At 40.7% G+C, this 218072-nt stretch overlaps 13 protein-coding genes and 2 long non-coding RNA genes across 20 annotated transcripts; 8 read left to right on the forward strand and 7 right to left on the reverse strand.

Annotated features, from left to right (window-relative positions):
* Positions 1-9461: 9461 nt before the first annotated feature.
* On the reverse strand, positions 9462-11131 carry LOC145438286 (peptidyl-prolyl cis-trans isomerase NIMA-interacting 4-like). Its single transcript, XM_080315681.1, has 4 exons — positions 11019-11131; positions 10896-10948; positions 10716-10835; positions 9462-10017 (listed from the first exon to the last, which is right to left on the reverse strand). Exons 1-4 carry the CDS (start codon positions 11059-11061, stop codon positions 9859-9861), a joined length of 375 nt encoding a protein of 124 aa, XP_080171807.1. The 5' UTR covers positions 11062-11131; the 3' UTR covers positions 9462-9858.
* Positions 11132-11134: 3 nt separating this feature from the next.
* On the reverse strand, positions 11135-13534 carry LOC145438283 (phosphomevalonate kinase-like). Its single transcript, XM_080315679.1, has one exon. The coding sequence runs from the start codon at positions 12871-12873 to the stop codon at positions 12307-12309; it is 567 nt and encodes a 188-aa protein (XP_080171805.1). The 5' UTR covers positions 12874-13534; the 3' UTR covers positions 11135-12306.
* Positions 13535-14004: 470 nt separating this feature from the next.
* On the forward strand, positions 14005-18516 carry LOC145438282 (COMM domain-containing protein 2-like). Its single transcript, XM_080315678.1, has 5 exons — positions 14005-14168; positions 14743-14820; positions 15530-15612; positions 15958-16131; positions 18234-18516. Exons 1-5 carry the CDS (start codon positions 14102-14104, stop codon positions 18429-18431), a joined length of 600 nt encoding a protein of 199 aa, XP_080171804.1. The 5' UTR covers positions 14005-14101; the 3' UTR covers positions 18432-18516.
* A 5040-nt stretch (positions 18517-23556) lies between these two features.
* LOC145437463 (F-actin-capping protein subunit alpha-1-like) lies at positions 23557-29589 on the forward strand. The gene is made up of 9 exons (XM_080314723.1): positions 23557-23706; positions 23809-23872; positions 24486-24537; positions 25566-25700; positions 25772-25904; positions 27025-27189; positions 27278-27349; positions 28932-28994; positions 29057-29589. The coding sequence occupies exons 1-9, from the start codon at positions 23668-23670 to the stop codon at positions 29192-29194; spliced, it is 861 nt and encodes a 286-aa protein (XP_080170849.1). The 5' UTR covers positions 23557-23667; the 3' UTR covers positions 29195-29589.
* Positions 29590-30439: 850 nt separating this feature from the next.
* On the reverse strand, positions 30440-31436 carry LOC145437465 (protein FAM32A-like). Its single transcript, XM_080314724.1, has one exon. The coding sequence runs from the start codon at positions 31347-31349 to the stop codon at positions 30993-30995; it is 357 nt and encodes a 118-aa protein (XP_080170850.1). The 5' UTR covers positions 31350-31436; the 3' UTR covers positions 30440-30992.
* Positions 31437-33632: 2196 nt separating this feature from the next.
* LOC145437466 (uncharacterized) lies at positions 33633-34655 on the forward strand. Its single transcript, XR_013914671.1, has 2 exons — positions 33633-33786; positions 34448-34655. It is a non-coding gene; the product is annotated as an uncharacterized LOC145437466 (long non-coding RNA).
* A 3895-nt stretch (positions 34656-38550) lies between these two features.
* Positions 38551-38926, reverse strand: LOC145438289 (uncharacterized). Its single transcript, XR_013914907.1, has 2 exons — positions 38895-38926; positions 38551-38777 (listed from the first exon to the last, which is right to left on the reverse strand). It is a non-coding gene; the product is annotated as an uncharacterized LOC145438289 (long non-coding RNA).
* Positions 38927-38947: 21 nt separating this feature from the next.
* Positions 38948-43735, forward strand: LOC145438280 (mediator of RNA polymerase II transcription subunit 4-like). Of its 2 annotated transcripts, none has more exons than XM_080315674.1 (7): positions 38948-39135; positions 39241-39333; positions 39396-39534; positions 40168-40273; positions 41429-41541; positions 42134-42224; positions 43384-43735. In XM_080315674.1, exons 1-7 carry the CDS (start codon positions 39059-39061, stop codon positions 43557-43559), a joined length of 795 nt encoding a protein of 264 aa, XP_080171800.1. In that variant the 5' UTR covers positions 38948-39058; the 3' UTR covers positions 43560-43735. The 2 variants fall into 2 exon arrangements, with proteins under 2 accessions (XP_080171800.1, XP_080171802.1); XM_080315676.1 differs by lacking the exon at positions 43384-43735 and adding an exon at positions 42427-42702 and having other exon boundaries at positions 38994-39135.
* An 11420-nt stretch (positions 43736-55155) lies between these two features.
* On the reverse strand, positions 55156-80699 carry LOC145438270 (apelin receptor B-like). The gene is made up of 11 exons (XM_080315657.1): positions 80485-80699; positions 78366-78494; positions 75321-75410; positions 74238-74365; positions 71982-72157; positions 71411-71481; positions 68836-68961; positions 63489-63568; positions 56930-57076; positions 56614-56696; positions 55156-55557 (listed from the first exon to the last, which is right to left on the reverse strand). The coding sequence occupies exons 1-11, from the start codon at positions 80593-80595 to the stop codon at positions 55337-55339; spliced, it is 1362 nt and encodes a 453-aa protein (XP_080171783.1). The 5' UTR covers positions 80596-80699; the 3' UTR covers positions 55156-55336.
* Positions 80700-85159: 4460 nt separating this feature from the next.
* Positions 85160-90266, reverse strand: LOC145436802 (gap junction alpha-6 protein-like). The gene is made up of 5 exons (XM_080314026.1): positions 90059-90266; positions 89329-89455; positions 88609-88692; positions 86288-86365; positions 85160-85460 (listed from the first exon to the last, which is right to left on the reverse strand). The coding sequence occupies exons 1-3, from the start codon at positions 90230-90232 to the stop codon at positions 88646-88648; spliced, it is 348 nt and encodes a 115-aa protein (XP_080170152.1). The 5' UTR covers positions 90233-90266; the 3' UTR covers positions 85160-85460; positions 86288-86365; positions 88609-88645.
* Positions 90267-91640: 1374 nt separating this feature from the next.
* LOC145438285 (gap junction alpha-4 protein-like) lies at positions 91641-137014 on the reverse strand. The gene is made up of 4 exons (XM_080315680.1): positions 136167-137014; positions 134652-134736; positions 134504-134594; positions 91641-92013 (listed from the first exon to the last, which is right to left on the reverse strand). Exons 1-4 carry the CDS (start codon positions 136322-136324, stop codon positions 91925-91927), a joined length of 423 nt encoding a protein of 140 aa, XP_080171806.1. The 5' UTR covers positions 136325-137014; the 3' UTR covers positions 91641-91924.
* On the forward strand, positions 117516-119238 carry LOC145437467 (uncharacterized). The gene is made up of 2 exons (XM_080314725.1): positions 117516-117951; positions 118359-119238. The coding sequence occupies exons 1-2, from the start codon at positions 117657-117659 to the stop codon at positions 118427-118429; spliced, it is 366 nt and encodes a 121-aa protein (XP_080170851.1). The 5' UTR covers positions 117516-117656; the 3' UTR covers positions 118430-119238.
* LOC145438287 (uncharacterized) lies at positions 123719-154069 on the forward strand. The gene is made up of 2 exons (XM_080315682.1): positions 123719-125634; positions 150866-154069. Exon 2 carries the CDS (start codon positions 150902-150904, stop codon positions 151196-151198), a length of 297 nt encoding a protein of 98 aa, XP_080171808.1. The 5' UTR covers positions 123719-125634; positions 150866-150901; the 3' UTR covers positions 151199-154069.
* Positions 137084-148405, forward strand: LOC145438266 (cAMP and cAMP-inhibited cGMP 3',5'-cyclic phosphodiesterase 10A-like). The gene is made up of 12 exons (XM_080315653.1): positions 137084-137469; positions 137703-137866; positions 138637-138758; positions 138822-138949; positions 139615-139769; positions 140840-140980; positions 141057-141169; positions 142309-142475; positions 143070-143221; positions 144304-144870; positions 145328-145520; positions 148014-148405. The coding sequence occupies exons 1-12, from the start codon at positions 137122-137124 to the stop codon at positions 148272-148274; spliced, it is 2511 nt and encodes an 836-aa protein (XP_080171779.1). The 5' UTR covers positions 137084-137121; the 3' UTR covers positions 148275-148405.
* Positions 153757-213970, forward strand: LOC145438277 (MOB kinase activator 2-like). 5 transcript variants are annotated; one of them, XM_080315670.1, is made up of 6 exons: positions 153757-154167; positions 156599-156728; positions 207377-207525; positions 210405-210501; positions 210566-210690; positions 212275-213970. In XM_080315670.1, the coding sequence occupies exons 2-6, from the start codon at positions 156712-156714 to the stop codon at positions 212700-212702; spliced, it is 816 nt and encodes a 271-aa protein (XP_080171796.1). In that variant the 5' UTR covers positions 153757-154167; positions 156599-156711; the 3' UTR covers positions 212703-213970. The 5 variants fall into 5 exon arrangements, with proteins under 5 accessions (XP_080171796.1, XP_080171792.1, XP_080171794.1 ...); XM_080315666.1 differs by lacking the exons at positions 153757-154167; positions 156599-156728 and adding an exon at positions 166506-166649; XM_080315668.1 differs by lacking the exons at positions 153757-154167; positions 156599-156728 and adding an exon at positions 173427-174132.
* Positions 213971-218072: the final 4102 nt, after the last annotated feature.

Here is a 218072-nt window from a genome sequence, read left to right on the forward strand (position 1 = left end):
AACGCATATCATTAGAGTGATATATCCACAGGTAAATATGGGGCCTGGCCACAATAATTGTACGACGCCGACAAATCGATGCACGCAAGGTGTGGATGATAATAATTTTTTCATGTGTCAAAGAGACAGCACTCTCTCGTAAAGGTTAGCAGATCCCACAAAAACACACCTTGGATTACATTATCAAATCGATTTTAAACTTAAACCGAATCACTGGTATTGAGAGTAGTGATATCCGATTTTTCGAATATTCATATCGACTTAGTGAACGATCGGTAACGACACTTATCATAAACATTATGAATATTAGTAATTCCAGTCGTATCTATCTTGTGTTGTTACAAGTTGCTAAAACCATCGAGTGAATCAGTGAACGGATAGTAATCTGGGTTAAATCTCGATATAATTATTGTGGCCATATTTACCTGTGGATATATCACTCTAATGATATGCGTTGCATACTGTACCGTTCGCTGTATCGAGAGCACCAATGGTAGTTGAGTGAATAACCAAGATGGACAAATATATCCGTTTGTTTGTCTGAATTTTACATTGGATCGCCAAGCCTTCTGTCGTCTATGCCACCGATTGATTTTATTGACCTCACGATGCAATAACGAAGTCCTGGAGGGTATGATGATGTTGTCTATGGGTCATACCGATGTGTGCATAAACACCCAACATTGATACACTGATACATTGTATGTAATGTCATAAACCACATTTACGTGAATACTTGGTAGGGTTGAACCATCGTAAAATATATTCGATATGTATTGTCAATTTTCACGAAAAAAATCAAGGGTTGTGAATCTACATGTTTAATTACATTTGGTCATTGGTTCTGTTTTATCGCTTTGCATTGAATATCCGGATCCGGTTATGAACTGACCTGTATTGGGTTTGTAATTCCATACCGAATGGGGCGATATGTATTGACCAACCCGATTACCGCTACATATCGCTGTACGTATAATCTGTATAGGGTGAGCAAGGAAATTAATCACAAGTAATCCGGAGTCATTAGCACGATGGGTAGTATGCGTTTCTACATTTTCCGAAGATTGTTATCCGTGTATCAACCAGGTAACAAAGGTGGGGGGATTACAACTTTAGACGGATTGGTTCTGGAAAATCTAAAGCACGAACCCGGACATCGCAGTCATATCGAAATAGCGCATTGTTATTGTGTTTGTGTGTCTGTGTGGCTAACCGTCGATTTTGATGGGATGCGCCAGAGCAAGTGAGTATGCGATTACACAAATGTATCGGAGTCGTTGTTGGTGTATATTTTGTCACTGTCCGTTGTAACAATATACAAAAATATCAAATTGGCCGGTGTGGTTGTCAGTTTTCAAAACGAAAATGGTATTGTTACCCAGGGAAAAAATGTATTTCCAAGTGAAAACGGTTTTGGTACTCAGTTAAATGATAGTTTCCAGACGAAAAGGGTTTGTTACCCAGGAGAAAATGATTAGTTACTCTAGGTAAAAGTATTTTTCCAAGTGAAAATGTATTGTTACACTGGGTAAACGCCGGATCTCCAAAGGAAAATGATATTTTTATTCGGGTAAACGACGGACCACCAAGTGAAAATGGTTTGTTGCTCAGGGAAAAAGGTTTGTTACCCAGAGAAAAAATATATTCCCAAGTGAAAAAGGTTTGTTACTCAGAGAAAAAGGTTTGTTACCCAGAGAAAAAATATATTCTCAAGTGAAAAAGATTTGTTACTCAGAGAAAAAATATATTTCCAAGTGAAAAAGGTTTTTACCAAGAGAAAAAATATATTTCCAAGTGAAAAAGGTTTGTTACCCAGAGAAAAAATATATTTCCAAGTGAAAAAGGTTTGTTACCAAGAGAAAAAATATATTTCCAAGTGAAAAAGGTTTATTACCAAGAGAAAAAATAGATTTCCAAGTGAAAAGGGGTTTGTTATTCAGACCAAAAATAGATTTCCAAGTGAAAAAGGGATTGTTACACTGGGTAAACGATAAATCCCCAAAGGACAATGGTATTTTAGTTAGGTAACGGTGGACCTCCAAGTGAAAATGATAATTTTACACAGGTAAACGTCAGTTGTCCAACCAGAATGATATTTTTACTTGGGTAGGTATCTTGTGTTCAACGCTGGTAGTGTGATTGGTCTTGTTAAACGTAGTTATCGAGTTGTACAATTGTGAAGGGGTGGAAAATGAAATTGCTATTATGATCGTCAGAAGATTGTTGTATGTAGATTTGACAGAAACCCTATCATTCGCATATGACAAACACAATCATGGCCATTAACTAACTTGTTCGGTCTAGATCAATGCAAAAGAGATGATTCGTTTTTTGAAACCGTAGCGAAGACCACATGTAAATCTATGCGATAGACTTCTATCTCCTTACAGTCAGTCGTGTCGTGTTCATTTTAATACGGACCCACATGTATGACATGCACACACTAACGCCGTAAACAGAAATCGATGATTTTGATTAATAAAAATATTTCTTGACTACATCGAAATGTCTATCTTGTAGAAAGTAAATACTTTTATGGAGTTGTGTGTTTAATGAAAGCGATTGGTTACAAGTATGTGTTGGGGAAAGAAAATTTATTTTTCTATATGTGACGAAATGAAAATAGATTCGTGGTTTTAATTGAATTGTGACTGTGTTGTTTTAATGTACGTTTCAACAGGTAGACTTGACACTGAACAACAATTCGACTCACAAAAAAATGTTTGTTGTATGATTTGTCACTGGTGCGCAAAGGGTTAGGAATATTTTTGTATGATAATATCTTCTAGCTGTTTTGTTGTGAGGGCAATCATGTGATGACTCAGCACTTTTCGTTAGCAAAGTAGATTGATCTATGTGAAAGATGTAAGGACCGTGACTAGAAAACATATGTACTTTGTTGTTGGGGTACTGCTATGGCATTGACATAACCCTCTGGGAGTGAGTATGCTTTTCTTTCACGAAAGTTTACGTGGCCCCGTTGTAATAAATTTGTGTTAACTAAACTAGGATGGATACCGCAATTGTGCTGGACTTACACATGGTATTCGCATACTGTGCGCATATACAAACTTTTGTGTAAACAACTCTATGATGTTTCTGTTAGTACTAGTTCTGTGTTGAACTATTTGATTATTAAGATACATGAACACCCGCTCAGACAATAAAGGTCTTGTGATATCGAAACAGTTTGTAGAGTCTAACCAACCATTCTTTAGTTTTGTAATGCGAGAATATCGAGTAAAGTTAATTACTTAGTGCGATGTTAATATCCTTCGTACTTTTGTAAGAGTTGTGGGGTAACATACAAAGTAACTAATTGACACAAACAAAATGGTGATATTGTGAAGATGATGCCGCAACAACACAACAAGTAATATTTTGTATCGGGTGTTTGTACTTTAGGAATAGCGGAGTGTGCGATATTTTGGATATGTGTGCACGGTTGTTAACTACGGTTGTTCTTGGGTCTTGCGTTGAGTAAATCATAACTATGTCTAGAATTCAAACACATCCAAGTAAGTTCTTTAGCGACTATGATTACATCTACTTTGACGAGAGGAAATGGAAAAATTCAAATGGATACTACTAACACACAAAAAGTGCAAAATGGTTTTATCAGATTTAGGTGTAGGATATCTTTTCGATTTCTTTACCAGAGTGTGTTTTACAAATATTTCTAGTACACCAAAGTATAGGGTACATTTATCAAACGTCGTACAAATTGTTTATGCGACGACAACGACTTTGGGTTACTTGGTTTCGATCCTTTTGTAAAAGATTGTCGGACAATGGCGTTATAATCTTCTGTAATGATCGAGGTACGTGATCAAGTTTCCAATCAATTAATAATCGGACATACGACTTTGGTTTAACGAATCATAATATTTCTAAAATGCTTGCTGGTATCATAAGACACAAATCGAAATTCATATCAATCAAGACCTTTGTATGCTCTGAGTTTTGTGATGGCGTTTATTTCACCTGATAGAAATGAACTTGTATCAATAGTAGCACGAAACGCATTTATCATTTTCGGTGTTATTGTTCACCCACTTCGACTGGTACTCGATGCCAAAAGTGATATTTTCTAATAACCTTTACCGCAACATCGGGTCTAATTATCGTGAATAATTTAATAATCAAGTCGTGGTCGAGCATTACAAAATCTCATATATCAAATCAATGTGTCAATCCTTATGTTTACAGTATGATACCTTTCAATGTAAAACCGGCGTTTGATTGTAAGAAATGAATTCTCAACTACGTTGGTCAGGCATTCAAATCTGGTATACTCAAATGTAATATGTTAATCTCAAACCACACACCGAGTAGTATTTACTTTGGTTTATAAAATATATCAAGTAGTAATTACTTTGTCTTGCAAAATAGTAGCGACTTTTACAGTTGAAAAACAAAAGACGCGTCGTAGGGATATGAATACAACCGAGCTTGTTACGGATTTTGGATTGTAGTGATTACTGGCGTAGTCTTGTCTACTTTTCATGCGGATACTTTTTGTTTTGGTTGGGTGAGTTAGAAACGGATTGACTTGCCAAGGTTTTTTGTATTTTACTCTTTTGTGTATGGGGAGATGGTAAAATGTTGAGACGTAATACTATTTCCATTCACTCGATTACAACAAAAAATAACCTGATAGTTTGTTCAAGGTTTCGACAAATAGATTGAAATATTCCGATTTACGATTTAACTCATCGCGTCACAAGTCGATCGCGGTATGCACAAGTGGTTGTCAAGTTAGAAATATTTACAACAGGTGCTATTTCATTGATTGATTCTATTGTGTGTAGTAACACATTAAAATATCGCGATAGTATTTACTGAAACTGATAAACGGAAAACTCAGTCGTGAATAGAGTTGTAAGTTTCAAGGATTGTTTCAAAGTATGATCTTGAAATGTGACTGGATCAAAGTTGGTAGTCATGTTTGTCAAAGTCTAAATATTTCATTCTGGATTATCTGGATTTACCTTTAGTACATCCCGCGAATGGATTCCGATGCGGTACTATAACATTTTTGATAATAATGACTCAAGGATTTTCAATCAACAATACTGGAATTTTTTGGTAATGCTAGAGTTGTCAAATGATTAGTTGCGTGTTTTTGTTAAGTGTTTGATTTCGAGTTAATAAAGACAATAACTGTGTAATGCACATACTTGTGATTCTTGATTCTTGTAGAGTTATAGTTGGTATTGATTCTATAAGTGCGAAAACAGTGGCGCGGAATGTGCGAATAATACGATGCGGCTGAAAGTCGGCGTCAGTGATATTCGGGTCACGTCCGATTCAACAAAAACGCGTTAAGGGATTTGTCAAAGGATTAGAGTTGTACCGATTTAAAACATTCAGATACGAATCGACTTGATTTGTGTAGTGAGTTTCATTTCAAGTTGATAAACTAACACATTGATTGAATATTTTCATGGATCTTATCACGCAACTAAAGTCAGCCACTATTCTGGAGGTGTGAAACATATAGCGATCGCGGGCGAGTGACAAATTGTTGGTTTTCGAATCACCGTCTGCGACGGCTCTGCGACAAACTTATTACCGAAATATTACCTTGTGAGCGGGTATGAGGGATTGCTATATGTCTGAAGCATTATCCGGTGAGTGGTCGTTGGATTTTAAAATTAAATAAGCGTTCACTTCACAAAGGATTAGGGTTAGAGCGGAAATAAGTGACAATTTGTCGCTATTCAAGTTACCGCGGTCTGTTATTCGTTACTTGTTAAATCTTACCAGCGAAATCAAGTTCTGTGACAAACTGATTACTAAAATTTCAGCGCGTGAGCGAGCCAACACGAGTTTCCAATACGACATGCGAGAGATACCTATACTTGAAAGTACGACGTGCGAGCGCACGCATAAGAACACATGGCGAATCACCACCACAACCTATACCTGTAACGTTATCATGTCGCCGCGTCCATAAGAATACCGATATATCATTGTCGTCCAAAATATTACTTATAATTCCTACCTTTGTAACACCAAACCACGAGAGATGACTATTCTGATGTGTTATCTTGTGAGTGGTCGTAGGATTTTTACAAATATTTCACACCTTTTTTCGAAGTGATAGTATGTGAACGCGGCTATTGTTGGTATTTGAATCGCCGGCTACGCCGGCTCTGTGTTAAACTAATTACTAAAGTAACACCATGCGACTGATTCCTAGATTTGGTAAACTATTTCGCACTGACTGGAATAGTGTAATATTCGATAGTAGCACGCGGTTGGCCGTGAAACAATTCAGCGCGCAGGTCATTCGAAATATAGGTCGCACTGCTTAATCCTCACAACAAGCCACGTTTCCATCTGTGCGGTTATTGTTGGTGACTCGTACATATCCAACACCGCGCGAGAGATGGCTGAAAGTGCGAATCACGACCGCGCCCATAAGAACACACGGTGAATCACCACAGAACCCGTAAGAATACACGACAGGCGAATCGCCGCCGCCGCCTATAGCAAAAAAGGCGAGTCACCACCCCGGGTTTTCACGGCGAATCACGACCGCGGCCTATAGCAAAAAAGGCGAATCGCCACCCCGCCCATAAGAACACATGGCGAATCACCACAGAACCCGTAAGAATACACGATAGGCGAATCGCCGCCACCGCCTATAGCAAAAAAGGCGAGTCACCACCCCGGGTTTTCACGGCGAATCACGACCGCGGCCTATAGCAAAAAAGGCGAATCGCCACCCCACCCATAAGAACACATGGCAAATCGCGGCCCAGAGGGGGGTCTAAAAAGGCGAATCGCCACCCCCGCCATAAGAGATAAGGGTCACCTCACCACCCCCGGTTTTCAGGCACCTCACGACCCCGCCATAAGAGATAAGGGTCACCTCACCACCCCCGCCATAAGACACAATGGCACCTCACCACCCCCGGTTTTCAGGCACCTCACCACCCCACCCATAAGAGATAAGGGTCACCTCACCACCCCCGCCATAAGACACAATGGCACCTCACCACCCCCGCCATAAGAGATAAGGGTCACCTCACCACCCCCGGTTTTCAGGCACCTCACCACCCCGCCCATAAGAACCAACGCCAATGTGCCAGCGATCGACTATACTACTTACAGAAAGGCGTAATATCACTCACGCACACGTAGAACTGCTAATAAAATACGTAGGCCTACATGTCTGTAATTGACATCTAAAATTGAGGATCGAACACGAAGCGTCGAGAAGTTGAAATAAATTGATATGGTAGGAATGTACAGTGTTCATATCAACTGTATGCAGCGTGTAAAATCCATTCCTTTTGCGGTGTCATAAGCAAATGCTTCTCCTCATCATTTAAACATTGGTTATTTACTTACTGATTCATTTCGGAATAGAACAGGATATAGTTGACATGTGTCAAGCTTGGCTACATGTGTGAGCTGTCTATAATGATTCGTGAGGAGACCACCGCGAGAGCTCAGACATTTTGAATTGGTAGTTCCTGCGACATGATTACTAGCGCAGTGTAGATATATAATTGCAGGGGCGTATAGCCAGGGGGTCTTGGCCAATGTTCTCTCTAATTTTCCCGAGTCTGTGCGCACTCACCAACTCACTGCGCGGTCCCCTGGACAACAGTGCGTAACGACTAAAAAAAGTCTTCACTTCGGATTTTTTGTGCGCAGAGACCGTTTCAACACTGCGCAATTGCGCAGCTTAGAGGGAACATTGGTCTCGAGGGTCGAGTTTGAAAACCACTGTGTTAGATGATGGGCCGGTAACCTCGAACCCTAATTAGTATTTAGCATTTCCAATACGTTGCAGCCTTACTCCTACTTATATCAACAGGCCTGAGGTGGTCAACCTGCAGACGTACGGTCGCATGCTGCTGTTAAACAATATACGGCCCTCCACACATCATCAAAGTAGCGTGTTGGCGGCTGTCAACATGCTATTTGAATTAACGAATTGGTTCCCAAATTCTCGAGAGATTTTGACTATGGCTACAATCCTGACGGGAGGTCAAAAAATAACAACACACAACAAAGTGATCAAGAAAAACTGGAAGATGAATCATCATTAATTTTGTGCCAAAATTTCGATGACACTCACTCCATCATGCTGTAACGGTTAATGTGACCACGTGGGCTAAGGCAAATATTTGAAAGTAATATATGAAACAACCAATATTATCGGCGAAATTAATTTTCCAGGTAAAAAATTTTCCGCGCTGTGCGCGACTAGAATAGGAATCCAGATAGCATTTCCTAGCATTTATACTCGCGATTTTGGGGCATGTAGCAGCCCTGCAGGGGTGTTCTGCTGCTACAGTTAAAAACTTATCGCAAAGTATTTCTCAAGAAGTTTGTGTTGGCACAGCACAGCACAGGGGCTCTCCGCGGTACGAAGTTCACTGTAGTCAATTTAACATGAGCATATGACGTCCAGATGTGCCATGACGACTCTCCGCCGGAATGTGACCGTATGCTGTATATCAGGGGTGGCGAACCTTTTCGGCCACATGGCTACATGAAATTTACGAATTACTGCGCGGGCCACTTGCATGGTGATGCATTTTTTTAGTCATCCGATAGAAGCGAGCCGGATTAAGTGTCGGTGAAAACAAAACTTGCTACAGTACGTTTTTAAATAGGTAAAATTTATGTCATGGAAGCAGTTAATGAATGACCTAGCCGCGCGAAGGGCAAGTTAATAAATGAATTCGGTTAATAATATTGTTACTGGCCGCTGGGCTCAGTTTGCAAGGACAGGACTATTCGGCGTAAGGGCATATCAATATCAAAGGTTACGGCCAATATGCGTCTACCATTTTGTGCCGAGGTGTCATCGCCGACGATCCTCCTGCGAGCGCACACGAAAAATCGTTTGTTGGACAAGTTCTCTGATAGCTGCGAATATAGCTAGATTCAAATCTGCAAATTCGCGTATTTTGATGTTTTTAAAATCCGCCGCGAAATATTCTACTTCATGATATTAGTATACGAAGATCCATGAAAATGTCGCTTGCCAACGCCAATGCATCGGAACTGATATTTCAGTCAACAACATCACAAAATTCGCGATCACGCGAATCAATTCTTGATTTTGCCGTGCAAGTTCACTACCTGAGCAATGGCATAACTAATTTCGAAAAATTACTCGCAGGCCACTCAAAACCTTCTCGGGCCTCGGGTGGACCACCCCTGCTACGTATGTAATCGACATACGGATTTAATTAGGATTTTTGTACGGAATCAGTGTGTCACGTGGTCAGGGGTGTACGAGTTTCGAGTAAACGTTAAAAGGGTGTACCGCGACGAAAAAGGTTGCAGAGCACTGGTCTACAAGACAGGCTGTCGCGTGTTATATCAAAGTATTAAACGTGAGCCAGGTCCGCCAGAAAAAAGATACACGCCACGCAACCTTCAGGGGTCCGATAACACATCAATCACATCACATCAACATTCGTTCCGCGTTATATCTCCAATGCCAAAATATATTCTTTCTTCAAGCACTTGAACAGCAACCGAAAAGCAACCGATGACCATATTAACAAGAATTCATGGAGACAAACAATTTATACGCATAACACACCCCAAAAGCAGTAGGCCTACACAGCTAAAAATCTCTCCCATGAGTCGGGGAAGACATCAACAGCACCATAACAACCACGTAGCTGCAACGTGGCGAAGTCGTAAAATAACGCACGGTGTAAATAGCAGAAAACTCTAAAAGGCTGAGATTTCAGTTACATCACTACTCATGATATTCGGCCTGTAACATGTCACATCAGCGCCACCTCTGTCGTCCAAGAATTGGAAAATTGCAGATGCATGTAATTTATCACTGGAGGCTGTCCGAAAAAATAATGTTCACTTTTTGCCCTCCACCATGATAATGTGGTATCCAAATTTCGTCTTGACCGGCGGGTCCGTATACACCGGGTTTCCCAACGAGCTGACCTGCAGCGCGAACGCCGCTTCTTGGAACGGGCCGACCATAGACCCTCGGGTCATCCAGCCAAGATCGCCCTGAAGAAAATATATTATAGAAGCGTGATATTACTGGTAAAATGTTTATCAACGTTTTTCTCTGTTGTAATATTTTGTTTCACAGCGTCATGATAAATAAAAAATTTGTTTTTTTGAAAAGCTAACGTCGAGACCTATGCTATGCTCTGAATTACAGAGCTTCATAGCAAACTTTTTGAAAACATAACCTGAAATTTGAAATCTCAAAATGAGATTTTTCCAAGACGTTATGCATATATTACTTCGAATTTTAGCATAGCATAAGTCTGTCCTAGTACGTCCTAATGAAGGCATTTGATAGCAAAAGCGGCACCACAATTATGATTATTATTGATGTTCGGCGCATTAATGCAGTTTTCCGCTGTCAAATCCAAATTGTGCGAAGCAGAACTACATTTTCGATTTTTTATATTGGGCATAGCGACACCAAGCAGCATTTTTGGTGGTGAGGGTAGCAGTTCATGATGATGGGGGTAGCCATCGGCAAGATAGAGCTCCAAACCTGCTTTGCCTGAACCTACTTCTCACAACTGCTTTCTCGACAATTTTCAGAGCAATCGTTTTCTACTCCTACTCCCATCAATTTTGCCGTATTTTTAAAATTGCTACTTCTACTCGTAATTGAGTAGATATTTACAACAGTTTTTCTACTGACACTGCACAGAATGCATGGCGTCAAGCACTACAAAATCACGTGCCCCAGATCTTGCTTTATCCTCGCTCATCTGTGCCGCGACTTCATTGAATTTTGTTCCCGATTTCAATTTTTCCATAGCCTCCATGATTTTCGAGTGTTTCTCACACAGGATGTGTCGGACCTGCGACAAAATTTATAATTATGTCGACACGACTTCATACACGCATTTCAATTCAATTACCTTCACTGCATTGCCTCCCTTCTTTTCTTTGGAACCTCCCGACTCGCCGGCATCTGAAACACGTTTTTATATTCGGACAAGTTAACTTCAAGTCAAAAAGAAAACATGCTGCCATCTCTGCACCTTTACTTGCCCCTTTGCTTTTGCCACCCCCTTTCTTGGGCATTTTCTATCTTCAATTCTTACGCACGTTTACAATTCTACTTAGTAAGACGTTATGATACCGTGGCTGTAAGGGCAAGAGTAATTAAACAGTGCTGTGATTCGTCCAACCACAAGTATTAGGTGTCTATAGGAAAATGTATTGACGAAAGCGTACCTCAATGAACGAAAACAAGAAATAACGGAAAATGGAAATAAAACTATCGCACTTTTTTGCTGATTGAGAATTGATTGACAATTGCCAATAATGCCAAAAGAATATAACACTTCTTCGGTGTAACCACCCAACGAGAAATGTTGCCCCGTGGCCGTGAACATGTCAAAATTTATGGAGCTTTAGTGGTAATCAACTGTGTGCCAAAAAAAATTGCGAAGTAAAATAAGTAGGCCTATCCATGGACCATGGTACCCAATTATACAATTTCCATAACAGATCACAACAGAACGGACGAGTAAAAGAGTCCTACAACCCATCAGAGGAGTTGAAACAATAAAAAAAAATCATCTGAGACTGACTTATTTGTCTTTTCAATCTTCAAAATTGAACGCAGGGAAGCAAATACTAACAATGGCTGATCATGATATTGTAATTAAAAGCTGGTTCTTGATGCGTTTGAAACTAATTTGGTATGAAACACTATTGTGACTGGCTGCTCAAATATTCTTCCAATACATATCAAAAGAACGACTTTGCTACCAAAAGACCAACTAGAAGATAATGAAATTTGGTGTCAGGCAACAATGACAAGTGGTCAAAGTAGTTGGCATTTCTCCTCAAGTAGAAGTAGAACCGTGAATTTTTACTCAATTACAAGTAGAACTAGTAATTTCCAAGATCACTATAAATTAGTTGAAGCTAAAGTAGAAAATGAACGGGTCGGAAATGTACAAAGTAGGTGGTTTCAAAAGTAGATTTGGTCAAGGGGTCTTGTACTTTTAGCATGTATATAACCAATGATGATGTAATCGATGGTGGCTACTTTCGGCATTGCACTGCATATCTTTATTAATGATCAGTAGGGCCATTTTTTTGACACTGCAAGAGAAGTCAAAATTTTGTCACAATTGTAGCGTCAGGTCAAAAAATCGTCAAAGTTGTTTACAAAGTCACAATGTTTTTGCAGCATGCATTTCGTTGGTATCAGATGTTTTCACTGTCGGTGAACCTATCATTTGACAGTTTTCACTGTTAAAATTTTGATTTTTTTTTAGAGCAAAATCTTTCGTTTTTAGGTAATAACAAATCGGCCTACTTATGAGAAATTTGTTCCAAACGATCGCAAACCTTGTCCAAATCGTCGGAGGAAATGTCAATAGTATTATCGATGACAATATCCCACATAATCCCAGTATCCAAAGCACATTCCGAAGGTGCATCATCCACTCCCATCTTAAAAACCCAACCTCTTTCGCGTCGAGTTTTATCCGAGGAGTGTATTCTGATAAGTAAGGTCTTTTTAGGAAAGTGAGACCGGAAGTATTCGATATCTGTAGGTCTACGAGCATCTGTTACTATCCACGTGTCTGTTTTACAGGCTTCGGATGCAAGATGACAGAATATTTCTGGATTTTTCTCCCGTTCTGATTCACCCCATTTAATCATGTCGTCTCGATACGCTTCCTTATATGAAGATGAGTCCAGCAACCGCTTGTATTCCAGATTGTGGATTTCCGCGTATTTTTTCTTCAACGGTGCAGAAAGTCGAACCAAGTCGCAGTTTTCGCACCCCAACTTATTGCTGAGAAGATCGGCAAAATAATCTTTGCCACATTTTCTCTTTCCACTTAAAATTACGATTGCTTTTGGGCAAATCATGGCACTATTTTGCAACCATCGTTTAGGATCTAGAAATTTGTGATACAATGGAATTTTGCTTTTTCATTTGACACTGTCCATCAATTCAACCATGTGAAGAAGAGAGAGAGAAACAAACAAGTAGATAATAGCTACAATACTACAGATAGAAAATTAGGCTGTGTATGGAACACTTGGAGTAGTCTTTGAAATCAGACACCTACCTGCGCTTAGGTGATGTTAAGAGGAGGCACGCACACTGAATGAAAAGTAAAAGTTGATAATACAAAAGGACAAGCGACAAAATCAAAATGACTAATGAGCATGTGACGGAAGGCCAGATCGATACGCCATGTCCGGTAAAGTTGAGGGATGAGTAGTATTTATTCAGTAAAAATTGCTTGTATTTCGACTTGAATGTGGACAAGCTCGGCGGCTGTCGGATAGCCGGCGAGTATTGCAAGGTTCGAGTTCCACGGTTTAGTGTTCGCCGCACACGAAGATAATTTAGAACTAAGATGCATAGCGACAAGCCACGGAAGACGCAGTACACGAATTATACATTAAAATACTTTCTAACTGCCGTGCCTAGTCCTTAGAACAGACACAGTCAACACAGAACACTGATAATAATGATGAATAAGCTCAAAAGTTATCGAGTCAAAAAAAAATGCACGAATGCCGCGACACGAATAGTGTTGTGTACAAGTAGTCATGCGGAACAATGCCGCATTTACGGGTGAGAGAGAGTGCATAAGAGTAGAGATCTGTACGCCGAAGCTACTGCGAATGCGAAGCAAAGCAACACGGATCAGTATCAGTATCACTTTTCATCAGTGCAACAATAGTTATGCTGTTTCTGAGGTGCAAATTCGCGAGGACTCACAGCAAATACGGTGAATAGCCTCATCAGCCTCCAAAAGTTCGACTAGCCTACGCCTACATGTCGGAATTTTAGGGAATAATTTATCTAAAGGTTCTTTGCAATCTTTTAAGCATAAGCATAATTAACAGGTTTTCGATGTCGCAGGTTTTCACCAACTGGTCGTGTGTTGTCTGGAAATGTTGGTCTTATTCGTGCAAATTTGGGATATCGATTATAGTAGATTGTTTTTCTGTTATTTGTTTTCATGAAATTATTACTCACCGGAATTATTTCATAGTCACAGTCTGTCCAGGGTCCAGCCCTGTAGCCTACAATAATTGACCAGTCGTTTCAACTTGGAATTGTGTCTACTGAGGGACGATCATGCTATTGAATATATCTGAGGATCATAGGGAACATCTACAGTTCTTGGTTGACAGCGATGCTACAGGTGAACAATGTTATTCAACGAATTGTTGCCTTCCTTCTGAATTGAACGCATGTACCTATTGTATATTTTATCCACTGGTTCTATAGGATCCCATTACAAATTTTGATACGCCACATCAGTGTCCATTGAAATTGGTATCCTTACAGTGTTTTAAAATTTGAGGTACACCATTTTATCATGTTTTATCAGAGACAATTCCAGTTTGAAAATTCAGTGTTTTTGAACATCAGATTTGTGTCAGAAGTATGACTATATTTTACCTTGTCTCATTTCCCTCAAAGTAATAGGAATATAATAGTAGAATCATGTTATAAAATGGTATTGGTGTTGTATGGCTTTATTTCAGTCATTGATCATGGTGACTCTGCTTTTCTCAACCCCCTTTATAGCCATACAAGCTATGCAATTTCTTTAACCAAGTCACCTTAAAGCAATTAGGCTGTTCACTCAACCTGTAAAAAGTATTACCAGGTAGAATCTCATAGAATTTCTGATTTGGTTCAGTCCTAACGTATATCTCATTCGTCACTGAATACCATCTATCCAAGTGACCATGTTTTGCCTTTTTTAACAGTGATTGAAAACTTTGCTTCAATATCATTGGAATTCTTGAAATCCGGCATCAACAAGAAGACATTCCATAGTGCTGCGCGTATGTCAAATTTATCCTTACCAATGTTTTGCAGATACATCATTTTCAAAAGTATTCAGTGGGTTTTCAGACAATACACTTCTGGTTTTTGGAGTAGCCCTACCATATTTCATTGTTTTAAACCTTGTTTCCTTATTCTACTTGAAGTAGGCTTACTGTAGTATTTACTTGTAATTGAGCCAAAAAGATTATGGCTATATGAGTGTAAACCAATGACTACTTCTACCGCCTTAGCAACGACAACCACATTACGGTATCATTATCGTATTGTAAGTTGAATATCAATTCGTGACAAGTGTACTCTATCAAATGAGATCAAATTCAATCGCATTATCCGCATATGAGGTGAAATTGATGCCCAAACTCTAGGTTCAATTGTTAGCCAACCTGTGAAATATTTATGTAATTTGGAGATACAATCAATTCAGTCCCTCTTCCATTATGTATTTTTTCTAACAAGTGATGTGTGCTTTGTATGTAGCCTATGATTAATGTGCATTTTACCGATGTGCCAGTGTTGGTTTTGAACTAATTGCAGCTCGCAAGCTGCTCAATTTGAGCTGTGTCAGTACCGGTATTGTTCATTTTCATAGTTTTTTTTCACTGCCTCCTGCTCCCTTTCATTCTCGTCTACTTTAAACAGCCCGACATATCTTGTTCAAAACTGGTCAGTCTGATTCTTTGGAAAATCGTTTGTAATTTGTTACAGAGAAACTCTCCGTCGACGTGGTTACAATAGAAAATGCCGTGCAAGGGCTTATGCAACTTTTTACAGAGGGAGTGAGATTTGCGGTACGTTTGAATTTGTCTTGATATTCTGCATGCGAAACTAGTGGATGTTACTGAATCTTTTTTAGATTCTTTCGACATGATCCTAGTCACCGAGTAAATTTGCTTTAAAAATCTGTCTCACGGCCAGTTTTGAATCATTAACAATGAATGTCTGTCTGCCCCAGGGTTTTAACCAAGTCATTAGGCCTACTGACCATCCCTGGCTGGAGTTAGTTTTAGGGTGAGGAAGTTACAACTGTCATTTTTCATTGTGTTGTATGCTCGGAGGGCAATCCGTTTTTATTCTCTGATTCGTTCTCAATAACTGTATTTTATTGTTTTGTCAATCTGCTCTTAATATTTCAGTTGAACGAAACCGATTTTCACGACTCTCTACTTCTCATCGGTTTCCCGCCAGAGGTTTGCAAAAGTCTGACGGCGATGTATATGTCGCACTACAAGGAAACAAAGAATACTTTGATAAAAGCAGTGTCTTCGTTACCAGTTTATGGCGACTTGGAATGGAGATTTGATATCAAGGTAGGACGTAGCGACGGTCCGTGGTTGGTTGTTACTGTCTACTGACATTTGTGATTGTTTGTACTGGAGTAGAAGTAGAGTTGACATTGTAAATTTTTATTTCTAATACTATTAGCTATTTCCCAGACATGTGAAAATTACTTCAAGTGGAGGTTGAAAATAAAGATCTGAGAAGCACTCGTGTAGATTTGGTCGATTAGGTCGCCCAAATGTCCTCCTTTTAGGCCATTCGTCCTCCATTATGGCTTTGACAGCCAGGCAATTGTTTGGGCGCAACTAAAAAACGCCATAAATGACGCGAAACCACTGACTACAGTGACAGCAAGGATGTCTAAAAAAAGGTCAACCACAGCTCAAATTACGGTTCTCCGAGAGTCGGGTTGGAGAAATGACCACTATTTTAGTCAACACAACAGTATTTACCGTGAATATATTCGAATTGGCATTTCGTCTGATATTATAAGGTTTTGTGATTTGTAAAAAGTGTCTTCTTTACCGAATTTCGAAATCTGGAAACCCTACTTTTAGTGGATGATTGAAAGTGGCTGCTTTCGAAGTTGCAGGGTACATCTTCACGACTAACGTAAAATGACTAATGTCAATGCGAATTCCTTCAATTTTCGAAAATGTATTCAGTTACGTTACCTTCAAACAGGACCTATTCAGCCCATCCGTTGTTCGAAAACTACCTTGCGTTGTATAAAGTCTCTAGAGCAAGGGTGGGCAAAGTACGGGCCGCCTGCAGCCCGAAACACCGTTTTATGCGTCCCGCGAAAGCCTCAAGAAAATATAATGCGTACTAAAACGTAATTTTTGCAGCGACTTGACAATACCTTTTCTTGAAGTATTTCCTCATGACAGTGATAAGTTATAGTTTTACTACGATGTTAGTAAATTGCTGATGCCTGATTTCAAGGGCATTTTCAGACTTTTCATCTGGTAAACGTCACAGAAATTCAAAACAGAAATAACAATTTGGATCATGAGCAATGTTCTCTCTAATTTTTGACGGGTCTGCGCACACTCACCAACTCACTGCGCAGACCCTTGGACAGCAGTGCCTAACGACTAAAAAAAGGTCACCACTTCGGATTTTTTGTGCGCAACATAGATTTTCTGCACGTGCGCAGCTTAGAGGGATCATTGATCATGAGTGCGATCTAATATTGGCAACTCCAGCAATTTTACTACTTTTGTTACTGTATTTGCGACACCTATTCGTGTGTGTGCTAGGTATAGATATGTATAAGTATTTTATATTTATATTAGCATATTGTAGAAGCGTGTATTTAAGGTAGCATGGTTATGATGCTGTCAGCATTGCATGTCCTGGCGGTAAACCAAAAGTAGAATCAGCAAATCGATGAATAGATTGTTCTTCAATGATTTAAATTTACATCCTCCTCTAGGAATTGACATAGCCGTCTTTCATCCCAAATTTTATCAAATTACTTGTGGCGGAGGGCCAGCTTAAAAATCTTGTCTATTTTTTTGACGCGTGTGCATTGATATTTGATTAGTTTTAAGTATATACATTAGGGCTGTTCAAAAACACTTTTTTTGCTGAATATTACTGGCTATGTGGTTAAATGGTTAGGTTGCCTTAAAAAACGACACACACCAATTTTGAATTCATTCCAACCAATAATCGCGGATTCGTACAGTTTGAAAGTTTTGAATTTACGGAAAAATGCAAACAAAAATTTTTTTTAATTTTTCTGTCAACCCCATCAAATTGTTGCGCTGTCTTCAGGGAACGATGTAAAACAAATTTGGCTCAATTCCAACCCGTAGAAGCGGAGATATCTGAGTTTTTCTTTGATAATTCGGGGATTGTCCTTGATCGGCGGATAATCCAAGATTTATCACCGAAAAAGTCTAAAAACTTCGCTTTTACGAGTCCAAGTCGAGTCAATACACAGATTGGCTCGAGTCGAGTCATTTCCGTTTTTTGAGAAAATGACTCGAGTCAAGTTGGCATATCTGTGAAATCGTGATCAACCCACTTTACCCACAGCGTTTTCACAAAGTGCATGAAATAGGTAAGGTCGGAAAATGCAGCATTCTGACAATCTCCGAAGTAAATTTCATTTTTCTTGCAGCTGGCCAGCCGATCGCTACACAATCAAGTGACGCCAGTGATCTACTTGAAAATCACGACGTTCGACGGGAGAAAGCGGTCGGAGCACGTCTTGCAAACCGACGTCGTGAATCTGGTGCACATGACGCGGGTGCTGGAGGAAGCACTCAACGAGATGAAGTCGAACCATTGCAGGCGGATTTTGAGAAATATCAAGTGAACCGCCGTTCCGTCGGTTAGCCGTGTCGGTTTTTGTGGATGCTTTTCTTACATTGTGCAATATGATTTCTGTATGAGATTGTTAACGTTTGATATGTGATGTCGATGGAAAGAAGAATTTAGAAAGCTATAAGGTTACCATATTTTGGGAATGTGAAAAGAGGACGCTTTTTCAAAATTTTCAGACTTGCAATTCCGGAGAAAAATCCTGAAAAAATGGTAAAGTTTTGGACTTTGTGGTCGGTTGACTAAAAAAATTTCCTGCTCAGCTTCCCAAATACAATTTTTCTTTCACATTATCAGTTGGTTGACTAAAAAAAAGGTCAACCTTCCGACTCAGCTCCCGAAATAGCCGCCGGAACGCTACTTCAGTGCTGTTTTACTGTATCTAAGTCGAATTTTGACCTATATCTAACCAAGATTCTCAAAAAAGAGGACATTTAGGAGTCCTCCGAGGACTCTTTTAAAAAAGTCAAAATAGAGGACGTATGGTAGGTAACCCTAAGTTTTTAGCTGTTGTCGATTGTAGTTGATATTCTTATCAGTAGGGGAGAAATTGCGCCTCCTGTATAAGTGTATCACGCAACTGGGACTTTCGGTTCAAACTTGTGACGAGTCTGCATTGTGATTGCAGAACTCTAAATCTGAACTGCGACAGATTGAAAAGCACGAAAACAGCTAACTTCATCAAATTATCAGTAGTTTATTAGCAATTTTATCAGTTCAATACACCACAAAAAATGTGATACAATGAAAAGAAAGAAAGATGTCGAAGCGACTAGGAGTTGTCTATGGAATCGGACACCCACCTTGGCCTAGGCCAGTGGTTCTCAACCTTTTGGGCTTCGCGGACCCCCTCAAGTTTTAGTTCAATTTTAGCTCTATTATGATGCAACCTTCATCTGTCTCATGCAAATATGAACTGTAGGCTTGTGATAAACGGTGAAATAATGATTTTTATTGAAGATAGCATCATACTATTGATGTGGTGGACTTTTAGTGTTTCCAAGCTAATTCTGCTGCTGTATTTCTTGAAGTACGTGGTCGTGTCTTGAAAATCCGCGTCTTCGTTTTGTTATGATCGAGGAGTGCCGAAAACCATTTCCGCAAAAATAGATGGAGGCTAATGCGATATTAACGCATAACGCTTCCAACGATACTTTTGGTGTCCAGCATCTAGCGCAGGGACGGGAAAAACATACGGACCGCCGGCCGGATTCAGCCCGCGACGGCATTTTGATCGGCCCGCAGAGAGTTTTTCTACCGTCAAAGTGAAATCTACAGACAATATAGACAATATTTATGCTCCAAAGGATGCGATCCGAGTTTTCCAACCAGAGAAAGACTGTCACGAAACGACTTGTTCTGTTCGGGTTTACATAGCCCTATATATTTACGAGCATACATTTTCGACCATGAACAATTGAACATTAACAAGACAAGGCTGCATACCAATAGAACCGGTGATATGAATGTCAGGGTTGGAGCGTAATGCTTTGATAGCAACGAAACACTCCTTGTTCATCAAAAAATTAGCCTTGTCGATAGGGCATCCGCAATAAGAATGCGCAAAATCTGATAGCCGTGCTTTAAGAGCAGGTATATCATTGACTGATTTATGACGAGTGTCAGTCGAAAATATTCGGGTCCATTTCAATATGAATATTCAATTGTATTAAAGTCCTGTACCTCCAAGAAGCTGCTCCCTTCATTGAGACAAATTATGGAAATACTAACTAAACGTCTCTAAACAGCTCTATGTTTGTATCAGCAGGTTATTGGGAAATTGGCAATGAAAATGAGTTTCCACACTACGATAGTCCATGTCTGACGATTATGATGACGATATGAGTCATGAGGTTTTAGCAGTTGTGGTGCGAAACTGCCTCATGCTTTTTCAAATTAAAAAATAAAATGAAAATTAGGTTATCAGCCATTTAAAAAATTTAGAGGTCTCGCGGACCCCCTGAAATTGCTTCGCGGACCCCCGGTTGAGAACCGCTGGCCTAGGCGATGTAAAGAGGAGGCATGCACACTGAATGAAAGTAAACTGCTTTTCACAGAGTTATCTATTGCGAATTTGTCTTCTCTGCTGGGACCAAAAATCGCTCCAAATAAATGCAGCAAGCGCTCTAGAGTACCGAACTACGATCTGACAGAGATCGCGTAGTGATAACGATGAGCGTCGATCAATCTGGCGGATCCGCTTCGATTCTCGTCGAAGGTTTATCTGGGCTCATCTTTCCTCGCCGTTGCCGTTCTTACGGTGATAAAAAAGCCCAGAAAAAGACCCGACGAAAGAAAGCACTCACAAGGAATGGAAAGAACTAGTAGAAAGGGCCGTGGCTTCAACAAGATCAACATCGAAAAGAACTGCAACATCGGGCACGCCAGGCCGAGGTGGATGTTAGATTAAAAGGATCGCAAGTGCATGCGCGTCGTTCGGCATCCTCCTATCTCTGTTCATTACATCGCATTGTGTCTTATGGCATTGTACATGGCGTGTAACTAGTTCAGATGAAAAATAACCCCCCCCCCGATTATTGACTGACACATCGACTTGGCCTACCGTACCGACACATGCCACATCATTTTCGTCGCTTCATGTGCTATCTTACGTTTTTTTTCATTCAATGCACAATTGCACAGCAGTGGTTCCGAACCTGTGGTACGCGAAGGTCTTTCAGGTGGTACGCGTGTAGATTCTGTTTTTTTATCAACCGAAGGGAGTTATTAGAGAGAGAGAGAGAGAGAGAGAGAGAGAGAGAGAGAGAGTCTTTATTTTCATCGAACCAAAATACATAACAAACGGCAGTGATGGTGGTACAGAAAATATGCGTGCACAGTATTCGGTATTAGACAGGAATGATCGATAAGACCGTGAAGGTCATCTAGTCTGATCACACCAGCATCAAACGGGTACACTTGACTCTGAACAGTCTGGCTGTAAAGAAATGTTTAGTTAAAGGAAAATAGAAAAAAAATCAAACAATGGTGGCAAATGATCAATGAAGCAATGTCTGGGCGAGGTAGGGCAACAGTGTTAGTGTAACGACAAGAGGTGATCAAGTAGGGCTTTTTTGAATCTATTATAAGGCAATTCACGGATATGTAGTGGTAATGCATTCCAGATGATAGGTCCCGAGTAGTCGATAGATCTCTTAGTTAGGTTGCTATTGGGTGGGGGTAAGTAGATGTTTCCTTTAGACGAGGATCTCGTGTAATGGGAATGGACATGTTTAGCAGGTATGAAAAAGTCATCAAACACAGGAGGCAGACTATTGGAAAAATATTTCTGAACAACTTTTGACACTTCGAAGCGATATAGTTCATCAACTCGCAAAATTCGATGCTCACGGTAGTAAGGCGATAAATTGGTACGTAAAGGTACAGATGAGTTCAGGTTGGGTTGATTTTGAGATTTTCGAAGCCGTCGTCGTCGTGGGTAGGGGCAATCCCACCAATGACAGCCTACGGGGAAGAGATTAAGTCGTAAAGCATTGGGATTCTTACGTAACCAAATTCCGTTTTAATATATTTGACCCAATGACATATATATATCATTGATTCGACCGCAAGAATTCCAAATGGATCCACTACAGAAATCATAAACTGCACCTTAAAATGTACAGTTTATTTTATGTGTAAACAATTTTGACCGCCGTCGGCGCCCGTAACATATGTTGGTGGTTCGCGAGCACTGCTTAAAATCTCGAAAATCTACATCTACTTTAGTTTTTCCAGGTCGAATTTTTTATCGTATATGGCTCTTCAACGACCACAAAATTATGCGCAAACGTAGGGTGAAAGGTCAGCCCAGCAGGAAATATACTGAATCTTTGACATCGAATATCAAAGATAGGTGGAAACCGCAGTTATTACATCCGTTTCCGGCACACCCTGAACGAGGACAAGTACATCATATACAATTCGAAATGATGCAAAACCTAGGCCATGTCATAAATTATGTTTTAGGTGATATGAATGATTGGAAGGGTAAACAGTGAGGTCCACAGACGACGAGTTGTGGGTGTGGAAAAACGTAAGATTAGCCGTGCCAGACGTGAGACAGTGGTTGTTTTCGCCAATAAGTTGCACGCGACAAAAGGGTTTCTTGCGTAGAATAATGAATTAATCATACAGAAAGTTGTGCGTGACGTTACCACCAATTCCACTCTGCTGCCGCCTGTATGGAATCGGTGTCCTGTGCTCACACTATATTCTATTTTTTAATTATTTTTTATTAAATTACTTTACCTTGGAAAATCATCGGCGCTCACCTGATATATCAGGCAAAAAGGCCAGCGATTCCAATCAGGTCTGCTGGTACGTAACCTAACCTGTAATCCTGTATACCAGTATGGAATAGGTGTCCAAGGCACGCAGGATCACGCCGACTTGGTCGCCAGTTGCACGCGATCACGCCGTCACGGGTCGTTGATTTCATTAAAAAAAAAAAAATTAAAAAAAAAAAATTTGACAAAAAGTCAATGTTCTCAGCCACCCCAAATGCTATATTCCAGTTGGTATGTGGTATATAATGTTTTCACCTAATTCACTAGCCAGGATCTGTTGATTACTGTCTGTTGGTAAAGTACTTGCACCTTGCCAGTTGCTAACCATTAGCATCTGATCTCCTCTCAATGGCTTAACACAGTCATTTGAAGTGAGTAACCTTGCTTGTCACGCCGCTACGTTGACCCTGTCACGCGAAAAAAGCTTCTATCACGCAGGATTTATTTCAAAAAAAGGACGGAGATTCCAATCAGGCCTGTATATGACGTAGACCGACAGACATATAGACATACAATTCATTGCTTGGTTGAAAATAAAATTACACGGCACACATGAATTTGTCATTTCAACCAAACGTGCAGCCATATCAATGTTCTCCAGTACAGTATCAGTATATTCCGTATCATGTGATATATACTAAAGTTTATAGCAAATAATTTATAAGATGTCATGATGCTATCCTATGACGATATGTTTGATCACCAATGACTTGTTTTCCATATTCCAATAGCCTGCCGTAAATTGTATAATATCAATTCACAGCAATAATGTTGTGAAAGTCTATACCTATATACTTTGTTTACTTTTGAGTAGTTAATTTAATGGTTGATAATTGTCTGGTGATGCAATGAATGTTTGAATAACTTGCTTCTTTCCATTTAATCATTTCAGTTGAAATATAATTTGGTGTTCACCTATCAACTATATACAATTATTGGGAGATGGCAGATTATGATGAACCAATAACTGACGATGAAAAGGTATGCTGACGTGATACTTGTGACATTTATATTGTTATACTTGAAATCCAATATAGCTTACGAGTGTATGCTTTTTTTGACTTTGTTCTATTTTTTTTGCAGGTGAGAATCGCCATGAATTTTCTCACTCATGCACCACCCGGGGAATTCAGTGAAGTCTTCAATGGTGAGTTGTTTGTATAGTATCAAACCGTGTGACTATTCATGAAGGCATGAAGGGGTTTTTGTTCTTGAGCTGCCATAAGTTTGTGTTTGCCGTCGCTTGCTCATGGTTGGTCTGAATTACTACATTTTGTTTAATTCAAAGTATTTTTAAATAGATTTACATTTTCCCATTTTGAGTGACATTTTGTTGTGCATTATACACGGTATAGAATCAAGAAAACTGACTGCCAGTATAGTTTCACATATTTACACACCGTCAGCCAAATTAAAGAAGAATCCAAGATGTACAACCTTACACATTTTTTTACCACTGGAGTTAATTACCTTATCAAAAATTTTAAATTTTACTACGTAGTTGGTAGCATTTTGCGGTACGCCCTAGATTACCGATTCATGACATAAAGAGCTACTTTTACAACCTCTGAGGCTGTGAACTTGAATAATTGTGGGAGGAGATGGTTACAAGTCTTTACGTGCACAGGAAATATATTAGAAGCTTTTGTGTCATAGTGGGTACTGTAGTTTGTTTGATTAGATGATGTAACTTAAATGTGTCTGCCTGATACTCCGATGCTGTATGTAACGGTCGCAATGACTTGGAATATGTTTTGCAGATGTCAGACTGCTGTTGAACAATGACCAGTTACTAAGGGAGCGTGCTTCACCGTGAGCGATCATTTCATTTGTGATTTTATTTATATTTTAAACTCTTTTTGTTTTCCCTTAATTAGCTTTATCTTGTACAGGTACTGATAGTTTTGTGATGTAACATTCATATATCAAATGTTGAAAAGTAAATATTCGGTTCTAAATAATTGAAAACAACTCACATTCACAACATTGTTGAAATAATACAAGATTGTATAGGCGTTCATTCTGGCAGCTCTGTGATCCAGAACCTGCTAATGAAAAAGAGAACGGCCACAAACAACTATTGAAAAATAAATGTCACATTCAGGATGGGCTAAACTTTACAGCGTCAGTAAATTTTTTTTTGGCAATATATCATGAATGTTCTGTGTTGTGGTTTCCAGTTATTTATTTCCGAATATGTACTCTTTGATGTTTGTTATGTGTCGTTACTACTGTACGTCACCAGTCTACTATTCATTTGTTTTTGTTAATATTACATCACACAGACAGGATATAACATTAGCAACATGCAGTAACCACGGTATTTTACTGTTTTCGTTTGAGAAATTTCTTTGTACTACAACAAACTATTACAATGCGATTGCTGTGGGTGTGGATGTCTGGATATAAGAATTAGCCTACTTCAGAAGGTTTCAAATTGTTATTTTGGTTGTTTGCATCTTTTTCGTCGTTCATATTTATTTCTTATTTGGGGGTTGCCACATTGGATCAGTGATCTGTATTGTAGGGTTTCTGATGTTAATAAGCCTTTTGTCCTTCTTGCCGCGACCCTACCCATTTTCATAGTCTTAGATCCAACGTTGGAAATAGACTTTCCTGTAAGTGGGTTTCGAGTGACAGCCACCTATGCAATTCGAACTGACCCCTTTGTAACGAAATGCCTGGGTTCTAACTGCTGAGCTATGGCAACTGCCGATGGTGGTGCTGTGGTTTAATATGCCAAACTATACAGCAAAAGAATTTCCACAGCCTGCTAAGGTCATAGCACATATTATTACAATCGTCGTTATTCAACTATTTATCTCGTCATTACATCGCAGCGCGTTCTCAAAGTACAACATGGACCAGTTCCTCCCGACCAATCTGGACGGCGTGCAACAGCCTGCTCTCATAACAGCGCACGGGGAACGGGAGGGCAGCCGGTTTTTCGATCCCAGATCCAAGAAAACGTTCAAGTGAGTTTCTTGTGCAACATGTTGATTTTTTTATTGTCAAGCAACCGGAAAATTGCGTGTTTTTTCTTCAGGTACGATCATCTACGCAACACGGCTTCCGACGTCAACGACGGTGGCGAAAGCGAAGCGGAGGAGTGGAGGTCGGAAGTCGACGATACGTTCAAGAAGTACATTGAAGATCATTACCCCCATGGGGCGTATGCGGTACGTCTCTCCGTCTATGACTGAGATATTTTGATGCTTTCATTTCAGTAAATGATGTATTAAGCTTTATTATTCGACTTGCAGAAATAAAATTGTGGCCTTAAAAATTATTTACCTCATTCTGACTCAGTTGAGCTAAGCTGATTCTGGACAAGAGAATGGGCGGAAAACACTAATTTATAGCCTGGATATGCTGAGTGGTGACTATTCATAAAATATATAGTCGAGTATGTGAAAAAAATTTCGCACATCTGACATCTCATGATCCTGATTGTAGGGTTACCATATTTTGGAATTGGGAAAGGACGACACTTTTACCAAATCAGAAAAGTTAGTTAGTCCAAACTGAAATCAGGCGATTTCGGTAATTTTGCTGAAAAATTTTGTGGGTTGACTGAAAAAAAAGGTCATCACTTCCGCTCGACTCCCGGATTAACACACTTTTTACTTGAAATTATTGGTGTTGACTAAAAAAATGTGGTCGCTTTCGATCGAACCACAAATTTCCTATTTAGCGTCATTTATGCCGATTTTCACTCGGATCTATCCATTATCTTTGATGCAAAAGCTGTAAAGGAGGACGAATTGATAAAAATGAGGACATTCAGTGATTTAGACGTCCTCGGAGGGCATTTTCAGAAACCTCAAAATTGAGGACAAACCCTCCTAAAGGAGGACCCTACCGACAGCCCATACAAAACGATGCCAAATCCGTTATAGCAGTCACAAACACCTCTCACGAGCGTTCTTTAGAATTTATCTAAGTGATTTTAAATTGACCTGATCAAACTGTTTAACTACTTGAGTAGAAAATGAAATTGTGAAAAGTACTCGATCATATTTGGTCAAGGGGTGACATACTTCTTCGAAGATATATTCAGTTGCCGTGATATCAGGGCTATTCCATACAGTTTATTACAACAACTTCACTCATAATAGCTACGCTGCTACAAGCTTAATGAAAAAGTACTCTCTACTTTTCAAAATCCTAATTTTATGAAGATCCAAATTGTATCAAGTAGTTTTACTTCGAGAGATGGTACTTGTAAGTGAAGCGGTCCATAAACATTTTGACCACTTGTTCATGTGGAACCTCATTCCTGACCGTCTCTGCTTTTAGGTGTACAGCAAGAAGAGTGACGGCGCTGTCGTAATCACGTTGTGTATTGAGGACCATCGTTATGAGCCCAACAATTACTGGAACGGGCGCTGGAGATCGGAATGGTGCGCCACCGTGGACACCAATGCGGGCAGCGCGCAGTTGGTAGGAATTTTGAAAAATCAGGTAAAATAATTGAAAAGCACGTGGGCACAGGTGCATTACCTTTGTATATGTATGTATAGATATCAAGGAGCTTGTGTGTCTTATCTAGGTTCACTACTACGAAGATGGCAACGTGCAACTTGTAAGCCAAAAGGAATGCAAGGATAGCTTCTCGGCCAGCGTAAGTACTACCGGCGTTTCCGGAGTACATGGGTGATGTGACTCGGGGTCTAGTGAAATATACTGACTTGAGATTTTACTGACAAGGACATAACAGAAGCTCCTCGGGTGTAAGACTACAGAAAACAAATGATTGATGTCTTTTACTGGACGCAGCACAGCATAACTGATGAGATAGGCGTAACGTAACCCAAGTTTCGAGGCTCATACGGTGAAAATGAAGTATTTACTACTATACTTTTCGTTGTTAAAATAGGACTCTTGGTGTGAGAATGTCTGTTTTCGTTGCCTGAAAATACGACTGTGACTAATCGACTTTGATATTTACTGTTGATTGATTGGGTTTCAAGAAGTCGAGTCATCGTGCCCAGTCCTAGTCCTAATTTCTAGTTCAATTTACAAAACGCTTGAGCGATTCATCGGCTATCTTACTATGTTTTAGCTGACACTTGCTATCGTACTAAAACGTAGGGATGGTGTGAACGTGAGGTTCATGTTCTGTGTGTGAACCTCAGAAATTCAGAGGTTCACGTTCACAAACGAACCTCGGTAGGTTCTGCACTGTGAACCTTTTTCATATATTACAATTTTCACTTCATTATAACATCTTTGGTTGAAATTCATTGCATTTCAACTGCGGGCCACTATATGCATGGCGCTGACAGCAATGTTCCCTCTGAGCTGCGCAGTGCTGACATGGTCTCTGCGCACAGAAAATGTGAGTTGCGCACAAAGAATCCGAAGTGATGATGTTTTTTAGTCGTTACGCACTGTTGTCCAAGGGTCTGCGCAGTGAGTTGGTGAGTGTGCGCACACTCATCAAAAATTAGAGGGAACATTGGCTGGCAGCACAAAAAATCAACACTAAACGAGCATACACCTTGACAAACTCTAAAACTTTACTAGCTTTGTTACAAAAGTTAGCTCGAATATTTCGGGACTCTTGTGCTGTGAGCTTGACCCGCAATCACACAACATCAAGAGCGAAATACGCTACCTTTAGGTAGTCAGCGAGTGATGCTTTGAAATAGATATCGTTGTCTGATGTAAAAAAATCTAGCAGGCGAGCGGAGTCAATCTTGATTTCATATGTTGATTGTATCATAAAAACCAAATCCGTGCGATTGTGGTGCTCGCTACTGCTGTATAACTTGGTAATGGGGTAATATAGACAGCAAGTATAAAAACCTGTTTTACACTCTGCTCAATATCAACGCAGCAAGCAATACTCGAACCCCGAATACATTGTCCGGTCTGGCCTAAATTAATCCCTTGCAAGTCCTCGTCGAAATTGTTAGCAAATCGACGGATTTAAGGGATTATTGCATCACTTGATTGCCAAGTTGATATATTTGGTGACGTTTAAAACGTCAATATGTATTTCAGCATTGTGGCATTATGTGGCCCGAGTTGTCGATAGGTGTCGTGTACATTAATATAGGCTATCACTTACCTGAAACGTAGGGTCGGAATTGGCAATATGACGTCACGTGAGGTCATTAGGTTCACACCATCCCTACTATAACGCAGATCCCACTTTTGAAATAGAGTTGATCATTGAATCGAGACTTGTCCTTTCACAGAGCCCCAGCCAACTAGCCAAAGAGTTCCGGAGGGTCGTGAGCAGAGCGGAAAGTGACTACCAGGTATGCCGTAAAAATATTGACACAATATATTAATTCCACTAACTGTACTTTCGTAATCACAGCAAGCGATCTCGGAAAATTATCACAGTATGTCGGAGACCACGTTCAAAGCACTGCGCCGGCAGCTGCCCGTCACCAGGTCCAAGGTCGATTGGAACAAGATTTTGGGGTACAAGATCGGAAAGGAATTGGCAAAGTGAAGCGCTTAGCTGCCTTAGCGCACTCTGATTATCTGGGACGTATTATCCCACAGGCAGGCGCATTCAGACTGTCCTGTCACATTGTACTCCTTCCTTATTTTTGTCAGATAATGATATTCCCATCGCTATATAACTGTATTACTACGAAAGTCGAGGTTTGAATCGTCGCGGATGCTTTCTTAACGAAGAGAAATTCCTTCACGTTGATTCACTTTACCCGGGATTATTTTTAATGGTCTGTAGCATGCAAATCATATCGAGCCGCTTGCTTGTGACGCTGGCGGTGCGTACGACCGCCGGTTTGGTGATTATTTAACTGGCGGCATACTATTGAACGCACTCTCATATTTTCGTTGCTGGTATTGCAATAAAATATAATCACAGATAAGCTGAAAGCTGGGTTGTGGCACTGTATTGAACTGAGGAGGATGATGGTTATGGCGAGATGTTTGAAGTCACTTCGGTGGTGACTTCAAAGTAGATACACCCTGAAATTATCCTGTAAAGGGAGTGCAACAGGCATCCACCTCCACTAGCACCAGAAACATCCAAGAAAGGTTAGCTGTGATGTTATTTTATCAGTCATCCTTGCCATCATCGAAATTCAGCGTCATTCGTGGCGTAGGCTATTCCAGTTCTGCCTGTAGAATTGCTTGGCTGTAATAGCTATAAAGGAGTACGAACTGCCAAAATATACATTTTCGATTCAGTGAAAAGGGAGGGCGTACGGTAACCCTGTGTCTGTAAAGATGAAGAGGTTTTGAAACCCAATATGGATATTGTTGTTGCAACAAATTTGATACATGTATTCATTCAAACTCTTACGCAGTTTCTTAATATAATAAGCCTTCAAGTCCATTGTGACTAACATCTTCAGCAGTATATACCATGAAATGTAGGGATTGTAATACCGAAGATTCGGGAACTGACGCGCTCCAGCCGTAGCTCGGAATAATATAAACGATCGAAGAGATGGATCTCCACACTTCTTTTTATGATTGACTCTGACCGATCGGAAAAGAGTTGTAATCCATTAGATCGTCGATTTTTCTTTGCAAAGCATCCATCACGTCAGCGGAAACGAAGAGATGCGTGTCGTCTAGGTCCTGCAGGATGAACTTCTTCCCAAGAGAATTGGTCTCGTCCAAGAACAGTAAATACTGTTTCATCGGAGGATCACATTCTACTAGAATGCCTTTCGTCACGTTGACCATAGTTAGAAAGTCGCTACACTAAACAGGTGCGCTGAGAAAATCATATGCGGAAACATAGTAATCAGTCAGCTGACAATGTAGCTTACATCAAAAGAATATGTAGGCCTACTATTTCTGATATTGTAACAAGTGCCAGTACTGCATGGCATAAATACCATCAGCGGGCTTACACTATCAAAAATAACCAAGATTGTGCAGTTAACCGGCTTATGATGTAAAATGTGCAATACACAACCACATACTCATTGGATCGCAGTCTTGTGGTGTTTTGGAAAGATGAAATTATTAATAAACTGACACTAATACACAAATAGTAATGAAAATTCATCTTAATTCGGGAATTTCGAGTGTTTTAGCGGCTATCCCTGACGAATGTTCAGCATGGGTCACCATTGAAAGACACGAAGTCACAAGAACGTATAAATTTATTCAAAGAAGGAAAATACGAGGTTATCCTTTAATCATGACTTTTTATTCATCTCCTTCAAGATATCAACTCCATTTTAGATGGTGGAGTATTAGCATGCATAGAATCATGCATGTCCTGTTTCGATATAGTTTCTTGTTTGTGATGGCAACGGTGTCTATTTTGTCCAACTGACTTTTGGAATGTCATAGTGCTCCGATAACGAGTCAAGGTGACGATTGAAATCCTCCACACGCTCCTTGTGACTTTTTGATGCTTTCTTCAAGATCTTGTCCATCTGCCTCTTTTCTTGAGTAAGCTTGAATTTGTACTGAGCGTCCGTTAGCCTGCTGTAGGTGGGTTCTGTTCGTTTGTCGGATGGAGATTCCTCGATGGCTTTAACCTCGATTTTTTCCAACTTTTTCTTGCGTTCTTTCTTCTTCTTTTTCTTGTGAACTTTGCCCGAATCTCCTTTTAGTTTCAATGGTTTTCTCGACACCGTATCCATATCATATCCACCCCCTTGGCTGGCCATTATTCAGACAGATCAAGCTATTGAATTACCGATGAACGATGATAGAGTAAAAGCTGACATAAAAAAGAACATCAATAGCTAAAGCTAACCGAAACCTTACATCAATAATAACCAAAACCTTACAATCATACATGAAAGAAGAAGATGAACGCCATTAGAGCAATTGAAGCTTTCTATCCTTTCATTTTATCGTTATCGTGCGTTTTTTCATTTGATAAAATCTGAAATCTAGTAAACTGAACTGAACTGTACGACATGACATCCCATTGCTGCTATGCCAGATTGCCAGCTGATGCGCTTTGTGTTTTTGTTTTTCTCGTCAAACGCGGACCCGGATCTTGCGAACCCCCATCCCAAATACTCTTTGGTCCTGCCCAGCATACTTCGGTATGTGGTATATGTGAAGTGTAAAGGACCCAAGCTCGTAATTGTGGTGTATTACGTCAGTGCAATCACGTCTAATGATCATTTCTCATGTCTACTAATTGGTGCCTTTACGTTGCTTATAAGTGCTCGGAGTTTTCTGTTTGGTAGCTTATTTTTGTTATGTGAATAAAGACACAACATTGGCGACGAGGATGAACAACGACACTCCTGCGGCCGGAAGCCGAGGATACGGGAAAGTGCCCGAGTTTAACTTGGGTGAAGACGAGTGGGACGAGTATGTCGAACGCTTGGAGCTTTACTTTGAAGCGAATGGTATTGCCGACGAAGGAAAAATGAAAGCTGTCTTGCTAACGGTATGTGGGGCGAAAGCATATAGCCTCGTCCGAAATCTCTCGACACCAGAAAAACCGAAAGATAAAGAGTTATCGACAAATAGTAAAATTGCTCGGGGATCATCTTACGCCGAAGCCGTTGTTAGTGGCAGAGCGGTATAAATTTAATCTACGGGTCCAAGACGAGGGTGAACCTGTCAATGCCTTCGTCGCGGCACTGAAGAAATTGTCCGAACATTGCGAATTCGGGGCATTCTTAACCCAAGCAATTCGAGATCGGTTCATCTGCGGTCTGCGCTCGAGACCTATCCAAGAGCGCTTACTGTTGGAGAATGATTTGAGCTTAGAAGACGCCGTTAAAAAAGCTGTCGCAATGGAAGCAGCGGGGAGACAACTTTTCGATACTGGTAGTTACAGCACCGCGTTGGTACGAAGGGAACAGCGGGGGGGCTCGAGAATACCACGAATGCAAGCGCTGCGGGAAATCTAACCACGGAGAAGACCACTGTATCTTTCGCACAGCGCTGTGTCATGCGTGCAGACGGGTCGGACACATAAGGAAGATGTGCCCTGGAAAAGGTACAAGGCGAAAGAGTAAGACCGCATGCAAGATTAACTGTTTGAGCGGATCGACGGAAAAGCAATCAACTGATGATGCTGGTAACGATGACGACTGCGGTACCGAGTCCTCGGCAGACGACAGTGTGAGTATCTTGATGAATATCAATTTCGTAGAAGGGAAAGATGAGATTCGCGTAGATATTGGCATCAACGGCATTATCATTTCTATGATATTCGATACAGGTGCTGCAGTATCCGTAATTTCGAAGTATTTACTGTGGGAGAAATTTCCTCTTGCGACGCTGGAGCCATGCAACATTAAATTGAAGGCCTACAGTGGCGAAATTCTGCCGGTATTGGGTAAAACCGTGGTGATGGTGAGCTATCAGGGACATGATTGTAAATTGCCTTTGATTGTTTTGGATATGGAAGCTCCGCCGTTGTTCGGTAGGAACTGGATGCGTTAAATACAAATGAATTTGCCAAAATTAATCGGAATGGTCTCGGATAGCGGTCAGAGTGAGAATTCGAGAGATTGCCTAAGCAGGCTATTGAGGGATACTAGTATTTTTGAAACGCAACTAGGGAAAGTTGTCGGCATTAAAGCACGGCTCAACATGAAGCCCAACGCCGTTCCGAAATTTTACAAAGCGCGTAAGGTGCCATACGCTTTACTTGATAAAGTGGAAACAGAAATCCGTAGGTTAGTGGATACTGGAGTGTTGGAAAAAGTTGAGCACTCCGACTGGGCGAGTCCAATTGTGCCTGTTCTTAAGGCGTCAGGTGAAGTTCGTATTTGTGACGACTTTAAAGTTACGATTAATCCGCAGTTGGATATACCGGAATATCGATTACCGACCCCCGACGACTTGCTGGCGCTTCTTAACGGAAGGAGAAGTTCGTATTTTAGCAAGATCGATTTATCACAAGCGTACACGCAAGTGGAGCTTGATGACGACTCGCGTAAGTACGTGGTGATTAACACCCATCTGGGATTGTTCAGATACACTCGACTTCCGTTCGGAGTGGCATCAGCGTCTGCGATTTTTCAGCAATTGATGGATCAGGTGCTACAAGGACTGAATGTACCGTGTTTGCTGGACGACATCTTAATCACCGGGTCTTCGGAGAAGGAAAATCTTGAGCTGCTATCGACAGTATGTAATCGTTTGGATAAATATGGTATGAAAGCTAAAAAGTCCAAGTGTTGTTTCCTGGAAGAGTCCCTGGAATATTTAGGCTATGTGATTGACAAGAATGGCATACGACCGAGCAACTCAAATTTGCGATCAGTGACTTCTGCTTGCCGTCCAGACAACGTGAGTGTACTGCGGTCTTTTCTCGGGATGGTAAATGTCCATAGAAAATTTATACCGGACCTATCCAGTCTGTTGCAACCGTTAACGAACTTGCTAAGAAAGGACGTGACGATGGTAAATGTCCATAGAAAATTTATACCGAACCTATCCAGTCTGTTGCAACCGTTAACGAACTTGCTAAGAAAGGACGTGAAGTGGAAGTGGGATGATGCTTGTGAAAAGCCCCTAATTACGAAATTCGTTACAAACCGGGTAAGCAGAATGTTACTGCAGATTGGCTTTCGAGAAGTCCCTCGATTGCATCAGCCGAGGTGGATCCATCAACGCAGGAAGCCAACGAGATAAATGCGATACAAGTAGACAATCTACCCATAACAGCGAAAAGGATTGGCCTTGCGACGCGCCGAGACCCGCTTTTATCTCGTGTACATTATTATGTGATTAACGGATGGCCCGCTGGCGGCTTATCTCCAGAATATCAACCGTTTTATTTTCGCAGGAACGAACTGACAGTCGAGCAGGACTGCTTACTTTGGGGTATCCGAGTAGTTGTCCCGGCGCGATATCAACGACATATCCTTGATTTATTGCATGAACACCATCCTGGGATCGTAAGGATGAAGATAAAAGCCAGAATGCATGTGTGGTGGCCCAATCTCGACGGTAACATCGAACAGAAGGTTAGAGATTGTGCTATCTGCAGACAATGTGAAAGCAGAAGGCCGGAAGTTTTGAATTCTTGGGTCTGGCCAACTCGTGCATGGCAGCGAGTACATGTGGATTTTGCCGGACCTCGTATGGGGAAGTAGGCCTACTTCCTGGTACTAGTGGATGCTCGGACGAAATGGCCGGAAGTGCATCAGATGAGTTCAATTACTGCTGAAAATACGATATCCGTACTTGGTAAGATTTTCTCAACGCATGGCCTGCCGGATGAGCTAGTAAAAGTGCCACCTTTCACGTCCAAACAATTCGAAATGTTTTTGACTCGGAATGGTGTTAAGCACATTAGAACTGCTCCCTTTAGTCCCAAAACCAACGGTTCTGCGGAACGATTTGTTCGTGTTTTAAAGGAATTTTTAAAGAAGGAAGCGAACAGAGGAACGGATATCAAGAACAGACTACAGTCGATGTTGCTGCACTACCGAACGACTCCGCATTCAACAACAAAGATATCTCCTGCTAGAGCTATGTTCGGACGGGAGCTGCGGACACGGTTGCATTTAGTGCACCTACAGTTGGAGTCCACGTTGCAGAAGGGTCATCCAGCTTGCAAACCGACCGAACTTCTTAAGTCTCGTCAGCAGGAAGTGGGCGATCCGGTTATGGTCAAGGACTATCGACAGCGTCCCCCAGTCTGGGCAAGAGGAGTTATTATCGAAAAGCTGGGTCCTGCAACGTATCGCGTTCAAGTTGGTGACCTACTCTGGAAGCGACATATCGACCAAATCCGAGATCTGTCGGCGTCACGGTTTTGCGACCAGGAAGATGAAGAGATCGTCGATCCAGTCGTATTAACAAGCATGACACCAACACCAGATCGTCGTCTGACAAGTCCTCGTCTTCGTGTTCCATCCAGTCCAACACCAGTGGAAACAGAAAATATACCTACACCGGTAATCAGTCCAAGCAACGATAATGTAATGGACGTTGACAATGAACTTGAACTATTGGCACCTGAGCGCCAAAACACTGAATATACAGTGCCGCCTGTGCGCCAAAACACTGAAAATGCAGTGCCGCCTTTGTGTCCACCGTCACAAAGAATACGACGACGACCTAGACGTTTGATTGAGGAACTATAATATTAGTTGGGGAGGAGATGTGGTGTATTACGTCAGTGCAATCACGTCTAATGATCATTTCTCATGTCTACTAATTGGTGCCTTTACGTTGCTTATAAGTGCTCGGAGTTTTCTGTTTGGTAGCTTATTTTTGTTATGTGAATAAAGACACAACAGTAATCAGCTGTTCTATTACTGTCATTTTATACGTGTGCATTCTGGTTGGTATTTGAAATGAGTAAATGCACAACAATTTGTTAGTTAGCGGTATTGCCTCATTGAATGACAATGTAATAATAAATATCTCCTGTATCGATTAAATATCTTTTCATCCCATTTTTAATCATTCTCAAGCAAACCACGTCCGGTAATCGTTTTCCCGGCATAAATGTCAGTAAAGGACTCAAGGACTTGAAACATGACAAGCTCCAATCGAGCATGTCAACACTACAGGGTTGGTTCGATTGGTTTGAAATAAGGACAGATTTGTTTGAAATGAGGAGAGTCTCATGTTTGAAATGAGGATAGTCATGTCAGAAATAAGGATAGTCATGTTTGAAATAAGGATAGTCGCTATATTCACTATAAAGTCAGTTGCAGTACCAGGCACGACTTCCCAGTGGTAACCCAGTCCGAATACATCCCAGACATGATGTCCGAACACGCCCCAGACACGATGTCCTAGCGTCAACACAGTCCTAACACACCCCAGACATGATGTCCAAACATGCCCCAAACACGATGTCCCGGTATCAACACAGGCCGAACACGCCCAAGACACCATGTCCGAATGGCAACACAGGCCGAACACACCCCAGACATGATGTCCAAACACGCCCCAGACACGATGTCCGAGTATCAACACAGGCCGAACACGCCCTAGACACCATGTCCGAATGACAATACAGACCGAACACGCCCCAGACACGATATCCGAGTGTCAACTCAGTCCGAACACAACCCAGACACCATGTTTGAATGGCAGAACACGCCCCCGACACGATGTCCGATTGGCAGCACAGGCCGAACACACCCCTGACATGATGTCCAAACACGCGCCGGACACGATGTCCGAGTGTCAATACAGGCCTAACACGCTCAAGACACCATGTGTGAATGGCAACACAGACCGGGCACGCCCCAGACACAATGTCCGAGTGTCAACTCCGACCGAACACAGCCCAGATACCATGTTTGAATGGCCGAACACGGCCCAGACACGAAGTCCGATTGGCAGCACAGGCCGAACACACCCCAGACATGATGTCCAAACACGCCTCAGACACGATGTCCGAGTATCAACACAGGCCGAACACGCCCAAGACACCATGTCCGAATGGCAACACAGACCGAACACGCCCAAGACACCATTTTGAATGGCAATAGCACAGGCCGAACACGCCCCAGACATGATGTCCGAACTCGCTGCAGACACGAAGTCCGAGTGTCAACACAGGCCGACACGCTCCAGACATATAGTCTGAATGGCAGCATATGCCGAACACGTCCCAGACACGATGTGCGATTAGCAACACAGTCCCAATCCCCCCCCCCCAGACACGATGTTAATAAGGTTGGTCATGTTTGAAATACGGTCAGTCTCGTGTTTGAAATAAGGATAGTCATGTTAGAAATGAGGATAGTCATGTTTGATATAAGGATAGTCATGTTTGAAATAAGGTTAGTCTCATGTTTGAAATGAGGATAGTCATGTTAGAAATAAGGATAGTCATGTTTGAAATAAGGTTAGTCGCTATATTCACTATAAAGTCAGTTGCAGTACCAGGCACGACTTCCCAGTAGTAACCAGTCCGAACACATCCCAGACATGATGTCCGAACACGCCCCAGACACGATGTCCGATTGGCAGCACAGGCCGAACACACCCCTGACATGATGTTCAAACACGCGCCAGACACGATGTACGAGTGTCAATACAGGCCTAACACGCCCAAGACACCATGTATGAATGGCAACACAGACCGAACACGCCGCAGACACGATGTCCGAGTGTCAACTCAGATCTGAAAACAACCCAGACACCATGTTTGAATGGCCGAACATGCCCCAGACACGATGTTCGATTGGCAGCACAGGCCGAACACACCCCAGATATGATGTCCAAACACGCCCCAGACACGATGTCCGATTGGCAGCACAGGCCGAACACACCCCAGACATGATGTTCAAACACGCGCCAGACACGATGTCCGGGTATCAACGCAGGCCGAACACGCCCAAGACACCATGTCCGGATGACAGCACGTGCCGAACACACCTCAAACATGATGTTCGAACACGCCCCAGACACGATTCCTAGTGTCAACACAGGCCGTCCACGTCGTCCAACTACAATAGATGCCGGACCTGAAGCGTGGAACAGTATCTCACCGGCTATCGGACAGTCGTCGAGCATGTCAACATTTAAGTCGAAATACAAGCAATTTCTGCTGAACGAATACTAGTCAGCCCTCGCCATTTACCGGACCACGACTTGGATTTAGCCTTCTGTCACTTGCCACTTTATATTATCTTCTTTTACTTTCATTCAGTATGCCTGCGTCCTCTTTACATCGCCTAGGCCCAGGTGGGTGTCTGATCTTAAGACTACTCCTAGCCGTTTCCAGGGTCGTGACCAAGTCAGAAGGTTCCGAGTCGCAGGTCAATCTCTCAATAATTCACTAGCGGCTCAAGTCCGAGTCACTCTATCTGTCACAGTATTGTTGCATATATACTATATTGTGTGATTGAATCACTGAATTTAATTAGTTTAATTAATCAGCCGACATAACTAGCGATCTTGTGAGCAATGCCGAACTTCCAATACGACGCTAATGTATCTTTACAGCATAATGACTATGCGAAATACGAGTAAAATCACTTTCGCACTGTGTTCATTGAATATAAAAATAAGTCTTTTGGTTATCGTCATTCATACTGTAATCCTTGCTGCTTCTCATTTGCTTGAATCTCCATGCCCATCACCGGATCTCTCAGCAGCGACTCACAGAAAGAGGGTACTGGCGAGAATCGAACCCAGGTCGCCTGCGTAGAAAAAAATATCGAGTTCAGGGGCAGCACAGCTTGATATCATGTGAAACACATCACATTGTATCATGTTCAATGGGAACATTGTTTATAGGTACCATGTGGAGCACTCACTCTCTCTGATCGTATAACGAAGAAGCGCCGGTAATTTATCCATAGTTTGATAGTCTTGAGCTTGTGACATGTAATGAGTAAGTCTGTCTCTAGCGAAAATGACTTCACTTCTCAATTTTATAACAAAACAGATTAAAAATCTGCAATAGTTGCTGCGATTCTGAATGATGGGCTCTTCGGGATGTATCAGCACGAAACAGCAGTTGATCGCTCTCGTGGAAGATATAGAACTTATAACAAGGTTTGTTATTTTCTGGCAATATTAGTGAATATCTCATTTCTATCAATCAAGTATCAGCTCAGTACACGCCTACACAGTGAATAATTAGCTACGAAATCTCCACAGGCAATTATTCGAAACTCTGGCCCAACAACAATCAAGGCTACAAGACAGTCAAGCTTTTGGAAACCAAAGAGTCAACACGCCAAGCGCGCCAATGTACGGTAACTCTTGCCAATTTCGATGTTGTGAAACCCCGACACATGTCCGGCTGTTTTCAGTATGGACGTGAACCAACTTACCGACCTCCTACTCTCTAAAAATAAGCAAATGGAGGAAATGATGCGAACGGCTCGACAACAGAAGCAGCTCCACCAACAGATCGAAGCTTATAAAGCCGAGATTGCGCAGAAAGACCAAGTAGGCCGAGAACTGATATACCATATTTTAGTTCGTACATAACATTCGTGATTGTCCCTCGACTACAATGATAATCATAGTCATTGTATTGAAATTATCACAGTATCAAAACACCACAAAGATTGCGATTCGTATCCAAATCATGTTCTGGATTTTCTACTCAAATCCATTAATGGCTGAAATCTGTTCAGAAGTCGCATGAAAGATTAAAATCATTTGAAATTTCATGCTCAAATTCACCTTTTAAATAAGTGTAAATCTATATCTGATCACAATCTGGCCATTCAAATCGAAATCTCTGCCGGGGACTGATGCATCTTTTATGTTTGACTACCAGTTTTTACGCTAACTGGCCTAGAATACTCTTGGTACTACTTACTTGAAAATATCTACTTCTACTTGTAAAATGAGTAGAGACTTACGACGTTACGACTTACGACCTCTTCCAGTGGCACTTCAAATCATGACTTGAAATGAACAACCTGCTTGAATATGCAAGGTTAATGGCTTTACTCCTAGTATGTCGGTAAGACTTGAGACTTTCAAAGATCTAAAGTTAACCTGGCAGGGGCGTCCCTTGTCACCCATGTAAATGTGTATATTTATTTATCAAAAAGAAAACAATTTTTACAGGAAATATTTCTGATGCAGAAGCACTTCAAAGAAGCGGAAAACCTGTTATCAACTGCGCTATATCAGGCGAAAGAAAAAATGAAATCCATAAAGAAGGCCCAGAAAGGTTAGTGCAATGCTGTGATCCACTTCGTTCTCTATGCTTTAGTATGAACTGCTGCATCATAGTCATGGCCGCAGCACATTTCGGGTTTTTCGCGCTCGAGCCCAATAAGGCGAAAATTACTGATTGAGAATTCCAATATGCTTGATATTTTATATATAGTTTTGTCAATGCACAGTCGCAGGTATTGTCATATTCGAAAGAGTACAAAAGCGTGTTTTATTGCTAAATGACTTGTGGCAGTGTGTGATATCTTTGATCGCGATATAATTTTGCTGGCTATTTGATAAAATGGCTAGGTTTTTTAAAAACGCTGCACACCAAACGTGGCTCATTTCCAACCTGCAGAAGCAAAGCCATTGAAATTTTCAATTTATTTAAAAAGCAACTTTTTCTAATTTCACTGGCAACCAACGTTCCCTCTAATTTTTCACGAGTATGCTCGTACTCACCAACTCACTGCGCGGTCCCTTGGACAACGGTGCGTAACGATTAAAAAAAAAGATCATCACTTCACCATTTTTGGGCGCAGCTTAGATTTTGTGTGCGCAGGTTAGAGGGAACATTGCATGAAATTTTTAAGTTGTCTACAAAAACGATGCATAGCAAATTTCACTCATTTTCAACGAGTAGAAGCGATGGTATTGATGTTCAAAATTTTGGATTTGAAATGATAGTATATACAGTGGGTTGGCCGAATTAAAAGAATTTCTCATCGTAAATAGGCTACTATTCTTTTGCAAATCCAAAATTTTGTTCTCCGATAACTTCCCTGCTACTGGTGGGAATTGAGCCAAACTGGCTGACATTTTCGAACTGTAACAGCACGTTGGAAATGAACGAAATTTGGTGTGCAGCGATATTTTAGCCAACCTACCGTAACAATTTTATCGGATAGCTAATAAAACTGGACGTAAAATTTATTTTTGAACAACCCCAATGGCCAGCATGGCAGCTCTACTTAGCCAGCCTTCAATGCGGTGCATTCGGTGACCAATGAATTTACTTACCCACTACAACGAAAAGATATATGTTCGGAGTCCGAAAGTCGTGTGACTTGAGTCGTTTCAGGACCGTTTACGACTATTGTCAGAAAGGCGCTTTGATGGCATATGGCACAAAATCTATCCTGGCATCATACCCTCATTGTATCTCAAGGTGCCGTGCCTTCGGAAGAAATCATCAAGTATGCGCATAAGATCAGCGCCGCTTGCGCTACCGCCGCGCCTTTGAATTGGGTTCCTGGTGACACAAGACGACCTTACCCGCAGGTATGGAAATTTTTGCGATCTTATAGCTGTTTTCGTGAAAAACTACTTGTATTAGAGTAGAAATTTGCTGCGATACTTTTACCTTGACCACCTCTGAATATTACTCTGGTTCAAGTGACTATGACTAATTTCCAGACAGGCTGAAACTACTTCCACTAGATTGTCCCCATACCTCTGTGATGATTTTGTGGACTGGCAGTGATCCCTGAAATGAATTGGGGTCGGTGTGGCTCGTTTCCGCCTGATTAAATTCTGATGCTCGTTTTTATGCCTGCAAATTGACGTTGTCGAAGTATGAAAGTATCACCCTCAACAACCCTAATTTTTGCCCGAATATGGCAAATTTTAAATACATGTATTAATTTTCGACATTGTTTCCGCTTGAGCGATCACAACACTGCAATTTTTGAACGGCCGTATCTTCAGTTCTAATTGACCGTTTACGATAAAACTTATTTTTCTGATGTCAGAAAAAAAAAGTTTTGTAAGCATACCAAATTTTATAAAAATCCGAGTTGTTGGGTTACATTTCGTCGTGTTTCTGGATCACTTGACATGGAATAGCTGGTAATGTTCATTTATTTCTCGGCAGGATATTGAAATGCGGTGCGGCTGGCTCGGACAAATATCAAACATGAGTGATGCGAATTCTGGTGTGAAGCCGACCCCTCAGCTTGGAACCGGTATGATTGTTCAAAGTTACTCTCTCTCTTTTATGCACATTGCATATGCACAACAATCGTTCGCAATGTGTTATATTACTATCTCTCTTCATTGAACTCGTATATGCTTTAATGATGTAATCTGCATCAGAATAGTAGTGGGTGGGTGGGGATGTCACAGGATGGTAAATACTGTTACGAACAATGTTCCTTCTAATTTTAGACGAGTCTGCGCACTCTCAACAACTTACTGCGCAGACCCTTGGACAACAGTGCGTAACGACTAAAAAAAAGGTCATCACTTCGGATTTTCTGTCCGCAAAGACTGTGTCACCACTGTGCATTTGCACACGAGCGCAGCTTAGAGGGAACATTGGTTACGAATAACCACAATTTTGATTATCTTTTCTTTCGTTGTGATCAAATGGCTATGTATACAATTAAATAGTATATTCATATTGAAATGAACCCGAATATTTTCGGCTGACACTCGTCAGGGGTAATCGTCAGCAACTAGTAGAGAATTGGAAAGAACATTGTATATCAACAATCGTATCACAAAATATGACGTCACCAGCATGAAATTTCGAATGAGAGAGCGTTCAATGTACTATTTTTAGGTGATACACGAACTCCTTTTGTTGACAGAGTTTTGGTTGATGTATTTTGATAAAAGTTGATTCCAAGGCACACAAATGGAATTGTGAACGGCCTCGACCTACGATTCGAAATCGGTCGTCTCGATAATTATTCGCACAAATCGGATTATCCAACAGATGTTTGCCGATGGCAGAATTAATGGCTATGTTGCTTGGATGAAAAAAAATATCGAAGAATATTCTTTCTGCTTGAAGGAATTCCTAAGATCGGAACATAGGTCTAGCAAGGATTTTGAAGAGTATAAATTGGTTTCGGGATCAGTTTGCACCATTTTCGTGTGTTATCGTCATGTGAATCCGCTTGAAATAGCCCCATCGCAGTAACCATTGGATGTGTGTTCGAAAATTGCGTCGTTAAGTCATGTTGCGTCTGTATACTTCCACATGAAGTAGTTCTGACATATCTCGGAAATCACTATTTGTGCTACCGAGTGGCAACGTTGACTACGACCACATCTGGCGGCGCACAGCTTAGTTTATTGTTGATAATTGAGAGCCGTATTTGCTGGCTTACTTTTCAGAGGGAATGTCTCTTCCGCGTCTGGTCGGCAGCGAGTCGTCTTCGAACGCGTCTGATCTGCATTGGGGCAGCCAGTCTCTCGGGCCGGACGGCAAAATCAAAAAGGACGACGACATAGACGTGATGTCGTCCGATTCCTCGTCTGCCTCGTCTACCGATTCCAGCTTCGGAGAGTGACAGATGAAGTCTCGAACCGACGCTTCGTTGGCAGTTATTGGATGCTGATACGCGGATACGGCAAGGACGGCTCTCTTCAATCGATGTGGGGCGTGGAAATTTTGGTGGATATCTGTCTGCAATTCGGAATTTTTGATACTATTTCTATCATGTTAATACATCTTATAAGGAAAGTATAGCTGGTTACGTTCTAGATGTGAGAAGTGTTGGTGCAGTGGTTCTCAACAGGGGTTACCATACGTTTTACGTACTCCTTTAGGATGATCTGTCCTCCTTCCTCAAGGAATCGCACATGTCCCCCGAGGAAGCCGAAATGTAGGCTACTCCTTTTTTGGCAATGGGTCCAACTTCATAGCTTTGAGAGCCAGGCGCTTGCACACGACGACAAAAAATACCATAAATTACGCAAAATCTGGATTTCGACGGCACTGACCGCGAAGTTTACTGAAAAAGGTCACTGCTGACCGATTATACGTGGAAGCGTGTCGTTAGGGACTCGAATCGGAAAAATTTTGTTTTTTAGTCGACCCAATATATTTCCTGTAATTTTTTTTAATAACCCGTTTTCTCGCCCGCTATTGCAGGCTACCCCACGGATTCGTTTGAACCAGACTCTAACAGCCTATAATAAATGTTTTCGTAGGTCCGTCTGTACTGAAACCCCGAGAATGTGAGAAATGCATAAATCTATTCCCTTCCACATATCGAACACAAAAAATACCCCATTTATTCGTATTTTGATAGGATTCTCCATTGTAATTTGTGACAATAAGCTTCCTATACCGATCAATGTGCTTGAAGTTAACAACAAATAGCAGTAATTCGGAAATAACAAACCTAGTATGTAGTCCAAATATCATATGATCATCATCATTGGTTTATTAGCAATTTTATCAGTTCAATACACCACAAAAAATGCGATACAATGAAAAGACAGGAAGATATCGAAGCGACAAGGAGTAGTCTATGGAATCTGACACCCACCTTGGCCTAGGCGATGTAAAGAGGAGGCATGCACACTGAATGAAAGTAAAGAAGATAGTATAGAAAAAGAATGCGACAAGAAATAGGGCGGCATGTCATGGGAAGCGAGATCGATAGGTCAGTCGTGGTCCGGTAATCTTGAGGATGGACTGTATTTATTTAGTAGTAATTGCTTGTATTTCGACTTGAATGTGGACAAAACTGGACATGCTCGTTGACTGTCGGATGGCCGGCGGGATACTGTTCCACACATCAGGTCCGGCATATTTGATGGAGCGATGATCTTTTCGGTCGATCATATGATATTTGGACGACGTGGACGCGCGTGTGTTGTACTTGTGCGCTTTTGATTCAGAGGTAAAGAAGTCATTGAAATATTCGGGGCAACGACCGCAGTGAAACTGATACATAAACTTGGCGATTTCTAGTTTCCGCATATCTTCTATGTTTAGGACGCCAAATCTCTTCAGCAGCGACTTATTGGATGGGCAGCCAGGCCACTTTGGGGCCCTAGCTATGATTCGGAGTACTTTATGCTGTAGTTTCTGCAGTGGCTTGAGTGCAGTTTTACTGGCAGCCCCCCAACAGAGGATGCCATAATGTAACTTCGATTGGATTAAGGATTTAAAGAGTATCAGAAGAACCCATGCTGGCATGAAGCGCCCAAGGCTGTGGAACAGGCCGCACTTCGGTGATAACTTAGTTTCTAGGGACTGAATATGACTCTTCCAGGACATGTTCGAGTCCAGTAAAACTCCGAGATATTTTGCATTATTTGTGTTGGAAACGGGCTGACCAGCGATATTAACGGTTAGGTTATTTTTTGAATTTACTGTCAGCAATTGCGATTTCGAGGCGTTTATGCAAAGGTTGTTCTGGGCCGTCCACTCATGGACTTTGGGCATTTGGTCACCAGTCAGGGTATCCAGCTCTGCCGTCGAAGATGCGGAAGAGAGGAGGTGAGTATCATCAGCGAACAGTGTGGTGTTCAATGAGGAGGTTTCAAAAATGTCGTTGACATATAAGGTGAAAAGGACCGGTCCAAGTACTGAGCCCTGGGGCACACCACAGGTCACCGGGTGAGGAGAGGACAAGGTGTCTGAGATCGCAACCATTTGTTGGCGTCCAGTGAGGTAACTTTTCATGAGCCCAAGTTGTGGGCCCCGAAGTCCGTAACGCGCCAATTTCGAGATGAGAATTTTATGATCTACGCAGTCAAACGCTTTTTTTAGGTCGAGAAAAATGCTACATCCCACATTTCGCTTCTCTGAGATATCATAGTACTGTTCGGCCACTGTTAGGAGGGCATTAGCGGTTTATTGGTGTTTGTTTCGGAAGCCAAATTGTTGAGGAGAAATGACAGACATTTTGGCGAGGAATGAGGACAGGTGGGAGAGGAGCAACTTTTCGAATACAATCCCGATGCATGGGAGAACGGATATCGGACGGTAGTTGGTGACATTAGTTCTATCCCCAGCTTTGTGTACAGGGACTACTCTGGCTTTTTTTAGATAGCTTGGGTAGACTCCATTATCTATCATGAAGTTGAAAAAATGGGCCATATATTGACCGATATGCAGGCTTATCATTTTTATAAACCATGATGGAATTTGGTCATAGCCGTCGGCCTTGTGCGATTTCAGTTTGTGGATGGCTACTTCTACTTCGTATTTGGTCGTAGGTTCAAGCACAATTGACTGGGATATCGATCTCACCTCTGACCTGGCCGACACAGGTTTTGTAATAGAAGAAGCAATATTTGGGCCTACGTTACAAAAATATTCATTGAAGTGATTCGCGATGGCCGCCGGGTCTGAAAGTTTGTTTCCGGTATCCGAATTCACAATTTCCGAAACAGACGTATGGCCTTTTTTTCGATGTAGGAGAGAGTTAAGTCCTGACCATGTTTTTCGAGTGTCCTTTATGTGTCTGTTGAAAAATCTTTCATTGTACTTTGCTTTTGCCTTGGAAATGAGATGCACGGTGCGATTCCTGAAACGTCGAATATCGACCGAAAAGATCATCGCTCTATCAAATATGCCGGACCTGATGTGTGGAACAGTATCCCGCCGGCCATCGGACAGTCGACGAGCATGTCCACATTCAAGTCGAAATACAAGCAATTATACTACTAAGTAAATACGGTCCATCCTCAAGATTACCCGACTACGACTGACCTATCAATCTCGCTTTCCAGCGAGATAGTGTAATGGTTATGCGTCCACCTTCTCGATCGGTAGGTCGTGGGTTCGATCCCCGGCGGGGTCATACCAAAGACTTGAAAATTGGTATCCGCAGCTATCCTGCTAGGCGCTCAGCAATCATGGATAGCATGGAGGAGAAAATAACGAGGCCTCAGACTAGATGACCTCGCTGTCGTATCGCAACTCCGTCGTCAAAGCATCTCGATGGTGCAGGCGAAAAAGAATACCATCTCTCTCTCTCTCTCTCTCTCTCTCTCTCTCTCTCTCTCTCTCTCTCTCTCTCTCCATGACATGCCGCCCCATTTCTTGTCGCTTTCTTTTTTCTATACTATCTTATTTACTTTTATTCAGTGGGCATGCCTCCTCTTTACATCGCCTAGGCCAAGGTGAGTGTCTGATTCCATAGACTACTCCAAGTCGCTTCGACATCTTCCTGTCTTTTCATTGTATCGCATTTTGTATTGAACTGATAAAAATTGCTAATAAACCAATGATAATGATGATGAACCTACAAAAAGACGACAATTTGTAAACACTGACGAAATAAACAACCAAGCAATATTTTTGTTTACCAATGACGAGTGTTCAAATCTTCTCGTATAAATAAATCAATATCGAGATGTGCATTAGTGACGTTCTTAGATGCAACTCCTGTTATTAACTCAAAAATTAGCTTGAAGTCATCTACAGGAATGTCCTCTTGTACGATTTTGATGGGGACAGATTCGCAATAGGCAGCTGGCAGTAATCAGTCATAATGTGAGAATCCCAACTATCTTGATATTTCTCTTCCATTTATTTCATAGACAGGAGAATCCTTCCCTCTCGTTCCTCACAGTCATATATCATCACTGGTTTTTGAAGAGGCGGTGATACTGAACTGTTATGCTCATGCTCATGCTTATCCTTGATCCAAGTACATTCGTGACGTCACCTTCACGGTATCCCCATAGTTTTTTTTGTCGTCTCAACACAAGTCAAGACCTTCATTGTTTAGCTGGTCTCGAGTAAAAGGCGTTGGTTCACTCTGTATTCGTAATAATGTTGAGGAGTCGGTGTTATTGAATTTTATACAGCATATAGGCTACTATTGCCTTATACATCTTCCACTACATCCAATATCGTACCATCATTCGAAATCAGACCTGGCAGAGACATAAAGCTGCAACTGGAATTGCAGGGGAGTGGGTAATTGGCTGTAAAGCAGAGACAATGTTGAGCTTGAGGAAGTGCTATGACTTCTTGTTTTTGTTCCAACACTCTTTGGCTCGCGCAAAACTACGGGGATTACAAATTGAATCATTTAGACTTTACCTTGAGTCCATAAGCGCGAAGTTTTATCCTAATTCTGGCGGGCCATTTGCGGTGCCCGACGTTTATCTTGATCTCACACGTCATACCAAAGTACTCCGTGTAAGTGCACTTGGTGACATTTCACATATTGAATTGCTTCATGTTCAACGTGTTCTCGTAACATGTAGCAAAACAAATTTAGGTCGGTACGACACTTTCTCTGTCTAGCTATCACTCAATTTCTACCATACTTATTAAAACACCCATGAATTGAAATTTCTGATAATAATAGCAAGGGACAAAAAAAAGCGCCGGAAAGCGTGGTAGATTTGATCCCGCACTAATTATCGGTGATGAGATAAGAGTCTTGACTCGTTCTGTAGCTTAAAGGAGGGGGGTGATTGACGTAGGCTAATCTGTCGGAAAAATAGTCTCTAAATTACGATTTTCAGTATAAAACTAACTATTGCTTTATCAGTGCACTATAACGCATATGATAGTACTAGGATACATGTGATATGATATAAACTAATCTAAGCCCATATTCACCTCCTCGAGCGCGAGTTAACCAATATTACCTACAAACACACTACTTTTCTGGCATATGTAAGAAGAGGTAATATCTCAAACAATAGAGCCAATTCGGCAAGAGTTATGCCATTTTCGGACTCAGCGCCCCTGATAATCGATCTAACATATCACGATTTTTGAAAAAAATATTTTTGTTGCCCTATTAATGCCTCCTGGGATGCATCATTGTGAATCAAGCTCTACGCCAGTGGTTCTCAACCTTTTTGTGTTCGCGGACCCCTTTTGGACTGTCACGGACCCGCGGACGCCGGAAGTGTTAGTTCAAATTATCGTGCAATCGCCATCTGTCCTATGCAAATAATAGCTATAGGCTACGCTAGTGATGAACAGCAACAAAATAACTTTTCTTGTAAATTACTAAAGCTACTATTAAATTTACGCTACTGTAGCCTATTTACCAGTCTTATACGGGCATTTTATGCGTTCTAAAGCATTAATGGACAGCGTTCGTAAATTTGCAGTTGCTGTTTTGTTTTTGAAAATATATATCTTGCAGCGGTGCAATTCAATCCCTTCATGGAGGGTGCGTTACATTTTTTGGCAAGTCGGTATATGCACCTTCAAACCCTTCCACCAGAGAACCGAACTCTCTGATTTAATGCGTGAGCGCGCAAGTATAAAATTGCGGTCACGTTTTCGTTACGGAGGCCATTATTACTTCAAGCTCTCAGTGATATGAGAAATCTGGCGTTCGGGTTCATTTCTGAGCAAACCAATCCTCTCCTCCTTTCCTTCCGTGGCTGGAGCCCTGCCCTAATATAGTTATTAAAAGTCAGCTTTGTCAAGTGGATATGCTTTTCGCGGGTCCCCTCCCCAGTTTTCGACGTTTAATTTCCCATTCGTTGTTCTTGTTTCTGTTCAAACCATTCGCGGTGACACTCTTAGACAATCTTTAAAAGTGTACTACGCAGCGGGATTCCCTTGAACCAGAGTCCAGCCGAATATCGATTCAAAACGATAACAATCTAAACCCGAGCATATATCAAGAAACCGGAACGCAGCAAAGAATGATTAATCAAACGAAACAGAGACGGTGCGATAAAAGAGCCAAGTAGCTCAATCAATATGTAACATTAATACCGTTCCATTAGTAATTGCGTTCTTAATGAAGGACCGCAAAATAAACGTCTGCGGGCCGCTGGTTGAGAACCCCTGGTGTATAACGTCAAGCCTGGTAACTGGGTCCTTTCTATCTAGCAGCTCATCTTGAAGTTATTGTGGAAAAAAGGTTATGTATATCACAGGATAAAATGGATTTTCGCAAAAAGTTCGAATTCGAAGTCACCGTGATTGACCTTGCTAATTCAACTTTTTATTTTTCCACAATCCCCAACAAAACATCTCTAAACAGAAAAATATTGGTATCAATGAGCTATTGGCAATATTAGCAATCAAAATGAGTCTGTACAACATGATATGCCATCTCAGACGGCCATTCTGTTAATGTGAGTTTTGAAGTGCTACTAGTAGTAGTAATAAAGCGAAACTGCCTCGCGACGCTCCTAATTACAAAAAATATAAATTACGTTATCAACTATGTTGTGAATTTAAAGGCTTCGCGGACCCCCTGAAAATGCTTCGCGGACCCCCGATTGAGAACCACTGCTCTACACCTTTCGCATAGCTCAATTTGTAGCTTTTGAGAGTCTATGCCAACGAAATACTATCGTTTTTACTACTTACTCGAGTAGATTTAAAGTCAGTTTATGCTACTTCAAGTAGTTTTAGGCTGCTTTTAAATGGACTACTTCTGCTCGTACTTGAGTAGATTCTTGCGTCACTTTTTCTACTTGAGTAGCTTTCTTGACTACTTTGACCACCTCCTTATATATGGTTGCATTTAAAACAAGTGGTTGTTTAAAACACCTTGTTTAAACATGTTTTAAACCGTGTTTTAAACAAAGACCTTTTAAAAAAAAAAACAGTTTTTTTTAAATTGTAAAATCATGTCATAATTATCTAAACACTTTCCAAATAACATGTATGAGCCTACGGACAATTACCACCCGATGTAGCCGACGTATACGATATGGGATGGTTGGAAGCCTCAAAATAGTCGGTTCAACAGCTCTAATACGTAGATATTTCGTCAAAGGAACTATTATTTACCCTATATTTTCAATTGTCAATGTCAATCCACCATGACGTCACAATTGAATATTCGTGACGTCATGGCTTGAAAAAAAACATGTTTTAAACAAGGGCCTTGTTTAAACATGTTTGTTTTAAATTGATTTCTGTTTTAAATGCAACCCTATTTCTATAGAATAGTAACATTTTAGACACGACAAGATAGCTTAATGGTCAGATAGCTTCTTGATCAGTAGGTCGTGGGTTTAATTCCCGGTTACCTAAAATACAATTCAGGTTATTAATCATTTGGCGGTTTCGCGTACCCACTGAAAATGCTCCACGGACCCCTGGTTGAGAACCACTGCGTTAGCGAGTAGAACGGGGAATAGGGTTAGGACTAAGTATCATGTTTGGGCTTAATGGTCAGGCCAGGGTAAGCGAGGTGTCAGTTCGGGCTGAGGTTACGATCCGAGGTAACGTTGCATGGGTTAGGTGTTGGACTTAGCTAGCGATCGGCGAGGTTTCCTTCGGTTTTAGGGTTTCTAGTTGGTAGCTGAGGTTACGCGAGTTAGAACTACTACGGGAGGCTATAGTCTACACCTGGGGTCACCAACCTTTTTACAACCAAGGGCTACTTTTGGGTACTGATTGAAGCGACGGGCTACCATTTACTCCCGTCGTTTACCCGTACCAAACTGAATTTCCGCTGTGATATTCATAGCACTGGGCAGGAATCACATTGCGCCAAGACTTCTAAGAGAGTCTTTTAAATCAAAACATCTCATTTCAAGTAGCTGGCCACTAACATTTTTTAAGAAATCATGAATTACTTCGCACCATGTCTGTATAAATTATACAACAACAGTCAACTCAAATTTTAAAATAAATGATGTCACACTTTAGACTGGACTGGACATCATGTTATCTGTTTCAATATTAGTCAGTGGGTGTTTTGACGAGTCATGTTTTTAGTTACTGTCCTTTATTTTCATTCCGTTATTCTCCTAGACAACTCTTAATTGTTTTGTTTGATTTAATGATTGGTTGATTGAATTGTTGCATCGTCCGTTTTCGTTTACCTTTATATTGCTCTGTTGCTGCTATTTCTTGCTCCATTCAACTGTTATCGGACGAGCAAGCAATCTTGCGAATCTTGCCATTTACATGTCTTATTCTGAACAAGCTGTTCCGTATTATTCGTTTGGACTGCTTGAATTTGTGATCAGAAGAGGATTGATACGCAACGGTTTGACTATAGTCCGAGCCAGATTTAGTGTACAGCAGACAGGATCCGACACCTGACAAAGCGCCACTCATTGACTTCAGTGCCGCGTCGGAACAATTCGCAAGAAGCCCATTTAAAGCCGATATCTTCGCTTCGCTCTTCAATTCAGGCGCCGCATTAGTCTACATTCAAGACTCTGCTGCCCAACGAAGTTCGATCGACTCTGCTTGGCACTAAATCTGCTAATATTTATATATTTTCCATACGTTTGAGTGATGTCTCTTGTGAAGTCTCCAACGGATTCCTGCAAGTCTCCAACCCTAGCACCGACTTGGAAGTCATTAGCTAAGATGACGGTCGACGATTTACGATCCGAATTACAAGATCTTGGCGAAACTACAAGTGGGAGCAAGGCGGTATTAACGGAGCGATTAGGGGAAATCCGTGATTTGACCAAGCCTTCACAGAAGACCGAGCAGACGTCCTCCTCCTCTCCAGCTACCACTGAGAGTCCATCTGAACTGGTTATGCTTTTCCAGATGATGAAGCAACAACAAGAATTAGACCGCATTGCTGCTGACCGCAGGCTGCAGTTGCAACTAGAAGAATTTGAAAGACGATTCAGGCTGCAATTGGAAGAAATTCGTCAGAACTCCGACAACCATTCATCGGCACACAATGCTGAGGTTATTACGAAGAAGTTCAGGCGCATGAATGCTGACCTCTTAGAAGCTCTGCAAGCTCTGGAACAGAAACATGTACATTCCACCTCCGTCGAAGAAATTAACGTCTTCATACGGTCGGTAGAAATATCAATGACCGATCTCAAGACATTCGTGGATTCAAAAATCGATCAGCTTGACGATGGTGATGTCAAGACCGATATCATTGATGGCATGAGAAGATCAAAAGAAATTTATTTTGTTCACATTCCTCTTGCCAAATCCAAGTCTTCATCGCTGAAAGCTGCTGAAGAAGCGGAAGAAGCCGCTGGATCCCTCCCGAGTGGAATAGTGCCGCCTACATTCAATGGCGATATTTTGACTTTTCCCGCATTTTGGGAGTCGTTCGAGCCATTGGTTCACAAAAATACAAAGGTCAGTCGGTTTTACAAAATGTCGTATTTAAAGGCAGCTCTGAAAGGATCGTCATCCGGCCTTCTCAATGGTTTTCCCTCAACGGCAGTGAATTATGAGCCTGCAGTGGAAGCCGTCCTTAAAAGGTACGGAAAGAAGCAAGCGATCGTGAGAAATCACATCAAAGACCTACTGCAAGGTGAGAAAGTCGAATTTAAGATCGACAAGGTCCGACGACTTCTCGATGCCGCTACTGCTAAAAGGGCTATTTTATCGCAGTATGACGTCTCTTGGGACCAACTCTTTACACAAGTACTAGAGTCCCAGTTGCCGGGTACGTTGCTTGAGCGTTGGATCAGGAAAACTAGTCCCCTGATCGAAGCCGACGAGGTTCCTGATTCCGATCTTCTGTTTGAGTTTTTAAGAACTGAGTTGGCGACGATGGAATCTCTACATAAGTCGCGTGATGGAAGCCGCTCTGCTTATACTTGTTATAAGTCGCAGCATAAAGATAAACGGGTTAGTTGTGATACCGAGAAGCCTAATCAATCGCTTTCAGTCCAGTCTCTCGTCATTCAGTCTCTTCCATTATCTTGTGCCTATTGCTCCAAACCTCATCTATTGAAAGATTGCTTCAGATTCTTGAAATTGTCTCCAGCCCAGCGATTGGCTGACTTGGTTTTGAAGCCCGGGAAAGTGTGTTTTAGATGCTTAGCACCGAAAGGACACAAAGGCCATCCGAAACACTTTCATCAATGCAAGGAGCGTTGTACCGTTACTGGTTGTGGGAAAACCCACCACAAATTGCTGCACATTTCTGCGGAACCATCGATCGAATCCAAGTGTATGGTAACAACTATTGACGTTTCCTCCTCTGCATTGCAGGATTCACATTCAAACACATTATTGCCTACTGCGTTGGGACGAATCAACCACAATTGTGATGGTAAACCGGTTAGAATCGCGTTTGACTCTTTTTCCCAGAAGAGCTTTGTAACTCGTGATCTATAGCTGATTCATTGCATGCTATCAACTAGTGCGCTGTACTCTGGTATGTAACTTGACACTACAACTCTGAGTAAGTGTTCCAGATGTGCATTAGTGAGTCGTGTTCTGTGTTTGTTTTTGATGTCCGAAAAGGCTGATTCACAACGATAACTTTTTCATGTCAACAAGGCACCAAAAGTTCACTGCAGCCTGGTGGGTTTGGAGGTGGAGGTAATTTTGCAGTGTTGAAATTTCCATCTCCAACTGTTCAGCATCCGGACGTGACAGATTTCATTATACCGGACAGTGGCAATGATTACAGAAAGTTAGAAACACGGTACTAAGCTGCGTTGAGTGTAAAAGAAACAAGCCGTGTCTAGAGATGCAATGCGTAATGGGCACACAGATATTGAAAATCTGCTAGTACTTCACAGCTAACTGTGGCATCGTCCTTGGCGTCGAGCTACCATAACGAAACCCCTCGCCATTTCAAGAAGACCGTGGATGGCATTCAGTCATGTCGCCTGTATAGGCAGTGCGACGTATCCTACGTTTTCGATATCTTGTGATTCGATTACATGCTGGTATATTACTAATTGTAATTGAAAATATTTGATATCATCAATTAAAGTGTTTATATATATTTATTTCTAAGTTACATGTTAGTGTGATTCAAACAATAGCTAAATCAATCAATCTATATAATTAAAAGCTCACTGGTTATAATCCGACGAATATTGGTAAATGTTGCTATTCGATATATTTTTAAAACAAGCTACGCGGGCTACTCATCTACTCCTCGCGGGCTACCTGGGGCCCGCGGGCACCGGGTTGGTGACCCCTGGTCTACACAATTCCCCTGTAAACATATTACTAAGTGGGTGCCCGAAACGTCTTATCCAAGATGTCTGGTATTCTCTGAAACCAAAACACATTGAGAAACATGGTGTGGTAAATCTATCGGTCTGCAGCCACTGTCGTGTCTACCGGTAGACTATAGTAAACGGCAGCATTACTTTTACGAATTCATAATTAATAACAAAGTCTCTGGCTGTTAGTGTTCAGTGCTAATTTATTGGCATATGCCTACTCACTGCCCCATACTGGTGTAGGCCTATTTATAGCTCAGTGAGCTCAGCCGATATCTGATCTCATGACTGCGGTTTTCGACACGAAAATACAATATATATTAAATATTTCTCCTTTTCACGCAGATACGAAGCACAATGGCGCAGTCAATGAAATATCCGCTTCGTCAGATAATGAAATTGATAAATATAATGTTGAACTTGCTATTATCCAACGCGCAGCCTGCATATAATGTTATAGCCCGATATTATCGGATCACGAGTCTTGACCGTTCATGAAGCACTTTGTCTCATCGTCGGCTGGTTCCGCCAAAATATGATCTCGGGGATATTTTTCGGCATGAGAGTCGCAGACATTCTCTGACAGCAGTTTCTTGGTGGTTCCCGGACTTAATATTTCTGTTCTGATGGTACTCGGGGAAGCCAGTCCTTCTGTTCCGTCGACTTCCAGTCTTTGGATTTGTCGAGATGGTAACGCTGAAATGATGTTGCGGATGTAACTTGTGTGATAATTCCAAGTCAATTCGTGAATATAGGTATAGTACGATGGCATGTAGTACTGAAGTCGAATATATATACAATAAGAATACCTCTCGCATCCCACTCCATTATCCAATCAGGAGTGATAGATATCGAAATGGTAAATTATTTTGATCTCTCGGAACGCAATACTGTTTTCGTATCGTCTATGATGGGCGTATTTACAACACGATAAAGGAAAATGATCAACAGTATCAGGCACACAACATAAATCACAAAATGAGAATCCATTGCCCACTTTCAGCCGGCAATAACCGGAACGTATCCGAAACAAAATATCTTCGTGACGTTGCTAGTCGCTGAGGTTTGAAATCTTCTATAATAGCATTCTTTCTTATCGGTCCTGTATATTCCAAATCCCCTCGGGAGTGAATGATTTAGTAGGAACTTATTTGCTCGTAATGCTTTTCACTTGTGTTGTATTATGGACTGTCCGGAATATATAAAAAAAATTACCGCAGATTTCTACGCGAAGAATGTAGGCTAATATAGGTTCAACTTCTAGTTTAGGCCTACCTTGTTTAAAGAGTTCTCTTAACTCTGTCCTATCGTTCTCTGTAGCTGAATTTGTTATTTCTAGTATAGTATGTATCTTTGAAAGTATTTTTTCTGACTTTGTTTGCGCAGCATCCCGTACCGCTCAAGAGTTTGACAGGTGAAAAGTTACACTTTGAAATCGTATAATAACCTGTGCGTTGTCAATAACCTACGTCACGGCGTCGTGTCATGTTTTTGTTTGCCCCTCCAAAATCTGCAACCTGAATGTGCGTTGCTGTGTTCTCAACGTTGGCCAGGCCTACTACCTATATTATGTGTGCCGACCCACCATTTCCTGGCCCGTGCACCAGAGAGGGTGTCGCACGACAGAAGGAGGAGGAATTTATGTAGGTAAAGATATAGTGATAGCCGATAGCAATAATGCCGAAGTCTGTACCAGTACAATGATTATGCAGTGAGAACACAAACACCGCGACCCGCATTGTTTATTTTTACCTTTTTCATCCGAGTACGAATTCATCCGGGATCTGAACGTGACCAGGATAGATGACTTCGTAGATCTACGTCGCTGGGACGATCTGAGAAAGAGAGATGTAATGATACGTACGAAATTATGCCAGGCGCCTTCAAGAAACAACTATCAAGACACACCATCCAAAATCGTCTACCAGAAAAATATATTGAATTCCCCTTCCTGACTAATCATAGTAGATCGAGTTTATGCGTAGCCTACTCTCAAGCTGCTTATACGGGGCGAATACAAGGCTATCTTGTTACACGAGCTTACAAGCTACATTAGCTATTATGTTACCTTTGCACGAAGTTTGCCTGCTTCAGTGAATGGATTTTCGGGCAATAGCTTCTCATGACGTTCGCGAAAGATGCGTAGATCAACGGATTTATGACGGAGTTTGAGAAGCCCAGGCAAACCGTGATAAGATGAATGTGCAAAATAGTCCTGAATAGTTAAAATTTAGCTATAAGCAAAAACGAGAACGATGATAAGCAGGCCAAATGTCTGCAGGGGACTAAACTCGCGAAAGTGTGAAATAAATAGGCAGGTCAAACCAACACGACACACAAGGTTGGAGGCTGTCAACGTTGGTCTATGAAAATCCGTGTCGCCCAAATTTATGGAGAGTTGAACAAAGTTTATCGGATGCATATGTAGGATTGCATTTAAAACAAACGGTGTTTTAAACACTGTTTTAAACAAAGGCCTTTAAAAAAATGTTTTTTTTTTTCAAGTTGCAAAATCATGCCATAATTGTGTAGAAGTTTTCCAAAAAACATTTTGTATCAGCCTACAGACGATTGCTACCCGATATAGCCGACGGGTATCGATATGGGATGGTTAAAACCCTCAAAATAGTCGGTTCAGCATTGATAGTCCAGATATTTCGTCAAAGGAGCTATATTTACCCTATATTTTCAATTGTCAATGTCAATTCACTCTGACGTCACAATTGAATAATCGTGACGTCATCAACTAGAAAAACACAATAAAAAACATGTTTAAGATTAGGGCCTTGTTTTAAATATGTTTGTTTTAAATTCAACCAAGCGTATGCGATAGGCCTATAATAACATTGCACGAATTCAAGGATTAGTAGCCATCATGTTTTCCAACAATACAAAGCGGAATAAATCTGTGTCATTCCGTTGCAAATTCTCATATTATTTCAAGATCGTCATGAATCATCATCACAAACAGTATTCTATGATTTTCATGCGGCCGATTCACAGAATGCGGCCTACTTTACATATGTACAATGCGATTTAAGGAACAGATAGGAGGATGTAGAAACGACAAACAAGTTTAAAAGCCTAGAAGTGGGCCGTGCTACAGAAAAAAATTGGCCTGGTGTAAATGACCATATAGCAGTGCTGGAATGACTCGAGTCACGACTTGACTCGAGTCAGCTTTTTCGTATGACTTGACTTGACTCGCGTCACTTTGCCAAAATGACTTGACTTGACTCTGCGCTTCAGAAATGTGGATTGACTCGTGACTCGGAGCAACATTTTCGAGTCAATTTCAAGTAAACGGTGTCGATTTCATCACTGTATCTTGTGTTTGTTTGGATTGTTCGCGATACGCTGGTGTCACTTCTGAGAGCAACCAGTCATTCAATGATTGTACGTTTCACTGATCCTCCAATGTTACATCACAAGTAAATTGACCGCAAACGAAATGATCACAGCATACATACGTTGTTGTAGTAGTTGTAGAAAAATCTAAAATAACAACGTATCTCTGCTCAGTGCTTACATTGCTCAGTGATCACTGATCATGATCACCTTTACCAACCCTCTTGTATGAGTTAAATCGAACGAATATAGTTTATGCGTTTATATTCTCACACATGTGCAGATGGCTAGTGTATTATGTACCATAACCAGTGGTGGCTTTTGGGGTGGGCGAGGTGGGCGGTCGCCCAGGGCCCCCCTGGTTGATTTACGCGCTTTCGAGGGGCCCCCCCTCCTCGGTTTACGCGCTTTTTCCCAACTATTTCTCCGGTTTACGCGCTTTTTACCAACTATTTGTCCGGTTTATGCGATTTTTTTCAACTATTACCATTTTCTAAATAATCGTGGAAATCCTTGTATCCCTGAAAAATACGGTACAGTACTGTAAAAAGGGGTCAATCATAATTCTGATTTTTTTAGTTATCATTTTTCGAATAACCGTGAAAATCCATGCACCCATGTAGAATATGGTCCCGTAAACAGTTGTCGATCATCAAATTTCTGCGCGCGTTAAAAGAGCTTACTTTGATTTTATGAGGAAAGGCCCTCCTACATTTATGCGATTTTTGGTTATCATTTTGCGAATAACCGTGAAAATACATGCAGGCCTACCCATGTAGAATATGGTACCGTAAACAGTTGTCGATCATCAAATTTCTGTGCGCGGTAAAAGAGCTTACTTTGATTTTATAAGGGGGGGCTTCTACATTTACGCGATTTTTGGTTATCATTTTGCAAATAACTGAAAATACATGCAGGCCAACCCATGTTGAATATGGTACTGTAAACAGTTGTCGATAATCAAATTTCTGCACGCAAGCTTACTTCGATTTATGAGGGGGGCCCCTCCTACATTTACGCAATTTTTGGTTATAATTTTGCGAATAACCGTGAAAATATATATACCCATGTAAAATATGTTACCGTAAACAGTTGTCGATCATCAAATTTCTGCGCGCGGTAAAAGAGCTTACTTTGATTTTATGAGGGAAGGCCCTTCTACATTTATGCGATTTTTGGTTATAATTTTGCGAATAACTGTGAAAATATATGTACCCATGTAAAATATGGTACCGTAAACAGTTGTCGATCATCAAATTTCTGCGTGCAGTAAAAGGGCTTACTTTGATTTTATGAGGGAAGGCCCTCCTACATTTATGCGATTTTTGGTTATCATTTTGCGAATAATTGTGAAAATACATGCAGGCCTACCCATGTAGAATATGGTACCGTAAAAAGTTGTCGATCATCAAATTTCTGTGCGCGGTAAAAGAGCTTACTTTGATTTTATAAGGGGGGGCTTCTACATTTACGCGATTTTTGGTTATCATTTTGCAAATAACTGAAAATACATGCAGGCCAATCCATGTTGATTATGGTACTGTAAACAGTTGTCGATAATTAAATTTCTGCACGCGTTCTGCGTGCAAGCTTACTTCGATTTTATAAGGGGGTCTCCTACATTTACGCGATTTTTGGTTATCATTCTGGAAATGACTGAAAATATATGCAGGCCTCGGCCTACCCATATAGAATATGGTACTGTAAACAGTTGTCGATCATGAAATTTCTGCACGCGTTGTGCATGCGAGCTTACTTCGATTTATGCGGGATGCCCCTCCTGCATTTACGCAATTTTTGGTTATCATTTTGCGAATAACCGTGAAAATATATGTACCCATGTAAAATATGGTACCGTAAACGGTTGTCGATCATCAAATTGGTGATTTGTGTGAGAGACGCGATCGCATCAGCTAACGTAAAAAATTTTCGTGAATGATTATCACTTCCATGATATTTTTGAATAATATTCAACACCTCTTTCTCAGTGCTTTAAAATTACAACAACATTGACAAGAAACTACTACAGTGTATACAGGAAGTATATATTTTCAGTGACTGGTGCATCTCATTCATTTTCAGTAATAGGCTAACTCCATGTCAGTTGTCCTCCTAAAACAAATTGATGGTTTATTACAGTTTTTAGATTTGACAGAAATTTGGATCAAGTGATTTTGAAATATATCCGAGTAGCCTACATCACAATTTCAAGTTTTTAAATTCAATATCCAGCTTTTCAAGCCAGCGCATGATAAAAAACAAGCTTTTCCGGCTCATTCAATCATAAAATTGATAGAATTTTTGATAGGTCTGTACATGAGCTATCTTGTAGAAGTTGATCTATCATTCAAGTTACAATTTACCTTTTTTGTGTACGGCACTCAGGTTTAAAGTCATTGCTAATGAAAATCATTGGAGTATCCATCTCATTTCTGTCAACTTGAAAATTTTCATCACTAGTCATCGTATGGAAGCTAATATAAGAATGCTGAAAAATGAGTTTTTATTGAATATATAATTTTTAAGTTGTGACAGCAATGTATGTTGTAGGCAGAAGTAGTCGATTTGAATGTTTAGTTCCTCTTGAAACTAGCGTTCGAGATTTTCGTGTTGACAGTGTTGCGCCAACAAAATTTGAATTTGACGCTGTGTATGACTTGATTTTGAAAATTATTATGAGCCTAGTTCTGACCCCTAACCTCATTTTATTGTCAGGTTCAAGAGCTTCTTCTATTCTATCTTTAGGCGTTTAGACGAGGTTGTGTGGCTAAGCTGTTTTATGACCGGTACCATTGCAAGCATTCATTGTAAAATTTACCATAAACATGCAGCTGTCTTGGTTAGGTAACTTCTGGGACAAGTGGTGATTTGTAATATACCGGTATTTGTTCTTTTCTGTAGGTACTTTTGCTGTGTTAGCTGTTAGGAATAAATCATTTTTCTTTCACTGTACAAATATAGTCCATGAGTTAATCCTTGTTGAGTGATCTGGTAATAATAACCAAAATTGCTAATATACCAATGATAATTCTTGATGACCATAAACTCCCCTTGGTTGAGTCATCTTGTCAAAGAAGGGAAGTCATTGTTGTTGTTGTTGTTGTTTTGAGTATTCATGAATCATAATGTCTCGACTGCTTCGGTAAGTTTACACCAGGGCTGGCCAACCTTTTCAGCCAAAGGGCCACATTCGATTGACGAACTTTTGCGCGGGCAACTATCCGCGCGAAGCGCGAAAATTTTCCCAAGGTCAATATTATTGTCACTTGATTATATTGCGGGCCTGCTGTATATCGCTGGGCTAAGTTTGCGAGGACTGGGCTATTCGGCGCATGGACATATCAATATCGAAAGCCGCGACCAACATGCGTCAATCATTTCGTGCCTAGGTTTCATAGTCTTACTGCCAGTGCAAACGCAGGGTCGCTCGGTCGCATATGTTGAACGACACTTTGTCACGTAATCGCTAATATAGTTAGACTCAATCTGATACATTGGGTGTTCTTCAATTTTCACAAAAGGGCAACAATATTAAGAACAAGAAATCGAGTGATGACATATTGCGCTAAGCTTGTAGAAAATTTTTACCTTTGATAAATCTATCGCAAATTATTCTGCTTTAATGTAGTGTACGAAGATATACCAATATATGAATGGTTGATGGATCTGTCAATGAGTCGAAACTGATATTTTAGTCATCACATCTCAAGTGTTGCGGCCAGATTAATCACATTTTGGTTGGCCTTGCAAGTTCACAATCTGTGCAATCCATTTTTGATTATATTAGAAATTTCGGAAATTACCTCGCGGGCCACTCAAAACCTTCTCGCGGGCCACGGGTTGGCCGGCCCTGGTTTACACCAAGCCAATATCATTTTGTACCCGTATGATAGTTTCCATTTAGTTGTTCTTTTTTACTTTTGGTGTCATATTTGCTATCGTCATTTTGATTTCTACTTTTTTGAAGAACTAAATGCATCAATTCAATTGTCCGGTCACAGCAGTTTCTTCATTCATTGGAAGTTTCAATTCTATGGATGCGTTCTATAAACTTCATTGTTTGGTCACCTTACTGAACGATAAGCTCTTGGTCCTCATTCAGGGTTGTAACCGAGTCAAATATCAATTCTACTTTTATATTTTGATCTGAGCCAAGTCGAGTCACCAAAATATCATGACTCGAGTCATTGGAATCCTGCCATCGTTTCCTTGAAAAAGTATGAACTTTTTCTTTTTTAGTTTCCATTGCCACTGTATTTGTGATTACTTTCACGCATGAGAATCACGTCTTGAACTTGAATGACACAGCAACATTCCCTCTAGTATCATGGAATCTGTAGACATGCAAATATAATAGTTGTATGGAGAGAGGAGGGGGGTCTGGGGGGCGGAGCCCCCCAGAAGCTGCGTTTACAGATATATGGGGCCCCCCCTGGAAGTTTCGCCCAGGGCCCCCCCAATCCTAGGGCCACCACTGACCATAACAATTTGTTTCAACTTCTCGAGGCTTCGTATTCGATCCTCTTGGCTGATAATAACATACTGTAGCATGAAGGTTGAAGATATACAGTTATACTCACGTATTTTAATAGCAGTTCTACGTGTGAGTGAGCGCTACAACGCCTTTTAACATGCATATTTGACTTTATATTCGTAATTTGATTCAAGATAAAGGGCCAATTAATCTGTCTTTCACACAGCTAGCTAAATGTAATGACTTTGAATCATCTCTGATACTTCGAAAATTCAATTTGACTAGCATTGTGACTTGACTCGTGACTTGAATTGACGTGAATTGACTCGAGTCACCTCCGAAAAATGTGTGACCTGACTTGACTCGAGTCACTTTCGAAAATCGATTGATTTGATTTGACTCGACTCGAGTCAAAATATGCAATGACTCGAGATGACTCGTGACTCGAAGGTAGTGATTTGATCCCAACACTGTCATATAGTATAGTCGACAAACACCGTGATTACCACAGACAACAAACAACAACTTTCAAATACAACCCACGGTCGTTTATTATTACCAAAAGTGGCAGGGGCATGTAGGCATGGCCTACATAGCCGAAGATATCATCACTGATTATGATAATGACGTTTCTTCGATAGAAACCCCGACAATTGAGTGTAGCACCGGCCTCTTCTATACTCGTGGTTACGCCCCATATTTTAGCGCAGAGCTGTTACGGTTTCGAGTTCGCATAAAAATTGATCAAAATCCGAAAATTGTTAGTCATCCAAGATAAGTGACAAGTGTTTTGTTACAAAAATACCTGAAGCAACTGGGTTCTGACTCGTAGGCACCTGTCGTCGTCGTTGAGAAGTCCTCGTACAATTGAGATGTTACAGTGGTCTGAATTAAAGGATTAAGATTGAAAAGATAGACTCGTGGATAGTTTGTCACAGCGCCAAAATATAATTGACATTGAACAATGAACACGAGTACACTCTTTTGAATATTGAATATACTATAGTTGAGAGGAACAGCGAATGTCAGGCCGGTGCAAACATTCGATTCACGCTCGTGTTCGGAATGTGAACCTTGATAATTCAGAGGTTCGCGTTCGCAAACAAACCCCGGTAGGTTCTACACTGCGACTATTTTTGTGAAATATCTGGATTTTACAGTTTACCTCAACGGTTTTGATTAGGCCTCCTTTACTTGTAAATTGCAAGCACTATCTCTGCACCACGGCGGCACCAAGAAAGGAAATTCAGCACAGAACTAAGATAAACCTTATTATCACCAACAATTGAAGTGATTTTTCGAGAATTATACGTGGCATTTCATGCTATTTCGGTAGTAAAAGTTAAATTGGCTCGCTTCTGTCACTTCCCCAGGAAAATAGTCCAACGAGATCATATGAGCCTGTCCTCCGGCGAGGTAGGCCTATATAGCGCAGCGGGCTATGTCACATGCAACCGCAAATGATCTTGGGTCCAACAAATGATTTTCATCGAAGATTTTAACTGTACCCAATTAGATGTGAATTTTTCTATTTCCAATTTGCGCAGTGACTCTCGTATAACTTCGTACGTTACTGAATTTCTATTATCGTGTAACCGCCATTTGTGACCATATGGGTCTAAAACTATCCACATATTCATTGGAATCTCACTAATAAGTTGATATAAGATCATGGTATGAAATTTTACATCGTTGGAATGACACCTTGCCACATCATTTTGTCGTCTGCTTTTTATATCATCTGCTTTACTTTTCATTCGGTGTGCATTAGGGTTATTCAAAACTAACTTTTTCTTTCCGGATTCCAGCCTTTCACTGATTAAATTGTCAGATTACCCTAAAAACGCTGGGCACTAAATTTGGTTCAATTCTATCAAGTATAAGCCGCAGCAGAGTCAATTAAAGTTTCCAATTTATCAAGAAAAATTGAGAAAAAAAAATTCAAATTTTTCTGTCAACCTAATGAAATTGTTGGGTTGTCTTCAAAAACGATGCAAAACAAATTTGACTCAATTCCAAGTAGTAGAAGCGGAGTTATTTGAGTTTATCGTTGATGATTCTCGGATCATCCACCGATCAAGGATAATTTAATTCAATTTAAGAAGCCATTCATGATAGTGTTATTATGGGAACTTGATATAATGAATATCCTTCGCATGCTGAATCATATGCGACCAAGCCTTAACAACGTACAGGCATCTAGTGATACAACATGAGAATAATCTCAATCTTCTTCGTGAAAACGATCAACTATCGCCACGTGACCATGTGAATCGCCAGCGTAGTTCAAGGTTACCACCACAAAAATTTGCAACGCGTCGAACAGAGCACAAGTGTCATAACAGACTTCAAAAAATACACTATGAGACGTTTTGGCTTTCTATAAATTGCTTACTTAACCTGCAGCCTTATCCGGGATTATGCTTACCGCCGTGATTGGATTAGGCAGGTTCACAAACATGTAGGCAACAAGCGGGAGAAACGGTCTAACATTTCTAAGGTATGCAATGTAATATATCTATATTTCGGCGGGCCATTACTTCGTAATATGGATAGTACAGAGGTATACTACACATCTTCCCAACACGTCGATCGGAACGCCTCTGCTTGTTGATTACGTGTTTCCGAAAGATCGTTATTGAAGCAGTAGGTTTATCAACAGAATATGATAACAAAGACAGGCATGGATGAACCCAAGTGACAGGCTATGAAGCTGCATAGATGTCATATAATTATTGTATGACCGGTACTTTCTTTCCGAGTTATGAATTCCAACAGTTCGAATAAATTATTCTTGAAATCGCGGCTCATACTTTTCACCGAGTGGTTGCATGAGCTGATTCGCAGCGGTACGAGTCTCAGAAAAGTATGTATCGTGACGTTTATTCCGGTCCGTGGACATATTAGCATGCGACACAATAGCAAGCGACACTTGAGCATGCGACACTTGAGCATAGCGACTTTTGGTCATGGCGACTCGTGGGCATGTAGACATATCAGCATAGGGACATATTAACATGAGGACATATTAGCATGGGGACACATAAGTATAGGGACACACGAGCATGGATACACGTGAGCATAGGGACACGTCAACATGGTGACAATTTAATAAGTGCCACTTGAGCATGGTGACACATGAGCATGCGATACATGAGCCTTGACGACACATGAGCATGGGTACACAAGAGCATGGGCACACATGCGCATATGGACACATGGGCATGGGGACATAAGAGCAAATGTGCACATGAGCATGGGGTCATGTACGCATGCGACACTTGAGCATGCGACACGTCTACATGCAGACACTTGAGCATGCGACACGTGGATATGCAGACACTTGAGCATGCGACACTTGGGCATGCGACATTTGGGCATGCGACACTTGAGCATGCGACACTTGAGCATGTGACACTTGAGCATGCGACACTTGAGCATGAGACACTTGAGCATGCGACACTTGAGCATGCGACATTTGAGCATGTGGGCATGCTACACTTGAGCATGCGACACTTGAGCATGCGACACTTGGGCATGCGACACTTGAGCATGCGACACTTGAGCATGCGACACTTGAGCATGCGACTTTTGAGCATGCGACACTTGAGCATGTGACCGTATAGATTTGTCTGAAAAGCTCCAAATATCACGGTAAAGCGATAAAGGTTGTCATTGCTCCACATGTATTGGAATCGTTTACACGTATCAGACGAACTAAGAGAATATATCCTTTTGTGAGACGAAAGCGATTGCAAATTCGCATTTCGACACGGGACTTGTTATATTATTTTAGTTTTACGTGCCGTGGGTGGGTAGGGGGGACATTAGGGTTGGAGGTGGGTTAGGGTTATGATTAGGGTTAGGTTAGGGTTAAGATTAGGGTTAAGATTAGGGTTAGCTTAGGGTTAGGATTAGGGTTAGGTTAGGTTAGGGTTATGATTAGGGTCCATATTGGAGTTAAGGTTTCCCAAGATTAGGGTTTGGGGGATGGATATTAGGGTTGGTTAGGGTTAGAGTCAAGGTATCCCAAGATTAGGGTTCGGGGGTGATGAGTATTAGGGTTGGAAGGGGGATATTAGGGTTGGTTAGGGTTAGGGTTAGGGTTAGGGTTAAGGTATCCCAACATTAGGGTTGGGGGTGATGAGTATTGAGTATTAGGGTTGGGAGGGGGGATATTAGGGCTGGTTAGGGTTAGGGTTAAGGTGTTAAGGTATCCCAAGATTAGGGTTAGAGTTAGGGTTAGGATTAGGCTTTGCGTTAGGGTTACGGTATCCCAAGATTAGGGTTGAGGTGATGGGTATCAAAGTTGGGAGGGGGGATATTAGGGTTGGAGGAGGGGATATATATCATTTTCGGACCGGTATAAATCCATGATTTTGACGCTAGTTAACTACACACTAAGAAATGACAAATGATTAAGTGTCGCATGCTCAAGTGTCGCATGCTCAAGTGTCGCATGCTCAAGTGTCGCATGCCCAAGTGTCGCATGCTCAAGTGTCGCATGCTCAAGTGTCTCATGCTCAAGTGTCGCATGCTCAAGTGTCGCATGCCCAAATGTCGCATGCCCAAGTGTCGCATGCTCAAGTGTCGCATGCTCAAGTGCTCAAGAGTCGCATGCTCAAGTGTCGCATGCTCAAGTGTCGCATGCTCAAGTGTCGCATGCTCAAGTGTCGCATGCTCAAGTGTCGCATGCGCAAGTGTCCCCATGCCCATTTGTCACCATGCTAACATGTCACCATGCTCATATATCACCATGCACAAGTGTCAACATGCTGAAGTGTCCCAATGGTTATGTGCCCCCATGCTCACTTGGTACCATGCCCATGTGTAACCATGTTGATTAGTCCCCATGCTAATGTGTAACCATGCTCAAGTGTCGCATGCTAATATGTTTCCATGCCCATGTGTCCCCTTGCTCATGTTTCACCATGCTGATATGTCCCCATGCGCATGTGTCCCCATGCTCATGTGTCCCTATGCTCATGTGTTACCATGCTAATGTGTCCTCATGCTATAGCGTCGCATGCTAAACTGTCGTTTTTCATTGTGTCGCATGCTCATATGTCGGGCAACCGTTTATTCCTATGACCAATCAAGTGGTCAATCGAGTCTAAATAGCCCGTGAAAATAATTCCAGTGGATGGCAACACAAACACAAAGGTCTGTCACTGTGATAGAGTGTTCATTTGTGCATACATTTGTGCGGTGTAGAGCGATTGTATTCATGCATGCATGAAAAATATACAATCTCGCATAATTCGGTCCCCGGAGCATTGGCCAAATTACGGCGCCATCCGTGTAACCGGTGTCTTATGAAAGCCTAGAAGTCGGCAGCTACAGAATAAAAATGAAAATATTGGCCTGCTGGTGTAAATGACGATAGTAGTCGACAAACATCATGAATAGGCTACCACAAACAAATGGCATCGCGTCAATCCACGCGTTGTAAGGGAGTATCAAAAATACTTGCTTATCACACAAATTCATCATCAACATCAATCACTGAACTCCGTGACTGTTGTTGAGCGTAGCTTGTCAAAAGTTGCGAAGTCTATATTTTACAGTCGGCATATGTATGTGTGGAATTGAAATTCTAATAAAGTATCCAATTGATAGAGCAAATTTCTTTAAAACCAGCTCATTAAAATTCCTCTAAAATCTTACTTGGAACAAATTGGAGCTATATGGCGGCCCCGGTAAACCCTTCTAGACTGCCCTTTTTCTTGGGGTTCACTTCATCCGTTTACACGGCGTTTCATGCCAAACTCTTGATTTATAAATATTGTCTTCCAACAATAGAATCACTCAGGTTTGAGCAAAAGAATTTTTCAAGTTAAATAAGTTAATCGAACTCAAATATTGTTGCTGTGCCTTTACGTACAACCACATTAAAAGATCACGACATATACCAACTACAATGCTATCACAAGATCCTAATTGAAACCTTATCCGAAACAACGTCAATCAAGCCGTTAACGTTTACAAGCATTTTTGTTTGTTGATGCGAAGTAGGGATTTTAGATCGGCCTCTGCTTGAAACACTATACACAAGATAAGCTGCGGGATTTGCGATAACGTTGATATCAAAGCATCTGCTGCCGTCATTACGAGAACATTGCGCTCGGTATAATCCAGTTTCTTATGCCCACCGTGTACATTGGGGAGGTCGTATAGTTGGCGATATCATCCACGACATAGTCCGTAATGTTCTGACTCGTCCTCGGACACACTGTGATTAAGTTGGTCATTCTCAACAATTGGATGACATTGGTAATCTGAAATAAGTAAAGCGTTAGTAACATATCATGATGCTGCAATGTATTTGCTTCTAAGTCACAAGTTACTATACTATAATTATAACCAATTATATGCACTGATACGCGTTTATTTTATACCATATAAAATTGAAACTTCTGGCAGCCTACCTAGACAGTATGTAGACAATTTTATAATAAATCAATATGCTGTAATTACATTGGTGGTCAAAGTAGTTGTCATTGCTGCTCAAGTAATAGCAGACGTATATTGACGTAAATTCCTACTTGAGGAATATCGATTCCCAAGACATGTTAAAACTACCTCATAAGACATAAATGAAAGCACAAAATGAAAGTACTGACGAGTACTCAAGTTCGCGGTTTCAAAAAGTAGATTTGTTCAACGGATTGCATGCTTTTAGCAGCTAATAGGACGTGGCTATAAATTGCCAGAGAGATTAAGGCAAAACGCCGAATGACACAATAGGGGCGGAGACCATAAAGTTGGCTGATGCTTATATCTTTGCTATCAACAATTAGAGGGGTTAAGAAAGTTATTTGCAAGGCTACATATTGTCACATACCAAATATGCAGTGTAATTTTTATTCGTCGCAGCGGCGTTTATTGACGCAGTACCGTACTAATTTTCACAGAGATTAATCTCCCACAAGATTACGTTTTTGAGCGATAGAAGGTTCCCAAATCACTGACTAATGATCGTGTAAGAAGGAAGATCGAATCTCGATATCGCAGAGATCAAGGTTCTTCGTTTTGTTACAAATTACTTCGAGCTATATTGGAATCCCTTGGGTAGGAATGCCAATTCATAATTAACATCGTTCACTGACCACGTTCAACCACTGACCACATCGTTCACTCAATATCTTGTGATGAATCTTCGCGCGGATTGGGAATTATAATGCATACATTCCCGCGATTTACCCGTTGGGAAAAAGATAAATTATGATTGAAAACTTGTATCCCATCGACTGGCATCGTGCTAATACAGGCCACAGGGACGCCTTTGTATCCGAAACATATGTTGCATCCCTTTCTCAGTTCATATTTACTATCGTATTGACTAAATTTCGTGTGGAGTATACGCTTTTCTTGGGCCCACGATGAATCGATCAGTAAGCCTGCTAACCACACAGAAATAGACTGGAAAATCGCATCTCGCTGGATTAACTTTTTAAGAATTGGATTAAGTAAACGGTACGAATCTGCGATAGCCGTGAATTTCTATTGATTCAATGTATAGTCGCAGTTTTCAATTGGAATTCCATCCACGCTATATATATTTATCTGTTTCTTGACGATGTCTGATTCCGTGGCCCCATGTAGAATAATTAGGAAGGAATTTCGGTTGTGTAGAAGAATAGAAGTCGACTGTCCCCACGACTGCACTAAGTTCCATATTACACCTGCCAATTGTCAGTCGTGCCAAGTTAATTGGCTTATCGGGTGTGAGCTTCGTTGTTTTTTACATATAGGCACTTAGGCAGTCCTGCGCCTGTAGTCAAGACCCACTTTTAAATTCACTGTGTAAAAATCGCGCATCCAGCAGGCCGGTTATTGTCGAAATCCATGTTTATGTGTTTTATCAGTATCTCGCTGGGAAGAATAGAGGATCGATTTGATGTAGGTATTTCTTGTCTCATTAATATTATTTGATAAAAAAATATTGACCTTATACATCTTATAATTGTCAATTAATCGTTAGAAGTCGTTAAACATTGCGTTTAGCGAGGATGTAATCAGCTCGGCATTGTGCGATTCAAATAATTTGGGTTGTTGATCGTTATAGTTTCATCCAAACCTGGCTTACTTCCCCTTCGGTTCACGTAGTGTATTTAGGAGATTTTGAAAATTAGTTTCCAAGTTCTACCATGGAGCAGTCAAATATGGTGCCACGTGACACCGCCATTACTAGGGTCACCATGTTTTCAGTTCCGAAAAATAGGACATTTTTTCAAGTTCAATAACAGACATAAAAACGGGGAGTGTATTTAGATAATTGTGATTCTAGGTGAGTTGACCACTGTATAGTGCTGCTCAAACGATTGTTGATTGTTGCGGGTAGTTCATAATACACCTTCTTCAGATGTAAGCTTGGTATTGGCTGCTTGCACATGCACATCCTTGAATTATTGCATTTTCCTTTCATACATTGTAATTAGATCAAATGCCATCAGTCATCGCGCCTATCAAGGAGTGAACAAGAAATATGCTGCGTGTCAGAATCTAATACCGTAAACGTCGAAACATTCTTACCGCATATTCAATACGGGATCCGATAAATCAATTACTATTTTCCTTGTGGTCAACTCGCCAAGTTTTTCATCAAAGGCCTACGTTATGTTATCCGCATGAATTACGAAATCGCTGCTATCTTTATCACATCAAAAGTCAATTCGGAGAAGCATACGGTGCGCTGAATCTAATTTTCTGCATACTATATCTCACCTGATTTGGAAGCCATGTAACTACAAATCCTAATATGATAATGGAAACCATCCTTGTCACTCTTGTAATTTCTGTCAAATAGAAATTCACAGTTTGTACATTTTGATTTGACTTCAACGGGAACCATAGCCGTAGTCCGTTAGCCGAGATATGCAGTAGCCTAACTATACGTAGTGAGAACGGGTATAACGGGTATAACGGTAAGTACCATATTGAATTGAAAGCAAGATACGTTTCGGATCGCATGCAGTTAGAAAGTTCATATAACTTTACGAAGCCACGGAAAACAACACTATACCAATTTTTATCATGTCATCAAAATCGAACAGCGATGATAGAAGCAATCTAGGCAATCTTAATTAATTTTCAATTACTAGCCTATTGTTGACTCATGACTGCAATAATTTTATAATTCCCTACCAATATATCGCCTATCAACTTAACAAGACGTGTGAGTTCATAAGTGGACGTAACTATAGACCCACACTAGAATTGCCAGAGTTTATATAGTTATACACTGGTAATGGACAATTGTACAGTATTCTAAATGGTAGGATAGAAGAGAACTTACGCTTGAAATTCTTCCGTCTGGGCCTGTTTCTATTCTTCATAAACGACAGTATGTGGCCATAGCAACTGCAGATGATCGCGAGCGGAATCAAAAACCCGAATAGCGTGCGGGAAATGCTGTATGCTACGTTGACGGTGAGCTCGTATCCCTTTGGAAAGTCCCAGATGCAGATTGACCTAGGAACATATTTTATTTCGAAAGGCAGACCAGCGTTCATAGGAACAAGCAGCACACCGCGATGTAAATAGAAACAGGCAACAGCGCAAAACATCCCGGAACCTGGAAAATACCACTACATCTTATTTTCAATGTTTTATGTAATAGCTACTAATGTTCTCTTAATCAGAATACTACAAAGCTTCTTTGGATGAGGCCAAAAGACCCAGTTGATGCATGTATTTCTAAGGCACCTCACTCACTCACTCTCCCTCTTGCGTTTTTTTCGTTTGTTTGGGGTATTCATGGCGTTTGTCGACTACTATGGTCGTTTACACCAGGCCGATATTCTTCTTATTTTCCGTTACTGCCGACTTATAGCTCGGCCTACCTCTAGGCTTTTTGTAAGACACCGCTGACGCGGATGAGGTGGCGAGGGGGAGCCTAGGTAAACCTCCCACGTATCGGAATTCGGAAGACTCGAACCCGCACCCATTGGTGTTGCAGCCGCGGATTATACCACTGCGCTATCTCGCCACCTCTCTTGTGCTCGTTTCCATTTCTATTTCTTCACCAATAAGTGTCTCGAAAATGGAGTGGCATCGCAACTCCAATTCGTGCACATGCAATTACATGCGCATTCTGATGATCATTATTCATTCTGTCGTGTCTTAAAACCAGGGTAAGGCTCTTCCCTTCTATTCGAAGGCTAGTTTAGGAGGACGTAGCAACAGCTATACTGTGTTTCGGCATTATGCTTAATCTTCAACGCAGATTTTATCGGTTTCATACACAATTTCAAGGCAATACCGCGCTAACCGCATTTCTCTACAATTAAACTCTAATGTGCCTGTTTTGTAAAGATGTAATCGACATCATTACCGAGTCATTGATGCAAACAAGATCGTTAGAGTTTTTTGAACTATAATTCGGCGGAACGCATGAACCGCAAATGATGTTTTAACTTGATTTTCACGGGTTAAATCCGACGCGGTGTGAATCGCAATTTGAAGCATTGACCATCAGCATCGCATTTTACGAAACATTTACTATAGGGCAGAAAGAGCATAAATTATGCATAACCATATATTGAAATGCGACATCATCTTATGAATATGCCTGACAAATAACGGAGGTATCTTGCGACGTTATGTGTTTTTGTTGCTGAGTGCTGGTATTATTATGCATGATGTGTTTGGAAGGTGTATTTTGTCACCAACAACAAGACGCGGAATTGTGACAAAAATCGCCATGCTAGTTGAATGACTGGCTAACGGCTATGCGCTAACCCCCATTTGGTCAGCTATATGTCGAGTATATTTTTATAATTACTCCAGAACGCGTTAGGTGACGGATCTCATTATATTTAATTCGATGCATGTTAACTCTACCACGATATTCCAGTTGAACATTGGGGCATCGGTCCATATCGGCTCGAAGGGAACATTTATTAATTGACTTTTGAGACCACTGAATAATTACTTTTATAAATCATAACAACGCGCTGAGAAAATATGAGCTTGCTCAGCTAAACATCCGAATCAGAAATGGCAATTCAACGTTTTTGTTTCAGCTAAAAATCACCCTTCTATACTTCGCGATAATTGACGCAACCATTTATCGCTTTCACGCCATTTTCAGACGTAGTAAATGTGGTTTTTCATCGGTTTGAATGCCACGTCACTTTTGTTAGTAGTTTCGGGGGCAAGGCATCGACGAGAACCCAGTATTCACTTGATAAGGCAAGCCACTGTTCAGCATATATACCCATTTCGCGTGAAATTACCAATTTGCTGTCATTTGCTTTAGCGAATCCGGCGCGGTTATGCGAGTGTCGTATAGGCCAACCGTTGCAAATTGGTTTACACGGGGTTTTAAGCAAGCCTTGAGACTTTTACTGCAAGCCGCTGTTCCAGAGGAAAATATTGATATCAAATAGGCCAAGGAATAGACTGTTAGACGATTTCGTTCACCTGTACTATTTTCGAATGCAACTGAAATGGAACGCCAATCGCACTGTTTTCATATTCACTCCGTATTACACCAGGATTTAAACTAATCGCGAAGATTATAGGCGTCCGGTCAAGTCAATCGACATACCCGTATTCATCATCCCACACGTTACGAAACGTTAGCGGAAGAACAGCAAATAAAATGCTTATAATCCAGACGATTGAGGCGTTCATCCAAGCTTTTCGTGGTGTACGGTACTCCATGCTTTTCACAGCCTTTAAAATTGTTGCATACTAAACGGTCACACGCAGTCAAAAAAGGTCGGAAAGCTACAACAGCAATACACAGTTCCATTCCTTCTTTTCACGACTGCTTGTGATTGTCCACTCCGTATCTTATATACTACATATTCTTTATATAGAAACAGAGGTAGCTAGTAGCAAAGTATTTGTACCTATCTAATCAAAGCTGTTAAATAGAGGCAAATATAGGCAAAAACTACATGAGTAATCGGAATAAGTAGAAGTACTGCGATGGTGACTGACCCTTCGTATTATATCTTTAATACACATGTCAAGGTGGTTGTTGTTGTTGCTCTCTTCGTCCCGATAATTTGAAATTTCGTGTCGGTGATGTGTGATGTTTTGTGATACAATTGTTAATACGGTATACAATGCTTTTTTCAATTCTCTGCGATTACCCGTGACGAGTGTTAACCGAAAATATTCGGGTTCATTTCAATACAATATACAATTGTATATTGAAGCTCTGTACCTTCAAGAAGCTCTTCAAAAAATTAGGCGCTTGTCACCGGTTGGTCTTTTGCACCACGGCCAAAGATGGCGCGCCAAATTCAATGATGGCGTAAAAAAATAAGATTCCAGGAAATAAGATTTTGTCACGATAAAAAGAACAAGACTCAATAATAAATAATAAATGGCGATTAAAGGATAAAACGAAGACAGGGGTGTGTTGGGTGATATTTTAGTCACTAACGAGGGTCGTAAAAGAAATTCACATCTAATTCGGCATATTTCGCGATTAGGGAACTACGATAAAAGGCGTATTTTGCGCAATGGAGTAAGAAATGTTCCGTGCGCCCGCCAAGCCAAGGTGTAATCAAGTTCTAACTGCGTCATTAGACGCAGTTCCACTCAGCGAAAGTTGACCTTCCGACATGTTGCGTCCGTTAGAGAATTATTATATCCATAAAATATTTCTAATTCTTACCGAAACAACAGCTCTTCGCCTGTCTATCGACATAGTCGTTAGGAAGAAGATTGACCCGTACATGTTGATGTAAGATATCGCGCTGATGATCTGCCGGAAATGCGAGATATGTTTTGTTTACCTTTGTTGCACATCACTTACAATCACAATAAAATCTTTTCGTTTCAATAAACAAACCTACAATCATTTGCGCCATCTAATAATTTAGTGGACAGGTGCGTTGAATCGTGTGTTCATATTCTGATAAGGCACTATTGTAAATTGTAATTATGGGAAAACGACCGAATAACATTCGCGGGATTTGCAAGATTAGATTGGAGTTTAAGCGTGAGTCTTTTGCAGGAGTTTGACGACGCAAATTACAAGATACAAAGTAGTAAAATTGAGTTAGTAATTCGGTATAGTTTTGTTCGAGAAAGAATCGCACTAATAGATGCATTGCATGGTCTTGCTAGAGTTGTAACGATTGTGTCCGTGAATATTTAACACATAGTTGTGATCTAGCACAGTGCATCTCAACCTTTGTGACCACGCGGACCGGCGAACGTTCAAAAATCAAAATGGGCCCTTAATGTATAATTACGACATATGTATCTAACTCAAATGTTTAATCGGAGACTTCATTTAATGCTGCCTTTTGATAGTAAATATTTATGCGTGGATCTATTAAAGTTTTTGCAAGGCGAAGTTCGCCCAGCAGTTTTCTTAAAGACCACTAACTTGATTGTGATTGTTCTGTATCCTTTGAAAGAAATGCGACTTTTCTGTTTGCTAGAGGCTCTATCATACTACTATGACAGGTCGGGATTTAACGAAATTTGTTTAAAATCATCTTTTGCGTTCACATATATCTTATCCGAGACGAGTTGTAGGGGACTTTTAAATGAACTCTCTTTCACGGTACCATACATAAAATAGGTTCTATACTTATAAATGAATTTAAAATTAGATGTTTCATTTTTCTAATTAACGGACAAGCGTCCAAATTCATCCGTTTTACAATTCTAATATATTTGTCGGACCGGGAGGAAACCTGCCACAGACCGACAGTCGATAACCACTGATCTAGGGTACACGACAACGGCAAAGAGTTTTGAATGCACTAGAAATCCGCAATCTGTATTCTTATGTCAGAGTCCTATGTTGGTAATCCCTACTTTGAGGAAATAACGCTGCTGACTGTAGGGCACGTTATCTTCGGGATATCTAAGACTTCAAGTACGAACAGAAGTACACACTGGCTGTTAAAGCAGTGATGTCCAAATCGTATCAGATAACCAATTATTCCTATTTCTGACGATGTATTCTATAGCAGTCCTATACTCGAGACATAAATGAAAATTAAGCCCAGTTCATTTCAGCTGTTACCCCGCATCAATCAAAATAATCAGCAAAAATTGCGTCACAAAAGGCGGGTTCTTGAAAGGACTTTTCAGGGATTTACGACCGAGAAATTATTCGCCTCTGGCTAATCGCATTAAACAATTCTCACATTGCAAATCGCGATCAGATAAGCGAAGTTCCTAGACAATGTCATTGATGTCGCAGACTCACGTTACATATTTGGGTGCGCACCGCGCTACTATAGAATGTTTTGTAATAACTTCACCGCTGTGAGAAATGGCTGCGCATACAGTATTAATATGTTGTTAAAAATACACATCGGATCGTTTTTAGTATCAATGCAGTTTCGACTATTAAGTCGGCTATACATTGCTCATTTTACAACGACGCTATACTTCTGACCTTCGAGAACCGATCAGAACTGAAGCAAGACGCGTTATGTATTAAAGGGGCACTGCACTCTAAAAATGATGTGGTCTCAAATTGAAGGTCAAAACGAAGAAAAAAAAGTTGGCCGCAGCCGTTTTCTTCAGAACGCCACCGTAATGGTGCTGCAATTTATTGAAATTTCCACAAAAACTTCACGCTCCAGCAGTCACCCAGAGATGCAACTTTATATAGTTGTTAGCCGATGTTATAAGGAAATCTGTCGTACACGCCAAGGTGGTTTAGATACCGCGTTCAACGGAAGATGTCCACTGTCCACAGTGTCCAGTGTCCAGTCAAGAGATTTATGTCAAAATCGGGCCTAGTGTATTCTATTTCTTTAGGACAGAAATAGACCATGTCTAACAATGTTTTATATAACATTAAAATATGACATGATCCTGATTTCTGTCCTAAAGAAATAGAATACACTCGGCCCGATTTTGACATAAATAGACAGAAATAGATCATGTCATATTCTTATGTATAAAACATTGTTTATGTATAAAACATTTTTAGACATGGTCTATTTCTGTCCTAAAGAAATAGAATACACTAGGCCCGATTTTTACATAAATCTCCTGACTGGACATCTTCCGTTGAACGCGGTATCTGAACCCCCTTGGCGTGTACGACATATTTCCTTCACAACATCGGCTAACAACTATATAAAGTTGTATCTCTGGGTGACTGGCGGAGCGTGAAGTTTTGGTGGAAATTTCAATAAATTGCAGCTCCATTACGGAAGCGTTCTGAAGAAAACGGCTGCGGCCAAAAATTTCTTTTCGTTTTTCCCTTCAATTTGAGACCACATCATTTTTAGAGTGCAGTGCCCCTTTAATGTTGCATACGAAGCTCGAATCACCCTTATATATATTTCAAGCCATATATGACTAATCTCAACTGTGACTGTTTCATTATGAATATTTGTTTTCTCTGATACATCCGAAACATTATCCTAGTATTGCAAGATATGTAGCGGAATCCGCCATTAGCTGAAATCGTTTAATTTAAATTTCGTGGTCATCAACTGTACCACCAATTATTCCCTAGTTATCAATATCTAGTATGTGGAGGGACCTTGATAAGCCTCCAACACTCGGGACGATAGAGATCGGGTCAATTCTGTCGATAGTGTTGTATAATGCATGATGTCACGCTATAGCATTAGCCGTTACAAATTTCCAATACATTTAGCGGTCAGCGCTGGAGACATGACCGCGCCAGGTATGATTTTGTGAAAAATTATGATGACACGTTTACAGTATTCCTCACCTTACAACCAGATACTCCGAAAATCCAGTTGCCCGTGAAGAGATCGTGGGCCCAGAAGGGCAGCGTCATTACGAACACCAAGTCAGCCAGTGACAGATTCGCCAGGTAGACGTCATTCGCTGTTTTCAACTGAAACGTAAACGACCGTAACATGTTAATCAGCATCCTGCGGGCCGTATACATCGCACCAAAATTTACACGGGTCACATTATGTTTTCATTTTGGAAAAAGCGAAGCACACGCGGGCTTTTAATATCGAGCGAGAAGAGCTCTTACGGAAATGAATTAATGATTCCCACCATGGTGCCAGGCATAGGATGTCTGTTCAAACTGTACACTTGCAATTTAGATTTCAACGCTCTCATCAGTGGATTTGTAGCTGAGCCTAATCTCCGGCAGAGATGCATATTGGGACGTTATACATTGGGCCCAAACTGGAAGGCTTATCGTACCGAACCACTAATATCAGTACAAATTTGATAAAGTATAGATTGTACGAGTGGTCATTCGACCCGTTTTAAGCACGAACAAAAAATGCCCGTCTCGAATCCCACCTCTTATCCACTTCTAAAAAGGTGTGGAATATAGTTTTATAACTTAATTCGCTAAAATGCAGTATATTTTCCCATCCTTTTTTTCGAAAATCCCCTTTCTCATCTATATCATCAGTACAATACCCTGCAGACGGCAAAATCATGAATAGATTAAATAACACCATAAGGACTGGCCCCACGATTGTACATTAGGGCTCTTCAAAAATGACTTTTTTTCTCAAATCGTACTGGCTACTTGATAAAATTGTTAGGTTACCTAATTTAAGCCTACACACAAAATTTAGTTCAATTCCAGCCAGTAACCGCTTTGCTACACGACAAGAAAGTTTCTATTTCTTATATAAAAATAGATAATAAAAAATTTGAAAATTTTCTGTTCATCCCATGAAAGTGTTAGGCTGTCTATAGAAACGATGCTCACCAAATTTGGTTCAATTCCAACCAGTGGAAGCGGAGTTATTGCCGTCGAAAAATTAGGATTTTTATAAAATAGTATTTACGGTGAGCACAACTATAATAAATAAACAAAGAATCGGTCACCGTAAATACTATTTTATTCAAATCAAAATTTTTCGACAGCAATAACTCCGCTTCCACTGGTTGGAATTGAACCAAATTTGGTGAGCGTCGTTTCTATAGACAGCCTGACACTTTCATGGGGTGAACAGAAAATTTTCAAATTTTTTGTTATTCATTTTTATATAATAAATAGAAACTTTATTCTCGTGTAGCAAAGCGGTTACTGGCTGGAATTGAATCCAATTTTGTTTGTAGGCTTAAATTAGGTAACCTAACAATTTTATCAAGTAGCCAGTACGATTTGAGAAAAAAAGTCATTTTTGAAGAGCCCTATTGTACATAGCGAAAACACATTTACAATCACTAACATCACGCATGTTGTAAAAGTAAATGATTTCTTACTGCAAAAATAGGCAATCAAACAGTGTTTTATACACACTTTTACGTAATAACGCGGGCCGCATGTTCCCCACTCACGATGTAAATATACGGCTACACTAGATACCGACATGCGACATATTTAGACAAATGCAATGTTTCGTTATAATTCATAAATGAAGAATTATGAAATCCACAACTTCGAGAATAGTTGTAAAGAAGTCGCGATGATCCCCGGTTGTATATTCGGGTTTTAAATCGGCCACACCACAATATTTGAGGCAGAATGTTCTATTGGCATGCGTTCTGCATCCCATTAAAGCTAATTTGGTATTTTTTTCGACCATGGCTACTTCCTTGCTCTTTGTGACAATGCTGTGAGTTGATCATGTCTACTCAGATATGCCATATAATTGTGTCTCACCGTAAATGAATGTGGCGCTTCAGCGTGCTGTACTCAAGCATGTGGACTATGCTGGGTTTAAGGTGAGCGTTAACTTTGGGTTTAGTTTAGCTGTTAAGTGTCGCATGTGCAAATATCGACCAAAAACACGACATATTAGGAATAAGCCGACAGCATACACAATAGGGTGATGTTAGTTAATCGTTGATTGTAGTAGCATGCAATAAGTGCACTGGTATAACATATTGCTGTAAAAACTACTTACTCCGTCTTTGGCGGTGATGAGGCTAAACAGCACTAAAGAATTTCCGATCGTTCCAATCGGAGTCAATATGCAGTATATAGTCGGAGTTATTGTGGTCTCGATACTGTCCATATTCAGTACCCTATCCTCGAGCTAACTCTTCATCGACTGGTAGCCGTGCCTTCTCCGATGTTCTATGATCCATTCCGCACTGCGACCTGGCATGACTCGCCTCCGATATCGAAATTTCGTGATTACGTTTGCCTTCTTCGAATATATGCAGCACTCTCGAGCGGCCACGTGCGGCGTTACGTTAAACCACCATACAATAAATCAATGTTAAAACCGATTCCTTCTCATTGAAACTAAAGGAGAGAGAGATATGATATTCTTTTTCGCCTGCACCATCGAGATGCTTTGACGACGGAGTTGCGATACGGCCCCATGAGGTCGTCTGCGCCCCCCGTTTTTCTCCTCCATGCTATCCGTGAGTGCTGAGCGCCTAGCAGGATAGCTGCGGATACCAATTTTCGAGTCTTTGGTACCATTACACTATCTCGCAAGGAATCACCTTGCGTCCGTGCTTTATATATATTGTCACGTTATATTGAAATATGCATATTGGTTGACTTAACGACTTTAAGTTAACATTGGAAATGTATTGACTTCATGTTGTAGCGATACTGCTCATTAATAACCTCGCTGATTACTATTAACATAGCCTTTACAAGCTAGCCTTTGTAAAGGCTATGCTATTAACCTCGCTGATTCGTTGGATAACTCTTGCTTCGTTGCACTTCGTTGTGTCAGTCGCTTTTGGTGGACAGTTTCGAATGAAAATCGGCATAAATGACACTAAATAGCAGATCCGGACGTTCGAGCGGGTCATTTGGAAGTCGATTGAAAGTGACGAACTTTTTTTACTTTTTTTTAATCAACACCCCGAATTTTCAGCAAAAGTAGCAAATCGGGTGTTTTCAGTCTTGATCAACTAACTTTTCTGATTTGGTAAAAATGTCCTCCTTACCCTATTCCAAAATATGGTAACCCTATCTAGTATCTAGAAGAACGACGCCGTCGGCCGCAGCATGCTATAATGGAAGGACAGTTTGGTTTCAATTGCTTGTTTGTGATCTGTGTTCGAACGAGGGTACTGCGTGTACTTGCTGTAGCCTACGCAAGCCTACGTCATCTCTGATGTAGGTCAGATTGCATTTAAACAAAAATCAATTTAAAACAAACATGTTCAAAACGAGGCCATTGTTTAAAACATGTGTTTTATCGTTTTTTTAGCCATGACATCACAAGTATTTAATTGTGACGTCGCAATGAATTGGCATTGACAATTCAAAATGTAGGGTAACTATGGCTCCTTAGACGAAAAGGTATTCCGATCACTGTCATAAACAGACCAAAAATATCTTTAACCACGACTACGTCGTTATGCAACATTTTTACGGTCGGCGGTTATCATCATCAGAACACCCATTCCGTACCAATGATCTGTATCTACGTGCAAAAACTGTTGAACCGGCGCGATTTCAATTTCAGCCACCCCACATCGTATACGTCGACTATTTGGGGTGCAAATCGTCCGTAGACTCATACTACATGGTTTTTCGGACGTATCCACACAATTATGGCATAATCATACAGCGTTTGAAAAAAAATGTTTTTTTTTCAAAAAGGCATTTGATTAAAACACTGATTAAAACATGATTTAAACCAGTGGCTCCCAACCTTTTTCGACCCATCGCCCCTTATCGAGCTTGTCACAAATTTTCGCACCCCAATATTTACGGATTTGAAAACGAGGACATAGCCTACATACATACGTGAAATTTATTCAATTAACTCTGATCGCTGGTAAATTGACTAAAAGGGTCATTTATCCGAGTAGGTGCCCGGAAAACTGGTTTTCCCGTCTACTTTCAGCTGAGCTGAATTTTTTTAAATCAACTTTCGCGTCATATGCAGAATAAGCAGTCTTTACGCGCATCCTTGCCCGTGGTAATTAAATGGGGGGGGGGGGAGATGTAGTACCGATGCGACACTGGGAACGAAAATACTTGAAAAATTCTCTATGATAATCCAATGACTACACTCCGTGAATTTGTCTACAATTGCATGCTGACAGAATCTTTCCTCAAATGCAAAAAAACTTCGACCTACATGAGTTATGCGGTCCCTTACAGATGTTTTCTGTTTTGGGGGTGTAAATAATAAATTTCGATCGACGCATTCATTTGTCTTGGCAACATTCAACACGAAAAAGCCTACAATGATTTTTAATGTGAATTGTAGGGCTTGTACGAGTCTATATAACGGCACATATGTTTTAATAAATACCATCCTTGGGTGGACTTTTTTCAATTCATATACATAATTTATACAGGTGAGGTCAATGATACCATATAGCTAAATCAAGCAAAATAGTTGGACTAACTAGTCATGCGACAACAAAAACACGCCTACACACATAGACGCTGTGTTTAATAACACTGGTCAACACATATTTTTAGGCAGACAAAGTAAGAGTGGTTTTGGGGGTTCTGAGGGGCACTGATTCCGAATATGACCTTAGTTTGTTCAAATTGGCTTTTGTTGTGGAGATAACCCATGAGGCTATTTTGACCAAAATCCCCCATTTTCGCGGTAGTGACTAGATATATAATCGGCTCAGTCGTACTATAAAGTTTAGAAAATCAATCTACTTGTTATTTTTACACGCAGAAGACTCAGCAATCAAAATACAGCAACAGCACTGTATTCAGGGGTAATAGATTTATCATAGTTACAGATTTTCACGGATATCATGTACATAAATAAACTCCAGTCATGTACATAAGTATTTACGTAGATACTCAAATAACGTGGCATTAATTCAATCAGTTTTACGTCCACCACCTGCTGTAAATTTGGAATAATCTGTTGGAATATCATATTATTGATATATTTTAAATCAAAATTGTTTTTTTTTTGTACGATTTTCGTCTGTAAGCTATTTAGCGCAGTTTCTTGAAAGGTTGCGGCAATGGTCTGACATATTATTTTCAATTGTTCATCTCATCTGCCCTGATATCTCTCTTTTGTTGTTCTGATGTCTTGGTTGAGCCTTCCCCCTTGCTAATCAACAAGATGATCAGGAAATTTATCAAGATATCTGAACAGCAAGTGAACTTTTATGCTCATGTTTGTGCTCAAGTGTTCGATATGCAGATACGAATTTTCGGACCAACTGTTTGTGGTTCTTTATGATCATCTAAAAAGCTTAGGATAAATTAGAGGCAGTGAACTCCTTCCTAATGTGAAATTGTAATCTTTCATCGGTATTCGAATATACCAGATACCAGATTTAATCTTCTCGTTCGATGGGGTTACTAGGTATACCCACTTTGTTGACTCAGCGGAAAGTTATCCATTTACCAGTCAAAAAAGGAGACGTATATGAGTATTGTAGTTAGGCCTTCCAAGGACAAATTTTATAGTTTTATACTCCTCTTTAATCTAGGTAGAATGACCAATTGATACAAGAGAATATGTCTTTCCGTTATGCAAAAGTACAATTTTCATTCTTGACAAACTGCTTTTTTGACAAACAAATATTTCGCATCATGTTATGTTAATATTGATAGAATGACTGAGAATGACATGAGGGTTCTTCATAGTCAATTAGTTATTTATGTGCAGTATAAAAGTAGAAAAAACTACGATTTTCTTCCTACCAAGTGAAATATTTAAGGGTAAATACAGTAATTTGGGGCTTTTTTAGGGGTATAAATATCTTCTGACAAAGAGCCAATCTGACAAAACTAATGTGATGTTCGTAATCAGCAACCTCAAAAACCCCAAAACGGCTCTCAGATCTTCTGCCTAATTTTTTTTTCATTTTGTTGACCAGTGTAAGTAGCTGTGATGTTTTGTTGCTATAATGAGCTATTTGGAAGTCAAAATCTCGATTTACGGGTAATGTGTATGTACCCTCAAATTTGTGAGTTTGTGCTTAAATCAAAAAGTGATTTCATGGCAACATTAGAGGTATTATTTATTTTATTTTCCCGGCGGTTGCGAACAAACATTATTTTTCTTGCTTGTTGTGGCTTAGATTATTTTACACAGCAAGAAAAGTTGGAACATTTAAGTTTTTGAGCTTATGTCACATAGGTTCCCATCAGGTCGTGTTCCTTCCGACCCACCGCATGGGTACCGATAATTCGTTCGAGCAACTAATTTTGAACGTTCATAAATATTTTTCCAATTGATATTCATGTATAATTGTATATATATCCGGTATGTAGAGCTTGTACCAAAGTTCTGTGCCAGCAAAAGATCTACTCTTATCGGCTGAAGATTTAGGGGCCCAGAGATCATTTTGCAATTCTTAATCCATCGATACCACATCACCCCTATACCTCGCAGGACGTTCTAACATGTTCGCCCGCCAGTCGCCCCCTTTGGTGTTTTCGCCCCCTTGTTTCTCAAAATTGTCCACGTTGGGAATCACTGATTTAAACAGAGTGTTTTAAAGCACCGTTTGTTTTAAATGCAACCATAAATGTTGGTGTAGGCCTACACGATCAATTCATAGGTATGTGTTGTTGGCTACATTCTGAAATATGAAGACCGAGCTTATGAAAATAAATGTGGCTACACTAATTGTTGTTGATAGTAATATTATTAGTATTCATATTTTCTTTATTCAGAGTAAAACGGACAATATTGCTATTACTATTAATATAATATCACCACCACTTCAGATTGATACCATTGTCGCTTCGGACCTCTGTAGCACAGACGTGGAGTGTGATAGAAATAAATCACGGGTTAAACTCTAGAGTTAAACTAAGCCATATTCATATTCAGAAGACTGGTGACTCCCTTCCGAGACGTCATCCCCTCGTTCGGTGTCGCCATCGCTAGAGGAGCCACTCTCGCTATCACCGTCGTGGTAACGTCTCTTCCACCGATCTTTTGGTTGGAGACCAAAGGCGTCGTATCTGAAAAGGAAGATAGGCCTACATCGTTGCATGGGGAGTTGGCGTAGTGGTGATGACATTCACGGCCGTCTAAGCACTGAGCTAAGCATTCGAACACGGTTCGGTTCTGGCCAATAATGCCAATAGCCGACGTGTCTAATATTTCGTATCGACGTATGTTAGTTGCATCGCATTTGTGTCTGATCGATCGCGTTGTATCCTACATGTCTTGAGCAGACGAAAATACGAATGCCTACGATTAAGATTACGAAAGGAAGCTGGGCTGATGTACTGGTACATTATATATTTACTGGAGCGGTCTCATGACTCCAACTGTCCGTGAAATATTGAAACTGTACTGTGATGTCATGTCCATTTTCTCGTTTGACTTCTTTGGTTTGATCTCCCCCGTATGTGGGGAGGGAGCTCATACGGTCAATAACACACAGCATGTTTTTTCGTTATCAGTCGTTGGGCGGAGGTCCCACAGGGCTATACTTTACCGCTGTGCGAATCAGATATTTCTCTACTGATCTTGTTATGTCAGCAATTGATAGCGGCGCCTCTATTTTGTACATAGCAGAGCATGGATTATTATTAAAAATAAGGAAAGTAAAAATATGAACATAATGAAACTTTGAAGATAATAAAAAAAGTTAGCGGAAGCGATCTGCCTCCCTCTAAATCTGGATTTAAGGTTTTACTCCAAAGATCCAGATTTGGTTTGGAAAAATGCTGGTGGATTTCAAAACAAACACCGAATTGGATTATAAAAATCTTTGTAAGGTTCAGTCTCAGTTTTCCACGATTTTATGAAAGTTGGATTCCAGAGAATTGTGACATGCTACCCATCGTCTTCTAACTCTTCGTCTTCGCTTTCATCGTCGCTTGGATCCGCGTCGCTACCGCTGTGGTCACTGATGGTACTGTGAACATATACGTAATCAGAATAGCAACAGCATTTAAGAAAGCAAGTCACATTTGAGGGGCTTACTCTGATGTCTGTAACATCTCAATATTCGTTCCCCGAAACAAGGCAAGGGGACATAGTTGACACCGACCCCGTTTACATGGATTTTTAAAACGGCTCGACACTGCGTCATATTGCCCATATAGCGGGACTAAGTGAACGACACGGCACGTGCTGACATCACGTCTCGTTAAATGGGGTGGATGAGCAATACAATGCCAGAGAGATGGTGTGTATAATCCTGTCTTGCTCCGAAATCGAATTTGAGCCCCATAATCGCAGGTAATCCTGTGCGAGCCCCCAACTTCGACTCTACACCGTAGCCTAAGACCACTGTGATGCCTTCCCTAAACGTCGTTCCGCATACTTAATTACTTATATGGCAGAAGTGTTGAGCTATAGCTTGAAATATGCCGAGAGTGAAATGTGCACATCTTTCGAGAAAACGATCAAGATGACAATCCTTCTTTATCGCCATGTAGCGTTATATGCTATAGTAGGGTTGCCAAACGTCCGGAATTTCCCGGACATGTCCGGAATTTCACTGAAAAATCCGCGTCCGGGAGGAATTTCAAAAATATACCTAAATGTCCGGAATTTTGAAGGCTTGAAGCAGGCTCAAAAGTTTTTTGTAAATCAACATAAACAATATTATTTTCAAGCAGGTTTATGCTATTCAAAATTGTTCTTCGCGCCCCGCGCGAGTTTGCAACGTATAAGGATATTAGTATGGGCTTCAGGCACCACCCTCGCCAAAAAATGCAATCAAAATAAATATAAATAACCATCATTTACTGAAATAAGTCTGATTGTAATCGCAATTATAAGCTAACGGTATATTCCTAGAGTTGGTTAAGGCCGATTGGATTCTTCAATCACATACAGTGGCTCCAAATCTTGTGGGGTCGCCCGCCTTTATCTGGAGATCGCGATGATGTTGAACGTAATCAGCTTCCTATGCCGTGTGTAAGTTTGGGCAAGCTGAATTTTTTTAGTAATCAGCTTATCAAGTTTTGAGCTTTGCCACTGAACATTTTCAAGTGGGAAATGAGGTCGCGAGCATAAGAGGTTGGAAATCACCGGATGTGCAACCTCCTGGTGCATTTTAGAGTAGCCTAATGTATCGAAGAATCAATATTATTCACAGAATTCATACATAAAATATAACAGCTAAATGCATATAGTAAGTGTCCAACAAGTTACATCGACTACCCTATAGTGGGCACAAGATCAGTGCTTTGAGGGGGGAAGGAGAAAAAATGTTGTTTCGGACCTGATTAAAACACATAAGCAGATAGCCGCACCGACGTAACTGTATAGCAGGGCTGTCAAACACAATCCTGACAGGCCAGACACGGCCCGCCAGATGATTTCATCCGCCCGTAGAGGAATCTATTGCTAACCCTAGCAAGTAGCAATCACCAGAGCTCCCATTACAGATTGCCCAATTCATGACCTATGTTCCACTTCATTCCTGTATTGTGTATACAGTCGATGGGCAATGCTTTGATAGTGTGACGTCATGTTGACGGCCAATGTGTTTCACCTCATTTTAAAATCCGCTAGGAGGCGCTAAAGAGTGTCCGGAATTTGCTACACAAAAATATGGCAACCCTATGCTATAGCTAAGCCTACCATATTTTCAGAACCCAAAAATCACTTTTTTCTTTGCGTCAAGTTTGACGGCTATACAAGCAAAAAATTATAATAACAGACACAAAAAACAGGAAATTTAAACAGATTAAAAGACGACATGCAAAAAAAAAGGACAGTTGGGTGACCACGGAGGGCAATTCCTCCTCCAGAAGTACATATGGTAGCCTACCCCTTTGTAGGGTTGCCATATCGTCCTTATGTCTCAGATTTGTCCGTAAGATGTCCGCATATTTGGCAATGAGTTCGTGATTAGAGCCGGTGGAAACGCAGCTACTATAAAGGTCGCGAACAGATGATATTATGCTGTCCTTGGTTTTTGATCCATGTCGATGACAGCCCTGTCTGCGTGGATACATAATTGCACAAACAGACGGATTAACCGGGATGATTATTTTTTAGGCGGGTGAATCCAAACTTTTGTAATTAGGACGTGACGTCACGAATACCGATTGTGACTAATGTAAATGAATGATGTCTCATATATAGAAGTCGAAAGTCTTAAGGGTATAATCATAGTTTCCCCTTGGCTACAATGATTATAACCTGTCGCTTGTAAGTGTGTTGTCGTCTTCGTCGTATCTTAGTCGATCCTCGCATTCGATGTTGTAGTTGAAAGTTTCGAATAGGCTGGAACACATTTAACAACACAGTCTTTCGTGACAGCGCATTCGAAATCAGGTATACGTAATTCATTACATTCAGTGCTGGTTGGTAACGAAGTAGCCTACTTCTGCATTTTGGCGTACTCATAGTAGGTTTTGCCTGCTTGCACTATACTTACACAGATGATTATGATTTTAGATTACTGCTTGACAAATTTTAGTTGTTAAGCAAAACTATATGCCTATAGAATACTTTCTTTTGTGCTTAATACTTAGAAATCGCCAATTCGCCTGTACTTAAGTACAAATTCACATTACTACTACTTCTACTTGAGTACGACGACTTCTTTAACCACATCTGATAACAATAGCTTAAACGAAAAAGTGTCCGACTGTCCGTGGTGAAGTGCGTGATGCGTCCTATCTTTTCAAACATGTACGCAAACTACAATACAGTTGACCAGAGTTGTTCCTGTAGGCATCTTATCATAAACAATCGTACTTGCCATAGTTCTGAGGAGCAGCAATCGTTTCTGGAATATATCAACACATCAATCCATGGCTTGGGTCAATACTCCACATTATATGTTTCAGGACAATATGATATGCGTGAAAACTATCAGATAAAATCATTATCGATATTGCATTCAAATTGCCTTACTCTCTTTCTTTTTCCCGTGCATCGATATCAACTCATAGATTCCGAAGAAAACGCTGACAACTCCCACGCAAAACGAGTAAACAAGCATGAAGGATTTTTCGGTTGTCTTGGCCGGATGGCATCGGATCTGCAACAGAAAAAATATAGCGGGCGAAGCGCTTATAGGCGTAGCTATTTAGCATACTACAGCGAACAATGAAGGCCTCAGCTATTTAATCAAGTGATTCTCGGCTATACTTCCACTTCTACTCAAACTTTCTGATCAAAATCTCTTCGTGCTTCGCTCGATTTCTACAGTCGCGATAGTTTTTGATTGCACAAGGGTCGCCCTTATTAATATACAAGATTTATAGAACTCAGTTTAAGGGTCTTCGCCGCTTTAAAGCCGTATTGTGTCTTGTACAATCTACATAACTCTTTAATGCTTAAGCCTTCAACATTATTTATCACATCATGATCGTCCCGTACTCTAGTTCAATCGCAGTATATACGAATCCCTTGAATGACGGATATACCATCGCCTACGCGTTTTAAGCACAGCTAGTCAGTTAGATGGCATTTCGAAACTATGCAATGCACCGATAACGTGATATAGGGACATGGATGGCCGTACCAACGGGTTTTGGTGTATGTCTACTCCGCTAATGTTGGATTTCAGCCAGTGATCAAGAAATTCGCCCCATTATAATAAGATGTCAAGAACTATTCACTAAATAGCACAGTTAGTTACCTTACTTGGGCACGGGAATTCTTCACACTGTATGGTTGCAGCAACCTCGAAACCAAATAGTAGCTGCTGCAAGCAGAGAAAGACAACCTCCAACACCATTCTAACGACACACTGGATCTCGTAGATGTCTTCGTGCGAGAGAAAACCCTTGCGTATCGCGTAAAATTTCTTCATAGGGAAAGAATCAGAAATATGCTGGAAATGTTTGTAGCCGCATTAGGCGCCCGCGCGTATACTCGGAAGCAGGGCCGTAACTGCCGCACCCCAAACCCCCCAATTGGGGGGCAGCTCGTAGGGGGCCCAAAATTGTTTCGTGAATTAACATAACTATGGAGTACTTTTTGAAAATTTATGCAACTTTTTCAAAAAATTTTGTTGTGGTAATGTTGTCAAACATCATTGGGTGCCCTTCTCCCAAGAAAAAATACGCATGATTTATGGAAATGGGCATTTCGTCGTCGGCCATTACCGCACCACTACGCACCAAGACATATGGAGTTTTAGGCCATGTAACATACGACTCCGAGAAGTGTGATCGAACGATTGGCAGCGAGAAAACCTTGGCCGAAAAGGACTGCCCCTATGCTGGCCGAAAACTTCGATAGGGTTGTTCAAAAATACCAAAACGTCGTCAAAGCTACATCGGCACGTCGAAAGAAGATACTTTCGGGTATCGATATTAACCTGGGAATTATATTTTGCTGTATTTTACATGTGCGTCAGATCATTTTCTGCTCATGGTGCCCGATTTCAGCCTTTAAAGTATTTTATTTGCTTATATATATCACCATCATTTTAACGAGACTATTTCAATTTTGTTGACTCATTTCCAGCAAATCAGTGTCAAATTAATTTTTCATTAATTGGCAATTTCATTATTTCAACTCTATCACAGCCCAGTATCAAGATATAAATCCGTGAAAAAAGCATCACTTTCCCTCCAGACATGCCTGCATGGAACACGATATTTGGTCATATCGAAGTGTCGAAATTTTTCACCGTAAATACTATAAATTCAAAAATAGTCGAATTTTCAATTCAAGATTGCACGGCCTTTACTGATCGGAATTGACCCAAGTTTGGTGTGTATAGCTTTCTTTTAGGCAACCTGACAATTTTATCACTAAGCGAGTGAAATTTGGATAAAAAAAGTTATCTTTGAACAACCCTAATATACATATATGTTTAATTGTCCATAGGCGTCTAAATGGCTGGCGCCGAATGTTCCTGTCCTGGCAATCTGAACCCCACGAGACAAATGCCATTCCGCAGAGAAAAATTATTTGCCAGTGCATAAGAAATACCGATTTGAAATCGTGTGCGTCTTTCAGTTTAGTGCGTTGGGGCGATTTCAATATCTTTCGACGTAGCAGACAGGCGGTCACGAAATAACATCATGTAACGTAGTCATTATACCAACGGGTCCCACCGAATATGTCTAATTAATATTTACGGGCTCTACATTTTCCAAGACACCTCACTCATAGGATAAAACAATCGACAGCAATATATATGCAATTCCCGATCATATTGACCTATATTCATTATTCAATCTTGGATTATTTGAAATTTTCGCCCGCCAGAAGTTTGGTTTATCACCCTATGAGAGGCCCCAGACCAACGTTTTTTTTTTGGAGGGAGGGGCCGTCGAAGTGCTGTTTCGGTCATGCTTGGATGGACTCTATATGAACCACCCCTAATCGAAAACATATTCTATTTAGTCTAGTGCTCGTCGATCAAATGAAACGCAGTACTTCAATTATACTGATGGTTTCCCTGCATACGTTATTCATAAATCAGGAAAATTTGACATCCCGTTGGCGATATGAAAGAGAAGCATGTAACCATACACGCGTGAAATGAAAATTAAAACATTTGTTCACTCACAGTCGAAAGAGCTCTACGGCTTCTCGTGATCTGTTGGAGGGATCTCATTGGAATATTCTGGACGTAAACTGTAACATGATATACATTCAATTTATAAATTTAAACCAATCAGCCTGCTGTGCTAATCGTTGAATCTAGCTTGTACATTATTATCGCAAAAACACGATGCAGTGACAATATAGAAATTCCGTACTATACCTACAATGCCAATATAGGTTTGCACTATACCAACTATATAGTCGAGTGACTGTAAGGATTTTTGTTAGTTAAGCAAAGAAGTCAAGAAGTGATGACATATAAATCTTGAAACACAAGACCAAACTAAAAAAAACTTCGGGTACAGTTACAACGAACGGATATAAAGTACAACTACATTGACGTTGCACAATTTTCAATGATTACACAGTCTACATTATACACACGTATCTTGGTACCCATCTCAGAACTTTTTATTATAGAACGTAATTCAGTTTTAAATATGATCAATCTATAGATCAATAAATAAGCGCTTGAGTTATTAATGCAAAGATGCCTGTCCAATAGGCCTATACTTGTTTCGATCTCATCTTAGTTAATATAATGTTTTAGTTTCCACTAGTCATTTTTAGGGGTTAAAACAAAAATCAATTTAAAACGAACATGTTTTAAACAAGGCCCTTGTGTAAAACACGTTCTTTTATTTTCTCCTAGCCATGACGTGACGAATATTTAATTGTGACGTCACAGTGGACTGACATTGACAATTGAAAATGCAGGGTAAATATGGATCATTCGACGAAAAAGGCTTACGACCACTGTCATAAACAGACCACAAATATCTTTAACCAGAACTACATCGTAATGCAGCATTTGGTACTTGTGAAATAAGTGCCCGGAGGTCTAGGCGGCAATAGTTGTTGCACCATAAAATGGGTGTGTAGGAGGATAGTAAGTGTTTTGCATGTACATTGAAATGAGGGTGAAAAAATCGTTAGGTCTGATAAGGAACAAGTGAAAAAAATAACCCTGTCATAGGAATAACACGGGATTAAAATAGGAGAGAGTCAGTACACATAAAACGCCAAGAAAAAGGGGGGTTTGATCCGCTAAAGACGATGGGGAGTTGGTCGACACCACATGTCGTATTATTTACTTGCGCAGATACGCGGAAAAGAACATACAATGTGTTGAGTTTGGTCGAATCGGGTGCATTGCTAAACACACGGGATTGTGTGATATTTCTGAGAAATCACGGGTTGTTGGTGTGAAGGATGAAATGCAAGCGATGTAAAAAAATAATGAAAGAGGAAATTACGTCAACAGGCGATGATGGATTTAGGTGGCGATGCAACCCCTGTGACACTACGGCGACTATACGGAAACACTCGATATTCGCGGGAAGCAAGGTAGAACTTCCCAAATTATTAATATTGTTCTACTTTTGGTCCCATGACGCGTTGCAAACCCAAATTTCGCATGAAGCTGAGATTAGCCCACGTTCAACGGTTACCTGGTGCGGCAAATTGCGAAAGCTTTGTACGTCCGAATTTCACAGGAACAAGCGACGTTTGGGAAAGGAAGGCGGTTGCGTAATTATTGATGAAACGCACTTAGCCAAGCGCCGGGCTGCCTCTGGTAAAGGACCAGCTGTTAAAGCCATTTGGGGGTTTGGAGGAATAGACAAAGCCACCGGAGAAATGTTCATTGAAATAACTTCTGACAGAACTGCTGAAGTATTTCGAAAACTCATAGTAGAAAATGTGACAGAGGGGTCCACAATTCTAACCGATGCTTATCCTTCCTACAAGGGCATAGAGAGCTGGGGGAAGGGTTACATACACGGCGTAGTGGACCACTCCCGATGGTTTAAAGATCCCCGGACAGCTTTTTGTACTAATGAAATCGAGGGGGCCTGGGGACAGCTTAAATATCACTTACATAGGTCTCGTGGTTTAGCACGTCACCTTTTAGCCGATTACGTAGGGGAGTTTTTGTGGAAACGTCAACATCAAAAGACTGACCGATTCTTGGCACTCCTGCGCACCATACACAATGATCCACGGTATAATTTTGACAAATTTGATGGGTCTCCTGTATTACCACATTTGTAAACCCCGTTTTAAGGTTCCAGGACGGAAATGACGACATCTGTTGTTTTGTGTTTTTACAGACGGTAGTCTAGGTCTAGTGCGCGATTATATTTAGTTTATGACGTGGCGAGAACCACCACTGTCTGTACCATGGACATCCTTCCTTATTCTCTGTCTATCCTTGTTGGTATCATTTGTACGTCTGATTTGGTGCTGCATACGGCGGCGAAAGGCATGCACGGACTTGCAGATCCTGTAACAAGTAGGGCACGGTCTTTCACTCAGGGGACGCTAGGGGAACTACGGGGACCCCTGCCTGAAGAATGGATCACTCTAAATGATACACAATGGGAGGACTATCACTTGATGAGCATTTTCAACAAAACGGCGGAGCGACATGTATATAGACGGCCTGAACTATTTTACAGCAAGTCATTTGGTTACGTAGTAGCTGAGCGTTTTTCATTACAACAAATGGCGTTTCCACATGGAAGATATTGGACAAGTGTACAAGATTTTGAACGCACCTGTCTCTGTCAACGGCGTCTGGGCCAAATCACGCCCAATATTTCCTATGATGTTCTTAAACAAACAAACATGTTCATACGTCCAATAGGGTATTATAGGATTCGCTGGTTCTGGAGTGGGGACTATTACTGGTATCATGACCTTGGCAGGAATTACTCCATGTTTGCTCTAACCAAATTTAAATTGATTATGATACGACTATTCGAAAGTTATTCAGCTGTTGAAGCCTCATGTCTTCAAGAGCCAATGAGAGACGGGGACAAAGAAAAATTAAGTGAATTAAATAAGTATAATGCCAGTAGCAATAGTTTTACACAATGCTGGCATCTAGTGGATAAAGATTATGCCTCCCATAGTGTTTTTTGGCAACAATACCACTCTTGGAGGGTAAAAGGGGTCAGAAAAGGAATCTGTACAAGGTGTAATTTTAGAGGAGTGATTTCTGCTCTGGAACCAAATAAGGCAGATATAATCATCCAAGAAATAGTAATGACTACAATAAGTACATGGCCGTATATGCGCAATAAGTTCATTCCATGCCGGGCGCAGGGGGGATGGATTAATCAGTACTGGTTTGAGCACTTCTGGCCTGATGGTGGTGTAATAGCCCATTCGTGCAATTTCTGGCCAGGAATGAATACCACTATATGGGGTGATCTACCAACGACAAATTTTCCTCCCAGAGTAAAATGGATACAACCGTCTTTTCCAAATTTGGATCACAGTGTGTATGCTAATCGTGGCAATCAGGGCATGAGGTGGAATAACCTTTTTGATGGTGCGCCGACTAGGTTTAAGGCGTCTACATCAACATGGGTACCTTTTCCCAGGCCTATGTGGAAATTCTTCCCCTCTCTTACTGCATCGGATGAAGCATGTAAAAATAGAATATCACATAACCAGGATTTGTGCCGCGACCCTGTAGGAGGACGCATTTTGAAGGCAGCCTTTTGGGACCATGTTCATTTTGATCCGGAGCTAAACCGACCACGCTTCCCAGGGGGACCAATAGAAATTAAAGGTGAATTGGTATCAAGTAATACCGCCCCACGGGGTACGCGTAGAAGGCGTAAAAGGTTCCTGTCAGGACTGATATGTCTCGTTTTTGCTGCGATATCAGCGATCGCCGTCGTTGCGACAGTTTCATCCCAGTTACATGAAGAAACATTGGATCTTAGCCGACAAATCAATAATAGAATGATACAGGCCACGCAGAGGTCCACTGCACTAGGGAGAAAGATTAACGAACTCTCTCTTCTGCAAATAGCCCAACAACAGAAACTGGATCAAACGATCGCTACCATGGAAATGAGGACAACGTTAACAAATAAACGACTTGTACTAATGGAAAAGTACATAGAAAGAAACCGACAAATGATAGTACGACAAGCCACAGCATCCCTGACCTCTTTTCAAAACTATAAGGAAATGAGCGAAGCTGAACTGGCCCTTGATCGATTGGTTTTGGACGAGTTGGCTAATTTAACTGGCAAGTTAATATTCGACTCCAGCAAAGTATATCTCACAAAAATCCGACAAGGAACGCTGCGGATAAAAGAACACGCTCAGCAATTAATAGCCTATAGAGACGCTTACATCAATGAGACGAATGACATTGGGGTAGAGCTACGTGCTAACCGAATCAGTCTAGATCAAGCCCAACAGAGTGTGGATTTGGGTTTACAAGTTTGGAGAAAAGATCTAAATAAGAGTGTGTACATGAATATTTCTGATTGGCGATATGAGAATATTACAATTAAGCCTTTCGAATTTGTTGGAGGAGAAGAATTTATGAATAACTTGGGCCAAACGATAGAAGACATGACACACGGTGTAGGAAGCTTGATAAAATCAGTAGGAGATAGCACAGGAGATCTTCTACAAGATGGATTAGGTGCGGTCGGAGGAATATTCAATAAGGGAGTGAGCGGAATTTTTTCCGGCCTGGGGTCTGTTCTAATTCCAGTAATTTTGATATTGGGGGCCGGGATCGTCTTGTTTTGTGGCTGTCGTTATAGCAGTCTTTGCTGTCCTAAGTTAAAAACTGAGGTACAACGGCGAAACACGAATACTCAGTTGATAATGCACATATCATCGGTATCGACCCCCGTTAAAACAGCCAAATCGACAAGAATGTAGTGCACGCATATGTACTCAAAGGATTTTACTTTTATTAATTAAAAATTTTTCATAAGTCCACAGATATACTAACTAATTTATAATAATATGAATCGTTACCTTAAATTATGGATTGTGCTGGCAGTAGCCTTAACACTACACCGAGGATATCTTCAAACTCATGGCCAATTATTGCCCCTGTCTGCTATGAGTGTGAGGTTAACATTTAATCTTACAGGATGGACAACGTTCCGGTATCAAGGTCTCAGATACATCCGCCTTAATCGACTATTCAAATTGAACGAGAGTTGGCCAATAGGTGAAACGGAAAATAATTTTCCAATATACAAAGAGACGCCCAAATTTGGTCCAACACGAGCTAGCCAAGATCAATTGTACAAGTTATTTGCACCCTCGGGGTCTGACAAGAGGTATTGGAACAATGTTAGACAATACGAAAGAGAGTGCGGGTGCAATCGGAAACTATCAAGAATATCTCCCGATATTACTTTGGCAGCCTTTACCAGAACCACAACATATCGTCGAAAGAATAACTTTGGCTTAGTACATACATGGAAGTATGTGGTAGGAAGGGAAGAACATGGCACTATGGCTGTGCCAGGTCCGATCCTTCGGATGATATCTCCTAATGCTACTCCACAAGTTACTATACATCAACTGTTGACGGTGTACAAGTTATCAGTGATGAATATCTTGGCACAATATGCAACAGTGACAGCAAGGTGTCAGCAGCGTTTCGAAGAAATCGCGGGATGGAGAGTCAATAAAGGCGAATTTAACGTATGTGTGCACGGAGAAGACAACCAGATGCAATGCATAGGATGCTCATTTTATACAGATGATCTGGCAGTAAATATACTGTCCAGAGACTTTGTGGTTATGGAAATAGATAATAGCATAAGAGGATTAGGGACGAGAATGCAAGAAACTTATTCCTACAGTCAATGGCCAGCGGGAGTCAAATTACCCAGATTACATCACGACATCGTGTGGTTGAAGGCTCGAAATGAGACGGGCCCCAGGGAGAGGCCAGCAAACTTTGATGGTCATACTTGGTTTAGATTGAGGATTTACGCCCTCCGCGAACATCTGAATAATGATACTCAACGGATAATGGGGAAGAGAAATTTTCCGACTATGTTGCAAGGCAGCATAGAATGTGAACGTAAAAAAAATCAAAAGGTTTGTCGAAATTCAATAGGAAGTTTAAAGACGGCATTGGCCTTTAAGGAAGTGTTATATGATCCATATACAAATCAACCCGTGTATGCAGATCATAGCAATGGTCGTTTACGAATTGCATCTCCAAAACCTGCAGGCCAGGAATCTCCCCTCAAAGCATGGCCTAAGAGTCTACCCCAGTGTAAACAACCCGGTAGATTAGGCGACTTTATCCTGACTGCATCATTTAAAAGCAATGGGCAAAATACAAGGAGTATGGACTATTATCTAGCTCGCCTAGGAATGTATTACGTAGAAGCAACAAAACGGCGGTTACGCCAGTTATCTTTGCCCATATATAAAATGCGGAGAAAACTGGGGAGATTGGACAGGTCCATAACTGGTGAAGAGATGGAGTCTCTAAGTCAGGCGCTACGGTCAGCCTTGACACCTCAGAAACTGAGTAGGATAAATGAAGAATTACTGAGCTATATGTCAACACGCAAGCTCATAGAGGTACAGTTTCATGATATCCGGATATTCCGACCAAGTGTGGCCTACACAGCCGCAATATGTGCTGGAATATTGGTGTATACGCCTTATGCCTATAAGGACAATAACAAAATCAGAACTAACTCTGAAATGCCATTAAGTACCGCGGAATCAATAACGACAAAGGCTGTAAATTATGAAGGAACCACTCGAAAAGTACCTTCTAGCTCCGTAATGCCACGAAGTAACGCGGAAGCAATAACGACAAGGACTGTAAGTTACGAAGGAATCACTCGAGAAGTGCCTCCTAGTAGCGAGACTGGTATATGGGTTGATATCACTTCTGTTGTAGCGACTCCAGAACCCGCTGTGACACGGGTAAAAACCATAACAATTACTGAGGAAAATGTAAGAATGACGAATCAATACGACACTAACCACTATAACTACGATTATATAGAAGGTTACGAAGAAGGAATTAGCTATGCCGGTTATGACGATAATACTAGTTTTCAAGACGCTGGAAATTACTACTACGATTATTATGACAAAGACGGAGAATATAATGTTTTATTAAAACATAGGCCCATACAGAAAGCTTATACTACGGATTCTACAAATATTATTGAAACTACAATGGCATTACCAATGATTGAAACTCCAACATCAATTAAAAATACTCAATATACGACTGAGTTAACAACAGATACGACAATTTCCACGCCAAAAACATCTGCACATACGTCAGATAGTATTACGACCACTTTATCCACTGCTGCAATCACACCATATACTGGAGGGTTGACATCGGCTATTGCTATTTCCGAAACGACTTCATCGACATCGCTCCCAACCATATTGACTACTGTGCATTCCTCACGCGAAGATAACACCGGCCCAAGACCAACTACATCTATTATTACATTCTTAACTACAGTGAAAACTGTTAGTGAGCAAGAAAGACGCAGGACGAGTCCCACTGATATTTTCACAACTGTGGAACCATCTATGGCTATATCAACAGAGATGGACACTCAGAAAAGCATTGGTATTGCTACGACAGGAGTCACCTTTTCTGAAAGTGGGTTAACAACACGTGTACCAATGGCGAGAAGTGTAAAAGCAAGGTTACAATGGAATACCATGACCTATCAAATACCCTCAAAAAATGGTGAAATGTTAGGCTCCTTATCCGTGCCAATAAGGAAAACATCCCAAATTACGCAGATACCTGAGTCTTACATACAATTAAGTCATCACGCAAATCAAATCAAGGACACGACACCGCCAAGAGCGCATTTCAATATGTTGTTTGATACATCACAAGTAGCAACGACAGTTGAAACGCACCAATACTTCGTCACCAGCAAGTCCCGCTCTAATACAGAACCAGATAAGTTAAACAAAAAGCAAGATCTACAGGTAAGAACTAATTCAACGTCAATGCTTTCATCAGGTGACTATCAGAGCGATCCCACATCAGTAAGTAAAAATGATGTGATCAGAAGTTGGAAGAGTACTTCCAATAGTGCACTTTCTTCAATTACACCCTCTATCGAAGAAGAAGGAAAAACTACACTCAGTATACCGCATACCTTACCTACGGCCAGATATGACAGATTGGACCGAATTACATTTGACTTCTATGGACGATTGCACAAACTACACGAAATAGAACAAGGATATGCATCAGGTAAAATTATTGTGGATATTAACAATAGAAAGGATTTAGAAGAATCACTTAACAATTATGTCTTGATTTTTGCGGTTAGCGTAACAACAATGGTAGGATGTATGTATTTTTGTTATGCGAAATGCGGGAGAGTTGCAGCAAAAAATTATCTTAAAAAGGTTGTTCGGCGGAATAACCAAAAGACGTATATTACAGCAGTAACATTGCATGAAAAACTGAGATAGATATTGTGAAAATAATTACTGAATTATTGTAAAGGTAGAAGTTAGGGTTGTTATGTGTTGTGTTGTGTTCGGCCCGTTTTCACGGATTAGAGTCCATGTGAAATTAACTATTAACCTAAATTTAACTCCGTTGAAATAACATAGTTTAAAAAAATCATGTTGTATTTGTTTATGGAAGCCTAAAATTGTACGGAATTTGAGAATGTACGAGGCAAATTTGCGGTATTAACGATGATTATACAATGACTATTATTGCGAAATACATAATTGCGAAATTTTCGGATGGTATTGCTAAGCCAAATCGGGATTAAGTAATGCAGTAGTGAGTAAATATGGAAGCAGTAAAAATGGAAGGATTAAGTAATGCAGTAGTAAGTAAATATGGAAGCGTTAAAAATGGAAGGATTAAGTAATGCAGTAGTAAGTAAATATGGAAGCGTTAAAAATGGAAGGATTAAGTAATGCAGTAGTAAGTAAATATGGAAGCATTAAAAATGGAAGGATTAAGTAATGTAGTAGTAAGTAAATATGGAAGCAGGATGGCGTAATTTTTGTACATGTTGCGATGGCATATTGACGAACAAGAAAATTTAATTTAGTAGAAACGGCAAAATACGACCCCAATTGAGGGGTTGATCACGCCATTGCAAAACTCTTGCACAATAAGGCCACAACTAATGGTGGGAAAGGAAGCGCTACAGTGGGTAATTGACGAACAGGAAATATTTAACTGCAGCAAAATGGTGAAATTTGTCTGTAATGGGGGGCTTAATCATGCCGGAGTACAAAGGATAGCGACAAAAATTTGCTTGATGAATGTTCGGAAGGATGCCAAAACCCCACTTTACGAAAATAGCAAATTGCTCGTGGTGATGGGAGGTGCATGCGCGTTAACGTTCTTCCGCTCAAAACTGGATAAAACGCGGAGCGCAGGAATGGAAAAATCAGTTGACTCCATACCAGACTGTAAGGTGTTAAGGGAGTTGAGTGCTGGTAGTCAGCTTATCCATATATAGGTTGACACCAGTATTGAGGTGACTCGGGTCGACTTCTTCGAGTGGTTTGACCTGGAGCGATTCGCTTATAGGGAACGAGTGACTTGGTTTGACTCGGGTCGCATTGGGAGTCGATTGACTTGGACTTGACTCGAGTCAGAATGTGTGTTAACTGGTAATGACTGGGGTATCGAAGGTCGTGCTTTTGTTCCAGCACTAGTTGACACTCAACAAGTTTTGGTATGTCAAGATAATAGACCTGAATATAACTTGGGTCATCACGGTACAGACTGCCAATCTAATATTGTCGCGTGGAAACGGTATCAGTTATACCAAATGTTACTAAAAGTGGAAAGCTATTATTACAATGTGTGGACTATTACTTGTCATGGCACCTAGGGAAATTTCGATAATATAAAACGAAACTGATGCTCATCTTTCTATAAAGAGAGAGAGAGAATCAACGTGGTACTTATAGCTATGATATGAGACTTATATTATAATCACTCGCGACATTGATATTCTTACTATACAAAATAAATTCTAAACACTCGGTACTAATTCAATATAAACGCTGGGGTCCAACGGTTAGAATGATTAGGATTGCATGGGATAGCATGACATACGGGTATAGGCGTAAAGTATACTACGAAATAGAATCACGACACGCCAAGATAATCCCTGTTAAGGACGTTTGAAAATACAATCATTTGAAGTAAATAATGATAGTAGATCTGGAATTTTAAGGTTTATAGTATCAGCCTGCTGTCGACGCGTTTTGATACTGTAGCTGTTCTTTACATAACTTAAATATAACAGTATTGGGTAACATAAGCGCCAATTTATGAGATTACAAGGTGGCGGCCACCTCGTACAAAATGCTCAAACGCTGAAGTGATTTGTAATTAGTAATTAGTAATCAGGCGAATCGATGCGACCTCGTTAGAGACGTCTTCGATTTCGATACGCGCGTGTGCCAGGCGCGTAACCACGGGGATTTTGGGGGTCGAACTTGCCTATTTGAAACGCGAAACCCCGTCATTTTGAAATGATCATTGGAAATCTAATATTTAGCTACAATTCAATAATTGTGTAATCAGTGTTCCGCGCGGCGGGTTTGCGAGAAACGAGTTGTCAATTAGCGAGAGGAAGCTGTGATTATCTCCCGCTGAGATGGTCGCGAAATTAGGTCATTCATTTCTGTGCGCGTGGAAAACTTCGCAAGCCTGATTTATCGCGTCTAGATAAAGCCTGGTTTCGCAGGCCTAACAATCACATCTGCAATGGGCCCAGTTCACACTATATCATCGTTTGACTGCGCAATCACATATGCATTGGCGGCTTCGGCCTGGTGTGCACGATTTCATCGCTGACTCACACAATAGCATCTGCAATAGGCCTGGAGTGAAAGAGATTATTGCTGGCCTATGGCCTGACTATAGCGTCTCGAGCCTAACATGCTTCGGCTCCTATCTCTCGCGGGTCTGGCGACAATGCGGTCGGGTGTACGCTAATTAGTGATGGTCTTATCTCATATTGCTTAAAAGGCGACATCGCGAAACTGAATAACATCGAATGATTCGAATGGAGGCAAACATTAACATGAGAAATTGATACCCACTAATATTGGAGCGTAATGATCAAAAGATGTGTGTCAGTACCATGTCTCGAGTTCTGGAATACGGCAAAGGTTTGAAATCCATCAAGTTAGGACATTCCCCGAATTTTTCCACTGACTACGCACCCAGCGTGGGCTGAGAAGCACCATCCTAGATCTCCTCTCCCGACCAGGAGCGCTAATATACGTTATGCTTTTCTGAAATCTAAATTATGTGCGCCCATATTCGTTTACAAAACTAGCTACTAGATACATTCGTACTCCGAAATTGTCGCACAAAGTCATTTTTTGAGTGTTCCTTTCATTATTAACGTGATGCAGCACAGGATTATTGGTCATAATAGTACAAATTCTGATATTATTCGATTCGTTCGAACAGGGAACCTTCTACATTCCGATAAAATTGATTGCTGGATGAACTCGTTTCCAGAACAATATTATCGAATATTTACCCATTAGAGATTAAATAGACAATGGATTTCTATTGGTAAGATCGCGACATGCGGCTGGGAGTGGAATCAATCCTAGCCCAGGGGTGGCTAACACGCGACCGTAGGAAGAGATTTGTGCGGCCGTCAACACGTAGTTCAATTGGTATGCGTTGGCGGCCAACCCAGCCATCGACACGCAGATGGAATTTGCGAATTGACCGATGTACTCCCGAAATGCCTCGTGAACTTAAATTGGGAAATGCACCAATGTTTTAATCATCAAACAATTGCCGCGATGCGAGTAGGTCAAAACGATGCAGAGACAATGACTGATTGCACGGCTGCGCGATTTCGCGTTTGTAATCATCATTATTGTCAGCTGGAAGTATTATAGCGTTGTCGTGTGTTGCCTGCAGAGCCATGCGTAGTGTATTTCGTTACTCACACGGGGCATTGCGCGTGAACAGCGTTGATGTAACTGGAGATTCGTCGGACGGACTGGTAGCGCAGGCCGCGGTTACACTTCAAATGATCGTACCGTTTTGAGATTCCATTTAATAACTCGACTGCATGGTTTGATATTAATAAGTGCAGAGCCGATATTGAAACGTCACGCGAATGGTTCAACTCTGCACGTACACCAGCGGTATGCAGTAAATTGCGATTTCGTGCGACGATTACAGCAATTATGACGTCACAAGAATTCGCCGCCTCGTAAAAAGTGGTAATTTCAATCAACAATAGCACAATCACCAACCTATTAAGTATCAGAGCTGCCTCACATTGTGTACTGTGCACTGCGCAGGGTTGACAATAGCAGTTAGACTACAAGAAATGCCGATTATCTTTGTATTGGGCGCTACTGTGCATGAGTCCATGGTCTCTCGAGTCATTGGCCTTGAGCAACTGGATAATATCTGAATTGATTCGGTATACCTGTTTATGAATTGAATTTAATTCGGAGTAAAATTAGTGAGCCAATTTCAAGTCATCAAATAATCAAATGCAGACAAAGATTGTGGTATATAGCATATGTTTGGATTTATCACGCAAAGTTTATGGGATACATAAAAAGCGACCAATCTTTCAATGATAATGCATTTTATTGGGCATCCATCTGACATGTCACAAATATACTGGTCGCGGGTTAAGAAGTCGAAGTTTGCAGCCAATGCCATCATAAGCTATAAGTGTTTTATTTATTTTTGGCGGATATGATAAATTATGAACGGTGCGTTTGCTTAAATGACTTAAGTTACTTGTATGCAAGCAATACAGCGCATTATTTGTGGACTTATTTAACTCAATATATCTTCATCGGTTAGATACCGATGACCGCCCGATATGTATTGCAGAAGACTAGTAAAGTATAATGATATAATCACGTCTTGTGACTAATAAAATCAATTCAATTCCAACCTTAGCTTGATTTGAGTCACTTTCACTAATCAGTTGACTTGACTCGGCTCGATCGAAGGATGCGGAGACTCGAAGTGACTCATGACTCGAATGTTGCAGTGCTGGGATCGAGACGCGACCGATCGGTATTTTGAATCAAAAAGTTTTTTTGATTTCTAAAATGGAAAGTGTTTCGACCCGGGCCGGCTGAGTCGCTCCAATTGTTGCATTCACTAGATTGTGGCATTTATTTACGTCAAGCAGGGAATACCGCTTCAGGAAATCTGATCTATCGCATAAATGGCTAACTTAAAACATGTCTTCCAACTGTAGGTACTTTATAACAACTAACTAGACCAGTAAGTTGAGTTTACGACGAAAATAAATAAATCGCGATATTGTGACTAGGCGGAGTACAGTATTATATATGAGATAACATTATACATATACCTACCTCGGTGATAACGGATTGTAGGCTTGGGGTGATCCCATTCTGGTACATCCATATGTATATTCCATGGGAAAGGTACGCGCTTTGCAACCTCTGGTATATCTCAAGAATTACATATATCCCGGTTGAGGGACACTAACCTACAAGTTCCAGAAATTAACTGTACTTATACACACAACTGGCCTCGCCGATCCAAACTTAAACCATGTGGCAAAGTAATCCAACAAGCGTTTGCCGCAACGAAGACGAGTAGCATGGATAGCTTCCTGTACTGTCAAAATTATATTAAGCTACGAGCCGTATAATACTGAATAATAACAATTCTACTCAAGACGCAAAGTGATTGATTCCCTTCAAAGCTTTTAAGCTACTAAGGCTAAAATATTGGAATTGTTCTCGAAGTTTTCTTAGGTAAAGTATTGCTAATATGGACATGGTAGCTAAAATTGTGTGACAGGAGCCATCCCAATTAATGGTTCCTTCTAGAATACCTGACAGGATGGAACGTTATTTGGGGTGAATCTAGTCATGCGCATTCGTATATATGAAGAATAAAGGAATATAATAAAATCAAGGGTAGCCCGAGTCATAGTATATTCTAGATTGACAATGATGACCTATATACTGAACATTACCTGATGTTTTTTGTAACTGGGGCTAGCACAAACGCTGATTATAAGAGCGGCGACTGGATATGGAACTTTAAAAGACCAATATTATTGTTGCTATTTACAAAATAACCCATCCGCATATGCTCGACAACACTATTCGTACTTAACAATTCTGACAATCAGATTTACATTGCAAAGCGAGCAAGTTCATCTTGGTGTATAGGCTTCAAGAATGATCAAGAACCTTAAATCGTAGGCCGCCGTGCACATTCTATTGTCATCTCAAATGCATAGGTGAGACTGGATTAAGAAATAGATAGTCTGAATAAAATCGATCAATTTCGATATGAAAGCTAGTTTAATCTTTCGCGCACCCCTTTTGGTACTGCGGTTCTAATTTACTATGACTGATACATTGCGTATTACTAATGTAAGGAAAGAAACAGTGTTAGGAGGACTCGAGTCGATTGGGAAATATGTATTGACTCGTGTCTCGAAGAGGAATTTATAAGTAAATATCACGTCACAAAATAAACGGTGTCAAATAAATCACTGTAGCTTGCGTATACTCGAATTGTTGTGTTAAGTCATAAATAAATTAACCGCAAATGAAACGATCATGGCTGACGCTGCCGTGGTAATTATAGAGGACTATGGTGAATAACAACATTTTTCTGTCTCATTAGACGACTCAATATTTACGTTGTGCAGGGCGTATCTTTCTATATTTTGGTTGACAATGCCTGACTGTAGTATTTAGCTTTACAATTACTCACGTATTCTACTTGCGCGTGACTGATACAGTATCTGGGTGCATGTATAGTTATTTGCATATTTGTCAGCTAATTCAATATAGATGCTGAAATCCGGTTGAATTGAATTGAACCCAACATGGGTGCAAGGTATTGTCTCAAAAAGGCCTGTGCTGAAGCAGTATGTTCCTCAAAAAATTAATTATATTTTTGAAAACCAAACAAAACCGTTGGTTTATCGCCGACGAGTAAATAAACAGGTGAAATATCTCTCTCGATCAAAGGGTATAAATTATCACACTAAAATAACATAATACCACGTTGCTCGCTCTCCTATGTCCTAGCTCACGCTGAACCATAAACCTACATTTGCGAAAGCTGGTCTTCAGTTCATTGTATTACGGATTTGGTACATCCCTGTAAATACCGTTCGAAGGTTACACTATATTGCAAGTTTTGATATATCTCATATTAAGCAGTAACTCCGTTTGAAGAACTCTGGTCTATAATTTCAAAACTAAATTGTGCTTTTGCGGACAACTCAGGTCGTCCTAGCTAAAACCTGATGCAACAATACGACGCCAAGCATGCAGTGGAGCAATGCCTAGCCGTATAGAGTGACTTCCTGAAATGGACTAACTCCCATTGCAGTGCGAGGCGAATATTATTGATTACTAACAATTGTGTACGTCATAACACAAAAGGGCTATAAAATTGTAAATCTACTGTAAGCCATGACAAACTTCGGCTTTGATAGATCGCACTGTTTTCAAAACCTTCTTGCGTACTGGATTACTAAAACAGGAAAAAATGTGCTTGCTCGTGCCCTATTGGAGATGTCCATTTCAAAACTAGTGTGTTGGAGATCTCTACAATATCTCTTCTACTACAAGTGTGTTCTAATTGTTTGGACATGATTAAAATTCACTAGAAATTGTCGTGCGGGTATGGTAATTTGTGTAATGATAGCTGCCTCCGCCAACCGGTCTCTCCAAAATATTTGAAACGATGGAACAATTGCTTGAGACAGTTATAGGACTTTTTGCGCTAGCCACCTTGTGATTAAATTAATCTAGGAGCACTAAGCTGAAATAGATGAGAATGTTATTTTCTCATATCACACCTCAAATGTCAGGTAGTTACAAGTAAGTGAAATTAAGAGCAAGGTATCGGGTTTGTGCCAGTAATAGTGGTGGTCAAACTAATTAGGTAGTCTTAAAAATAAATGTAAATTTGGCCAGATTTAAAAATACCCAAGCGAGTAGGTAGATTACAAAACATTACTACGAGAAACTTGGGTAGTGATAGATGTTTGTTTTCGATAATAGCCATTAGCATGTATGTAGCACAGGTATTTTATTTAAAAGTAACTATTGTTGCGAGTCTGCATTTACAAAAGTAAGTTTTGCGTATTGGAGACGGCGCATGAATTATAGATAATTCAGCAGCGTAAACGCTAGTTTGTTAGTGTTGAGCAATAGTGCGAAGTTTGTAGTATCAAAGAACAAACAAAAGATATGATAATTAAGGAAAGCCATTGATTTCTGAGGGTAGCAAGATTTGCATTTTGGGATTATAGTTTGCAGAAGTAATTATTTGGGACAGATTGGGTGCGAAAAGATAGTTTATTGATAATGTACCAACAATAGTGACCTAGTAATCTAGAGTACAATTACATAACAATACACAGTGGTGTAGTATGGAGCAGCGCGTGTTGGTTTTTGCATTTTCTATGAATAAGGCTGAGAATGGTCGGTGGGACCTTGCCAATTTGAGTGACTACAGGATAATTTGAATTGTTGCATTTGGCAGCAAGACTATGCGAATTGGGAAATAAGTTTACAAATTAAAGTAAGTAAAGGAGTGATATTGAATTAGTGGATTGTAGGCGCCACCACGCGGCTGGTTTGAGCCAAGCAAGAATGTATGTAATCAAAATGGCGTAAAATCGTGCTTGGAAAATGGCGCATGACCTGCTACCACTTAATTTATGTCGCTTTTAGCCTTGATTTCAAGGTTGGTAAATGAATGAGCGCTTAAGGTAATATCCAAGTTAGATTGAATCAGTAAACGTGAGAGAAATTGTGGTACAGCCCGTAGCTTTTTACGCAGTGCTCATGTTGGCAATGGACCAAGAACAAGAATTGTTGATGTATGAATGACGTAACTCATTGATTAGAAGATTCAGACAGCTAAATATCTAGAATTATACAGTAACTAATTAGCTAAGTAGTAAGCGCATATCTAGTTAGTACTTTCTTGATTTGCGTGCCACACAGAGGATCACGAACCAAAAATTAGGCCTGATTTTTAGAATTTTTCGCGTTAACAATGATCAAACATGTCCATCTGAATCTGATTATGATTTATTACGCAAATTCGGAATTGATAACAAAAAAAGAATGGCATGCCCCATGCACTGAGGCTATATCTCATATACCGGCGGTTCATGATTATAAGGAAGTAAACCGAGTTTAGAATGTAGGTTGATGACTTGGTATCTGAAGGAGGCATGAGTTATAGTTTCATTAAGGGTGTATTAGAGATGGAATACAGGCCATACGACAATTAAAATAACATAGTCATACTCCATGTATGTATTTAAGAAAATTAGAGTTGGGGTAAGATAGCACGAACTTGGTGATGAAGTGTTGGACATAGTAATAACGGTACTGAATGAGAGCTATGAACTGAGCAATAAAGGCATAGATCCCTATAATTTGATATTAAAACCGAAAGATAGGTGCGTTAGGTAAGCGATGACCCGTCACAAAGATCTGGTATTTAATGGCCAATTGGTACAATTGTTTGACAATAAAAGAACTTGTAATAGATCAGAAGGTCGCAGCTTGGTATTTCGCTAACCAAGCAAGTATGGTTATGAAAACCATTGGCATTCTGTTAGTTACATCTTTGGTCGCTAAATCATGTTATTAGGGCCACTTAAAGGTACCGAGTACTGTAGTGGTACGCTCCAACGATGTAACAGCAATAGGACGTCCGGCGTTCCCACATTTCAATCACTAGGACACATTCATTAATATATTTATATTATATTTATATTTTTTTCTGCTCCTATATTTGAAGATATTTGGCCATGAGATTAATAGCCTACTTCTCAAAAGTATACCCGAATCGTGATTGGAATTACAATGATCAGATCAGACTCTGTTATCGGTCTGTTGGATCCAAAATATTCATAGTAGCTGAAAATTATAATGTAATGGCTTTTATGATGGCATCATACGTTTGTCCGCCCATATGGTGTCTATATCTTATAGTTAATTGATGTCAAGTACAACAACAATTCTATTCAAATAGTTATAAATATGATGATTCTTTTCGTGCCAGGCCTAAATTTATACAAATCTAAATCATATTTTGGCGATGTGTGGTTACTGTCAGTCTGCTGGATCGACTCACTCTCAATAGAAAAATTCATTCCCGCCAAATAAGGCCTACTTGGAAAGACATAGAATACCCCTATAAATGCTGCGGCCCGCGGCGACGTCCCAACTAGGAAAATGGCCCGCAAGCACGTTTGAGTTTGAGACCCCTGTGCTAGATGAAGAAACAGGACACAAAATTGGTACAATCACCTACAATTTTAATTCACCTGATTATAATTGATAGAAAGTTCTCACTTTGAGCGAGGCCTCATATAAAATACGGATAATGTAGCAGTAAAGATGAACATCGAGATTGATTTAGGATAATGGATATCATGGTTATATCCTAGTGTGGCGCATGTAAAAAAGGGTGATGAATCAAAATAAGACGAATAGCATGATCACTGCGTATTGTGGTGTGAACTCGCTAAGAAAAAAGAAAGATTCCTGTGGCATTCTTGGAAAATTTATGACACATAGACCTATTACATTTCCACAGACTTGGTATATATAGGGTCAAGAAACAGCAATACATCTCTTTGCTGGTATAACTGTAGCCATGACAAGTTCTGATGCCATGGAAGCCTCTGTTCTGGATGAACAAATCTGGACTGGAAGGTGGATTGTTGTATTAAAAAATATAGATGAAATTCTCAAATCATGCCAAACATCGCCTGAAGCAGATGAAAATGAGGAAAATGAACAAGAAATTGACGAGGCCACTTTGGAAAGCTATTTTGAAAGAAACCCTTCGATCTGGGGAGATGATACGGACTCGGAATTAGATCTCACTGACTCAGATGAAAGTTCGAGTATTTTGTCTGGCTCCGGATGTGATTCTGGACATGATTGGATAGAGTCCTATCTTTTCCCAGACCACGAGTTGAGAACTTATCCGAATTCCGAATCTAGTGATTTGACAGATTCGAATGAAAGTTTGAATACTCTACCCGATACTGACTCTGGTGTTAGTAGTAGCGATTCCGATCCACCCTCAGATCATGAACAGTTACGACCTCTTGACGAGGCAACTCTCAGGCGCCTTGATAGAATGTTTTGGCGCCCCTGGAATAACGAGTAAAATTGGAAAACTATGTGATCAAAATGTACAAATTGATGTGATCAGCAAAATCGTAAATGTACATTAATTACGTTGCGACTGTTACAAGAGATGTTGTGTTTTCTGTGCCTCATAGTGAAACAATTAAATACTGAGGACGACTGTGTTGTCGTTTGAAAAAGGGAATTTTTGTGTAACCATGGAATAATGACAGGTTATTTAGCAGATGTTAAGAGAGAGAGAGAACAATTAGGATGGTATGTGATACAAAATAAAAGTTTGAATTAGTCAAGGCTGGGCAATCTTTTTCAGCCCGAAGGTCACATTCGATTGACGAAATACTGTGCATGCCACTACCGCGCGAAGCGCGAAAAGCTTTTGAAGTTCATAGAACAATGACATTATAACTTGGCATTGTTGCGGGCTTACCGTATACCGTTAGGCTGAGTTTACGCGGACCAGGCTATGTGGCGCATGGCCATAGTAATAACAAAAGCCAACATGCGTCAATCTTTCCGTACCTAGGTTTCATGGTCAGCAATATTACCGCAAACGCAAACGCAAGGTCACACATGTTCAACGACACCTTGGTCCGAAATCGCGAGTATAGTTAGGCTCAGTCTGAATAAATTGGCCGTTTTTCCATGGTCATAAGATGGGCAACAGTATTAAAAACAAGGAATCGTGTGGCAAAATATTGTGTTTAGCTTGTGAAAATTTTGTTTTTGATGTATCTGGTGCAAATTATTCTGTTTGATGGTAATGTATAAAAATATACCATTATGTGACAGGCTGACGCCTCTGCCAAAACGTCGGAATAGATATTTTAGACATCACATCTCAAGTGTTGCAGCCAAACAAATATAAATTTTGATGAACCTTGCAAGTTCACAATCAGCGCAATCCATTCTAGATAGTTGAAATTTCGGAAATTACCTCGTGGGCTACGGATTAGCCGGCCCTAAGTTAAGTAAATTAAGAACTGATAGGTTGACAAGTGGCCAGAGATTACACTTTTCCTTATCCAGTAAAGGAATAATTAACCCCAAATAGGATTAATAAAGAGTTAACAAAATTCAGTGCTTGAAATATCATTAACGATATCATACGATAAGCTCGGCTGAAAGAAACATTATTATTTTTTAAGGTGTAAAAATAACGCGGTGTAGTAAATTAAGAATGTCTGCCTCAATAACTAAAGAACAATTATGGGAGCTATCTATTGAAAATATCGAACTATGGTATGAGGAACTTCGGGGGGTGAAAAAGACAGAAAGATTACAACGATGGAATGATTTTTTCGAGGACATTAAAAATGGAACTAGACGTTATGCAGAAATCTTCTTCGAAGGAATGGGAGCGAGTAATGAAAAGGTCAAAGAATGGCCATGGCGAAATGACTATCGTAGAAAACACTTGAGAAATCGCAAGGTAGCAAAAGTAAAACCATATTTGCTAATAAAAACTGCCTCAAACAAACAGAATCGGAACACAGAGATAAGAGCAAGCTCTTCGACATCGACAAGTAATACTCCCTTGACGTCCTCTCTGACATCATCTACTACAAACAATGACGCACCGCCTAATAACAATGTCACGTCAAATGGAACTTATGCATCTTTTGGTAGTATAATGTTTTCGCAACAATCATCCTTTAATCAGCCTCAACCTACAACATCGCATCACGTTAACGAATAATGAAATTACAATAAAACGTTTAACTAAAAATATTCAGTGGAATGATGTGAATATTATCGATTATATGGACTGAATATATGGTGAATAAAAGTTAGGTTATTAACTTGTGCCTAAAGTGTATTATGAATGACGAGGGATTATCTTGTATTAAGAGTTATAAATAGTGAACTAATTGAAGAAAGAAATGTGCTACGGGCTGTTGTGCGACCCTAATACGGATCACAAGGTTGTCTACGAGTGGGCAATGCATTTCGATCTTACGCAAAGGCAGCAGATGGTAATGGAAACTATAAAAACTGCGCCGGTTCGGGATCGTTTGATGGGCCTCTTGTTCGGCACTTGTGAGCGGGACAATCCAAGGGTACAATATTGGCAACAATGTATGTACACCAAAGAGGACTGGATAAAAATAGGAAAGCCTTTTCACCCGGTAGGGGTCGGTGAATGTAAACAATGTTACCTTATGAGGCACGTAAAACCGTATTTCAAGAATGCTGGACAGATTTTGGAACTTATGACATTATGCCATGACTATTTAAAAGAAGCTTGTAGTATGCACAAAGGACTAGATCAAAACACTGAAAGAGATAAAGGACATATAGTGCTTTATGTGTTATATCCAGAAGCGATAATAACCGCCATAGCTCTCCTGTTACAACAATATCGGGGGGCAAAAAACATGCGAACAGTTTGTTTTACGAGATGTAGGATGGATGCAGAATTTGAGTTCCTATTTGGGGGAAATCTAGAACAATGGAGATTTACATACGGGTCCACGAGCACGTTTGGTTATTTGGGAGGCGTTTTTATTCTACCGATTGACCAAGTGTCGGAATCAACCTTTAAAAGCTCGTTAAAAAAAGAGGGAGACAAACAATTAGTCAAAAACACCAATTCGGAAACTACATTGATGTTTGATATTGAATCTTCAACCAGTAGAGACGGTAGGTTTCCAAACAGACCAGAGGCTCCGACCCGAATGGTAGTTTTACGGAGACCCAGTGTAGATGGATCACATGCTGCCTCTAGTGGTAATATGGGCTGATTTTAAAATAAACTACTATTAGTTTGATCTAGAAATTATCTTGATTGATCTGGACTTTTAGGGATAGCCTATTAGATAAGCCATGATAACTGAATTATTTAGGGCTGACCGGTGGTGGTTTAGGACAATTTATCAATTCGGCACCACTACCAAAAGGTCAAACTTAACGGAAAAAGTATAGAAGCCGGGTATAGTGAAACTTGAGATTAGCAAAAGTGGAAACTATATACCTGTATTTTACGATATATATTTACTCAGAGTTATTAATACAGTTTCCCTTTTTACTAAAAGATTCCGATACATTGATCAATCGCTGGGATTGTTCCCGCTATCACCTCCCCTAGAATGACATCCCGGGGACTATGAGAACTTGAGTACTTGAATGCAAGATCGACCTATCTTTATTGCAAAAATTTTTTTAAATTCGAGAAGAACTTGTTATTGTAAATTATGAAGAATTGTACGGTGTTGTTTTCTATAATATTGAATGTTATATATGTATTTTCGGCTGCAATTTTTGTGTTAAAATTTAGTCTGTAACGGCCCCATACAACCTACCCTATCACAAATCACCTCGTGTTCATACTTATATGTTATGCTAATCGAATTATTTTATATTTTATAAAGAATGACGTGAGCGTAATTTTTTCCGTTTTGCCCACGCTTTGCGCTCTGCCAAGATCTCTTTGTGTGAGCCTCACACTAATTTGCTGCTATTTGAGTTATTGCTGTTATTAAAATTTTTTCTGATTATGTAAATTCTTTATGGTACTATACGTAAGATGCGTAAAAAATTAGCTTAGCCTCTAGTCTTTTACCCAATATTTAATTAGGTAATAGTTTAGTAAAGTAATATATTGCAAATTGCTCACATTCTTGTCTCATGGCACCCTTCCTACAATAGTCTCTATGAGACGTAATTGTGTAATACTTGTATAAATGATCCTTGAATAAATTAGTTTCGCCATTCAGAGAAACTCGGGTCAAAACATTTCTTATGGAAGGGAAGGTAAGGATGATGAGTAATATTATCTTTTAATAATGTTTAAATTGATATGTCGTATTATTTTCCCCACTAAAAAAATCTTCAAAAAAAAAATAAAATGTCAGATTATGTTTATAGATCATAAAAATGATAAAATGAATGATAAAACGAATGATAAAAGCTATATAAGAGATAAAATCTTAATGAGAAAAAAAAAATTATATAAATAAAAACCAGAAAATAGAAAATTATAAAATAATTAAATCCCTTGTGGGGGGGAGAGATTTATTGCCTAATAAGTATTGAGTGATTAATAAATTAATAAATGGAGTATACTTGATAAGTTATGAGTGAAAAGTAAAAGTAATAACATGAGTCTTGAGAATTGTCATATCCTGAAAACGGTAAATTGTGCGAAATTGCTATTTTGTTTGAAAAAAGAATGCTAGATTTTGATTATATTGAAGGTTACGATTCAACAAATTGGTGTCATTTGTACGATGTATATGACGAGTTGGATCTATTGAATCTTAAGGAATATAACAGCGAATATGAGAGATACCAGTTTAAAGAAAAAGTATGGGAATTGCTTACGGACCAAGCCGATTGGGTTAAACAAACAGACGATGGCCTAGAAGAGGTAGCCCTAGATGAGGAATTAACCGAAGAAATTCTTGATAAATTCAACCATGTGGCAGAAGAGATATTTGAAATAAGAGCAAAGGAATACACCTCTTTGGGAAGAAGAGTCATGTTGTATGAATTAATTAGAGGACTTGTGATGAAACTTACAAACACTAATATAACAAAGGACGTGTACCAGGAGAGAGAAATTTGTAAAGATCCGCCACATATGGAACAATGGAATTGTCAGAATAATTTGGGCCTAAAAGGCTATTCAAGTTCAATACATTGGCGAACAAAAAGGATAAGACGTATAGAAATACATCCTTACCCCTACGAAGGGGAAAGTGTGAACATTGACTCTATAATACCGGAACAATCATGAGTAATGACAACGACTGTAAATAAGATTTTGACTTACAAAGGACACTTTTTCGAAGGTATAGAGTAACAAAGTGGGTTATCTAATTCATGAGTAAAATGAACCGAGTGGAACTACTAGTATTATGGCTAGGCATGTGTTATGCTATTTATCCGGAAACAATAGAACAAAAGAAGTGTACAATGGATGAAAGACGAACCATGTTATACCCGGAATGCATGCAAGGAAGCAATTTGGTACTTTGGTGTGACCATTCGAGTTATACAAGAATTCCGGATCCTGACAAGATATACCTGGCAAAATCTTGTCGGAACACAATAAAGATATTCATCAACGACAGCTGCCTACGGGAAATAACCAAAGGACAATTGGAAAAGTATAAAGACGTAGAGGTGTTGCATTGTGGTTGGAATAAAATCCAAACCATACCAGGAGGGGTCTTCTGCAAAAATGAAAAGCTTAGGGAGATAAATTTGATGCGAAACTACATCACACGAATTGAAAAAGAAAGCTTTGCAGGCTTACACCAACTGGAAAGTTTGTACTTAAGCAGTAATTTGCTGGCGGAAATAGAAGGATCGAAATTTGCAAGCATGGAAAAGTTAAAAAGATTATATTTGGACAACAATGTCATAAAGAAACTAAAGAATGGAACATTCATTCATTTACGTCATTTAAGAATACTAGACTTATCAAGAAACGCAATAAGCGCTATAGAAGAAGGGGCGTTCAAAGGACTGAGGAAACTGGAAACTTTGAACTTGGATGAAAATAAACTGGTGGAATTTGATATGACAATACTTGAATCTTTATGTAATTTAGAGAGATTAACGTTGTACTATAATAACTTGCAATATTTTTCTCTGTCCTCCAACATATCGTTCAGATATCTGCATACAATTGATCTTAGTTATAATCATGTTCAATTTCTTAATGACTCCCTATTGAGAAAATTACCAGATCTGGAAGTTTTAAAATTAAATAGATATAATAACGAAACACCTACCAGAAGACCCTATGTACGTAAACAATCAAGACTATATGATGACGAAATGAAAAGTCTTTCCAATCGTGTGACTATACATTCAAAGTGTACATTTACCGTTATTGTTTGGCTAGTTATTATTAAACTAATGTAAAAATGATTAAGTATATAAATTAAAAATTGGTGTAATAATTGTAATATGGTACTATGTAACTGAATTTAAATATGTTGTATAAAGGATTTACTTAAATTATAAAAATGTGTTTGGGATTACGTTGTGATGATCCAGAAATACAACATACGACATGGATACCCCAAAAAGAAACACTAATAGACAATGGATTAAAGTCGCTGAAGTTTCTGTTAACAACATATACATTGACGGATCACTTATGTGATATAATGTATGACGAATCAAATCCACGATTACTATATTGGAAACAAAAGTATGGTGTCACCACATACAACAATCATTGGCCTGGGAAACATCTGGTTGAAAATGAGTGGGAAGAAATTTATACAGGAAGCATTTACCCTGAAAAACCTATACAAATGGCTTTTGCAGAAATTTGCATAAACTGGGTAACAATTTTGAAAAGGGTAAATCCTGAAATGAGGGAATTTCTAAAAAGGGGAGATTCTGAAAGAGATCTCATAATGTGGATAATCTTTCCGGAAGTTCAGATCTACGCATGGGCAAAGACGCAGGGAATATCATTAAAAGAAGCCGATTGTCAATTTATGACTTTGAAAGTGCCTGCATGAAATTTAACTTTCCAATGTTTGTATATACAGAAAACTACTTTTGAAAAGACAATAAAGTCTTAAATAAATATGAAGACTAAAGAATCCAGAAAAAGAAAAAATCTATTCAATCTTGCTCGATGTGGTATAATATCAAGTGAACGAAAATGTATAAAGTTTCTGCGATCACGGCAACTCCTTGTTCAAAAGGCAACATGTTTTAATTGTGGACAACAAATGAATGAAGAAAAATGCAAAAGAACTATGGATGGATATAGATGGAGGTGTCCGGTTTCAAAGTGCAGGACTACCACGTCCATAAGGAAAGGATCACTATTTGAAGGAAGTAAAATAAGACTCACCCAACTTGTAATGATGATTTATCTTTGGACCATAGATGTATCTCAACGACAAATAGCTTTTGAAGCACACGTCAGCAAGAGAACAATGGTGAATTGGACCAAGAAACTTCGTAAGATATGCTCTGTGGAAATGGAAAGAAGAGGTACCCTAATAGGGGGAATATCACAAGGTAAATCACATGTAATTCAAATTGATGAGACGTTTGTGGCCAAAAGAAAATTTAATCGTGGAAGAATAATACGCCAACGCTGGGTTTTGGCTGGAATAGATATGAAAACGCGAGAAATGTTTGCAGAATTGGTACCTGAAGAAGGGAGAAAAACCTCTGTATTATCAGAAATAATTATGAAACACGTAAAAGAGGGATCCACTATATGGACTGATTCATTTGCCAGTTACCGCAAGTTGGAAAGCCTGGGAATGAATTATAAACATTCAGTAGTTAATCATGATCGCGAATTTGTCACTACAGAAGGCATAAATACACAATTGATCGAGGTGTCTTGGAATTTTTTTAAAGCTGCTATTAGAAGGCTGAATGGGGTATCAAGATCACTTATTCCTCATTACTTACAGGAGTGGCTCTGGAAAAGAAGGGTGGCCTTGGAGGAAAGGTTTCAACTATTTTTAGAGATAATTGCTCTTGATCCTAATTTTAGGACACTGGAACATTGAAAACAATGTTGGTTACTATGTGCAATATCATTAGAGATGAGAGATTTGAATCTTTAGGGAAGCAATAGAGGCATGTATGATAATCTACATGTTTAGAAAACCTATGAAATGTTTCTATTATTGTTGTGTCATAGTGAGTGAATGTATTACATGTATGTTATATGATATCTAATATCGAGATTTGATGCATTGAAATCTTGAATCAGGATCTTTTATTGTTATTGCACATTATTGTTATATTCGCAGGGATAAAATGTATCTATCTGAAGTACAGGATCATAATACTGCTATTTTTTGTAAATTAATAAATCAACTAGATAAAATCGACGTGCGAAAAAATACTGGATGTCTAAAGTTGCTGATGGATATGTTGAAAAACTTTTTTGAACAAGAACATAATTGGTACAAAAGACAACTTCCATGTGGCGACAGGAAACCCCATGGAGAAACGCCGGAGGACGAAATTTCTAGTAATACGGACTCTGACGACTCCCAGGATTCTGCCATTGTGAAAGATTCCTCACGACAACGACTCATAGTATGGAGTAAACAGACAATACGACCCGATGACGACACATGGACTATAATTACGGAAACTTTGATGGGAGTTGTCCGAAGAATACCTCCCCTATGTATGAGACGAGTAATATATGAAGTGATACGAGGAGTAATAATGGGCCATACAAGATTGTTAGTATGTGCAAATAGTCTGGCTTATGTTACAGATGCGAATTGCAAATGGACTTGGCACAGCCAAACCAACCTAGGAGTAAAAGGTTATATGTCGTTGAGTTCTGATACCTCCGTTATGGACGCATATATATATATATATATACTCGAAGAAAGTAGATAAGAAAGCCCAGTCAATGAATCAATATCTGGAAAATTCCTATATTTTGGACATACATCTCCATTAACTGTTGTCACATATTGACAATTAAATAATGACTTTACACCCAATCCATGGAATTTATCGAACCAATGCTAATTTGGAACCTCGAGAAATCTTATATAATGATATTTTTTTTAACAGAATGTTTATGTATTATTACTAGAATGTTGGATTGGTATGGTTATATCTTGACATTTTGACCTGTATTATTGAACGCCTGTTCCATCGAAAGCAATTACACCGAGAAATGACCGAATTGAAACTATGGGCATTCTGATGAAAAGAGATCGTGATCCTCCTGGACATAATTGCGTTTATATTCCACCTGGGGATCACCGGGTTGAGCATTACAGACTTGCAACGTTCAAACATTTTTCGAAAGAAACTCCTGTGATACCGAGCTATCTAGCCGCTGCGGGTTTCTATTGGACAGGATTTTAAGATAGAGTAAGATGTTACTGCTGTGGCGTATCTGTGGAAAAATGGGTCACTGGAGATGATCCTTTTGATGACAAGTGGCATAAATCTACTTGTGACATGGTGACCATACAACATGGTTATAACTTGCCTATTTCAAATTGCTCAGGGAGGCTCCTTTTTGAACAAATGAGGTGCCACCTTAACCTTACTACAAGAAGTCAGCAAACTAATCGGAATGTGCAAAGACCGACTATCAAAGAGGAAAAGTGTCCCTTACCGCAAACCGTGTTTGCGAACATTTGTGACCAAGAACATGAGACTTCATTGCGATCAGCAAATTTGAGAAGTGAACTAGAGAGAAGAAGAACCTTTGACAAATGGCCTTCCTATCCTACTCCATACTTGGTAGGGGAATTGGCAAAACAGGGATTTTTTTACCTGGGAAATCTTGACAGAGCGCAATGTTTTTCATGTTCAGGAGTACTGAGAAATTGGGCACCCACTGATAATGTCCTTGAACAACATAAAAGACATTTTACAAAATGCAGAATGGCAAATAACGAGTATGCAGGAAATATGCCCTTGACAGACTCCGAGAGAAATCAGGCAGATAATGAACTTAAAATAAAAATTGAAAGGTTAACTACTAATAGGGGAGAACCTCCGGATCCATCGCCAGAAGAACAACTCCAGTTGATGGAAAGATTCCCTTGCCTTTACCCGATAAATTTGCATATGACATCGTTACAGCAAAGAATATCTTCGTTTAATGAAAAATGGCCCAGGATCCTCGCAACAACGGAACAATTGGCTAAAGCGGGTATGTATTATCTAGGGGATTCGGACAGGGCGAAATGCTTTTACTGCAATGGAGGATTACAAAACTGGAACTACAATGATGAGCCGTGGACAGAACATGCAAAGTGGTTTCCTGGTTGTGAATATGTTTTGCAAATGAAAGGTATTGATTTCGTTTTACGACTAAGAGATGAACATCCCAATCTCAATCGACCATCGATAAGGAATGCAATATGTCTTGATGCACCACGAGAGGAGATACGAAGGAACCATAATCGACCAAGGTTATCTAGACAATACATAAACAGGATGCAACTGGAAGACATGGGATTTACGAGAGATCAAATAGAAGGAACCATAAATAGACAGACTAATGATCATTTCTCTACTGGTGATATAATTCAGGACTTACTGGAGACAGTAAATACAATTACCGACAGTCCAACGAAAACAACACAACAACAAGGCGATAGCATATCTGAAAATAATCACGAAGTGAACAACAACAAAGAAACGAAAGAAGCAGCAGTTGCAGAAACAATGTCGGTGGATGAAATTGCGCAAAGTTTGAAAGAAATACAAGAGGTTGTGCTTTGCAGAAATTGCAAGAGAAACAAAAGTGAAATTACTTTCATACCTTGTGGACATTTATGTAGTTGTGAAAGATGTGCAACAAAAGCTGAAAGATGCAACATTTGTGGTGAAACAATACTGGAAAAGATAAAGGTGTATAGAGCTTGATGGAGCAGGCAGGACTATTATTTTGTGGCATGAATGCTCTTGATGCATATGTATAATGCATAACGTTATTAGTTACTTTTGCGCGTATGAATCCATTATTCGTAAAATTGAACATATGATTTTAAAGTATTTTATTCTGTATTAAGATGACTAGAGTATTAGAGAATTGGGAAATTACGCTAGCTAAGCAACAAATTAATGAATACTATGATGAGTTTGAACAGGAATACCATCATCAAAATTTTGAGATATGGAAAAATACCCCAAAGGAAAAATTCAAACAATTAATAAAGAAATACCTTCATCATTGTTTTGCGAATGTGACAGAAAAGCTTTTTGATAAACTTTATGACGCACATAGTGATATTGCTCGCGTTTTTGTTACAAAAGATTTTGATCTGGCCCAATATACGTGGTTTGGACTTGTTCTAAAATTACATCCGGCTCATAAACATCTACCAGAAGAATTTCTGGATGAAAGATTACCACAAATGGAATTAAAAGATTCTGCAACATTACTTCTGAATGCTCGAGAATTTGAAACTGTTGCTATTCCAATTTTAGAAGACGCTTTTTCGAAAATCGTTATATTACGCGATTAAGAGGAATGTCTCGAAGAACCATAAGTAACCAGGAATTATTGCAAACGGAATATGAATCCGCAGTGTGCGACTTGAAATATTATTTTGACATGTTCTGTAAATATTATGAAGAAGATGTGGAAATTTCCGACAGATGGCAAAGATGGGCTATGACAAGACCCAATGACATTGTTGGAATGCTGACGCTGTATGTTGACAAAGTTTATGGGAGTGCATTATCTCCGCAAGGCAAGGCTCTGGGGTATCATGCTGCTATTAAGGAACATAATCGGATTGCAATTCTTACACTGGGAAACTACAAGGAAGCCAAATTTCTTTGGTATCAACATATTGTTCGTATGCATCCCCTGAAGGAAAACTTTTCAGAACAATGGATAAGGGAATGTTTGTAAGATGAATAACTGAAATGATACATATACTACATCAAATTTTCCGCTACATCAATTGGATATATAAAATGTTTTGTGATTTAAAAAAACCATATAATATGTCTATTACTACAACTAGAATTAAAACTTTAATTTGTGTATTTATGTTGACTTACTGGTTAAGAATCGATGAATGTTTAATGATAATCGGATTTTTTGTGTAAGGGAGTTTTAAAAATATTAGAAATTTATTTGAACTATAATCGTGATATGTTGGAAGTCAATCATGAAAAGTATGAGTATGTGCCCAAAGACCCACAGAAGAAGGGATTAAATCGGAAAAAGTTTAGACCGTGTCCATACCATACGATACCTGACAGCAGAGTTGCTTGGCTGAGGATGGGGATTGTACATGAAAGAATAAAAGAAAGAATAGAAAACTTTCCGACTTTGACAGCCAATGACATGGAATATGTATTGAAAGATTTTCTTGTCTGGCTATACCGGGACCATGAGGTGGCGGAACAATTGGAATGCGCCAAAAGAGTACTGGAGCAAATTGTGGAAGAAAACTTTGGAGAGAGCCCTGCATACTACTTGTATGTATTTCTACGATATGTGTTGGCTATAGCTAATGTTGATGAAGATTGGAACATTACTAGCAGAACTATTGCCGGTTTTTCACGGGCTATGTATACTATGGATAAACGACTGAATTAGTAATATTTTCTTTTTTTCTGTGTGTATTAAGTTTTGTTGGATAATATTAATCTACACCGAATGGCAAGACATAGGTTACATGTTGAACGGCGAAAGATCGATCAAGAAATTCAAACAAATCCTGTCATTTTGCAAGCAGGGCCGATGGACGAGTCAGATATCTATATTTGGCAAGCACTTTTGCGCGGACCCTCAAAAACACCATATGAAAAAGGGACATTTCTCCTTAGAATCGAATTTCCAACGGAATATCCATTCAAGCCTCCAAAGATCAAATTTGAAACCAGAATTTTCCATCCGAATATAAGCCGTAAGGGTACCATATGTATTGACATTCTTGCAAATGAATGGTCACCTGCTTTAACGTTGGGTAAAGTATTGGTCTCGATTTCGTCATTGTTGGCTTCCCCTAACCCAGAAGATCCAATGGATGTTGAAAGCGCCAGACTGTATCGGGATGATTATGATAGTTATCAGAAGACGGCACGAAAATGGACTGATATGTATGCACAGTAAATTGTTATGTATCTAGCATACTTATCACAATTATTGAATATTCTAGAAGTGTTGTCATACTCATATGAGTGTAGGAAATGTTATTAAGGAGAGTTCTGGTTCAATAATCAATATAAAATTCTCTATATTAAGAAAATATGGGGGATAAAATTGCTAGAGTAAAGCATGAACTTGATGTTTTCTTTGATTCCTTTGAAAAGAAATATGAACACAAAGACTTTGGCAAGTGGGCTGCAACAACACGGGATGAACTGGAGATATTTATGACACCTTACTTGAGGATTTGCAACCTGAGAGTATCCGACAAACTGTTTGATGCGCTATACAGAAAGCATTTAGCCATCGCCCGCATGATATTGTTTGAAAATTATGAACATGCTAAATTTTGTTGGTTCGTCTTCTGTGTTGGATTACATCCTGCCTCAGATGTGATACCTGAAGGATGGGTGTTGGAAAGAATGCCTTGTTCTGATAGAACCGGATTTTGTATTTACACCACGGATAAACTCTTTTATGATACTTTTCCCTCTGATGTGAGAGCTGCTATACTTATACATAAAATGAAATGTGATGGATGTGATAATTATGAACAATGAATGCATAAATTGTACATTTTATTGTTTGCTGAATTAAATGTCTATTAATTATGTACGACATGTATGCTAAATTAATTAAGTATTACATTGAGTTGATTCATTTCCGTCTGCATGATTAAATAGACCCTTACCTGGATGATTAATTCCTTTCAGAAAATTCAGTATGAATAACGCGGTGATAAATGATAATGGTGATGTTGATGTCACCAGAATAGTTGGATCTAATGTAGCGGAACAAGATTTGATATTTTATTTTTGGCTATTCAAAGAGCGATATGAAGCGAGAATACTCCCCTCTCATAGATGGTACGAGTGGTCAAAGACTCCACCCAAATATATCAAACTTGGATTGAAATGTTTTTGCAAACGGGTTAACGAAACCCTTTCCGATGAAAAACCCTTTGTTATTGACTACCCAGGAGTATTAGAAAACCACAAAATGATAAAAGACATGGCCTATGGAAATTATGAAAGGGCTAAACTTTTGTGGTTCAACTATATGGCTCGAATGCATCCTATGGAAAATTTGATCACGGATGAATGGGTGAAGGAACAAGCCGAATCTACGGAACCCTTTTACCCTGAGGATACTATAGATGTCCTAGTTCAATGAGAAATATTAAGCCCATGAATGCTATTGTTTTCATGTATGTATATAAAGTGTTATAACTGGCCTACGGAATATAGAATGGTCAAGAATCTCTATTGCGTCTTGCGTAGAGTAATTTTATTGTATTTTGTCGCACGGTGAATTGATTTCGTAACGATCGCAGTTTAAGGTTTTGGTCAACCTACATTCAGAAATGTTTCACAGTTTGTACTGATTATTGCTGATTTGTTGACTGCGAATGATGTTTAATACTGTGGGGCCTCGTCATCCCTACAGTATGTATATAAGGCGTTATACACTGCTACGCCCTTATTTTTAAGCAGGACCCTAGGGATTGAAGCCCTAGTTTTAGGGAAACAAAATCCGAAGTTTACGGTGCGAACCCTTATTATAGGCTAAATAAATAATTAATGAAAAACAATATAAAATCTTATAAAATCTTGAACAACTAAACCATTAAATTAACTAAATAATGAACACTAAAACCTGTTTGAACAATCTGCAATGCCTGTATTAAGTGGCATCTTAGTTAAGGGTAGTATCATGCGGTCCGATTAAGAGGATCATAGTGATTTTAATTGCACTGAAGACATGACGTCCTTAATGTTGATATGTTATAATTGATTGAAACATTATAATCGCAAGTATACTGAAGAATATTATGATGAATAGGAATTGATATTTGAAATGCATTGATATTTACGGCAGGAAAGGCCGTCGCATCAATTATATGCGAAAACAAACCTTGGAGTATTGAAAATGTTTGTTAATTGTGTATGATGATGTATAGGTTAAACCATGCCTTGTGTTATAATTGATGGATGATGTGTATGCCAATTTTAACCAAGTTTTGCATAGAGTTACCACATTTCCGTCTGCGCAATTAACTGATTGGAGTATTTGGTTGTATTAAGGTTTTAGAGTACACGTATAAGGTTAGATTAGAATTTTGGACCTAATGGTCATTGGCTGTTTGGAAACAAGACAACATTACAACTGCGGAATACTTCAATCAACATTTACGACTGTGAAAAATCTTAAATCAACATCTACAGATCTACGAACGTCGTCAGTACTACACAAGAGAGCAAAGAGTGTCAACTTTGTCCTACGAAGTATCCCGAACAAGTGTGGACTACTCGCATAACAATCGTTGTGGAGCTGCACTATAAAAACAAAATTGGTGGCCAGTACGGGGAATACTTCCGGTGTTCAGACGTTTAGCAATCGATGCTTTCTAAGACGACCATCGTAAAACTTGTACTTGTCGTATCCTTGATTTCATCTTCTATATCTCTCCTGATTATATTGGCAGCAATCTATCTGCACGTATCGCCTGGAGCGCTTTCTAATCTATTGAACGTATTTTTGGGATCCAACAGCAGCGCTTCTACTGCTTACGTTCCACCCACGAATACGCCGCAAGGATCTACAATCCGTTTTAACATATCTTCACCTGATCTAATACCTTCTGTCAACAGTACTTTCTCCAGTTAATAGGAAGGACTATGCGAAGGATGTTGAAAGCATTCAAAAGGAAAAAGCCGTCAGAAGCAACAGACGAACTAAAACAAGGGATTACCTTGCTTAAAGCCACACAAAAACGCCATGAAGATGTCCGGCGACAAGAAAGACAACTGGCTAAGGACGTGGCTGAACAAACAGAGCTATTGAAAGAGGTAAAGACAACTCTGCCGGAAACCGTGAAAGGGTTAGAAAAGGCAAAGAAAGAGGTTCGAAAAGCTCAAGCAGACCTCAAAGCTGTTTGTGATGCCACAACAAAAGTTAGCGGGAAGGTCTCAACCGATGTGCTGAATGACATCCTTACGACAGAGTTCGAGCTCGGAAGGTCGCATGCTCAGGCTACGCGAGAGAGCGTCCAATCTCCCGCTTTGACAGTAACTCCAAATGCACCAGAACATGATCCTCCGGCTTACGTCCCGCTCGCTGAGCAGCCGTCGGATAACGTACAACCAGGACCAACAATGACGGTCCGTAAGGGTCTGGATTGTCATACTGTGACGGCCGTCTATCCTAAGCTACCACGTTCTGATTCGTCCTCGTTGTCAGACTCTCAAATAGGGACGACACCATGCTTCCATATTGGCAGTGGTGCGCGCTCCAAACAAAAAGATGGTAACCCAACAACGATGGGAACAAGGGCGAAACCTGCAAAAAGTTCCTTGAGTAACTATAGGGGATATCAAGGTTGGCCAGAACGCCGCAATTCGAAGACAGAACCTCGTATAAAAGCGGATGGCGCTTCACAACGTGTAACCTTTCGTAGTCCAGGCGAGGAACAATCTGCCGCAGAAGACAGTGAGGTTGACTTTCAGACTCGATTAAAGCATCTTTCCAAGGAATTAAGAGATAATATAAGGTCTCTACGGGGCGGTGCCAGCTCTCAGGATTCTGCGGATGAATCTAGCGATGAGGAACCTGCCGATATCTCTCGTCCTCCTGATACACCTCGCGCTACCTCCACTCCAAAAGAGTATGGGGGAAGGACTAGGCGACAACGGCAGCAACAGCTACATAAGAATTCTGGTGTTTTTGCCCCAGTACTTAATGTATCTGCTAAAATTCAATCAGAAAAAGAAATGCTTCAGCTTATGATGGATCCTGGAGACATGCCATTGCTAAAATGGATGGCGAATTCAATGCGACGAATACGCCATGGTACTGGGAATACGGATGTGGATGTTATTTTGGCTAATGCGCTGCAGAAGAAATTGAGGGCTGCTGGCCGACACAAGCAGGCTACCCAACTGGGAAATTTTTTTAATACCAATTCGGGGGAAGCAGATTGGGAATCGGTGATGCGATCTCTTTCCTTATCCAATCCCCAGGGATTGGTAAATGATGAAAAAATCATTGGGGATTTCCGCAGGAATTATCGCTGGGAGGATGAGCCGCTACCTCTGCTGAATAGCGCTTTGAAACAACTAGAAATAGACATGGATAGTTTTATTGAGGATAATCCGGATGGATTGCGTCTTTTCCGAAATCTAAGACAACGACTTCCCGAAGCGCTCAGATTGATGTTACGAGGCTGGGAAGAAGAGAAAAGATGGCGTGAAGTTGCGGAGGAACTACAACTTGTTTGGAACTCCGAGTTTCTGGACGAGCAAGAGACGCGCCCCAGGTATCAGGAAACAAAGGAAGTACGTGATACAAAACCGTCCTTGCCGCCAGTACACATTTATAATGTTCAACCTGCAGGACAAATAGTGCACAGTTATCCCACTCATGGAAGAGAGGACAGTCAGCTCAACACTCCTCCTCCACCTGGTGACACCCCACCGCCGGTGGTACAATCACCCTCGCCCCTACAACCACTAAATAACTTTGAGGGGGCAACACCTCCTGGATCACCTAGGGGGACCTCACCGCGTCAACTTGCCAATGCAGACCAGGTACCGTTACAACGTCGGAATCCTCAACGTAAAGCACGCAACAATCGATTCCCCACCCGCATCATGAATGGTAATGGATTTGGTAGGCGGGGACAAGGCCCGAGGGCCAGGCCAGCACACCAACAGGATGGGCGTAACGCATCATCGAGACCTAACGGACAGCCAACGAGAACAACAAGATCTTCACGCGCCAGTCCAGGACCGGAAACCTCAAACCGAAGTCCGCGAGTGGCGAATACGCAGGATTCCGGGATGGGTGCAGACAACTCACAGATTACGCCGTCCAGCAGCCAGGAAGCCCGCAACATTGCGGATAGTCAAGGTGAGAGATACAATTTTCTTGGAAACCCGAATATTTTCGCTCCTCTAGGATTGTATCTAAATCCTACTCAGGGACAATCCCTGTCCGTCTGTTACTACTGTAAGGCACCGGGACATCAATCCCGAAATTGCGTGGCTAAATTCATACTGTGGCTAAACGATAAGGTTCTTGCTAGAGATGAGGAATTAGGATGGGTAATTCGTGGGCGAGCACGACCTGTACCCCCTCATGTTAAAGAATCTGCAGAACGAAACTGGAAACCGTTCCTTGCGAGAAATAACATACTAACAATTGAAGGACTTGATCGATATCTGGCTGCTCAAGGTTCACCCTCGTTTACACAAAGGACCGCTCTGTGCGAAGCCTATTATGATACCAGGCCAAAAAACCGAGATAGAACCCACTGGCATGATAGGGATCAATGGGGTCCTCATGGACCACCTGCACGTCCATCTGGGGGAAATACCCAAGTGGCCTGGACGAAACCTCAATATCATAATCGGCCGCGTCAATATGATGCTTCATATTGGACGGACGAGGAACTGAATCAAGGTATACGACTTTCAAAAAACGCCTTGGGGTGCTGATTGATCCGGTGAATCAGCTCCCAGACAATTTAATAATTCAACATACAAAAACTGTACATAACTCATCATTACCCTTATTTACATTTCTTGATATGCCGGATGACCCCCTACAGCCGGATTTTACGGAATTGTTTGGAGGCCAGTTGTTGTATTTAATTGATACAGCAACTGGTACAAAATTCCTAGCTGACACGGGGAGCATCCCCAATTTGATAATGAAAAAGGTCGTTATAACTAAATATCCACGAAGCTGGGAAAAACGTCAACCAATAGACATGGAATTGACTGGAATAGGTGGCTCGTCCCAAGTGGACTCCTTTGTAGTGATTGATATTGGTGGACTGTCCGTTCCATTTGTGACCGGATCAGGAGTCCCACTTAATATCATAGGGCTGAAATGGATTGAGGAAGTCCAACAATTACCAGGCGTAACTACGGAATTCAAAACCCCGTCTAATGCAAATGAGGAGCTGTCTTTAGCATCATTACTCGAAGGGAATCATTATGACCAAGGTAACGGAACCGAAGTTGGAAGCAGTACTAGCTACACTGTAACCAACGATGGGTTGATGGATGCTGCAAACCAATTTAGCGTGGAGCGGAAAATGGCCGTTGGCGCGAGTACCGAGATGGAAATAACCACTGGTGCGAGCGACGAGTTGAAATTAGCAACTAACGTCACACAGAACCCATGGGAAACTATAGGTGTTGAGACAGGAATGCCTGCTGACACCGTTAATGAAGACGTCGAGCGTGGAATCCCCGCTGGCGTAAAGATGGACCTGCACGAGAAAACTGGTCCAGAACACTCTCGCGGATGCACTTGTCCGGATGACAATAGGAATCCGGCCCATAGTTGCATGGCGACTATTACAACTGACATCCAGAGCGAAATGTCCTCTGGCGAAAATAAAGACCTGCACGAGAAAACTGGTCCTAAGTGCCTTCGTGGATGCACTTGTCCGAATAACCTTAATGATTCGGCCCATAGTTGCATGACGACAGCCACAGTAATGAGTACTTTCCCAAAAGGTTCAATCGAAGCAGCAATTGCCGGTCAGCCGGATGCACATCCGGACATGTCCGACAAGGAGTCTGGGGATTTTATGATGCACGTCTCCCCAGAAAAAGGGTCCCCGGCGGAAAAGGAATCCGTCGGCGTGACGGTAGGTGCGGGCACGCGCCGAGATCAGAGGCATACATCGACGGACCTCGCCCTCTCTCCGCCAACACCGAAAACTCGGTCATCACGAATCCCAAACCAGCCAATGGCTGGTCCAGTCACTACGTATGTTTTACAGAAAGACACTCACCCACGTGTCAAGACGGAGCTCGAAAATCTCTGCGCACAATCCGTAGCGTTGGCCAAACTCCCATACAAACCTCCTGATCTGACGACTCCAGAAAACACCATTATTGCTGATGATGTTTGGAAAGCCGTCTACACACCGTTCGCGTCTGAACTCGAGGATCTGCGAGGCCATCTTGGCGGCCCGCAAACCATGAAATACAAATGCGACATCGAGCTTAAAGACCCCTCGACGAAACCGTTTGTGTCTGGTCCTTATAATCTGAAGGGGGAGGGCCAGGCGAAAGCATTAAAAGAAGCGGTAGACAATTTCCTGGATTTGGGCGTCATTGAACGAGGCTTTGCCGAATGGAAGTTGGCTATATTTGTGGTCCCTCAGAAAATGAATGAGAGACAGAAACAGGAGGATGGATGGAAGCAGGCCTGGAGAGTAGTACAGAATCTCCAACCCCTTAATGCGGCCATAAAATCAATAGAAGTACCTCCACCTCTTGTACCGGACGTAAAGCAGCTCGCCCAAGGCAGAGAAGTGCTTTCTCTCCTTGATTTGAAGAAGGCCTATTTCCACATGGACGTAACGGAAAGGTCTAAACAATATGTGGGCATAGCCATCAAAGGAATGCACGTAAGATGGCGTAAGATGCCGATGGGGCTGAAGACCGCGGTGGCTCTTTGGTCTGCGAATATGCAAGAATGTGTGGTGAAACCTATCACGGAAAAATACCAACAACACATGAAACAAGTTGGCAGGACAGATGAGGAGAATGCGACGCCTATGGAGGCCTACATAGACGACATTTTTCTCAGTACAAGAACGGTAGAAGACCACTTACTGCTGCTACGCATGGTATTTGAACAGCTCGCCAAGATGAAACTGACGGTTAGCATCAATAAGTGTTTCATTGGAAAGCGAAAAGTGAACCTTTTGGGGGCAACCTTGACGGGGAAAGAAATTGAGGTTCAGCCCGAAAGAATAAGGGCTTTACGCGAACTCTCACCACCCCACAATGTATACGAGTTAAGGGGGTGGATTGGCGCACTTCGCTATATTTCGGAACATATTCCTGAGTTAAGTTTGAAGCTGGCCAAATTCGATGCGCTGACAGGCAAGGTCCCTGCGACACAAGGACGAGTGACGCCTGTGCTATGGACCAACGAATTACTGCAGGACTTCAAAACGGCACAAGCAGCCCTCGATGATGCTAAGGTTCTGTATCATCTGGATCCAAATCTTCCCATTTTTGTGGAAACGGACGCTTCAGATATTGGATTTGGATCAATTATTTTCCAGACGGAAAAAGGGTGTAAACCACCGTTCGGAAAGGTTTACCCAATTGCTTACTACAGCCAAAAGTGGGCGACTCCAACGGCAAAGGCTTATGACCCATGTACAAAAGAATTGAAAGCCCTAAAAGATTCGGTGGAAAAATGGCAATCAATGTTGAGAGCCTTACCCTTTACAATAATTACTGATAATACTGGGGTTTTTGGGCTCCTCAAAAGAATGACGGACAAAGCGAAAAATCCAAGCCCAAAACCCCTAATTCAGAGGTGGCTCAATCATCTAGCAGGATTCCAAATAAAGGAGGTAATTCATCTAAGTACGATGCAGGTATTTACGTCAGATGGATTGTCTCGTTCTTATTGGATGGAGATGGCTGCGGGAGAAGATGATCCACATGTTTGGGCGACGATTCCCAAGAAAAAGGGCGTTTCGAACCGACATAAAAGACCCCGACCGGAAAAAATACAGCAGATACTGATGTATCACTGTCGACATGAACTTTGCGACAACTCGGTGAACGGGTTCCATCCTTGGGAAGATATTTGCAGTATCTTTCAAAAGAAAACTGGTGAACAAATGGAAATGGACGAAATACAGAGTGTCATGCTAAGATGTGACAGAGCAATAACCACAGAATATGGTGTGGCGGCCGCCCATGGACATACAAAAGGGACGCCTCCTCCGTACTGTAAATATGAAGGTAACGAGGTACTGTACCACATGACGACCGAAAACAATGCAAAACAGATAATGTCCGCGGGCATTGAACGGATGAACAGGAGATTCATTCATTTGAGCAAAACGCCAACAAAGAAAAGCAAAAGGCGGAATGTGGTAATTTGCATGAAAGCAGCAAATCTAAGGAATGAGGGACTCGAATTGCTGCAATCAAACGTACAAGATGTGGTATTGTGTGAAGGTCCTATACCACCAACAATCATACAAAATATGTAGATACGTATTGGCAGAGTGTGAATAGTATAGGAAGGGTAAATGAACAAAATCACTATAATGGGAGCCAACGAAGAAAACTGAAACCTCGTAACTGGAAAAAATGCTGACTCAGCATTTTCTCAGCTCGTGTGGAAAAACGAGAGAATAAAAAGAAAAAAGGTTTAAGTAATAGAAGAAGGCAATTGAATTAAAGGATCATGGGGAATCATGATGAATGACGTCAAGTAGACACACGAGTAAAGCGGGCATATACTGCACTAGTTCCCAGCATTTTTACGGTTATCATCATCATCAGAACAACCATTCCGACCAGTGTTCTATATCTACATCGGGCACATGCTAAAATTGTTGACACCGACGACGATTTGGAGGGTTCCAGCCACCCACATCGTATATCTACGTCGAATATTTTGGGTGCAAATCGTCTGTAGGCTCATACCACATGGTTTTTCGGGCGTATTTACACAATTATGGCATAATTGGACATTTGAAAGAAAACACTTTTTTGTTGAATGACATTTATTTTAAACAAGTTTAAAACATATTTCACACAAAGTGTTTTAGAACACCGTTTGTTTCAAATGCAACCCTAGTCATTTTACACCAGACCGATATTCTTTATTACAGTGGTTCTTAACCTTTTTGTCTTCGCAAACCCGTTTTAGGCCGTCCCGGACCCCCGCGGATCCCCCGAAGTTTTAGTTCAAATTTAGCTTAATTATCGTGCAATCGTCATCTGTCTTGTGCAAATCATAACAATAGGCTAGTGATAAACAGTAACAAAATGACTTTTCTTGAAAATAAATCATACTATTTATCCAGGAATTGGGTTGACTTTTTTTATATTTCAAAGCGAATTATGCAACGGCCTCAAAGTTTCACTTCAAATTTAGCTCTTTTATCGTGCGACCGTTTTCTGTCTTGCGCAAATGCCAACTGTAGGATAGTAATAAACAGCAACGAAGTAACCATACTGACCATTCTTGAGAATTACATCATAGCCGTTTATTCATGTTGAAATTGGGAAGGATTTTATTAATTTGAGGCGAGTTCTGAAGCTGAATATTTTGAAATGCGTGGTTTTGTCTTGAAACTCCGCTCCTTCAATTTGATATAAACGAGTGTTGAAAACCAGTTTTCACGAAGATAGGTGGTGTCGAATGTAATAATAACGAGTAACGCTTCCGACCACACATTTGGGTGTGATCGCAACAAATATGTCATCAAAACTGACAAACTAATTTTTATATCGAGTATATAACGTTAAGCCTTGTCAGTTTTATCTAGCAGCTCATATTGAAGTTATTATGGAAAATGGTTATGTATATCAAAGAACAAATGGATATTTATAAACATTTCGAAATCACCGTGATTGACTAATCCAACTTTTTATTTTTACACAATCCCCAACAAACCACATCGATACGGCAAAATATTTGCATCAGTAGACTATTGGCAATTTAGCAACTAAAATGAGTCTGCACAGTAGGGTACGTCATCTCACACGGTCATCCTGTTTATGTGAGTTCTACTAGTGATGAAGCTAAACTGCCTGTGGATTTACCCAATTTAAATAATAAAAATGAGGTTATCAACTATTTTGTAAATTTAGAGGCTTCCCGGACCCCGTGAAAATGCTTCGCGGACCCCCGGTTGAGAACCGCTGCTTTATTGTGAAGTCTATAATCTGCCGACTTCTATCACGGCGTGGGTCGTAGGCTTTTGTAAGAATTAATTCTGGAGTGGGATCCGGTAATCGGAACCTATCACGACGCTATCTCGCCATATCTCATCTTGATACATCATATGATGAGAGGGAAAATATAGGTAGGCCTATATGAAATCGTAAATCTTGAAATATGGAGGATTTCATACCTATATTAGAGTGCATGTCCAGATTGGCCACTTACTAGTCTGTTCTTCAGTGTTTTTCACGTCATCGTCACTCGTCACCATGACATAAGCTCCGAACGCAAAATACGGCATTAAAGTGACAACAATCTGATACCAAAATGGAGCTGGAGCAAGTGTTAATTAGCTCATTGCCCACACGCTTACCTGGAAATACCAAAACCGCAGATGCGAAATGGGAAATACCGCGTTATAGCACATGGTAGTACATCCAGGTTGGATAGTATTGCATCTAAAGAAATACAAGTATATCTGTTGAACTGCTATAATTTAAACTAAAAAACGCATGCGGCAATCCGTGCTACAATATCTTAACAAATTTTACCCACAACAGGTTACTCGTGACCAAAGCAAGTTTGTGGTTGGCATAACAGACCATTGTAAAAGATTCACAAATATCGTAAATGGCGTGACCTTAACGTGGTGAAGGATTTGATCGGTAGATTGCAGGAGTACAATACATATCAACAATTGTGAACCTCTTGCTTCCGGTATTAACGTCAGTATCGATGAATCCATACGCCATAAGCCAGAGTTTGAGAAGAGTAAGACTGCTCATTGATCTTAACCGAAATCGCAGAACTGTTTCTTGCTCCTTATCGAAACATCTGGAGTAGCCTGTGTACACTGTACAGTGTACAGTAGGGCTCTTCAAAAATGACTTTTTTCTCAAATCGTACTGGCTACTTGATAAAATTGTTAGGTTACCTAATTTAAGCCTACACACAAAATTTGGTTCAATTCCAGCCAGTAACCGCTTTGTTACAGGAGAAGAAAGTTTCTATTTATTATATAAAAATAAATAATAAAAAATTTGAAAATTGTCTGTTCACCCCATGAAAGTGTTAGGCTGTATATAGAAACGATCCTCACCAAATTTGGTTCAATTCCAGCCAGTAACCGCTTTGCTACAGGACAAGAAAGTTTCTATTTATTATATAAAAATAAATAATAAAAAATTTGAAAATTTTCTGCTCACCCCATGAAAGTGTTAGGCTGTCTATTGAAAAGATGCTCACCAAATTTGGTTCAATTCCAACCAGTGGAAGCGGATTTATTACCGTAGAAAAATTTTGATTTGAATAAAATGGTACTTACGGTGAGCACAACTATAATAAATAAACAAAGAATCGGTCACCGTAAATACTATTTTATTCAAATCCAAATTTTTCGACGGCAATAACTCCGCTTCCACTGGTTGGAATTGAACCAAATTTGGTGAGCATCTTTTTAATAGACAGCCTACCACTTTCATGGGGTGAGCAGAAAATTTTCAAATTTTTTATTATTTATTTTTATATAATAAATAGAAACTTTCTTGTCCTGTAGCAAAGCGGTTACTGGCTGGAATTGAACCAAATTTTGTGTGTAGGCTTAAATTAGGTAACCTAACAATTTTATCAAGTAGCCAGTACGATTTGAGAAAAAAAGTCATTTTTGAAGAGCCCTACTGTACAGTATGCGTTTGTCTCTTCGATACAACGCAATGAGCTCATTACAGCCATGGAATACATACCGTAATTTCCGAGAAAAAAATCGGACCAAAAAGTTTTGAGAAATAAATCTTCTTGTGATAAATCTCACGTGTTGTAGATATACATTCACGTTTCTTTTCGCGCGAAGATTTGTTTTCGAAAAAATATCACGCTAATAATTTTTCACCTGAAAGCGGTCAGCTCATCTTCGTAGATTTTCCGTCCCACTGTAAACAGAATTAGCACACGAAACAGGAACAGATAGACGATGTGGTATTTTCCGGTCAACGTCCCCTCCCTGCTCCAGCCCCGCGCCAACTTATCGTACATAAAATACAGCCCCATCGTAACTTACAGAATTTAAAGATGCAATCTTCCGACGCATGTGTTATATATGTCGGGTAAGACACATGGCTGTACGGTACGCATGAATTAATGCCAATTATGCGGTTGATTGCAATGGTATTCAAATCGATTTGTGACACTAGCCTACATTACAAAGATATAGTATAGTCAATATACACATTCGCAGTGTTAATAAGCGTAAACTCTGTTACTATATATATTGATATAGTGATCAACTGATCATTCATAAAGACGCTATTTTCAGACTTCATTTTACTAGAGATTGCAACTCTCCCAAATCAATCAATGCATTTACTAAAACATATAGGCTATGGTCGGGTCGGGTCGGGTCGGAGTAATGCAACTAGAAAATTTTCAGCTCTTTCAAATTAGATTAGAAATAAATTTATAGCTACACAGTTTTTTCCAGAATTAAATTCACCGAATTCTCATAAACTTGGATATTGAGTTTAATTTCGTATTATAAAGAAAATCAACAAAATCAAGTTGAACTTGTGTCAAATTAGGGTTCATTCTCCTAAAATATCTGTGCGCCAATCTTGGCTCGTTTCGCACAAACAGTTTTCCTGTAGCGTTAAAATTAGAGCATAGAGACATTTCACAAATTAGATTAGAATTGGATTGCCGACATTTCACTGAAATTAGTCCAAGTCCGCTCGGGTGCTGTTTCAATTCATTGCGTTATGCTACTATGACGTCACACAGACATCGCCGCGTTACCGAATTGCTTTGCCACACTAATTCGCCGTTTCCTTGCCCCGTCCTTAGCTCTAACCATGCAGTCCCCTTGGCCCTGTAGGCAGATGAATTCTCAACCTCGTCTGCCCTTTCCGGGCCGTAGTGTTGTGTATAGCCCCATGCATCAAGAACGAACTGTCCCTACCCAAGACCAGAACAGCGACAAATTCCTGGAGTTAGAAAGGACTTCGAACGACGACGTTTACCACCACCTAGGCTCCCTTGTCTCCCTTTACCCCGGCCTGTTAGAGGAATACGTCGTGACCAACGTCAGGAGCGAGAATATATCTCGGTGGCTTACGAAGCGCAAGACGTTCGAAGCTAGGCAGATTGGCGGCGACTCCAACGTTTGCAAGCCGCAGTCGTTGACAGAAATTGTCCAAGATGTGAGTAGCCATTCGGTTTTTGAATTGTCAGCTATGCTCATTGCTCATGCTCACTAATAGCGAAGATTGGGAATATGCGGCTGTCGTTGAGTTGTTTTGCAGACTTTCGTCAGCGTCCCGCAGATAAGACGTAAACGTTGGATCTCAATATTGATTCATCGGTAGTAACTACGTCCACATATTGAAATATGATTACAGTCACAACACCCACACCGACATTTCATCATACCCAGGTAGACGATGGAGAGTATCTTGACCCGATCTACAATTTATCCGTACAACTCTCGCGTACGACCCACTCGAGCGGTTTCAACCTGTACGGAGTAGGCGGCTTCGGCAAGAATTTGATATTATACAGTCCCGGATTGACGATGTGGGATCCTTCCGGCCAAAGGAGGTAAGGGGCAGAGATGAGCGGATTTGGAATTTCGATGTCCTAATCCAATCCAAACCTGAACCTCCAAATCCTAATCCGCAAATTTTTCATATTCAAGTCCATGTCCAATCCTAATCCGATTCTAACTGGATATTCAGAAAAAATGCTAATTTATGCAAGGGCGAAATTGGAAAATTTTATTTCACAACCAATGATTCCCTTTATTAAAGATAACTTAGTAACTATAAGTACATTAATAACTGATCTGAATAAAGTTTGCCGCTATTCGCCACACGACATATCAATCTCCCAGAAAATAGGTGAATCCAATCCAAATCCTAATCCGTTCAGAAAAAAATCTCTGATCCTAATCCAATCCAAATCCTACAAAATTTCACAAATCCTGTTTTTTCAAATCCTAATCCTAATCCATACTCATCTCTGGTAAGGGGAGGTTTTGCTTAGGACTCGATGCGAAACAATAGGTGCAGCGCTACGGTACCTATAGGCAGAGTACTCATACTCTTTCGGAATATACTCAAGAAAGTCGTGATATGATGCTTATAACAACGATGGTCTTTTGCAGTACAAGCTAATAGGTAATTTCAATAACCATTTTTTGTTAATAGCCTTCTACACGCCGTTCGCCAATATTAAGCTAATTGTCATGAATTACACGCAGTGTCTTGATACAGCTACAAAATCAATAACATGTTGTAAAATATTATACAGCTTATATATGTGATAAATAAGCTATAAGCTGTAACAAGAATTTTCGTGGTTTTATTTAGCGTGAAAATTGCACCGAATGCCACTGTCGCCGGTTACGCCGCAATCAAAAGGGTTTCGCTTTGCGTGGACGACGTTCAAATGGACCCGCGTTTCCCGAAGCGAATCGGCCTAGAGGCCAACTGTACGTTGTAATGCTGGCAACACGCGACGAGCCTTTTCAATACGCAGTGTTTATTTCATAAAGATCCTACCGGCGTAGCCGTGCTGTGTGTTCCATTGATTCTGCCGAACGATGATCTTGTGGCGGTCGTCGAATTCTATCGGTCGTGGCGTGACGCTTGCTACACGCCGCAGGACTTGGAATTTGTGCAGGTGTTCTAGTATTCGGGCAATGGGCAATGGGCATGGACAATGGACATACAAAGAGCCGACTATGATAGCAGTGGGATCTAGTCACTATCTTCGACTCATAAGTCTCTTCGTGTCAATGCCAGGTTTTGGCCCCGGTCAAGTCACGTACTTTCAAAATGTTTTCTGTCAAGTCATGCGAATTTGCGAAGAGACTCGATTCAAGTAAAGTAAAGTTGTACCAAGTCTTTCGATTTCGAGACAATTTCAAACCACCAAATGTGTGCAAGTTCAGTCGTTTGAGATGATGTGCCTACGTAGAAGCACAGGCTAGCGCTAGACTGCGTTTGTATGGTGCCACGCGGTTTCGAAAGTACGATGATATACGAGTCACGGGTTATTTATGTAAGTTGCTGCGTATGGGATTAAAATTCAATGTTTGCGACGTTTATTGACTGACTGAAATGCTGCATGAACGCTATCAAGGCAGTTCCAAGACTCTCAGCCTCATATGTGTATATGGGAAATATAGCAGAGTACTTGAGTGTGTAGGAGAAATTTGTTCCCAAATTTCGCCGAAATAGCCCGAGAGGATATACATTGTAGCAAAATTATATTGCCTTTATCACTGAAGTTTCAAAACCATTTCAATCGCGTTGTCTTGTTGCTTGATGTGCGGATGATTTCAGACAGCCTTGGAATGGACGGCGATAGCGATTCACAAATCCGCGGTCTGCTCGAGCCTTCACCAGCAGACAGAAATGAACAGCTTTCTGTTGGACGTTTGCCGCACTTATCTCGTCGACATTACCGACATTGACAATATCATAGAACACATTATGAGGTGAGGCATCTTCCTAAGCTATAAGCTGACGCTTGATCGGGCAAACTCTAGAAACATACTTGGACTTGGAAATGGAATGAATACGCCAAGCTATTGGTTCAGATGTCCCCGATTACGATAAGTCTGGATATTCCGAATTAGGATGACTCTGATTTATGCGTGTTACAATGACACTGCTAAAATCTCGCAACAATATGTAGAGTCTAGGGTTACTATACGTCCTTCTTTAGGTGGATTTGTCCTCCTTTTTCAGGTTTTTGAAAATGTCCTCCGAAGACGCCTAAATGTCATCCTTTTAGAGATGTGGTCCTCGTTTTTGAGAATCTTTGTTAAATGTAGGCCAAATTCGACTGATATACAGTAAATCAGCACTGGCGTAACGCTCCGATGGCTATTTCGGGAGCTGAGCCGGAAAGTTGACCTTTTTTTTAGTCAACCACCTGATAATGTGAAAGAAAAACTACTTTTGGGAGCTGAGCGAGAAAGTTGACCTTTTTTTTGTAGACAACCGACCAGAAGTGGGGAAAATTTACCATTTCGTCAAGATTTTCCTCCGGTATTCTAAGTTTGAAAATTTTGAAAAAGTGTCCTCCTTTCCCGGTTCCAAAATATGGTAACCCTATAATGTAATGTAGGCCTATGTATGCAATACCCAGGCACATATTCGTTCCAATCGCGTCCGATACCGGTTAAATTCCCGACATGTTTGTGACGTAACAATATATGACATCCGAATATATGGCGGGAAACGCTTTTGCTATGGTCAAATGCAACAAATTTTAGCGGTTTCGGATCGGATTTGAGATTTCCCGAAACTGGTTTTGGAATGGGAATCGAATTTCGAAGGGTCCTAAATTCCCGAACCAGGTTTCGAGGAGCTTGAATTTTACTATATCGTGACTTGAATTTTGATATAATATTAACTAAATCGGGAATAGGTGTTTTGATTTTGATTATATTGATTAAAGACCGCACAAGTCTCTCATTGTGTCACAATCTTGCGGTGTTTTGAAAGGGTCAAATTACTAATAAATTGGTGATTATAACTTACTGTATATCTTTTGCTGTAGGTTTGCAAAGTCATTGGTTTACGCCGATCGATGCTCCTTATTTCTCTACGACAAAGAAACCAACGAATTGTACAGCAATTTATTTGACACCGGCGAAGAGGAAGAAGGCAAACCGATATTTGAAAAGAGAAACGAAATCAGGTAGAAAGAATTCACCTTTCAAGTGCCAACCAAAACCCATTACATATGTCACAATCGTTACATATTTCTACGTTAGGTTTGACGTGAGCAAAGGTATCGCCGGCTGCGTTGCGTCTACGAGAACCGTGTTGAATGTATCGGATGTGTATGGCGATCCGCGGTTTAACCGGGAAGTGGATAAAATAACCGGTAATTTGTAGGATTTCGTATTATTCTCAAATTACAACCGTAGCAGTGGTTAATTGAACTGGACAAAATCGAGGCCATGCGTATTTCATTGCACTTTGTGACAATGCTGTATGAGTTGATCCCTAATGCCCGTAGCTTTGAACTACATTTTTCATATGTTGCTATTCGACCAGTTGAGTTGTTCAAGGCTTCTAGAAACTAACATCTAATAGAATCTCTCTTTGTGGTAAGGAGCGTAGGCTATATAGTATAATTTCAGTAGGCCTACCAGTACTAGGAAATATTATCTCTAACTCTACTCGACTCGAATCATTAGAATTAATACTCGATTCAGATTGGAGTTATCGAACTATTGCGCCCAGCCCTAGTGGCCAGTAACGAAGCGCCATATAGGCCTACTACTTCTAAATACGTTCACAAATCAATACATGTTTTATTAAATTTGCTTTGTTACGTCTATACGAGTTGTGGCATGGGATTTATACTATCCGTAATAACTTTCAGTCAGGTTTATTAATATTTTCATCGTTTCAGAACATCACAAGATTGCGATACAATGAAAAGATAGGAAGGTGTCGAAACAACTTGGAGTAGCCACTAAAATCAGACACCCACCTTAGCCTAGGCGAAGTAAATAAGAGGCATCCACACTGAATGAAAAGTAATGCAGAGAATATAAGACGCAAGCGACAAAATGGGGTGGCATGTGGCGGAGGGCGAGGTCGATGTTAGGTCGTGGTCCGGTAATCCTGAAGACTGGCTAGTATTGATTTAGAAGAAATTGCTTGTATTTCGACTTGAATGAAATGACATCACCGATTTCGTCTCTAACATAGGCTACTGAACTCTCCCCAATATACCAGCGCATGCAATCTTATAACCTTATTTAACGTAAGGACCTCGTGTCGGTATCATTGTATATACTTTTACGTGAGTTGTGGATTAATTGACTTCACCAAGTCGTATATAGAGACTACAACATCCTATCTCCTGATTGTGTAACATAACAATTAATTTGCGGTGCTCAGAAATTTTGAAGTTACCGGATAGATGGTATACCAGATATAGATAGATTCCAATTCCACTTTCACAATCAGCCTAAAGCGACCATAAATGCAGGCGCGGACTTTCTGTCGCAGGTTACACCACCAACAACATTCTCTGCTTTCCTATCATGAGCGACAACGAAGTGTACGGAGTGGTTCAGATGATAAACAAGCAGACCGGCGGAAGCTTCACGAAGCTGGACGAGGAGAATTTCACCATGTTTTCCATATTCTGCGCGTTGGCATTGCGGTACTCCCGGGTGAGTTGATGAGACTGCGACTCTGAGTTTCAGACACGCGGAGATGGACTTCTTTGATTTTGTCAAATGAAATCCTGCTGTGGAAAAAGTTGGTTTAATTGTATTTATCAGGGATTTATATCCCTGGTATTTATGCTCAGAAGTGGTCAAAGTAGTCAGTGTTGGTACTCAAGTAAAAGTATAAAGTAGTGCGAGTAGGCAGAACCTAGTTGAGTATTCCGAAAAAGTAGAAGTATTTCGGTATTGACCACATCTGAGTATTCTAATAATCTATAGTCCATTGTAATTTTTAACTCACGTAATTCAATGGAGAAAACAATTTTCGATATAATTGTAATTGTGAATGAATGAAATGAAAGAAACAAATTGAAAGTAAATCCCATTCAAAATGAAAAGTAAATGTATTATTGATTGAGAATATTTGAAGTAGTTATAATAATCATAATGTAATTACCATACCATCGTGTGATTACTCCAACTCTGGTTACTGTTTAAGGATGAAATCTCCATATCAATTCTTGAATTCATAGGCCGATATCCGCATTCTATAGGCAAAAAATATTATCATTACAATCTGCGGCCATTGCTTGCTAGACTCACACGAGGTTGGAAGAGGAACACAACAAATATCATGTCGTGCTGGAACAATTCAATCGCAGTATGGTTTGTTCGGAAGAGGATGCTGAAGTGCTGACGAAGCGAATAGTCGAAAGACAATTGCCGCCGGTTCCGATTGATTTCGACAGGTATCGCACTTTTAATCAGATTGGCATTTCGTTGTTGCCGCATCCGAAATTGCGTGGGGCTGTATTTATTCTACTGTTTTGGCGTTGTATGCAGGCTTCTCATCGCCGCCCACCTATAAGCTGCGTGGAAACGGTGTGAAAACCCCATTGAGCGAATGTGGTCCTGCTATAAGTTGATGTTGATTGATATTCATTATGCTGTGACACCAACGGAAGCGGTGTAATGAACCACTATACGTTATTTGCTATCCCGTACTGCAAATTGACAGTTCATTAGTCACGGCAATATTCGTAATCGTAAGACAAGGAGTGAAAATTTACAGCGTTACTTTTGAAGAACTTCTTGGAGGTACAGAATTTCAATATACAATTGAATAGTAGTCCGCCCTCAAGATTACCGGACCCCGACCTGACCTATCGATCTCGCCTTCGCGATATGTCACCCCATTTTTTGTCGCTTGCTTTTCTGTATTCTTCCTATACTTTTCATCCAGTGTACATGATGCCTCCTCTTTACATCGCCTATAGGCTAGGCCAAGGTGGGTGTCTGATTCCAAACATTACTCGAAATCGTTTCGACACTTTCCTATCTTTTCATTGTATCGCAATTTTGTGGTGTATTGAACTGATAAAAATTGCTAATAAAGCGAACCGAACCGTATAGTATATTAATATTGAAATGAGCCCGAATATTTTCGGCTAACACTCGTCAGAGGTAATCGTCAGAAACTAGTAGAGAATCGGAAAGAACATATGTATATCAGCAATCGTGTAACAAAATATGACGTCACCATCATGAAATTTCGGATAAGAGAACTTTCAATGTACTATTCCTGTTACTTGACTATACTTTAACCACCTCTGTATGTGTGTGATGCATGTATATATGTAATGTATGTCCGTAATATGTATTGTATGGTATGTATGCGACATGTAACGTATGTATTTATTTACGTATGTATGTGTATTATGTAGTCCTATGTTACGGTATAGAACTGCATATCACTGCAGATGACTAATAATGTTGCACTTATTTGTAGCGTTATTAGATATTCTACTATACCTCCACCACATTTCTACAGATTTTACTTTTCCCTAATGGAGATGGGCCAAGAAATCGATTTCTACTTCTCCAAGATGGTCCACGATCTGTGCGCGCCCGACATCAAGATCGACACCCACTCCATGGTCTTGTTCACGCTCACAGTAAAGCGCAACTACCACGACTACCCGTACCATAACTGGAAGCACGCGCTCACTGTAACCCACACGATGTACTGCATACTAAAACGCCACTCGGAGATATTCACCAAACTGGAGAGGCTGGGTTTACTAATCGCGTGTTTGGCTCACGACATCGACCACAGGTCCGTTTCCAATCAGTACCTGCGAAAGGTTGAGCATCCGTTGGCGGCGCTTTATCCAACATCCACGATGGAGCGGCACCATTGCGAGATGCTGAAGACTATCTTGAAACAGAGCGGTCATCAGATTTTGGCGCAGCTCGATACGGACTCGGAGAAATTTGTTTTGGAACTGGCGCAGCATACGATACTGTCTTCGGACTTGGCGCAGTACTTTATCAACCATCGCGCTATCACGGATCTACTGTTGACTGACGAGTTCGACGTGGACGAGACAGAACACAGGTTAGAGAGGTGGTCAGTAACGAAGGACTCCTACCTTTTGGAGTATTCAAGTTACTTGTTCGAGTGGTTATTTTTTCGACTACTTCCACTTATACTTAAACAAAGCTATAAGATAGCGTAGTGGTACGTTCAACAGCTGCAACACCAATGGGTTGAAGGTTCGAGTCCGACCGAGGTCGACCGCTGAGCTCATATCTAAGTTTTGGAGGTTTAGGCAACAGCAATTTACGTTTTTACACATATGAATCTGAAAAGCTATAAAGTAGTTTTTGGCTGGGTTAGCATCGCTCTCACGAGTGAATTCTTCCGTTGCTTTGAAATTGCGAAATGAAAAAAAAGATGGAATGAAGGGGATTTCGAAAAATTATGTATGAGTTTGCTACATATTTTTATATCAAGGTTGCAGGGCATAGAATTACAATTTAGCTATTGCGATACGGCCTGTAAAATTCCGCAGGCATCACCTCTACGGCATCATGATGACCGCCAGCGATCTCAGCTCGACCGCGAAAGATTGGGAAACTACCAAGAGTACGGTATACGAGCTCTACAAGGAATTCTGGGCGGAAGGCGACCTTCGGAGAAAGCGGGGCTTCTCCTGCATCGATATGATGGACCGCAGCACCGAGGACGAAGTCCCAACTGGTCAGGTAATTTTGCAGAAGTCACTTGATGGGAATTCTCGTAGCCGGACTACATGACATCTGTAACTTAGTGTACAGTAGGCTACTGATCAATGTAGCCAGCATCAAGAGGAGTATAAGTGCTTTTTGTTGTGAGGGAGAAATCTTTTTAACAATAACGTGACTTACTATATATACAATACATATATTATGACATAGTGAAAACAGATGGCGTCACCATGTCAGAGTTGAAAATTAATAGAGGTGACTGTCGCCCATGGCTAGCTCCTAGGTATAGGAATTAGGCAAAACACAGTACACACAATAGCATCGATTAGTACTTCTAAGGTCGGACCTATCTCCTTGATCAGTATGTGAGGACTTTGTTGGGGAATTCACCCCCAGTGTTTCAAAATCCATTATCATATAATAAATGATTCGCCTGCAGTATATAATAATATCAAGTTTAATGTTTTCCCCTGTATATTTTGACTGATTGTGCAACGGTGCATGTATCTTGTTTATTTTAGGGCAGGGGTGGCTTACCGTGACCCGCGGGCCAAACGCGAGAAGGTATCGAGTGGTCCGCGAGGTAATTCTCGAGATTGTAGATATATTATCAAAATAATAAATTACCGAGGTAATTTAATGTGAACTTGCAAGGCCAACCAAAAATTTGAATAGCCTGACCGCGTTATTTGACTAAAATATCAGTTCCGGCGAATTGGTGTAGCCAGGGGACCAGTCACATTTTTCGTACTTCTTATATGACCATAAAGTAGAATATTTCGCGGCAGATTTACTTGACTTGAATTTTTCTTAGCACTTCGCGCTATTTATTGTCACTTGATTTCTTGTTTTTCGTATTGGTACCCCCCTGAGAATTTAAATTACAAATAGATATACGCTCAATTTACAGAAATGAGTCTACCTATATTCGCAATTATGAGAGAACGTGTCAACATGCGACTTCGCGTCTGGACTCGCAGAATGATCGTCGACGATGAAACCTTTGCACAAAATGAGAGACACATGTTCACCGAAATCTTAGATGTTGATAAGTCCGCGCCGAATATTCCTATTGTTTGTTTATTGAACAATTTTTGGCACTTATCGCCTATGCAGGCCACAGTATAATGAAAATAACGTTCATAATGTCCATGCGTTTGGTAGGCCTACACGCTTTACAGACGACTTACAGTCACGCATCCATCCATTCATCATCTCTCTCTCACTCTCTTTCTCTTCCATGCGTCCTCGCGAGGCTAGGATATGAATACACCTGCACTGCTAACTGAGTTTACATGACATAGAGCAGGGGTCACCAACACGTGGCCCGCGAGGTCATATTTTGCGGCCCGCGACTTGATTTGAGATTTCGGACGAAAGCTAAGAAAACATTTTGAAAGGCCCAAATTGACGTGCAATGGCTTAAACACTGCCAAGACTGACACGCTTATAAAATGGCTTAGGTCAGTGGTTCTGAAACTGGGCGCGCCCCCCCCCCCTTGTGAGGGCGTGAAAGCATCTGAAGGGGGCGTGGAGCTGCGGTCAACTGATAATTTTTTCGCGCTCCGCGCGATTTACCTCGAATTCATAGTTGCAGTGATTGCTCTGTGTATAGCCCGGAATTCATATTATACAATTCTCTAATCAACATTCATAACCGTCCATGTCATCAAACTATCCGTTAAGATTGCTAGAATTATGGATGCATTTTGTGATATGACGATAAGGGAGGCTCGAAATGTTTTAGTATCATTAAGGGGGCATGTCTATAAAGGTTTGAGAACCACTGACTTAGGGTTCCCTACAAGATCAAGCTTTACGTGGAGATCGTCTTTCAGCTAGTAACGTATCTAGCCCCCAAAAGCGTTTCCAGGTATCGTGCACAGCTCAGAGTTCAAAATAAAATGAAATTGATGACAATGATCTTTAGTTGTATTTTTATTCCTTTAATAAAACATTACTTCTTTTGTGCTCACTATGCCCATCGCCTATATGTTAGGTAGCATAGCGTGGTACCGACGTAGAGTTTTAAAACGAGGTTGCCTACTTTAAATCGATATTCAATACATGCGGCCCGCGGCCCCTACGAAATTTGAAAAGTGGCCCGCGACCCGTTTTGAGTTGGCAACCCTGACATAGAGTATAATTGTTATTGATTTTGATGCGTAGTAGGCTAAGATAAGTCTTGTTTTCACCGTTACATATTCCGGTTCGCTCCTATTGAAAGACTGAGATATGTTCAATGTTCATCAACATTGAAGTGACCCGTGCAATGTTTCGTAAATTTCATGTGGCCGTTTGGCCGAAAAGGGTTGGCGACCCCTGCTAATTTACTTGTCTTCTAGAGGCCAAAGTGGTGTTTGGTTCAGCTGAGTTGAGACTATGGTAATAATTTTATCTTTTCAAAAATACCACAAGGTTGCGATTCATATAGGAAAAGATAGGAAGTTCTAGATATTCCTGAACTCACCGGTGTTGAGACCCGCCACTTACTGATGCACTTCAATTCAGATCGGATTCTACACAAACGTTTCAATCAGGTGTTACGAAGTGCTTGCGCAAATTTTGCCTGACTGCGACGAGATCTTGACGTTATCGTACGAGAACCTGGAAAATTGGAGGGCCGAGGCGGAAATCGCGAAAGAAAGGAAGGCGCTGAAAGAACAAGAAACCAGAAAGAAATCGGAAAAATCCGATTTGGGAGTACTTTTGAGAGGAGGGCTGTGGGTTATAGATGACTCGCGTTCTGATGAAGTGCAGCCTGATTTATGACATTTCGGGCAACGCTCGTTTTTATTCTGATTTCGGCCGTGTATGTGCACTGTACATTCATTCAAATATTTCGTGTCTACAGAGCGACTTATAATTCTATAATATATCAATTCTTATAAATCTTGACAGTATATCAGTAATTGATTGGTAGCCTATTATTCTGACTTTGGATGCGCTACAGATCGTTACTGCCTTGTCATGCAGATGATATGATAATAAGTGTGGAGTTCCTCAACGAAGAAAAACAGCTATCGATAGCTGCAATAAACGACCAGTTACGCCACAAAATGCTACCCACAGAAGAAGTAGAAAATGGTATAATAATGGCTATCATCGCTATCTGTCGGACTGCGGACCGGGCATAAGCTACGTTGATCATGGTTTCAAGTTTGTTTCTTTAAAGAATGCCTGGCAAATTTATACTGCTCGTCGAATTATGCATCGAATAACCAACGCTTCACCCACCGCAGCAATGAGGGATGTACTGCAAACAATGAGAAGTATCAAAATACCATTGCAGCAAAAGACGATACATTACGGATTGGTATGACGTCACCAAAACATTCCATTATTAGCTATCGACTGCCAGCGGTTTACACGTCTACGCTTTCATGGTGCTGAGTTGGCTTGAAGGCAGATGTTTGTTTTTGAAAGTAAGATACAGTTGCTTCGATGTCAGTGATTGTGCCTCGATATTTAAGAAGGTAATATGACTACAGCCAAGGTCAGACAGGTGATTTTGACTTGCCATTGGTAGTAATACCATTGTAAAGCCGTATAGCTGACAGTGTATTGATACTGGTTCACTGATGCTTTCATATCGCAGTCGATAGCCTAATCGGGTCTCTGCTACATTTTAAAGACTGACAGGATAATGAGCTCCTATACTCGTAGTTTTGAATGCTGACCATGAAAAATCGGGTATCTCAGTCTTTGCTGTAAGCCTGTACACTGCATGGCTTGGCTGACTAACTTCATGCAGAAATCAGTTTCATTGCCTACTGATCTGCACTACTGCACACAATTTATTGCGACAAAATTTTGATTTGCTGCCAGTATCTGAAGGTATGCATTCCTGGCAACCCTGCAAATTTCAGACTATATAAGCCTATTACCAGCACACCTTATTTCAACTATCTACTATATGTGCTGTGCATGTTTAGTTGTCTGAACTATTGTTCTATGATCTGCAACATATATTACGCTTTCAAAATTCAGAATATTTAGTGAGAGATGTACATTAAGAATGGGTACATTTTGGTGTCTCTTCGATTCCGGTTTGTTTAGTTGGGTTTTACAGTCACACTGAACTTTACTGTCAGCTCTTATATAATGTGGTTGTTCTTATGGTAATTGATATGACTCAGAAATGAGTCATATCAGTAATAATATGTAAAAATATTCAGATATATCTGACATGTCAACTAGTTGATGGTTAGTGGCTGAGCCGCGATTTGAAGCCAAGTGTGAAGCCAAGTCATAATTGTAAAATTGACACTATGACAGGTGATAGCAAGCCACAGAATCACAGATGTTATACAGCTACCAGTCTAACAGAACTTTGCTGTCACTATGATCCAGTGCTAAGAAGCCATGATATTTCACAGTTAGGGTGCTAAAAATAACGTACCACAGTGCTGATATTGTAGTACGGAGAGGTGTAACATGTTGAGCTTAAGTTCTTGGTGGTCTATTGTAAGAGAATTATATGACTTCTCTGTGGAGGACTGCTAATGCACCAAGTGCATCTATCGAAAAATTAGTAGGCTATATCATATTCCTATTTTATTTCGTGCCTTTTCATTTTCATTGTTTTTATGGCGTTAACGAAAAGATTGCAATTGGACATGTACTGTTGATTCCAATAACAGTTGCCAATCCATTTTAGCAATATCAGATTCTTTTGTTGTGTCAACAGATTTGGACATTTCAGAATTGCAACCAACCATGATCAGAAGTTCAGAATACACTGATGCCGTTCAGCTAGAAGTTACAATAGTCCTGTACTGCGTTATTCAGATACTCCAGTAGAATCGGTGGCTTCAAATTCAGGCTAAACTACTTTGATTAAAAAGTGAAACGACGATCGGCTACCTTGGAAATGTAGTTTCAAGTGGTCGCATATTTTGGTAGATTGAGGAATAATTCCAAATGGAAAGACTCGTGACCATAAATATATATTATGGGTATTAATACAAAGTTTGAAATTTTCAAACTCTTTTCCTTAGCCAGAATCCAGGAACTGCAATGCCAGAAGTGATTCTAATATTCACTGACATAAAAATATTGGCAACCTTTTCATAAACTACTTCCTAATTAATTCTGAATGTTGCCTTCCTCGTTACATGTTGCCATCGAAAATATTTCAAGATCATTTCCCAGTTTTTTAAACTACACAAATTGAGTACTTGGTGATAGGCACTTGCGTTTTTGGGTGAAAACTTTACAGGTGACCAACTTTGTGATAAGAATATGTATTGTAAAATTCCATCTAGCACAGAATATGCCATCTGTTTTTTCAATCAACAGTTGCCTGTCAATTGTTGATTTAATTTTGTACGCTCAAAATATCTACCTTTACATTTTCTCAGTGTCCTTAACAGTGTCTGATAGAAGCACAAACAGACATGAAAGACACATCGGCAACAACGACCTCTTACGAAGACAGCAAGAAGAAAGATGAACCCGAGGCAGAGCAACCCCCTCAGGGAGGAATATTTTGGAGGCTGGGGTCCGGATTGTATAGCACAACAACAGGAGCTGCGTCAATGGGATACGGTGCCGTCAAGTACTGCGCTCAGACCTCTTATGGGGTAGTTTCGAAAACGGCTGAAATCGGAGTCAGCGCCACAAAAGCTGTTGCCGGAAAATTGCCAACACCCCCGATCCCGTCGTTCAGTAAGCAGAAAGACAAAAAGGAATAAATGACGCGTAAAAATGCTAAGCACAGTCTGCAAAATTTGACGCAACTGCAATTTTCTCATATATTTATACCTGAAGAAAGAATGCTGTGATGTGGATTGGAAAGTATTTCGTTTGGTTATAAACATGACAGGATATTAATCATTCGTATCACTGCATAGGGGCACGTGGAATTGAAACTTATTTTTGCAAGTGATACACTTGGGACTTTTGGTCTGAATTTTTGATGTTTACAGGTTTAGTATTTTCTTTTTGAGATTTGCACTAGCAAGCTAACACAACCCCCCTACTTATATAGATTTTACAGCTTCTTACTTCGGAAAAAAAATGGTGTATTGTGTCTGGTGATGTATCGTCTACGACTTCAAAATATGTGTTCGGCTCTCAATGGGCGTTTGGAGTGCAATATTGCCTTACATAGTAAGAAATATGTGGTCTCGGTGTGCTATAGTGTATTTTATTGCCATAATCTTGGAATATTGCTAGCGCTGTAACTTGCTTCACATGTCAGCCGTTTGGAATGTATTTGGTTGAGTATTGATCATTTTACATTGCTTTAAATTAGAACAATGCCAAAGTCAACTATGTAATGCTGCTGTTATAATTGAAAATGAGAGTTACGATCGACAGGTCAATAAGGGTTTATTTTGTGATGTCGGCTTTCTATTTCTTGACGAAATTTAGTATGGTTTGGTATGTAGAACTGATTGTATCTCACAGGGCATCATAACACTAGCTGCAATATTCCAGTAACATTTTTTATAGCTAGTAATTGTGAATTGATCAATTGATTTATCTATGAGATCAGTCCATTTTGCGTCTTATGTTAGAAAAGGAGCTCGTTACTAACGGTAGCGACTGTGTCGTGTGATTCTACACTATAAGTTTACTTGAAAATTTGTGCGATTAGACCAGGATCATTTGTGAAAGTAATACCAGACTTGTAATAAAACTCATTTCTTTATGTCAATTGTACTTGGACTTTTAAAAGGAATGGATCATGCTGTAATTTGGATTGCTAGCCGTCAATTGCATGTAGTGCATTTGTGCATTGAATGCCAACCCCACTGCTTCCCCTGTACAAGACGACTGGCCTTGAAAATTAGGTAACCTAAGTCAACTTGTGTCTTATGCACGAGAGATTTCAGCAATGATCTTCCCAGCCTATATCGCGAGTTTATCCTTCCAGGCATGCTCTATATTATGTGTTGTGAATGCTTTCTGAAATGTAACTAGATCCCCTGTTATCCTTTTGTGAATTAAAACATGATATGCGGTAGATGTCATTATTGTCTCTAGGTATACTTGTGGATACCAGCTGTAACTACTGCTTGAAAATCTTGTAAATTTTGGTGTTTACGTCTGGTGGGAATTGGGTGGTCTCTTAAAATCATTTACACATTTGCGCTTTTAATTACTATAAAAGAACAGTTGCTTCTGTGGTGATGATATTTGACTATTGTCGTATATTCAGTTGATGGTGAATTATTATTGAAGGTATTGTAAGCTACCGTAATCCGCTATTAATAATCTTGTACAAATATGGCCCATCCGTGTCCTTTCGTGTGTATGGTCCCAATCGTTGTGTCTTTCGCCTTGATATGTGTCAAGAAGCAATAGTTATATCAGTGTCTTGTTAAGAAACATAGGAATTGACAGTAATTTATTCTTCCTTGGTTCACCCTTAATGAATTACTGTTGCCGGTATGCAGCTGGTGAAATGTTGCGGGTGCTCAAAATGACTCTTCCTTTCTTATTGAACTTTTGGAAAATCTATCATTACCATTATTTTTAATATAAATATCCGTGCAGTCGGTACATTCATTTGTAATTAACATGAGTAAAACTGTTGTAAAATCAGGTAATTTATCAAATAATTACAGGATTGAAGTAAGGAAGCTTTATGCGGGTTCTTAAAGCTACCAACATATCCAAAAGGAATTATCAAGAATAACACATTCGACTATTTAAATTCTATCGAGATATCACCAGCTCAAGTGGATATGCCTTTAATTGCATGCCAGTTGATCTAATTATGTCACTCTCAAGGCCTTAGTCTTTTTTTAGAACCACCGGCTGAATGCATCGTAAAATTTCAAATTGGCAATTATGATTTTCTAATAACTACTGTTGCTATTTTCGAGGCGATCACTCTAAAAACCTAAGCTACAAATTCCGCCCATAATCACAAGCCATTATGCTGTGTTAAACTGTCTTAATCTCTTTTCTCCTTGGCATTGGAGATATGTGCTTGAGGGCGAGAATATCGGCATCCAACGTTATTAGATCTTGTCATCACCATTTCTCTGTTTCGATCGTAGCCTGCCGTGGAATGTTGTGATGTATAAAGTTATAGTTTGATAAGTTGCGGATGGTATGATAGATTTAATAATCCTGTATTGTGATTAAGTATCTATTGTAGTGATATGCTATCCTTGGTTAAGAGTAACAGTATGAAAATGGAAATTCAAGGTGTTCCTTGCTAGGTATTGTAAAATATTTCAAGTCATTTATTGGAATGTGTACCAGATGGCTGATAGCGTACATTATTGTTTGATGAGTTAGGCCCCGTTTGTGAATGTTTTCAACTTTTGCACCTAGACATGCTATCAGCTACCACCGCTTGTTATGGGCTAGATTGCGAGGTAGCAAAAGTTTGTGCATGTGAACTGGACTGGATTTAAACTTACTCTTGTAGCAACCCGTCATAAAAAAGGCCTTTTTGACTATCTCTTACTGCTTGCTTGTAAAAAAATTGTATTGAAATGTGTGCTTAACATTGTCTATTGTATCGATTTCTTCATTGGTGTACAAACTGCCATTACCTTGGCGCGATAAATGTATTTGACAGTCAGTGGTATTTTTTTGTTTAGCCCGTACCTGACCTGTTAGGCCGTCTTTTAGCAAGTCTTGATATTCTGAAGATGTCAGCCTTTTGCTGAACACTACTGCAATGGAAAGCGAAATAAAGGTATGCTTTTTTGCTGCTTGGTATGGACAATCTTGGGCATGCTACACAAATCAATAATGCAGAGTATTTCAAGTGTATTGATATCAAAAAGCTGCCTATATAGGACATACAGGTCAAATGTATACTGTACCATTCATTAACGTAAATATGGAACTAGTCAATTAATAAGGATTGCATTATCTGTATCGTGTTTTTGGTGTCACAATGGTTTTTAAATAACATCAGCAATTTTTTGCCTGTAGTAGATAATCCTCTGCGTCGTTGTCTACCACGATTTGTGATGTAATGCAGACTAGGATAAACAGGACAGTTACAATAAACATTTAGACCTAACTTCATAATGTTTTTCAAAGAGTGAATGCAATATATCAATCATGTAGCTGTCAATGAATTCAAAATTATAAATCAGTCATGTGAACTCAAATCACTGGCCTACTTTATCTTTCACAAACGTTTCAATGTAAAGAAACATTTGATTAAGATATGTTGCATAATACCCAAATATAGGCTGCTATACAGCAACTCAATTGCAAGTTTGTGTACAGTATTTTAGAATTATCTGCATACCTGTAGGGTAGCCATAGTATTCTCTATGTGTTGAGTTATTTGCACCTAGTTATGATTAGTAAAATTCCATATAAAATTAAGAATCGCTTTATATTGGCGTCAGTAATGCCATAATGTGGACTGTGCTATATCTTGATACCATCACATGCTGATGGTATGATGCCAATCGCAAATCATTGCAGCATGATTTATAGGTATGACTAAGCCATTGGAAAATGGCCATTGTGTGCTCACGGTGTAGTAGCATCATGTTGCAATATGGTATTTGGACGGACACTCTTACTTTCATACTTGATGGTTGGAATTTGAAATGACAGCGTTGAGACGAGTTGTCAAATACCAACATTATATATCAGCTGGGAACAATAAGCTTGGAACAAAGTGCACTTGAGTACCCGGCCGTGCTATACACTCAACCATAATTAGCATTCAATCTCCAGTGTATTTCCAACTGTATAATAATGTCTCCTTTATTAAGATCGGCTACTGGGCCCACTAAAATAGTTTGATTTCCCTCATATTACACATACATTTTCATGGCTCCTTGGGGCAGATGGGTGTTATACATGTCAGCAGCAAATTTCAATACTCCATTCGTTTATTTTATTTTGCTCTGTTCATCACAGATATTAGAATGCATTGGCTACCATACCACAGTTTATGTAGCCTACCGCAAATATCACTATTTGATATCTTTTTGGTTCAAGTAATTTTGATGACTTGAATGCTGAAACCAATTGTGGTCCTATGTGTGGGGTTGCTGATGCATCTTGTAATGGATATCAGCATACCATCCAATTGTTCATAGTTGTTTGTGTAGGCTATTGCATGAGTTGAATTGGAACTTTTCAGCATAACCTGAGATGCCACCTGACCTTCGTGATGTCTTTGTGATTGTCTAGGCCGCTAGGGATATATTGATTTTGATTTGTGGATGAGTTAATCAATTGTGACTTTGAAAACTAGCCATCAAATTCCCATGCATTTTCCGAATGCTTTATCCGTGCTGGTGCCATGCCACGAGCTATTCCAATCAGGCTGTTTGTGCTGTGTAGAATTTCAGTTTAGTTTTAGTGGGATGACACCAGGTGCAGTTAATATCTAGCTGCCTTGATGTGTCCATGATAGAGGTGGAATATTTTGTCTGTGACGACACTTGTCTGATTATAAAATGACTTGTAGGTAGCATGCGAACTATCAGATTCAAATGTGTTTTTAAGCACATTATCGGAAGCAACTATTACAAGGTTTTATCAGACCTGGTCAATTGGAGACACTGGAAGAGTGGAAATATCTATAGGCCTACCTTTCGGTGGTTGAGCAATTGAGCATATTTAGTTGGGATTAGTGTACTTACTGACTAATAGGACTCAATAGGTTGTTAATTATGGTTACATTTATGGGGTGGGGTGGGTTACGCACTTCAAAGTTGAACCAGAATAGAAGTGATATCCTGTAGATAAAAGAAACTTAATCAGGCCTGCATGATAGGATATCTTGCCCTTATCTGCTGCGCGTCTAAGTATGTGGTGTGTGGTGGTGGTGACTGGAAATACAAGCAATTTCTACCGAATCAATACTAGTCAGACCTCAAGATTACTGGACAGCAATCTGACATATCGACCTCGCCTACCGACACATGCAGCATTCACTTTTGTCGCTTCCTTTTATGTTATCCTTTCTTAAATTCAGTGCGCATGCCTCTTATTTACATGCTGTAGGCCAAGGTGGGTGTCTGATTAAAATACTACGCCAAGTCGTTTGGGTACCCTCCTATCTTTTCGTTATGTCACAATCTTGTTGTGTATTGATTTGATGAACATTTTTAGTAAAATGATGATGATGATGGCTTTTGTAATTTCAGTTCAACTAGATATCAAGTTCCTATTTTGATGCATCTTCAAGACACTGACATTCAGCAAGCCTGCCGGTTTATTCCGTCGAACTGTTCCAAACCAGCCCCAAGAAATCTCAACGATGGACTGGCTTATGGGGTATGTTTTTGCCTTATTGGCTATTTTTTCATCCATTCGGTGGATATTCAGCTCATAATAAAGCAACAAGAGATGTATAACAAAATTGCTTTACAAGTTTCTTCAAATTAAATTATGGATTCAACTTCTTCACAAGACGAACACGAAGTCACCAAATGTTATCTCTGACTCTTATGATGTCAAATATTATCCCATCCTCTCTTGATTAATGATTTAGTTGCTATTTCCCGTGCACAAACAAATTCTACCAATATTTACCTGGCTACGTTGAGTCTTCGATGCTAATATATCCCGTTCGTGATGGCGCATCATATTCATAGTAACTGGTTCTGTTGAATGACTTGGGAAATTATTTTCATAATAATAGCTTCCTGCGAGTATGTGCATTTGTGCAAAGCTCATTGAGTACAACTGCTTTGCTAGCCACACTGAATTGGTTAGCAACCAAGTACTAGCTTATGTGATGGCTTAAGTATGGTGTGTGAACTTGCTCTTGTCGGTTTTAATTTTTGAGTATCCTTACTCCTGCATCAACAGTTTTTATAAGCAAATCTCCTGGTTTATGTTTGTTGGGATATGTCAGTTATAATGTATTTTATTCATGACTACTGGCTTTGCATTGCTTAATGTGTTCAATCATCTGCAGAATTGAACATAACAGCTGCTTTATCACATTCGCCTTATAAGACCTTTGAGATTGCTATATGGTTAGTTGGACTGTTGCTGATTTTGTAAATCGGTTGTTGGTGCCACCGCGAGATCATACCTAAACTTAGTCGTTCTAAACTGTTCGAGCACATCTTCTTATGAGGACCGTTTGTGTCGTTCTGTGTAGCCTTCGAACAACACCAAAAACTTTTTTGGCTGGCTCTTCTAGCAAACATTATTTTGGGCGGTAATGCTCATGTTACAGTAACACCAGTATTGGCAAACACACCATGAGACGCGACAATGCTGTTCAAACACAGTTTTCGTGATGTGAAAGTTCATATGGTGAATTACATTGAAGCTATATCTTTAGGAGTTGTTCACTAAGGAACCTCCATGCTGATGATTTGGCCAGGGAACAACAATTTTAAATCCCGTACTCAAATCTGAGTGGAGTATCAATGTGACGATATGAGTCGAATAGTGAGAGCCAATATTTCCTAGTGACGAAATTATTCAGCCACTAAGAGTTATTCAACGAATTCAACTAATCACACTACGAGTTATCTACGGATATTCACGGAACTGAACGGAAATATCCCATGGAATTGTCCCGACGGGTAGCGAAAAAGATCAAGTTATTTTTTATATCTGAATGCCTACTACTGGCATTCTTTTCTTTGTGGCCACAAAGAGTTACTTTTTTAGGCTTACTAATCTGTAGTGCTGTCATAATAGTTGGTAGCTTACTTGAATACGCAACTCAGGATCAAATCGCTCAGGTAGTCTACTCAAATTTTCTCAGCCCTGCTGATACTATGATATATGCCCAGTAGCAGATTACCGTACCTTATGGACATTGACACAATTTGCGAATACCTGTGAAGCTGACGTGGGGTGTAAGCTCTCAAGTACAATAATAAACCTTCCAAAAAAGGCATACTGGTGATACATCTTCGTTGACTTTGTGATGGTTGGCAGAGTCAGTGTAGCTGCCTTTCTGGATAAAAGCTTATAGACATACAAATAAGACGAGGGTGAACCACAACTAATGCAAAATTTATGAGGTTAATGTTTGATACTTTACTTAATTTTAACCTAATTTTATACGCATACAGTGTACAGTGTATTTTATGTTTGGATGATCTGTGAGGAGTAAGGTAATATTTAACTAGAGTTCTGTGAAAAAGGCCAAAGTGTCTTGGATAATCAATCTGCAATGGTGGAATATAGAATGTTGGACTTTTTCATGAAGTTCAAATAGCCTATTCATTTAAAATTCAAAAAGGGATTCTTCAGCATTATTTTAGCGCTGACCCCAAATTTATTTTGGGTGGTAGCGTGTATCCTATAGCCGCGGAATTGAGGTGCCTTATGGCTGGAAGAATGAAAAAAAAGGTCACGGCCTGTTAATCAGCTGGAGGGCAATTACAAGTGTTTGTGTGGCTATTGTTGTGACCTGAGTTTAGCACTGAAAATCAGACAAAATAAACACATATGTTAAAAGCATGGACAGATATTATAAGGACAATGTAGTTTTATAGTTGTAGTTACAAGACTGACCTCTCGTGGTCCCCTGGAACTAGTCCACGGAACCCAAGATGTCCAAATTGCCTACGGACCCCAGATCTAATCTGTTCCTCTTGAACTCATGGGTGGCTAAGGCACGAAATCTCCGTCTTAGCGGGTCACCCAGTCAGTACCGTTTATGGATTATTCAACATTATATTCATATAGTATTGGTGTCATTTGTAGTTGACCGTTGATGAATCAGTTCAGTATCAGTTTATTAATATTTTCATCATCTCATAACACCACAAAACTGCGACACAATGAAAAGATAGGAAGGTGTCAAATAAGATCTCTCTCTGTAGGTTTTAGTCGATGGTAGTGCTCCTGGGCCCCATGTTATGTCACCTTTGGCGTACATACCACGAATACGATGGCTTGAGCAGTATTTTAAGTATAAGGACCTTCAATGGACAACTGTAAGACACCAGAGGATGCCTTCCCGAGCAGTTCGGAAAAACAATGATACCGATTCGCCCGCTGGCGCTCGCGAGCTTATAAATTATGACGCGATATGAGCGACAATCGGCAGGTGGCGCTATAGCCACACCATATGTCTCGAGTTTGAAATCGTGAAACGGCAACGTCGAGATTTTAGTGTCGTTTTCCACAGAGTCGAAAGTAAATTCTCACAATAATCCTTACATGTTGCCTTACATCTGGGTTTATTAGCAATTTTTGTCAGTTCAATACACCACAAAAAATGGCGATACAATGAAAAGATAGGAAGGTGTCGAAACGCCTTTGAGTAGTCTTTGGAATCAGACACCTACCTTGGCCTTGGCCTTATATTGACAACGCAAGACCAATTCGCTGCGATAATTCACGCGTAGCCGAGAATCGGGTACCCCACCTCCAAAAGATGGCAAAACTCGAGCTTAGTTTAAATCCTGGTATAAGTTTAGCAACGTTGGTGACTTCGTGTTGTGACTTCGACTTATGGCCATTTCATCTCGTTACTCGGCTAGATATAACGCTGTTCAACGCGTCAGGCTTACGCGCGGTTGGACACGAATGTTTCAATGACGTTCAACACTCATTAGCAAAATTGCGACACTTCCCTACAGAACCAATATAAAGCCACCGGTAATATATTACGCTATTTATAACCGACACGCGTCCGCCGGTGTATTCATGCTAACAGCGGAGGTTAACATCTATACCCGGGCTATTTCGAGAAGCCGCTCTCAGCTGTTTGGGTTTTGAGTCATTCGAAAACAATTCCTCGTCTTTACACGGCTATTTTCGGCGTCCCTTACCCTTTGACATGGCATGTTACCGAAATCCACAGTGTACGTTATACACGCGTAACGTGTTCGACCCCTGAATGTCGACGCTGTTTACCGCGATCGCTGGATTTGACAGTATCGCGTGTTTGTTTTGGTGCGGGATCTCGCGATATTTGTTGAAACGAGCCGCCCGATGATGTTTCAGATGTTTCAAAACATGGAGATTTTTTGCGGTCGATTTACGTTTGATTTGGCGTTCCGTATAGCTGCGCGCTGTCAAGATATCGATACCCTGCCGTTCATGCCTGTGATGATGTTAATATTTGACCGACAATGGAACATAAATCGACAGCTGCGCGCCAGTAAACCGTGACAGGAACAGGAATTTCCGACATTTTTATGACGTCACAGTAACACTTGATTCGGGTCGTTCGTAGATGCTTCATCGCGTTTGGCGACAGGTTTAGGGGTTTGAGAAAGAATGTTTTTGTTGCATGAGTGATTTCCACGCAGTCTATATATTTAATTTTCCCCGACTCGGAGTTATTTTTCCAAATTGAGCTGTGTGCAGTGATATCTCCGAAAAAGTATCCCGGATTTCGATATTTTTCGGTCGAATGTTCGACCGCATCTGGCCCTATAATATGTGTAGGTGTCGCCTCGTGGCTGAAATCGCCTTTCTATGGAGTGTCAGCATTTGAAAAATCAGTGTGGAGTGGATACAATAGAATAGAGAAGAGTTGCAAGAGCTGGCCGAGAAAAATAAGACAATGAGGTGAACAACCTCGTTCCGAGGTCGCCTTGAGATGCGGAATTTAGAATCGAGACATGTTTAGCGTCAATCGTGCGCTGGTTTGTTGGATTTTGCGTCGTTAGCATACTAGTCGACTTCTAGATACTTCGTACAGCTGGTTGTGATACGGCATATTAGGAAAAGAATGGCTACTAAACAACACTTTATATCTGTGAGTAAACCTTTTCTGTACCGACCTGGTTTTTTAATGGATTACTGTCTTGTCGAACACTTATTGTCTGGCGCAAGCCGACGGAATAGCGCGTGGTTAAATATTCTATATTATCTATATTATTTTTCAATGTGAAGGATTGTGTTCTACGCCAATCCTCGTAAATTTATCCCTAAAATGGGAGCTTAGTAATAAAATACAAAAGAATACTTCATGCAACACCGCGCGAAATATCGCAAACATCATGCGATCCAGGGCTCAAGACGTAATGAAAGTTTTTACCTTGATTTGGTTCATTATTGCTGGGGAGTTGATTATTGAACTAACATGGTGATATGGTACCTCTGCCCCTAACTGTGACCGGAGTCGCCCTTCCTTGCGTCGTACGCAAATATTACACGTACACCGTCTATTTGTGATATTGACATAGATATCTTCAACAGTGATGCCCAGTTTTAGGCCGTAGCGAACGTCAAATATTGATATACTTGAAATCCGTTTAGGTCGAGTAGCTGTCATTAGTCTTATGTAGCCGTTACTCGCGTGCCCTTTTATTTGAACGACGTAGTTTGCTACTGTCCACCAAAGACTTCGTCCCGAAAAAAATTGTTGTAAATTCACAAGGCATTCGTGACGTATATATGTGACATCACCCTGTGTATTGTTTACTAGATTTTCAAAATACACAATTGGAGCTAGAACTTGAACTACCCAGTTTTCAAAACTCCCACTAGAACTAGAACTACTCACATTTCAAAACCCGCAATTAGAGCTAGAATGACGACCTTTATTCGCAACTAATCACAACTAATTAGTTGATACGGGGCCTACGATAACTTGAGTTAACGTAGGCCCCGGTTGATACCCTTCCGAAGCAGCTCATTATTATTCAATTTATCGAAGTTTGTTTGCCACATAAACATTAAAACAAGTTTGAAATGGCAGGGTTTAAACCCCCAAAATCCTCCCACTTGCTACGCCACGCACTTAGTGGTGATGATTCTGAGCTAGTAATGACTGCAAGAACATCTCACAACAGAGCACCGGTATCACGATTCAGTCAACGTGCATCAACTGGCTAGATTGTAAGTTTGTATACGTCAGTTACCGGTGTGTTTTGCACCGTACACAATTCGCTATCTTCAACAAACTTGCACACCAAAATTTTAATATGAAGAGTACACAGTGCCGCGACCTTTGGCACTCTTTCGTCCGGGTACTGACTTTTTGATCGTGGGTCGACTGTGTTTAAGTGATTGCTTCAGATCTAAGAAATGAACCCCGCAGAAATGCGTGGATTCCTGAGAAAAGTCGAGTCGTCGGTAAAGACTTCTTCATAAATCTTGTAACGGCCGGGTTACCATATTTTGGAATCGGGAAAGGAGGGCACTTTTTCAAAATTTTCAGACTTAGAATTGTGGAGTAGAATTCGGAAAAAATGGTAAATAAAAGATCAACTTTCCGGCTCAACTGCCGAAATGTGGATTTTTCTTTCACATTCTCCGTGGGTTGACTAAAAAAAAATGGTCAACTTTCCGGCTCAGCTCCCGAAACAGCCGCCGGAGCGTTACTTCAGTGCGGATTCACTGCAGTATCTCAGTCGAATTTTGCCCTATATTTAACCAAAACTCTCGACATTTAGGCGTCCTCGGAGGACATTTTCAGAAACCTGAAATAGGAGGACGTATGGTAACCCTATAACGGGAAATTCCGTAATATGTGGGCGCTGAAGCAAGGTTTGTCTTCGGTGTGGCTGGTTAATATTTAGCGCGAACGTAGCAAGGACTATATCGACTTTCTGTAATTCATTTCATAGTCGAACGCGAATGCGATCGTAAAACCTTGCTGGCGACTTCAATCTGATTTATCGCTTATCGGTATTATGTAACTACGGATCGCGGCACAGCAGCCGTTGGTAGCTGGTCGTTTGGTTTATCGTAGACTCCAGGCCGATGCCGGTTAATACAGATAATGAGATTATGCTGGACTGCTGGCGAAACTAGGCCTTTTTTGTGAGCTGTCTGTCAATATAGGTTGCGCTACCCCAGCAGTGCCGGTTAGCCTTTTGCAGATTGTAGGTACTGTGTTACGTACCTGTACCAACGATAGAGTGTTTGGTTTGGTTGGTTACGGCACGAGATAAATGTTCACTTTATTGTTATGTTACAATCGGTTTTATGGGAATGATGACGTGTATAATTACTTTGCGTCTTTCGCAGGGTGGTACAGGCGGAGCATTACTGTTATGATATGATAGCAAATCGACATCCAATCCAATGATCAATTCGTGGATACGCGCATGCAACACTTGTGCATGTGGGTTTAAATTCGGTGTAGGGTTGGGTTAGCGCTGTGGTTAGGGTAAGGGTTAATTTATGGTCAGTCCTGATACTTGGAAAAGAGGGCCAGAAACTGTTAGGACTAAGGAAAATTACGATATTATGAATGTGAGCCGTTCTATATCTCGCGATTAGAGTTGAGAAATGTGGGTTGAACCGGATAGAACTAAAACTGAATAGTGAATGCAATGACTTGGACTCAGGTCACAACTCACAACACTATGACTCGGACTCGACCCTCTACTCACTGACTTGGACTCAGACTTGACTCGGTGTTGAATTGAAAATGTCTCGACTTGACTCGATTCAAAACTATAAAAATGAGATTGACTTGTGACTCGGAACCTTGTGACTTGGTTACAACCCTGGCACCTACGCTCTATTATCCGGGTGTATCAAGCATTGGCGTCTGCGTGGAATCCGTTTATAAAACGAAACGGTCTCGATTTAGTATTATCGCAGCCCGCGTCGCAATTCTATTCACTTTATCACGTTGGTCCAATAGCGATTTATTTGTGTTTGCAATTTGCCGGCATCCCAGCGATTACTAATTTGGTTTTTATCGACTCGCCCATCTGCCGTGAACATACGGAATTCCAACCATCCCACCCCGTGGCTTTCGGCAACACCCGCGGTCTCATCACTTTCCATTTCGGAACGACATTGACACATCTTACTTAGTCACGGCCGAGCGCGATCGCGCAATCTTGCGTTTTGCGCGTGCAAGAAAATCCGCGAAAACGATACCAGCGCCTGTTTAGGACGTGAACGTGAATGCTAACAGGCGTAGGCGTGTTTTTGTTTGGGGAGTGGCGTGCGTTATGTCGCGCTTTTCATTAGTGCGGCCCCTTTTGTTTCGTTTTGTGGGTGTATCAGAAGCGGGAAGTTTCAACACGGCGTAATGAAGAGATTCGTCATTGGTAGAAGAACATGAATGTGCGTATTTTTCCGCTAAGTGCTTGCGTGAGATCGTAGGACTGTTGATGTCGGTTAGTGGACTAACAAATCTGAAAAAATCCTGACACTTATGTTGGGACAGTCGGGAACACCCTTGGCGGGTACCGTCGTAGGTTATTGATTTGGAGATGCTGAGACATTGTCTTTGATACTTGCAAATTGCGCAATCTACAGAGACCAGAGTACAGGCGACTTCCTATTAGCAGGATCTGCGTTCCCTTTACCCGCTGTTACTTGGAACGTACAAGTCAATCCGATCAAAAGCTTGGCACGGCAGGGAGCCTTTGGCGGTCGAGTCATTGTCCAATGACCATTCTTCCTAATTAACGAATTATCATCTTATGCTTTTTCATAAAATGGTATGATGAACTTACTTACGGTACGCTACACTCGCTCTGGGCTGGAACCTAGCGCGCTCCTCTCAGCTGTAGACAGGTACTTATAAAAGAACTCGTAGCAAAGGCCAGGGAGACGTAGAACTCCTGAAGATGTCGCTGAGCAAAGGCGCAGTCAACCTAACCTCTCTGTAGAAAAGTCGGACTGCTAGAAAATTTTAAGCTTTTTCAAACCAGATAAGAATTACCGAATTCGCAAACACTTGAAAATTGAATTAATTGAATAGTATCATGAGCAACTAGCAGAGAATTGGAAAGAACATTGTATATCAACAATCGTATCACAAAATATGACGTCACCAGCATGGAATTTAGAATATGAGAGCGTTCAATGTACTATTTTTAGATGGTACACGAACTCCTTTTGTTGACACAGCCTCGGCTGGTGTATTTTGATAAAAGTTGAATTAAAAATGCAACAAAAATCAAAATCATACGAAATCAAAGTTCTCATAGGCACGAGAATGGCGAATGTCTGTACACCGAGCTTGACTCGTTTCGCACTGAATCATTTTCGTCATTTTCAGGAAAACCAGAAATCATATTAGAATTATAATTAAAGCATAGAAAAACTTTACAACTTAGGTTATAATTAGATTACCGGCATTTGGCTCTCATTAGTTCAATTAGACAACCAGAATTATCTAGTGGTCCAAGTCTACTAGGCTGGAACCTAGCGAACTCTGCTTGGCTGCAGACATGTACTTGCTAACAGAACCGTACAACATGGGCTCACTCAGCCTACCGGTACTGAGTAGACCAGCAAAACGCTACTACGCTATATTAGTCAGCAGATTAATCAGTAAATCGTGCTGTCGTGAAAACGTCTTACCGTTTCGTTAGGACATATCGATTCTCGGACATACTTGAGCAGCTGACCCACGAGACTGATTTATGCGAACTACCACCACCCGAATTGTCGTGGTAACTAACTGCCAACCACCGGTGATATCTAGCTATTCTTGCCAACCCACGCGCTGCAGACGCTGATTTAATTGGTCGAAACGAGATCGTTACAACGACTTCTTCATCCGCGAGTAGCGAGGTCATGACTCACGACAGCGTCACGAACTTATCTGTATCCTACGTGATATCAATCCTACCGGAACTGTTACAGAGGAGAGATTTGAGACTAACATCACAGCGCTGCAGTGTTATCAATACGATATTGTCGATTGCCTGTACGCGTGACCTCTTCAACTTACGCGGCCTTCCAGCGTAGAATGTAAATGAATAACACCTCTGTAAACCGTCGTTCTACAGTGGAATTTCGAAGAGACAGGGAGTTGCATTTTGAGCTAAAAAACCCTTACAAATTGGTTCAGATTCCTCCGTAGAATAGCAGTGATTTATCACTATCACAGCGTCTCAGCTTATTGAAGCGAAGGTACTACATTAATCTCCAACCTGATAAAGTGAATCAGCAGGCAGAGAGCTGAACTACTCTCTAAATTGTCTAATTTAAGTAGACAACCATAAATTTTGTCTGACTCTAGCGACGAGGAAGGTGAATACGCACTACGCAGTTGCCATGGTGACGTCACATTGTACCGATGTCGTCCATTTGTAGTGTCGCTAGATATATTCCCCCATAATTTTTCTAGCAAAGCTGACTGCGCACTGTCCTCATTCCAAACCAGGATCATTATGTAAAATTATCATTTTCGTCGCGCAGTGAATTAGGCTACTCGATATATGCAGCACTCCAGTCGTAGATGCAAAGCATGCGAAGCTTTTTCGTTCTGCATTCGCGATCGTCGTCGCGCGACGACTCCAAAAAGCTGCGGAAACAAGTTTTTCACAACGTCGCGTCACGCAAGTGAGTAAACCTTTGAGCCGGGCTTATGCGCTATTGCGCTGTCATCTGCGCGATTGTCACGCGAATCGAATGCGTGACTGATGTGTTTCCTGGTGGGGTGGGCTTGTTTTGCTAGTTGTCATTTACCTGATGTATCACATTACGCTCGATGTTCGACATTAACTAATTTTTTGATGACAATATTGTTATTGTAAGGTGACGCTGCCACAGCGCTCCACTACTCCTCTGCGCCGCCCTTTACGTAGCTTAGGCTTAGGGCATGGTGATATCACCTTGCCCCTGCCTCTCTGAACGCTAATCCAAGGTATACTGTATACTGTACACTGTACAGCAGCATGTAACCGGGGACCGTAGCCACCATGTTATTTCACGTGTAGGTCCTTGGGATTAACCAGCAACTACGTGACGTCATGTATCCATTATTACGTAACTCATGAAAATTACTTCCCGATATTGAAATCTTTCAAATCCAAATTTTTGAGGGCTTATGATGTCTTTTGCCGCTTTGGCCACTGCGTCAATGTGGCTAGCGATGAAATCTGGTCTGGGAAACCGCCAGACACCAGTCCAATCGCAATTGACCGCGGCTTTAATCGACATTCTACATTCTACATTCTACAATCTACAATACATGTATGATACGTGCGTGTTTGGATTCGCTTCTAGCCTCAACCTCCTCGAATTCTCTCATATTGCGATATATCGCGATATATCTTGCTGGTGGTGCAAAACAGCAATGCGTGTCTTGTCCCCACGGGTTTCCGTGTTCATTTGGACTTGGTAACAACTCGCCGCGAATGCAAGATAGCATGTTCTTGTTTATTGAAAACGACTTCTTGTTCATTGAATACGACATTGGTTTGCATATATGTGTCTGGATTCGCCATCACGTTTTGTCATGTGCAATTCTACTGCATTAGTAGTCGTTAAAAACATTCTTGCGTCCTCGTTGTATTCGACGCTAAGATTGACTTCATCCGCTTCAGAGTATATATTAAACGCCGTATTTCCGTTTCGTATTTAACCGTAATTTTGTCGCTAGGGCATCCTTCGCATTTCTAGTTCTTTTAGTTGGCGATTCTGCCAGTCTTTCGATCTAATATTTATCGCGAGTCAGAAATCGTACCATCAAGATTCCAGAGCATATCATGTTTCAAAAGAGTCGTCTTTGTTATCATGTGTTGTCCGCTGCAATTTACACGGAGTATTGGATTTGTGCAGCAATAACGGCTCACCCTATAATCTGTCTCGCCGCCCCAATCATTTTCATAGCGCGGCCGGATTAACGGAATCCAGGACTCGGGCGTCGAAGCCGATATTTTTCCGTAGCATGCGCAATTCGCAAATAAGCACTTCGAAAATGCCTAGTCACGGCGCATTAATCTCGGCAATTTCGATCCAATCTTTTCCAGTTGGCCGGCCGCGTTATCCGCGCCGGTATTTCGCTGACACGCGATATTGTGTCGGACAGGTGGAGATTTCGACAGTTCTTTATTGCGCGATTCTTTATAACGCTTCGACACTGATATTTCCCGAAGTGCATTACATCCGACTGTTTGCTCTAAGTCGGGCGCCCTTTTATTTGAATAATAGTAACCACAGATCTTGCTTAAACATTTACACGCGGCGTTGAAGTACGCGCAGATTGCGCACTTGCGCAGCGCCCCGAAAGGAATGCGCTTTTGGACTGCGGGTTAGCGACCTTAACCGGGCCTGCGATAATTTATGGTAGGCCCCGCCTTAACGTTATGGGTTAGTCAGTTTTAACTAAATGAAAACATTAAATAGCAAGTTAGGTTTAAAAATGCCACAGGCGTTGCTAGGAGGGGGGATGAGTCAAATGCCGAAATCTTGAAATTGAATGAACATGATATAGTTAGATTCTTATAATATATATGTTAATATATAACGTATCTTTGCATTGCAGGCCTTTAAAATCTCAAAGCATTTTGTTTTGCTACATACTTAAGTCTTCAAAGAGACGCCTAGGATATATTTAGGCATTTCGAGAGAATTGAGTTTTGTAAAGTATTCATTTTCTTTCGGCCATCTTGGCCATGGTTAACTTTGAAACAAGGTGACAAACGAATAAATAGCCCAGATATGGTCAAAAAATGAAAATTTTACACAAAAATGGACATAAGCTACGAATTACTACTATACCCGAAGCTTTTCGAGTCGATACTCGTCACGGGTTACTCAGTTTTTTAAACTTTGTGGTGAATGGTAAAAATTGGTATCGAAAAAAAAATCACGCTTGATTTCAGTTCCAAAGAAATATGATCGACGGTATTCTTATGCCCCGGATTGCCCCCACTTCGTAGCCCGTTTACCGACCTCTTGCGGTTTACGCAACACGCAATTAACTGGTACGCGCACTTCCACGCCGGAAATGATACCTCTGTCGGGTCTGTAATGCATCCTAATACTCTGTTTAATGACTTGTTGTTGATTCGTGAAAGCGCTTGGACCCCCGATTATATTGCGAATATTATGATTAACACTACTCATTATAATGCAAGATATATGATAGCGCGTGAAATTCTACGTACATGATCTTAAAGTACATGTCTCATGTCTCATGTTGAGGTACTCGCTACTTCCACTTTCCGCACCAATTTATAGTTGCGTATGTGAAGCGATGGGCGCTAGCGAGAAGTTGTAGAAGCTCGTTAGGAAGTGTAGTGCCGAGCTCACTATAGAGTCTGAGTGTTCTCTATGTGCGTTATTATAAATCCAAGTTGTAATTTAATGTTGTGTTATTGCACTGCTATGTTCGAGCGTCCTAAATGGTCGTCAGATGTTGGTGGTTGTCACATAATCTGGACTATTCCGTAAATTGGTTGCTCGTAAATCTATATTACGGCCTCTATGAATCCGTCTACCGCGTCCGGTCGGACTTAGTACATTTCCAAGTCCTGTTCCTAATCGAGCTCCAAATCGATCCAGATTACGAAAACCATCACGGATTTAGAATTAAAAAAATCGATGTGAAGATATTACCGAATTTTGGACTGGATCTCCGATGTTGCCTAAACAGCATTTAAACACGGAATTTCAATTAATTTTCACGCGACTCGTGTAATGAATCTGCACGAGAAATCACCTGAATGAAATGGGTTTGTAATCGCGCGTGATGTAGGAAATATCCGGATCCCGTTTTCGTCCTTAATGTTAAAATTGGGATCCAAAGAATCCTGCTCATGGTTGAGCATGAGCAGTGAGCAATGAGCTTCTATTACCCCCATTTTAATTGTACCTCGGGATTGCATTGAAGTTTGGTATCAAGTATTCGTGGGAAATTTTGGTGCAATGCAAAAACCAGCCTAGTCCGAGTCTATGTTTGGTTGCTTCGGTGTTTTGAATGAAGTCACGTTCACGCAACAGGAATTTAGAATCCTGTCTTGATATGTGTCGAGGGCAAAAATGTGAATCCGGATACAATAATATTTCAGAAAACACTTGCCGAATTTCTGTCCGGTTAAAATCCGAAGCCCTTATCCTGTACAATGTTAGATACTTCTGTTTGTCTGGTTCTAATCTAATTTGTGAAATGTTTCTACACTCATATTTTAATTCTTATCTAATTTCTGGATTTCCTGAAAATGCTACGGGGGAATTGTATATAGTGCAAAACGATTCAAGTTTGCTGTACATGTACAGTTGTACACAGTACAGTAGGGCTCTTCAAAATTGACTTTTTTTCTCAAATCGTACTGGCTACTTGATAAAATTGTTAGGTTACCTAATTTAAGCCTACACACCAAATTTGGTTCAATTCCAACCAGTAGCCGCATTGCTACAGGAAAAGAAAGTTTCTATTTATTATATAAAAGCAAATAGCAAAAATTTGAAAATTTTCTGTTCACCCCATGAAAGCGTTGGGTTGTGTATAGAAACGATGTTCACCAAATTTGGTTCAATTCCAACCCGTGGAAGCGGAGCTATGGCCGTCGAAAAATTTGGATTATGAATAAAATAGTAATTACGGTGACCAATTCTTTCATTATTTATTATAGTGGTGCCCACCGTAAACACTATTTTATTCAAATCCGTATATATAATAAATAGAAACTTTATTCTCCTGTATCAATGCGGCTACCGGCTGGAATCGAACCAAATTTGGTGTGTAGGCTTAAATTAGGTAACCTAACAATTTTATCAAGTAGCCAGTACGATTTGAGAAAAAAAGTCATGTTTGAAGAGCCCTACTGTACAGACGCTTGCCATAATCATGCTCATGATAATGAACTCTCGTTAGATATGATCTGAACCTCGTTCACTTTGTAAGTTTTCGCGAATTCAGTAATTTTATATTAATTTGGAAAAACCTGTGTAGCTATTATTCTAGTCTAATTTGAAAAAATGTATAGCTATCATTGTAATTGTAATCTAATTTTGAAAAACTGAAAATTATCTCGTTGTCCAAACCTGCGTATGACAGCGTTGAAAAGGTTACCTTCGCGATATCAGGAGCTTCAATCTTTTACGCGAGTGTAACAGAAACGAAGCTTACATCTTCCAATCGGTGTAACCCGATGAAATGTTTAATGAGAATGCTTCCTCCGTCGCAAGGCCACTAAAGAGGCTATCAATACCTACCGATTCTGCATGTGTTGAGACTCGGCTACAATGCGTCCCCCTTTCCAGCTCGGAGTCCCATATCTCCTTATCGATTCCACCCAGTTGGCTCGCCGAAGGCCTGTTGTTGTGTCGTGTTCGGTATTGATTGTGTGGCACGCTTCAAGGCGACGAATTCCGAAATTGTCGTGGGATTATATACGATAGGATCGGTCGCTATACGTCAGAACGGCTGGCTGGCTCGCCGTTTGTTGACCCTGCTAACAAAATGTTATACGCAACGCCGCGCTTTTAGTCTGTGGACGCATTATACACCTTGTATGATCACCGCGGTTAAGTGTGTCAGGTTTTCTCGTAAGGATAGCAGTTACTTAAACCGAGGTTGAGGAGCTTTCGACGTGAATCGATTCCTTTCCCAAAGCAACACTCTCGTGACGATTGTGATCGCAATGATGATTTTGGTATATGCGTTTTCGACTACGTACAGGCTGTTATAGTCATTAAGCATGACGACGGAATGTAGTGCTATACCAACGGGGTGAGAGCTGTGAGCTGTATTCGTTGTCATTGGTGTGTGGGGTGTTGAACTTGTGGTAGTGTTGGTGTTAGCGTGGTAGGTGACGATAGATTGTTCTGTGCGCTTGTTAGTCGAGATTTTGTGACAGAATTCTCTTCGAGGCGTTATTTCGCGACCTGTTGACTGTGTGATGTGGGTTTTTAACCAATTGAACCTGGCATCCTTGCTTATGATGGTATTCTGAATGTGGTGCGCTGAGGTGATTATTACATGGCCGCGTGCTGTTTTCATCGTCGCTGTGAAATCATAGTAGATTATGTTCATTTTTACAAATTTTCAGATCTATTTTGAAATTGATAGAAAATGAAGTTTTTGTCAAATTATGTTTTTTCTGCCATACCTAGGTCATGTTAATGTATGTCACATTGTCACATTGTCTCAAAGTTTACCACGGCCAAGATAAACTTTACGTAGAGTTAATTTTCTCAAAATATGTAAAACGGACATTTAAGGTAATTGTGATTCCGCAGCGACGGTATGTTTAAAAAAAGGATTTCAATTTCAACTGTGTTTGTATAGTCCAATACCCGTCGATAACATTGCCCCAAAACATTGGTCCCAAATGTCACACAGTGTTTCGAGGCTGTGCGTATTCCGAATCATTTTCATTTCGATTTATAGTTATTCAGCGCGAAAGATGTCTGAAATTTCAAATTTGGTTCGGTCCTTGGACAGAAATGAGGATGTAACACTTGATCATGTGGGTTAAAGTTATGGTTGGGATAGGAATAGGAGTTGGACTTTGTGTATTTTGTGCTTGAGGTTTTTGCGGCATATATACCGACTCATGATACTTATACGCACGATATGTGCATCATATGAGCATGATCTGCATATGTCGCTGGACAATTGCACAATATGGACAGGACATGGACGGTGCAGATGTGGCCTTGTAACCTCTCTTGGGTTAGGGTGGGGTTCGGTTCTTGAACGCCAAAATCTCTACGTCTGATGGTTTTCTGCGAGTGCTCACCCGTGTAGAAACACCGAAATTGAAAGTGATATCTTCACTATTTATTGCGCCATTCAAGATTCTGCAATTTGAAGACTTGGGATAATGACAACAGCGATTTCTCATTTAGTTTCGCTTGATGTGAAGCGCGGGAAGGTCACGTGCGTTCCTTGTGCGAAACCTGCGATTGTTCGCGACCACGGTTCTTATGTCGGCTTTTTCTAAAGGATGCCGACTGCGTTATTAAACTCTATAGTTCTCAATCCGACCCGTCGTAACGCGGCCGCACGTGGCCTAATAAAGCGGCAGTTAAAGATTTTAGTTTGCAGTGGGAATTCCCGGAAAGTTAATGTGTAACGTTGCAAGGAGAGTTATTGCGAGTTATTTATAGCGGACAGATGTAGGCGGGTAGCTGGCGTCGCCGGCCGTAAAGGAATGAAATTCGGCCAAAATGCTAATAATTTCTAGTCGCTATTAACGCTACACATGGCTATAAAAGTGTTCCATTGAGTTTGTAGAAATATTGATGAAAAATATGCATGATGAAGATGGAAAGTATATTCATATTTAAACAAATCCGAATATTTTCGGCTGGCACTCATCAGGGGTGGTGAATTGTAAAATGAAGTTTTATTCCTCCAAGAAGCTCTTTTAATAATCAAGATTGTAAATTTATTGGTATCCAGAGTAGTGATGAACAAGAATGTATCCAATCGCCCGCCGTTCTATGTCGGCTTGCTATATGCTATCGACCGCACGATGTGTTTAAAGTTGTCCAGAATGTTCACGGCGTCACGATGATGATGTAACTGGAAATTAATGACAATTAGGAGGAACTGAATCATATTAAAGGCTTTTGTAACTTCTGTGTATCTGATAACGTTTGCTGTTAGACCGTGAACCATGTCGTTCTTTACATACCCCGCGATTGCGAGTTCTCTTTTTACCATATTGATTAAATACTTGAGGTTGAATACATTACACTACGGCACATTGGGTTATCAAGATGTCATCTGCTGGAGCATGATATAACCTATATTTCGTAGGCACAAATATGTACGTCTTCAACGTGAAAATTTGGTCAGATTTATGTTTGGTTTCCAAAGAAAGTGTTCTCGAATATCCTCTTTACGGCTTAGCGGATATCTGTAAACGGACAGCATTTTTACGGCAAGTCGTTTTGTGCAATGTAATTTGCAGTGTACTTGAAATCGATCGTAGTCTTAAATGCGGGGTCGCTCCGCTGCGCCGCAGTCGATCTGATTCGATGTGATCACAATGCGGGATTATTCGACTGATTGTGTCGTCACCATGAGCGTCGTCGTCGACACGGAAGAAATCGCGAAAGACGTGCTGTTCTTCTATTGCTGCCGGTTGGTATATGGTACTTCGACCTGGACTGTGGCGGTATTGCCAATTTGTGCATTTGGGGTGGTACTTATTCTGTTATTCAAGTTTTTGGAATTAAAATCTTGCGTTGGCAGTATTTTGGCAATTTCAGCTGTGTTCAAATATCAAAAGGAGAACTTGTTCAACACATTTTAGATGGGTAGCTAGTGGTTCTCCCCGAGAAAAACCATATAAGAATGTAGACTCCGGAATTCCTACCTAAAGTGTTGGAGGTTTATCTAGGCTAGACCTAGAAGTGGGCCGTGCTACAAGTCGGCTGCTACGGAATCGAAAAAAGGCATATTGGCCTGGCGTAATTGACCATTGTAGTCGGCAAACACCATAAATAGCACAAGCATCACACATAAGAATGTCTGCCCGATGTAAATGACCATTTTCAGTCGAAAAACACCATGTCCATGAATGCCACAAAAACAACAGATGTGCCAGTGCTACCAGCGAAGAACTGTGTTTGAGGTTCTTCAGAAACATTAAGATTGGCCCCGCTGAGTTAATCGAGGGGTGCTCTGGTTGGAGAATTGTGGGCGCAGGCTGCTTTAGCAGCTCAACTACCCTGTGCAGTATGTAGAGATGAAAATGTAATTCCCCCCAGACGCCCGCGATCTTTTTCTAGCGGCCTATTCTAGTCGCAATTGAAGTGCTATAGGGTTCATTCTTTTTGTATGCGAGGTATTTTGAATATAAACAGGAATTTGACACTGCTTCAAGAAAGATTTGGCCCCAGTGACATTCAGCAGTTTGCGGTCGGCGTAACTGTTATTTTTTGCTGCGAGTGAACCCGTTTTTGTTTCGATTGGAAAACACATCATCACGTGACTGAATGTGACTGTTAATGGGTAGGATACAAACTCTCATCTCCGTACCGCACACACCATGCTGCCCAGTGTCCACTGCCCACTCATGAATACTGTGTTAATGTTACAGTGAAATAGTTTTCATTGAATGATCGTAGTCGGAATGATATAATCAAATGAGCGGACTACCGTTTGAATTGCAGTCATCGAAATTCGACAAGTAGTTAGGATGCGGCGTTAACATGGAATTTTCAGGGCGTCGTTAATTCTTAGTTGCTTCCGTGATTTTGTTGCGGGCCGGATTTATTGATGTGTGAAGTCATTTTCTATTAAAAAAATCGATACCGAATAAACTCCCGTCTCTCTGTTTATGTGCAATCAGTATTTACTCCGAATGCGATTGATTGATCGGATTCACCTCTCTTCGCTGGCGGTCAGTCCCGACTAGAGGCTGATAACTAGATATTCTAGTTGAGCGAAATTCCAGTATTTGAGTCCTAGTCTAATTTGTGCGATGTTACTATATGCTCTAATTTTAATTATAATGTAATTTATGGTTTTCCAGTAAACGCTACAGGAAAACTGTATAGTGCGATGCAAGCCTCGCTTGCTGTACAGACACTTGCTAGATTCTCATGATCATGATAATAAACCGTGATTTGATGTAGCTGTGTAGCTATAATACTAATCTAATTTGAAGAAAAAACGGTGAAGGTATAATTCTAATCTAATTTGAAAAAACCGTGTAGCTGTAATTCTAATTCTAATGTAATTTGAAAAAAAAAACGGTGTAGGTATGATTCTAATCTAATTTGAAAAAACCGTGTAGCTGTAATTCTAATTCTAATGTAATTTGAAAAAAAAACGGTGTAGGTATAATTCTAATCTAATTTGAAAAAAAAACAGCGTAGCTATAGTTCTAATTCTAATGTAATTTGGAAAAAAAACTGTAGCTATAATTGTAATTCTAATCTAATTTGGAGAAAACGGTGTAGTTATAGCTCTAATCGGATTCGAAAAACAAAACGGTGTAGCTATTATTCTAATTCTAATCTAATTTGAAAAATCGTGTAGCTATAATTCTAATTTTATTCCAATTTCGAAAATACAGTAGCTGTAATTCTAATCTAATTTTTTAAAGCTAAAAATTTCCTAATTCACCAATTATGCTTGACACAGTGTTTGGCACGCCCTTGTTTATCGCACACCAACAGAGGGGGTCAGTAGTAACGAACAGGGTTGTAACCAAGTCACAAGGCTCCGAGTCACAAGTCAATCTCACTTTTATAGTTTTGACTCTCGAGTCAAGTCGAGTCATTTTCAATTGACCACCGAGTCAAGTCCAAGTCAGCGAGCAGAGGGTCGAGTCCGAGTCATGGTATTATGAATCGAGTCCGAGGCCAAGTCATTGTGTTGACTGCTCAGTGCTCAGTTCCAGTTAACGTCCTGTTAAGCCCACTTTTTATAACTCTGTTTAGTGATATCGGATGGTTCGCATTTATAATATACTAATTTTCCTCACTTTTATCAGTTTCTGGTTTCATTTTCAAGTACCAGTACCAATACACAAAATCCCAATAGTGTGGTTACTTTACTATTCTTCGAAAATACAATGAAAGGTCGGTGTTGGCCGTCTGATTCTCGAGTCATATGACTTGGTTCGAGTCATGCGCAGTGACTCGAGTCCAAGTCGAGTCAATACACAGATTGACTCGAGTCGAGTCATTTCCGTATTTTGAGAAAATGACTCGAGTCAAGTCGAGTCATAAGAAAATCGTGACTCGAGTCATTACAACCCTGGTAACGAATTCCTAATTTTTCAAAGTACTCAAGTCGGTTGTGCCTACTCCTACTGAGTGGTTGTGATTTTGGCCATTTCCATGTCTACATATACTTACTACAATTCACGACGTTACTAATACCTGTGTACCGACGATGTCTGCTTTGGCCGTCTCTGGTCCCGACTGGGTTTGTCTACTGTTACGATATAGTATTCATTGCGTTGATTTGCTTCATTTTCGTAAACGCTAATATGCGTGATCGTGTGTCGCACGTCATCACGCTGCTTTTAAATTACGCCGTCGTGGCTTTCGTAGTTCGTAGTAACGTCAAACTTACTATTCGCGGCAGCTCCCGTTTACATTCCCTGCGTGTTTCGTCAGTGCGTTGGCGAAATGTCACGCCGCCGCCTATGCTTCGCTTCGACACATGTCCGTCGACGTTTCGTCATGCAGGGCGCGATAATGGGAGTTGCCATGTGAGCGAGCGGATAAGGTAGGGAGGGACGCCTTAACTGTGCGGACAGAAATAGGAATGCGCGCTATCGCGTAGGAAGGCGCGGTAGACTATACAGAATTTACACATATTCATACTGAAATGAACCCGACTATTTTCGGCTGACACTCATCAGGGGTAATCGTCGGTAACGAATCTTCGAAATTTCATGCTAGTGACGTCATATTTTGCGACACGATTGTTAATATACAAACTTCTTTTGAATTCGGGGCGCTGGTAATTTATTCGTAGTCCAGGGGGACGGTAGCTCAGAAAAGTTTGGGAACCATTGTTGTAGACTAATACTACTTCTACTTTACAGTTTTCAGTGTTTAAGCAAGACTGGGTTGGTACAAATATAATAAGGGAAAGGCCGTTGGAAATGTCGATCTCTCGCTCCAGCAAAAGTCGTGTATATCCCGTACCCATATTATGATTGTGTTCTTTTAGCAGCTTCCGAAATCTCACTTAGCGATACAGGTATGTGTGGAAGATTACGGTAGACACTTTATCTCAGTACATCGTTTGCTTTCACCTCCTACCATTGAAATTACATAAGTCGTGACGATATGGCGCTATCGTATCCTGTCTGAATCGTTGGCGGAGATCCTTATTCGGCCAAACGTTAGCATTCATGCCAGATTCATCATCTGGTCGTTTGGTATCGTGGACATCCGAAGTTTTTGCGACTAAGATGCGGAAAGTTGTATTTGCGATTGGAATAACGTAACGCTTATTCAGATGACATTCCCGGTCGTGAAACTCCATATTAGGAAAATCACATATGATAGCTAGCTCTTCGTTGTAATATCATCCGTTACGATTCAGACTAGCAATGAGCGCATTGTCTGCCCCTATAAAGGACAATGGGTGTTACAGTGCGTGGTGATTCTTTGTTGAGCTGTTTTTATCAGCGACAGAAACCTCGGTACCCCCTGACAGGTTTCGGTGCCTTAACACATCACCCCGCACGCTTTTACCAGCAGTGTTTTTCGGTGCGGCATTGAAATTACGGCTTCAATTGTGAGGTTTTATCGTAATTTTTGACTTGAGAAGACTGCTTTGATGCGCGCGTTCTAGGGAAAGCCGGGTTCATGTTCCGGCTAATCTGAGATTTATAAGGATTTGTCTGTAAATACGACCCTTTCCGCCCGTACACTCCCGTATTTGTCGGTATGAACCCCTTATTTACATACCTCTCCTTCGTTTTTGAGACTGCTTGTGCACGAGGGTTTTTGGATAGTTTATATCTCCGTGAACACCGCCTGCGATAATGAGCCGCAAAGGGCGCGAAAAATTTAGCGGCGAAGGCGTAGGCTTTTATTGATATCATGTCCCTGAAAATCGCCGTGAAAAATGCAGTTTTCCGATCTCCAAATATGTAGACTTTCGTTTTCTGGCCATTGTTCGGTCGCACGCTGTTGCATCACGGAATGAATGCAATGAAAACGGAATCGCGATCATTCACAATGACATTCGTATCGCTTCTTTTCAACTTCAGATTCAAATAGATTCAAGTCAAGTAGTGGGTACCTGTCGTTTTTACGGCTTGGCATAATGATTCGAGAATTGATTCTAATGATTCGAGCCGATTAGCGAGAGATGTTTTTTACGGGCGAGGTAGATATGATGGTGACCCGACGTATGAGCAATAAGCAATAAGCATGCGACGCAATGGAAAACGATAGTTGAGCTTGAGACAGTTTAGCATGTGCCACTTCAGCATGTGACTTTGTAACCCCAAAACTAATCCTAACCCGACACATATCCCTGAAATTAACCGCTATAAATATCTTAACCCCAAGCCTTACCCTAACCAAAGCGTAAATTCAACCCTGCTTCTCCCCTAACCCGAAATTTAACCCACATGCTCATGTGTCGCATGCTCGTTGCTCATATGTCTACGGACCCGCTATGTGCTAGCGGTATCTTTTGGCGACCGGAAAGTATGGCATAGTATTGTTTTTCTCAATCATGCTACTTCGCTCACACATCGAATACTTTCGAACTATACTAAAACACGGACATGCCACTACGGTGATTTGGCCCGAAATATTTTCGAAAATCAAACACAGTTCCTCTTCCAGCTCTGGTTCTTCCACCCGACTGTGTTTACGAAATGACACTCCGTATGTATCAGTGTTTTGATCTCAAACTTGAGCGTGAACATGAGCTCAAACTTCGATTCAAACGAAGGTTTCGGAGCAACTTTTCACTGCAACAAGGATTGAGCTAACCATCTCACTTTCGAACAAGTTCGAAGTATTAGTTGAAAGTTTAGTTGAAGTTCACCCGCGTTGCGCGCTTCGCTGCTGCATACAGCGAGATGTTGATCTTCGAAAATCGCAAGCATTCGTAATCGAAAATCGTAGCGGTCGATTGTAATCTGCGCGGTTTCCGTAAAATTGCGTTGCCCCCGGGAGCATCAGATAACACCGACTCATCGTGGTGCTGCGATCGCGCGGCATATTTTTCCGGATCAGAACGGTCGGACGCGGTCCCTCCCGAAAGCCGAGATGCGATTTTCGCTTGTGGCGGTCTTTCCACGTGACATTTAGAAGTGTGATGTGGGGCCTTGTGTGTCGTGTTCTGTCCATTGAAAACGATATTTTAACGGGGAATATTTGGTGAATGACATGTCAATTCAAAAGATGACGGCTACTGCTAACTGCTAAAAGCAGTTCTTAATCTTGGACCTCTTGGGGTTCGAAGCACAAAATCAGAGCGCAAGAGATGTGGAATTAGGCCTATACGCTATCTAGACCATTGGTTCCCAAAGGGGCGATGGAGGGCAAAATGTTAGAACGTCCATTGAGATATATTCAGTTAACACGGTCAAAAATGCACGTGAAGACGGCATATTCTGCATATGAGTCGAGAAATAGTCAACCCAACTGAAAAGCAGACGGGGAGCCAGGTTTTCCGAGCACCTGCCACATCGGAAAAATGACCTTCTTTAGTAAATTCACCAGCTATCAGCGTTAGGTGAATAAATTTCCCGATTATACGTCCTCTTTTTCGGATCCGTAAATATGAGAAGGGCGAGGATTTGTGTCGTGATTGATAGGGGGCAATGGGTCGAAAAAGGTTGGAAATCGCCGATATAGAGCCTAATATTATTTTGCAAACCAACAAAAAGTGAAATATTTTCTGGCCAATCAAGTGTTCAACTCAAAAATATTTTCGTCGCGCTACGCCCGATTCCATGTCAACGGTCTTTTTGATTTTGTCAGAAGTTGTCTTGAAAATGGGCGAGAACTTTTATTATTAAAAGCTCACGGGGTAAGAGCGCTATAATGGTTAAGGAACACTGACTAATAGTATTTGGAAAGGATTTCGGTATGTATGTACAGTACATTGTACATGTACGTACGTCGTACACGCGATAGCTGCCAGCCTCCGCAAGGTAGCGCGTCTGCCCGCCATGACCTTGCTCAAAGCTATGCGTGATACAAATCTACGTTTTTTTTTGTCTATTCAACACGCATGGAAGGGGTTCTTGCAACATTCCGTTGCAATCAAGGCCCAACCGCCAGACTCGATCGATTAATCGCCTCCCACGCGTGGAGATGTTATCTGTAGATTACGAGGATTTAATGCGCTACGTTTCAATTCCCAACTTTTCACGAAAGCGTTATCACATGAGAAGACTTGGTTATGTGTATAGTTGTGGTTAGCTACGAAGTACACCTACTTTTTCAGAGTGCTCAAGTACGTTTTGTTTACTTCTTGCTCAAGTAGTTATGATTTGAGCCTGGTATTTTTTCTAAAGGACTTCTCGGAGGCACAGAACGTCAACACACAGTTGAATAATACATTCATATAGAAATAAACCCGAATATTTTCGACTGACGCTCGTTAGGGGTGATCGTCAGCAACTAGACGAGAATTGGAAAGAACCTTGTATATCAACTATCGTATCACAAAATATGACTTCATCGGCATGGAATTTTGAATACTGTAATCGCGCGGGCGAAGTTGCCCTTCTCCCCAAGCCCGTAACCTTGCACGACCATGTAAAATGCTTTAGGATTTTATGATAGCTGGATACAGTGTATGCGTAAACACGGTGATTGCGTTTTAAAGCAAATTTGCGAACTGTCGTAACATGCAGTATCGTTATTGCATAGTTGCATGACTCCAACAGTATTGTCAATATTACTGTTTATGAGTACGTGACGTAATGTTTCGGAAACTACATCTCTTAGCTGTAGTATCATATGATTAATTTCGTGTCAACATGACTCGCATTGCGCAAGCATGAGCGCTTACGTGGAAGTTGCCTTTAGCATACTTGACACTTGACAGGGTGGCGTGCAAGTGCACCTTGTGAGAATTTAGATTGGCTGACTAGCATGTCGGTGTCGGTATCAGTGTGCCATTGGAATCCATTCAATATTATCAGACAGGAAGTTCAACGTGCTGCCCTACCTGCACAGTGCACATCATCGTGTTGACTTACGAAATAAAACACAACGGGAATTTTCAATAAGGAATGCGTCATGGTTTGAATATGCGACGCTACAATCTTTTCCAAAACGTCAATTATGCGGGTGATAATCTGAACCGTCTTGATTTCATTGATACATCACACAGGTTTTACGACACGGTCCGAGTAGATATTATTTAAATATCAAGTTTTTCTTGATGGGCGTGGTTGATATACAGATGTGGTTACGTGTCTCGGTACGTAATCCTCAATAATTCCACCAGTTCCCTGGCTAGTTCAGTTTTTGTCACTCGGTCACCTGGTGCGACAAGCCTGCTGGTCATATTCATGATCATCAAATGTCGAGCATCACGCGCATTGTGACGTTGACGGACTCGTCTCTGTGATGTTTACGAGCGAGGTTATTTACGAGGGTGTGTCCGCTTGTAATTGTTGTTTGGAAACACTATTTGCTTGTCAGTTTAGTTGCAATCGAAATAGAAACGGTACTATTGTACAAGGGCGTTATCCCGTTGATATTGAAATAACTCTTTATACAGCATGTGCCCATTTCGCTATTAATTTCAGCGACTTGTACTATAGTATTATTTATCGAGGTTGTTGATACTTCGTTTGAGTTCTTGAACTTGGACTTTGACGGCGCGTTGCGTCTCTTTTGCATCGTCGATGTTTCAAAATTCTTTCGTGTGCACAAAAGAAACTCGCAAGGTAAACATTTTAAAGGGTATGAAAAAACGCCGTGTATTTTATTTATTTATATTTCGAAAAATACCAATCTTTTGCACAAAAGATAATAGTAAGGCAAACATTTTTGAGTGTCTTGAAGAATAGCTACATATAGGAGCCTACGATAACTTGGTTGTATATCGTAGGCCCCGTGTATAATACATTGTTTTATATTATGGAAAACACGAATGCGATGATATCTTGAAAGTGTGACGCGCTAGAAAAAAATAACGGTATATTCGAATCAGCGGGAAAAGTACATCTAACACCACGAATTCACCTGTTCGTTTAAAAAATCGTGTGAAATTTTGTTGGCCAGTAATAATTTAGTATTTTTTTTCAATCTCGGTGTTATTTACAGCATTCTCTCAATCTCATTCTCAGTATTCATACAGCTTTGATATAATTCAGTAAGCGTTTTCAGATACCCTCATTCTATATATATGACACTAATAATTATTATTATCGCGTATGTGAATCTGCCGCCGAATGTAGACAAGCCAATATCATACACTGGCGTACAATGGAATATATGTTCTTCTAAACACGAAATAAATCACGGGCCCCTTTCTCCCCCATTTGTTGACTAAAATGTTCGCACCCCATTCGTGACATCGTTCCGGAGTCAGCAAGCACCGGAATTTTTTCTCGGTACGCGGCGAGTTGTTTTTCCGCATCTAAAGATTTCGTGATTTGCCTATAAGCAAGATATTTCGATGGCATTGCTGCGCGATATTAATGCAAATAAAACAACCGAAGGTATGCTGACTGTGCGGTTATACTCGGCACGGTTTCGCATTCGCGGATATGACTTCGTATAATGAGACATGTAAAATTCCTTCTTACAAGATGCGGTATTTCCTCGCCGGTTTCCGAAACCCATCTCTATTCAATGAGCCACCAGCGATAACCATGCAAGACTATATTCGTCTGCATACTTCTTGCACATTTATTGCTGGTTTGCATTCGGTCGGTATCACGCGTTGGGGGTCATATGCGGATATGATCGAATGAATATATACAAGTCAGCCTTCGAGATTACCGGACCACGACATGCCATCCCATGTCTTGTGATGTCTTGAAATGATGACAGTATTCATAAACGAATGAAGGCATGAATAATTGCGAGATTCTATGCTAGTCTTATATCGAGATATACGTATGCTTTATTTTAACTATAGCATGACATCGTCTCTTACCGTATTTCCCTGTGATTTTAGGGATATTGAAATATCCGTCTCCCTATCTCATTCGTGTGATGAATACCAGACTTGGAGAACTATAGATAATTACCAACAATAATCTAATTCTTGTTTGGCCGCAGTCTTGAGAATCTCGAAACCCCATTCATGTGATAAGTACGATTTCTCATTACACTAACAATGTAGTGTGCGCCCCGTGCGAGTTCGAGTACGTTCGGTTGGAATGCGTGTTCAACAGTTCAACGTCATTAAGACATTGATTACAACTTGACCATCACGCACATTTACCGTAAAAGCAATGTAGCGCTGAATATGCAGGTGCGGTGCAGTATTTGTTTTATCGCAAGCTTGAATCGTGTAACGAAACGTGATATCGCTTGCTTTCAACGCCTTTTCAAGTGTACCTGCTGTCGTTTATATTTAGATTGCTTCTGTATGGTCAGCGTGTATATGACAGGAGTTTGCTATGGCTTGTCGAGATTCGATAAAGGATAACTGTTATGGAAAAATGGTATTCAATGAGTGATATGCTTCCGCATGCCTCCTGGTTCACAGAATATGACTCTACATAAACACATGTATCTTTGAGTGGTGGTGCTTCACTTACCATCTTTCTGCGAAGTTCACTACTGGAGTATTTGGTTTTATTAAGGTGCTAGACATAAACAAATATCTATGATGACTTTGATTTATTAAACATCTTAAAGTATGACTAGTATCTGTAGATAGAGGATCGTATAAGGTTGTCCAATTACCATGGACTACTCCTGGTCAACAAATAATTTCGTAGACCGGGATATTGAAACATACAATTGAATAGTATGCAATGCAATGCAATAGTATATTCAATTGTATATTGAAGTTCTGTACCTCCAAGAAGCTCTTGAAACAGATATATGAAGCATGATGATGGCGTCACGTCTATATCGTGATAATAACGAACGATTATATACACTGTGTTGAAGTTGATGTATATAACCTGCGTGGCTGCGTAGTATAGTATTTTGACATGGTCACATGACTATTATTATCACAGCAAAGAAAATTTGAATCTGAGTTGGGAACGCGCTAATCTGTGTGACTCATTGTTCGAAACGCACGACACCGGGCAAGCTCGTCTTTAGCACGTGGTACGCCCTTACCATATTCGTTGTGTACCAATTTGAATTCCGATTGATTTCATATTTACCTGGTGGTACCGTTGATATGGCAATGCGTGCGTGTTACCGACGTGGTTCCAAGTTAGCGTTCAATGACATAATTTGCCTAATATGCCTAATTCTTAAGGAGGCACGTACGCAAAAGGCCGTGCTTCTATCCAGCTTCGCCCAAGCATTAAATTAATATAGGAAGGCGTGCCACATCCTGCGCGTAATATTTAATGTGTGTAATTGCAATGAGGTTGTTTGTATTCGAAATGAATGGTAACTTTCCCCACTTGGTAATTGAGGTTGAGTGGTATTATCGACATATAGGGTTTGATTTGCAGTATGATAACACAAACATCCGGGTCATAGCCATTACCGATCATATTCGTTGTGTTATGTAACATGTTTTGCAAAATGCAAAGTTATGATATACGAGTCTTGCTTGTTAAGCCTTTTATTGCAGTGTAGATATCTTGGAGTTTATTTTAGGGTGATTGCAATCTAAGATCAAAGCACGAAATGAATGCTGCACGACAGCATGCCGTGATTTATACCGGAAGATTACAAATCCTCCCGTTACCCTAATATCTGCCTTGATAATTCTTTTTGGTGTTGAAATGTTGTTATGTATCGACTGTACCTCATATCATCGCCGTGGAATCAACATAGCTTGAGTCCACTTTTACGGAGTGATTAACTGTGAAACAATATGATAAACATAATCATGGTCACGATATGACCGAAAAAATGAGAATTTTACAAAAACTTGATTTTCTACGAGCTTGAAAAATGGACCTCAAATTTGAAAAGAAAAATCATAACCTGCTTTCAACCACATCGCCAGTACCGCGTTATAAATCGAAGTCCATCATCCTAATACCGATGATATCAGGTGGAAAGATAATCTCACCTTTCGCAACCCACCTTTTAGGATGGGCTCTGCTAATTCCCACTACAACTGCATTATGTTGGGTAAAAAGACGCGATTTCTTGGTCACGTATAAAGGTGTACTGTGTCAGTATAAAAATTTATCTAAATCGCACTCATCATCGCGTTGGGTCATGAACGTGATACTGTCACGGTTTGAATACATTCTCTGTCTCCCGATGTTAATTTCGAAGAAACGCAGTGAGATGCGCAGATTCAGGTTCGCTGTTCGCGGAAATCCTGTGTTTTCGAGATCGCTTCGAATTTACGGCGAAGGCGTATTTCGATTTTGAAATTCGCCCCGGCTTTGGCACGCCCTAACCGTCAAATCCGTGTCGGTCGCGCTATTAATAGACGCGCGCCCTTGTTTAGAATTTGCGCGGAATATTGTGTAAGGGCGCGCGTTTAGCTTTTCAATAGACTTGGGCTATTGGTTTGAGTTTACGACGTAAGGATTTTAAACAACGCGTGAAGTGACATTGTTCAACGGCTTGACGTGTGTTTTTAGTTTTTGATTCAACAACAACAGTCCGCGGCAATGTTTTCATTTCAATGGTGCACAGTATGACGAATGTCGTATATTTCGCCGATTTTCACAGTAGCTTAGGGTTCAAATCAGGTAAACTGTACTCTGTGGTGCATAATGTGACTTTCGCGCTTGTCCCAATTGGGGAACACGTGTCAAATCCACCAATTCTTGTGCAGACGTAATATGTCCGGGATTATGACCAAGTCGCAAGGTTCCGAGTCACAAGTCAATTTTACGATGCAAAACAAATTTGACTCGATTCCAACCCGTGAAATCGGAATTAATAATTCTGGGATTACCCGCCGCCGATGCTATTTTTGCAGATGCAGAACTTTCAACTGCAATAACTTGACTTCTGCAGGTTGGAATTGTGTCAGATTTGCTTAGCATTGTTTTTGAAGGCAACCCAATAATTTCATCATAGGGTTGACAAAAAAATTTGAATTTTTTTATAATTTTTCATAATAATCTGAAAATGTAAATTCGCTCTGTGGCGGCTTATACTTGTTAGAATTGAACCAAATTTGGTTCGCAACGTTTTTTAGGGTAACCTGACAATTTAATCAGTGAATCACTGGAATCCTGAAAAAGTGCAGTTTCAAGTTAAAGTCTTGTTAAACCCACTTTTTACAACTTGGTTATATCGAAAACTTCGCATTCATAATATAGTCATTTTCCTCACTTTTAACAGTTTCTGGTTACATTTTCAAGTATACCGGTACTGTTAGACGAAACACCAATAGCGTGATAACTTCACTATTCTTCGAAAATACAAGGGAATGCATGTCTTGGTAGTCCGGTTCTCGGGTCATATGAATAAGACCTAGTCGTGCACGATGAGTCGAGTACAAGTCGAGTCAAGAAAATGACTCGAGTCAAGTAGAGTCACCAAAAAATCGCGACTCGAGTCATTACAACCCTGGATATACCCCAGGAATGTAGTAGGGTCTGCGTGTGTAGTGCGCCACCCCAAGACATCGCAAAAAGCTTGAACACGCAAACGGAACCTACTATCATACAATACATGAGGATTGGTATATTTGACCCGTTTTCACACGTAGGAATCGGTGTGAAAACAAAATTTTGTGTTAGAAAGTGCTGATGGCCTGATTTGCACGCACTCTCCGCTATGGTGCGGATATTGCTAATACAGCGATTGTCCATCCACGCATTTACCGTGTAGTTTACGTATATGGTATTTCGTCGGCAAAATTAATGCGCTATATTCAGTAAACAAGCTAAGCCGATTATGGACGTTACGAAAATTTCCGCGACTGCACCTCACTGCGTTTTAGTGTCAAACTATTTTCTGTCCCTCATCTACGTTATAGGATTTGCAGCAAAGCATGCAAAACCCCATCTCAAAGCAGGTATAAGCTGGTTATGTAAGACAACACTGGCATAGTCGAATGCAATTCGAAACGCGACATGCGTCAGGTTGCGACATAATCTCTCGGGAAGTGGGTGCGCGACTCCTTTTAAGGGGTTGAGGGTCGAGCGCCACTTGTCGTGTTAGTATGCGGCTCACGAAAGCGTGGTTTTGCCTGTTGTACTGTAAAATGTTCATTTGTTCATATTTATATTATTATCATCAATTCAAAAGAGCACATTGAAAAGTTAGGAAGGAGTCAAAACAACTAGGAAAAGTCGTTCAACCAAACTGCCACCCGCTGGCAACATTTTTCTTCTATTCACACTTGTAATATACTTACGTAGAAGGATTGGAACGAGTAGTATTAGCTAATTCCAATCCCTATGCCAAATATGATAAAAGTTAAGTATGAACGCTACATAGAGTTCTCAATGAGTTAACAAAAGCTATTGAATCAATTCTCAATAAAATTGGTCCTTGTCAGCAAAACTGCTTCATTAATAACTAGTCACGTAATTTTTATGACGCAATACCTGACACACGATTAAAGATTATTCACGCATTGTGACATCACTTGCATTTACACTGTATATTGTGTGCGACTGACGCCTTAAATGAGTTACATGCAGTTTTGAAGTTGACACTTACTAAGGGCTGAGTGAGAATGTTTGGGATCCCTGAAGGTTCAGGACAACGTGTCAACCTACAGAGAAGTCCGGGGTATGGTATACCTTTTTAGACTTACGTACTTTTAAGCATTAAGTTCAACACCGAAATTACGAACATGTTCTGGAACTCCATACGTAGGGCAACCCTACTGTAACAGCAGCAATGTCAGCCGTCGCTTCCACCACATAAAGTCAAGCTATCTATGTGACTGGTCTTTTGATTGAACTGACAATAATGTCTCCTCCCTTTTGAGTTGGTAAAGATTGGGGCTGGGCACAATGATTCGAGTACTCGAATCTGAATCGAGTACTAATTTTAATGATTCGAGCCGAGTAGTAAAAGCCGATTACTGAAATTATACGCTCCTGTCAACGGAAAGTTAATTTACTAACGAGAATTATAGTTTTGATACTATTTTCCTATGAAAAAACCTTGGAACCTTAATTGGCCGTGTCGCAGCATACGAAACGCTACGAACGTTACTGGAAATAACACATTTCTGAAGTCATGATCATCCCGCAACATTATCAAGAAGTGCAATTAAATCGGTATGGTCGAAAAAATACCAAAGTATCTTTGATGGGACGGATAACGGGCAATATGTTCTTTGTGGTGGCATAAAAAGTTCATATTTGAACCTTGACGTAGTACAATCATTCGTGACGTCGTAATGAGTGATACTCGAATACTCGACTCGACTCGAAGCACAATAGGTGATTCGGAATCGAATCACTCAGGTACTCGATTTTGCCCAGCCCTATAAAGATAGAGGGCGTATTCATTTCCATTTCGACCCATCGTCACAGCGCCGATGAATCGTGTCGCTCGATTTGCGGTTAGGAATACAACGTCGCGAGGTGGGTATTTGCCTGTTTTGATAACCGACGAAAATATGCGTTTTGCGGAACGAATGATTTTTCCAATATTTATGTTTCGCTCTTCCGTGACATAACCAAATCCAGCACACGTGTTCGTCGCGCCCCTGTCACTTAACGAGCCTTTTATCCGCCGTGCGTGTTGACTGTAAATGGCATTTTAGGAGGGAGGCGCTTGTCACCGAATTTCTATATTTTGAAATGAAAATTCCGGTGCTGATATCCTACTCGAATTCTTGGCGACAGGGAGTCTTCTTAAGTGCTGTGCTACCGCACCTGCAGTATTATATGCGTCTGGACTCTTCATAACTTGACGGTGTATGTAAAGCTTTGGGATTTAGAAATAAATCCGAGAATTGCGCACGCACTGGGTATATATTTTCAAACTAAAATAATGTACGGTTTTTAGTTGCCTCAAATGCCTGACGATAATCTTAAATTAGGTCGTAGGCGGCGTAAAAACCGCAGAATATTCGAAGGTCTAGTCCCGAATTCGGATTCTCGAATCTGAATCAATGGTGTTCTCTGGAAATCCTATGTACCGAATTTATACATTGAAGAGATAAATCCGCCTTGGCCCAGGCATCCGAATAAGAATATCAAGCTGTGTAGACCTCTGAGGCAGTGGTTTTTTGAAGCTTTTTTAACCTGGCGAACCAGTACGCTAATCTGTAAGCTTCGGCGAACCCCAAATTTTCGCCTAGTCACAGAAACAAAAATCTTTAGATTGAAAATCTTTTACATCAAAGTAAATTGCTGGTGCGAAAGATGAGCTGTGCGTCACCAACATTGTAATAAGAACAAAATCAGTGAAACATGATTTGCACACACAACATAGAGGTTAATCATTCATTCATTGCCAATCAGTGTGACTTTGGCCCAATGATTGGGGTGTGTGTGTGTGTCTTGACTTCCAGCGAACCTCTGGCGTTCGCGTGAACCCCTGTGAAGAACAATTGCTCCAGATAATTTGTTTATTTGGTGACTGGTGCTCATTTTAGGAATCGCGAACAATTTTTGTCGAATATTGTCAAGTGACAAATTACTCTATAGCCATTACAAGTAATCTGCGCAGTGCGCATACACTTACCGGTGGAATCTCTCCTCGGAGCTGTAGATTGTTGACATTTCGGCCAGCTGTTGTATTTAGCCCTTCCGTGCGATACTCAGGTAATCACCATTATCAAGTTAAGTTAGGGACGTGTGGAATTAGGTCAGAAATCGCTTATATAACCCGTCTTCGTGTTCATTGTTCGTGACAGTGATTGCGCATTGCTGGCTCGCGTCGTGTCTCTGCGGTAGACTCAGGAGTTTTAGCAAGCTGGCGTTTTTACGTGACTCATAGGCGATAGTAACGTTAAATACTCAATGCACTTGAACAGTCATTACCACAGTCTTGAGATTGCAGATTTGGCGTTTTTTGTGTATGATGTGTTGGATTATAGATGTCTGATTGTCTGTGGATGGTATCAATCAAACTGTGTGTTCTGAGAGCTTCTGTGGATTATAGTTGACATGCGCAGGGGGCTTACCATGACCCCCGGGGTGGTCACTGGTCAGGTGTATAGTGAAAGGCGCATTTACCCCACCTTCCTAGTTTTGGACTTGGGACGTTATCTGTGTTCATTGCGTGACAATTGATCGAAATTTACGTCACCTACATTTTCACTCAAATAGATTAGCTGTTTTCAAGCAAGTAAAAGTATTATAGGGCTAGTTTTGCCGAAAACTCTAGAAGTAGAAGTAGGACACAACTGCTTGAGCAAAATGTTTAAAATAATTCGGTACTTCGAAAAATTAAATGTAGCCAAAACCTATTCCAGAAAAAGTAATGCGTCACTGAAAACACTTGAGTTTAAGAGGAAGTGATCTCAAAGCATAACCTCTGGAAAAGTAAAAGTACTTCGTAAGTGACCACATCTTGTTGAAATTTCGTTTCTGCTCCCTTCTCATCTTGGTCACGCCTCTGCCAATCACCATCACTTAAGCTAACCTGTGTGATGTGAAATAATTCAAGACATAGCAGTTGATAAGAGCCGATAGTGGATTTACCCCAGTCGTCAAGTGTAGACGGAGATAGTGAGACTTAAAGACCTTTGTAGCGTTTCATTGGCAACGTAGAACGTCAGTTATGTATCCCAAGAGGTTTTTGACTTGGTATGCGTTGCGGTTACATTGGTTGGTTGGAAGTGTCCGACATTATAGCGACGAGTAATTAAATCGTTATTGGTTGGAAGCTAATCGAAGTAAGCAGCTGTCGAAGGTGTTGTCGTGTAGGTGAGCAGTTGGCGGTCGGCTGTTTACCGACGCGTGCGGCGACTTCACCTAGTCGTTGAAAGCAAATACCAAGGGTATATAACTGCCCTCGAACGACTTCTCGTAAACTGTAATCACACCAGGGTTGTAACCAAGTCGCAAGGTTCCTAATCACAAGTCAATCTCACTTTGATAGTTTTCACTCTAGTCAAGTCGAGTCATTTTCAATCCCCCCCCCCCGAGTCAAGTCCAAGTCAGTGAGTAGAGGGTCGAGTCCGAGTCATAGTGTTTGACTCGAGTCTGAGTCCAAGCCATTATGTTCACTGTTCAATAAGGGTATTCAAAAATGACTTTTTTCTCAAATCGTACTGGCTACTTGATAACATTGTTAGGTTACCGGTACCTAATTTAAGCCTAAACACCAAATTTGGCTCAGTTCCAGCCAGTAGCCGCATTGCTACAGGAGAAGAAAGTTTCGATTTATTATATAAAAATAAATAACAAAAAATTTGAAATTATTGCTGCCAAAAATTTGAATTTGAATAAAATAGTATTCACGGTGAGCACCACTATAATAAATAAATCAAGAATTGGTCACCGTAAATACTATTTTATTCATAAATCAAATTTTTCGACGGCAATTACTACTTTTCCACTGGTTGTAATTGAACCAAATTTGGTGAACAGCGTTTCTATAGACAACCCAACACTTTCATGGGGTGAACAGAAAATTTTCAAATTTATTTTTATATAATAAATCGAAACTTTCTTCTCCTGTAGCAATGCGGCTACTGGCTGGAATTAAGCCAAATTTGGTGTGTAGGCTTAAATTAGGTAACCTAACAATTTTATCAAGGAGCCTAGCCAGTACGATTTGAGAAAAAAGTCATTTTTTAATACCCTACTGTTCAATTTCCAGTTCAATCCGGCTCAACCCACTTTTTCAACTCTGCTCGAGTGATATTGAATGGCTCCCATTCATACTATAGTAAGTTTCCTTGGTCTCAACAGTTTCTGGTCCTATTTTTTCAAGTATCAGGACTAATAGACGAAGTACCGATAATGTGGTAACTTTACTATATTCTTCGAAGTTACAATGAAATGTCTGTCTTGACCGGCCTAGTATCGAGTCATTACAACCGTGGTTTCGACCCCTAAAACTAACCCCTGGCTGCGCCTGATAATTCAGATGTAGCAATAGATGCAAGAACGTCACGCAACAGAATTCCGTTATCACGATTCACGCCATACTACGACACGTGTTTTCTAGTTGTTCGGCAATTAGAACTGTAACTAGTAAGTTGTTTGTCCATCACCTAACTAGATTGGCTGTTTGTACAAGTTCGCCTATGGGTGTAGAGTAGGGGCTGTTTCTAGGGGTGGGAGGTATGTACGCGCCTCGTAAGCACTTGATCTTATCTTCGAAACCAGACGGCGTTGCAGGCGCGGCCGTCGTTTGCCCTCTGCGCTGACCGGCGACGCGATTTTGTGTAGACCCGACGGAATGCGGGAAACGTGGCTTCTGTCAGAGCCGCGTCCGCTGCGTGTCGGCGCCCTTGTTGCCTAATCTCGCGGCTCCGATTTCGCTTTCGCGGAATCCGAATCGTTCGAATTCCCGGCGGGTTTCGCGAGTCTGAGCCGTGCGTCCCGTCCAGACTTGCACATACTATCAATATAGTTTGTTTACGGTCAATTAACCACTCTTTTTGAGTATTCTAGTTTTGGTTGCGCATTTATCTAAAAATTAGTCGCCGAACATCTAGAAAACACCTTCTGTCGGTTGGCATTGATCGTGGCACCGGTGCTCTGTTGTGCGATGTTCTTGCAGCCATTGCGAGCTCAGAGTAGCCACTGCAAACAGTGCCTTAGCCAGAGTGTCAAAACCCCTCCCATTTCAGACACGTCCTTTTGAAATGCCGTTTATATCTCCAATATTTCTCGGATAATCTGCAATTCAGTAATTTGTACTATCAGTGCCGTTAATTTAACGTAGCTTGTTGCGGATTTTATAGGGCGTTAGTTGTATTTCTAACTGTTGTTGCGGGTTTTTAATTAAAAACACGTTTCTTGATTTCTTCGAAAGGCTGAACAAAATGGGGAGGGCGTTGATTTTTCAAAATGTTCAAAGGGGCTACGGTGTAAAAACGGTTGGAAACCCCAACACCAACAGTACAAACTTTCAATGGCGGTTGACGGTCAATGTCGTGGTTTCGGCAGCGGATTAAGTTGAGTGGTCACGATTGGGCTGTTCTGGCACCTACAAACCGCAGACAATGTTTTCACAATGTCGTCATCACTCTTTTTGTGCAAAATGAAACTGGAATTATCACGCTATACAAGTCGCACAGTCCGTTGATTTCAAATTCACACATTCTATACTACATTGTCAGTTATCTAATAATGTCAACGACTACCCCTCGGATCAACTATTGCGCTCATTGAGACCCTAAAATTTGTCGATCAAGAGTTCAATACAGCGAGGATATCGCACGCCGACTGCGAATAATCACTATATTTCCGCTGTTGATGCGCAGCGCAGTGATAATCGTACCGCCGAACAGGGTTGTTGTCTCTGTAAAGAGGGATGCGCCAGAGACTTGAACTTATGCGCCTTGTTTACGCGTGTTTGCGTCTTTATTCGAGAGCGCGTTTATGCTACTATCAGATTTCAATCTTGAAATCGCGGGTAAAATCTCACAGACTTATGAACCGGTGTCAACATGTTGATTAACTGGCTCGCGTACCACTGGGTAGAAAATAACAGCTACTGTCTTGAAAATTTAACTTTGATATAGCATTAATACGGAGGTGATGCACATTTTTGTGTAGTACATAATAATATTTGTGGTTGGCTCAGTTCGCTGGTTGGGTTTTTGATTGCGAGGCAGGTTTCTGTCGTGAATACCTTTCACTTTCGTTCGAGATTTGCATATCAATTTACCCTTAGCGATGAACCTTCATTCCCGCAGTGAAGTATTTCAACTGAGCTGGGTTTCACTGGAGCTCGGGCAGTATGCCTTTATGTTGCAATATTTACTGGTTTCATTTTGGCACAACAGTAATTTATCAATCTTAAAAGGCGAGGTCACTTTACGCACGCGAGAATATCTAAAACTTTAAAGGATTTCATAATTTGACAATCATTCACCCGTCCTAAAACACAACTCCGCTAAGTACCCGTTTCTCGAAATGCAGGGGCTTCATGCTTGCTAGAATATACATTGTACAAGATGACACTGCGAACATTTTAACTTTGATAAGTGCTTTGAGAAATAAGAAGTTTTCGGGAAGTGAAACACTTGGTGCCGAATTATTTGTTAAGGTTCCGATGTCATTTCAAATGTCTTCATAGCCACCTTTGGTCCTTCGTATTTTCTGATTTATTACTGAGAACCTTTCTAAAACATGGTGCCGCATTGATTGTTGTACTCACAAATAATTAACCTATACCAGTGCGTTAATAATATTGAATTAGAATACCATATAATGGCCATCCGCCTGGATTACATGCCTTGATAATATAATCACACAAGCATAGGGAACACTGTCTGAATTTGCTCGTAAATCTAACTATGTCCGTGATAATGTTCCGTAATCTGCGGGTAAAGGCTTCCAGCTTCTGGACTAGTTGACAAGGTCGTAATGAGGATGAATGACTATTTTTCGAGCGCTATGTTTACTGTAGTTTCGCATGAAAGATCGTTCCAAGGAATCGAGATTCAATGCGCGTTTTGCAGGTAACCGTATCATGCTTACTTATGGCTACAAGATGCAGTAGTCTGCGGATATTCTGCAGGGACAGTTTAGAAAACAATGAATGCATCATCCAATTACTATCAATAACGTTATTGCGTTTTCTGGTGCATAATATTGACGACGCCGCACATCTTTCATTGTGTCGTCATAGCTGCAATTAGTTGATGACAACACTGCGAACTATTTCGTAGTGTTATGAATAAACCTGTGCGCGTATATTATTGAAAGTCAAATTGATATCATGACTGCTGGCAACAGAGAATTAGTCAGCGTTTCATATTTTCAACACGCAATCTATGTATCAAAGGATAATCGCGATGACAGCGTAATATGCTGCACTGTATGTATATGTAGGTTTGATTGTAATGAGGCGCTGACGCAGTTTTGCCTTCTTAGCAGCCTGTCGAGTGGCTCATTGCATATCACTTTCGGTAGAACAAAACGATTTTATGGCCGGTTCAATTTTCAATCAAGTGTTCAAGAGAAACACTTGTCGTGACGTCACGCTCTTGACCTCCTTGACCAGTGTTGTAGTGAGCTGGCCTGTTTTAGCGACCGTTCTCCAATAGGGCTCAATAGCTTATTCATACCAGGAAACTTTATTACGATTTCTGGATTCGTTTAAGCCTGTTATGTATATTGAAAAGCAGTGTGTTTGATGGGTCAGTCTTTTATAGTAGGGCACTTGTCGGACTGAAGCCAGTGTATTGCTGGGCACCGTTGCAGAGTTACTATAATATTTTTAGCTTTTGCAAATTCATAAGTATTTAATTGTAGCAAGACATTTTTCCAAATTAGATTACAATAGGAATTATAGCTAGACAGTTTTTTCCGAATTGCTTGGCAACTAGAAAATTTTGAGATTTTCCAATTTAGAATTCTAGAATGATAGGTGGACAGTGTTTTTTTTTTCAAATTAGATTATAATTATAGTATTGCTACACATTTTTTTCCGAATTACATTAGAATTACTGTTTTCACAAAAGAAATCTGCGCACCAAGCTTCCAAGCTTAACGCTTTTTGCGCTATACAGTTCTGCTGCCACGTTTTCAGGAAAACCAGAAAGTATGTTAGAATTAATGTGATAGCATGGAAACATTGCACAAATTAGATTACAATTAGATTATCGCTCTAATGTGTCAACTAGAATTATTTGATGTGGTAAGTCTGCACGGTAGACAGGTGGACCTGATATCACATACTCCCGCTTCCGGGTTCTCTTTGTTAAAATTACGGCGCATGACTTTCGTATTTTGGCGAGAACACGTTCCGCGGGTCTTTGGCTTGCAGTGAATATGCGCTACGCGATTAGAACACCCTTGTCATGATTCCGGGGCCTTGTTGATTTTGTTGGCTTTGTTGCGCGGTGCCGTTTTACGTCACGACACTCGAAAAGCAATCTTTAGCTACCAGCGCCGCGGATTGATGGGACCAACGCTTAAAACAGATCCGTAGTTCTGTTTTGATAGAGAGACATTGTGGTTGTAGGTAATCGCGAGTACTTGACGCTTGTTTCGGTGGACTGCAGTATCGGCAATGACAGCTTACTGTGATAAGGCATTTGAAACTCGATCCATATCACTGGTTTATCAGGCTGCCCTGCTATTGGGGACTTCGTGACAGACTCGGACAATTAGATAATTGTGTTTTTGTAATTTGACTAATTCAAGCGAAATGCAGGTGATACGGGGCCTGCGGGTCACCATAAATACTATTTTATCCAAATCCAAAATTTTCGACGGCAATAACTCCGCTTCCACTGGATGGAATTGAACCAAATTTGGTGAACATCGTTTCTATACACAACCTAACACTTTCATGGGGTAAACAGGAAATATTCAAATTTTTTGTTATTTATTTTTATATAATAAATGGAAACTTTCTTCTCCTGTAGCAATGCGGCTACTGGCTGGAATTGAACCAAATTTGGTGTGCATGCTTGCATTAGGTAACCTAACAATTTTATCAAGTAGCCGGTACGATTTGAGAAAAAAGTCTTTTTTTGAATACCCCCTACTGTACACACATTTTCCATTTTCATACTCAATAAAACGAACTCTGACATATATAAACTGAAGCTCATTCACACCTGCAAGGTTTCGCCAATTCAGTTATTGTAATTCTTATTCTAATCTGAATTTGGATAAATGTATAGCAATAATTGAAGAGCTTCTTGAGGTACAGAACTGCAATATAAAATTAAATGGTATATTGATATTATTATACTATTTAATAGCTATAATTGTAATTCTAATCTAATTCAGAATAGCTGAAAATTTTAAAAGTTGCCCTATAGCTGTCGGTAGCTGATCCGTCAAATGTGAGGACCGGATATAAATCTCGATCGCTAAGATATTCGTTGTTGGTCGCAAATATGTGTTACTTTCGAAGCGTTGTAAAACATCCGTCAACGGCTTAATCCGGGTTAGAAACCGCGCCGCAATGTAGCAGATCCGACTACGCCAGATTACAGATCGCCATCGGGCATCGACAATCAATATATAACGTGTTGAGAATGTCCCCGTGTCTCGAAATTTAATGCGGTGTATTTTTAGCAAGGACATCAGTTCGGAAGAGTATTTACCCGTTTCCTGGTCTCTCTCATTATAATAATGGTTGACTGGAAAACCGCGGACCCTGTATTAGTCTGGATTCGGATCGTACCGTGGTAAAGTCCCCCCGAGGTCGTTCGCATGCTCACCATCGGAGATGAGGAAAAACTATGTCAGTAAGGCTTTGTTTGTAGTATAGTGGAAAGGCCACGATCTATCTTATTAGAAATTGGTAACGGTGATTACGTGACTTCAAAAATTCGGATCGAATTGCATTGAAAACCTCGAGGTATATCACTAGGAGCGCGAACAAAATTTCATGCTATCCGATATCATTTATGTGATGGATCTTGTCGAAATATTGATGTGGATAATTTTGAGTTTTTTTTATGTTTCTGGCGCTTAGCTCAAGCGTTCCAGAAGAAAATATATAGATTTGGTCTGCGGGTGCCAGGTTACATTCCCCAGACACAAGGTTACAATTAGCACGACAAAACATGGGCGTGAATAGAACTAGAAGGGTTGGTTTGAGGTCGTATACTGTTGGAAAACGAGGTGAAATGGTACCCTTGTAACTACGCAGTTACTCAAAACATCTTTAATTGTCATCACCACGGCAATCTAAAGATTTTTTGATGGCCTTGCAATTTTTATTTCGAAGTCGCCGCAGTGACGATGGGTGAACGGTCGCCATGGCCCTTTTGAGTATAATGATCGCTCTCTACAACACGCGACCCTAATACGTCGATTGCTACCGTAGGAACGTAAGCTAATATTTAGAAGTAGGGCTCTGTAATTCGGTCGCTAACTGTGTCAAAGTCAATCGATACAGGCATTTCTGGATATCGACCGCGCGGGACATGCATAGTCTGTCTTAAGTCGATTTAGCTTGCGCAATCTACAATATGCCTGGACAGGGGACACTGCACGCAACGCAGTTCACATTTGAGAATTGGTACCACGACGTTCCCGTAGCTTATATCTCGATACTTTTGCATTGCGCGATATGTTAATATTCTATTTTCGATATCTGCGTCATAATTGCCTTCCGCGTATGTTCCTGTAATAGGCAATTCGCATTAATCATATACACACCAATTTGACTATGCCTCTGAAGAGTCAGCGTAATTTGTAATCTATATAAATACGCACTCGTGTTTTACGGAATGTCGTTGCTTACGGGCTAATGAGCTGAAATGAAGATTGGTTATCAAAGCGACCGCGCCTCCAAGGCAAGGGATTGGTTGCTTCTTATAATGCTGTTCGTTCGTGACATGACCGTAGCGGTGACTTGGTGTGGTTCTAAATAGATTTGCGTGTAGATGGTGGCTCTTTGCGTTATCTCGGGATTAATGTATCGTCGAGATATCGGCGTGTCTTAAAGTAAGCCCTGGAGGTCAATATGCTGCGAGGTTGCCAGCGGAAATTTGCAGGAGAACCGTAACAGACTCACTAGATAATTCTAGTTGTCTGGTTACAGGGAAATCTCGTTAAAATAATTCCAACGTAATTTGTAAAATGTTTCTGTGAAAATGCTACGGTAGAGCTGTATAGTGTGAAGAGAGCCAGGCTTGCTGTGCAGACATTCTCGTGCTTATGATAAAGGGCTCTGCTTTGATATATACTAAACTTGATTTTTGTTGTGTTTCTTCCTGATTCAGAATAAAAGTCAATTTCCAAGTTTTTGCGAGGCAAGTAATTCTGATTCTAATCTAATGCGTAAAGTAGTCGTCGTTGCTCGTTGGTACTCAAGTACAATTAAACTGAAGTAACTATTTCTAAGTTACTGAAAGGAGATAATCCGTTGCTAGTTTTGACCCAAAACTGAAAACTGCAGTAGAAGTGGCAGTCCATAATCCTAAGCACTTCACTATGTAGTTCAGGTATGCAAATTATGCTTGGGTATTTGCGAAAAGTAGAATTTATTACCACCTCTGGCCCTCTGTATTTGTTGAATCGATTTCAGATCATCGGTTCTTGCGTCATAATCGCGGCATCCATCATTCTTGAAGTCATGCTGTTATGAGTCACGTGACACTGTTTGATTAGCTCTCTCGTCCGGATATTCGTGGTGCTTTGCCGCGCGAGGAATATTATCGAACTATCATGCAGTTGAGTTGCTTTCCAGTTTGCGGCCGGCGTAGCTAAAAAATCGTTTTGGCCTGCGTTTTGAGATCTATCGGGGTAGCGATTCCTGTTCGTGGCGAGCTGACAAGCATATGTTAGCGCTTTTGTGTGCGTCAGACGTTGCTGAAAACTGCTGTGTACGCAACGTGCAGGTGCTTGGCGATAGCTTATTTTGGAAGTACATTACAGTCAGCTAACTGCTGTATTTTTGCATAGGTCTAATTCTTGTTGTACCTGTGCGTTATTATAACAAAACTTCAGTTGCAAAACAACTAGAAAACGCACCGTGTCTTCGTTTGGTGTGAATCGTGATACCGGTGTTCTGCGGTGTGATGTTCCTGCAACCATTGCTAGCTCAGCGCTATCAGTACTAACTGGGGCGAGCCATGGGGGCGGGCTTTGTGGATAGGAACTCCTTTCATCTCAAACTTGTACTGATGTTCGTGTGGGGAAACGGTACCGATTCAGGTGAAATAAAAATTGATGAGCTCTTCAAGAATTGAGATGGTTGGTTCTAGTTTTAGTTGTAGTGAGTAGTTCTTGTTCTAGTTCTAATTGCGCATTAAGCGGTTCAAGAAATCTGCCGGTTTGAGAATGTGCGGGTTTGAGATCGGAATCTCGCAAAGTCAGGGTCGGCAGATGGCCTTCGTCGCGCGCCTCCTGCCGCGTTTGCTACGTCACCGTCACCCGTTTTCGGTAATTCATTCATCTTTAAAGCATTAGGCAGCTGTTATCCGGTAGGTGATGTAATGCTGAGGGCGTCGTTTTTCTGCTGAGACTTTGAATGCGGTGTGTATCACTGTTATGCGTTTGAAATATTCATAAATCGGCGATGATTTATGCAATGTGTTTAAAATACCAATTCGATACGCAGCGTTTGTAGTTGTGCGCGCCGACCCTTGCACGGGAAGAATCGTGACGCCACTAAAAATGCTGGTACGCCATCTCTTGCTCACAGTTGAATTGCCGCTGGTCGACCGAGACAAATGCATTCTCAATGAATATACAAAATGTATTGTTATACGCATCACAGAATCAATGAAATTCATGACATAACATCCTAAGCTGGCGATCACCTGGTACCGCTCACGTTTCTAATTCTCGCGAGATGCGTATCCGCTGTCACGTTATATCGCGAACTGCCAGCGTCCGTGATGAAATCCCTCCACGCCGCGCGATATAAAGCAACACGTTTTGCGACGCTGTGCTAGAGCCGCGTATCAGCTTATCAAACAAGATGTTTCCTTTGATGAGGAAATTTTCTTCATGCCCCTGGATGACGTCACTAGAGTTGTGACGTCATAAGGAACAAGATTGTTTCAGCATCCCGTTGTTTTAGGGGGCTGGAACCGCCAGAGTTGGTCAAAGTCGGAATAACTGCTTAATTTGTACTCAATTACAAGTTGAAATAACGATTTTTGAGACTTGTCATAACTATTTCAATTGAAAGTAGATAATGTAAATCTAAGAAGTACTCGGTTAGCTTTAAATGTAGATTTTTTTTTTGAGAGGTGGCATACTTTTTGCGGTTGGTCCGAGGTGGCTATTTTTTTCGGAATTGCGTCTTGAAAAATGACTAATCACGCTATGAATAGTTACAGTTTTAGAGAATATATATTCAGTTACCGTGATATCACTAATTTCAGTCGTATAAGTGGTGTGAACACATCCCAAAACTAATTTATACTTGAACACCCCAAAAAATCATGATTTTTGTTGCTGACCCCTCGGGGAACCACAGCGCGTGTTCGGGCAAGGTTCTTATGCGACCTTTGGTTCTGGTATTGGTACTTCGTTGGTTTCAAATATGGAATAGGACCAGTGCTCGTAAATTGTATAGATCGCGTAAGAGGAAACGGTTTTGTATAAGGAGAATCATATTCAGACAGATAGTCATCGCACAGCAAGAAAACACGACACAGAATAGCCTTCCCGTATTCGTTGTGAATAGTCCCGTTTCGTCCGTCCTATGACGTAACCCTCTGTAGGCGTCTATGATTTCACGGAACGCGGTCCTATAATACGCCTCGCGTCATCGCACGGGGGGAACACAGAGACTGCGCGCCGCGCGGAATAGGCAGGACAAGTACGTAATGACATGTCTTGCCTTGTGAGAGAAATTAATCTCGTAATCGTAGCGATACTGCCGGGTAATTCATCGGCAGAGGGATTGTAGTGTATTGCGAGTGCTTGAGATGTTGTAGTCCGATTTCTTGGTGGTCTGTTGCTGTTTGGACCTGGAGGCAATGACATATCTTGCGTCTATCGACTCCGGGCATTAAGCGCAAAGGAGCTCATTGATCAATGATCAGTGTCGAGGCAAATCTAATTTTTGAAGAGCGTCTTGGAGAGATACAGAACAATACAAGAGTCATATTCATATTGTAATAAACCCAAATATTTTTTGCTGACAATATTCAGGGGTAATCGTCTGCAACTACTGTTTTGGAGAACTCCAGTCGATTTTGGCTATTTTCACAACAAGCACAAGTGGCTGTATTTTCGACTACTTCCATCGCTGTTGATCAGTTTTAAGGCGAAACTACATACTTTTTACACGCCGGATTTTGTAAAGTGGAGAGTGTACTAACGACAGTGTGACGTCACGATGAGACCATAGCATTTGAAATTTTCCTACTGAATTTCAAACCACATCAAATAGCATTGTCGGCCTTTTGTGATGTGATTTATAAGTATTATAATAATATTACTGTTTGTATGGTCACGAGGATGGCCTTGTGCTTGTAAATTTCCTATTAAATTTACTGCCGGGATACGATCCTGACGGTTGCTTTTAATGATCGGGCGCTATCATTTATATTGTCAGCGACGGTTTTAATATGAATCAATCTTGCGATCTGGGCCGCTCGCCGAGGTTGAAGCAAACAAACTATTAATATTGATTTGGATTCGATGCTTCATATGGATAACCGCGGGTAGCAACTAATTTATCGGATGCCGCCGATGGCACAGTTCTAAACAGAGTTGGTTACATCGCGTGGGAATCGCGCCATGCTATTGTCTGTAAATGTTGACAAGCGCAGCATTGTTCATATACAATGTTCTATTCAATTCTCTGCTAATCGCTGACGATTACCCCTGACGAGTGTCGGCCGAAAATATTCGGGTTTATTTCAATAGGAATATATTGTCCATGTGCAATAGGGCTCTTCAAAAATGACTTTTTTTCTCAAATCGTACTGGCTACTTGATAAAATTGTTAGGTTACCTAATTTAAGCCTACACATAAAATTTGGTTCAATTCCAGCCAGTAACCGCTTTGCTACAGGAGAATAAAGTTTCTATTTATTATATAAAAATAAATAATAAAAAATTTGAAAATTTTCTGTTCACCCCATGAAAGTGTTAGGCTGTCTATAGAAACGATGCTCACCAAATTTGGTTCATTTCCAGCCAGTGGAAGCGGAGTTATTGCCGTCGAAAAATTTGGATTTGAATAAAATAGTATTTACGGTGAGCACAACTATAATAAATGAACAAAAAATCGGTCACCGTAAATACTATTTTATTCAAATCCAAATTTTTCGACGGCAATAACTCCGCTTCCACTGGCTGGAAATGAACCAAATTTGGTGAGCATCGTTTCTATAGACAGCCTAACACTTTCATGGGGTGAACAGAAAATTTTCAAATTTTTTATTATTTATTTTTATATAATAAATAGAAACTTTATTCTCCTGTAGCAAAGCGGTTACTGGCTGGAATTGAACCAAATTTTGTGTGTAGGCTTCAATTAGGTAACCTAACAATTTTATCAAGTAGCCAGTACGATTTGAGAAAAAAGTCATTTTTGAAGAGCCCTAATGTGCAATTGTATATTGAAGTTTTTACATCCGAGAGTCTTCAGGCGCAGGAGGGCGCGCGTGTGATTTTCTCCCGCGCCACCAGTAACTAATCCCGTGATAGTTCTGCAAATACACGTAAACGGTGTTTTTCGCAGAGTTGAAAATTCTCAGCGTTTCCGGAAGATTAGAAATATAATTATAGCTACTCAATGTTTTCCACGTTTGATCAGATTTAAAATTACTGAATTCGCAAAGGAACTACGGCAAAAAACAGATTCATTTCATATAAATCCTGAGCTCGTTCTCATAAGCAGGAGAATGGCCAATGTCTGTACTCCAATTTCAGGAAACATTTCAGGAAAATCAGAAATTAGACTATATGATTAATATTACAGCAAAGGAACGTTTCGCGAATTAGTTTACCGACATTTGCGATAACAACTACAAGTCTGGTTTGTCCTATCGTGTCAGAAAGCGTCGCTTGTTATGCGTGTGTGCTTCCTTTGTCGGGCCATTTCGTGACTAGTGCTGCTGAACTATTCGGTTTAAAACCTGGTAGGTTTTTGCGAGCCGCGGGCGGCCGTGTTAAAGTCGTCGATATAAAACTACGTTCACTGTTGTGATAGAATACTCGGATGCCCGTGTTTGTTTACTTTGAGATGGACGAGATCTATTTTCGCGGCGCGCTCGTACGATCGTAGAGAGAGACGTCTGCCTTTTTTTGTAGGCGCATTAGCCAGAGTGCTGTTAGCGCCGTCTGATCACTGTGAGTCAGGCTGCCGCGTAGACAGCACGCTGGACTTTAGCGTTGAGGGTTCAGCACGCCATGTAGTGCGCTGCAGAGTGCGGATTTAGTACAAAACTGTAGGCTGATTTCGTTGTCATGACAGCTCAGACCTACTTTGACATCACAATCGAGTGAAATGATCAGTTATCCCTGATTCTCTGCTTGCCTAGATATTATATTAGAAATTGTAGCGGCTGCTTGGCCTTGGTTTTATAACTCCGGTATCGTTACCGAGGATTACTGCTGTTACGCGGAATATTAAAAAAAGGAAAACAAATGACAATGTTGGACCAACTGCTGCAGATTTTATCGCCGCAAAATGATAAGATGAAGAAAAGCGGGTGCAATAATAATAATGTTAAAAAGAGTAAAATACGGTAAGTTGGGAGCTTTCGGGTGCGCTTGGTGCGTTGTAGCGCCGTTGTATATCAACCCTAAGTGAACGCAAGGTTTTGTAACAGCAGCACTAGTTGTATGTTGCTAGTAAGCTACTTGTTTGACAGTAATGTTTAAAATAGGTATAACTCTGGATATTGTGCTGTCTAAAATGGCGTCGCTTAAACTTACGTTATGGTATTGAGCATGTAAAATTTCGAAATATTGGTATAAAGGCGCTAAAACTAGAATATCATCAAAATTTGTCAGAATGCTTAGCGATTTGCGTGCAGCTCGCATTTCTGCCACTTGCATCGCACTTGTGAATGTATTGAAGACTCGATGCAAGTCGAATGTTGTAAATTGTAATGCGAGCGCTTTCCTGTTGACGCTCGCACTACGGGATTTCGCGGTATTGGCCCGAATTTGTCGGTTAACAATTAAAGAGCTTGGGTGTTGGCCACCGTGAACAGAGTCGCGCGATATTTGCTCCGCAAATCGCAGATACCCGCTCGATCTGTTGTAGCTGTGTAACAATGTGGTCTCGTGACCAGTATGATTAGCGTCATCAATTGAACCAGAAAACATGCGACCGCATACACCGATTTTGTAACAAATTAACCTTCACCCAGTGCCGTTCGCAAAGGCGCCTGTGTTATTTAGTCGTTGGCTTGGCGTAGGTTTGTTGACTGTTTGTAAGACTGATTGATTGGAATTAGAGGCAGAAATGTTTACATATTACATCCTTCCAGCGCAGCGGTGATAAGTATTGACTAGGTTTCTGTAATATGTTTATTGCTATTATGCTGTTATCACCAGCGGCAATGCCACTGGCAATTAATATTGCGATATAGCAATCGCGTCGATAGAGGCAGTAAAAACACAGCCACATGTCTCTGTTCGTGTCTCTACGTGTTAGAAGTGCCATGTCGTGGATATCCACGATTTAATTGCGCGGAAACCGTTGGATTATTTAAACGGTCAGTCGAATACGAGATTGCTAGTGAACTTGTGACAAGGGAAGAGTCATTCTTTGTACCACTCCGTAACTTGATATTTGATGGACTCACAGAGCGATTATGTCACATACTTGATTTTGATGCAATTTGTAAGTGGTAGTGCAGCGCCCGTCGACGGTGCCGTCATATTATGACGCAGCGAATCACGCCACTTTTGTGCGATTGTCATTCTCACTCGATACCGATACGCGCTTGCTGAAAGCACTGGCACTGTCAATTGTAATCGCCTTTTGTCTTGCGAAATCCGGATCGGCCCGGACTGTCAAGCGTTTTATACCTTTCGTAACCTTATCTAACCGGGTCGTGAGAGCTTGTTAAAAGAGAATTTACGACTGCGCCGTTTTGACCTCTCAATGTACCCGTGCCGTACGCTATTTTTACATCATAGCCTTTTATGGAGACAGGCCCGCGACCCCGTTAAGTTTCACAGGCTGTGTATATCTGTGTTTTCCCCGCCTACATGGTTGATGTTAGGCTTTTTTTTTGTCGGTAGGCCTAATTCGGGTTTGTCCTAAATATTCAAGCCTATCCCGCGGAATTGCGTTTTCGGCTGCTAGCTTTGAAGGTGAATATTTGAATAATCACCAAGCCTATATTTAGACCTCGTGGCATTTTCCTGCCGCAGTATTCGCCCGGGTTGGTGGAGGTTTTATGCGTTTTATGAATGCACGTCTGCCGCGCGTGTATACCAATTCGTAATGCCGATGATATCCAGTTCCGTTTTCATTATGTTCGCGCTATCATTTAGCGCTGTGCCATTTGACTCACGCTGCTAAACGCGTGACGCCATTCGGTTATGGTGGCTTAACCGCGATTAGACTGATAGGCGGTCGGTTAGGTAGGATGTAGCATGATTTCGTGCTGTCGTGTATAGGTATGGAGCGGTTTTCGTTTATGAGGTAAAACGATTGAGTTATACGAAGTCGTAATCATGTCGGCTCTTGGCTGTGGGTATTATTTGCGTTTGGTTGCTGATTTCGACTCTGTCTTAGCAACGGTCGATTATTTACCCGCTGTTTCGACGCCAGCTTGTTGGATAACAAATGCTGATGTCCGATTTCGAAATGCTTCCATGGGTATTCAACACGCTATTGTACACATCCCCGGCTATAATTACGAGCGCCTAAAATAGCGGGCGCGAAATTACGGTATTCGGGAGAGGTAGATTATGTTGAATCCAAGGTAGCACTTTGCTGGTGGTATTTGAGGTCGAATGTAATTCCGTGTTCAGAAGGATTTCGATGATTATGCTCATCTGAAAAAGCAACTGAAATAAATTGGGACTGAAGTATGTGAAACAGAAATGTCTTTCGTTCCTGATAGTGAATTGCCTCACAAATTATTTTGCCTTGCTGTAATATCTTGGTGACAATTGATCTATTAATACCTTAATTTTATGTTCTATCCAATTTCACAACCGGCATTTGGTAAAGGCGTCGTGTCATCTACAACGTTTTTAGAAGTAATATTTGATGGATGAAGTATAGTGCATTTTCCTTCACCTAGTGTTTCGCTAGATGAAGATATTTCCTCATTGACTATATCTTCGTTTCATTTGCAGAAAAAACAAAAAGCCAAAGCCAGTGGTGAAGGAAGAACAACCGTATCTGAATCCAGATTTAACCCGTCCCACGCCAGAAAATATTTGCCTACATCAAGTGGTGCAGTTACCGCCGAAAATTGACCAGAGGGAGTGGGTAGCAACACAAGGTGAGATTGTGCGCGTTTATGTAGTTGAATTTTCTGACTAGACCTTCAACTTGCGCCTATCAACAGTTAATTGATGGCAATATAATCGTGATTAGGTAATGGTCCTGATAATCATCAAAAAGTCAACAAAATCGTAATTTTTGACCTGGATAGCCATCTCAACACGCTCTTTTCCCATTGTAACTACTAGATTACCATATGAAACACTAATTCAGTTGTATTATTGCAAATTTTCTGTTCAAAACTTCTTGGCTGTGATAGACAACGGATTTTGTGACTTGCATGTATTTTTGAAATATTTTTGCCGACACTATAGTATTATAACAAATCAGTCTCCAAGTCGGAAGTAAGATCTTGAGTCTCTTCTGAGTAATACACACACATTCGGTCCGTTTATTAGCAAATCGAGCTCTGTTCTATTCTTGGTTGACACTGTATTGTCCTTTGATATGGCGTGGCGTTACAGTGGGTTACTGACAGCTAGTCTTTTGTGTGGTTCAACTGAAAGCCTGGTCTGTTTACCGTCCTTTGTGCCTTGTATATTGTCTTTGCGGATTTGGTTTGGCTTAGTGGAAGTGATGGTTCCATAGTAGGCTATGTCTCTAACTTTTTTGATTGGTTGTCAGAGATTGGAAGCCTCCCCTCTCTCGCTGTAACAGTAGATAAGCTGTTCTTGGTAGTTAGACTTGTTTTATGTGATCTTTGAAATGATGGATTGTGCCAAATGGTTTTTAGGTGAAAATGCAAGATATTTTCAACAATATGACCCAGGCTGAGATAACTCACCCGTCAATTGTGAGGGTCTGGTCCTATTCTGAATTTCTCAAGAATCCAGACTCCGACTGTTTGAATATTTTATGCTTAGATCCAAATAATACCTAAATCTAGGAATCCATTTTGTTCGAGTCCCAATCCAGATTCATGCTTACCAGCATGTCATCCTAGGTTAATCCCATATCACCAGTAGTATGGTGACAATGTAATGACGGTTCTGAGGGATGGGCTACTATGATTTGCATCCAGACTTTTTCAATGAAACCCATAGACTGCTTTATGGTTTATAAAGGCTTTGGTTATGTGTAGGATATGACTCACGATCCATATCACATCTCTCATAGAACATGGACGCATTTCACCATACTAAAACTGGTGACCAATATCCTGGGCATTGTTATATTTCCATAGTACGGTGTCAACGCAGCTAAGTCTGTAGTCAGTGGGATGTTGTATTTTCTTTTGTGCCGAAATGATACGGAATCTTTGGTTGCTATTCAAAAGTGTTGATTGCAATGGTTTCAAGCTATATAGAACTAGGAAGAAGTTCGTATTCGGTTACTGCCATGTCTAGTCAGGGATAGTTGATCCTTTCTGTATCCCCTGATTTTTTTAGTATCATGTTACACCGACCGTTGTTCTATCTATTTTGTTATCGTTGTCTCGTTTCTATCTTGAATCGAGCAACACTATTGTCAAACTGATAATGGCTCAAACCCCGTGACATAATGGGTCTGGTATTTTTGACGGGATACATGGTCCCACGTTCTAGCATATTCCACGAGTTTTTCTATCACATACCTTGCACGGTCGCCTTGCCTTGTTTGAGGAAATTAATCTTACTGAGAATAGCAATTGATGAGGTTCTCATCAGCTCTACAATTCCTGTAATTGGATTTGACTCGATTCTTCTAGTGGATATAGATTTTTTATTGCATTGTATGATTTGTATTGGACTTTAGTTCACTTGTTCTTAGTAACAAATCAGTTATTGCCACTTTTGTTAAGTATTAGTAGAAGATCTGGGTCATCTTGAATCTAGTGTCTTATATATTGAAAATTTTAGTATGATAGGCCTAGTCAGTATGACTGCTGTTCTGATGACAGAAATTGATGCGGCCAATCGTATCCTTTTCTATTTCTAAATATGTGTGCCCCTTTTCCCATATACATTACATTCAAATTTGGGATATGATGAAATGGACCCGCATGGCTTCCTTGGAAACAATATTGCCAGACTAAGCCGTATTCTTCCTATTGATTTCCAACAGTCTGATGCAGACATATTTTGCGGCGGCTTCGTTAATTATTCATTCGCCAAGGTTGCTGCGAGTGTAGGTCCCGGTGTTTTGTCTTGTGCTGTTGATGCAATTGAAATTGACATTCGTGGGTTTGACGATCACTAGATCATTACAACTGTGTAAGATTGCTCAAAGTTTTTGATACCTGATTCTCAACTTCAGGGATAATTGGTGCCTTAATTTTAATGTGCGTGACTTGCGAATAATGTTGGTTTGTACAAAATTTTCTTGGAAATTCGACTTGTTTTCACTGTCTGATCAGTGGAATCTGATGATTGCTTCGAATGAGTGTAGCACAGATAATGAATTCTTCTATTGACATGCTAGTCAATTTATTCATTAAATTATCAAGCATATGACATTCTCAATTCACCTGTTTCAAACTATTTTTCGCTACGCCACAAAATTTTGTCTGATGTTGGTTTTGTATCTATTTTTACCTTTGATTATGAGGTACTCGAATGTAGCAGTGTTCTAGCTGTCTCAAATCGCACAATCAACAAATTGTTGCAGCATAACCCTGTTGAAGAATCTACTTCCAATCAAATTGTTGGTGTGCAGTCATTTTATCCTCATGGTAATGTAATTCAGTGCAAGATTGAAATCAATACAATACCCTATACCTTGTACATAAAGCGCTTTATTTCGGATAAAAAAAAAGTAGTTTGCACTTTCTCATTTATTAATTATACATTTCCAGCCTAGTGTTTGCGATGGGTGCGCATAAATATAAATCGATCCTGTAAATCCTGTGATGCAGATTCTCTCTGTCTGCGATTTTTACGAGGTCTTCTTCTTTTCCAGTGATTTCATTATTCCACAATATCAACCTCGAATATGGTACTATGTCCGAGTTCTGCACAGCCGACACGTGTCCTACTATGCAAGGTGCAGGTCAAATGTAAGATTTCTCATTTTTTGACACTGCGTTTTTTTACAGTTGTATAACATGCGTCATTTTACAGACAATATTTGTGGCTCGACGACAGGGGGAAGAAGTTGAAATGCACAGCTCCGCAATATATCGATTACGTAATGACTTATTGTCAGAAGTGTGTCAGCAACGAAAAATTATTCCCCACCAAATATGGTAAGATTTCGATTTGCTAATAGACTGCTAACTTTTTTATTCTACCTGTTACGCTTCCCTACTTTTTCACTAATCAGGCATAGAATGTGAGGTTATTTCTTGTGCTTGAAATTCCTGTGGTTCGGCCCATATTGCAGTTGTTAGTACCTATCCGACATTTTTGCTACTCTACCAGGCGATGTACTCTTTTTGTCATCTGAATTAACTTCTCCCTATATCATGTATTTCGTTATACTTGAAATCAGTTTTCAACCGCCTGGCTCATGCTTGGGTTTTTCTAAAATGACCCGATTGACGATTCACTTATTTTCTCCATGCTGATTAGTCTGGAGTTTTGGGAGAAAATGTCGGTTCAAGTTGTTCAACGTGAGCGATAAGCGGATGCATTGAGTTAGTTTGCCTGTCTCTTAATTGAGACCGATGGGACCAGTCTCCTTCTCTATGCTTGTTCAATTCATCAATACTGATTAGTCTGTCTGTAAAACAGTCCAATCCATTCTTCAGTTTGTGTTTTTGCGTGAAGCGTTTCGTTACCCCTTTTTCAAGCTTGTACGTAGTCGACCCCGACAGTTTGATCCTGTGTTTTGCGCTGTGTGATTCATGCGATGTTCCCCATGACGTCGATTGCCACGTCAATTATGCCGGGAAGCTGACTGTTCGTGAAATTTTTTTTTTTTCAACATGCAGAGATGGCTGTGTGTTGGTGCATTCTATATTCAAGTCAAATTTCTAGCGCAATGAGATATACAAGGTCATAAATAATATGACATTGAGTTTAATGTGATATCAATGGAGGTACTACTTGTTAGCTCGGGTAATCTAAAAGAAGTAGGTCTGTAAATTTCTACTCGATTACAAGTAGAAGTAACAAAAACATGTCAAAGCTACAAGTCAAAGTAGAAATGAAGGTGTGAAAAGTTCTAAGTAGATTCGGACAAGGGTTCGCTCACTTTCAGTAGATAATCTGAGGAGATTACCGTAGAAGTTGCAAACCCTGCTTTGTTACTAACAATAACTAACGACTCTGCAAATAGGTGCATTTTCGTTTACCATTACTTCTCACTCGTAAAATAAACGATTCGTGCATGCCCCAACAGTACCTAAAACTTTGAACACAATCCAAAGCTTATCAAGTAGTTTTACTTTGACAAACTGTTGGGTAGTAGTGGAAGTGATAGAAGGGTTCACTGGAGGTGAATCTGAAGGCTCACACCCGACTCATGGCAGATGGCGCAATAATTTTCAGTAAATATTCCTTCTTGCAATCCTTTTGTTTTGTGTGAAAATCATGTACTTATGGTCTTGTCCTTTTAACACTTGTTGTCGACGCGCTAGTATTCTACACTAAATGTATTCGACCTACTAGATTTTTGTTACTCGGGCGAACATTTGGGGTTCGCCGAATGCTTGCAGATTAACGTAAGCCGTAAACTTGTTGGTCATGGTTAAGACCCACTGGTTTAATCATTCATACTGAGTCGACTTCGTGATGATCGGCAATGGAATCGAAAGCCTAGCACTCTCAGCTCCGACACTTGATTTTGCCCTAAAACCATCTGTAGTCTGAACTATCGCTTTTTTCAGCGCAAACCTTTGGCGAGACGTTCTACGGCGACATCTCTAAAGTGCTCCGTTTCCTATTCCACGTCCTCTCGCACATGTACTCCGCCCATTTCGCGCAGCTCCACAAGTTCGCATTGCACGGACATCTCAACATCATATTCATGCATTTCGTGTTACTCGTCAAAGAGTTTGGGCTATTGGACGATAAGGAACTAGAACCTCTGAAGGATCTTATCGCGCTGATGCAGATTTCGAAAAGCAAACGCGTTGAGGAACCGGCACGCAGCTCGGACTCGTCTCCGTCTACGTCTGGCAAATCGAAGAGCCCTTTATCTCCCGGTAACGCCGGGCCGCAGACTTATAACACTTTTTCGTCGGGGCAGTATTCGTCCAGTTTTGGGCGTAGTAACGGGATGGTGTCCGGCTCGAACAGCTACGTGGCTTCGTAGAACTAGGCCCACGCGGGGTTGTACCCGACTGTGGTTCGTTTGGGTTTTATTTTCAAAAAACCCTGGCCCCTACGGGGCCGATGTGTGGCCCTGGTGCTAATTCGGACAAGTCTGGCGAGGTTCGGGTCTAGCGTGCTATGTTGTCCGCGTTGAGAAGTGCTCCCTGAGAAGAACACAATTGATGATGCGAAACATTGTAAACTTTCAACATTTATTGAAGATGGTCGTAGGATACTCTTCTCAATGTAGATAAGGCGCGTTAGATCCTACGTTTCTGTACCCTGTCCTGGTCTGTCCGTGTCTCGGCCGTCCCTCGTACAACGTGGGCCGGAAACGTTCTGCCGCGTGGCGCTGCCGAACCCCCGCAGTGTATGACGCACGCTGCGCTGGCAGGACGAAGCAAAAGTATCGGTCGCGGTTGCGATTTGATTCTGGGTTTGTTTACGGAATTACACAGCGTTACCGCGATTTCTTGCTGGGCGCGCTTTTTATGCACACGCGCCCCTATTATTAGCCCGGCGCCCTGGGACAATCCAACGCGGACGAATATTAAGTTATATTATTTATGCAGTAGCCGATCTTGTTGTTTCGAGCGGACCGGCGTCTTCCAGTTTTCCAAGCCCGCGCGAACTCTGAAACCATAGAAAAACTGCGATTTAGAGAGATGTACCCTTGCCTGCATCTTACCGATGTTGCTCTGTCCAGAGAATTGGTTATTTTGCCGTAAGTTTCTAGCAATTTTTTGAAATTCTCTACACGCATTGTTTTTTCCGAGCCTGACAAACTATTTATGAAAGTGATATTCTAACGGCGATATATTGTCCTTTTCCTGCTGGTAATCTATCTGTATCCATTTGACACGAGAGGTTTGATTATTCGGCGGTTTGGGATAATGGCTGCCTGAATTTGTCGAACCTTAAGCCTGACAAAACGAGTCGAATTTACGACTGGGTTTTTCCGTATTGATCCCGCGATTTGCAAGACTAAATTTCATGACAAGTTGTTCACTGCCATCGACTCGAGTGATTTGACTGGACTCTGGTGCGATAGACTTTGACGGCTGTTGCACTTTGCTTGCTGGTAAGGACGGAGTCCGTTTCAATGCTATACACTTTTAACGCCCGCTCTCTATAAAGTTAACCCGTCGTTTAGAATGCAGCGCTGTTTCTGTCGATTTTTACGCTACTTGCTTTTTCCTTATTACGATTCCGTATTGTTTAGTCATTCTTCATTTAGGTGACGTATCAATGGAAGCACTGTCAACGGAATGGGCGTTGTGTTTTTGTGAATGACTGGGGGACGCGTTAGGGACTTGACGGTTAGACGAGATTCTTGAGCGTTAGATAAGGAGTAGGCTACTTCCTGGGGCTGGAAGGCACAGATCGGTACGATTGTGTGTAAATTCCGGTTTTAGTAGGAAGGAGGAACGTTGCTGCATAGCATCGGGCATTATTTCGTCGAAAGAAGACGTGACTCCTGTTTTCTACTCAACACGACCGAGTAGGGCTGGGCATGGGCACAGAGATTCGAGTCGAGCTGTAAAACACAATTTTTGCTAGTATTGAAATTATACGCTCCTCGCCACTGAAAGCTAATTCATCAACGAGAAGTGTAGTTTCGATTCAATTTTCCACTGTGAAAGCCTTGAAAGCTTGATTGGCCATACCGCAGCATACGAAACAGTACAAAGAAAGCTACGGACGTTACTGGAAATAACACTTTTCTGGAGTCATGATCATCCCACAGCATTGTCACAGAGTGCAACGAAAACGGTGTGGTCGAAAAATAACAAATAATCGTAATGTGATGAGTAACAGGCATTATATTCTTTGTGGTGGCATAAAAGGTACATATTTGAAATTGACATATTACATTCTGTTATGACGTCATAATGAGTGACACTAGACTCGAAGCACAATACGTGAATTAGAATCGAACCACGTGCTAGATAAGGGGCGGGCAACAGAAGGCCCGCGGACAGTTTCCCGTCTTAGTTGATAATGTGGCCCGGTGTCCGGTCAATACCACGGAAACCAATACCGAGAATGGACATTACCAAGAATGCGTGCGAGAGTGGAGCTTATACGCATAAGTTCGTAGAAGCGAGAAGACTTGCATTATCGGCATTTACGATGAACTCAACCCTAATGAATTGATGTCTTGGTAAATTTGAGGTACCAGGCTTATCGAACGCCTTGAAGTCTTAATTAAGGATTGCACCATGTGTTGATTGGTCAGAGAGAAGCAGACATGGCGGCGCCTGTATGACAATGGTGTTCTCAAATCCTCGTTGTCTTCGTGATTATCGGTAAGAAATGGCTTTGAAATGACATCGCCGTCGTTACAATTAGGGCTGGGCAAAATCGAGTACCTGAGTGATTCGATTCTGAATCCCGCATTATGCGTCGAGTATCACTCAATATGACGTCATAACAGAATTCAATGTGTCAAAGTTCAAATATGTACCCTTTATGTCAACACAAAGGAACATAATGCCTGCTATCCGTCACATTAAAGATACTTTGGTATTTTTTCGACCATACCGATTTCATTGCACTTCTTGACAATGTTCATTGTTCAGGGATGATCATGACTTCAGAAATGTGTCATTTCCAGTAACGTTCGTAGCTCTGTACTACGTCTCGTATGCTGCGACACGGCCAATCAAGGTTTCAAGTCTGCTTTAGTGGAAAATAGTATCGAACCTATAATTCTCGTTAGTAAATTAACTTGCAGTTGCGAGGAGCCGATAATTTCAGTACTCGAAAAAAATCGACTTTTATTACTCGACTCGAATAATTAAAATTAATACTCGATTCAGATTCGAGTACTCGAATCATTGTGCCCACCCCTAGTTACAATACATTCATTACATGCGATTTATTCCTTGTATATGGGGATAAATGGGCGAATAATCTATCGATTCAGCTATCCGACCCGCCAAGATACTTAATTTTCCTACATCCGACCCGCCGACTGGAGAAGTTGCACGCGTTTCTAATGCACGCCCAAGAATGAAAGAAAATAATCTAAAATCTTGGTATAGGCCAGGCTATATATTCTGCAGATGGCAGAATTCATGGCCATCATTAATACCTGATTCTAGCGTGATCTAATCGATCTGGAGACGTACTGCGTTATGCGGCCCAGAAAGCGTGATCGTGATCGTTGTTTTCACGATATTCAAAAATAACTTCTTTTCGGATTCCAGCCATTCACTGATTAAATTGTCAGGTTACCCTAAAAAACGCTGCACACCAAATTTGGTTCAATTCTAACGAGAGCCGATTCAAATTTTTAAATCAAGGATAATCCCAGAATTATCAACGAAAAACTAGAATAAGACCGCTTCTATACTAGTTGGAATTGAGCCATATTTGTTCTGCATTGTCTTTTGTGACAACTCAACAATTTCACGGAGTTGACAGAAAAATTTGAGAATATTTTTTAAAAATTTTTCCTAATAAATCAAAACTTTTAATTGGCTCTGCGGCGGCTTATACTTGTTAAAATTGAACCAAATTTGGTGTGCAGCATTTCATAGGGTAACCTGAAAATTTTATCAGTGAATGGCTGGAATCCGAAAAAAGTTACTTTGGAACAACCCTAATGCACAATCGAAGTGGCAGTTATTTTCGTAGATTAGCCTTCATTACGTTGTTAGCGGTTAGCTGACGTCAATTCTTAAAAAAAAGCTTTTTATGAAGGGTAGGCCTATCATCCAACCTTTAAAAGCACATTTGCACTCGAACAAGACTGCAAAAATACACAGCTGCAGAATATTTCGTGAACAACGCTGTTGCTATAACCCACGGCCGGCCAACCCGTGGCCCGCGAGGTAATTTCCGAAATTGGTAATGTTATAAGAAATGAATTGCACAGATCGTGAACTTGCAAGGCCGACCAAAAATTTGATTAGTCTGGAAGCAAGACTTGACATGTTATGATTAAAATATAAGTTACGACACATTGGCATTTCCGTGAGCCAGTCACACTTTGGTAGATCTTCGTACACTACAATAAAGCAGAATAATTTGCGATAAATCTATCAAAAGTAAATATTTTCTACACGCTTCGCGCAACATGTTGTCACTCGATTTCTTGCATTTAATATTGTTACCCCTTTGTGAAAATGAAAGAACGCCTAATGTATCAGATGGAGTCTAACTATATTCTCGATTACGAGACAAAGTGTCGTTCATCATATGCGACCTAGCTTTTGCGCTCGCAGAAAGACCGTCGACTATGAAACCTATAGACACAAAACGATTGACGCATGTTGGTCGAAGCTTTCGAAATTGATAAATCCAGGTGCTGAATAGTCCAGTCCTGGCAAACTGAGCCCAGCGATATACTGCAGGCCCGCAATATAGTCAAGTGACAATATTATTGAGCTATTAACTTCGAAAAATTTTCGCGCTTCGCGCGGCTAGTGGCCCGCGCAATATTTCGTCGATCGAATGTGGCCCTTTGGCTGAAAAGGTTGGCCAGCCCTGCTATAACCAGTAGAAACTACAATGTGGTAGTATAGAAACTGTGACGGACTTTATGCATTCTGCAGCTAACCAGACCAGAGATGTATGTAATGGTAAGGGAAATGTACAAAGAAAATGCACTCGTTGTGAACTATACGGTGTACTGTACAAGTGTACATATACAATTATACATACATCCTTTCGAGGGATATCTCATTATGGAGAAAACGATCTCCGAAATCAACAGTACCGAAAAAATAGGGCTTTCGGGGCTCGATGAGTACGGTGACTGGTATCATCCTAGTATTGTAGCCAATGCGATTTGGGAATTTTGTAGTGTTCAATTCAGTTCTAAGAAACGTTTACTTCAGCTTGAAATGTTGAAATGAATGCATGAGAAGCAAACTAGATCACAGACACCCACTGATCATTGTTCAAATGTTTAAAGAGCTTCTGAGTGGCTTGGGCTGCATCATATTATAAAAAAAAGGTTACATCATCATCATCATTGGTTTATTAGCAATTTTTATCAGTTCAATACACCACTAAAATGCGATGCAATGAAAATATAGGAAGATGTCGAAGCGACTTGAAGTAGTCTATGGAATCAGACACCCATCGTGGATGCCAATTCAAGAGACCCCAGCCAGTTGGTCATTCGGCGTCCCCCTATCTGTTCATTACATCGCATTGTGTGTCTTGTATATCTCTTTACATTGTGTCGTGTGTCTTGGGCAGATGAAAATATAATCTGTCGATTGATTGCGTCACTTTACGTCGGGTAATTTGTCGGGACATCTAGCGACATGTAGATAGGCCTAGTGATAAAAAAATGAAACGCTAGGTGCCGCTGGTCGTTTTTTCATTTGTGAAGGGTAATTCCCAATTACGAGAA

This window comes from Botryllus schlosseri, chromosome 4 (assembly GCF_051294905.1).
Source record: "Botryllus schlosseri isolate E-star chromosome 4, Bs_hap1, whole genome shotgun sequence".
Classification (NCBI taxonomy): domain Eukaryota; kingdom Metazoa; phylum Chordata; class Ascidiacea; order Stolidobranchia; family Styelidae; genus Botryllus; species Botryllus schlosseri.

Coding starts and splice junctions, on each gene's coding strand:
- LOC145438286 (XM_080315681.1), bottom strand. CDS start 11,061: ATGCCCAAGAAAGGGGGTGGCAAAAGCAAAGGGGCAAGTAAAG. Junction 10,949..11,018: donor AAGCAAAGGGGCAAGTAAAG/GTGCAGAGATGG, acceptor AACGTGTTTCAG/ATGCCGGCGAGTCGGGAGGT. Junction 10,836..10,895: donor AGGGAGGCAATGCAGTGAAG/GTAATTGAATTG, acceptor ATTTTGTCGCAG/GTCCGACACATCCTGTGTGA.
- LOC145438283 (XM_080315679.1), bottom strand. CDS start 12,873: ATGATTTGCCCAAAAGCAATCGTAATTTTAAGTGGAAAGAGAAAATGT.
- LOC145438282 (XM_080315678.1), top strand. CDS start 14,102: ATGCTATTGAATATATCTGAGGATCATAGGGAACATCTACAGTTCTTG. Junction 14,821..15,529: donor GACATTCCATAGTGCTGCGC/GTATGTCAAATT, acceptor AATTTGTTACAG/AGAAACTCTCCGTCGACGTG. Junction 16,132..18,233: donor AATGGAGATTTGATATCAAG/GTAGGACGTAGC, acceptor TTTTTCTTGCAG/CTGGCCAGCCGATCGCTACA.
- LOC145437463 (XM_080314723.1), top strand. CDS start 23,668: ATGGCAGATTATGATGAACCAATAACTGACGATGAAAAG. Junction 25,905..27,024: donor ACCCCCATGGGGCGTATGCG/GTACGTCTCTCC, acceptor CTCTGCTTTTAG/GTGTACAGCAAGAAGAGTGA. Junction 27,350..28,931: donor AGGATAGCTTCTCGGCCAGC/GTAAGTACTACC, acceptor GTCCTTTCACAG/AGCCCCAGCCAACTAGCCAA.
- LOC145437465 (XM_080314724.1), bottom strand. CDS start 31,349: ATGGCCAGCCAAGGGGGTGGATATGATATGGATACGGTGTCGAGAAAA.
- LOC145438280 (XM_080315674.1), top strand. CDS start 39,059: ATGATGGGCTCTTCGGGATGTATCAGCACGAAACAGCAGTTGATCGCT. Junction 39,136..39,240: donor GATATAGAACTTATAACAAG/GTTTGTTATTTT, acceptor AAATCTCCACAG/GCAATTATTCGAAACTCTGG. Junction 42,225..43,383: donor GACCCCTCAGCTTGGAACCG/GTATGATTGTTC, acceptor CTTACTTTTCAG/AGGGAATGTCTCTTCCGCGT.
- LOC145438270 (XM_080315657.1), bottom strand. CDS start 80,595: ATGGACAGTATCGAGACCACAATAACTCCGACTATATACTGCATATTG. Junction 63,569..68,835: donor CGACCTCCCCAATGTACACG/GTGGGCATAAGA, acceptor CCTTTAATTCAG/ACCACTGTAACATCTCAATT. Junction 56,697..56,929: donor CAGGCAAACTTCGTGCAAAG/GTAACATAATAG, acceptor TCTCTTTCTCAG/ATCGTCCCAGCGACGTAGAT.
- LOC145436802 (XM_080314026.1), bottom strand. CDS start 90,232: ATGAAGAAATTTTACGCGATACGCAAGGGTTTTCTCTCGCACGAAGAC. Junction 89,456..90,058: donor AATTCCCGTGCCCAAGTAAG/GTAACTAACTGT, acceptor TTTCTGTTGCAG/ATCCGATGCCATCCGGCCAA. Junction 88,693..89,328: donor GCACGGGAAAAAGAAAGAGA/GTAAGGCAATTT, acceptor AATGTGTTCCAG/CCTATTCGAAACTTTCAACT.
- LOC145437467 (XM_080314725.1), top strand. CDS start 117,657: ATGAATGAAGAAAAATGCAAAAGAACTATGGATGGATATAGATGGAGG. Junction 117,952..118,358: donor AATAGGGGGAATATCACAAG/GTAAATCACATG, acceptor CATTACTTACAG/GAGTGGCTCTGGAAAAGAAG.
- LOC145438285 (XM_080315680.1), bottom strand. CDS start 136,324: ATGGGGCTGTATTTTATGTACGATAAGTTGGCGCGGGGCTGGAGCAGG. Junction 134,737..136,166: donor GATGAGCTGACCGCTTTCAG/GTGAAAAATTAT, acceptor GTATTTCTTTAG/ATGCAATACTATCCAACCTG. Junction 134,595..134,651: donor TGCGGTTTTGGTATTTCCAG/GTAAGCGTGTGG, acceptor TTTTGGTATCAG/ATTGTTGTCACTTTAATGCC.
- LOC145438266 (XM_080315653.1), top strand. CDS start 137,122: ATGCAGTCCCCTTGGCCCTGTAGGCAGATGAATTCTCAACCTCGTCTG. Junction 137,470..137,702: donor TGACAGAAATTGTCCAAGAT/GTGAGTAGCCAT, acceptor CATCATACCCAG/GTAGACGATGGAGAGTATCT. Junction 141,170..142,308: donor GGAAGTGGATAAAATAACCG/GTAATTTGTAGG, acceptor TTTCTGTCGCAG/GTTACACCACCAACAACATT.
- LOC145438287 (XM_080315682.1), top strand. CDS start 150,902: ATGAAAGACACATCGGCAACAACGACCTCTTACGAAGACAGCAAGAAG.
- LOC145438277 (XM_080315666.1), top strand. CDS start 166,546: ATGCAAAGCATGCGAAGCTTTTTCGTTCTGCATTCGCGATCGTCGTCG. Junction 210,502..210,565: donor ATGCAAGGTGCAGGTCAAAT/GTAAGATTTCTC, acceptor GTCATTTTACAG/ACAATATTTGTGGCTCGACG. Junction 210,691..212,274: donor ATTATTCCCCACCAAATATG/GTAAGATTTCGA, acceptor CGCTTTTTTCAG/CGCAAACCTTTGGCGAGACG.